Source organism: Dermacentor variabilis, unplaced genomic scaffold (genome assembly GCF_050947875.1).
Source record: "Dermacentor variabilis isolate Ectoservices unplaced genomic scaffold, ASM5094787v1 scaffold_31, whole genome shotgun sequence".
In the NCBI taxonomy this organism is placed as follows: Eukaryota; Metazoa; Arthropoda; class Arachnida; order Ixodida; family Ixodidae; genus Dermacentor; species Dermacentor variabilis.
The window spans coordinates 39,148-327,505 of NW_027460489.1; the positions used below are offsets into that span (position 1 = coordinate 39,148).

At 46.8% G+C, this 288,358-nt stretch overlaps 1 protein-coding gene across 1 annotated transcript; it reads right to left on the reverse strand.

Annotated features, from left to right (window-relative positions):
• Window positions 1-138,777: 138,777 nt before the first annotated feature.
• Window positions 138,778-143,709, reverse strand: LOC142568908 (uncharacterized). Its single transcript, XM_075678532.1, has 4 exons — window positions 143,558-143,709; window positions 143,358-143,487; window positions 142,742-142,885; window positions 138,778-138,855 (listed from the first exon to the last, which is right to left on the reverse strand). Exons 1-4 carry the CDS (start codon window positions 143,707-143,709, stop codon window positions 138,778-138,780), a joined length of 504 nt encoding a protein of 167 aa, XP_075534647.1.
• Between the last annotated feature and the right edge of the window lie 144,649 nt (window positions 143,710-288,358).

The following is a 288,358-nucleotide window of genomic DNA, read 5'->3' on the forward strand; positions in this document are numbered from 1 at the left end:
AAATCCTAATTTTTACACACTACAGTTTAGTCCTAATTTCGCACCTTTTTCTCCACACATACGAGCCAGACGTTGTATATCAGTTTGCTTGTTAGTAAGCAACACAATGTCGTCCAAAAAAAAAACGAAATACACCAACAAACCTGGAAGCCCCTGCTCTACTATGATGCCCAGCTATTTGTATGAGAGATAAACCAAACATGGCTTCTCCGCCGTCCACAGATGCACTTGGCATACGGGCGAGTCCAAAGATGTATCGACTGTTCCGATAAAAATAACTAAATTATGTGGTTTCACGTGCTTAAGCTACTTTCTGACTATGAGAAACGTCGTAGCGGTCACTCTGGAAATTCGTACCGCCTGGGGTTCTTTAACCTGCAACTAATCTAAGTACACGTGTGTATTCGCATTTCGCCCCATCGAAATGTTGTCGCTGTGGCCAGGATTCTATCCCGTGACCTCGTGCTTAGCTGCCCAACACCAAAGCCGCTAATCAACCACAGCGGGTCCCGTTCCGATAGCTCCGTTATTGACTGCGTTTATTTTGCATGCTATATAGATGAAAGCCACAACGTACGCCACTCCTGCTACGAGTTGAACGAGCGATGCTATACAAGCGCGTAGGCACAAGAATACCGAGGCTATGTGACGAATAGTTGTATCTAAACAGACGAGCAAAGTTCACAACATTTGGGAGCGGTAGCGTAAACAGCGTAAACAAGGCGTCATAGTCGCAGGGCTCAGTCGCAGTGGAAATGCAGCGGCAGGAGCAGGTGAAGCGAGGCATTCGAATCCTACTACAGAGTCAAATAAAGAATGACAACACAGATTGGCTCTTCAAGCCTTTAATCAGCGCCAGCCTCATCCATCCGCAGAAAAGAGACAGAAATGCGATGAAACTAATGCCGACGCATAACAGTCGCCGGAACTACGCTTATCGCTCTCATTTCTTAAAATTTCTTATCCTACATGCGCACGTGAGAAGCAAGGGAGACATACTCAGTCTATCGCACTCAGACGCAGCCGTAATCTCCTTAATCGTAGGTGTAGAACTCCAGTAGTTTCAACACTTGTACGCGCTCGACCAAATCAGATGCACCTCTCGCACGGCCCCTGGCGGAATGTTTATTTCACATAATTTTTTTTATTTTTATATTGCATTTGCCTGAGTGACACTGTAAAAATATCGCATGGCGTGAAATGAACCATGAGTTAAGATTGCGATACCCTAAGAATGACGGTGCAATGGAAATATAAAAATGATTACAACGAACAGCAAACGGGAACTCACCGACGCATGTGCGATCGGCGAAGCAGCTCAAAAAGCAAGTAAAAAGGAGTTGTACTTCACCTTTTTCTGTCCATAACTTTGGTGCGCAGCTGTTAGGTGTCCGTTGCTGCGTTGAGCGTTGGCGTAACCGAGCGAATGAGCATAGTGTAGGATGGATGAGCGAACGCGAAGCGAGGTGGGACATGGCAGACGCCGATAGCCAAGATAGCGCAAGGAAAGCGGACGAGGAAGTTAAGGCGACACCTTCAGATGGTGAGACGGGCTGTGTGGCGACGACCGCTACAAGATGGCGCTAGAGTAGCGCGCCGTCGTCTGCTCACCGATGGCATGCGGACAGTGCGTTCACAGGTACCACATTGCGGGCGAGGACATCCCATAGCGCCTCCATGCGAGTCATTCGTGTGACGCGCAAAGTTCGATTGCTCTGCCAGCCCTCTCTTCCTCAGCCTGCAACGACTTTCGCGTCGTCCATTTTTTTCTTTTTTTTCTATTTCAACTAAACAGAGTCAGTAAAATACTTATATGCTTTGGTCACGGAGTGTGGGATACGTTAAATAACTGTTCCGAAAAAATTTACTTCCTTGTAAACCTTTAGCCCCCGCCCCGAAGGCCGGCATCGTCTGCTCTGGCCACCGACATGGAAAGCACAGAGGTTGAGCCCATTGCTTCATAATACTGTTGCGTTTGGAAAGACACAGACAGAAGAGGCTATTTACAGGCTATTTACACTGGAGTCAGGCAGCCAGGCTGACCCTCGCTCGAGCCAAGCGCACCGACCAACTTCGTCGTCGTTCTCGCGGCGGCTCGTTTCTTGAGCATAGCCTGAGCATATCGTAATAATATGTAAGGAACCATTGTGTCGAATGAAAACTAAGCATCAAATGGGCCTTTTTCTGTGCTTGCGGTAAAGAAACATATTTTTGCTTGCAAGAAAGGCGTGCAACGTGTGTGCCGTATAATGTCATTGTTTATAGGTTTGAATCTACAAACGGGCCGTGGTTGACGCGACAAAGAAATAGCATTCACTAGTCAATTGATATTCCTATTTAGCCGCATACTACTGACACGTGTGCTTACCTTTATCGGGCGACCAGGTTTCGCCGCTTAACAACTGTAATCGCACAGCGACGGACGCGCCTGCATGTATCCGACGTTTCTGGAAAGTTATCGATGCTTCTACCCGGCTGTCTGTTGTCGCCGAACCTTGTGTTATCTGATTTCATCGCGTAACGCGAATGGTGTAGAACTTTGTGGAAGGCACGCGGGTCCAAACGATTAGTCTGGAACATTCGACGGCTGCTCTATGAAAGCCGACGCGCTTGACCCGCTGATCCGATTTCCGACGATCGCCGACTCTGTTCGCCGCTTTCGTTGTGCTGTAAGTGTAGCCTGTTTTGTGGGCACAGGTTCGCCCAATAAAACCTAGTTTTGCCTTTCACAGTATTGCTACTGTGTTCTTCACCACCACGCGACATCTGGTGGAGGTGCTTGTGCGTTCATGTACCGAATGCCCCCGCAAAGCCGCGATCCAAGCCCGAAGCCGAGGACAGAACCAACATCGCCCAAGACCAGCGTGCTAGCTGCAGACGGCAAGGACTGCCCCCAGAGCAAGGACTTCTACCTGAGACGACAAAGAAGGTCGTGGTCAAGACAACCCCAATGGCTGCCCCAGTGCCCCCGTTATCCTACAACAACCTCGGGACCCACCAACCTTCCATGGAGCAGCGGCTGAAGACCCGGAATCATGGCTGGAGACCTACGAACGAATCGCAACATTCAACAACTGGGACTCCGACGAGAAGCTGCGGAATGCCTACTTCGCCTTAGAAGACACTGCCAGAACTTGGTTTGAGAACAGGGAATCGACCTTGACAACGTGGGACCTGTTCCGTACCGGCTTCCTACGCACCTTTACAAGCGTCGTGCGCAAGGAAAGGGCTGAAGCTATGCTGGACGCCCGAGTGCAGCTGCCAAACGAGAACGTGGCCATCTTTACGGAAGAAATGAGCCGTTTGTTCCGCCACGCTGACCCGGATATGGCTGGGGAGAAGAAAGTCCGCTAACTGATGCGTGGTGAAAGGAGGAACTTTTCGCCCGGTTGGTAAGAAGCCCACCGATGACCGTCGAAGAGTTTCTTCGTGAGGCGACGAACATTGAGAAGACACTCGAGATCCGAAACCGGCAATTCGATCGCCGCACGAACTATACAAACTACGCCGGGGTTCAATCACTGGCTACCGACGACCTACGCGAGACTATCCGAGCTATCGTGCGGGAGGAGCTACAAAAGCTGTTCCCATCATCACAGCCTCAAGTGGCTTCCATTGCCGACGCCGTGCGTGAGGAGCTCCAACAATAGCTTGGAGTAGCCCCTGAATCGCCGCAGCCTGAGCCGCAAGCGATGACCTACGCCGCCGTCGCGCGCCGTCAAGGTCCCCCTCCGCGACCGCGCCAGGGCCCTGTCACGCCGCAGTTCCGTCGTCCGCCGCCGCCGCAGCCAGCACGACCACCCGTCGTTCAGCGCACCTACGCGAGGAAGACGGACATTTTGCGCGCTCCTGACCACCGCCCGCTCTGCTACCACTGCGGAGAAGCGGGTCACGTCTACCGACGATGCCCATACCGAGAGATGGGACTGCGAGGTTTCGCCGTCAACGCGCCACGTCCACAGCTTGGAGAGCGCCCACGTGACATCGCCGACTACCTCGCCGGTACTCAATGGAGCTCTCGACGACCGTCGCGTTCGCCATCACCAGGCCGCTACCTGTCGCCGCAGCGCCGACCATACACTGGCCCAGCCCGGGGCCGGTCAGCGAGCCCATATCCGGAAAACTAAAAGCAGCAACCGATGGAGATGCGGTTGCTGTTCGTCGAACTGACGAAGATCCTCCGCCGCCGACGAAAGCGCCGAAGAAACCGTCTCGACGACATAATAACGACACGCCGCCGTCCCGAGGAAGTCAGGAAGCCAAGACTACACCGACGAAAGACGACTTGAAGACGCGACGTGCCACCTTCAATTCAACACGACGCAGCCGTGACCCGACGCCAAGACCCAACTGCAATGCAAGACAAAGAACCACCGACCTCGACGTGCTTCTAGACGGCCACGCAGTCCCCGCCTTAGTCGACACAGGGGCTGATTACTCCGTCATGAGTGGACACATCGCCGCCCAGTTGAAGAAAGTTAAGACTACGTGGGAAGGCCCTCAAATTCGGACCGCTGGAGGACACCTCATAACGCCGACTCGAATGTGCACGGCAAGAATTACCATTCACCACCGGACATACCCTTTCACCTTCGTTATCCTCCAACAGTGTTCACGAGACGTCATTCTCGGCATGGACTTCCTCAACCAACACGGCGCAGTCATCGACCTGAAGTCGAAGTCAATAACCCTGTCGGAAGATCATGCGATACTGCCGAAGAGCCGTCGTAGTCACCACGCCTTGAGTGTGCTCGAAGATCAAGTGAGCATCCCGCCTCGCTCCAGCATTGTTATTTCGGTCGGCACCGAAACACCCGCTGACGTAGAAGGCGTCATCGAAAGCGACCAACGTCTACTGCTAGACCGTGAAATTTGCGTCGCAAGAGGTATCGCTCGACTGCACGGAGGAAACACGAAAGTGTTGCTGACAAGCTTCAGCCAGGAGTTCAAGCACATCAACAAGGGCGCGACGCTCGCATACATCGAGGAAATTCTGGAAAACAGCAATGCGTTTGTCCTCTCGGATTCCGCCGCATCTACCCCGACCACCTTAGTTCCCGAGCCAGACTTCGACATAAATCCAAGTCTCCCCGCGATTAAGCAACAACAGCTCAGAAGTCTACTTCGACGATACAAAGAGTGCTTTTCGACGTCATCAAGGATTCGACGAACCCCAGTCGCAAAGCATCGCATAATAAGCGAAGAGGGCGCTCGACCTCTCCGCCAGAGCCCATACCGAGAACGCGAAGCTATAAGGCACCAAGTCGACGAAATGCTGCGCGACGACATCATCCAGCCGTCCAAAAGCCCGTGGGCATCTCCTGTAGTCCTGGTGAAAAAAAGGACGGAATCCTGCGTTTCTGCGTCGATTATCGTCGTCTGAACAAGATCACGAAGAAGGACGTATACCCCCTCCCACGGATAGACGACACACTGGATCGGCTCTGCAACGCTAAATACTTCTCGTCAATGGACCTCAAGTCTGGCTATTGGCAAATAGAAGTCGACGAAAGAGATCGCGAAAAGACGGCCTTCATCACCCCTGACGGCCTCTACGAGTTCAAGGTTATGCCATTCGGACTGTGCTCGGCGCCTGCGACGTTCCTGCGCGTGATGGACATGGTTTTAGCAGGATTGAAGTGGCAGACCTGTCTCGTTTACTTGGATGACGTCGTCGTCTTCGCCGGAAATTTCGACGATCACCTAAGGCGGCTTGCGACAGTACTAGAGGCCATCAAGTCATCAGGGCTCACTCTGAAGGCGGAAAAGTACCGATTCGCTTACGATGAGCTTTTGTGTCTAGGCCACGTCATCAGCAAATCAGGAGTACGCCCCGACCCACAGAAGACAGCTGCCATCGCAAAGTTCCCGCAGCCAACCGAAAAGAAGGCAGTGCGCAGATTCCTTGGCATGTGTGCCTACTATAAGCGCTTTGTCAAGGACTTTTCACGTATCGCGGAGCCGCCAACACATCTAACCAAATGTGATGTCGAGTTCAAGTGGGAAACGCCGCAGGCCAAGGCATTTCAAGAACTCAAACGACGCATGCAGTCGCCGCCGGTACTTGCACACTTCGACGAGGACGCCGATACCGAAATCCACACTGACGCCAGTAGCCTAGGCCTCGGTGCCGTCCTAGTTCACAGGAAAAAAGGACTTGAACGGGTGATATCTTATGCTAGCCGGTCGCTGTCAAAAGCGGAAAGCAATTATTCTACGACTGAAAAGGAATGCCTCGCCATCATTTGGGCTACAGCTAAATTCCGGCCTTACCTCTATGGCAGGCCATTCAAAGTCATCAGCGACCATCACGCGTTCTGTTGGCTAGCTAACTTAAAGGACCCTTCAGGACGGCTGGCGCGGTGGAGCCTCAGGCTGCAAGGATATGACGTCACTGTAATATACAAGTCCGGAAGAAAACACTCCGACACCGACTGCTTATCACGTACCCCCATCGATCCCCCGCCGCAAGACGACGAGTACGACGACGCCTTCCTTGGGATAATAAGCGCGGAATACTTCACTAAACAGCAACGAGCAGACCCGGAGCCAAAAAGCTTCGTCGACTATTTGGAAGGGAACACCGACGTTGTCCCTAAGGCATTTAAGCGCGGTTTGTCTTCGTTCAAGCCACAAAACAACCTGCTCGTGAAGAAGAACTTGTCACCAGTCCGCGCCAGACCTTCTTGTTGTACCGTCAGCGCTGTGTCCAGAAATACTGCACGCCCTACACGACGATCCACCCGCTGGGCACCTCGTATTCTCCCGGACGCTGTCGAGAATACAGGAAATGTATTACTGGCCGCGTCTGACCGCCGACGTCGCCTGTTACGTCAAGACATGCCGAGACTGTCAGTGACGCAAGACACCACCGACAAGGCCAGCAGGATTACTACAGCCGATCGAACCTCCTCGCCGACCATTTCAGCAGACTGGGATGGATTTGTTGGGGCCGTTTCCGATGTCAACATCCGGGAATAAGTGGATCGTCGTGGCGACGGACTATCTCACCCGCTTTGCTGAAACTAAAGCTCTACCAAAAGGCAGCGCAGCCGAAGTGGCGAAATTTTTCGTCGAGAACATCCTGCTGCGACATGGTGCTCCAGAAGTCCTCATCACCGACAGAGGAACGACTTTTACAGCAGAGCTCACCCAGGCCATTCTGCAGTATAGCCAGACAAGCCACAGGAGGACAACTGCCTACCATCCGCAGACGAACGGTCTCACGGAGCGCCTGAACAAGACCCTCGCCGACATGCTAGCAATGTACGTCGACGTCGAGCACAAGACGTGGGACGCGGTCCTGCCGTATGTAACCTTCGCTTACAACACGGCAGTGCAAGAAACAACACAGATGACGCCGTTTAAGCTGGTTTACGGCAGGATCCCGACAACGACGTTCGACGCCATGCTGCCCCACGTCACTGACGAAGAGAATGTTGACGTGGCTAGCTATCTGCAGCGCGCCGAAGAAGCCCGACAGCTCGCCCGCCTACGGATCAAGAACCAACAGAGGACCGACAGCCGACACTACAACCTCCGACGACGCTTCGTCGAGTACCAGCCCGACGACCGTGTTTGGGCTTGGACACCGATACGCCGACGAGGTCTGAGTGAGAAACTATTACGCCGCTTTTCGGACCCTACAAGGTCATTCGACGTATTGGCGCACTGGACTATGTGGTCGTGCCAGACGGAATTTCGCATTCACAGCGGCGCCGCGCACGATCTGAAGTGGTCCACGTGGTGCGTCTGAAACCCTTTTACGGACGCTGACGAACTTCCTGATTTTATTGTTTTCTTTGCTACGGGTGTTTTTCTTTATTACTTTCGTTTGTATGCAGCATCCGGTCGACGCTTTTTAAGAGGGGGGTATTGACACGTGTGCTTATCTTTATCGGGCGACCACGTTTCGCCGCTTAACTGTAATCGCACAGCGACGGACGCGCCTGCATGTATCCGACGTTTCTGGAAAGTTATCGATGCTTCTACCCGGCTGTCTGTTGTCGCCGAACCTTGTGTTATCTGATTTCATGGCTAACGCGAATGGCGTAGAATTTTGTGGTAGGCACGCGGGTCCAAACGATTAGTCTGGAACATTCGACGACTGCTCTATAAAAGCCGACGCGCTTGACCCGCTGATCCAATTTCCGACGATCGCCGACTCTGTTCGCCGCTTTCGTTGTGCTGTAAGTGTAGCCTGTTTTGTGGGCACAGGTTCGCCCAATAAAATCTAGTGTTGCCTTTCACAGTATTGCTACTGTGTTCTTAACGTCACCACCACGTGACAATACTATGGAGCTCGAAGCAAGCGGTTTCTCCGTTTTGGGGTAAGCGATTCAACATGTTTTGAACTACAAGCAGCCGCGACCTTTTTCACATGATTTGAGACGTACACACAAGAGCCTCATGCACGTGCACGCGTCAGTCAGATAGTTTAGCTGTTATTTTTCTCTCATGGGTACCCATTGTGGCGTTGAAGCTAGATAGCATCTTACATTCTGGCCAGTGCTATGACGAGCACGCGTTTGTCTGCGACAGGATTTTATTATTTATCTGTTGCTTCATATCAAGTGGTCATCTAGGTGGCTACAGGCCCGGGCCCCCCCAATCCCAGGATTCCAAACAAAGTTATCTGACTCACTTGCTTCTTAATCCGCGAATCTTATACGGTTACCACACGGTGCATTTCCGATCGCGATCGTATTTTTTAACGATTGACTCACTTCCGCAGCTTGCGCCAATGGGCCACTGGCGATCGAGAAATATGGTGGAGGTCTCTATTCGGCGGCTGCTGTGAATCGCTCCTGCTCGTCACCCCTGCGCTGCCTCGGGATCTCCCGTTTATCGAGGTAGTCACGCAGCGCTTCGCTTTGATTACAATTTGCCGCACGAGACAGATTGTGCGCACCAGCCATTAGGGAGCACCGCAATCGTCGATGCATATTTTTACTTCAGAAAGAAACGTTACAACCTGGGTCCAACCTGAAGACCCAATGTCTCGCAGCAGCTTCGCCCAGTCGTGCTGCCAGGGAATGAGAGCGGACTCCGAAGGCGGGGGTGCAGTTTAACACAGCGTCCACAAGCGCTACCTGCCAAAAGGCGAGAATGTGACAAAGATACCTCTCGTCATTAATTTTAGTGGGCGATATGAATCTGCGATGTGACATCTAAGTGCTAGTCATGTCAAAGAAGTATAATGCAGTTGTACTCCTTTATAAGTAAGTGCTTGGCGCCTCCACTATCCTTCGTTATACAGGTCACTTCATTGTAAGGGAAGCACGGGGCACAGCTAACACAATTGCATGACCGTATTTATTCCTCAGTTATGCATGTCATTGTATTCCAGAGACGTTCGTTGCAAAGATGCTCGACTGCAGTTCTCCTGGCATGAGACAGGTGTGCGTACGGTTTGAACATGCGTCAGGGGTTGGATACACTAGGACTAAGGAAAGGATGTTTGTACGGTTGCATTTGGAGCCGAATGCAGGAAACGCAAGCCCACATTCTGCTCCTCATAACCGCGGCAGTTGCTCTGTGAATTTTCGTATTTTTCTGACAAATGACTCGTCAATGCATGATCAACGAGAAAAAGGGGACAGTCTTCGTGAACCATACTGGCAGTGTGGAAAGTCTCTTAGCTCATTATCTCCCACGTAAGCTATTAACGAGCTCAAACGCCATATGGATGGTCATATTTGAAAAGAACGCGCATTTTGAGAGGCGAAAAAAGATCTAACGCCATCCCTATTTTGCAAGGAACATCTAATCACGTGAATGTCTCCACGTAAGTGGGATGTTGCGATACTTGCAGTGGCGCAAGTGGAAGTCAAAATAAAGTTTTATTGAAGAGCGGCAGACGCCCGTTCCCCCCTCAGGCACACAGCCCCCCACACCCAGCGGACCGTGTAGACACATAATCAAATCGCCCGATTTCACCACAGCGACATTTGTTATTACGTAATCTGTCCGCAGGCCAGAAGACCAATCGGCCCGCAACAATAGCATGCTCGAAGTTCTGTGACGCATTGCATATGACTATCGCGCGCTTGGCCCTTTTCACCTCGTACGCGCTAATCTGCAAGTTCCGACAGTTCGGCAAAGCTTTGTGCTATTTTAACATGATGAATTCTGGCAAACGCGCCAATTTCTTCAGCTTGACTCGGTTCATTCGTACCCTTTCTTGATAGGCAGAGCTCGTGAGAGAGTCAGTACTTACTTGTCTCTACAATGTCTTACAGTACTTACAATGTCTCTAGATCCAAATTGCAATCGCAGCGGTAAGTGATGATTTTGTGGTTTTGGAAAAATGTTGGTCACGTTTCATATCATCAGTAATGTTTGCCGAACTGCTGTTGCAGTAAGGATTTGTAATGCATAGACTTATACCATTACCGTCACATGTGCACGTTGAGCAAGACCACTGAACCACTTACTTTTCGTGATGACGTTGACGAAACGCTTGGAGTGGTTGTACAGCCTGGAAATTGCAGTATAATATACGCCGCTCATCGAATTCGTATCAGTAACCGAATAGTTGGAAGGAGTAATGGATAGTAACGGCAGCTTACGTGATATTCCACATCCGCGTTATACGGCGCTGAGAAAATCTCCTTGGCGAGAGAAGTGAGCAGGTTAACTTTCGGGCCATCGACCGCAAGATGAAACGCACTGTAGGCCAACGTGTAAATCTCGAATGCCTCCTTTCGGCGGTCTCCGGGAATAGCAGCATCGCAAGGTGAACGCAGAAAAGGAGGTCGTGGTTGAAGTCCCAGGACACTCATTGTGTTGAACTAGAACGACATTTGCCTGGAAATTGTCCTGTATAGACGAATCCTGTTTACCAAAATATTATTTTTACGTGCTCCCAAAAAATTACATGGACAAGTAATATGCAGGTAGACATTCTCTTCTTTAATCGCTGCCCGTACCCTCGCTCCTCGACGGCACACACTTGATCTCCACTACAGGAAACACGGTTCCATCACTAGAGTATACCTAATTCAGTTATAATGGGATTAGAATTCCTTGCGAAATTCGCACATTCTGCCATACGTCAGTTTGACCGTACCCAACATCCACCACGCCAACTTGGGTAAATGACTTGACCATGGTCTAATGGTTAGATCGTAGGGCTGCTGGGCTGTGGGCAGCGCATTCGAAACCCACGGTCGAACATGATTTAGTGCGATTAGCATTGCTGCAGAACTTAACCGTGCTTTCGGTATATTCGTTGTATCTAACACCTTTCACGCAAACTTATGTCACTGGGTATGGGCCACTAGGTATATGCCACCTTTAAAGACAAGAAAATTTGCGGGGCATTCATTCCTTGCAGGTGATCTGTGACTTTAGTACCATTAGCAATCTATCTTAAGGTTTTTCGGTATTGTTGTTCACATGGTTCATATATTTAATTAACATGAAATGTACCCCTTACTCCAGCATACATACCGAATAAGGGAAGTTGGCTACAATTAGGTTTATTCAACAGGCCACGTACCCAGAGACAAATACCGCGTGACTCTAAGCGGCATCAACAGGTTGATTGATGAGCCGCGCATAACCGTTAGCATAAAGCAGGGACACAAGGCGGCATGAAAGAATGTCGTTTAAAGGGTAACTCTAGCGTCTTTACGATTTAATGGATGTTGATGAAATTCGCTGGGTACATTCCTCTGAACACTCCCGTCATATCCTCAAGAAAGCAGGTTTGAGAGTGGTACAAATTTTGTACAAAAGAATTTAATAAATGGCCTCGAGCACCTTACCTTACTTCCCCTCAGTTACAGTCAACATTGTGTGTGATATCGGTGAAGTTCCCCTCAGACCATGCCGGTATCATGCAGACTGCAGCCACGAGAGCGCAAAGGAGTCGACAATCGTAAGCTAGTGCTTCGCGAGAGAAATTGCTGTCACGAGAATTTGCATTCCCTGGGCACGTGCTGGAGGGTGGCAAGTGGTTGTGCGTTGTAGCCTGCACGAATTTCAGCCCTCGCCATCCACACACAGTTTCTGCCGATGTCTATCGTGTTTAGCTGAGGTCAAGCCTATGCCTGCTGCTGGAGGACCTGAGCACTGACTGGAAGCTAATTAAGCCATTATGATGATAAAAACTGCTTCTGTGGTTCAGTTTCGCCCATATGGATTTCATATAAACACATCCTCGTTCGTACAGTGCACACACAAAAAAGCGAGAAACGACAACACGGAGCAGTATCAACATCGGCACGTTGCCATTTTCAAAGGATAGCTACCTGCCGCACTCACCGACATTTCCATATATTAAATGCGACCACGAAGATCAGTGTATTTTGATGTACTGTTATGCCGACTCTATATTTAGCTTCCGAGATGCACTGATTGCCTGGTATCCCCAATGGGCAGCTAGCGTGGGCCCTTTCCATACAGCAGCGCAAACAACAGCCTCGTTCAGCTGCCAAGGGTGCCTTCACTGGCATCGGCGTTTCGGCGGGAAAACTACGCGTTCTCTAAATGAACGATAACACGTGCAAAGTCCTCATCTATGTCCACTTTACGGAACATATTGTGTGCATGAAGATAACCGAAGAATGATAAGGAGGCAGCATAATGCTATCGTACTACAGTCTGCCGCTCGCTGTTTTCGAAGGTGGGTGGTCGCACATATCAGTGCGATTGAGTGTGATGCAACGTTGCTTACATGCACAGAATCTGCCTGTTTTGATATGTTATGTCATTATGTGGTGTCAACGATGAGCGGCTGGTATTATGTCTTAAGGGAACGACGAGTGGTCGCTGCAGCTGCCGATCAGTGTAAACAAATGCTTAGTTCGGTGCTTTGTATTTCCAGTGGCATTTTTGCGAGGTACAAACGGGGAGAGGCTTCCTCCACACCTTACAGTGAGTATGCGAAGCGTTTCCCTGAGAAACGGTATGTGACCTAGGATAGCAAGCAGCACGTATAAAATCGATGGTTTGGGCTACCCTTGGTCTTAATGTCGCAACACGATATGTAGCGCGTGGGCGCTGGCTTGCGGGATGGCGGGTCGAATACAAACGGTTATTCATTTGTATCGGATTCGTCACAATCATTCTTGTTAATATTGGACGGATTCGAAGAGCTGTTGCAGCTGACATTGACACCCCAAGGTTTGGCTCAGTCACAATTCAGCCGAGCGTCCACTCTTCGCTGTCAGCGGGCGAGACCAGCATGCCTTGCTCGCATTCCCCGGTGGAGACAGCTGTGACGTCACACGAAGAGCTTCGCTTGGCTGATAAGTCAGATTTTCGTTTCGTTTTTGCGTTTTCTTTCTTATTTATAATTATTTTCAAATGTCCGAAACAATTCTATTATCAGACGTGTGTCAGGGGGGTCTCGGGAGCCTAAATATTCGATTACCTTAACATGGTCAACAAATCACTGACATCCATCCATTCTTAGCGATTGCCACAAAGGAAACCCATAGGGGCTCCTCGAAAGAAAAGCCCGACAGTTGAAGAAAAACCGGCCCTGGTCCGGGACTGGATCCCGGGACCACCGCCTTTCCGGGGCAGCCGCTATACCCTCTGAGATAACCAGGCGGCTAGAAGATGGCAGGGCGAAGTAGAATTTCTCGACAACAAGAAGGAAAGGCAAGAGTTTTTATCCCTACTTTTCTCCACCTTGCGGGTTTCCGTTAAACTATCAAGTCAAATCACCGAAGTTGGACTTTAAGAGCTGCTCACACTCAGCGTCACAAACCTAGAGGCTCACATTTGCAGTACAGAGGTTCCTTAAGCAGCATACTAATAGTTACAGTACAATCTCTGTCATCCAAATTGGCATCAACGAACTTTATTCAAGAGACACGTACCCGGTAAGAAATGCCCTACGACCCTAGTTGTCTTCTTCATGTGCATTGAAAAGCAGCACATACACAGTTATACATCAGTTGCACTAGTTGACGTCAGTGAACGAGGTTCGCCGAATAGCGAAATACCCTATGGCGCTAGTGGGCGTTTTTAAGCACATTGAAGAGCAACATGTACACAGTGACACATACGAGTTACCTAAGTTGACGTCAATGAACGAGGATCATGGTCGAGTAGCCATTACACTGCGTCACATACCCAGTGACCCTAAGCGGCGCAAAAGTGGTTCCTTGAGCAGGACCACGCACCCAAAGCATCATGTCCTGTTACCCAACTTGCTCCGACAGTTGGTTTTGTATCCGGTTCTCTCAACACAGCAACCGGACACTCCACACATTTGACGATGGACTAGCCACTGACACAAGTTGCCGGGGAAAAAATTGGGCACGAAAACAGACATATAAAACATTGCGCAACCTGGGTGAACTTCGCAAAGAACGCTATCAACATTATATCCTTTTTACAGTACTGCGAAACATCCAACCAGCGTCAAATATATTACGACAATCTCGTCTTAATACATCTTCAGGCACGCTCTACGAGTGGACTTCACGGTGGCGCCACAATAAGGCCCAGCGTGTCCAAAGGGAAATATATTAGAATAGTGCGGCAGCAGTTCACGCCACGCAGAACAGGTACTTTGACGTTAGTGATACGGTGCTTCGGCACATTTCTTTGCTGATAAGCCAATTAATGTTTACTCTTATCCTGCGATGGTTAATAATTAACACTTTATCTGCTTTACGGAAGTGTTTACTTTGCATTAAAAGACAGGCTTTGTGACACAAAAAACATTGGCTAATCAATAGATATATTGTGCGATAAGTTGTATCTTCTCTGTTCGAGCTAGGTATTCATAGTGGAGGTCGTAACAGGTAGCAGTTCTAACAACTCACAATCCTCAATTCTTCTGCCCGTGTGCACCACAGGGGTTAAAAATCAGCTCATGGAGAGTGCATCACAAAAAAAAATTTGCTTTGTTTTCTTCATTTTCTCCTCTTCGGATGGTGTTATGTTTAGCACAAATTCAAGGACCTTCAAAGTCCCGCTTAAAAGCAAAGCGCTTAGTTTTTCCGAAAGGTGGTCGCAACTTCCAGTGTAGTATTGATTATATCAGCACGAGATGGTGCCTAGTACTACCAATATGAATGCGCATTCATACGAACAGGAAGACGAAGTAATAAAGTAACTCATAATGTTCCAGGTTGCTATAAGGCTGGTGATGATACCCTTTTGTAGAAAAACAACTTTCTTCAAAGAGAGTTCCAGGAAATTCACAGCGTATTGCGCTATTTCTCAAACTTTTTTTACGCTAATTATTCTTCCGGGAGATTTCCAACCGTAAATCAGTTATCCCGCTCCGATCTCTTGCGTCTTGTAAAAAATCCTAGCAGAAATGGTCGAAGACGATCACCCAAGACGAGAATGGATGGTAAGAATCCGTCAAAAATTGATACAGCCTGAAATCAGTGATAAGAAAACTTGGCACAGGACAAAACAAGGTGTATGCACTGAAAGATAAGCAGGGTGATATCATTAGCAACCTCGAGGATACAGTAAAATCAGCGGAAGAATTATATATTAACCTGTACAATAGATAGAGGAGTCGGCATACCTCGATTAGAAACAGTAATGAACAGGATACAGAAACACCTTCTATAAGTAGCAATGAGGTCAAAAGGGCCTTGCTAGACATGAAACGAGAAAGTGTCGGAGGAGAAGACGGAATACCAGTCGATTTAATGAAAGATGGGGGAGACATAATGCTTGGAAAACTGGCGGATGTTTATACGAAGTGTCTATCGACTGCAACGACCCCAGGAAAATCTACGAATGCAATTATTATACTAACTATAATAATATATACGATATATATGATATTTATATTACTATATTACACGAATTGGGGCACGTGCATTTTTCGGCGCTGGTCATAGCGTAATTATTATGCTTCTGTGAACGCTCGTGCTTAGGATATTCGAAACTTCGTTTTGCTTAAAAATAACACTTTCACCACTACCATGGCTGGAAAAAAAGAGTTAAAGTTCTTTACCCGTACCACAAAGTGACATAAAGAAAGAGAGACTGCCCCATTCCTTGAAATGAAAGAACACCGCCTCCATAGCCAAACGCAAAGAATATGAAGCCGTCAAGACAGCCCAGTAGCAGGAAGGAAGAAACGCTGAAAAAAAAATCAACAAGGAAGAGCTCATCTTCCACAAGGAAGAATTGCTAGGTAAGGAATAGATTAGAAACATCCATTACAAATATCTACGTGTTCGCGATATTTCACTTCAAGTACTTAATGCAGCATAGCTAGGCAGCATAGCTTGGCAGCAAGTTAGGCAGTTTTCGGAATTTTGAAATAAGTTTTGAATGAAATCTATCAGCTATCTATATGAAGCAACAACACAAGATCTTTTTCTAAATATTGATTTATAAAAAGTCAGAGTACGACTTCAAATAAAAAACCCGGTAAAACACAGCATTTACCCACCGTGAACTCCTACATGCCCAAAAGCTATAAATTAAGGTTACTATATACTTCATACAAAAGATTAGTTAACACAGATTCCTCAAATTGAAATCCAAGCAGAAATCTGCACAACTCGACAGGACAATAACTATTCACTGAAAGGCGTCGGCTTCAGGATTGTGTTCTCACGTTTGTACTAATGTGCCTGAGTGTGAAAAATAGTTGACACTTCCAGACTGGCTTCATATATTAGACAGAATATGAAGCTATTGAAGCTATAAGAAATAAAATTTTAACAAGACTGCAACAACTTCTTTGCAAGGTTCATTCGTAGTACAAATAAATGCGTGGTCCGCCACGGGATGTCCAATTTTATGCGTCCTTCAGTGCTCTTCGCACAAAGCTGCGGTTCCCGGATACGGAATGTCCAAAACGGCTCCAACCACGCAATCGCATGGCGACCCTAACCGAAGGACACACGGTGACTTTTGAAATTGACCTTCTGGAACAATAAACCTCCTTTTTTTGATGCACAGAACAAAACACTCATTCCCAGCAGCAGTCATCCAAATTAGCCCACTGCCCTTTGCAGCATTGATGCATGACAGGCGCAAAAGTTTCTTATGGATCAATTTAGTGAACGTCCTTGCTCTCTCAAAACTCTAGGCAGGAGTATGCTGATATTCTATACTGTGTCATATGGTTACTAGCTTCGATACAAGTGTTCATAACGTACCAAAGAAGCTAAAAGAAATGTAAACAATAATTTGGGACCTTAGGCAAGACCCCACGCGCGCAGAACACTATAGCCTAATTTGTTCGAAAAGACATGGCGAATCTAGATAATTATAAAGCCTGCTTAATTATCGCTTTGCGTCCGTTTTTGCCAGATCTGTATTTCACTTCGGTTTTGCTTGAGCGACTTTCTGATCTTGCGCTAAACTCGTTCTCTATTTTTCAAGCCACATGATCTGTCTCATAATACTTACTTTGAGGGGAAAATTCCTCTTGCTAAACTGCCTTGAAGGTTCAGTCGTGTTGGTTATTCGCACTATTCCCTCGCATTGTTAGTAGTTTCTTCTATGGTATCATTAGGATAGCAAGGAAAGCAAGTGGCATTTTTTGCCAAGTAGCATCAAAAGAGCCGTAAGATCTGCAGTTTCCTAGAAGCCTTCAGTGTTATACAAGGAGACATAAACCCCGCGTCTTTTGGGCTTTCAAGGGAGGACTCCACTCTTTGGTGCACTAATTCTTCTAGTAACCAGCTCGCACAGTTGGTCTCGTTAGTATATTAGGGAAGTTGAACGTAAAAGATGTAAATGAAGAACGTTGGGGAGGAGACGAAAAAGGCGCTGGGGCAAACAGTGCTGTATCCTCATCTCTTGATTATTCTGAATTTACAGCAGTTTCTTTCAAATCTCTCTACTAAATTTGTTGCCGAAATTTGTGCATGTTTCTTTAGGTCCCGGATTAGTAACTGTCGAAATGAAGAAGCGAAAATTCCCCTCTGGTTGCAGACGCTTTCAACCTGAGCATATGATATAGAATAGGATCCATTAAGTAAGAATTACGCGCGTCAAGCGTAACAAGCGTCAAGCACAGCTTCAGTAAAATGAATAAATAAATGATATACAATTAACGGCGATGGACTTCAATTGCGTTTGCTTTTCGCCTAGGCAACGTGGAATGTGATCCAATATTTGTTCTTATCCGCTTCGAAGGCAACAACTCCAACCTTGTGCCGCTTTTATGCTTACGCAGAAAAAAGATACCAAGAGCTATGCTCGAATACGCGAATAACATGAATCGCCAGTATGGACTGATGACGACAACGTCACGATGACAGATGACATCATGACGACAGTGGCATCGCAACATTAGAATGAGGGGGATCACAGGAACACGACAGTTACAAGGACGGCATGAAGAAAATGAAGTGACAAAACTACAATGATTTTGGCGGTATGACGACGGTGGCTTGATCATGGTGGCATAACGACAATCTTAAGGTGTTGCGAAGTGATCACGGCACTATGTCATCGGCAATGCCACAATGCAATGACAATCTACCTCCATTGTCGTCATTTTTAGAGCTGAATTTCCACTATTAAAGGATGCCATCCTGCTCAGTTCGCTGTCCTCATTAACGTAATAAACATACAATGAGTACGGACTATACGGATTACAAGATCAGTAGGCAAGGATATTCAAAGGTCAAAGATAAAATAATTGTGAAAAAGAACTTGTTCGTTCATATGGCAAAACCTTCAAGCAGGGTTTAAAAATGCCGCGGATATATCCCGTGAAGATTGTAGTGTTCTTCCAGGCAGGCAGGAACCAGGTAGTTGGAGGGAAAGTACGCAGAAGTAATTTATTCCATGGACAAGGTGACTGGCTAGCGCCAGCACGGCTGGGCCACCGTCTGTGATAAGCTGGGAAGAAGTGCGCGGGCTTCGCTCGGCGCCGCGGTATATAAGCCCTTATCAAATGGATGTGTCGAAGAAGCGCACGTGTCGGTTATCTGTAGGCGTGGAGCCACTACAAAGTTCTCCTGCAAAACTTGTTAAGCGATGCAATTTGCACGTTGATATTTTGTGACGATTTGCCATCCACTGCCTCCTCCGACGCCGTTAGATGATGATCACGATGACGTTTCCTGGGGTGCGATAGGATATGGTTGTTCGGCGCGTTCATTCGGTTACCGGAGCGTGCGATTGGCCTACTCCGCGCCGACGTCGCCAGCCGTGGGGCGCGGCCACGTTTTTGGTGACGACAAAATGACGACACCCTCCTCTCAATCATCCTCCCACCGAGCATTTCGTCTGCTAGGCGCCGAACCCGACGGGAGCTGGGAAGTTTGGAGCGATCATACGGCTTCGCATGGCGCGTCTGGTGGATTGGATTGGATCCAACCGGCGGCTGCGGCAAGGTACGTTTGGATCCAGTCCATTGTTTAATTAGAGAAAATGGCACTTGTTTTGGGATTGCGCTGGCGTTTCTAGACGAAGGAGGAGAGTGGGTGGCGGTGGGAAACGCGTTTGAAGAAATGACAGAAACTGAATTCCGGCGTCGTTTTTGTTTCTCGAAACAAATACTTTGTTGGTTGTACAGCGAAATCGACGCCATCATCGGTGTCAGCGAGCCACTGGAATGTTGTCGCTGCCTCTTAAAAAGTGCGCCACTCTTCCCGTCATTTCCTTTTCTTTTTCCTTCTCGATGTGCGCGTCACCACCTAGGGACGACGCAAAGAAATATAATAGTTATAAATTGCAGTATTCACACTTACTACCATTTGGAAACGTGTTTGGGCTTGAGAAGAAAAAATACATTTGCTTAGATAAAGATTTCATTCATTCAGAAGACGAGAAACATTACGTTTTGTAATATACTGTCTGCAAGCAGACGACAAATGACGCAAGTAGACTTCCAGGGAGGTCACTGCTTCCTGATTGGCTGCTCTCTCCGCCCCTTTGTCACAAATTTCGCATACTGCCACTTTTTGACGTTGCAGCAACCGTACAGAACGCGTATCGAACAAAATATCTCCGATCTCGCCCCAGGTATTCCTTTGGAAACGAGGCCGGCAAAAGCGTTCACGTACCTGCTTAATGTGTTAGCCTTTTACTATACACATCGCTTTGGAGGCGTTTGCCTATCACATCCCTAATTTAACTTTCGCGTTAAAAACCTATCTTACTATAATGTTCCATTACCTACACTTAGAATGAATCCGGTTCTATCAATAACTTTCTTGTTTTTCCCTTCAAATCTATAGTCATTTTTTACCTATCTGCACAACTAACCAGTTGACGCTTCAAACTTATTATAACCCCAATGCTTCTGGAAGGCGGACACTTCCTTGGGGTCTGACTGGATGAATATCTTGGCATTCCTTCTGAATATGTCTAGTCTGTCTGGGCGTTTTTCTCTGAAAAGACATGCTCGAGCAAGAGCCAAGAACGGGCCTCAACAAGCAAGGCATTCTCCTTCGCGTTAATATACCAATTTTAATCCTGATTCGTTTCTTTCTTACTGTGTTTCTAATCTCCATTGTATCTTCGTTTCCGTCACTTGCATGCAGTTTAACATCTCTGTTTCTCTATCTTTCTTTTTCTGACACCTACTTTTCTAGTTACACTTTCAATAGCCCTGTACTTCGTTGCCAACTAGCCTGTTCCTCCATTCTGTACCCATGCTTTTGAGACGCATTTTCCTGCACTTTAGCGGGCTATTTTCTTTCATTCATGTTCCTTAATCTTCCAAAATAATCTTGCTCTGCGCTTCTATGACTTCAAAATAAACCGAATCAATGTAACCTGGCAGTGGCCTCAGTCGTGCTTTTAGCCTGAGGCCCCAAAGCCAGTCGGCCCAGCGCCCTCAGGCCAATTTCCAGCTCCGACTTGGTTTCTTATTTATAACATAAGATTGCATTTGCGAACTTTAGCACTGGCACCATGACTCGTTTCTCGATTCCCCACACCAGCATCATATTCAATATAGCTCCGAAGAGCTGTCTGTCGTTATTGTTGCATTCCTCTTTCACTTTCTTTTCAGACTATCCTGGTGGCAGGTTGACCAAGATTTTTCTTTAAGTATGTATAAGCCGAGCGATTTATATTATTCGACTATAGGTATCGCTCGCTCTGTAATATATACCGTGAAATTACACGCATATTCAATAAAGATCAATATTCCTGATTATACTGTGCTAAACAGAAGGCCTAGATTTGTTGTGGTGTTGCACACAAAGTTTCGCAATTTTCACTAAATCTAAGCATTGTCCGCTAGTAGCACTATGTCGTCCAGATAGACCTGTACAGAGGCCTTCTGTTCCATCTTCACCTCAATTCATAGACGTTCAGTCGCTCTCATACGGCATTAACCTAAAGCGAAGACAAAAATGGAGACTAAGGAAGGATAGATGGGCGCTATGAGCGTCCCCTTTAAGAGAAGGGGTGGGTTGCGCCGCCAAGCTCCTGTTCCTATTTTGATTCAAGGTCTGCCTATATTCAGAGAAAACACAACCAGAAAGAATTCGCAGGATGACAATTTTTAAACCTTTACTCGAAACTTTGCTTTTGCACGCTTCCGTTTATGGTGGTCTCATTGCTTTTCTAAAAAAACTTCAGTTTGGCTACTTGGTCTTTATTGCATAGCATACTGACCGCAAATAAAGACCGGGACAGCAGAAGAGAACACAAAAACGACGAGGGGTGGTACGGTGCTGTTTTTGTGCTCTCTTCCGCTGCCCGCGTCTTTGTTTGCGGTCAGTATGATATGCATTGCTTTTCTGCCACCAGTCCTCCAATCCCTAACTTCTACGAAGCGCATGATTACTTTCTCCGCATTATCGCTGAACCCAAGGTCCTCAAGGAGGCCAGCGAAATCTAAACCGGCAGCCGGGTGGATATCTTGATATTCTATTAAAACATGCTCTATCATTTCCTTAGCTTTATGGCAGCAAGCACATGCTTTCTCGTCCTTGGCGTACCTCACTTTCTAACTGCGCCTTCTGAGTCATCGTGATCTTTAACAAAAAGAAAGGAGCTCTATTTTGAGTCATCATAAAGAGTTTGTCCTAATTTACTTTCCTCCTGTGACGTAGTTACCCACTGCAGGTGTCTTTTACTTTGCAGCTGCTCATTAAATTGTCTGAGCCTTGATCACTTTCCGTTTGACGATCTGTGTTGCGATGGTGCTGATCATACCGGTCCCATACTTGGTGGCAAGCTTCTTAGTTCTTTTCCTACACAACTTTTTATTCAACTTTTTTATTCTACAAATAGCTAAACACTCTCGCAACCCATTTACTTTGTGCATTTCTCCATCCTCCTTCAAACTCAATTTTATTCTGAGTTTACCTGACTTCAGAATATATCCGGCATATATCACTCCGCACAGCGTCACTACTAGTGTTCCCGTTATCGCCAAATGCGAGCCGACCCACTGATGAGCGGTTGCCTTTGACTCCTGATTGTCATCTTGACTTCAAGGGAAAAAAACGCATTTTCAAATGTAAACCATAGAAGCATTAGACCTTTGCACATGCACCGGAATGTCTCTTACATATTGTATCCCTATAGCACTCTTTGTTTCATTATGGCCGCAGTTCTCTTCGCTGTTTCTGTTATTGTTCCCTACTTTGTTTCCAGTCATCTATCGCCTTCGTTTATCCATACTCCAAGGCATGTGTATCTTTTTACCCGAGGTACTTCCTGGCCCTACAATAATAATTGACAGTTTTATTACTGCGTGCCGATGTTACGTACGCAGCACGCAAGCGCGTTGCGGAACGCAGCAGCGCGTGTCGCGTCAGGGCCATTAGTACTGCGAAAAGGCTACGTACGTAAGCCGACTGCGCCATCTGGAATGTAAAAATGAAGGCGCTTGTTGTCTAGAATCAAACCAAGCCAATTCGAATGTGCTAGCCGGATTCCTAGCCTGAATACGGCATAGAAGGCGCATACGAGTCGGATTATAAGCGTACACTCGGAAAAACGTCACGTTCCACACAGGGCAAAGGGGTTCTTCAACCATGGTGTAATCCAGCGTTCTATGGGACTCCTACTGTCTCACGTACCTCAGTTGGACGGACATAGAGGCTCTCACGTTGCGTAAGAAAGAGCAGCTGCGGAGGGGGTAGGTGTCGCAAAATGACCTGCTGAACCTCGATTCAATCTCGTGCCAGGTCTTCAGACGACAGTTCCGTTCTGAGAAACCAGATTTTCCACTGCTCGTCCGTGCCCTGCAGATATCCGAGTTCGTCAGAAGTGCCCAGGGAAGGAGCGTCTCAGCATCGGAAGGCCTGTGAATGTCTCTGAGGCGACTCGCGCACCCGAACAGGCTGTGCGACTTGGCAGAATTTTTTGGACGGCACTATTTTGTGGTGTCCAGCGTGTGAAACAAGGACCTTTACAACATAGTGAAGAAGTTCCGTTGTCTTCTGAGTGAATTGAGAATGCACCACTGGATAAAACACTCAGACTTGGAGGACACGAGTGAGGTAAGTAGCGCGTTTGTTCTGTATTGTTTGGTTCCATCGAAAAATTCCCACAAGCTTGTTTGTTGCCTTGAAATAAACTGTGCCTGTTATCATACCGTAGATTGTTGGCTCCTAGGCTATTCATCGTAAAGGTGCTGCTCTGAGTAACTCTGGGCGTTTATCAACGTACAGCACGCCCCATATGCCGACCCTCGCAAGACCAACGCTTGTACTTCTCCGGACACAAGCGGCTACATGTCCTCAAGTACTTGTCGTTGATTTGCCCAAACGGACTTATCTGCCAGCTGACAGACCCATAGATGGGATGAAAGCATGACGCTGGTGAGTGGTGAAGCTTTCTGAAGGTTGCGAAGGTTGGTGTGTACTTAAATCAGTGCCCACACGCATAAAGAAACGTATTTATATCATGAACCCGTTAGCAGCACTTTGATTGCGAGCACTTATAGTTTCTGTAATCAGATTGTGTGCAATGTGTTGAATGAAATTGAATTTTATGGGATATTTATTTGTGCTTGCAGGAATGCTCCGAGACAACCAACTGTATGAGAAGGTGGAGGCATTGCTCCCGGACAAACAATTTGGTATATATGGCGAACCAGCCTACCCTCTCCGCCCACTGTTGAAGCCCTATGGAGGAGCAACATTGCCAGCTGCCCAACAAGAGTTCAATACGTCAATGGGTACTGTCAGGCAGGCGGTTGAGTGGGGATTCAGAAGGGCGATTTCCGAATTTGCATTTTAAAATTAAAAAAAAATCTGAAAGTATTCATTCAGGCAGTGTCATGTATGTACAGGGTGGCTGTTATCCTGAATAATTGCCATGCATGCATGTATGGAAACCAAGTGTCGATTTATTTTGGTGTGGAGCCACTTGTTCTCTATGGATTGAGTGAGACCTGCCAGACAGTATTGAATTGCAGTTTAATGCGGCTTACAGAAACACTTGTCTCACTTTCAACAGTGGTAGAAAGGCAGAACACCCTAAGTACTTTATCTCCGAGGCGCTACGTAGGTACATTTGTTTAATAAACCATCTCTGAGAAAGCAATTGTGTTCCTACTTTATTTCCAAATATACATAATGAACAAAACTGAAAAATGAATAAATTAAAGGGGCACTGTAGGGAAAAAGCGCAGCACCTTACGCTAATGGAGTATTCTTCAAAGCTGTATTCTATTAGTATGCGGTGGTATTGCGCTATTAGAACAGCAATTAGAAACAAAAGCTTTGGAATGCAGTGCAGTTTAACTTTAGCGATGAAAAATGTTACTAACAAAAGGAAATTGTCAAAATCCACGACGTCACAGCCACTTATTGCGGGAACATGAAGGCAACATCGCCATTTGCCTTGTCTGGCCTACTAAGCATCTTCTCACAATAAGCGTAACTTACGCTGTATTCCAAAGAAGCAGTTTGTTACTATAGTTATGGTATCAATTTAGTGTCCCTTTAGTAGCTGACTGTGGAAAAAAGTATTCTGTCTATTTTCTCTACTTGCCTAGATTATTAGCTAGTGTTTCTACAGTAGAACATATTGCTTGCTGAGTAGTCTCGTAAAACCTTAAGTGCTGCTCCCTCTGGATTGATTCATCCAATTGAGTTTGAAATTTCCGCTGGCGCAGTTGCAATTTGCATTCCGCTTTTCTTTGCTTCATTTCATGTTTCTTTTCTCAGCCTTCAAGCTTAAGCTCCATCCTCATTCTTTCTATGGCGAGCCGCTCCATTTCTATCTCATATTCTTTCTCCTTAAGGGAACTTTATGTCTCATTCTTTTTTCCAGCAACTCGTGCTCTGCAGTTGCTGCCACAACTTGAGCCCTGCGATTTCCTGTAAAATTAGAAATTTCACGAAATTATCAAGAGGCACTGTTTCCTTCCCATTTGAAGAGAGACGTCATCATTACAATAAAACATTATAGTGCACTAATTTTCATTGGGCATACTCCAGTATTACTAAACAAAGTATGAGCGCAGGTCGCTTATCTAAATCCTGAGTGTACTCGCTCAAACTCAGAGCGACCGAAGACTTTGACGGTTAAAGAGCTCCAGTTAGTCTCTCTGGTCAAAACTTCAATGTGAGGAACAGGACAGTAATGTTTACCGAGTGCCAATGAATGAAAGCTTGTGCAAGTTTTAATGTGCCTAAGTGGCATCGGTTATATTAGTGCATTAGCTGTTAGAATTCGAGACGAAATACAAACCTGTTTGCACATGATCGCAAGTTACGGAATCAGGAGACAAACATGTGTGAGGACTGGTGCCTAAAGGGTTCGTGTACAATGACTTTGCAATGATAAGGAAACTTGCTACCAAGTAACATGTCCAGGTGGTTCAATGTGTGTAGCCTGTAATTTACTACGAATGCTAAAGAAAACATGTAATCATACAATACTCAGCATTTCTGACAGACCTTCTAGAACAAACACTAACGTGTTCTGCCTATGGTTAGCTAATGCATCCCGTTGATTTGGCACTTTTATGCAGAGACATGACACCTAATTAGGCAAACTCGTTCACTGTGAGCTGGTGTTTCCGATTCGTGGTTGCGAACGTGCAATTCTGCGTCATGTGAGCCTAAATCAGCGTGTGTCTGTGCGAGTAAACTTGGGCCCGCGATTCCATTACGCTTTTTAAGCCTACCTGAGTGATTTTTGCTTCATAAACCAAGTGAGCTGCTTGCTGCGAGTTCTTCCGAGCACAGCTCGGGTGAGGTCACCTAAATGTTAATGAGGTGTGTCTTCGTGAGCCTAATGCAAAAGTATATACTGTAAATATGTATGAATAAATTTTCTTTACTTAGGCAACCAATGCTCATGAATCATTCATTGAAGAACAACAATTCACTTACTAGGCGCAACTTGCACAGCTCCTGTCTCAGTCCCGTCGTCTTTATTGTGTCTTAACGGGCCTGGGCTCGGCAACCTTTGTCGCTGGCTGTGCTGGATGTCGTCGCTGCCTGTAGAGGAACCTTGCGCTTCCAGTCTGTGCCACGTGCCACTCTCTCCAACAGTTCTGTGGCAATGTCAGCTGTGTCGTCAAAGCTCGCATCAGCATTGAGTGGCTCTACGTTATGTGGAAGAGATAGCGATGTTCTAGACTTACCGTTTCACTAGTGTTGCGCATATTGAACATTCCGTGTACAGTGAGGCCGAAATGAACGTCAGTGATTTCTTCTCTGCACATTTATTGCTACCAGTACTTTATACAAACGGTGACATCCAGCACGTGCAAATGGTTGGAAAGCTGCGTTATGAAAAAATGCAACGCAGCAACAAAAGAAAACCTGCTGTTGAATGCACTTCTCCTTTAGATATGTCGCTATTCTCATGATTCATACATGATTGCGTAACTTTAGCGCCTCTTCCTCTTCACAATCACCCTCGCTCTCTGTAATTAGCGCAGTAATTAGTTATGGAGTGCGAGCTATCTTCTACAATGCAGCATGGACAAAAATGACCCTGCTTTGCTGGAAAACCTGTCCTAAAGGATTTCGTGATGCTGTGTCGACATTAGATGACCTAACTTGCCATAGCACTAATAAAATGAGAATCTAAGTGGTAATACAAAAATTTCCTGTTTCTGTATGTGAGCCCGCATCTATTGAATTCTAAAGGATTACTTCATTGCAGAGTACAGAGCAATGATGTGTGTACCGCAGCTGTGCTACGTGCCACTACATACCTGAACTTGTGCTTAACAGCACTGGTGTTGCCACCGTAGCTACTGCGCTCTCACGGGCTGCAGTAGCAACACTTCCTTGAGCCGCAACAGGCTGTGTCTTACGGCTTCTAATTTTGTAGCCGTATCTCCTCACAATCTTCCAGATCTCGAGAAGGAGTCGTTCCTTCTCCTTGTACTATTTTTCGGTACCCGACCGAAAACGTAATATAATCATGTGTTATACATAGAGGAAAATCAAGACTTGTGTGGCAACAGCTCATGCTTTGGCTCTGCACGCCACCCAGTGGCCTGAAAGCGGCGGATTGTAAATCCCATTATACAATAAATTATTTACTATAAACATGCGCAGCGGATATGCTGTTTAATGCATCTGGGGGTGTAACCGTACGCCAAATGTTTTCTCACGATTTCAAATATATCCAGCTTATCTCTGTGCTGTGCACGCCTTCTGGTAAAGCTTTCATTAACCTAAATGTTTCTCTTCTACACGCCGATTTATTGCATGCATGCTCTACCGATAAGCCATCCCGTGTCCCAGGAGTACGTAAGCTCTAGTGCGGTTGCCGAAGTTTAATCTAGCCAGATGAATTCAAGCTCAAGATGCTTACCTTCAATTGTAGTCCCCTGAGCAAAAGTACAACTAGAAATTCCGCAATAAATACGCTTTAATTTTCGGCCAAAGATGTGACTTGGAATTCACGACTGCAACCCTTACTTGGCATAGTAAACTTTCCAATGCAATGTTTGATTTTATTTTGCGCACCTGAATTACGAATAAATTCAGCTTTTTAGGCTAGCCTGGTGGTCCCTGTATTTTTGCTCACGGGTGTCAACATCATTGCACGCATGACAACCATTAGGCAACAATCCTAAAGTTTACGCTTACTTGACGCATATACTTCACAATTCGGACAGCACAGTACATAAACAGTAGAGGTAAAACGTTGCGCGAAAATTTTTCTAATATATAATGGGCAATCTTCATTCTTTCCAATGCTTTCCTTTATAGCACTCGGCTATACACCACTATTGTTGCCTCCTTCACTGTGCACAAAATAAGAAAGCGACTGTCGTGCTCAATAGACGTAAAGCAAGTGGGTACGTGGGCAGGCCATGTCGCTTGCTTTTCTAAAGCCCTGCGCTCAGGCTCACACTGCAGCACATCTGGCCGTGGCGCACAACAAACCACCGCGCCGAGTCACTCGAGGCAGCAGCTCGGGCAGAGCAAGGTGATAAGAGCACAAATGAAAGTGCGCAAACAGCACGGACAAACGTGAAACGCCTCCGTTAAGGCGCGTATAACCAGCACCATCGGCACGCAGGCAAGGGTCATTAGACGCCAGGCGCGTCTGAGCACGTTGGCCGTGTCCGCTAGTGCGTCGAAACATCGAACTGCACGATGTTCTCGCAAAAGTGACGCAACGTTTGCGCACGTTCACGTTTCGTCTACTCCTTTAAAAGACGCTACATTTTATACTGATGCAATACACGAATCATATCGAGAAACATAAATCGCGAGTACTCACTTTCTCAGCCTGGCACGCTCAGTAGCGACGAACTGCACCAAGAGGAGGTCCAGCCTCTCGCGCAAACAGCGCACGCTGAAATTTTTCGAAAAATCAAAGTTCATATTTTTGGTTATTCATTCCCTCCTTGCAGGATCCTGGAAAGGGTTCTGCGCGTTTATTTCGCGCAGCAAAGCCAAATCGTACCCCATGGAAAAGAACAGTCTTCCGCTGGTTGCCGTCGGCACAGCTATTTGGCAGAACTTTTGTCTCGCGCTCTCAAGAATAAATGAGAACCACGAGAGCAGCACTCACGGCTCCCTGTGTACGTACGCGGCGGCCGCGTACGCATCACGTAGAGTTCGTGTTGTGTTCTGCACATGCGCACTTTGCAGAACGTAACGATCTTGCGTACGCAACGTACTCAGTACTAAAACTGTATAATGTCTGTTCCCTGTTTTCATTGAATACCACAAAACCGAATTTTTGGAAAAAAAATTTGACCCTTAATTCGCATCTTCTTGTCCACACATATCAGGCGGACGTTGCATATCATTTTGCTTGTTAGTGATCAACACAATGTAGTCCGATGAAACAAACCAACCAACAAGCTGCTGCTCTACTACGGTGCCCGCCTGTTTGTACGAGAGATTAAACCGACATAGCTTCTCGGCCGTCAACAAGTGGATTTCGCATCACGACAAGTCCGGAGCTATGTCGCGCGTTCTGATAGCTTAGTTACTAGCTGCGTTTCTGTTCTGCGTCCTAAATAGTCAAAAGCAGCAGCGGACGCAGCTCTTCCTGCGAGTGCTACGAGAGATGCTATACAGAAGCGTCGACGGAAGAATGCCGAAGATATGGGAGGAATAGTTGCATCTTAACAGACGAGCAAAGTGAACACCTTCTGGGAGCGGTAGTGGAGAAAAGGCATCGGCGGTGCGCAGTTGCAATGGTGATGGAGCGGCACGACTTGCTGATGCAAGGCGTTCGAAGCATACAACAGATTCTAATAAAGAACGAAAACATGTTTTCGCCGTTTATGCACTTAATCACCGCCCGCCTCATCATCCAGCGGAAGGCGGGAACGTGCAAAACAGGCAGAACTGGAGAGCACAAATGCTGATGCTTTACTGTGGCTCGATTGTTGTTGATAGCTATCGCTTCAAGATTTCTCATTTCTGCTTACTTGCTTGAGGAGCAAGGGAGGCATAGTCTGTCGCTCTCAGATATAGCCGTAAGCTCCTTCATCGTACGCTCAAAGCACCGGTAGATTCAACACTTGCACGCACTCGACCGCGAGTAAAATAGCTTTCGCGTTGCCCTTGGCTGAGTGTGTAATTTCATAGATGTTGTTTTATTTCCTAAAGTCGACTTACCTGATTGGCCACTTATAGTTCTCGTACAATAAGCCCCCGCCTTCCCGCTTTGTTCACTCTCCTCTTCTTTTTCTCTCTCACTTCTTAATTTGCCTTCTATTCTTTGACGTTCATGAAATAGAATGATTGTGTGATCGACTTCCACACCGTTCCTCTCCATACTGTCTCGTATTTACTGCGTTGAATTACGACACCTGGCACCGATCGGCCGTGATGTTGAGGTCTAAATCTCGCACTCTGCCGTAGGAGCCTTCGTCGTAGCCGCCTAACAGCCGTATCATAAAAACTCGTGCGCAGTTTTCTCGTTTCGAAACACTTTGTCAACGGCCCTTGTTAGAGGTGATAAGCTCATTCATATTCTCCTGAAATGCACCGGCGTGAGTGACTATTTATTAATACTCTTGTGCCACCCTCCCACCTGCATGCCTTGTTCACTCTCTCCTTTTTTAATTTTCACTAGGCCTTAGTATATTCAGAACATTTCATTCACTTTTCGGGGGATATCTTTGTTCGTATCAATGCACCTATTTATGTTGGCGCGTAACCGTTTTACCGCCTAGTTCGGTCACTGGGCAGTTTCTGGTCAAATGAGTACATCGGGCTGTTGTTCTGAGGAAACAGTGCCCGCAGCCAACCGTTAGACCAACTTGGACCACTGAGTATGTGGCAACGTGCACATCTGAAGCGCTATTCAGTGAAACTCCGTGACGCCGCCTCGGCGCATGGGGTATGTGCGCCTCGGTTTGTTGTGGTCGTCAATAACCCCTTTGATGTAGACTTGTGTGAATGGTTATGTGTGAGATGGCGTGTGCCATTGTTCAACAAACATCTAGGACGCCGAATTGGCTAACTGGGCATTTACCACTGGGAATGTGCCGTTCAAGTACAAGGAAAAAGATCCTTTAATTTATGGGGTACTCGGAGGTATCGAGCCCACGTCGCATGGTTTCCTCATGGAAAGCCACCCGACGCTCCACCAGGCTGCGCAACAAATGCATTCTGTATGTTCCATTTTTTTTATTGAACGCCCTTCATGCCAACTTTCGCGAGCTGCTACAAGAGTGCAGTGGTCATTGCCGCTTTTCTATGAACGTGTCGCCATATTCGGTCACTGCGTATATGCATTCTGTGGGCGCCCAATTTAGGTAACAATTCTCAGGGTTCACAGGCACCGGCATGGCTAACTTCTCATCTCGGTACGCCACGTACAGACCTCTCTGAAGCGGCGCTCGCAAAACTGCATTGACCACGGGTTTGGTTCGCCGGACTAAGGCATGTTTTCATTAAAAGTGATGTTCTTTTCTTTCACACATTACAATGACCTAAATTTTCATTTTGTGCTACCTTCAGTACTTTACGTAAATTTTTTTTATTAGTTTGTAAAATTTTCTTATAGTTCTCCCATCTTGCGTTGTCCATGTTTATAGTGCATCAGTTTGACTTGTCACACATCATGTCTGTTGTATTGTGGGTTTGATGAGACCTCTTTAGCAGTCTTCGTAAGATGTTTCTTTATTATCGTGGATTTCATATTTTGTTTCTGATAAAAGAACTAAGCTTTAATTCAAAAATGACTTTCTTTCTCCACGTCAACTATTGGACGGGTGCCTCTTCCAGGAATGTGCTCTTAACCCAGTATTCCCTCGAGCATCTTTTGAGACCGAAGCTGTATATGGCAAGGTTTCCGTTTTTTTGTCTGCTTGTGTAGCACATGTTCGCGTAGAGCAAGACATATATTCAACTACAGCCCTCAGACGCGCCCGGCGTTGAACAACGCTCGCCCGGGCGCCGAGAACGTCGGATTATACACGCTTAATGCGCGTTTGTAGCTCGACGTTATGTGTGCGCCTCTTAACTGTGATGTCAACATCATCATGTGACGTTAGCAGCATTTGCGTGCTGGCCGTGCTATGAGTAGTACGCGTATTGTGCACACCGAGGAACAGTAGGTTGCCATCCAAGGTCGACGGCGGGAGCAGAAGCGGGAACGGTGGCGAATGCGGTAGGAAGCCGCTGACGCCCACCACGAGTTGGTCGACGGGCGTGCACCGTCACGTAACCGCCTTCCTTCCGACGAAGGACAGCACTGTGCCCGTGAAGATTGCCTTCGCAAGGAGAAACGGGAATGAGCAATGTGGTGCCGAAAGGAGCCCACCGACGACGAGGGGGCCGCCAACGTCAAGGGTATGCGCCATGCTGGTCGGTACATCAAATACCGCGATGAGGATAGCTTCGGCTTTCAATGTATTTATTTATTTATACATCGAAATATGATAACTAAGCGTAATCGGTCGTGTATAGAGTTGACATTTGATAAATATCTTTCCAACATTGTCGCGGAGCCCATGACCGTGTAACATAGTGTCAATAAATTGATCATCACTGTATTACTAAAATAAAACAAAAGTCACAGCCCTTACACTCTCTTAGAAAGGATAACTAGCGAAACTGTGCATGTGGGCCACTTAACGGCGAACTACACCTCCGCTGTGGGTCGGCCCACATCGCAGTATCTTCGGTATCGGCGAAACTACGGAGAGTGCTTAATGCCTGTATCACCTCCCCCATGAGTTGAACCTGCCCTGCAATAGCTTCGGGATCGGCCAACGTTTGGGGAATGTTTCACGCCTGCTTCGCCTCCGCCGCGGGCGGCCGGGTACCCCGATATCATGCGGATCGGCCTTCGTATGGGGAGTGCTTGACGCCTACTTCACCTCCGCCGAGGGTTGGACCGATGTTGCGTTATCTTTGGGATCAGTCCACGTATGAGGAGTTCTTCATACCTGTTTCACCTCCGCCGCGGTTCTGATCGGTATTGCAGTATCTTAGGGCTCAGCCCACGCATGGGGACTGCCTCACCTCTGCTTCACCTTCGCCGCGGATAGGCCCGGTATTGTGCAAACTTCGGGATCGGCCCACGTACGGGCACTGCTTGACGCCTGCTTGGCCTCTGCCGCGGGTCAGCCCGCAACTTTACTATCTTCGGGACCACCCCACGTGCATTACGCCTGCATCACCTCCGCCGTGGGTGGGCCTGGTGTCGCTTTGTCTTCGGGATGGGCCCGCGTAGGCAGAGTGCTTCATGTTCCCACCACCTCCACCGCGCAATTTTCGGGACCGGCCCACAAATGGGGAATGCATAACTTCTGCATGTCCTCCGCCTCGGGTCCACCCAGTGTTGCAATATCCTTGGGATCGGCCCACGTATGGGGAGGGCTTGACGCCTGCATCACCTCCGCTGTGGGTTGGCCTGGTGGTGGAGTATCTTCGGGATCGGCCCACGTATGCGGAATGCTCCATGCCAGCTGAAGCTCCGCCACCGGGCCGCCTGGTACTGCACTATCTTCATAATGTTTCCTTGTAAGCGTTTCAGAGGTGCATCAGCCACGCAAAGCTCATCCTTTGCGCATTTTGTGGTACGCTGCAAAATCCTGCAGTCAGATCCACACCACAACTTCAGCTTTCTTAAGCTTCCTTCTTCATACGGTTCTCGAAGTAAAAATTGCAACAATCATAAGTAGACGACATCACCACCGTAGTGGTGACGACAACAATGTGACAAGAATTAGACGACTACGATTTTGATGATTACGGCGTGGATGGCGCAACGAAGTCTATGTGAGGGCGATGGCATGAAATTGAGACCGTGACAACTGCCAAATGCAGTGGCACATACCCAACAGAAGATGGCTTTCGGAACTGTCAGCTGCACTGAATTGCAGCAGCCGCAATTGCAAAGCAAATATTTCTAAAAACACCGAGTTTCCACATTGCAATTTAAACTTCCCAAGCAATATCGCTTACGCTAGCGTTGAGAAACGTGTTCCTCAGGAGTAGGCACTACTCGTGGTCTTCCCATAGTTGTAGCTGGAATGGAATGTGTGGAACCCATAATCCAAGACACCGTATATTGGCGACAAGGAGCACCACTAGAGATGCGGGCGCTGCAATCGTTTTTACGAATGGTTGGGTTGGTCCAACTATTGACATGCTGTCGGCACTTCTTGCTGGCTCCAGAAGTGGCTGCAGCCGCGCACTCCTAGTATCGCGTTCCAATCTTTCCAATCGCTCGGCGCTGCTCGTTGGCCGGAAACCGCCGGCATAACATTTATATCTTTCGCGGCAGGGTGGAATCATTTGTAGATAAATTTGATGCCCATCTGGCTCGATCGTCGAAAATGCATCGTTTGACAACCGTATAAGTTTCAGGTATAATATGCCATTCTCAGCGGGCGAAAGGGGTATCTCTGAGCCCTTTGCCCCTGTTGATGTCGGGTTTATTTCCCGCTAGGTCACGTGGCCCCATTTGCTGCGAAGGCCGACAACGACGGCGCCGAGTCCGCAAAACAACTTAGCTGTAAAAGAAGGTTAAGAGATTGTATGAAAAATGTTAGAATGATAAACATGCTTGGCACACCTGGCCAAACCAAGTCGTCTAGCTGATTTACCGTTTCAAAGTAAAGCAAATATATTATCATCATCATCGTTAGTATCGTAAAGCGCCTAGAGTTGCTCGCCGAGACGTGGCGCCCCGCCGCCCACAATTCTTGCTGTGCCGTCGCCACCTCCGATGTTTCCTGCGGGCGAGATCGGCACGTCATTTAAATGGGAATAAAGATTTATTTTTGAGATCAATCCAGCTTCGCTTGAAATTTTGTGTTGTCTTGTTTATTTCTTTTGCCTCTATTATGCACAGAAACATGTCAAGCAGGGAAGCAATGAATAACAGAGGGGAAACAAAAGTAACCCTGCTCTCCATACGTCGGCCATGCGTGTCGGCAGAAGTCAGCGCAACGTGGGCTCCCGAAATTTCTCGTCCAAAAGCGCAATATGGCGCAACGAGAAGTTATGTACAGCTGCCTCAAAAAGGCGGTATCACGGCTTGAGGGTTATAGGTAGTGTATTTTCTTTTATAATCGGCGATACGTCAGATAACGGCATAAGCGCGAGATATGCAAATTGCAGCAACATAGAAATTACTGGCCACGCTGTGTTTAACATGCCGGTTCCAAGGTTTCCCATTACTCGGGCCGCTGCATTTGAAGGAGCTTCTGTACATTTCTTAGTGATACCTGTATTTCTACTAATCCACAATTTCTTCACTCAACCTGCTGACGACGACTTAACCAATTGATAAAATTTGTTTTCTACTGCATCGTAACATGTCTCACCTGAAAAGAGAAAAAAATGACCACCTGCTGCACAAAAATTCAATATTTTAATTGTTTTTTCAGGGAAAAAGGAAGTTATCAGATAAGTTACAGAGGAAAAGGTGGACCAGTTTTCATAACAGTTGATTTCACTTTTTGCCCAGTCGGGAAGATTCGTTATAATATGTCCTGATTGGTTGAGAGTTTAAGAGCTGAACACATGAACAGTGGACCACAGATGAGGTCTGGTTCTGTACGTTAAGCATATTGTATAAACACAATCTCATTCAGAACAAGTGAAAGCAAGGTAAACATATCTAAAGGGTGGCACGGGCGGCAGCGCTGGCTTAGCAATTCTAGACAAATTCACTGACTCTTTGCAAAATGGGATAAAATACCTTGTATAAACCGAGGCACAAAAAAAAACAATTGAAACTATGTCGCAACACAAGGCCCCGCCTATTCGAGGAGAAAAAAAAAGATACAAACACACTCAACACGGACGCTTATACATATGTATCCAAATTTCTTTTTTAAATATGCCAGCTGAAGAGCAGAGAACGCAGAATACGTTTTGTATTTCTATCATTTTCAACAGCTCTGTGTGCGGCCCTATCAGCCCTTGCTATGAAAAGGCCAGAATTTCAACCAGTTTAGTAAAGAAGTTTGCAGCGAAACGGTTTTTTAAATTTGAAGTTTCGGTTTCCACGCCGTCGCCGCCGACTTGCAACGACCACTACGCCCCCGTCGGTCTACATTGACATAGCGCCCACCTATAATTGAGCCCATTGTCATGCGATGGCACGTATGGCTTAGTGTCGATATCTGCCAGCATTGGATCACAACTGCGTTGTATTACACCAGATGTTACGTCATGTAACAGATGCATGCTACATGAAGCCGAACTTGGTTAACACAAACGGGTTTGGTGACTTCTTGCCGCCGCCATGTATCAAACAGGATGCAAATAAATCATGAGTAGCATCTTATTGTGCCACGGATCAAGAGATCTGAAGTGTGCGCTGCGTAGTCTTGATATCTTCGGTACACGTTATGGCACCAACTCGCGAGGTACCAATCACTGCTGAAGAAGCGAATCGTAGAAGCTACGCACGCGGATGAAACCAAGGAACGTCGGGGTCAGCAGTTCGATGTCCAGACAGCAGGACGAGCCGCCGCTCGCCATCGAAGCCGGATGGACAGTTGAGATCGTTCTTGTCAAAACGAGACGAAGACACTTCAGTGCGAAGAGGTTCTAGTTCTTGCTACCGAAAATTGAGACCCCGCGGAGCCGCTCCTCCAGCTCACGCTGTGATTGGGCTTTCTATGCCTAGCAGTGATGTGACTTTTTAAATTCGGAACTTTTATAGTTCCCTTATATTATATACAATCCTAAGTATCACTGTGTGTTGGCTTCCTATTCACCACCATACATATGTGTTGTCAGAGAAAGCACGATGGAACACAGACAAAAGAATGCATATATATATATATATATATATATATATATATATATATATATATATATATATATATATGGATGTGTTGTTCAAACGTGGTGGAAAAAACAACTACATCTTCTAAGCAGACTACTAAACACGAGTTCCACTTGAGGTCAGATAAAACTGTGTCCATCATGCGTTAAAATGTGGCCGGAGCGGAACACAATCCAAAAGGGAGGACCTTAAATTGATAGAGACCGTCGGGTGTTATAAACGCCGTTTTTTCCTGGTCCCGTTCGTTAACTTCAATTTGCCAGTACCCACTACGCAGATCCATTGAAGAAAAGTAACGGGCATGTCGCAGGCGATCCAAGGAGTCGTCAATTCGAGGAAGTGGGTCAACGTCTTTTTTCGTGACCTTGTTCAGTTTGCGATAATCGACACATAATCGTAGTGAACCGTCATTCTTTTTAACTAATACAACAGGTGAAGCCCAAGGACTTGTCGATGGTTGAATGACATCATCGTCGAGCATTTGTTTAACTTGATGACCAATAGCATCCTGTTCTCTTTGCGACACGCGATAAGCGTGTTGGCGAACAGGTTGGACGGTCGGTTCAGTGATGATTCTGTGTTTGATTAAAGGAGTCTGTTTGACCTTCGACGTGGTGGCGAAACAGTCGCTAAATGACGATAGCAGAGTGAGGAGCCTCTCCTTCTCGTTTTGGTCTAGCTGTGGGTTGACGTTGATGTGGCTGGTCAAGTCCACATCGCTGGGTTCCGGAATCGGGATTGTCGTTACCGAAGCACAGGCGTTGCACTCGGCCACCGTTTCAAAGTAGGCCATGGTGTTATGCCTCGCGAAGTGCTTGTATTCGCCACTGAAGTTGGTAACTAGAATCGTGGTTTGCCTATGTTGGAGCTCTACGAGACCTCGTGCGACACCGACTTCGCGATCCAGCAATATGGTGAGGTTACCTTCGGCAATGCCTATTCCTTGTTGTTCTTGGAGGCATTCAACGAGGACGAAGATGCTACTTCGAGGCGGTAACGTCACGCAGTCATCGACCACGCGTAAAGCCGCGCGGTGATGTTCATCCTCCACACTCGAATCCGAAGAAACATAGTTAGAAAAAGTCACGAACAAGTCACGAAGGTTAATGATCGCCCCATATTCCTGGAGAAAATTCATGCCCAGTTTAACTAGCCGAGAACACTTGGGCAGCACAAGGAAAGACGCTACGAAAGTCGAAGTAGAAAGTGCAAGTCTGGCGGTGCATCGTCCAATGGGTGACACGAGGTGTCCTCCGGCCGTAATCAGATGCGGGCCATCCCACGCTGTCAGCACCTTGCGTAGCCGAATGGCCAGTGAGGCACTCATAACCGTGTAGTCAGCTCCCGTATCTACAAGTGCAGTTACCGGATAACCGTCGATTGAAGCAGTAATAGCAGCAGAAGTTCTTTTTGCAGTTTCGAATGAAGGCGTCAGCGGTGCGTCGCGAGGGCATAGCGTCGGCGGAGGATATTTGACGGTTCGCATGACAGCGGTCTCACCCCCAGAGGTCGCCGTTTTCAGTTTCCCCGGCGCGGGCTTCCACCGTCGACTCCAGGGGAATCAAAGGCAGGTCGAGCACGGTTTGGTGACGCGTACCGACGAGGTGAAGGCGACCGTGACTGTCTTCACTGCTGGGCAGGAGGAAGCCGGTTACTTTCTAAGTATTGCTCGATTTTGTGCGGGCGTTCGCCATAGCGCGGGCAACAGGCTTCCGGATGGTATCCCCGCAGACCAATCCGTCGGTACTGGCAGTCACGATACATGTGACCAGACTCCCCGCAGTGATAGCACAACGGACTTGTCGGGGGCGCGTCATACTGTAGATTTGCGCGGACCAGGATGACAGGGTGCTTGCGGATTCGTGCGGTGGATCGGACTTGGGGAGCGTCGAGAAATCCCAGCAGGCAGCTGCGAAAAACGGCCCGTCGACGGCGCGCAAGCCCGAAGAGCATCCACGTACGAGAACGTGGGAGGTTCGGGTCGTGTTGGTGGCGAGGGATGAACCACTTTGCCGATTTCTTCCCGAATGACATCCGTAAGAACCGCGGCACTGGGAGGTGCCGGAGCCGATGCATAGGACTTCTGCAGTTCTTCTCGAACAATTTGTCGTATTAGCTCGGTAAGGGACTCCCTGTCATCATTTGCAGGTACGAGAGCATGCAGCAGTCATGGTGGTCTGGCGTTCATACTGCGAGAGCCGCTGCCGAAGCATACGTTCTATGACTGTTGCCTCACGAATGAACTGAGAGACTGTTGTAGGAGGATTGCGCACGAGGCCCGCGAAAAGCTGTTCCTTTACGCCTCGCATTAACAGACGCACCTTCTTGTCTTCTGGCATTAGTGGATCGGCCCGACAGAACAATCGCGTGATGTCTTCGACGAACATGGCGACGGTTTCGTTTGGCATTTGGAACCTCGAAGACAGTGCCTGTTCGGCTCTTTCTTTCCTTTCGGGAGTGCGGAAGGCTTCGCAAAGCAGTCGGTAAAACTCCTGCCAGCTGGTAAATGAGGCTTCGTGGTTCTCGTACCATACTCTCGCCGCGTCTAAAAGGGAAAAGCAGACGTTCTTCAACTTACGGCGACCATCCCAGTCGTTAAAGGCGGCGACCCGGTCTAAATGGTCCAACCAGTCTTCAACGTCCTCAAAGGCGTCGCCATGGAACGGGTTAGGCGTGCGAGGCGGGTTGAGAATGCACGGTACGGCAGCATTTGGGATCCCCTCGGTTTGGCTTGCGGTAGTTGTTGACATCTTCCTCACGGAGCTTGCCAGGGGGCTGTATTGCGGTGGAAGACCTTGGAGTCGACGGCTGCTTGGACAGATTTCTGCCGTCCCCGAGGTACTGGCGTCGGTAGCTTCTGGTTGAGGGCCCGTAGGCATATGATGGATGTGTACCACGCACCTCCACCAGTTTGTCACGAGAGGAAAAGCCAGTCAGTCAGTTCTAAGCGAACGGCCGTTTACAGTTCGTTTCTGCAGCAGCTACCACGCACACTTCTTCCTCGACTTCTAGCTTAACTAGTGGGTGTCAATATATATATATATATATATATATATATATATACATTGTAGCCAAGAGATTGAAGAAGAGACGCTAGTGGGTTCAGCGCTACTGGCTCTAAACGCTCGTGGGTCGAGCGCTCCTGCTCAGCAACGGCTCTCGTGCTTGGAAGCTGTGACTGCCCTGCCCGTCGACGTTGCGCTGCTCCCGAGCTCTGCCAAATAAACACCTTTAGAATTGGTGGAGGTGCGGGGTAACCTCAGACGATCATCCTGGAACTCCGGTCCCGTACCCTACCATCTACCATGCCCCATGACGCCTCCCAGCAAACGCCTCCTCCTGCACCCACTGCGTGTCCCGGGGTGCCTCGTCATCGCGACCCTCCTATCTACACTGGAGCGGACGACACTGACGTGGACGAATGGCTCACGGCGTACGACAGGGTAGGCGACCATAACAAGTGGGATGAAGCAGCCAAATTGAGCCATGTTCTGTTCTACCTCGCTGGAGTGGCCAGCCTGTGGTATAACAACCATCAAGCAGAGTTCCAGACATGGTCGGAATTGAAGACTTCCCTCGCCGATGTATTTGGTCGCCCTGCTGTTCGCAAGCTGCGTGCCGAGCAACGTTTGCGAGAACGAGCTCAACAGCCAGGCGAAACATTCACCAGTTATATCGAAGATGTCCTGGATCTATGCAGGAAAGTCGATTCGACCATGGCGGAGTCTGATCGAATCCGAAACATACTGAAGGGCATAGAAGACGACGCCTCTAACATGTTGCTGGCCAAAAGTCCACGCTCTGTGGCTGAAATTGTCACACTGTGCCAAAGCTATGAAGAACTCCGCAGCTGCGGTCACTGACCCGTCGATCTCTACCGCGTGACGAACACCTCGCTTATTTGGCTGCCATGTCCACCCAGGCAGCGTTGCTCGCAGAAATGAAGGCGTTCGTCCGCGAGGAAGTTGCCCGGCAACTCTCGTTGATGGATTTTGCACAGCCGCAGTCGGGACACGCGCCTACGCCAAGTTTTGCGCATCCGCTTCGCCGCGTCATAGCGCAAGAACTGCACGAGGTTTTGCCTGAGCACCACCAGCGTGTTCCTGCGGCTGCGCCTCACAGCTACGCCGAAGTCATGGCCAGGCCCCAACAGATCCCGACGGCTGTGCCACTCAGCTACGCGGAAGTCGTCACCCAGCCTCAACAACTCCCTCAACGGGGACCTCTCACGTACGCCGAAGTCCTCGCTATGCCCCGACAACAGCCTGCGATGCAATCACTTCACCAGGCGCCACGTCCAACGCGTCCTTCCACATGGATGGGACCTGCCGCAACGACTCGGTGGCGTACAGCGGACAATCGACCAATATGTTTTGCGTGCGGCTATGCAGGCCACGTCGCACGCTACTGTAGTCGCGTGCAGTCACCTAGCGCTACACCTGATGGGCCAAGTTCTATGGCGGGTTCTCCGCGCCCTTATTACGACGACGAACCTCGGGCTGCGTCACCACCATTCCGCCGGTCCGCCAACATCCGCCGCTCAACTTCTCCACGCCGACGCTCCCCATCACCGATGCGGCCTCGTCCCGAAGCTCGGGATGAGGAAAACTAATTGTCGCAGTCCATGAGGCAAGGGCTGCGACGCCGTCGAAACGCGGAAGTCCTCAACGTAGCCCGACCAATGTGATAGACGTGTTAGTTGACGGTCTGCGCACATATGCCCTCGTGGATACCGGAGCCGCTGTATCAGTTATGGACGCAAAGCTTTGTCGCTTCCTTCGAAAGGTTACGACGCCCATTGCTGGATTCGCCCTCCGCAGAGCAGGCGCACAGCGTATTCACCCGATTGCGGCGTGCACCGCTCGTGTTCTCATCGAGGACGTTGTATACGCCGTCGAATTTCTTGTGATTTCATCGTGCTCCCACGAAGTTATCCTGGGGTGGGACTTTCTCGCCCGCCACGATGCCGTCATTCATTGCGCATGGGCCGAACTAGAACTGTCGCCGATCTCAGATATGACGCTTGCCGATAATGCTTGTTTTGCAAACAAACTACTCGTCAGACACGACACCAACGTTCCTCCCAACTCGTCAGTGATTGTATCAATGCATTGCAGCAGCCTCTCTGACGCCATCGCACTACTTTCTCCATCAGGCCGCTTTTACACTCGAAAACGTCTGCTGCTGCCTTTTGCGACTGTGAACGTCAAACAGGGCTCCACAGCTATTTTTGTCCATAACCCCTTCTCATACCCTGTGATGCTGCTTCAAGGCGAATGTCTTGGCCACGTGGAAGTGACCGACGCCGTACAAATTACGGATGTTCCCGAAGACACGTCCTGCGCCTGTTACAACACGCTCGGTTCTCTCGCGACGTCCGACCCTTTGCCCGCAGGTGTGTTCGATTCATCTATTGCCGATGGCCTCACCCCACCTCAGCGTTCGCAGCTTCTGCGCATCTTAGAAGAATTTCGTTCTTCTTTTGATGTCGAGCAACCTTCCTTGGGCCGGGCGTCTGCTGTCACGCACTATATTGACACTGGCTCCCAACCGCCATTGCGGCAACGACCATATCACGTCTCGGCCACGGAACGTCGTGTGATTAATGAGCAAGTGGACGATATGCTTCGCCGCGAAGTGATCCGACCCTCGAACAGTCCATGGGCATCCCCTGTCGTCCTTGTTACGAAAAAAGACGGCTCGGTACGGTTCTGTGTAGACTATCGCCGCCTTTGAACGCATGATGGACACAGTCCTCCGCGGTTTGACGTGGCACACGTGCTTATGTTATCTCGACGACGTTGTTGTTTTTGCCTCTGACTTCACCACGCACCTTCAACGCCTACGGCATGTTTTGACTTGCTTAGCGAACGCTGGCCTTCAACTGAACCTAAAGAAGTGCCGATTTGCAGCGCGGCAGCTCATGATACTAGGCTATGTCGTCTCGAAGGATGGAATCCTCCCCGATCCAGCCAAACTTCGCGCCGTAGCTGAATTTCCTAAACCGACGTCCGTCAAAGGACTGCGCAGTTTTGTAGGTTTGTGTTGCTACTTCAGGCGCTTCATTCGCAATTTCGCCGCCGTCATATCACCCTTGACGAAGCTCCTTGGCAGCAACGGACCTCTCCATTCGTGGTCGTCCGAGTGCGACGAGGCGTTCACTAAGCTCCGTCGTTTGCTGACGTCTCCTCCCATTTTGCGCCACTACGATCCAACGGCACCTATTGAGGTACACACAGATGCCAGCGGTGTTCGCCTCGGCGCGGTCTTAGCACAGCGCAAAGAAGGGTTTCCTGAATATGTTGTGGCATATGCCAGCCGTATGCTTACTAAAGCCGAGACCAATTACACCGTCACGGAAAAAGAATGTCTGGCGATCATCTGGGCGCTTACCAAGTTCCGGCCCTATTTGTATGGTCACCAATTTGATGTCGTCACGGACCACCATGCACTATGGTGGCTGTCGTCATTGAAGGATCCCTCAGGCCGTCTCGCCCGCTGGGCGCTTCGCTCACAGGATTACGATATCCGCGTACTGTACCGCAACGGACGCCAGCATGCTGATGATGACGCCCTCTCACGTTCTCCCTTGCCAGACGACAATGCCTGCTGCGCAATATCCCAGCTTGACGTCTCTTCCGTCGACATTGGGACCATCGCTTCTGAGCAGCGCAAGGACCCCTGGATTGCCTCCATCATAGACTGCCTTGCTGATCCGTCATCGCAGCCAACCACTCGTGCACTGCGCCGTCAAGCTCGCCATTTCGCCATTCGCGACGACCTGCTTCATCGACGCAATTACACCTCTGACGGCCGCCAGTGGTTATTAGTTGTACCTCGAACCCTGCGTTCTGAAATCTGCGCATCGTTCCACTCTGATCCACAGTGTGCGCATTCGGGACTTTTCATAACCTACCAGCGCCTCCGACGACGCTACTACTGGTGAGGAATGTACAACTACATTCAAAAGTTTGTTCGTTCATGCCCCGACTGCCAGCGCCGAAAATCTCCACCCCACCTCTCGCCAGCTGGCCTGCAGCCTCTACCCTGCCCTACCCAACCGTTCGGGCGCGTTGGCATCGATTTGTATGGACCACTTCCCCTGACGTCGGCTGGTAACCGCTGGGCCATTGTGGCAGTAGATCACCCTACCCGATACGCTGAAACCGCCGCTCTCCCAGCAGCTACAGCACGCGATGTTGCATCATTGCTGCTTCGCCGATTCATCCTGCGGCATGGTCCACCCCTAGAATTGCTAAGCGATCGCGGACGCGTCTTCCTGTCGGAGGTAGTTGAAGCGATTCTCGAAGAGTGCCACGTAGTTCATCGTACGACTACGGCGTACCACCCTCAAACGAATGGCCTCACAGAACGCTTCAACCGTACGCTCGGCGACATGCTTTCAATGTGCGTTGCCTCCGACCACACGAACTGGGACGCCATTCTGCCATTCGTCACCTACGCGTATAATACCGCTACGCAGAGCACCACTGGATTTTCCCCCTATTTCTTGCTGTATGGTCGACACCCTTCGCACACCATCGACACCATTCTTCCGTACCGGCCGGATGCATCCGAGTACGTCCCTATTTCTGACACGGTCCGACATGCAGAAGAGTGCCGAGACCTCGCACGGGCCTTTACTTCCGATGATCAAGAGCGCCGGAGGAGCACTCGCGGTGACGCCACTGCCACGGTCCCCTTCGATCCGGGAGCGCTCGTGTGGCTCTCAGTCCCTTTAACTGCCTCTGGCCTCTCATCGAAACTGGTCCCTAAGTATGAAGGCCCTTATCGTGTTCTCGAACGCGCATCTCCTGTAAACTATGTCATCGAACCAGTTGAGCCATCTGAAGACATGCGCCGCCGTGGACGAGACATTGTCCATGTCGACCGTTTAAAGCCTTACTACGACCCGCTCATAGTGACGAGCTCTTAGGTCGCCGGACGGCTCCCTTCTCGCTCCCGGGGGGTGGTTGTAGCGAAGAGATTGTAGAAGAGACGCTAGTGGGTTCAGCGCTACTGGCTCTAAACGCTAGTGGGTCGAGCGCTCCTGCTCAGCAACGGCTCTCGTGCTTGGAAGCTGTGACTGCCCTGCCCGTCGATGTTGCGCTGCTCCCGAGCTCTGCCAAATGAACACCTTTAGATATATATATATATATATATATATATATATATATATATATATATATATATATATATATATATATATATATATATATATATATGTATATATATATATATATAGTCATATTATAAGAAGCCAACAAACACTGACACCAAGGACAACATAGGGGAAATTACTTGTGCTTGATAAACGAAATAAAGAAACGATCAATTAATGGAAATTAATGTGGATGAAAAACAATTTGCCGCTGGTGGAAACCCAACCCACAACCTTCGCATTTCGCGTGCGATGCTCTACCAATTGAGCTACCACGGCGAAGTTTTCCCATCCACTTTCTTTCGTATTTATGTGTCCTAGTAGAACCCTGGGAGTGTTAGCCAGCGTCACCACTCACAGACCTTGGCGGCGGACGTGGAACGTCCTTTGTGCCGCAGGCGTCACGAGAACGTGAACTTTTTGGGTGAAAGCAGCAGGTCAATAAACCCACATATGCTACCTGAAGGCATCAATGTTGCCGGATTCGAGACCCTCGCTATGTAGTCAATGAGAAGAAAGGGGTTAACCTAGGGGCCCGATTTTTATTAGTCATATCATAAGAAGCCAACAAACACTGACACCATGGACAACATAGGGGAAATTAATTGTGCTTGATAAATGAAATAAAGAAACGATAAATTATAGGAAATAAATGTGGATGAAAAAACTTGCCGCAGGTGGAAACAGAACCCATAACCTTCGCATTTCGCGGCAAGTTGTTCTTTCATCCACTATAATTGCCATTTATTTATCGTTTCTTTATTTCGTTTATCAAGCACAAGTAATTTCCCCTATGTTGTCCTTGGTGTCAGTGTTTGTTGGCTTGTTATGATATGACTAATAAAAATCGGGCCCCTCGGTTAACCCCCTTTCTTCTCATTGATATATATATATATATATATATATATATATATATATATATATATATATATATATATATATATATATATATATATATATATATATATATATATATATATATATATATATACGGGGCTCCCCAGCTAAGTTTAAGCAGTGTTTAAACATAGGCCAAATGATACGTTGCTGGGTATAGTATGCAGTGAGTCACTCAATTTTTTGTATTCTGCCTTATTGTGAAGTTAGTCGAGTCATTGTAGAGCGCTGTGCATAACAATTATGCATAATGCATAATACACTGTGCATAATGTATTAGTGTTTTCCGGCCTATTGCATATCTCCGTGAAATACAAAAAATATATCACGTGAGGTGCCCCCTTGTGCGCCGTGACTGCATCTCTGTCAAACGTTTTTTTCTCAACACGAACATAGCATCTAGCAGACTCTCCTGCCTCGCAAACGGCGACAGGGCAGTGACGCAAGCGTTGGCTGTGTGATTTATGCCTCCGACATGCTTCCCTCGCAGGGGTTCATGATAGCGACAAGCAGGCACAGCTGATCGCGAGGCATACATTTACCTTTTTTTGCGCATAACTTCGCTCTTAGGAGCCCGTTCCTGCGTTGAGCGTTGGCGTCGGCGTAACCGAGTGAACGAGCACAGCGAAGGATGAAAGAGCGAACGCGAAGCGAAGCGGGGCATGAAAGACGACGATAGAGAAGAAAGTGCGAGGAAAGCGGAGGAGGAAGGTATGGTGAAAGCGTGCGAAGCGTAGTGCCGAGAAAAGCGGGCTCTGCAGAGACGACCGCTACGCGATAATGCCAGAGTAGCGTCCCATCGTCTATTCACAGATGACCTGCAAAAAACCATTTCACCGATACCGTTTATAGAAATAAAGCTCGGCTTTAGCGGAGGTCTATCTGCGCGGCTGCTGAGAATCGCGCCCGCGCGTCACCCCGGCGCTGCCTCGCGATTTCACGATTAGCCAGGTGGTCGCGCGACATTTCGCTCCGTTCGCAGTTTGCCGCACAGAAAAGATTGCCGGCGACAGCCAATATAGCTCGAAATGAAAACATGTATCGCCTTTTCATAGTGCCGCAATCGACGGTGAATTCTTCACTCCAGAAAGAAACGGTACAACCTGGGCCGAATCCGAAGGCGGTACAAGTCTCGCAGCGGCTTCGTAAGGTTCTGCTACGAGGGAAAGACTAAGTAATGAGAGCTGACACCGAAGGTGGGGGTGCAGTTTAATACAACATCCGAAAGCGTCAGCGGCCGCAAGGCAAGAATGGAAAGAACGGAAACTCTCCCGCTCGTGACGCAAGGAAGACAGTCATGCATTCTAGTTGCCGAATGGAAGCTAGAGTTCACATAAATGCTCTAGGTCGTGCTATGTGGGGTGTGTCGTATACGTGCCAGTCCTGTGAAAGAAGCGTAATGCGGGCGACCGTCTTTATAACTGAATGCTTGCGCCTCCGGAATCCTTCGTTATAGAGGTCACATCATTGCAAAGGTCGCACAGCGAACAGCTCACCCAAGAACATGGATAGAGTTTTTCCAGCGTTATACAGGTCATCCCGTTTCAGAGACGTCCGTTGTTGAAGGGCTCGACTGTACTTCACGTCGGCATGAGGGAAGCATGCCTATGGTTTGAGCATCGTAGTGCTATGTCGGTGACGTCACGAGTTCCGTATAATAAAGGGTGTCGAGCCGCTGACGCGGGGTGCTACTGGAGCCGAATGGCAGACGCACAAGCCTTTGTGTTATCGCTCGCATCCACTGCGGTAGCTCTGGTAATTTTTATAGTCTTGTGATAAACGCATCCTCAATGCGCTCTTAAGCTAAAAATCAGGCTTGTCTTCTTGAAACGCTTTGGTCTTAGCGAAAGGTTATTGGCTCTTTATTTGCTACGCACAGCCCATAAAGAGTACAAATGCGATGATGAGTGTCATATTTGGGGCATTTCGAGAGGCGAAAAAAACATTTACGTCGTTTCTCATTTGCAAGAATAATCTCATTACGTGAATGTCACCGGACAATGTGATGTTATGATAGTTTCAGTGACGCAAGTTGACGTCAAAAACTAGTTTGTGAAGAGCGCTAGATGGCCGTGGGACCCTGGGCACATACCCCGTGGCCCACACCCAGCGACCCCTAAGGATATATAATCCATGTGCCAAATGTCACTACAGCGACATTTCGCGTTACGTGCCTCGTGTTCAGGGTTCTTCGCAAGACGATCAGCGACCCTGCAGCAATAGCGCCCTCGTAGATCTATGATACTTTGCATTTCACGATCGGTGCTTCGCACTTTTCACCTCGTTCATGCTAATCTGCAAGTTCCGACAGTGGCTTAATGCGCTGTGGTCTTTTGCGTGACGAACTCTGGCATCGTCGCAAATTTCCTCAGCTTGACACACGGTTTGCTCTTACCGATCTTTGATTGGATGAGCTCGTGAGAGAGCGAGTACTCACTCTACAGTCCCTCTGTTACATGTCCCTCTGTTACACGTGTCGTGTCTTACTGAATACGAGAGCACGCAGTTCGATGGTTGGAATATGAATGGTTATCGCTTCCGTCTGGGAGCGTATATATAATAAGCGGAGGAGGGGGAAGGGAGGACAAGGGAAAGATATGGGACAATAAACGCAGTCGCCGTCCGCACTTTCGAGGCAGTCTGACTGCAGCTGGCGTCACTTTACAACAATCTCTAGCTCCAAAAAGCAATCGCAGTCCTAAAGGATGATTTTGTGATTTTGGAACAAAGCAGGACAGGTATCATGTCATCAGTAAAGCTTGCCTTTGTGCAGTTGTAGTAAGTATTTGTAATTTAATGACGTCTTCCTTTACCGTCACGTCTGCGCGTCGAGCACGACGACTTAACCACTAACTTTACCTAATGACGTTGACGGAACGCTTGCAGTTGTTGAACAGCATGGCAACCGCCGTATAAAATATACCGCTCCTCGAAGTGGTATCAGTAACGAAATAGCAGGAAGGAGTACTGAGTAGGAATGGCAGCTTAGTGATATTCCACATCCGTGGTCTCCGTTGCCGAGAAAATCAGCTGCCTCTCCATGCCGAGAGAAATGAGCCAAACGACTTTGTGGCGATCGACCGGAAGCTAAAAGGCAAACGCGTAAATCTCAAAGGCCTGCTTGCGACGGTCTCCGGGAATAGCAGGATGACCAGGCAAATGCAGAAAACGAGGGGTGGTTGAAGCCACAGGACAATTTTTGCGTTGAAATAGAAGATTTCCCTGGAACCTTTCATGGTCAAGCGAATCCTATTCACAAATATGCCGTATTTAGGTGCTCCCAAACAAATAACACGGACATGTCACATGCCGGTAAGAATTATCTTCGTCGCTAGCACACACTTGTTCTTGACTACGTGGCTATTTATAAGAAACGCGGCTCTGCAACTACAGTATACCTAATTTAGTTATAATGTGATTCGTATTCATTGAAACTTGACCCATTTTAGCATATGTATTTTTGACCGTATCCGACTTCTACTGCACCAAATTGGGCAAGTGTATGGACCATGGTCTTATGGTTAGAGCGTTCCGCTGGTGGGCTTTAGGTTAGATGATTCGAAACCAGCTATCGATCATGTGCTAACGTGCTTAGCATTGCTGCAGAACTTCACCATGCATGCGAGATTCACGTCGTATCTAACCTATTTCACGCCAACTTGGGTCCCTCTGTATGGATCACTAGTTACGTGCTGCTTTATAGAACAAAAAAAAACGGGTTGCATTCATCCTTTAGTCATGGTTGGTGACTTTAGTACTATTAGCAATCTATGTTATGTTTTTGAGAAATTGCTCCTTTGTTTCATATAACAATTAGCGTAAAAATGTGGCGCATAGTCAAGGACCCATACTCATGCACCCAAGTTGGCAAAGGGTAGGTTTATTAAAGACTGGCACGCACCCAGTGAGAAATGCACTTTGACCCTAGTTGGCGTTGCACAGGTTTATTGAAGCAGCACCACGTACCCTGTTTCATACCCTGTCAACCAAGTTGCTCCTGCCGTTCATTTCATGCCTAGTTCATTCAACAGAGCAACATGGCATTCCACTCATTTGATCAAGAACTACCCAGTGCCCCAAGTTGCCGGGGAAGAGGTTAGGCGAATGTAAAAACATTCCACAAACTGGATGCAGTTTGCAAAGAACGCTAACAGCATTATATCCTTTTCTCCAGTTTTGCGTGGCATCCAGCCAGCGTCAGTTAAATTAAGGCATCTTGTCTGCATATATTTTCAGACACGTGCTACGATTGGACTTCACAGTGGTGCCACAATACGGCGCAGCATATCAAGAGGGAAGTACAATAGATTAGTGGGGCAGCAGTGCACATCTCGCATATTAAGCATTTTGGCGGTGGAGATACGGTGCGTCACTACATTACTTGAATTAAACCACAATTAACATGTACTATTGTTATCCTAGGGATGGTTTCTACGAGACATTTTTCTGGCGGTAATATAGCATGTGCTTTGCAAACGTGTTTACCTTGTATTAAAGGACAGCCTCTATGGCACAGTGAAATATTGGCTAATCAAGTCATTAAAAGATACGATACGTTTCACCTTGTCTGTTCCAATCAGGTATTCATAATACTGGCGATAACAGGTAAAGGTTCCAACAAGTAACATTTCTCCATTATTCTGCCAATATGTACAGTAGCTGTTAAAAATCGCCTCATAGTGAAGGCGTCACCAAAAACAATTCACCCTGTTTTCTTCATATTCTATTCTTGTAAAGGTGGCCTTTTTAGCACAATATCATGTGACTTACGATGTCCCGCTTGAAAGCAAAGCGCTCAGTTTGCTGAAAAGGTGAGCGCGACTTCTAGTGTAGCATTGATTGCCTCAGCATAGGATAGTGCCTAGTAGTATGAATATATAAGCCCATTCATACGAATAGCAACACGAAGTAAAGATTTAACACATAATGTTTGTGGCTGCTATAACGCTGCTCATGATATTAATTTGCCGAAAAACAAGTTTCCTTATAGTCAGTTCCTGCAAAATCTCAATAGATTCTGTTTTCCCTTAGTTTTTGTTTACGCAGATTATTTTTCAGGCACATATTCAAGTGTACTTTCAGTCATGCTGCTCCAATCGCTTGTGCCTTCTTGTTGTAAGAAATTCTAGCAAAACCTATCCAAGACGATCACGCCATTCGACAATGGGTTACTTGGGTATTCTGCTGGCGGCTGACTTCCATGCCATCTCTTCATAATGAAACCATATACGTACATAAGTAGACAAACGACGTGGTAATGTCGACTCTAAGCAAAAGGCAAGTTAGTACCACGACATAGCATATCTTATTATCAAAACACCCCAGCAGCCAAAATATCTGAAGTTAATTTCCCTATATGTCGTTGTGTTAAACAAAACATGTTTCGATTGAATTTTAAAAATAAATATGTCGAAAACCTTGGTGATGCGGTTAGGCAGGTTGTTCACCGCCCAGGCGCAAAACCATGTACAAGTTCCATTCGGACAAGGTCTCTATGAGCCCTTCTGCTCGGGTCGTTTCTACTAAACAACATTTAAACAAGAAAGCTGTGTGACTTTTCTGTTTTAGCCATTATATTGAAACGCGTCTAAGTGGCTTAGGTTCTGCGGCGATGGTGTTTGAAGCGACAATACTTTTCAAAATGTTATCGCTCGGCGCAAGACGCAAGCTCATGTATTTGAACACTCTCGGATGTCGTTGCCTCTTCAATGGCTAGTGAATCTTTTCTAATCAGATTGCATGCGTGACGCCGATAGCGTTGTACGTTAAGAAAGCATGCGAGCGCCGGCACTACACTGTAATGCTGCTCTTTTCAGCACACGCGCATGGACTTGTGCCAAACCACTCGTTAAGCATGCACATGCTTCTTTCAGTTAATATTCCAAGACTCGTGCGCTTGACGCATGGATGAGATTTCCATGACCGACGCCTGTGCACGTATATCGCTGTGTTTAGGTGTTTCTTGCATCTATGAGCACAAGTTCACTCATGAGAAATCTAGTTTTCGTGTAAGACAGTTGCGCAAGTTTTTTGTTCTTAACCACGACTACAACGCTGTAATATCTTTTATTAAATTTCGTTACCCTCAGCGGTGAGCGATCTACAATTGCTCCGTGTAGAGGTTTAGCGTGACTCTAAGAACAGGTACAGTGCTGAGACTACTATGTTCTTAAACCGGCAAACTACTACAAATTGAAATTGTACACGATGTGAAGAACTGCAGAACAATAAATAAACTTTACTTTTTAAAAACTAAGCAGTGGCAGGCTGCGCCAGTGCGTGGCCTAACTACAGCCATATGCCGCAACTACTTCAGTTTTTGAGTGAAATATATCAATTATCTATATGAAGCAACCACGCAATGTATTTATCTAACAAATTGATTTTATGAAAATTAGGACTAAGACTTCAACTAAATAATTTGTTACAGCACAGACTTTACCCACCGTAAAATCCCACTTTCCTAAAGCTATAAATTAAGCTATACGATATGCTTCATATAAGAGAGTAGTTAACACAGTTCGCTCAAATTGAAACTCAAGCTAAAATATTTCAACTCGACAGGACAATAAGCATTCACTGAAAAGCGTCGGCTTCAGGATTGTGTTGTCACGCTTGTACAAATGTGCCTGGGTGTGAAGAATACTTGACACTTCAGCACTGGCTTCATATATTAGAGAGAAGATCAAACTCAGAGAAATAAAATTTGAACAAGGCTGCAACTAATGGCGAAGTCCATTCGTAGAGAAAATATATGAGTGATCCTCCACAGGATGTTTATTTTTTTTTCAGTGTTCTTCCCACAAAGCTGTGGTTGCAAGATGCCGTATGTTCCAAACCGCTCCAATCACGCAATTGCATGGCGACCCTAACCAAAGGACACGCCGCGACTTCTTGAAATTGACCTATTACAATAATCCTTCCTAATCGATGTGCAGAACAAAACACTCAGTGCCCCGTGTAGTCATTCACGTTAGCCCGCCGTCGTTTGCAGTATTTATGCGTAACAGGTGCAAGGCTTCTTTTCTGATCGCTACAAGGAACATCCTTGCTCCCTCAAGGCTCTAGGCGGGAGTATGTTTACATTCTATATTGCGTCATATGGTTACTCGCTTCGATCCATGGCTTCAAAACCTACCAAAGAAGCTAAAAGAACAGGAAACGTAACGATTTGGGGGCTTAGGCCACTTGCAGGAGAGACCGCACGCGCGCAGAATACTAGCGCTTAATCTGCTTGCAAAAGATATGACCAGTCTAGATAATACCAGAGCCTGCTTAATTATCTCCGCGCATCAGTCTTTGGCAAGGAAGAAGAAGAAGCCGAGGTGCGGACATCCCTCACATCGGCTCCGTCGTTTTTGAATGTTTGTGCAGCCTTCTTTGCCACCATCACGGATTCAAGCACATCACTGGATTTGTGAAGTCACCGGGAATTTGCGGACACCTTTCTTTAAGGTGGGACTTTCATTTTTGGACTGTTACTGGCCTTTCTTGGTGCAAGACCCGAGTAGGCCTACTGGCCCCGCCGTGCCGCGATGGCGGAAACGCGCATGGAAGATGAAGACGCTACCGGATTAGAAGAGAATGAGGAAGATCTAGGTTGGCAAATTGTGACAAGCCGAAAATTTCGCTCCACCACAAGGATTACTGGCGATGGGAAAACATCGCCGCAGAGCCAGCGAGAGCAAGGCAACAGCAGCAAGAACAAGGGACCTACAACCACTATGTTCAAAAACCGGATTGTCAAGGCATCAAGGATGCCCCAATTGCCCGAGGAGCACAGCAAAATCATCATCCGCCCACGAGGAGGTCTCAACTTGAGCAAAGTGAGCACCACAGCGATAGGCGTGGCGGTTATTGAAGCATCGGGCCTGACTCCGCAACAAGCCCGAGAGGATGTCGTTTGCCCTAACTTCACGCAAAACATCGTGGTGGTTAGTACACCAGATCCCAGCCATGCTGCCAGGTATGTGCGAATCAGGTCAATCATTATAGTGGAAACCGAATACGAAGTGAACGCCTACGAGACAGCTCCGCATACCACGTGTAAAGGAGTGATTCGGAGAGTTGACCTCAGAGACAATCAGGCCACGATAACGAAGAACATTGTGCATGACTTTAACCCACTGGCATTGGCAGCCAAACGTAATAAATCCACGGGTTCGGTTATTGTTCTGTTTGATGGGCTCAAGGTACCCAATTATGTAAGATACGGGTCGACCCTCGTCAAGTGCTACCTGTACAGGAAGCAGTTTGATGTCTGCTATGCCTGCGGAAAGATTGGACATCGATCAGATGTATGTCCAACACCGGACGTGGTACAGTGCAGAGGATGTGGAACTAAAAACCCGGAGGACAATCACATGTGTGTGCCTAAGTGCAAATTCTGTGGAGGGGACCACCCAACTGGGGACAAGACTTGCCGACAGCGGTACCAAATTCCATACGTGGTACGAGTTCGACGACGAGAACGCAACAGATCTGCATCGGAGGCGACATCAGCACAGCTGCAATGGGATGCCCAAACGGGCACCAGGGGGCGCACGTGCTCAAGGAGCCCCACACGGTCAAGACGCCGCTCGCCGTCGAAGGGCAGAAGCCGCTCCAGATCATGCGAAGTGCAGGTGCGCTTCGAAGGAGGAGGGCAGACGCCTGGCGGCAAGACGACATCTGGAACAACCTGGGCCGACAAAGTGAAAGGTACTGTGAGGGCTGCGGAGAGCGGTGCGGAGCGGCTGGTCGGAGATAATGATGCCAGGGTAGAACAGCTAATTAAAGAAGTAACGTATCTGAGAAAGGCAAATGAAGAACTTACTAAGCAGGTTGTAGAACTTCGCAAGAACTCGCAGACTAACTCCACAAAAGTAGCAATAGCCAAACCGGTGAATAATGACAACAGCCAGGATGAAGAAAACACACCAGCTCCAAAGAAGCGGGCAATAAGCCCAGTAGAAACGACAGTGTGCTCTGCTTTGGAAGAGATCAAGGAGGCGATTAAACAACTTAGAGATGCCATAGATAAAACTACCTTCAAAGTTGATAAGTTATGGAAATGGAGACTGACGGCTGAAAAGAGGCTCACCAAAGTAGAAGCACAGGGCGATGATGACGAATACCTACCCTCAGAAGCAGAAAGCGTCAGATCGCTCCCTAGCGTGTCGGGGGGTTCTACGAAGCGTACTCTAGCGGGTAGCAGTAAGGCGGGTTCTATAAGCAATGGCTAGCAGGGGGAGCTTTACCGTGTGGCAATGGAATTGCCGAGGATTTTATCACTAAAAAGCACCTCTTATGCAGTTAATAAAAGCCTCTCCAGACAAACCGAAAATAATTATGCTGCAGGAAACCTTGGCGGATGAGATCAGCCTATCCGGATACAAAGCGACATGCAGGGGCAAAGAGCCGGGTAGGGGGCTAGCCACGCTCGTAGATAAGAAAATACCTTACATAGAACATGATTTGCGCCTTGGACTAAACAAATTAGAATACTTACTAGTTGAAATAATTTTGAAAAGGAATAGAAGCAAACCGCAAAGCCTCTTTTGTCTTAATGTTTATAGCAGCCCTAGCGACATGAAACAGAGTTTCAGGGCACTTCTTAATAAGACTATGGCTGTTACTAAGCACGCTCCACTCATTATTGGAGGGGATTTCAACGCCCCACATCAAACCTGGGGATATCGCTGGAATACTAAGAAAGGGGATGGACTCTGGCACCTAGCTACAGATCTTAATCTCTCCCTCATCACAGACCCAGCTTATCCCACTAGGTGTGGTACATCTACATGCAGGGACTCCACCCCAGACCTTACTTTTGTATCAAACTTAGCGAACGCTGGCTGGAATAACTCCAATATTGACCTGGGTAGTGATCATTACATATTACAAATACTATTGGAAACACCAAGTAATCAGATAAAGCACTTTACCTACATTGACTGGGATCTTTTTCGGAAAGCAAGGAAAATCAGAGCTGAGACAGAGGAAGGACAAAAGAAAACACTCCAAACTTGGACCACTCAGCTCAGGGAAGATGTAAAGGCGGCAACGAAGGATATTACCACAGAGGAGGATATCGAAATCATGGACAGTAGGCTGGCGCACTTGATTGAAGCGAAACAATCTATGTTAAATAGATGGAAAACGCAACGGCTGAACAGGAGACTCAGGAAGCGCATAGCATTGTTGAATAGGGAGATTGAAGAACACTCCAGAAATTTACAGAAACAACAATGGGATGAGCTTTGTAATTCCATAGATGGTCGAATCAGACGTGGTGGGAATTGGAACTTACTTAGACATTTGCTTCATGAGAACGACACGAAATCTAAAAGGAGAACAGCAGTAGCACGACTCGTCCATCGTGAGAGTCAGGACACAACGGAGGAGGCCATTCTGGATCGGCTCGCAGCTAAGTATTTACCACTTAAGGATAGCGATGAGAGTACAGACCTGCCTGAATATACAGGGGAAGAGTGTGAGCCTATGGATCAAGACTTCACAGAAAGCGAAGTTCGTGCAGCCCTGTACGACCTCAACAGTAGATCTGCTGCCGGTCCAGATGGCATTTCCAATAGGCTGTTGAAAAATTTGGACGATCATTCCATAAAATATTTAACAGAGTATTTCAACGAACTCTGGAAAAACGGTGATTATCCGAAGGAATGGAGAATTGCTAACACAATTCTTATTCCCAAACCAGGCAAGCAACTCAATCTAGATAACCTAAGACCCATATCATTAACATCATGTCAGGGCAAAACCATGGAGCATGTCATACTCAATAGACTGACTAAGTATGTAGAAAACAGAAATATTCTTCCGCATAACCTGATCGGTTTCCGTCCTGGACTTTCGACTCAAGATGCAATGCTTTTAATCAAGCATCACCTTATTCTTGCTAGCCCGCTACATACGAGAGCTCTTCTAGGCCTAGATGTAGAAAAGGCCTTTGATCGCATCAAGCACAGGGCCATATTGGATATCCTCTCGGAGATGGGATTGGGTAAGCGATTGCACAATATCGTCAAAGCCTTTCTCGGTGGCCGTTCTGCTTGTCTCAGGTTAGGCGAACTCCAATCGACAACCCTGGAACTTGGGAATCGTGGGACACCACAAGGGTCTGTCCTATCTCCCATGTTATTTAATTTGGCAATGTCAAAAGTGGCTCGAGGTCTCGCGCAGATTGAGGGTATCCACTTTGCTATATATGCAGATGATGCAACAATCTGGAGTGCCGAAGGTAATATGGGACAAACAGAGATCAAACTACAGGAAAGCATTTATGTGGTAGAAACAACACTTGAGGGTATGGGACTGAACTGCTCTGCTAAAAAATCAGAACTATTGGTATTACGGAGCAGTAAGCGTGGGCGCAGGCCGAACGGATATATCCCAGAGGAAGAACCCCGCATTGACATATGCGCCAAGAATGGAGAACCAATCAGGCAGGTGGAGACTATTAGAGTGTTAGGACTTCTCCTGCAAGCGAACGGATCTAATTGCAGGATGATAGAATACATCTCTAACAAGTCAGAAGAAGTCATTAGGCTTCTGCGTAGAGTTACCAACAAGCATAAGGGGCTAGCAGAAGACAGTGCCATAAGATTGGTACATGCATTCGCCTTTTGCCACTTCTCGTACGTGGCTGGCATGCTCCAATGGACACAGGCTGATAAGAACAAGCTAAACGCTTTAATCAGACGACTTATAAAGACTGCACTAGGACTTCCCATCAGCACGGCCAATGATAGCTTATTGCGCCTAGGGCTGCATAACACACTAGAGGAGATAGCTGAGGCTCAACAGGTGGCCCACCAGGAGAGACTAATGGGGACACGCCCTGGGAGGGCGCTACTTGAAGAAATTGGCGTAGAAATTAACCACACCAACGAAGGAGAATTATTAACACAATTGCAAGCGGGACTACGGGAAACAATAAAGACGACCCCGTTCCCTAGGAACATGCACCCGACACATAACCTCGAGAGACGGAAGGCAAGGGCGAAGGCACTCCTTCAAGACATAGATCAACATAAGCAGCAGGCGGTGTTCGTTGACGCTGCCTGGGTTAAAAATAAGGATGCGTATACCTCCGTTGTCGTAGACACTCAAGGTAACATACAGGATGCCATCACCGTCTATACCAAGGACCCCACAGTAGCAGAACAAGTAGCAATCGCCTTAGCCATCCGGGCTAATCGATGGACACATATTTACAGCGACTCTAGAACAGCCATACGCAACTTTACCAACGGATATGTGACACAGATAGCAACAAAATTATTAGAGAAGGTCAAGAGTGAGAGGATCGAAATCCGCTGGTTTCCTGCACATCTGGGGGTGGTGGACGGAGCTCGGAGAAACCTCAATGAGGTGGCAAATGAAGCAGCGCGAGGACTTTCTAGCCGTGCTCTTCAAGACCGAGCAACTTACACTTCACCCGGGGAACACAGGGATCGATTATTAACATATAACGAAATCACGAAGCATTATTATTTAAGCAGAAGGGAATACCCATTGCCACACGGTAAGCTTTGCAGAGCCCAAGCGGTCACATTACGTTTGCTACAGACAAGAACATACCCAAGTCCATATTTTATTAACAGGATCTATCCGGAGAGGGAAATTCAAACCAACTGTAATAAGTGCAATGGCATCATTACTCTTGACCACATGCTTTGGCAGTGCCCCGCGGTCTTCACAGACCGTGACAAGGAACAAGAATGGTGGCGGCAAATGCTACACAGTGAATCACTCTCTGACCAATTACGGGCAGTCCAGAAGGCCCGCGATGTGGCTGAAGGGCTCGGCCTGACAGTCCCAACGTGGGAGCGGCCCGCGTCAACGTATGGTTGACCTTCAGGACCCAATAAAGTTCTCCATACCATACCATCAGTCTTTGGCAGATATTTTTTTCCCATTGGCTTTGCTTGAGAGAATATCAGAGCTTGCCATACACTGTGCCAAGAATGCAGTTGTTTGTGCCGCTTTTCGATGAAGATTTCAACACCTTGGGTCACTGATTATGTGCACTGTGTGTGCTGCAAGTGAGGGAACAATGCTCAAGGTTTGTAGGCACCCGCAAGTCACGCCTCTTATTTCGGCAGGCCACGTGCGGACTTCTCTGAAGCGCCACGCGGCAAACTTCACTGGCCACAGAATTGGTTCACCGGACCAAGACATGTTTTTACAAAAAGGATGTTTTTTTCTCTTACACATTTGAATGACCTTACACTTTAATTTTATGCTACAATCAGTACTTTACGTTGTACAGGAGGTATTCAGAGACCTGGATTGGGAAGAATTGGCGATAAGAGCTAATGGAGAATACCTCAGTAACTTGCGATTCGCTGATGACATTGCCTTGCTTAGTAACTCAGGGGACCAATTGCAATGCATGCTCAATGACGTGGAGAGGCAAAGCAGAGGATTAGGTCTAAAAATTAATCTGAAGAAAACTAAAGTAATGTTTAACAGTCTCGGAAGACAACAGCAGTTTACGATAGGTAACGAGGCATTTGAAGTGGTAAGGGAATACATCTACTTAGGGCAGGTAGTGACCGCGGATCCGGAATATGATACTAAAATAATCAGAAGAATAAGAATGGGCTGGGGAGCATTTGGCAGGCATTCTCAAATCATGTACAGTAGGTTGCCATTATCCCGCAAGAGAAAAGTGTACAATAGTTGAGTCTTACCACTACTCCCCTGCGGGGCAGAAATCTGGAGGCTTACGAAAACGGTTCTACTTAAATTGAAGACGACGCAACGAGCTATGGAAAGAAGAAGGGTAGGTGTAACGATAAGGGATAAGAAAAGAGCAGATTGCGTGAGGGAACAAACGTGAGTTAATGACATCGTAGTTGAAATCAAGAAAAAGAAATGAGGATCGGCAGGATATGTAATGAGGAGGGAAGATAACCGACGGTCATTAAGCGTTGCGGACTGGATTCCAAGGGAAGGGAAGCGTAGCAGGGGCGGCAGTAAGTTAGGTGGGCGGGTGAGATTGAGAAGTTTGCAGGGACAACATGGCGACAATTAGTACATGACAAGGGTAGTTGGAGAAGTATGGGAAAGGCCTTTGCCCTGCACTAGGCGTAGCCAAGGTGATGATGATGATGATGATGTTCTTAAACATGAGCGACTGGTCTCCCCAAGGCGCCTGTGAAAGCTGGTCCTCGCCGCCGGCGCATATACCCTTTGGGGCAACCATTGCAAGGCGTTTGGCCGCCGCCTCCGGCTGGAGTGTCTTTTCATGGCTCACTTTAGGAGGATTTTACCAGGATTGCTTGAGATCTACTTGGTAGCACACGGCGAGGTTGAGTTCCTGCAGCGCTGGTCCTGCACAATGGCCGTTCCAGCGGAAGGCAAAGGTGGATTTTCTGATGTCTTTCTTGATGTTGAATTGTTCTAATTTGTTTATGCGAAAATCCCAAACGGCCACCTTTTGGTGTAGATGTTAACAACCGCGTCTCCTTGTAGACTGCGATCGCGTTGGTATGGTTGTGAAATTACGTAATCGTGTTTGGGTTGTATGATCGCAGAGTAGCACTACCAGTGTACTATCTTCACAGCAACGTTGCCCTGAGGGACATGCGCTTGGCGGACGGCCTAGAAGATCGAGAATGTATGTTTCACGTGTGCCTGCATGCAGGACGTATGTCACTTGTGGTGGGGGTGCTTGTGTGACGTCGAGTAACATCAGTTGGGGTAAAAATGCAGGGAAAACACAGGGAATGCGGGAGATGGAAATTCAAGACGATGAGCGAAACGAGAACAAGGTGAGAGCAGGAGCGAACGTTTTGACACGTAGACTTGTCTTTTTCAATGCGACATATGCTCTCATCGGCACAGTATATATGGTACTATAGTATAGTATATATATAAGAGAGTTTTCAAGATGCATGCGCATGAACAAATTTTTTCTTGTAGGCCAGACGTAGGAAAACAGGATGGAGATTCTGTTAGACCACCTAGCACGTGGACACCGGAAGCTGAACAATGCGCAGAGCACAATTTATATAAAAAAAGCTAATCTCAATGGAAATGATAGAGTCAACGCGATATCGCCATAAGCGCGCCCCTGCTCAGCACCTAATTCTCGATGACCTCGCGGAAAAAAGATATTGTTATAAAGCCAGCTGACAAAGGCGGCAGTATCGTAATCTAGCCTAATAAAAGCACAAAAATGAGGCCTTCGGACAATTGTGCAACCATTGCCATTGCAGAAAACTCATCTTTAACCCAACTTTGGACTACAGCAAGTTAGTGAAGTACAATAGCCCCTGCCACAGGAACTAATCGCCCAGCCGGAATATCGCGCCGTGCTGCCCAATAACAAAGAAGCTGACAGATTTTACCTTCTCAATATACATAAGGTTCCCGCAGAAGAAATATTTACAACAGAAATCCCAGGCAGACCTATAGTGTCAAATAACAATACACCTACCGAGTCACTATCTATACTCTTAAATCACCATCTGCAAACAACCCGATCACCCTACCATATTTTATTGAAAATACGTCCCACTTCCTCCAAATTATCGACTCTATTAACGCCAGCCAAATCATCTCCGACCGCGCCATTTTCGTAACCTTAGATGTTTCTGCTCTGTACACTAACATCCCCATGAGTGAAGGAATCGAAGCCGTATCGAAATCCATCGGAATCAATCCTCAAATGCACGCTTCTGACGTTTGCCTGTCACTCCTTGAGTTAGTTCTCACGCCCAACTATTTCAAATTCGATTCTTTTCCCTACCTACAAACTTTCGGCACAAGCATGGGAGAACCATTCGCTCCCACGTATACCAACATTTTCATGGGTCAGCTTGAAGCAAACCTGATGAAATGGTACCCTTTATAACCCCACACCTACCTGCATTACATTGACGACATATTCTATTCGTAATGTTGGAACACATAACAAACGCGCTAGCCGACCTAACTAGACGTTGCGACCGCTTTCACCCGAGTATTAAGTTTACTGCTCACCACTCTCCTAGTCAAATCAACTTCCTAGACTTGACGGTTTAATTAGAAAATGGAAAACTGAGAACGAGACTTTACTAGAAGCCTATGGATAGCGAGTAGCATTTAGACTACACCAGTCATCAACCTCGACACTGCAAGCGAGCAATTTTTTGTCAGACAAACGAAACGACTAAGAAGAATCTGCAGGGAAGACAACGATTATATCCACCATCTAAACAACGTTAAAGTAAGACTAGCCGAAATGAACGGAAGTCCACAGATTCCCCTTGACCGGACTTATGGCATCGCATCAAGTTAGAGAGGTAGTCGGAATTCGCTAAGAAACAACCTACACCTGAATATGAGGGACCACCAGATATTCTAATGCCCTCCCAAACATAAAGAGCATCCGACGAAGGTACCACCCAATATTATCAAGCAACGTCTGTCTGAAATAAGCGTTCCCGAATGTGTCAAGAATTACCTATCGACGCAACGGAGTACTAATACATTAGTACTGTGCCGAGGAGAGCATATGTCGCCTTCAAAAAGAGAGGTGCACTTGTCAAAACGTTGGCTCCTGCTTTCACCTTTTTCACGTATTGGTTGTCGGCATGGAGAGGAGGACAGCGATGAGAACTTCGCCTTGTTCTCGTCGAACGTTGCTGTGTGCAATTCACGTAAGCTCTTAGCTTCTATTAGAGGTCGCAATTGCACCCAATGGTGAACTTTTATGTGAGCAGTGGAAAACAGCACATAAGGGCGAATGGGAAAAATAATACCTGCAAACACAGCCGCCTCGAGACGTCTCCGCAATCAACAGGTGTCACGGCTCTCATTATGATAACGGAACACTGTGATGTTTTCTGTAACCAAAGTGCGCATTTGTATAAAAAAAGTAGAAAACGGAAAGCTGGTCATTTTGATGGAATTTTCGCAAAGTGGGCTGCCTAAACAGTGGGTCGGATTGGGGACAACGACTAGACCTAGACGGCCAGTAAAACTTGTGATACAGTATTTGTTTATGTCAAAATTTAAGAAAAATCTGTTTGATTCACGTGGTTCACATGGATCTACGAAATCTTGACTGGACAGGCTACATCATAGCCGGTCTCGCAGTTGAAGAGCAAGATTGGGAATTCTCGCCTTTTCATGTCTTTCTCTTCGTTTCGAATGTTTTATTCTCGGCGAAAGTAACAATGTGGGCACACTGTAGTCCTAATGTACGTGTATATTTCTGCTTAACGTTAGCGTTACTGAGATACAGTGCCTGCAAATGATTATGGCAAACACAACGGCAACGTGTACATGAACCTTTGCAGTGCGGTATACCAATAATACTGCAGTAGGAAGAACAGCGCTCGTCCTGTCGTGGTTGTTTTCGTGTTCCTATCCTGGTACCTTGGCACTGTTTCAATAGAGCCACACATGGCATCATGCAACAGAACATGTACACTACGGGATATAAGTGAACAGGCTCCATTTCGTTATCGTCGCTCGCACTTGGAGCCACCGCGTTTTCCCTATGACGGTTGCCCAGTCCAGCCTGTCCTTCAGTCCGCGTTCAGAAAACTGATAATTGATGAAAAGAAAAAAGACGACAATTTCTCAGTTTATCAGCATGCGAGCAATTTAACAGCTGCGGTGAAGAAAAACGGCATCTGGACTGTCACAGAAAGCTAGCACTTCCATACTTTGTCTCAATAAATACGGCATACTTCAAGAAAATTCCCGTTTGGATACACTGCTCACGCAATGACGGCGAAGTCATTTTTTTCGTTTGTCGAAACGTTGGCTCCTGCTTTCATCTTGTTTTCGTTTTGCTCGTGGTCACTTGGCATAGTGGCACTTATGAAACGTCCGCACTAGCTTTGCTGTAGATCCACTTTCATAGAGCCGAATGGAGGCGGGTTTACAGCACTTGTTACAGAGACCACAGGGCAACCTCACAACGACAAAACCCATACGAAAACGTAAAACACATGATACACCATTAGAGTGAGAATAATAAACCTTTTCAAACTAGATAAATTTGGGATGTTCGGGCAACCAAAATAAGATGATGGTCCTAACACAGGGAGATCGCTGCTGTCGCTATATAATTCGTTGAGTGCCAAAGAAGGCATCAATTACGTTGTGTTTTTGCTTTTATTCCACACTGTTCACGCGTCGTTTAGACCAATAAATCAACTGATCCAAATTAAAATTTGGATCATTTCTACCGTTGCTACACGTCGCTTGTTGTAAGCAAATTTCAACAAGTGTAGTAAAACAATCTTATTTAACTAACAGCGATGCCAATTTATTGCCCAGTAATCTAGAACCCAACGTCACGTTGTAAGAGCGCATCGAACTGCCAACGTAGAAATAATATCTTTTCTGCCATATGCGATCGTCTTCGACAGGGTCGCCATCGTGCTGCGGTCACCATACACATGTATGGTTGCGACCCATTCACACAACTACCAAATTCACAAACACGTTGGTTCACCTGGTAACAGCCATCCCAACAATGTTTGGAGTCTGCCCAATTTTTTTCTTGCAACGCCTAGCGTGCTCATGCCATACTCATGCGGCATGTCATCGTTGTCGTTTTTCTCCCCACGTGCAGCGGCCTCTACCATTAACGCCGCCACGCTCTTAGGCAGTGCAATCGAACATGAACCTGGAGGTTGAGCTCTTGCTGACCATCAGGGCATCTGACCAGCACGGCTTCCTGAACAGGGGAATTCAGCCTGAACAAATGCAACCGGTTCAACGTTTATTCAATAAGTCAGTGGCGCACAAAACTCACACGACACTCCGGTCTCGCAAGTGTCTTCTACCACGAATGCTGCGATTACTGGACCTTTGTCATTTTGCTCAAATTATTGCAGTAAGTACATGGGTACACTGGTTTCGAATTTTTTCCCGGAAGGAAAGCGTTTCGAATGTGAGTGTGACGTGTACAAATATTATGAAACATGCTTTTACGGCGGAATTTTATACAATGCAAGACGAAATACACCGGCCGAACGACGATCCTTTGTATCTCGCTGTGTGTCGTCTAATATTTCACCGTAAATTACTCGTAACTAGTCTACCTTAGTTTTTTGCACACGTATAAGACTATAATGTCTACAACGTGCATTATCGCGCACAGCTGCTGCGCTCTCGACGGTACCTAGAGGCCACTTTTGACTAACAATGCACACATTGCATACACTGCACACATTGTCATACAAGAAGGTAATATCGCACTTGTAAATGAACTTTATCAGGCTCGTAAAACACACACAAAATATGCACGCACAGCAAGCACAATTTTAGTACCTCAAAAGTGCGACAGCCCCGAGCCATTGTCAAACGGGATGTGCAGTGCAGTGCGTACGATCTTTCCATCCTAGAATGCGACAGGTGTATAAAAATCTCATTCAGGGGCTATTGTCGCAGTACACAGTAAGGGGTATCAGCAGCAATCCTTTCGTCTGGTACTTCTGCCCTAGAAATGGCTGTTACGTTATTGTCGTGTAGCCAAGTCACATCGTCAAATGATTGTCGAAAATAACCTGCGAAGCTTCATGAACAAAATCCACAAGCTGTTTACTTACGGACACTGATTGCGGTAGCCTCTGGACATAAGGACAAGGCTACTTATGGTGGCACCTAGATCATTTAATGAAATGCCCTTCTAAATTGTTCTTTCTTTTATTCGGAAGAACTGGCCACCGGCAGCGGGCGGGCTACATGGGCAATCCCATTCTCGAAAACCGGTGATCCCTCGCTAGACAATTCAACTTTATTTTAATGCAATTAGATCTATCTATCTATCTATCTATCTATCTATCTATCTATCTATCTATCTATCTATCTATCTATCTATCTGTCTGTCTGTCTGTCTGTCTGTCTGTCTGTCTGTCTGTCTGTCTGTCTGTCTGTCTGTCTGTCTGTCTGTCTGTCTGTCTGTCTGTCTGTCTGTCTGTCGTGCTCGCGACGCCATAGCGTACGTTCCATAGTCGTCATTCCAGCTTCGTGATCGGACTCTCATCACGCAGTCGTCGTCGTCCATTCTACGCCTACACACTGGTTCAAGTTGCCTAAAAGCTTGGGCCGCTAGGTTTCTGCTCGTGGTCGTAGCCTCGTCATCATCCTAGCTTTGTAAAACGACTGCCATAAGGTCGTGCTCAAGCGGTTGTCGTCACGGCATCGTCATCATATAGTCCCCATACAGTCGCTGTCGCATTGCCGTCGTGATGTAATCGTGGTCATTCCATCGTCGTCAGTCCAGCTTCGTCATCCGACACTCGTCGTGCCATAGTTATCACGCAGTCGTCGTCACACAGGCTTCGTGATGCAGTCTTCGTCACAACAGTGTCCTCATACACTTGTCATGCCATCGTCGTCATTGTGTCTCGTCATAGGGTCGTCATCAGGCATTCGTATTGTCATGCCGTTGGGATGCCGCCGCGGTCGCTTCATTGTCATCATTACTTAGTCATCCGACTCTTGCCATGCCGTATTCGTCAGGTCATCGTCATCAAGCAGTCGTCGTCATAACACCTTTCTCGTTCATCCGACGTCAATTCCCCTAAGCCATTCTATCATCATCAAGCTGTCGTAATTCAGTGGTGAATATACTATTGTTGTCATCGTGATCGCATCGCCATTAGACAGTCGGTATAATGGATCCATTGCTACCCCGTCCTCATGTGTCGGGGTGGTACCATCGTCTTCATTCCGGCTTCGTCGTTACTTCACTTTGTCGTCATACGGTGAACGTCACGCCATCATCGTCGTTAGACACTTGTCGTCGCCCCATTGTCGTCATATCGCTGTTACGCTGTAGTCGTTCATCGTCATCGCATTGTCGTTTTGCCACTGTTGTCATAACTCATTCGTATTTTTATCTGCTTCGTTCTTTCTTCATCATTCAATTGTCATAATTGCGTCGGCGTCATGCATTCCTTGTAGCTCCACCGTGCTAATGGCTGGCCTTGGCGAGCAAATACTACAGCAAACAGTGGCGATACAGGAGTATGCTGCATTCGCGAAAACACCGGAAGTATCAGAATCACCACAACAGGTGTTAAGTAAACATGGCTTCAGAAATGTTGTGTGTCGCTACATAGCGTGAATGCTAATCGCATTCTCGTCAACTGTCGTCGTCTGATGGGATTTGTCGTAATTTTCTTTGCAATGAGAAAACTACACCTATGCTTTCTTAGCTACCCCGAAATCTGCTATAGTGTCTACATTTCCTGTGGTGATTTTGGGGTGGTCATCACCATGGATTTCGAGACGGTGTCGTCAAAGGGTGCTTTTTACATCATCGTTCTCACTACGAGTGCATGACAAGTCCCCTCGTAGCATTCGGTGTGGTCCAGTTGCTCCTACAAATGATAGGTCCTGTTGTTCCCTGTAGCCTTTCTCCCTCAGAGTTATCTGTTCTTTGACCTTATCTGTGTCTCGTTTTAGTAGATCTGACCAAAGAATACAATGAGGGAAGTTCGCTGCTATTTGTTACTGGCGCATGCGTGTTGCGTGCCATGACCTAATACAACCTTAGCCGCAGTAGCGCCACCTGGCCCTCTCTCGTTTTAAATTTTTTTGCAAACAATTCTGCCAAAATATTTTCCTCTGGACAGCAATCCCCCCTTTATTTCAACTTCGAGTTTCTTTGGAACCCATTTTTGGAGTTCCACTCCCGGGAGTCCTGACCTGACTGGTAGGTCAACTCTGGCATCGATATTCACACTGGTGCGAGTTCTTTCTTTGCCAATAAGCTAAACGTCACTAAGTGGATGCCATTTGTGATGAGTTGGTACGAGTTTTATAATGCGAGAGCATTCTATACTCCAGTACGCGAAAATTCGTCGGTGTAGTCGACGTGACCGAAAGATGGTACCGAAAATGGCCAACGGTGCAAAGAGTAAGAACACGTAAAAACATGCACGGATTGACATTACATTTCTCAGCTTAAACACAAATTTCGTAAGTTTCGCACTGTAAGAAAATGGGAATCTTATAGTTCGTGTTATTCTCAACAGAAAAATAAAAGTGTTCACCGGTTTAAGGTTTCTCCCGTAAAAGGTCCCGACGGCGAAGATCGAGCAGCGACGTTTTCAGACACTCAAGGATGGCTGAGTCCAGGTCGTCAAAACGCCGCCCGCTTCTCTTCATAGCAGATGGGACGCTACAGGTCGTCGGAGAGCCACGTTGCTCTGGGTGAGAAGCCTCTGTGGGCCCGGATCGAGGTGCCCCTCAAGCTCGCGCCTGTGCACCCCGGCAGTCTTCGTCACACGGTAGTCGTCGTCATAGCTGGGAGACGCAAGATGATCGGCGAGAAGAACGCTGGCTGGGCAGAGGCCTTGTGAGCCCTTGTCCAAACACCGGACAAGCTCGCACCTCTGCACATTATCTACGTTCCCTTATTCGAAACGGCGACGTGGCCCAGGCAATCTTTTCTCTTCTTCATTTATGTCTTCTCGTCACCCGTGTACTTCATGAATAAGATATTTGTTGTTGGAATTTATTTCTTGCGATGCTCAGCCCTCTCGTGACATTTTTACGCGGCACGTCGTTGCTTTTTTATGGCGCGCAAAGCCCACACAAAGCTGCGGTCTCGCAAGTGGCCCCTCTCACGGACTCGGTGATTTTGCGGACATTATCCCACACCTGCCAGCGCCGCCTAGTGCCGTACTTTTTGAGTTTTTGTACGTTTTTACGCTGCAGCTTAGTCAGATCCTCGCTTATTGCGCGGTGTGTGTATGTAAATATATATATATATATATATATATATATATATATATATATATATATATACGCACACACATTTCTTTAGTAGGAGAACCTAGAGCGCCAAGAAGACATTATTGCAGAAAAGTAGAATTGCTTGCAAAATTGAATGAAAGCGCTCCAACCGTCACAATGTACACTTATACGTATTAGCCAATACTATAAAGGATTAACATTGCTGCAAACAACAAAGAAAACAAACAAGCACAATACAACCAATAATCAAAGAAGATAACGAAAAATATATCTTTCAAGGCATCTTTTCAACACTCGTTAAAAACTTGAGGCATGAACAATTTTTCTGGGTAAAATTTTCAATTTATCGATCGTGGCAAGTAGAAAAAAATATTGAAATGCGTTAATGTGACACTTGTAGGTACATATTTACAAGGGTCCCTACTGCAATAAATGTAGTGCTTTCAAATATTTGTTTTTATCAATGCCTATTTGTTGGTGGATGATCTGGAAATATATATATATAAGCGAAGCATCTTCGACGCGATGCCAAGACTTATATGCATGTTATATATGTGTTACTTATATCCACTTATATGTATGTCACAGCTTCTAACACCAAAATTATAATTGCCCATGACGAATCTTGCGGGGAGCCTCTGAGCCCTTTCTAGTTTGTAACTATTCTGGTAGGTGCATACTCAAGTATGGGCCTTATATTGGTAAAATGAAATGTCTGTTTTAATGACTAGGGTGCTCGCTTGAAATTTCGCAGAAAGAACTATAGCATCTGTGGGGCCTTGCTTGCTACATTATCCACATGCGCTCTCCAGGCCAATGTATCAGTAATTGTGACGCCGAGGTACTTAATCTGCCACTTGAATCATTTCCTCTTTCAAAAAATATGCACTTTGAACTTTCCTTCTCTTTTTGGGGAAAAACGTGATAACACTTTGCTGCGTTTCGATTCATCTTCCATTTATCACACCAAGAAAGGACTTTGTTCCGAGGAGTTTGTAGAACGTTTGTGTCACCTAGATATGTGACTGGGCGATATAGCACGCTATCGTCGGCATATAGCATGATAGTTGGTTTAATTTCATCCGTCAAATTATTACCAAAAATCTGAGAAAGTACCGGACCGAGCACTGGTCCCCATAGTACACCGGATAAAACATTTACAGCGGATGATAACGAGCCGCTTATCACAAGGTGTTCTTCACGACCAAGAAGGTAATCTTTGAACCATCCCAATAGTGATCCTGGCATGCCGAGAACCGACAGTCTTTTCGATAGCAAATCATGTGGTACAACTTCAGAAGCTGTGTTTAAATCTCATGAAATCACGTCAATCTTCACAGAGTTGTTAATGATAGATGATAAAAAAATTCAGCGAGTAGCGTTGCGCAAGGTATGCCTGAGCGAAAACCACGCTGGGTCTCCGTGAAATAATTGTGGTCTTGAAGTTACTTAATGATGCCAGAGTGCACCACATGTTTCGGTGTTCTACAAAGAATGGGACGGTAGTTGCGTACACTGCGCTGCTCACCAGATTTATGTATTGGCGTTACGTTGGCGAACTTCCATTCCTGCAGTAGCTTTTTTTTTTACTCTGGAACGATTTGTTAATGATCGCAGTTAAATACAGTGAAACGTGTGCGCGGCAGCGTTTAAATATTTGACATGGTATGGCATCAGGGCCCTGGGCGGCATGTGGATCTAGCTTACAGAGAAGAGTTCGTACGCCTGATTAGGTTACTACTATGATCGCCACGTCGTGTAAAAAGTTAAAATAAATTGTGGAGTTTTATCTGCCAAAACCACGGTCTGATTTTGAGGCATGCCGTAGAGGGGTACTCCCGAAATTTCGGCCTTGTGGCGTTCTTTCACACGCACATACATATAAGTACGCGGGTGTTTTCGCATTTCGCCCCCCATCGAAATGCGACGCCGTGGCCGTCATGTCCACTAGCTGCCTAAGTGCACATAGAACAGTGTTTATAGCGTTTAGGAAGAAAATATAGCAGACGTAGTTATTACAACGTTCAGCTATGCTTATATCGTCCTTTACTAGGTTTCCTTCGTGTTTTCTAGCAGGTACACCAGAAATATATCTTTTAATTTGTTTGAATGTATTGCCGCATTTCCTTCGCATAATATTTAGTCTTGCTTCCAAGAGCTAACATGCACTCCTTTTTTACAATTTTCTTTGGTCCTTTGGTTGGGAACCGAGAATGTTCGATTGGCTGTATAAATATTGCTTCTTGGTTCTGCAGTATTCTCTGAACATCCGGACTTTTTCCTTTATAGATGGCGCAGCTCGTTGTTACATCAAGCCTTTTCTATACGACGCTTTGAAGAAAACCTCTTTCAAGGAACGCACTGGTCTATCGAAGAAAGAATGTTCTCTCAATATAGGCCACAAGTTTTCAATATCCACTGTGTCACTATAGTACACAAATTGTGGCCGAAATGTGTCTAGTTTGTTGCCCATTTCAGTACAACTCCCTTTATCGTAAAATAAAGCTTTCCTCACACATGACGCATTCATTTGATGCCTATCGCACATTACAGTTTTTGTATTTATTTTTATTTTATTTACGTGCACCTTGCAGGCCTTGGAGAAGACATCGTGTAAGGGGGGGAATGCGTTAACGTATTCGAAAGGAATGAGTAAGCGAAAAAAAATGCTTTAGTACAATGAAAAGAATATTCACGCGACGCAGCAGTATGGAACATTATTACGGTATTAGCAAATACAGTATCAAGAGCAACAACATTAAAAACATTAGACACTATCACATAACATGATAACATTATAAAATGTTTGCATGCATACAGTAATAAATACAATAAAAATAGGATCGCTGGAATTATTTTGTTAGCAAGACGTGTTAGGCGGTAGAAACGGCATATTGATCGATTAGAAGATTGCGAAATGCATTGCGTTTCGAATGGCAAGCGATAATGTCTGGGAGAACGTTCCATAAAGGGATCGTGGGACAAAGCGGAAAAGTTAAAAGCGTGTGTATTGCCATAAATTCGGGTGTCTTTGTGACGTTGCTGATGCTTTCTTCCGGTTTCATAAGGAAAGGCCAACTGTGTCAAGGAATGTATGAAACATTAATAGAAAGGTGAGTAGTTAGTGATTCCCACAAAAGGTCGACTTTTATTTGGACTGCACTTGACTGGTTATGTATAAATTCTTGAATTGAAACGGCTCGTTCGATTCTGGATGTTCTCCAGGAGTTGGATAAGGTATTTTTGATGAGGAGACCATATAGAAGAGGTGTACTCAATTTGGGGCCATGCAATAGTTATGCAAGCTCGTTTTTGCAGTGGTGAAGGCGCAGTTCTTAGGTTGCAGCGCCCGAATCCTAATGATCTGGAGGCGTTATATCTGAAATGGAGGTGATGTGATTAGTCCACCAAAGATTGTGCGTAAGGAGAACTCCCAAGTACTTATATTCTGTGGTGTGGTCGACTATGTGAGAATTTATACGACAAGAGAAGTGAGAGCTGACAGTTTTTAGAGAGAAAGAAACTACACTTCGACAAGTTTAGAGACAGGAGCTACATTGCACACCTATCAATGATATATTCAAGATCATTTTTGTCTGCTACGTGGTCAGTAGAACAGTTAACCGAACGCTGTAATATCGCTGCGGTTATTATTGCGCAGCCAAAGAGTTTCCTACAATAGTTACTAGAGGGAATTCTGGCACTGCAATCGTTCAGCCACCACGGGAATGATGGGAAGTGCATGGATTTGTCTGATCTTCGTGCTTGTGGATTGAAACGTTTTTGTGGCTTTGTTTATTACGCTATTTATATGCCTTCATTGTAAATTTCAGAGCAGTCTATACTTTTAGGAGTCCAGAAGACAGTGCGAGCACGCATAATCGCTACTAATTGAAACGGTTCAGCTTGTTGAGGCGGCCAAATCGAAGCGTGGCTAGAGTCTCAAGGAACAGGCTTGCTCAAGATAGATTCATAAGGGTCTTTTATGCCGCTTGTCAGTGGATGCGCAAGCGGCTTAATGGTCTCAATATCGTGATTCTGTGCTGAAGTACCTGTGCTGGAATCCTGCCGTCAGAAAATTTGTATATTGCTTATTTAAATACTAATTACGCATAACTTTGTTAAAATGACGCACCTACAACGCCAACAGGACGAAGTTTCCGCAAATGCATGTACTTCCCGAAATTCCCATGCTGGCTGAACCGCTCCCATTATCGCTCCCATTGCCGCTCCCATAGATGCTAGCGCCAGAGTTCCCTCTAGTAATTGTTGTACGAAACTATATGTCCGAAGCATTCTTTTTCGAGTCCAGCTAGGTTTTGCGGTGTATCTCTGCACATTACCGTTTTCGTGGGCAAACGAGCAGATAACTACCGACGTATGCAGTCAGGATGGCAAGTATATAGCTGAGGCCTTGACCGGCAGCCGCGAGCAATGGGGATGGTGGAGGAGAACCAGCCAAGCGATTTTAATGTGAGCTCACTGCGGACGACAGAGAAACACCGAAGCGCGTTGAGTGTCTGCTAATGGAGCACGGCCCAGTGAAGTATCTCTCATCCTCCAAGCGCAAATACTTAGACCAGATGTCCGGGTCTGATAGCTACGAGGGGGACGCAAACGAGCATCGCGCTGATTGAGCTGGCTCGGGTTTCCCGCAGTGTCCTAAAAGCACCAGTCGATTTGAAAATGACGCAACGTCACTACGGCCGCAAGGGCGCCACAATCTCGTTGCGTGTCGACGGCGCGTCAGCGTCTTCTGCTGCAACGATTCGCGCAATGATTTTCAGTACGTAGATGATAACCATGGTTGGGTCTGACAATTTGTTTTAACAATTCATTTGATTTTTCAATATTTTCGACAAATCTCATCGACCCTGACGAAACTACGTCACCCTTATCGGCGCGATCAGGTATTGGGCTCGTTGAATAAGAATGGAGAATAAAATGGATCGTTATCGATTACTCCTACTCATTATGTTCTGAGCGTCTGTTCGCCTTATCAGAGTTTCCCAAGTATGCCACCAGAGTGCTAGTGAGCCACTGTGATGCGAGCATGAAAAAAATACCTCTTCGCTGTGGAGCGGCGATCGTACAATGTATTTAGAGGCTGCAGCTATCCGTCTGCATGCTCACAGTACATTGTGCGACCTGTTACGCGGCTACTTGAGCGCGCACTACTACGATTGCGAGGGATCACATACTGCTGACAAACAGGGGAAAAGAGAAAAACTGAAAATTCGCTGGTTTTTGGTGCTCCGCAGCGAGCTTGTATTGTAATGCAGTGGTTAATAACACCAACTGGCGCCATTCCTGACGGCTAATCTCGGCGGCGTGGGCAAAACCGTTTTAATTCAAATACTGAACATAACGATGCAAGCGCGGCTCCCCATTCAGCTTGTTATGTCCAAGATTTAGTCTATGTGTCCCGTAGGAAAAAGAAGTTAAGCTGCATGGCGACCCCCCCTCCCCTTCTCACCGCTAACTCCCCTGTATTACCTCCCCCTGATGTTGCTCGTCTTCTCATCAGCTGTCAACATCCGCCGCGTCCACACAGCGGTGAGTGTAAGTAGATCACATTAACACACAAGAAATGTAATTAGTTCGTTTTGTTCCTGTCTGTGTGCGCACCAGATTCCAATGAGCCGTTCTGGGATCACCAGTGTTTTCGGGTCTTCTCTTACTCATTATCTTCCACCGACCCTTGCGACGCTTCTTCGGCACACGTTCTGTTAACGCGATTAGCGTAATTCTTCCGAAAGGACGTTACGAGTCGCGATTCCATCAATATTTCTCCTCCTAGGACGACACAGGACACCACAATGCCAAATACATAGACCATAAAGTGAACGTCGAAAGGGTCCGTTCCTTGGTCCTGGCTCGTACTGGACACGGCGATCCGTCTGCGATGTGGTTTAGCAAGTCCCGTCTCTGTTATCGCCATGAGGAGGCGCCGGTGGTGATACCTGGGAGAGAGTACGAACGCGTGTTTATATTTCTGGAGCGGAAATAGGAAGGTATGCGCCAGAAGAGAAATCAGATTGCCGCGTTTCAGGTTACTCGTCCAGGCTGAAGAAGCTGTCTACCTCAGTATTTGCAGTATGAGTGGATAACAGTGGCACATTTTTTAAAGTCTTGCAGTGGACGAGAACTTTCGTTTTACCAGTTAACTTTTAACATTTAATAAATAATATTTGGGGTTTTACGTGCCAAAACCACTTTCTGATTATGAGGCACGCCGTAGTGGAGGACTCCGGAAATTTTGACCACCTGGGGTTCTTGAACGTGCACCTAAATCTAAGCACACGGGTGTTTTCGCATTTCGCCCCCATCGAAATGCGGCCGCCGTGGCCGGGTTTGGATCCCGCGACCTCGTGCTCAGCAGCCCAACACCTTAGCCACTGAGCAACCACGGCGGGTTTTTAACATTTGTCATGCTGCGAAGAATAGGATTTCAAATGAGATGGGACAGCGTTTTCTGTCCTTGCTTTAACTAGTTCGTTACCGCTGGAAATATACTCAACTTCGGAGATATGTTTTAGCATTATATTTCAAGCCATAGTAGTTGCAACTTATACTGCGGTACATAAGATTATAGCCTGATCACTACTGTTTTGAATGAATGTATAGCTTTAACAATTCTTCCGACAGCTTTTGCGAATTCTCATGTGAAAGTCAAAGAAGCAGCCCAAGGAACACGAATGAGTAATAATTTGCTAGTTTTAGTATAACTACTGACAATAAATAAAACCTGAAAATATAAAATCTGCGCATGTGATTCTCAAGTTCTGTAAGCTATTGCTTGGGCAGTTCAATGCAGGAATAATGGTTCCCTGTCTGATTTTTCGATACAAATTAAATATGAACGCGATAGCGTAAAGGTCCCCGTGTCGCTGGAAATCCGGCGACCCGCGTTCTGCATCGGACGTCATTTCAACAAAAACAACTTGGAACCGCGCATACCCAACCACGCAGGCCATCTATGTGGCGCAAGGAAGTCACTGAGATAATTGAATTTTTCAAGGTAAAATACGTAGAAAAATCGTACAGTAGGACCTAATAATATTTGGGGTTTTACGTGCCAAAACCACTTTCTGATTATGAGGCACGCCGTAGTGGAGGACTCCGGAAATTTTGACCACCTCGCGTTCTTTAACGTGCACCTAAATCTAAGCACACGGGTGTTTTCGCATTTCGCCCCCATCGAAATGCGGCCGCCGTGGCCGGGATCCGATCCCGCGACCTCGTGCTCAGCAGCCCAACACCGTAGCCACTGAGCAACCACGGCGGGTACAGTAGGACCTAAACACAACCTACAGACATGACAGCGCTGAAGTTTAATTTGAATATTCCAGAAAACATTATTTTGTTATGCGAAAACTCAGAAAAATCTGGCAGGTTTCATGTCGGTGATGTGGTCGCATGCAACAGCTGTTACTCTTACAAGCGCCCAGCGTGGCTTCTCTCTGAATTTTCGTGCACACACCAAGGCCAGCGTTCGCCGCCATTGTTTCTCAGTAAGCATTACGGTTACATGAACTGCGCTTGCCGGAAAGCGTGAGTAGAAGTCAGAGATCTTTGAATGCTATCGCGTTACACTCTTAAAGGCGAAGCTCAAGCGTCTTCTAAATTTTAACGCAACAGCGTTAAGAAGACCTTGCCGCAGAAAATCTTGTATCGGCGTGGGACGTTCCATCGGCAGGATGATTTTTGAACCACACATAGCTCTCGGATTGTAATTTCACTATAGAAGACATAATTATGTTACGCAAGAACTTAAAAACACCTTTTCCAGCGTTTCTATTATCCATAGACTGCCGAAGGCGTCCACTATTAGCGCGCCCCTGTGCATGAATATACCTTCCTTCAAACTTCCTTCAAACTCTTCCAGATGGAGCTCGTCTCCGCCGCATTGCCGCATTGCGGCCCACGCAAGAGGCCGTTTTTCTACCAGAAAGCCCATCTTCGTGCATAGCGTTCGTCACGAGCGTTTCCCGGTAAACATTACGGTTACATACGCTGAAGTTGCCGGGAAGCGAGAGAAGCAGTCACGGATCTTTGAATGTTGTCGCGTTCCACTTTCAAAGGCGAAGCTTGAGCGTCCTCCAAAATTTTTTTCAAAAATAGAGCAAGGAAAATACTCTATTGAGTTGCATATTTGCAGGCGCATATGCACGACTGCGGAAAAAGAACAGCCAACGAAAGGTTATTTATTTATTTATTTATTTATCTATTTCAATGTAGTGCAGGCCAACAGTTTCGCCCATACCGGAGGAGCTATGCAAAGCATGAAAATACAGTGTGACCCAGGAGACGGCAGTACGAGGTATCACCATGAATAGAACTATATATATATATATATATATATATATATATATATATATATATATATATATATATATATATATATATATATATATATATATATTTATTTATTTTGTCACGTGGTGGTGACGTTGAAGAACACAGTGGTAATACTGTGAAAGACAAAACTAACTTTTATTGGGCGACCCTGGGCCCACAAAAACAGGCTACACTTATAACACAACGATAGCGGCGAACACGGTCGGCGATCGTTGAAAATCTGATCAACGGGTCAAGCGCGTCGGCTTTTATACATCCATCGTCGAATGTTCCAGACTAATCGTGGGGACCCGCGTGCCTTCCACAAAGTTCTACACCATTCGCGTCAGGAGATGAAATCAGATAAGCTTAAGGTTCGGCGACAACAGACAGCGGATAGAAGCATCGGTAACTTTCCAGAAACTTCGGATACGTGCACGCGCGTCCCGCGCTGTGCGATTACATTTGTTAGGCGACGAAAAGTGGGTGCTCGATAAAGATAAGTGCACGTGTCAATATATATATATATATATATATATATATATATATATATATATATATATATATATATATATATATATATATATATATATATATATATATATATATATATATATATATATATATATTATCCCATTTGGAAAGGGTCCGCGAGAGAAAACTGTGCTTGAATGTGTCAGTTGTCGCAAAAATTGGTTCAGGCAAACGATTTCTTTGCATGGCATGTTCAACTTGACAAGTATTGCGGGAAGCGGGAAGTATTGCAAGTATTGGGGGAAGCGGTGTGTTTAGTTTCCGTGTTAAAATGTTATGCATAAACAAGAAACGGGACATTTTCCTGCGTATTTGAAGCAATGCGACGTGACTGGTTTTCATTTCTATTTTCGGCGAATATAACCTGTTAAATTTGTTATCATCATCATCCTAAACCTGGTTACGCCCACTGCAGGGCAAAGGCCTCTTCCATTCTTCTCCAACTACCCCGGTCATGTGCTGAATTGTGGCCATGTTTTCCATGCAAACTACTTAATCTCATCCCCCCAACGCAACTTTCTGCCGCCCCCTGCTATGCTTCCCTTACCTTAGAATCCAGTCCGTAACCCTTATGACCATCGGTTATCTTCCCTCCTCATTACATGTTTTCACCATGCCCCCCCCCATTTCTTTTTCTTGATTTCAACTAAGATTACATTAACTCGTGTTTGTTCCCTTACCCAATCTGCTCTTTTCTTACCCCTTAAAGTTACACCCATCATTCTTCTTTCTATAGCTCGTTGCGTCGTCCTCAATTTAAGTAGAACCTTTTTCGTGAGCCTCCAGGTTTCTGCCCCGTACGTGAGTACACTCTTACGCAAAGTTACACCCTTTGGCTTGCCCCTTCTGCCACACAACAATAATCGCTATCTGCCTTGATGCGTTTCCTTTCTTTAACGCTGCGAGCCCAGTACTTTCCAGTAACGAACGGCATGCGCGTTATCAGCATAGAACAGTTTACATCCTTCGGAGTGCCCCTTCTGATAATGCGCGTGCCGTTCGTTACTGGGAAGTTCCGGGCTCGCAGCGTTAAAGAAAGGAAACGCATCAAGGCAGATAGCGATTATTGTTGTGTGGCAGAAGGGGCAAGCCAAAGGGTGTAACTTTGCGTAAGAGTGTACAGGTAAGACACAGCTGTTAAACACTTTTCTCTTGAGCGATAACGGCAACCTGCTGTTCACGATCTGAGAATGCCTGCCAAACGCACTCCAGCCCATTCCTATTCTTCTGATCATTTCAGCCTCACGATCCGGATCCTTGGTCACTTCCTGCCCTATGTAAATGTATTCACTTACCACTTCCAGTGCATCGCTACCTATCGTAAACTTCTGTTCTCTTCCGAGACTGTTAAACATTACTTTAGTTTTCTGCAGGGTAATTTTTAGACCCACCCTTCTGCTTTGCCTCTCCAGTTCAGTGAGCATGCATTGCAATCGGTCTCCTGAGTTACCAAGCAAGGCAATATCATCAGCGAAGCGCAAGTTACTAAGATACTCTTCATTAACTCTTAACACCAATTCTTCCCAATCCAGGTCTCTGGATACCTACTGTAAACACGCTGTGAATAGCATTGGAGATATCGTATCTCCCTGCCTGACGCCTTTCTTTATTGGGATTTTGTTGATTTCTTTATGGAAGACTACGGTGGCTGTGGAGCCGCTATAGATATCTTTCAGTATTTTTACATACGGCTCGTCTACACCCCGATTCCGTAATGCCTCCATGACAGCTGAGGTTTCGACAGAATCAAAGGCTCTCTCGTAATCAATGAAAGCTATATATAAGGGTTGATTAAATTCCGCACATTTCTCTATCACCTGATTGATAGTGTGAAAATGGTCTATTGTTGAGAAGCCTTTACGGAATCCTGCCTGGTCCTTTGGTTGACAGAAATCTAAGGTGTTCCTGATTCTATTTGCGATTACCTTAGTAAATACTTCGTAGGCAACTGACAGTAAGCTGATCGGTCTATAATTTTTCAAGTCTTTGGCGTCCCCTTTCTTATGGATTAGGATTATGTTAGCGTTCTTCCAAGATTCCAGTACGCTCGAGGTCATGAGGCATTGCGTATACAGTGCGGCCAGTTTCTCTAGAACAATCTGCCCACCATACTTCAACAAATCTGCTGTTACTGATCCTCCCCAGCTGCCTTCCCCCTTTGCATATCTCCCAAGGCTTTCTTTGCTTCTTACGGGGTTACCTGTGGGATTTCGAATTCCTCTGGCCTATTCTCTCTTCCATTATCATCGTGGGTGCCGCTGGTACTGTGTAAATCTCTATGGCACTCCTCAGCTACTTGAACTATCTCATCCATATTAGTAATGATATTGCCGGCTTTATCTCTTAACGCATACATCTGATTCTTGCCAATTTCTAGTTTCTTCTTCACTGCTTTTAGGCTTCCTCCGTTCCTGAGAGCATGTTCAATTTTACCCATATTATACTTCCTTATGTCAGCTGTCTTCCGCCTGTTGATTAACTTGGAAAGTTCTGCCAGTTCTATTCAACCTGTAGGGTTAGAGGATTTCATACATTGACGTTTCTTGATCAGATCTTTCGTCTACTGTGATAGCTAGCTGATATCCTGTCTAACGGAGTTACCACCGACTTCTATTAGACACTCCTTTATGATGCCCACAAGATTGTCGTTCATTGCTTCAACATTGAGGTCCTCTTCCTGAGTTAAAGCCGAATACCTGTTCTGTAGCTTGACCTGGAATTCCGGGGTTTGATAGCTGTATTGATTTAGGAGGTTGTGGCCAAGTGCTGCACCAGGGTGGCCAGTCCTGCTCTGGGATGTGACTGGTTTTCATGTGTATCGTAGGCGAACCTAACCTTCTCTATTTATTATAAATGACCCTTATTCTTTTCATATGTGCCATATCATGCGTGTAAACATCTTTCTTTAAGAATTCGTCCCATAAGACCGACGCGTACTCTAATTTTGACCTAATAGGTAGTATGTATGCAAGAAGTTTAAGTTTACTTGCACGTCTAAGCTTCCGTGTCGGAAACAATAGCTTGGAAAGTGATGAGAAATAAATGTTTGAAATATGGGCAGTCTGTGTTTTTTAATTTTTTTATTTATACATACTGCAGCCTCGGTGAGGCTATTGCAGGAGTGGGCTGTGAAGAAAAACAAAAGGAAAGCAAGAAAAAGAGGTATAGGCACAAAAAATATGATTATCAAGTATATGTAATTGTTTGCAAAAATTCTTGCGTAGGTAAAGAGCGGATGCTTCCAGGCAGCGAATTCCAGAGTTCAATGGCCAATGGAAAGAAGCTGTGCTTGAACGTCTCCGTTCGGCAAAAGAAAGGGATAAGGTTGAGAGTATGAGAACTGCTAGTGATAGAAGGAGGACTAAAGTTCAAATAATTATTTGCTGTAACAAGGCGCTCACAATGAATCAGCGTGTGTAAAAATTTTATACAATCTAAGCGGCGGCGAGATGAAAGAACTGTAAGATTTGTAGCTGTATAATGGTAAGAAGGGGAAAAATCTCGGCTATAGTTGTGAAAAATGAAGCGCACTGATTTCTTTTTGACTGATTCTAACTTTTTATAATCGGATGTCTTATGAGGATTCCTTATGATTCAGCCATAATCAAGAATGGGGCGGATAAGTGCTTTATACGTCATCAGTTTGGTATTCTTTGGAGCCTTACGCAATGAACGATGGAGGTAACCGAGACGTCTAAAAGCTTTGTTACATATGATGTCAATGTGTTTCGACCATGACATGTCATGGGAGAAATGAAGACCAAAGTATTTAAATTTGGTTACTCTTTTTAAATCTTGACCATGGAAAGTGTACGTAAAAAGTGATGGAGATGGGCGTCTGGAGAAGGACATGGAAACAGTTGTAGAGAAATTAATGTTCATTTTCCATTCCTTGCAATGCCTACAAGATTTCGCAAAGGAGTCATTAAGTAAATCATGATCCATTGGTGTGTTAATACTATAATAGAGGACGCAATCATCAGCGTAAAGACGAATAATAATGGACAAGCAATGCGGTAAGTCATTAATATATGATAAAAGAAGCGGGCCTAAAACGGACCCTTGTGGGACGCCGGTTGAAACACTGACAGGAGAGGAAATAGAGCCGTTAAAGTGCACAGACAGAGAACGCTGGGTTAGGAAGCTATGTATCCAACCAACCAGAGAAGGGTTAATTAGAATTAAGTTAAGCCTGTAGAGGAGTTTTGGGCGTGGCACGGTGTCGAAAGCTTTGGGTAAGTCAACAAAAATGCCGTCAAAATGTCCGCCTAAATCTAATGACTGACAAATATCGTGTGTGAATTCGATTAGTATGGTAGTGGTGCTATATCCGCGACGGAAACCATGTTGGTAATTGGACAGAATATTGTGGCTTTCAAGAAATTGCAGGATTTGTGTAGAAATTATATGTTCGAGTAACTTGCATGAGTGGGCAGTTAATGAAATGGATCTGTAGTTCTGCAGAAGTTGAGCGTTACCGGATTTGTATATCGGAATGACCGTAGCAAGCTTCCAGGATTGGGGAACAGTGGAGGTGGATAATAAATTTACGGAAGATAATGGAGAGGTATCTGCTTGTCCAAAGGGAGTAGCGAACGAGGAAGGAATTGGGTATGTCATCTGGGCCGCAGCTCTTTTTAGTACCTAAATGGAGGATCATGCTCAGAACACCTGAACTAGAGACGACGATGTCTTCTATAGGAGGGCATGAGTCACAGCTAAAAGGTGGAAGTGAAGAGTTATCCTATGTGAACACGGAATGAAAATAGGTGTTAAAAGCGTAAGCAATAGTGAGCGAATCTGAAACTGCAACTTCCTTAACAAATAAACTGCTAGTTGAGCTGTTACTTGGCCTTATCGATTTCCAGAATATACGAGGTTTTGTTTGATTTGGCATTGATTTTGGCAAAGTAACAGCGTGGTAGAAATCCTTGGCAGATTTTAGTTGTTGGCGAAGTTCCTTCTTGGCATCACTGAACTCTGAAATTTTGTCAGGATTACCATTTCTTTTAGACTTGCGCAATCGCCAAACACGACGCGATAAATGCAGTAGTCCTCTTGTCATCCACGATAGTAAATCGTTTGTTAATGTAATCTATATTTATGACCTGCGACGTCCATAACAAAATGATTTAGTAGGATATAAGTGAAAAGAAAAGCTTGTTTTGTACGCGACATTCGTAAAATGACAGCTTTATCTAGGTTATGTTGCATATTCCATTTAACGCACCATTGATGAACGGCTAATAGTGAATTTTGTAAAATATAATGATCATTCTGTTCCTTTATGCTCTTAAATAAAATGCCGTCATCTGTGAAAAGTCTGACAATTGGCGTGTCATTCACGTCTCCACGGCCACGGCACCCTTGGCCTGCTCTTGATAAACAGTTAGGGTTCTTCCTCCGGTGACAGATACAATGTTCCGGAGCGTCTGAATGGGGCCATTGTAAGCACAGTTCTAAACCTTCAGCCTTGAAACGATCACAATGCCAATGGACTTGGTCAGGTTAGACTATGTGGGGCCGACGGGGCCAATTGCGTAGGCGGCGGGACTTTCTTGGTGCAACGATGGTATCTTCCCGTTAACCGGGAATGGAGTTTGTCGGAACGCGCCCAAATGGCGGCGAGCAGGTCAAACATGCACAAGTTCCCAACACATTAAACGTACATCGCTGTGCGAGCATCATAGCGACCCTGTTTGCTTTGTGACACCGTACCCGACATACCCGTCAACGCGCGAGCTGACTGGTTTTATTGGCACAATCTATGAAATCGGGGTCGTCAGATGGAGCAGCAGGTGGAGCAGGCATCATCACCCGTGCTAACGTCTGTTCTATTCTGCAAGGTAGGTCAAAGTGCGAAAATTCCAGCATTATCGCGAAGAAGTGTTGCAAGGAAATTTTATAGAGGGCTCCACCTGGTCATAGCGGTGGCCTGCCAAAATGATAGCTATTTCCTCTATGAGTGTGGTTCAAGTGGTCCCAGAAGCTGTTAGTCTTGCGGTGGTAAGAAGATCCCAGTTTACGCTCAGTAGAACTGGAACAGAGCATATCGGTAGTAATTTGGAATAAAATGATACGGCCGTAGTGAGTAAGTACCTGCCCCGAAACGCCTTAAAGTAAGATACCCTTGCATTACAGGACGTCCGCAGCATCAGTTGGCTTACTGGTTGGTAGTGCTCGGGAAATCATTTAGCGCGTGGCGTAATCACTAGCCACAACCACCAATGTGTTTCCCGAAGCGGATGTGGCAAAAGGGCCTACAAGGTGCAATCTAATACAAAATAATGCAAAATAGCGCTTCCGTAGGGCTGTCAATACTTAATGTGACCTGCAAGTACGTAGCAGCAAAGGCGGTTTTAAACGTTAACATGATCCGCAATATACCACCTAACAGCGGACATAGCGGGCATACGCCTGGTCAAAAGAAACGACGGTGCAACCGTTCGTAGGTGCGAGATACACCAACCTTTCCGAAAGCAGGTTGAGCTTGAAGTTCAATGAGAGATGAGAACGCTGTTGCGTAAGTGTCTACCAGACTGACGATAAAAAAATGTCAGGTTTGTCAGGATGGACATCCTGATAAGCGCCTTCAACTAGCTTCAAATCAAATATCCCTTCAACATACTTTTCTCTATCAATGGTTCAAACGCTGGCGCTACCACTAAAGAATGCCGCCGCTTGGAACAAGCCAAAAGTGGAGGCATTGCTCACCTATTTGCCTGCCTGCCGAATGGAATAACGATGCGTCGTGTGATCTCTTCCTTGTCGCATGCACCGGCGATAACGCTACACGTATCGTACGGCGTCAACTTCAAGTGGTCAGCCCTATTGCTTTGGAACCAAAGGTTCCCTGCGCCGGTTCTCATATCGCTTATTCAAGGAGTAGTTCGAAAGCAAATCGCCAAAACAGGCATTGATGTCATTTCCACGCCTCCCTGCCCAGATGATTGACAGTGTTTTGCCAGTTCACCTTGTCCCCACATCAACCTTTCCATTCGGCATCTACGCCCGCTTTCGAAATTTGTCTGCATGGCGAACTGAAGAGGACAAACCCAAACATTTTCGCTGTCACGGCATTGGCAACACATCCCGCCGCTGCGGAAACCGTTGAAGTTCTTCACGCCGGACACCGTTTGCTAACTACGATAATCAAGCTGGCCACCCTCGCCAACCCTGCTATGACGCTCCCAGACGGAAAACGAGGCAACACAACTCATAGAAGTGGCCCTGCAGTGTTTGAACAGCCTCAAAGTCCGCTATTGACGGTCTCCACGAAGCAGAACCTTTTAATCTGATTACAAATCTTTGGGTAATTCAACTCGGGAACGGACTGTCTCTGCATCTAACCGTTTTCCAGCCATCCTCGATCACCGGTAGTTCACGATTGAATGTGTAGCGCATCGGTTCGGATGGAAGAGGGTTCGAAACCAACCAGTAGACCAACTTGGGTAACTTAGTAGGTGGCCCTGCGTACCTATGTGCCACTCTTACAGGAACCTCTTTGACGCCGACATCGGTTACTGGAGACGTGGCACGTCAAATGCAGCACTGGGCATGTACCCCTCTTGAATGAACCACTTTGATGCCGACCTGGAGCAGTGGTTATGTGCCAGTCGGTCTATGGTGCTGTTCAATGAACTTCTTTGATATCAACTTGGGTTACTGGGGGCGTGCCCGCTGCTGTGTGATGCCAACGACGTTAAGTATAAGTATGCCACTGGGTATGTGCGGCTCTATAATGATAAAAATGATCCTTCACATTTATCCTATGCTCACGGAAGTTGAACCCGCACCCCGCGCTATCCTTACGTCTGCAGTGGGAAGCGTCAGAGAGGAGCACGGTTACCTAGACGTTTCGGCGTAATTAATACGGTGGGTCAATACATGTATTAAATGCTAATCGTGTTAACTTCGACATTAATCTTGAGGTGGGTTTTGCCGAATGTTATTGACGTACAGGTCAATGGCGCATTCATGAAAGCTCTGATCGACACTGTGGCGCGCAGTTCAACCATGAGTTTTTAGGTTTGTCGAATGTTGCAAAAAAGTCTCGCGCCGGAGGAGCTAAGTTCGTGCGTGTCATTTATGGAGGAAGAGCTACCGTCATCGGAATGTGTACGGGCCGTGTCCATTTCGCCCATGGCATCACAATTGTTCTCCACACAGCCGTGGAAGGGTAGACTTGTGTTTAATCAGCAATATTCATTGTACCGTGGCAGTATAAACAAGCTTTTTATTGTAACGAGGTCTCCCAAAGGGGAACAGAAGTTGTTCATTCCTTCACTGTCCGTCATTGTAAAACTGATCCAAACGGCGACGGGGGTTTTAAAGGAAAACGTTGCAGTGAGCAGACGAACTTTTACAGGCAGCTCTGCGTGGCCACTCGATGAATGCGACAGTTTAGTACGGATCCATAGTGGCACGTGTTGATAATAGAGAGTTTTGGAATAACGCATAGCAGAAAACCTAAGGACAGTGGGGTAGGCCCGGCCGCGCAGTCCCAGCTAACCAACCCTTGAACTGGCCAGCAGCTTCCAGCTTCGGTCGCGTGTTCATCGTCCCAGCTCCTCAGTCACAAGCCACGATGTTGCTATTCACGGAAGCAGTTACGTCCCTTTGCGAAGGTGATGGACTGGCCCACGATGGCCAGGAATGGCGGTACGATACCGCGCCGGCACGCAATATCTTGCGTAGTTGTGCATCAAAGGTGGATGTGGCGGAGCAGGCAGTGTGAGAGTTACCAAGGTCTTCCAAGAGCCCGCAGGTTCTAGACCTGGCTGGTTTCCCAGAAATACAGTTGGCTCTTATGCAGCACAGCCGGCAGTGTCGCCTCCGAGTTGCCAAGGACTTGAAGGCGCCCAAACGCCCTAAACACAGCTCATTTCCTGCATGGGCGCCTGGTTTCTCGCCCTGAGCTCCTTTAGGAGAGCTGACGCAACAGGTAGCCGAAAGGTGCAGCCGCCTTGTTTCTTTCAGGCCACAGCAAGGAGGCCGCCAAGTCACCTCAGGTGTGCATGTGGTGAAGTCCACAGGCGCTCGTCGCCAAACCAGGATAGACTTTTCCCAGCCTTTATTCATCTCGAGATCAGAGGCTCCTTGGAGTGATCCGGCCAAGGTGCGATGTCAGCCCGCGCTCGTGAAAAAAATTATACTTTGACGTTGCCATTGCTGCTACTGACAACTAGTTCTTGATCTGTCGGAACACGACCATGCAGGAACAATGAAAACTGCTGGCCAGTCGCTCGACCATAGCCCCAGATGATTGTGTGGAAATGCGCATAGTGCACCGCCGAGGGACGGAGCTGCTGCTGCAGGTGTTATAGGCGCCACTGCGTCGGCGTAGTCTTAGGCGGCTGCGGCTCCGAGAGCCGAACAAGAGCGTTGGAGGTGGCGTCCACGGGTCCCCCGCCGGGACCCATAACGGCGACGGAGGAAGAGCAGGGGCGAGAGGAATGTCCTCCTCGTCACCCTGAAGTACTGCACGTATGGCTGTGGTCACCTTGCAAGCCGGCACGGGCGCGGCTGCCTCCCCCAAAGCTCTGCTTTCCGGTACGCAGCTGATGCCCCACGTTGGGCGCCAGTGTGGTGGGAGCCGCGGCCTCACACTCCTACGAGCGAGCCCTAGTCTCGGCCAGCAGCATGCAGGCATAGCTCCCGCGTTCGTCGTCTTCTCCTTCCACCACTAGCCGCGATGCGGCGGATTAGCGTGCCAGTTCCTACAGGATTTGGCTTTAGTGTTGCGTCGGACACACTGCACACGTCGATTAGGTAATGAACGCTTTCGCTCTTGCAAGCGCCCATTATTTTCGGGATTTATCATTTAAAGCTAAAGAGCGTAAAAGAAACCTTCCCTAGAGGAACTGGGACACTAAGTGACCCACCCTGTCTTGGCGGCACCCGTCGAGCATACATGGTTGCACTGCACACCTTGGCCTCTTCGTTCCGAAGTGATGCTTGCATTTACTCTAGATTTGAGTCATCATGTTTCGAGAGCAAATTGTTAGAGAAAATTGAGCGCTGTTACCAAGCTTGGTTCTCGATCTTTTGGTGCTATAGGCTTGAGAGAAGAGGCTGAATTGGCTGGTCCTAGCAACATTGTTATTGGCGATACAAAAACTCCAAGTTTTCACGTTGCGGGCTGCAAGCCACGAGCGTTACCAGATCTCAGGAAGCATCAATCAGAAATCTTTTGCTTGTACTTGTTTATATATATATGAGCCTGGCGGGCTGCCAAGGCGGTGCTGCGGAAACGCCGGTCAACAGAGCCCACTATGCCGCGTTTAGAGGTTTCGGGTAGTGCAAAACGCGATGCCCTGCTGGTGAATACATGGCGTCGCGGTATATCTGCTCGTCTCAGCTGCACTGCGGTGGGCATTTTGGAGAATTTCACGCATTGGAGGCAATGTAGCACGCTCTCCGTCGCCACGGAAGCAAAGCGCGGTGCCGAATGCGTGCACTGCGCACGAGAAATCGCAGACGCCGTTTCTGTAGGCTGCCGCCTTTAATGCGTGTACTGCTCCAGTCGCGCGATGGCAATCTAGCTGCAATGGCAGACTGCTGTAATGTGTGTCCATTCGCTTAAGCACGTACACCAACCCGATAACAATGAATTAGATAACTAATGAAACTAATATAGTAATCTGCTGGCGTTAGCACCATGACTCAGCTTAAGCGGCTCTGGTATGTGTTGACGCTGAGACTGCCGGCCGCAAACATGCTTCTGTCGCAAAAGCTCATTTCAAGACACGGGAATCAGTAAATACTGTATTTGAGTGTCTGTATGTATCCTTAGCGCTAGCTGACACGCAGTAGCTCTTCTTTTTTCGGAGGAAGAACGATGCAGCCGGAGCAACAGCTTCGTGTGTTGTCATTCATTAGTTTACAGTAACATATGATGTGACAAATGCTGTTTAGACACCACGTTTTATGTACAGTTCCCTATCTTATTGCCGAAACTAACTGGGTCACGTCAGTCGATCCATTTCCTTTCGCTTGTTCTCTCAACAACGCTTCTGTAACAATTTCAACCGCTGTATATGAACTTTCGTTTAATTAGGTGGACCGCTTCACCATAAGAAATTGCTTTAGGTCCGGTAATTTCCTGCGCGTGGCAGTTTTCTAATAAAAATAAATCCGCATGAACCTTTACAGATGACTGCATTTTTTCATGGTTAAGCTAAAATTAAATTCAAATCTTTCATGGCTGACCAGTCTCGACGAGATGATCCACAGGCTACACTCAGCGAATGCAGGCGCTTCTTCCGATAGCTGAACACCAAACTAAAACAGGAAATGAACCCTGAACACACGCACAAACATGCGATACCGGCTGTGCACAGCCCGCGGACAGCGTAACTTAATGCGGAGCGCTGCGAATTGTATACTGCTCAGCCAATTTTGTATCTCACAGCGAAGTCGTCGCACAGTGTGTTGAGAATTCCAGTGTGTCACGCTCAAGACCCTCATGACAATTCACCACGCTTAAAAAACGGTGGTGACGATGTTTGGGGACAGTGCGCTGCTCGGCGCAGTCTACCGTATACTCGCCGGGTCCGCTCGCCTTTAGCACGGCGTGTCGGACAAAAAGCGCCTGTACTCCATGACCTCTGCTGCATTCGGTAGCGCACAACGCCCTACGTACGTGTCGAACACTTTTCGAGTGCGAGAACTACACACAAAACTCAAAACAAAGCGATAAACGAGCGAGATTCGAGCTACTCTACGGGACGGTTTATTTTCCGTTCTACCCAGCCAACTTCGTTGAGCGCCGCCAGGTCCAGCGCGTCAGCCCCATGAGCAACAACCTAGATTTTTGTTAACTGGTCAATGTCATCGTTGTCAGTGCTGTTCAAATAATACGGACAGAGGTAGGATTAGGTTTACGTTTGGTGTGTATTTAAATAACTTGTTGTTTGTGAACACGGACGTTTGGTTTACGTTGCAGCCGTTTGCATTAGTGTTCCGATTTATCCCGCTATTCCAAAGTCTACTTTTGACAGTGCTCTGTAGCGTACCATAGCGTTATCGTTGCCCTTCCCGCTAACGCTCACGCAAGCATTGCGCGTTCTAAAATTCTAGTAACTGCTTGTCCCACCGAAGTAAAAAAAAATTGAGTAATTTTTACTCCCTTTTTGCCCTAAGCCTCATTACTGCATACAATATCTTCCTTCTCTTCCCCAACTATATGTGTGACTAGCATCTAATGAGAATTCTTGTGGACATTGTTCGTATAACTTTCATGTTCTGCGCAGAAGTTTCTTTAAGTATCACGTGAGCTCGTGACTTATGAACTGAGGTTTAACAATACCTATTAGCGCTACCGCTGAAAAATTTTTTTAGACATATTACCTGTTCACTTTCACAAATGTGAATAGCTGGAATGACTTCGTGAGTTGATGCCCGAAGCGGTAGAACAATAAATGAAAGAAAAAGTTGTGTATGCAAGGACTGCACAAGGAATGTAAATATTTCCCCTCCCTGTGCTTTACACTGTGAAATGCTAAAGAGTGCAGCAGGCTTCATTGGGCAGCGAGACAAAACTGCATGCTTCCGGTTGAGCCATCCGACACGTTAGATCGTCCAAATTAAACAATATCACTCCGTTGGTTTAAATGGAGTGACAACTGAGAAGAATTTGTTATTAGACCTTGACGGAAATGAAATAACTATGATTTATAGTGATAAAATCCAGCATGCTGTTCGCGATTTAGATAGAAATCATAATTTCAAATTGGCAATGAATTTCTCAAGAACCAGGAAGCAGCGAGACCTGGCTTTGAAATCTTGGTATTTCAGATGTATACAATGAGATTACCATACATAAGTCGACTGTTATTAAGTACAGAATAATTATTGCTTAAAACTGCAGTTGGTATAATATTAGACACTCGCGCATAATTCTATGCTGCGAAAAGCAAGACGCACGCGTGGCTACGGAGACACGCCTAACCCAGTATCACGTGTAAAAACGACGTTTCGTTTTCGATCAGATTGGTTTCGTTTTCACTGGTTAAATACCGAACAAGTTGGACAGCAAACCACGAAAACAAGTTGCCAATGTGGTAGAAATAACTTGAACAATCCGAAAAACACGAATTGCTGGAACATCAACTTGATAAACAAAATCATACTTTGTTACAGCTACGGCAACACTTGTCGTCTGTCTCCCACTAATGCCGGCGTCTACTCGCTATCGCGCTCACCTATCACAATTTATAGCATGCTTCCAGTGAACTACACCCTCACTACATATCGAGAAATTCTGATAGAAAATGTTCCACGGCGTTTTCTGCGTCAGCACTTCATGATAAGACACTCTTACCGTTAAGCTTCCGATTGCACTAAAAAAATGGGTACCATGAAAATTGGTTCAGTCCCTTAATGACTTCCAGAGCTACACAAACACTATACTACAAAATAAATGGTGGTGCAACTCATTTGCTTTCCTAATAGCTTAGTAGAGGAACAGCTTACCTGAGCGGACTCAAGACGTGTATTGCTGGCGCTTGAACCATGGTCTGGTACAGGTCGCCCGGAAGAACGTTCCAATGGGACGCGACTTCAACCTCTTCGCCGGTGCAAACTGATAGGGCCACGTGTGTACCTAGCTGAGTTCTATGGTAGCACCTACTGACATCATGCTCAAAAGTGGTGTTTCTGTTACAATATTTCACAATTTGCGCCAGCCATAAGATTCGATTCAAGAACCCGTCACTAAACGAAGCAGTAAGGAATAACTGCCAGTCCCTGTTTAGACAAGGACATAAAAAACGGCTGTCGAAAGAGCGGTACAGTTCCGGAAAAGAGGACACGTTCATCATGGTTGTCGGTGCAGTGCGAATGGCGGTGATACTGGACTGGACGTAGTTGCCCAACACCATCATACCTACCATCCATGCACCAGTTGCCAGGCCCCGAAAAGCCAGAGCGTTTGCTGGCGACGAGGGAGGGCTTTTGCCGAGAAAGGTGGCAACAAAAAACAAAAAGAAGTCGGTGGCATGGTAGCGCTGCTGCCCGTCTGATAAAAATCGGCATCGTATTTGAATGTAGAGAGCGAGTGCGCCACCAGCCGATACAAGGCTCATAAGCAGCCATAGGAGAGACGTCCACGAGTCAATAAAAGCCACCTTGTTTGCCCTTCGAATTGAAGTAAAATAACACAGCGGCGCTGGGCTGTATTGCGCGTCCGGGAATATGCTTCTCCTGATTAGGATGCCGCTTCCAATGGGACTGAGGACCAAGTCAACCCGCTTGCTCTGAACGTCTCGCCAGGTACCAACATCTGTCATGTAAACGCTGTTATTCAGTGTTTTGTACGCGTCTATCAGTGCCAATGCCTCTGGTCTGAGGCTTCCACCCGCCGTGCCAGTTTTGTCAGACCGAGCTATTCTTAACGTATGTCCGTTAGGATATCTTCCATCTGGCTTAATATCAGAGAATACCCATGACACATTAACAACACGTTGAACACTGCAATTCCGGAAACGGTTTAGCGGAGCGTATACATAGTCCGATGTTACGATGGCTACGTCACAAAGCAACACTGATAATTGACGGACCAATTCCTCGTGCGAAGTTGCAGGAATAAAGAAGCGAACAGCTGTCGATCGGGCTGCATCTGAAAGTTGAGTTCGTAAACTCTGTGGAAGATGGGGCCATGGAAAAGTTAAAAAGAATAACCTTGTTTGCTGGATGTCGAGTGCACGCCTGCTGTTCACGATGCCGCATTTTCCAGGATGCCCTTTAATATAACCGTACATTTCGCATGTTATGTCATCCATAGATGCTCTTAGAAATTTCACCGGAATGGGCAGCTCTTTCGCGCTCTTGTAGAGACTTTCTGTATCGTAAGAGGAGTACAGGAACACTGGCCGATCCGAACATGATTTAGACTCGGCAATCGCCGTAAGCATATTTTGGGTAAGAGGCGCCTTTGCCGTGTGCACTAGAATTCCACATACTACAATTAAAGTTGTAGTTAGAAAAATTTGAATGCATGCTGTATGTGGAGGCATGGCTTCCGAAAAGTGTATGGAAATACTTCGGAAAGAAATGCGACCTAACGTGATTGCAATGTTACCTTTTACTTGCGTTTTTGCTTGTGTTGTGTCCGCGTGGCAGAAATGTTTTGCAAATGCGAAAATATTCTAAGCATACCGTCTGCATCATTATCGTAACACGTGTACTGCCGGATAACGCCTTAAGCCAATTTTTTAGTTTAATCTTTTCTGTTGGGTGACGCACGCATACTAGTGCAGCAACTTTAGGTTCTTCCTCGGTTTTTTCACCTTTGCAGGGTGTGGATTCTGAAAATATAATGAAAGAAATGAATAGTTTACTGGCTTCACGTATTAGGAAGCAAAAATAAGAGAGCGGTAACTACTCACAGTTGAGGCAATCTGTAATCTTGCTGTTGTCCTTCATTGTGTACCTTTTGCGGATTGCAGAAAATAAAGCGCTGCTTCAATCTTCACACAGAGTTCCTGGAGCATTCATAGTGCCCTGCAAAAGATAAGAATTGTTGCTAAAGTGCCTTGGTTTTAACAACGTGCGAAGTTCGGCGAACTCAGTCATGCGTCTACTCGATCAAACTCATACAGAACGGTGAGTATGACTGAGTTCAGGCTCGATTGTGTTTTCCGAAGACCGGTGAGTCGGAGGAGTGACTCTGGGCAAGTCCTAGGGACGCGATTCTGTTTGATTCATCTCTAGTGAACTGGAGATAGCTCGTATTTGAGTGAGATTAAGTACGCATAAATAACTTATGATTCCACTTATTTGGGATTTCACGAAACTACTTCGAGGATGATTCCACGTTATGTTAAATCGGCCATTATTTGTATCCTGGAGCAGAGTCCGTCTGAAACATTAAGCCCGACCATGTTCATAGTGGACTACGTCCAATAAGTAAAAAAAAGATATTGTCACGTTGCAGTGATGGTCAGGAATACAATAGTGACACGTGTACTTGTTTGTCTTTATCAGGAGGCATTTTTTACCGAATAACAAATGTTATCGCACAGCGCAGGACGCGCCTGCATGTATCGGAAGTTTCTGGAATGTTATCGATGGTTCTATCCGCTGTCTCTGACCGAACCTTGTGTAATCTGATTCACAGATTACACAAGGCACGCGGGTCCCAGCGATTACTCTGGAACAATCGAAGACTGATGTATAAAAGCGGACGCGCTTGACCCGCTGGTCAGATTCCAGACGATCGCCGACCGTGTTCGCAGCTATAACTTGTGCTATAAGTGTAGCCTGTTTTGTGGGCACAGGTTCGCCCAATAAAAGTTAGTTTTGTCGTTCACGGTATTGCTACTATGTTCTTTGTAGTCACGACCACGTGACGATAGCAAAACTGTGACTGACGAAGCCAGCTCTTTACTGGGGGAACTTGTGCCCCTACAAGCAAGTGACAATCAATGCACAACGATAGCGGCGAATACAGTCGGCGATGGTCGAGGCGACGGCGGCAGTCGGAGTCAATGGTGACTTGATAGAGTCACGCCACAGCAAGACGTGCGTGATTCTGTCCATTGTCGAGAAACTAAACAGGCTGCCCACGGGCGATACATGGGGCTGTAGGCCGAAGCTGGTTGAGCCAGGAATGTAGCCTCTCTAAGTACTGCGCGGCCGCTGGCGGAGTGCCTTGCTGAGATGAAAAAAACGGACCTGGAACGCCGATTGCTGATCCATAGAGCAGCTCGGCTGCGCTGAAAGGGAGGTCATCCTTGATTGTTCTTCACGACCCTAGTATTACTAGGGGTGGCCTTTCCACACAGTAATGTCTGTCGAGCATGTCAGGCAATGACGTTTTCGGTGTCGGTGGAGACACTTGACCATGCCGCTGCTCTGCGGATCGTAAGGGGTGGTGTTATGTTTGCGCATCAGCGTGTCGCCAGCACAGAAAAAAAGTGATCTTTGGCATTGTCGGCCTCGGTCAGTAGTTATGCGCAAAAGACAAGCCCACCGTAACACCCACGTAGCAACAAGTGCTTCAGCCACTTTTTCGGCCGTGATGTCTTCTGGAAGCGTCGCCTCAGACAACCTTGAGTACCGTCGACACGCAGGAGGAGGTGCCTGAAATCTTGGCAGAGCGGAAGAGGCCCCACCAACCACATGATCGAAGCTGTTCTCCGGTGGTCGAAACGGCTGCACCGGTAAACTCATGTGCCGAGTAACGTTCTAGGCTTGACAGGCTTGGCAGCTTCTTGTCTAGCTGCGAACAGCTTTGTTAATACACGCCGTGGTTGCTCAGTTGCTATGGTGTTAGGCTACTGAGCACGAGGGCGCGGGATCGAATCCCGGCCACGGCGGCCACATTTCGATGGGGGCGAAAACACCCGTGTACCCAGATTTAGCTGCACGGTAAAGAACCCCAGGTGGTGGAAATTTCCGGAGTCCTCCACTACGGCGTGCCTCATAGTCAGAAAGTGGTTTTGGCACGTAAAACCCCATAATTTTCTTTTGCTTTGTTCATCCCTGGCTAGACGAAGCGGTCTGTGATAAGCCTCTGTGACGCTCTGATGCCAGAATGGCTTAGCCCGTGCAGTGAATGGAATATTGGCCACCGAAACTGATGGGCCACCAACAGGCGAGAAGCTGCCGGCAATGTCTCGCACGTTACCAACGTCGTTGTGTAGGGAAGCGACACCTGCGCAAGCTGGAGTCTTTTTCCCGCAATTGGCGCAGCTTGCGGTCGTTTTACAAGGCGGAGGCTAGAGCTTGGAAATCGACAGGGCCAACAGGCACAGCGCCGATCCGCGATAGTGCGTTAGTTGCCTGATTTGTGGTCCCAGATATATGGCGGATATCGGTAGAAAATTCGGAGATAAAAGAATGTTGCCAAAGCTCTTTATCTGAGTACGACGAACTGTTCTTGAAAACGAAGGTTAACGGCTTGTGGTCTGTCAGGATGTAAAAGCCATAGCCTTCAAGAAAAAAAGAAACAGAAATTCTTGACAGCGCAATAGATGTCCAACATTTCTCATCCGAAGATGCTGCAGCGAGCTTCTGAAGATTTCAGGCACTTTGAGAAGAAGCCCAGCGGCCTCCATTCTGTTGTTAGGGTTGGCGTCTGGCATCGCGTGTTGAAAGCAATTTCAACCGACCATCTGAGCCTGCGTCGTCGAAATGAGGCGTGACTTCGCTTGCTATTGTTGGCGTCCCGATCCCGATCCCGAGGTTGGGCAGAAAAACCTTTCTCTCACCCAACCTTCTTCCACCGGGCCTCGGCGAAATGAAACATGATTTTCTAATTCGCCATGACCGCTTCGAGTGTCTGCCTGTCTGCCGGAAGCCCTTCATTGTACAGGCCTCTTTTGTGTGTGTATGCGTGTGTGGGTGTGCGAGTTTAGAGGTGCTCTTTCCTCGAATTGGACCTAGAGGAGAACTTCCATGAACCCGCAACGCGCAGAAGAGACGGACAGGCGTCTACAATTCCAGGAGGCGTGACGACCTCCTCTCGGCAGCAAGCTCGGTGTAGTTCCTGTCTGCAGCAGCTCTTTAGTGCCGGTCACGTGACGTCGACGGAAGCAAATTCCCGCCCACGATTAATGAGAGCCTATTTAAGAGGCTCCAAAATGTACTTTTGATTACTTCCTGCTCTTCTCATTTTCTTTCATCTAGCTTTGAATAAACCGTGCAAGTTTCGCACTAGAAATCGTCTCGCCCTTGCTTGGTCGCCATGGGCTACCGGTTGCCTGCAGCCCGCCGACAACCCCCCGCTACCCAATAAGTAACGTCGGTCGAGCTTCGATAGGCAGGCGTCGCTACTTCTCGGCAGCAGTACGATACGCTACCCTGGAGTACGCAACACTATGATGTTGCAGTACTGCTGCAGTACTTCGCTTACTGCCGTGGTCGACGCGTCTAAAATAAAGCGAGTTGACACGTCTGGCAAAGGATGAATCAGCAACACTGTGGTCGCTAACCTTGTTTCTTGCTTGCTGGAAAGAGTTCTCGTGCTCGGAAAGAGTGGAGGGTAGGCGTTTTTTTTAAGTCACGACGCAGCAGGTCGCTAACCGGGTGAAGAACTTGCGCACATGATGGTATGACGCGCCTGAAAAAATTTATTAGCCCCAGAAACTTGCGCAACTTTCGGAAGTACGTTGGAGGGGGGAAGACCTCGATTGCTCAAACTCGAGATTCCAGTGACAGGATGCCTAGGAGTGCAATGCGATGGCCGAGAAAATCCAGTGCTTCAACTCCGAAAATGCATTTCTTGGGCTTTAGGATCGGGCGGTGTTCGCCCATTCGCTCAAATAGAAGACAAAGGTGCTCTTTGTGCCCTTCAACTCGGCAACTGCTAACGAGAATGAACGGATGTACACGCACAGCCTCGTTCCTGACCCTGTGAAAAGTTTGCGCTGCATTCTTGAAACCGTAAGGCAGACGGACAAACTTTAATAGGGGAAATGGAGTAGTGAGCGCTGTCTTCGGTATGTCGCTGGGTTCGACATGAATGTGGCGGTACGTCCCCATCAAATCAGCATTGCTATATTTTGGTTCTTGTGAGACAAGCGCCGAGGTCACGTAGGTAGGGAAGGGGATATTGATCCGGAGTAGAGAAGGCATTCAAAGCTCGGTAATCACTGCAAGGCCGCCAGTCGACACTGTCCTGCTTTGGGACCAGATGGAGAGGTGAAGACCAATTGCTCGAGGAAGGACGAATAACGTCGCGCTGCAGCATGTGTTCGAACTCACGGCGGGCAATTTCCAACCTCCGTCCAGCGACCCTCCGTGGCCGCGCAGCGACAGGTGGGCCTGTAGTGGTGATATGATGTGTCACTTTGTGTTTCACGGGCAGCGCATCGTTTCGGGCTTCGTGAATTGCGGGTACTCAGCAAGTATGTTGTTGCACACTGAGACCTGCCAAAAGGTATGGCCGCCAAATGAGGTGATGATGGACTGCAGATTAAGCACATCGAAGGATGTGACGTTATTTTTGAGGCGTCAATCGCGAACACTCACATCTAGGTTGAAATGTCAGAGGAAGTCCGCTCCCAGTATAGGAAATCTGACGTCGGGTATCACAAACACCCATCTGAGCAAGCACTGGAGCCCAATGCTGGCGTTTTCAACCGGAGCAGTGCTGTTCAGTACGTGGAGCGTCGGTGCCCACCGGTACGCCAACGCCAACGTTCAGTACGCCAACGCGGCGAATCCACTGTCCGCGTTGGCGATATGCGGCTGTGGCGGGAACGATAGACAGCTCGGCTCCCGTGCCGACGAGGAGGCGGATGCCGGTGATGCGGTCGACTCTGAAGAATAGGCGGCTTGCGCGAGGGCCGATGTCGCATGCCGCCGCTAGCGACTGGCCGGTGCGTTTCCTGTCTACGAACAGGCCTGGGTGCAGCGACTTGCTCGTTCGCAAAAGCGATGATGATACCAGCACAACTGCCGCGGCGAGTCTCTATAGGGGCAGAAGTTGAAAGCAAATGTTGCCACTCGTCGTCAGCTTTTCCGGTGCAGTAGTAGTTGGTCGACTGTCTCCTTCAGGGGCCAAAGTTGGTCTCCTGAGTCTGAGACTCTCGCAGTGCCAATACTTAGCTATGCCGTAGACGAGCAATCACATGTGCGGTCAGCGAGTGCAGCTAGCTGATCGAGATTCGTCTCGTCGGAACCCGCCAGCACCAAGCGTGTGGACTGTGGGAGGCGTCGCAAGAACAGCTGGCGCAAAATTGGAACCTCGCTTTCGTTGGCGGGGTGGCCACCCAGAAACTGATGCGACCGGCGCAGGAGTTGTGGCGCTCGTTGGTCGCCGAGTTCCTCGGGGAAGATCTGTTGGAGTCTATTCTGTCGCAATGTTTCGACGCGCTGCAGGACCCTACTTTTCAGGTCGTCGTATGCTATAGCCGAAGGCGTACCCACTATTGAGAACAAGATTAATAGTGCCACCCACGACCCTTCTTTTTAATTAAGGCAAAGTTTGTTAAGGCACTCGAACCCTCGACCTTTGATGGGACCAAAATTCAATGGCACGAAAATTGATGTTGCCGCCATTGATGGTCGAACCCACGACCTTTGGTGTTAATTAGGGCGAACGCAATTAAGACGGGTAATTACCATATATTTAGTTAAGGTATTCTAGCTCATAACCTGTGGTGTTAATTAAGGTGAAGTTAATTAGGATAGAGTTATTTAAGGCACTAGAAGCCAGGCCTTTGGCGAGAGTTGAACCCTCGACCATTATTGGCACCAATATTTTGTGGCACCAAGGATTTATGGTGCCATACACGACCTTTGGTTTCAATTAATGCTAAGTTAATAATGGGACTCGAACCCACAACCTTCGCTGGGAGTAGAGCCCCGACATTGGGTGTTAAGGCGAAGCTGAGGCAAAGTAAATAACACAGTGTTAAGGCACTCGAACCCAAGACTATTGGTAGGAGAAAACAGGTAAATGGCAAGTAATAACGCATTCGAATGAGTTTACCAAGTAATTTAATAATAACATGAGATTTGGCAATGATTCTTTTAGCGCGTCAACTCCATTTGAGTGCAGTGGCTGCTGTGATTACAACATATTCTCGTTCCCTCTACACTTCATTTACAACTTCAGCAACTTCATCAGCCCTAAAAGCGCTCCTATAGTTAGTTAGCTCTTTTGAGGTTATTGTTAGTACTAGGTTACTGTGTTCCTTTGCACGGTTTTTTGGACTACTTGAACTCTTTTGAGACAAGCATTCAATTGACCTTGGAAGAAGAGAAAAATGATTGCGTTGCCTTTCTAGAGTCTCTTATTGAGCGAACCTACAACAAAGCCACCCGCCGTGGTTGCTCAGTGGCTATGGTGTTGGGCTGCTGAGCACGAGGTCGCGGGATCGAATCCCGGCCACGGCGGCCGCATTTCGATGGGGGCGAAATGCGAAAACACCCGTGTGCTTAGATTTAGGTGCACATTAAAGAACCCCAGGTGGTCAAAATTTCCGGAGTCCTCCACTACGGCGTGCCTCATAATCAGAAAGTGGTTTTGGCACGAAAAACCCCAAATATTATTATTATTATTACGACAACGCTCTCACCAGAAGCGTGTACCGCAAACCCTCGCATCTGGGAGGCACCTCGATTTCCACTCAACGCACCCCATCGGATGCAAGCGGTCAGTAGCCTCAGCACTTTTTGACCGGGCGTTCCATATATGCCCTCACAAAAGAAGTCGCTGGGAACCGAATTGTATAAGACAAAACCTGAGTACTAATGGCTACCCTTGCACCCTACTGACAAAAGGAGCGTCGGGCCTCAACACCTAACCGCCGATTAGCTCCTAAGAAGAAAAAAAGCGTTGCTGTCCCATATGTACATGGTTTAGGTGAGGCACTTAACCGGAGCTTTGAACTATGACGCACGTGTGGTTCATATGCCCTCCGGAAAACTTCGCGACCGTCTAATGCGCATGAATGACCACATCGAGCGTAACCTTCAACGAAGCTTTATTTGCAAGATTCGTTGCAAAGACTGTGATGCAATCTTCCTCGGTGAATCGGGCCACTTTAGGAAAAACAAAAAGGAGCACCAGTACGAGGCGGCAACCGCAAACACATCGTCGAATGTGCTGGCCTTGCATTACAAGACAGACCACATCACTAACTGGGATGCAGCAGCTATGATCACCAAGGAAAGATCCCTACCTACACCCTTGCTGTTTATTCATTGCGGATACAGACAGCAGCGCACCTGTTTAACAGGATGTGGGTCAATCTAGCAGAAACCTACCCACGCTCATTGCGCCATCTTCGCAGTACGTAAACAAGGACTGCGCATCTTCTTTGTCATTGTGACCAAGAGGCCTGGAAGGGCCTCGAAAGGTCCACCTTAGATTTTCTTTATTTTCCTTTATTTCTGCTTCAGTAAGAATGGCACTAAGTTACGTACTGTCTGTGTCAACCAAATGTAGCCAGAAAATGAGAAAAATAACTTAAGGATATATGGACATGGCGCTTACGCTATGTTAGTGGTGTAGTTCTTGATAGTCATAAGGACTTTTCCATTCACAAATAAGAAAATTATATTCAGGTTTAGCTAGCTACGTTTCTTTAACTGCATTGATAATGTGTAGTTGCAAAGGTTGCGGTAGATGTGAAGGAATAACCGATACGAGTGTTTAAGGGAACCTAGGCTTTTTCTGGTATTCTTAAAGATAAGAAAAAGGGATTCCGCAAAATGATACAAAAATTCCAGGTGATAACGAGCCCCTACTCTAGCGATATCAGTGGTCTCAAATGTAAACTTCGCCACGTGACACATTCCGCATCTTCGTCATGTTCCAACCATGTAATCGCGTTTCATAAGGGGCGAAGGTACGCGCCGCATGTAGCTGGTGCGCCAGGGAAAAGTGCGCCCACTCGTTCGAAATACTATGAAGTAAGCCGGTATATTAAAGCGAGAGTGTTAAGGGCCCCATGTCGCAGAAAATCTTGTGTAGGCGTCCCGCACCCGGCACCCCGCGTCGGACGTCATTTCGGCAAAAAGAATTTCGAACCACGCACACCCAACCACGCATGCCCTCCATGTGGCGCAAGGGAGTTACTGATATAACTGAATTTCTCAAGGTAAAATACTTACAAAAATCGTAAAGTACAACTTATACGCAACCTACAGACATGGTAGCGTCGGGACAAAATGGTGTGCCCGGTTCCTTGGAACATCTCCAGATGGCACTCGCAACCGCCGCATCGCGGCCCACTAAAGAGGCCGCGTTTCTACCAGAGAGCTCGCCTTCGTGCAAAGTGTTCGCTGCCAGCGTTTCCCGGTAAACGTTACGGTTACGTAAGCTGCAGTTGCCAGGAAGCGTGAGAAGCGATCAGTAATCTTTGAATGCTGTCCCGTTCCACTCTTAAACGCGAAGCGTAAGCGTCCTCCAAATTTTTTTGACAAAATTTACGTTTGATGCCGCTGCAGTACCGGGCGCACGAAAGTGTCATGACGTCCTATGCTTCCTGCTTTCTTTTTAAAATTTCACACGATATAAAAGGTCCGCACAGTACCTGTACGTTGCTTAAAGTCCCTACCGGTAATTTCTCAGGGCCCTTCGCAACTTCTGCATTGACACCATGTGAATAAAGCAGGCTAGGAAAAGCTAGTTCAGTGTAAATATTTTTCCTTCTTATTTAACAAAACACCCATGGTGAGCCTGAACAACGCCCATCAATACAAACGACTGCCATTCGTCTAAAGCCGTGCGTTATATTTATTCTTATTGACAATATTTGTTCGCGACATAAGCCGGTATTAAAGCTTAATAAAACAAACCTGAAGTTGCTTGGTCATTGCATATGTTTACCAGTTTTTCCGAAAACTAGAAAGAAAAAGAAAACTCCTGTGTTTTGACGAATGTAAACGGAAAATAAAGATCTCTGCGTTTTTGCTATGCGCATCAGCACCAATATCATAGTCTATGCCAATAGACCAATTTTTTGGACAAGCTTTAATATATTCACGGTCCTACGACCCGATGTACTACAACGTGACATATATTTCGAACACCGAACGCTGGCGTCAGCATCGCTGCCAAGGGTACAGTTACTGCAATTTATGTTTTCTACGGTCTTTGCGGCTGCCATTTGGACGCTGAAGTTCCCTAAAATCGTGAATAAAACTGAAAATTTAAGTCCCTGGCTTGTGTTCTGCGGCGGAAAAACCCCTCGAAAGGTCCACCTTAGATTTTCTTTATTTTCCTTTATTTCTGCTTCAGTAAGAATGGCACTAAGTTACGTACTGTCTGTGTCGACCAAATGTAGCCAAAAAATGAGAAAAATAACTTAAGAATATATGGACTTGGCGAATGTGGTCGTTCAGAATATGGAGTAAATGTAGAATCCTAATCTGAGTGCAATTGCTGGACCAGTGAAGGTTGGCGGTCGAGATGTTTCACAAGCAAGCAGGTAGTTTGTGGCCCTGCCGCTCTCTCAAAGTTGCGACCAGACGTGGTGGGTCGGTGAAATACATTCGTGCCGGTATACGAACAAGTTGTTCGCCAATTATTGGCACAGGTTTACTGAAAGTAGCGTGAAAACTAGCACGCAAATATATGTGTGCGAATGAGAAAGTAGTTGGCCCTATTTTTATTACCCAAAATAAGGTACATACAGGTAATTACAAATATACGTACTATTATGGGCACCATACACTATTTTACCACACAGTCCCCAAACCACGCCGGTTCAGACATTTGTCCCATTCCATAGCTTACATTTACATGCCCATGGGGTAGAATTTGTCCGGCGGACTGTGGAACCGCGGTCGGACTGCTGTCATGGCATCATCGTTGCACGTGAATCACAGTCGTGCCAGGAACTCCTTCAGCGGACCGAAAACGTAGAAATCACTAGGGGCGATGTTCAGGTTGTAGGGTGTGGTCTAGACTACCCCAGTGAAATGACCGGAGCTTGTCGGTGGCTATGATTACCTCGTGTAGCCTCGCATTGCCTTGTAGGATCACCGCGTTGTCCACATCGAGAATTCCTTGGAGTTTTTGCTTGATGGCAGCCAGCAGGCGTGAAGGTGTAGAAAAATAACTGTCAGCATTAATGGTTGCACTTGTGGCATCAAATGCGGCAGAAAGGTTCTTCCACCTCGGCGATCCCAGATGACCGTTTACATCATTTTCCAAAGAGATGGCGCTGAACGATTTTTCTTTTTTTGGTTACAGGCGAACTGGGGTGTTTCCGCACGATGTAGTGCTACTTCGATTCCGGCGGGAAATGCGGTACCCATGTTTCATCAACAATGAGGTCCAGGAAACTTTCACCCTTCTCACTGAAACAATCATTCAATTCAGTGAAACAATCATTCAATTTCCCTTCATCATGTCGTCCAACAGCTTAGGTGCCCGCCGACTTGAAAGGTTCCGGTACCCTAAGTCCCCGTGAATGATGTCGTACACACTCCCATACGATATGACAAGCTCCCAGAAAATGTCCTTGTGGTGCAGACGCCGATCCGCTTTCACCATTGCATCCATGCGGGAAATGTCGTCAGTCAGTGAGTCTCAAGTCTTCACGGTCTTTTGCGAGCTCACACCACCACCTCACATTTCTCAAAGGGAGACACTTTTCCCCATACGTGGGCGGCATTTCCTTTGGATTTTGATGGGAGTTCGTTCCTTGCTCCATAGAAAACGAATACACTTCGTTGCTCGTACCTCCATCTTAAACAACAGCAGCGCCGTGCCGCGAAGCTGCCGGCAGATAAGGCTGCACCGGTCCAAGAAAGGTCCACAGCTGGGAATGTATATGTTGAATTCGCATTTTCAGCCGTAGTGTGGCTAAAGAAATAGCGGCAAAGACTTCCAGATTCGCCATCGTATCATCACAATTAGAATGAGCTACACGATGGACAGACGGATACGGCTTATTTACTTTACTGATATTGTGGATTGTATTTGTGTCTTCACCAAAAAACGAGTGCCAATGCAAAATCATTTTGAGCAAGTCCGCGTAGTTCGCGAATGAATAAGAATTGTAAACAAGCCTTATAGATTTTTCATTTCCCTCAGGCCAAGTTATAATGCACCACCTATAGTGCCCATGCTGCAGATACCACAGCTGAAGGTGGCTGCCTAGGCTGGGAGTTCACGAACGCTATTCGGGAGTCATCGAATTCCATGATGCCAAATCCTGTAAAGGTGGCATTTTATAATAATAATAATAATAATAATAATAATAATAATAATAATAATAATAATAATAATAATAATAATGCCCTTTGTGTCACTTGTAGTGTACTCCACACTAGAGGCCGGCAGAAAAAGCTGTGTGAGGCAATCAGGCCGCAGCAGTCCACTTTGCCAATCACAGCTCGCATTATGGCGGAATTCGACGATACCCATAAAAAAGACCAACTTGTGGCTATTGCTGTGTAGCTGCCAGTGAACGCGCACATCCCGCTCAAATTGATCCTTATGAGTGTGCTTTGGAGCAGAGTGGCACAGGTGGAAGCTTCGGTGCAGAATAGCGCAATAGCCACAGCTCTTCCATGCCTGTTTGCTAGCAGGTAAATGTCGTAAACAACGCGATAAGGAAGCACCGAAGAATCCCGATGTGATTTGGGAGGCACCTTAACGCTTGCCAGGCAGACCACCACCAATCCCGAAGCGGCAACTGAAACGGATACTGAAGCTAAGAGAAGGCCTCTTGTTTTCTCGAGGTGGCTGACTGCGATCGTAGCCCGGGCATTACTAACGGCGAGGCAGTCACCGCGCACCAATACGACCAAGAATTTCATCGTGTGGGTAGCAAGCACGGAGAACATCGCAGTAGTCAGAACTCTGAGGGAAGACATGGCGGCCAAGATACGAGGCATCAGCCCTGTGCAGTGGTGCCAGAAAGCATGCAGTGGCAACATACATGGTTCCACCAGTGAAATGGGCTCAAGGAGACACCTACGACATCTCACGGCAACAAGCGGAGATAGTGCGCGGGCTGTAGGCACACATAAGGCAAACCTTACAAGCGCGGATCTTAGGACCATGCGTGACCACTCTGACTACTTTCTAAGTAAGAACGGTACCAAGGTACAAGGCGTTCTTTAATGAAATGAAAGGGGACGCGTGGCCTGCGCTCTGTGGAGGCTGCTTAGAGCTCTCGCAAGTGGCAGCATGGGCAAGCACGCCCGCTTCTGGCGTCATCTGTTGGCAGCCAGAATAACCAGTCACGGCCGACAGGCATACGCCTGCTAAAATTCCCTTTCATGAAGAACCACCCTGTACATCACCTTCCACGCTGCAAAGCGACACAAGCGCAAAGTAAACGGCAAGTCTGAACAAGTAGGGCATGGGACCGACGTTTGATTGTCAGCGGACAAGCGCAGGTTCGAAAGCTTCAGAGCAGCGGCACCCAGCGTCGGGCACTTGTGCAATCTGAAGTGCTCGTTTTGCGTGGGCAATCACGCCACGGCGTCGAAGGAATGCCCAAATGGTGCCCGCACTGCCCTGGTTGCACAGGCCGCGCAAGAAGCAGGCGCACAACGAAAGCACCACAACAAAAGTGACGGAAGGTCGGAAACCGTGCAGGAGTCGCAAGCAGGGATTGCGATCTTGGAGGCGCTTCAGAAGCAGAGCCCGAAAGGTGGCACCGCAGCTGTGAGGCGGCAGAAGATCTAGGTCGAAGAACAGAATCACGTGAAACAGACGTTTGGAGACCCTGAGTCACTCGAGCTAGAAGCGACAACAGGTGAGCTGGGCCGAAAGCTGCCTCCCGAACGCGCAGAAACAGACCTTCGCATTTCGCGTGCGATGCTCTACGAATTGAGCTACCGCGGTGCCGTTTCGCCAACCACTTTCCCGGGCTTTTATGTTTCCTAGTAGAACAGTGGAAGTGTTAGCCAGCACCGCCACTCGGCGACCTTGGCGGCGGATGTGGAACATCCTTTCTGCCACGGGCTTCACGAGAACATGACGCCTGCGTGACGCCTCGGTTAACCCCATTTCTTCTCGTTCATTACACAAAGAGGGTTTCGAATCCGGCAGCACTGCTGCCTTCTGGTAGCACGTGTGGGTTTATTGACCAGTTGCTTTCACCCAAAAACATCACGTACTCGTGACGCCAGCGGCAGAAAGGTTGTTCCACATCCACCGCCAATGTTTGTGAGTGGTGGCGCTGGCTAACATCCCCAGGGTAGTTCTAGTAGTAACACATAAGTACCCCAGAAAGTGTATGGAGAACGGTGCCGGGGTAGCTGAATTGATAGAGCAACGCACGCGTAATGCGAAGACGTGGGATCGTTCCACACCTGCGAGAAGTTTTTTCCTCCACTTTCATTCCGATTAAGCTATCAAAATGTAAACAAGGTTGTTGAATGACAAATTTTCATTAACATATTTGTCCTCAACTTGTTCATTTCATGGCCTTTACATTTTTCATAATAGTGGCATGCACTGCTTTGCTGATTTCGAACTGATATAGTTCCAAGGATCGTGTGATATTTTCTTTACTTACCAAATAGACAAAAACATGGAAGCATTGATATCAGTTACCTTGAGCTCAATTTCTGGTACATACGAATATATCTTTTTATTAAAAAATACATATATTACTTGTTTTCACAGTGCGTAGCGTTCAAGAATTCGTTTGCAGCATCTTTGGCAATGGCAATGCAGTTGTTATTCATGTATTCTCTCGGCAAATTGTTTAAGAGGAAGCTTTAGCTAGGGCCCAACTCCGACGCGGCCTATTCAAATAAATGTAAAACTAGAAACGCTTTTCTGAGATAACCCCTGGATCACTTTTAATGGAATTTGTTGAATTTGAGGAAGTTAACTTCTAGTATCTGTGGGAAACGCAAGTTCGATTTCGGGCCTCAATATTTTTAAAAATATTTTGAAATATCTGAAAGTGCGAAAAAAATAGAAGCACGACGTTTACGAACTAAAAGCTCTTCATCAAAAACAGATACGGAGGTTCTTTAAACGGCATCTATTATAAGAGCCAAAGCGGACAAATTGGGTATGTCAATTTGTATCTTACGTGAATTGGTTACGTGGTGCACAAGGGTTCTGCAAAAGCCGTATTTCGGTAATGCTAAATTGTTTGAGATTAATTTGCAACATATGAATTTTGTCCACTGTAGATGTACTATTAGATGCAATTCACAGAATTGTGATGTTATTTTTCATTGCTGAGTTAGAGTTTTAAACGTGATAGTTTCGTTTTCTGAAAATCTGAGATTTGTGCCAATTTTTAATAAAAAATTGACAACCTAAATGCAAAACTATAAACCAGAAGAATGTAGAATTTAAGTTTTTTTTTTTTAATGCAACAGACCTCATGAAATTTTGTGCAGTGGTTGCCGAGAACAACTAATTCACCTTCTACATGTATTTAGATAGGAGCCTCCGAGATAAAGCTTCCTCTTAAGGAGGAGGCCAAGCTGCAACGTGAGCCCCCCCCCCCCCCTCTTGAACGAAATTTCTGGCTGCGCCACTGGATGAAGGCGAAAGCTGCCATCCTGCTTTGGCGTATCGAGTTGCGTGCGGCCAACTGCTGCAGAAGCGGCACCTCGCTCCCTCGCCGTGGTCTTCGTGCGCGCGGGGTATAAATAAGCAAGCGAGCGAGCCGGCTTATAAAATAGAACGTGCACACGTAGAAAACAGATCTAGGACGCAGTCGGGCGTCACCACCAGAAAGTTTAGGACGACAGAAAGCTGAGCTAGTTGGTAAGGATGAAGGAATGGTGAGGCGTTCATGTTGTCCATTTCTCTACTCTTGTGTCTTGTCTGCACGCCTCACCTCTTTTTTGCATAACCACGAGAAAGGTGAGCGATGCTGTCTGCCCACAGTCCCCGTGGTGTGCGCAATTATTCTTAGGAGAGTATATACGGGGAAGCGCGCAAGCAATCGCGCGTACACACACACACACACACACACACACACATACACACCGCGCCCGCGCGCTAACTCGCTATATATATATTGTTACGTAGGAAGACACCGACGAAACGCTATTGACAAGTATATTCACAAGGCTACAAGGCAATACGCTGCGCTTGGCCAAGAGGCAACAGCCCGCGCTAGCTTCTAATCGTCGTCGTCGTCTTCACACTGCTCGCCTTTCGTGATCGCACATATTGTACCGCAGCACTACCCCCGGCGGCAAAAGCGCCGTCCCGGAGCGACTAAAGATCGGACTCGGAAGCACTGTAGTAGGCCTTGAGCCTACTGACGTGTACGACATCACTAGATGCCAGAGGAGAGGACGAGGTTGAACCCACAGGAGCAATTTCGTAAGTCACAGGCGTCACCTGGCGCAGCACGCGGTAGGGCCCTGTGTATCGCGAAAGGAGCTACTCTGAAAGTCCGACGTGACGAGTGGGCGACCACAGGAGCACGAGCGCACCAGGCGAAAACTGTACGTCACGATGGCGGGCGTTGTACTGGCACTGCTGAGTGGTTTGTGAGGCCGTCAGTCGAGCACGGGCAAGCTGGCGTGCATGGTCGACGAGGGCGATGGCGTCGCGCGCATACTCGCTTGTTGAGACCACAGCAAGAGGAAGTGCCGTGTCTAAGGGCAAGGTAGGTTCGCGACCGTACAGTAGATAAAAGGGAGAAAATCCAGCGGTGTCATGCCGGGAAGAATTGTACGCAAATGTTACGTAAGGAAGGGCAATGTCCCAGTCGTGGTGGTCCTTGGAAACGTACTTGGCCAGCGTATCGGTAAGAGTACGGTTAACCGCTCTGTCAGGCCATTGGTTTGAGGAAGGTATGAGGTAGTCAGTTTGTGTTGAATGGAGCAGGAACGCACAATGTCAGCGATAACTTTCGAGAGAAAGTTTCTACCACGGTCAGTAAGGAGCTGTCGCGGGGCGCCATGAAGCAAGATAATGTCACGCAAGAGAAATTCCGCGACGTCAGTGGCGCAACTAGTAGGGAGAGCCCGAGTGATAGCGTATCGGGTGGCGTAATCAGTCGCGACGGCTGCCCATTTGTTCCCAGAGGATGACGTGTGAAAGTGACCGAGCAGGTCTAATCCAACACGAAAGAACGGTTCCACAGGGACGGTGATCGGCTGGAGATGACCGGCAGGTAGCACCTGAGGTGTTTTCCGACGCTGGCAGGGATCACAGGCAGCAACATAGCGTCGAACGGAGCGAGCGAGACCAGGCCAATAGAAGCGGCGGCGGACGCGGTCGTACGTGCGGGTGACCCCAAGATGTCCTGCAGTGGGTGCGTCATGCATCTCAAAGAGCACAGTCTGTCGTAGCTGTTTTGGCACGACAAGAAGAAGGTCAGAGCCGTCAGGGAGGAAGTTCCTTCGATACAGAATGCCGCCCTGGAGGACATATCGGCGAACGGATGCGTCGGTAGGTGTAGAACACAGACGCTCGATAAGTGCTCGCAGCGATAGGTCTCGGTACTGCTCATCGGCGATGTTAGCGAAGGCAGACACAGAGAAAATGCCGTCGGCGGTACTACTGTCGGCGTCGTCAGGCTCGTCGACCTGGTAGCGAGACAGGCAGTCAGCGTCCTTGTGTAGTCGGCCAGATTTATAGGTGACAGTATACGAATATTCTTGGAGGCGTAAGGCCCAGCGACCAAGTCTTCCTGTAGGATCTTTCAATGAGCATAACCAGCAAAGCGCGTGATGGTCTGTGACAACGGAAAAGGATCGGCTATATAAGTATGGGCGGAATTTCGCAACCGCCCAAACTAGGACCAGACACTCACGCTCAGTGATGGAATAGTTGCGCTCCGTGGGTGAGAGGAGCCTGCTGGCGTAAGCGATAACCCGGTCGTGGCCTCGCTGGCGTTGTGCCAGTACCGCGCCAATTCCGTTACCGCTGGCATCAGTACGGACTTCGGTAGGCGCAGAAGGATCGAAATGGGCCAGAACGGGAGGCGTTGTGAGAATGTCGATTAGATGTGAGAATGCAGAGGCCTCGTTATCGCCCCACTGGAATGGGGCGTCTTTTTTCAAAAGCTTGGTTAGTGGTCGTGCTATGGCGGCGAAATTTCTCACGAAACGGCGGAAGTACGAACAAAGGCCGATGAAGCTGCGCACATCCTTGACACACTTCGGAACAGGGAAGTGCGCAACAGCATGGATCTTGCGTGGGTCCCGTTGCACTCCGTTCGCGTCAACGAGATGTCCGAGGACGGTAATCTGGCGACGGCCGAATTGGCACTTGGATGCGTTGAGTTGCAGACCGGCTCGACGAAAAACGTCCAGGACTGCTGAGAGGCGCTCGAGGTGTGTAGCGAACGTTGGGGAGAATACGATAACGTCGTCCAGGTAGCACAGGCACATGGACCATTTGAATCCGTGAAGAAGGGAGTCCATCATGCGTTCAAAAGTGGCAGGGGCGTTACATAGACCGAACGGCATCACTTTGAATTGATAAAGACCGTCGGGTGTGACAAAAGCAGTCTTCTCGCGGTCGAGATCGTCCACGGCAATCTGCCAGTAGCCGGAGCGAAGGTCAATAGAGGAGAAATAGCGAGCACCGTGGAGCCAGTCAAGGGCGTCATCAATCCGAGGTAGGGGATACACGTCCTTTTTGGTAACCCTATTAAGGTGCCGATAATCCACGCAAAAGCGCCATGAGCCATCCTTCTTTTTGACCAGTACTACAGGTGACGCCCATGGACTATATGATGGTTCAATCATGTTCTTGGCAAGCATTTTGCGAACTTCTGCGTGAATAACTTGACGCTCAGCTGGTGACACTCGATACGGGCGGCGATGAATAGGAGGGGCATCGCCGGTATTAATGCGATGTTTGACAGTTGTAGTTTGGGCCAAAGGACGATCGTTAAAGTCAAAAATATCGTGGTAGGAAAACAGAACGCGGTAGAGTTCGCGAGCGTGCTCGGACGGCAAGTCGGGGGCAACCATTTTCTGGAAGTCAGCGATGGTACAATTTGCCGACTGCGATGGTAGAGGAGTATCGGATCAAGTGGCGTCAACTGCAATGGATGCTACTGAGTGATCCTCGAATGAGCAAAGGTGGGCCAGAGACATCCCACGTGGCAGCACTTGTGTCGTCAAGCCAAAGTTGACCACTGGCAGGCAGACGCAATTCGCCGTAATAGATAAAACTGTATGAGGTACTGTGATCCCGTGTGTAAGGAGGACGTCTTGCATAGGAGCCGCGATGTAGTGACCGTCGGGGACTGGTGAGGATGACACTAGGTCAACGTAGGTCAGTGCCGAAGGTGGCAAGCGAACGAAGTCGGCGGAACTGAGGCGACAGGGGTGTGGTTAAGCACGATCGAGAACAGGCAGGTCAAGGCGGAGAGTACTGGCGGAACAATTGATGAGAGCAGAATGTGCGGAGAGGAAGTCTAAGCCGAGGATGATGTCGTGGGGACAGTGGGCGATGACTGTGAATAGCACGATTGTTGAGGAATCGGCGAAGGAGACGCGGGCGGTACACATACGAATAGCGGGGGCTGTTCCGCCATCGGCGACACGGACAACAGGCGTCGTGGCGAGCGTGATAATTTTCTTGAGCCGGTTACGAAGGTCCGCGCTCATTACGGACAAATGCGCCCCAGTGTCTATGAGTGCAGACACAAAAACACTGTCGACTTGCACGTCAAGAAGGTGCAGATGAGTGGGCAACGTCAGTAGAGGATTTGGCGGCGTAGGGAGCAATGCAGCGTCACCTCGAGGCGCTGCATCGTCTAGTTTTCCGGCTGGGAGCAGCGTCCGAAGGGAGTCGGCGAATAGGAGCGACGGGGCTGGGGAGAGCGAGATTGGCGTCGTTGGGGCGAAGGCGAACTAGAATAGGGGCGGTTCGTTGCAGGAGAATCAGTGGCGGCATTATCGGAGCGTGCGGCATAGGGACGAGAAGGGCCACCTGGGGAGCGAGAGTAGGCAGTGTAAGTAGACCGGATCGGGGAACTCCAGCGACTGCAACAGTGCCGAGAAATGTGCCCGATCCGATGGCAGGAGAAACAAATGGGTCTGTCGTCAGCAGTGCGCCATTCAGATGGGTTGCGGAAACGTGGTGGGTAAGAAGATGCTGGACGGGTCGGAATGGAAGAAGCCGGGCGGGTATCAGGGCGACGGGCCGAGCAGATGGTGTAAAGACCCATGTTTTCGAATTCCTGGCGGACAACTGCCTGGATCAGTGAGACCGTGACTGCAGATGTGTTGGTGGGACTGGAGTCGAAGGCAGCCGGATAGGCGGCCTCGATCTCACCCCGGGCGATCCAGGTAACATCAGCAGTGTTGTTGGGACGAGGAGCGTCTCCACAGGAAGATGTCGCTGGGGTGTTGGGCAGACGGGCAAACTTCGGGTCGATATGTCGGCTTTTGGCGAGGTCCAGGCGGCGGCACTCTTTTATAACAGCATCCACCGTCGCTACGTTGTTGCACACGAGCAAGTTGAAGGCGTCATCGGCAATGCCTTTGAGGATGTGGGAAACCTTGTCTGACTCAGTCATGTGGGTGTCAACTTTGCGGCACAGAGCCAAGACGTCCTGAATGTACGTGACATAGGGCTCTGTTCACGTCTGCACACGGCCGGAAAGCGCCTTCTGCGCAGCAAGTTGGTGACCGTAGGGGTTGCGGAACAAGTCTCGAAGCTGTGTCTTAAGTGAATCCCAACTGGTGAGCTCATCTTCGTGCGTGCGATACCAAACTCTAGGTGTGCCACCGAGGTGAAAGACTGCGTTGGCGAGCATTATAGTAGGGTCCCACCGGTTATTGCGGCTGAAGTTTTCATACAGGCTGATCCAGTCATCGACGTCTTCCCCATCTTTGCCTGAGAATACGCCAGGATCACGGGGAGCGGGGAGAGTGATGTAGGTCGTCGAAGTGGCAGCAGGTGTCGGAGCCGGCGGAGTCGCGTTGTCGTCGCCGGGAGCCATGAAGGAAGGCTCGACGTCGTACCGTCCACTGCGAAGCTCCGTGACGAGGTACAGGGAACGTCCACCGCCACCAGATATGTTACGTAGGAAGGCACCGACGAAAAGCTATTTACAAGTATATTTACAAGGCTACAAGGCAATACGCTGCGCTTGGCCAAGAGGCAACAGCCCGCGCTAGCTTCTAATCGTCGTCGTCGTCTTCACACTGCTCGCCTTTCGTGATCGCACATATTGTGTAGTAGCAATATATATATATATATATATATATATATATATATATATATATATAGTCTCCTTGTTGACTAACCCGCACAAACAAGAACGCGCGCAGACAGCACCGTGCTGCAAAGAAAAGGTAACAGATTGCCAAAAAAAAGGGAGCAAGCAACTCAAACAAGAGTCAGAAGAATTAGGCCATGGTCGTTCGTCGGGCCATATACCCAATTCCTTTCGATAAAAATAAGAGGGGAGTTCTCAACGACAGTAAATCGGAGGCTTTTTGCAATGTATTAAGAAGCTTTTCGTCAAGATCTATGAATGTGTTACTGGGTTAGGTGGTAGGGTTGTAGTAAAAATATCTCAATATATTGTGCCTACTTTAGGTAGACATCTGGGCGCCCTTCATATCCTATCTTCTGACCCATGCATTGATTATTTCCTTGGTCATGGACATCAGCTTGCCAAATGTTTCAGACGTCCAAAGGACCAAGTTTTGAAGGCCCACGCTATCAACATAAGCCTAAACGCAAACACTTCCGAAACTATTCAATTCATTGTTGGATCACGGGGTTCACCTGTTGTTCACCAGGTTGTTCAGTTCGTTCTTGGTATACCAGATTCTCTTCGTTGATGGCTCATCAGGTTCGCCTGCATTTGTAACACTTGTAACAGCAACTAAAGTTCAGGCTCCTAAACTTAGGCTTTGGACGACTGCACGAAACCAGCCTCGGTGGTGCAATGCCTATCGCGTCGCGATGCTGAGCTCGACGTGACGGATTTGACTCCGCCCGCCGCGGCCGCAATTCAATGGAGACGAAATGAAAAAGACGCTGCTCTACCTATGCATGAATGCACGTAAAAATATTGAGGTGGTCAAAATTATACCGGCGTCCCTCACTATGCAGTTGCCTCGCAGCCCGATTCTCATTATGACGCTTGAGTGTCGAGAATTAAATTTTTTTTTTTCGCGCTTGGAAATCTGCTACAGAGCGATAACACGTCGCACGTTTACGTTTTGGGCGTAACATGGCTTCGTTCGTATACGCTTTGCAATTTCTGCTTATAGTACGTGTCCTTATCCCCTTCGCCGCAAGGCTTTGTCAAATGGCGCTTACCACTGACGCTGACGCGTTATTATGTATGAGATGGCCATCTTTACATTCACTTCTTTCTGTTCTACCAGTGCATAACATGTAGTGCGTTATCTTGTTAAAGAGCCAAGTGATTGCTTCAATTTAAATCTAGTGTTCTCTTCTTTCCATGCCCCATTTTAAAAACACTTCTTAGGCAATAAGTTATACCGAACTCTAACTTCTAGTAGTAATAAAAACGGCTAATGGAAAACGTCTACGAGCTTGCCATTGCTCAAAGACGAGATGATGCTACCGCACGGTTGGCGAATGGTAATTTCCTAAGTTCTTTGGAATCGATAAAAAAAGTTCCGTGCGTGAGCGAAATCATAACGGCAGACCTTCGCAAACCTAAGTCTGCATAAAAGAGTTTGCTATTTCTTCCCTCACCTCAAAGTAAGCCCTTCAAAAGATCCATGAGAAACGTCCTGCAAGTTAGCCCATTGTAGTGCTTGGATATACCCGATGTCGCTTTCAAAAACCACGTTGTTTAGTTTCTGAAACCTCGCAGCAGTGCAAAAAGCCCTAATAACCTTAAATTTGGCAGGTCGCTATAACACAAAAAAATGTTTGCTTTTTTATAGCAGAACCATCTGACAAATTATACATCAATATGCTTAGACATGACTGATGCTCCAGGGCAGAGCTGCCATTCACAATATGCCGCGTGCGCATGGCTCTATTACACAGAGACGCGCACACGCACGCAAGCGCACACACACGTGCACACACCGATACACACCTATAATACGCTTCAAGGCAGTCTTCTTGCACCGGCTTCGTTCGCGCTTGGATATAGTTCGATGTTTCTGCGACCGTAATTGTGCGCGACTGTTTTTTTTATACAGGGTCAGTATTGAAGGAAACAAGTTTTAATTCTTAGAAACAAACACACTGTGGTATGCGGCTGCTAATGTGTTGTTTTAAATCATTCTTTTTGTTTTTGTTGTTCCTTTCGGGTTTTTTTATTCGCAATACGTCGCGAGGAGCCTCACGAGCATGCTCGCGCGAGCGAATGCTGTTGTCGCGCTGCGAAGCACAGACGGAATGCGCGGAGTGATAACTTTTCGTTGCCGAACTACTGGCGTAGCTTCCACAGCATTCACCGCTATGCATGGAACGCTGTATACGCAAGTGTGCGTGTACGCCTCCTCCCCCTACCCCACCCTATAACACGCAGACAGACACACACACACACACAAACACACGTGTGCAGGAACAGCAACGCATTAGAACAAATGCATGTAAGGTCGATTCCTTTGAGCTGCATTTTCTGAAATAGTCCAGGAAGTGCTGGACTCGGCGATTCCTTTCGCACGTTCAACACGACGACGTCTGCGGGCCGTCATTCGTTACACTCTGCGCAGGATTTGTGCAGGTCGAGTTCACAGCTTTCCCTGCACTCGTCAGAAAGGTAGTGCGCATTTCATGCCGGAGGTGGCGGGCGCGTTCCGTAAGAGTAAGAAATGGCAATGAGCGGGAAGGAACTAGGTCGCCAACTGCAGTGAATCGACATTTGCTCGAATTCAATTGTAGAGTTCAGTTGCACACGCAGGCGAATCATGTGGCAGTTGAAGGTGGGTGCTTCTCAGGTTTTCAAAACTCCGAACAGCTTGAAGAGGGCGCGTGAGTCGCCCATCTCGCAACATACTTTGTGGCTCATGCATGGTATTATTTCTTCCTCCAACTACAGCATAGCTTTGTAGAGAGCCGGTGAGACAACATTTGTCCAAATTCCGGCTTTTATTCAAACATGACAAGCAAGTCGCAGAGTTGACCTGCAAACAACTGGAAGGTGAACTTCTCCTAAGTAAATTGGTAGAAGTTGAATTTTGAGTGAAAATCCAGGTATTGTATATCACGGACAGTGCTTTGTACTCGCAAGCGCATCACAAACGTTTCAAGCTCGTCAGGCGCATGGCCAGACCTAACAACGGTCCGGGGGCTGCCATAGATCATTCGCGAATGCAGAACCCCTGTGACTACAGTTACCTTCCAGCAAACACTACTCGGGCGATTCGTTGACGACGACAGAATTTTCAAGAAATTTTGATATTTTGGGCGTCATACAGCTGCAAGCGCACATATTTATTATTGTGTACTCCAAAGCACAACTGAAATCTTAGTCCCAAATTCATTCCCGTTGGTATTTTCGCTGTTGGCTTAGCAAGACACCACGCGGTCCTTGATTTCGGTTTAGACATTCCGTTAAGAAAGCCCACCTTAACGTAAACATTTGTGCCCAGTTGCTAGTAGATATGCATTATCCTCATGAAGGGCGACAGTCTGTGGACGGGTGAAGCTGATGACCAGGTGAGGGAGAAAAACTCTGGTGCATGGAGAAACTGCGCGCAGTTCCGTGCGTACTACGTGCGTTTGTGTGCGATGACAACCTGAAATAATAAAGGGAAAAAATTAAAGTAAGTAAAGAGTAAAGGGCCAGAACTAGGAAAAACTCTTCTTTATGTATTGGCTCACTTTCCGCAAGGTCAATTAAAAAATTTGATTCTCGATGTAACCTCACGGAGTGGCGGTAGTCCTAGAGGTTTTGCAATCTGTGTTTGTCCGAAGTGTTTCGGAAACTTGTGACTCATACAGCTATCGCTTATGTTTATGTGTTAAGATTTGTGAGTGTCTGAAATACCGATTCTATTTGTCGCTCTATTATTATTCAGGGCGCAGTTTCTTTTTTTCATTTTAAATGTGGCCAATATTTACCGGGACCCCTCAAGGGAGACTTGAGAATCTTGGAACCTTTCTCTAGCCGTTCCTAACCTTTCAACGGAAGTCAGGAAGCGCTGTTGCCATATTTGATGCCAGTTTAGGCTTACTGGGTAACGAGGAATGCTTGATAACGTAGAAAACGAATAGATGCATTTAAAAAAAGTTTTTTGTTGAATTGTGTCCCAACACACTGCACTCTAGGGTTTCTAGTGTCTGAGAGCGCAGATCCTCGGATATTTTGCAGATTTCGCATTGCTGAAGTGCAAAGCGAACTTTCTACTAAATTTTTCCTTTTTGCATTGGCTTTTTTTTTTCATACCTCGCTTAGCGAAGCCATACTTTTACGTTCGAAGAAATACACCCAATACATAATTTGCCACAAAATTTGCTTAAATAATTTTTTTGTTATTTATGGTCCTGAGAAGACCTGAAAGTTATATATCGTTGTGGAGCGATGCCGCTAATGCAACCCAAGCTTTGTTAGATGCGCGTTCAAGAGCCTCGAATCTTGCAAATGTAAGACATACCCTTGCTGACTATGTTTTTGGTATACCGACCCATATGCTTCGCTTGCGGTGTCGCCGGCCACGTTGCGCGCTTCTGCCATCGTCGCATGCCACCTGCTAACGCTACTGTCGCACCGCCTGGATATTCCTATTCCCACGATACTACCGGGCATGCGATGCTTCCCGACCACGAGTTTTCGCCGACTCCTCGACGCCCTGTCGGCACCCATCGTTCGCCATCACCACGTCGTCGCTCACTTTCCCCCTTACGCCGCCGCCAGTCACCTAGCGAGGGAAACTAGTCGCTGCAGTTCCGCAGGCACGAACTGCAAGCTTCGCGACTTCTAGAAGGCCTGCACAGTCGCCACGCAATTTATTGGACGTTTTGGTCGAAGGAACCGCCGCAATTGCGCTTATTGATACTGGGGCTGCAGTTTCTGTTATCGACGAAAAGCTTTCTCGCAGCCTCCATAAGGTCACAACGCCGTTAGCTGGTATGGTTCTAAGCAGCGCGACTGCGCAGCATATAGCCCCGCTTGCTCAATGTACTGCAAGGGTGGTCATCGACGGCATTGTCTATGTTGTTGAATTTCTCGTGTTGTCATCATGTTCACATAACATTATTCTCGGCTGGGACTTCTTGTCTCCCCATAGTGCCATCATCGACTGCGCCCGGGCCGAAGTGGCACTTTTCCCGCTTGCCGATGCCCCGCTGCCTGACCCCTCTGAACAAAAAGCCTCCAAGCTCACTATTTTGTCCGATGCGGACATACCACCCGACATGTGTGTGCTTGTGCCCGTCTCTTGCTCTACCGCGCCAGACGCTACAGTACTTTTTACACCGTCGCCGATTTTTCTACGTCGCAAGGCCCTACCTCTCCCATTTGCCGTCCTCACCACTGTGTCTCGATTATCCTCAATGCTTCTGTGTAACCCGTCTCACTACCATGTGACGTTACTGCGCGGCGAATCACTCGGTCGTGTTCAGCCCCTTGACTCGCTTCACATTCTCGATGTTTCCGACGACACGGCCTGTTATGAACTCGACGCCCTCACTTCTCCCGTGCCGTGCACATCATCATCATCAATGTCGTCGTCGTCAGACGTTCTTGAATCTGTCGTAGACGCCGATCTGCCGCCTCCATATCGCCAGCAAGTCCTCGCGCTTCTTCAGAATTTTCGCTCGTCGTTTGACTGTGGCCAACTATCTCTGGGGTGTACGGCAACCGTCACTCACAGCGTACACACTGGGTCCCATCCTCCTTTACGCCAGCGACCATACCGCGTGTCGGCAGCCGAGCGACAGATCATTAACGAGCAGTTTGACTACATGCTACACCGTGGCGTCATTCGCCCTTCCCACAGTCCTTGGACGTCTCCCGTAGTATTAGTACGCAAGAAGGACGGGTCAATACGCTTCTGTGTGGATTACCGTCGGCTCAATAAGATCACTCGTAAAGATGTCTATCCGCAGCCTCGGATAGATGACGCCCTCGACTCCTTGCAAGGCGCGAAGTACTTTTCATCTTTAGATCTTCGCTCCGGCTACTGGCAAGAGCCGATGGCAGATGATGACTGTGAGAAGACAGCTTTCATGACGCCCGATGGCTTGTACGAATTTACCGTAATGCCATTCGGGCTCTGCAACGCACCCGCTACTTTCGAACGTATGATGGACACCATCCTTCGCAACTACAAGTGGAAAACATGTCTGTGCTACCTTGATGATATCGTGGTGTTTTCTCAAGATTTACCGACGCACCTCGTTCGCTTGCGTGAGATACTGACCTGCCTTACCTCTGCTGGCCTCCAACTTAACATCAAAAAGTGCCGTTTTGCTGCTGGGAAGTTAACAATATTGGGTCACGTTGTATCGAAGGACGGTGTGCTTCCTGACCCAGCCAAGCTTCGCGCGGTCGCAGAGTTTCCGACGCCCACCACTCTTAAGGCGCTCCGCAGCTTTATAGGGCTCTGCTCTTACTTTCGGCGTTTTTTTGCGCAATTTTGCGACTATCATCGCACCACTGACCAATTTGCTTACCGCTACCAACGGCATCTCCGCACGGTCAACTTCCTGTGACGAAGCCTTCCAGCAACTACGTCGCCTACTTAGTTCGCCACCGATTCTTCGACACTACGATCCCACAGCGCCTACAGAGGTACATACGGACGCCAGCAGTATCGGACTTGGTGCAGTCCTCGCACAGCGGAAAGACGGCTATGACGAGCACGTCGTCGCATATGCGAGCCGCACTTTAAAGAAGGCAGAAGCCAACTACTCAGGAACAGAAAAGGAGTGCTTGGCCATTATTTGGGCGCTCGTCAAATTTCGTCCATACCTATATGGTCGCCCTTTTGACATTGTCACCGCACACTCGGTGACATGTTGACTATGTACGTCGCCTCGGATCACAGTAACTGGGACACTGTTTTGCCGTTCGTCACGTATGCCTATAATACGGCCACGCAAGCTACCACTGGCTTTTCGCCCTTTTTTCTGCTGTATGGACGAGAGCCCTCGTGTACTATGGACACAATGCTCTCATACCGACCCGACGCTTCCGAATGCACGCCTGTGTCTGAAGCCACCAAATACGCCGAGGACTGTAGGCAGCTCGCAAGAACCCTTACGACCACTGCTCAAGGTCGTCAAAAGCTGCGGCGTGACAGTGGCGCGCTTACACCAGTTTTCCCGACTGGTTCCCTCGTTTGGTTGTGGGTCCCGCGTCACAGCCCTGGCCTTTCGACCAAACTCCTTGCACGCTATGATGGCCCCTACCGCGTCATAGACCATACTTCCGCTGTCACCTATGTTGTAGAACTTGTGACACCTTCACCCGACCATAGGCATCGCGGTCGTGACACGGTTCATGTCAACCGACTTAAGCCGCACTATGAGCCCCTCGTCCTACCTACGCTGTAAGTCGCCAGGATGGCTCCTCTTCTCTTCCGGGGGTCATTGTGGTGGAGAGGAAGACGAGGAACGCGCTCTTGTGTCGGCTGTGCGCGCGATCAGCGTTCGCCTACTGCCAGTGCGACTAGACTGTGCCTAGTGCCTTATAATAAATAAGCTTATTACACGAGTATCAATTCACATAAATTGGGTCAGCAGTTAATCTAAAAAACTGACAAGCATTGCTGCTGCTGATGTATATATTACCAAATGCAAGGAGTATTGAGACGATGTCATACTTAGAATGAAATCTGCCTTGTAATCTAAATCTGGAATCCTTGATAATTCAGTCTACTCTCAGAAGAGCCCTTTTCTTGCCCAAATTCGTCCATGACTCTTTGATGACTGACCTGACCCCTTTAGAACAAAGCAAACGTGTCTTGATATTCGAAATGCGTGACGTTTACTGCAACCCTGACCTTATATGTTATATAGCACTAATGCTGTCCTTTCAAATCTTGCTTTAAACGAGGGCGCCAGCGAATATCGGAAACAACACGGAAAACAAAGTACAGACCATGCCTGGGAGCCAACATATTTGAAATGCTTAACAAGGGTGCGACTTATTTCCTGAGATTTTGTTTGCACTACAACTACACATCTGACAACATCCTAACGGCATGCGTGTACAGTACAATTCGGTATCCTACCAGTCTCTAGATGCCCCCTTTCATAATAAATAATGAAGAAATTGAGAAATGGAGTATGTAACTGCAATATTTCTTTCTGTATACATAAATATACAGCCTAACCCGCTTACAGCTAATAAATATTGTTTTCATTGCCATAATGTTTGCTATGTCTGCCTTGACACTGTTTGCTAGTATGTCGGAACATCACGCTCACAGTTCCTAGATTACCAACGTGTTTACTTTAGTACTTCAAAACGACTACCTGCAAAGACAATAGGCCTTATCAGCGGTAAGCAAAGAAAAGTCCAGGAAAAAAGAGTATAGAAAGTAAACTTAAGCTAATTGGGAAATTATGCTTCTCATCCTTCTATATTTGTTTGGCCCAATGAAAAATCACGTCTCTCTCACTTTAAATTAATGCCATCAAGGTAGAAGTTTCCATCGTTTTGCAAGGCTATAATTGAAGAAGTTGTGCTCTTCTTTAAAAGAAACTGTAGACTGTGCCAATGTTTTGGCAGCAGTCCACGACACACACTTTATATATAACTAAGCGAGAAAAGCAAAGACAAAACCTTTAATTTCGTCGTTTCGGCCAGGGTCCAGCCTTCATCAAGAGTGAGATTTCAGGCAGCCAGAGCTCAATTTAGACATTTCCACTGTAAGAGTGAAGCAAACTCTAAAAAGGATGGATACATACGTACGTGTAAAATAACTTAAAAAGTATGGAAAGCCTGGGTTTCCTATGAACCCAAACACGCGTATATTCGGTGGCGTCACGAATTCGGCGTCTAGTGTACCAACATGCGTAGACTAGTTGAAGTAAAAAAAAAGCGTATGTACCCTATGAAACAAACACGTGTAAATTCAGTGGCGTCCACTAGGCATGAGAAATATAAGATTGAAAGAAGCAGTCAGTGTAATGCATGGAATAAGTGTCGCATTTCAGCATAGAGCGTGCGAGGTGTAGCAGCTACAAGCCGAGCGCTTCTCTTGTTCATTATGAAACTGCAACGCGCACAAGAAACGGAACCCAAAGCAAAGGTAGTTCAGAAGCAGTACTTGTAGTACTTTTCAGTACTTGTAGAATTCGTTTCTCTTGTTCTTTGTTTAAAGTTAAAGAAACTTTTCTGAAATCCCGAAGATGGTCATTGCTCGCACACCCGGTTGTATGGCACCCATACTGTGACCACCACTTCAGCATTTAAAGAATACCTTCGGAAGAACCTGAGCGACCTTCCTAAACGAAAGTAGTATCCGTGATGTCGTTGCCAAATCTATGCTTCCTCTAACCCTACCTCCGGCTGGTTTCGTCTTCTACAAAGATACAGAAAAAATTAGTCGTGCCTATCCATTGTCTCTGAGATTAGAATCATACCAGAAAAATTTGAGTTACGTAGATGGCGTAATTAGAGGAATTCCACCTTGATTCGCTTCTCACATAAAATATATCACTCACTTCCTTTTGGTACTAATTGACCTTTGCATTCCCACAAGCAGCCTCTTAATGACCCTGCACATTGAATCCCTGTATACAAATATACCACACGTAAATGGAATTCGCGTAGTTGTACACTCGTTTTAAGAGTCATTGTTTGAAAAACCACTTGATTGTCGCACGCTTCACACCCTATTTGAATTGTTATTAGAGCTAAATTATTTCAGATTTAATTGAAAATACTTCGCACGAGTGAACGGAACAGAAATGGGCTCTAAAATAGGTCGCAGTTATGACAATGTATTCGTGGGCATACTTTCTTGAGAGGTGCGCGCTAAAAACAGTGTTTTGCAAAAATGTTCATATACGACACATTTCTAATCTGGTCCCACGGCGAGAAAGAATTTTAGAACGACAGAAAGCTGAGCTACTTGTTTAGGATTAATTATGCCACAAAGAGGTGAGGCGTGCAGACAGGACAGAAAATTAGAGAAGTGGACAACACTAACCCCAGGCATTCGTGTTGTCCACTTCTCTACTCTTCTGTCCTGTCTGCACGCCTCAACTCTTTGTTGCATAGAGAAAGAATTCTTGAAGTTTATTTCTAAGATCAATGCATTCCATCCAACCATCTCATTCTTCCATACATTTTCGGCTTCAGCAATCACCTTTCTGGATATCGGTGCAAAGACGCTTCACAACAAGCTTTTCACATCAGTTTCCAGAAAACCAACCGATAGACGCCAATACAAACATTTTCATAGTATCCATGTAAAACATCGTAAAGCAGCAATCGCGTGCAGTGAATGCTTCGTTTCAAGCAAATATGCACTAAAGAAGACTTTCTGTCGAACTGTGAAGAACTCCGTAAAGACTACGCCAACGGTACACTTCCTCTGCTTTGAGCGACGCCATTAAAAAAGCAAACAACCTGGATCGTCATGTGCTCATCAGCAGCAAACCAGTTCCCACCGATTCACAGACTAACTTGATCCTTAGGTATTCACCATCAACTGCTAACATGAATAGCATCCACTGGAAACTATACGGAATGTCTACTATGCTTTACTCCTAAAGAGCAAGGAACTGCACCAAATTGATGCTGAACCTCCGCGACTGGTATACAGACACAGCACCAACCTCTGATATGTTGTCACCTCCTCCATAATCAACTCAGCTAACCTCAAAGGAAGGGCACAATGCGGAACACTTCGATGTACACTCTGCCCCATGATGACTACCGCTAATGTGGCCATGAGCACCGTGTCTATATTTTTCAATAAAACTCAGTGCTCTTTCACTCTGAAAAAGGATGACCTGCGAAGCTCCGCATGTGTGCCCCTTAATGGCGAACTGTGCCTCCTCCGCGGGTCGGCCCGGCATGGCATGATATGCAGGATCGGCCCACGTAATGACGTTTTATTATAATAGGGCCGCGTCAATCACGGCGCGTACTCGACGGCACGAACGCAGATGGCGTCTGACGCGGACGTCGGAGGAGAAGGCTCGAACATCGTATCGACACGCGAACAGGATCCTGGGGGAACTAGCCCTTGACAGCTTCGCTTTAAATATCCAAGGGCATTACAACTGCGACGCTTGGGTAACTCTTTATATCTCCTAGAAAGCACCATATGCTCGCACAATACATCGCGCAAACGGAAACGCCTTTTAGCCTACGTTTTAATAATCACAAATCACATGTAAAATCTATACAACATCTCCCCCTCTCCCAACGTGTGCATACACTACACCACCCTTTCGATAAATTTACCCCACTGTTCTTAAATCAGGATTCTCCACTTACTATGACAAAGAAGCTTGCGAGTCATTTCTAATACACAGCTTCAGCTCACTTTCTAGGAGAATTAATGAAAATATAGGCACGCTGACGTGCAAGCACAACTAGCAATAATGTTTCCAAGATTGCCATGTTTGGTGCAGCAATGAATATTCCTCCTGTCTGTTTTACGCATTACTACATGTTATATGTGGTACATAATATACAGCATGTTTATAAAGCTATATATAGATTTCCCTATTATTCATTAGAGGTTCTTCATGCCCTTCTCTTACTTGGTTGCTCATCAGTTTGTTTTGTCGTATAATATTTAATTTATTTCCCTTTTCATATACGCGTAGACTTTGTATAAAAAAATTTCCGCGCAGTAACCAAATATACCACCTGTGCGAAAAATTCAATAAAATGCAATTCGCGGAACTCGGAGGTTAGTCGAGGTCACAGTGTGGGTGTCATGTAACCAGGTAGGGGGGCATCGACCGTCTTAGTAGTCTCACAAAAGTTGCAGTAACTTCAAACAAAGAAGAATAAAAACACTCTTCGGGTAGCTCCAACCCTTCGCATGCTGTATGCTAACAGGTAAAGCCTTTCACCTGCATTCCACGGCCACATCTTTCCATTTTGTAGTTCTCACACCTTGTGGACGCAAAGCACTTAATGTACGCGTGTTTGTATTCATAAGCTACCTATTCTCTCTTTTGTTTCTCTTTTCCTTTTCTGTTATTTTTTTAATGAATGTAAGCGTGTTGGTAAAGATGACGCCATACCCTTTCTTTTCTCTTTACTTTCTTTTATATTCGCTATACTCTTTGAAAAAAAATGTATAATGGAACACTGCGTTCTTGCAATCGCACCATTGATGGAGGCTGCACCTCGGCCTGGCCGTAGAAGTTAGATGTCTGTTTTTGCTTTTCAACGTGCACCTGCACTTCTTTTATTATATATGTAATGACTTAAAACAACTGCGCCCTCGCTTCGTGTAACGAACAGCGAGACAAAGCTCTTTGTCGGACTACAATGTCTTTGTACTGAATATATTCACCAACTTTATAATAAATCGAAAAAGGTAAGCACATGTTGAAAACATACAAAAATAGATAATTCCTGTTCTCTTTCGGGTTTAAGTACTGCTCTCCTAATCTCGACGGGTGATTGAGAGAAAAAAAAGAAACAACCAATCTTCTTGATTGCAAAGGAAGTAAGCCTTAATCACAATTTTCTGAGCATAATTATTATACTGAGTTATAATAACTAATATGTATAAGTTCAGTGCTTTGCACTATTTTGATAATCAGGGCCATGTACTACAATGTACATGTACAAATAAAGTTCTGCACCACATAACTTTATTTGGTCGAACCAAATGAAGTTATGCGAAAATGCGCAATAAAGATAGGAACATCACGGAAACGAATGTTAGAATGCAGTACAAAGAAGCGTAGTGCTGCGAAGAAAACCGACAAATATTTCTGAGAACCCGCGAGTTTCCTTAGTAGAACCGGCTTTCTTCAAGTGAATTCCACGTTTGCGCTTCAAACGCTAGTCATGATTTTCAATTTAGCGCATTTAGAATGTTTTTTTTTAAATTCTGATCCTAAATGTCACCTCATCAAAAAAGCACGGCGAATTTACAACATGGACTTGCACGAAGATAACGGGGGTCTATTCCAGCAATATTTCATATTTCAATGCTACTATACCACAATATTCATACCTAACGTGGCTTTGATGCCCGTTGTCATTGTTAAAACATTTGTGATGTGCAATGCATGGTGAACAGATTATGCGACTAACAATAGCCCTGCCTGATAGCTTGAATTTCTTATCTTCCTTTTCAGGTCTCGCACGGTGTGGTTCCTTCCATAAGAGCTGCTTGTGCTGCGTCAGTTGCAATCCCAGAGGTTTGCTCTCAGTGTTCTCTTATAACCTTCTTCCCTTCCTTAACTCCCCTTTTCCGCCTCTTGTTTGCATTGGTGCCTTTGCAGAGCTGCAGCCACGAAAGAACCGAGATGCAAACAGAAGATATGAGGACTACTAAGAATCGCAGGTAAGGACCTGAAATAAAATAAATGTGAAGAAACCGTGACGAGCGGACATGGCCAACGTTGGGCGCACAACCATCAGGCGCAAGAAATGACTCTGGTAAACACGGATGCACTGTTCATTCACACTCAGACATTTCCTCTGCTTCCGTTCTCGCTGCTGGCGAGCAGCTTGCTACTGGGGACCAAGAAATGGAATCTTCCCGTTTGGCCTGGTGTAAATTTGCTTGGCCGCCTGTCACTTTCTACGTATACTGGACGCAACTGTGATATTCGCTGTCAGGTATTTCGGTTCATTATAGCAGCGCGCGAATCGTACATGGGGCGAGGAAGTGGAGCAGGGGCATATATTGCATTTCTGGGTACCAGCTAGGAATACAGTACAAAGAAGAACTAAATTGCTACCACGAAAGGTGATATGGTGTGTGGAGCGTTCTTCTTCATAGCTTGCACTACTTGTGGCACACACTCATGCCGCATTGAAGGGAGCGTTGGTGCATTTATGCTGCAGACATATCTCTCACGAGTTGTTTTTCGCAATACACGTAATGACTCTGCGAATTCCGCCAACAGTGCTAAGCGAAAAATCTTGCATTTACCGCAATTCTGATATAGTTGATATGCAAGGTATTGGTTGATCTGCCTTTTTTCTTGCAGATCACCAATATTATTGACCTCAGAACGAGGTCTTCAAACATGCTCAAATTCTAAAATTAGTTTGTGCATTGGTGTTTACCTTTAAGTATACCGTACCAACCGTCGTATTTACTAAAATATGAATAGTGAGCAGGAGTAGACCTTTCTTGACAAAGCGTGCAAGCTTCGTCGTTGTATTCATAGCGCACGTGGTGTTGGCATTCTCTCCCCTGTCAAAACTGACAATGACAATTTTACAACCCAATGAAAGCGACGGCAAGCCAACGATGGCATAATCACGAATGAATCACGACTGCATGATTACGACAAAAGAAACAAGGCATGACGTCGATCGATCGACGGGGGTGAAATGATGACGTGACAACAACGGGGTGAATAAACTGAAGTGATGACGCTATTGAAACGACAGCGTGATCACATCGACATGATTACAACGACATGACGACGACGTCATGCCGAGAGTAGGATGCCGAAATTATAATGATGACGACGGGATGACCACGACGGCATCCCAACGACGGTGTGACAGCGAATGCATGACGATAACTGTATGAGGACGATGCAATGATAACGATGGCATAAATAATGACATTATGACAATGGGATGACGAGTGTACGGTGACAATGGCTTGGAAACAGCTTAAGGACGAAAGCTGTATGATGACGACGGCCTGACGGCAACGGCATGACGCGAGTCGGATGACAAGGTTTGAGTGAAGATGATGGCACGACGGCCTTACGACGACGGTGTGACACTGGAGGCATGATAGCGAGTCACTGATGACGATGGCGTGAACAAGGGTGGCCCAGTCCCTGTTGAACGGCGAGAGCATGATTAGAAGAAATAAAAAGAGTTTATTTATTTCTTGATGTATTTATTTATACATACATACTGCAGCACAATAAGCGGTATACGAGGAGGGGATTAGCCGAGGAAAATTATAGAGAAAAGTACGATACAACGACGAGGATGATGTGTAGGACCATTCATCCTGTATCGCAGATCCATAACTTGTAAGTGAGCATGGGCAAATAGACCCAGGTAAGGGATTCCAGTGTTCTACGGAACTAGGGAAAAAGCGGAATTTGAACAAACTAGCGTGGGAAAATTAGGGCATCAAGTTCAAGTTGTGATGTCGTCTCTTCGATGACTCTGGCGCGAGGTTAGTGTAGCTTACTGAAAGTCTAGCGGAAGAATTGCCGATGGCTGCTGCACGAAATCTAACGATGCTTTGCGGCGACGTGAATAGAGCGAAGGTAAATTCAAGGAACGAAGTGCGGAAGAGGGTGAAAAGTCATGATAATAATGGTGACATAAATCTTACAGCTCCTTTCTGTATTGCTTCTAGCCTGCTAATCTCACACTGCTTATAAAGGCACCAAACGACAGATGGGTAGTCAACACCACGGTTGAGCGATTTATATAACAGTAACTTAGTATCTTTCGGAGAGTTGGATAGTGTACGACGTGACGTGGCTAGACGTAAATAATCTAGTTTTTCAGTGCTTTGTTACAAATGCAAAGAATGTAATTAGACCGTGACATGTGCGTAAAAATGACACCGAGATACTTATACTCAGATACCCTGCACACAGCGTGGTTATTGAAAGAGTAATGCAAAAGAGAATATATGGATGGATGGATGGATGGATGGATACGTCTTTCTTGTACGTCCGGCAAGGTTTAACGTGACACGGGCTCAGGTCTCCCACGGGTGAACGGCAAGGCCCAGCCTCAACGCCGCCTTACGGGCTTGCTGGACTGCTCACGTCTGGATTCCGAGGTCTGAGCTCTGCAGAGCGGCGGCCCACCTCGACGACAGGGTCTCCGTTGTAACTGCCATCCCTCCTATAACTACACTGCACTCCCACAGACTGTGTTTGAGTGTTGCTGGTCCTTCTTGGCACAATTTGCACGTGTCGTCATGATCCTTATCAAGGAAGATGCGTTTCAGACGGAATGGATTAGGGAAGGTGTTCGTCTGGAGTTGTCTCCAGGCGACGGCCTGCCTCCTGTTCAATTTGGGACTCGGCGGTGTGTATATCCTTCTGGCGTTCAATTATGCACTGGTTATGTCGTTGTATCTGGTGAGCCTGTCCCGTTCTGCTCGAGAAGCGTTCGCTATCGTGCGAGAGGCGTTGGCCTGTTCGCCATGGCGGGTCATGTCTCGCGCCGTCCGGTGTGCCGTCTCGTTTAGTTTCGGGAGCGCGTCACCTTCCATGGTAACGTGAGAAGGACACGATTTTTTACGGAACGACATAAGAACGGCTTTATCAAAGTTAATGCTCATTTGCCAGGTGTTGAACCGAGTGCAAAACCTAGAAAATGGCTCTTGGAAGCGGTAATGATCATTAGAAGAGTTAATAACTTCATACGAAACACAATTATCAGCATAAAGAGGAATGTTAGAAGAGATATTAACAGCCCCCCATATCATTATATATATACATATATATAAATTAAAAGCAGTCGCCCAAGAACGGAGCCTTGAGGCACTCCAGATGTCACATCAATAGCAGTAGATTGGGTCGAGCTATTGAGAGACGAACTCGGAACGAAGTGAAAGAAAGCTTGAAGTCCCCTTAACTAGTTGAGGATTGTTTAGTGCTGCGTTAAGTTTAGCAAGGAGTTTAGAATGTAATACTGTGTCGAGTGCTTTAGAGAGGTCTATAAATACAGCGCCAACCTGGTTGCCGACATCAAGGTTAAGGAAAATGTCATGCGTAAACTCAACAAACTGCGTTGTCGTACCAAAACCTCGCCTAAACCCATGCTGTATATTAGATAGCAGTGAGATTCCAGGAAAAGCACTAGGTGTTTGTGATTGATATGTTCTAAGATTTTGCATGGCTGTGATTTTCTTGAAATCCGTCTGTAGTTTGATAAGGACTGCTTGTCACCGGATTTATAAAGAGGAAGCACTTTAGCTAACTTCTATCAGAAAGAAACAGGGGCAGATGATGATTTGTTTGTATATGGCCGTTATATACCTTGATGACCACCGACAGACAAAGAACTTTAAGAACGAGGTCCTGAGAAGCTTTGCCCTAGGGCAGAGCTGCGGGCCGCTCCCACGTGGGGACGGGTAGGCCGAGCCTAACCGACGCATCTTGGGCTCTCTGGACCGCCCAAGTTTGACGTGCATACTCTGAGCTCCGGATGGCAGAGCTCCATTCTTGTTCTGTGATGCGATTGGGTCCCTGTAACGGGGGCATCGCCAGAGCATGTGTGCCAAGTTGCTAACAGCCCCACAGTCGCGGCAAGTAGAGCTGAAAGCCTCTGGAGTGATTGTGTGGAAAAGGGCCAGGTTTGGATAGCACTGCGTCTGAAGCATGCGTAAAGTGGATGCCAGAGGTCTAGCCAGTTTGCAGTGAGGGGGAGGATAAGTCCTCCTACCCAGGTGATAGTGCGAATAATTTCGCTGAAAGTAGTGAGAGTGTCCCGAAACTCGAGAACACCGGAGTCTGAGCTCAATCTTGCTCCCGCGCGGTGGGTTAGTGCGCGCGCTCGGGAGTGGGCAATGTCATTAAGATTGGGAAACGAGTCAAGCTGGGGGTCGAGGTGAGCCGGAAACCACGTGATGGTGTGCGGAGAGATTATCTTGTTCTCGAGAATCTTGTGAGCCTCCTCGGCGATGGATCCTGAAGCGAAAGCCCTGACCGCCGACCTCGAATCAGTGAAGATTTGTGATCTGCTGTTGTCTAGGAGTGCTATAGCAACTACGGCCTGCTCTGCTCTGGTTGGTGTTGAGCACTTCAGGGAAGCCGCATTCACTATCTGTCCGTTGTGATCAACGAGGGCAATGGCGAAGTTAGACGACAGTCCATATTGGGCTGCGTCGACAAAACATGCCGAGTAGGGATCGTCTTTGGTACGCTTGAGGAGGGCGAGGGCTCTTGCCCTGCGTCTGCCTACGTTGTGTTGAGGATGAACATTACGGGGAAACGGTGCAACTCGTATGTTGTTCCTTTGATTTTCTGAAATTTCATATTTCCGCTCTTTCATGAGGATAGGGTTGATCCCAAGAACTGCCAGGATCTTCTTTCCAGCCGGGGTAGAGGATAGACGGGCCAGTTGGGCTGAGTCCTGGGCCTCGATTATCTCGTCCAATGTGTTGTGCACTCCTAGTTGCATAAGGAGGTCCGTGCTCGCCCGTAACGGAATGCCTAGTACTTTTTTTACTTTTTCTGATGAGCGTGTTTAATCGTTTCTTCTCGGAGTTATACCAGTTATGCATGGCTGCCACATAAACTATATGAGTCATGAGGAAGACGTGGAACAACCGGAGGAGGTTGTCTTCCTTTAAGCCTCCACGCCTATTTGAGACTCTGTTGATGAGTCTCATCATGTTCTCAGTCTTGGCTGTGAGCTTGTTGAGCGTGGTACTATTACTGCCATTGGATTCGATGAACATGCCAAGGACCTGAATGGTGTCTACTCTGGTGATGGTACAGCCGCTTTTAGTGTGGAGTTTGATGTTTATTTCAGATAACGGTTTCCAGCCTCTAGGTTTGGGACCTCTCCTGACTGGCCTGTAGAGTAGGAGCTCAGACTTGCTCGGGGAGCATCTAAGACCCGTATTTTTCAGGTACATCTCTGTTTGATCTACAGCCTCCTGTAAGCCTAATTCAACAGTTCCTTCGCTTCCTCCGGTGCACCAGATTGTGATGTCATCAGCGTAGAGCGTATGATTGATCCCTTCTATGTTGGAGAGCCTTTCCGATAATTTCTTCATGGCGATGTTAAAAAGCAGTGGTGAGACTACCGCTCCTTGTGGTGTGCCTCTGGGGCCCAAACTGAAATTGTCGGACTTGAGGTCACCAATTTTGAGCGTGGCCTTGCGATCCCGGAGGAACGAGCTTATGTATCTGTGGAAGGCGTCTCCCAAATTGAGCTCTGCGATGGAGTTCAGAATGTGAGCATGGGATACATTGTCAAAGGCTTTCTCTAGGTCTAAGCCTAGGATGCCTCTTATATCTCTTGTGGTGTTGTCAATGATTTGAAATTTGATGAGTTTCATGACGTCTTGCGTTGACAGGGCCGGACGGAAGCCGACCATGTTGTACGGAAACAGTCCTTGTTTCTCGATGTGCTTAGAAATTTGATTGTGTATGACATGTTCGCTACTTTCCCCACGCAGGACGTGAGGGAAATGGGTCTGAGGTTTGAAAGACTCGGGGGCCTTCCAGGCTTTGGAATGAGGATGACCGAGGCCATTATCCAGGACTCCGGGACAACCCCTCGTTCCCATATTCCATTAATCTCCTCTGTCAACCATTCTATAGAGCAGTCGTCCAGGTTTCTGAGGGCACGGTTGGGGATGCCATCAGGACCAGGGGCAGACCGGTCATTTAGATTCTGAAGAGCTTCCCTTACTTCGCATGCCTTGAAGGGGCTATCTAGCTCGGGGCAAGATGAGCCTTTGTAGGGGGGATAGTCTTCGTCACTCGAGTTGCCCAGTGGCAGATACTTGTGAGCTAGTCTGTCGAGTACGGTCTGCAATGTCTTTGATTGCGATGCCTGGTGCAGAACCTTCGCTATCACTTGTCTTTGGTTTGACTTGGTATTGGTATCATCGAGCAGATGCTTGAGTAGGTTCCATTTAGCTCCAACGCTATTCTGGCCATCTACGGAATTGCAGACCTCATCCCACTGTTGTCTGCTCAAGGTTTGGCAGTGATCTTCTGTAGTTTTGTTGAGCTCAGCGATCTTTTTTCGGAGCCTTCGGTTGAGTTTTTGCCCTTTCCATCGTTGCAACAGTGACGATTTAGCTTCTAGAAGATGAGCGAGGCGGCTATCCATCCTGTCCACCTCCAGTTCAGTCTGAATTTTCTTTGTCGCCGCACTGATATCCTCCTTTAACTGTTCAGCCCACTGCTCCAGGCTAAGTGCTGAGTCATGCGTTTGTGCTCGCTGTTCCCGAATCTTGCGAAAGTAATCCCAATCTGTAATAATGAACTCTTTGAGGTCCCCGCCTCTCACGTTGACGGAGGTGGCCAGGATGTTGTGATCACTGCCAAGGTCAACTTGGAGGTTGGACCACGATGCCGATTCCACATTCCGTATGAAAAAGAGACCGGGTGTGGTATCCCTGGAGCAGGAGTTGCCCATCCTGGTCGGAAAAGCCGGATCTGTTATAAGCGTGAGGTTATTATTGACTGTAGTTTGCCATAGGTCAACGCCCTTGTGGTTAGCTTGTTGGTACCCCCATGCTTGATGGGGAGCGTTGAAGTCTCCAGTCACCAGGAGTGGAAATGTCCTGGCCTTGCTTGTAGCCCTGTTGACAATTGCCGCGAATCTTTGCCTGAGGTCTTTGGGTGTACTGTATATGTTAAGTATAAATATACTTGTCTTGAATGGTCCGCTGGGGAAGATTTGAACAAGCGAGTGTTCAACCTTATTGGATTCAAGAGTCAGATCGTTGGCTATGAACGCACATTTGTTCGTGACTAATGTGCTGATTCCCCTCTTCCCATCAGCATATTGGGTATGCGATTTATAGCCTGGTAGGGTGACCTTATCCGTGAGCGTTTCTTGTAATAAGATTACATGTGGCTTTTCCGAGTGGGTCCGAATGAACTGTTGGAGGACGTTCCTTTTACGATGGGATCCCCTACAGTTCCACTGCCAGATGTTAATTACCCTGTGATGTGCCGCCATGGTGGGACGTAGTAGATAGCTTGTATTATAAAATGCTGCGGAGCGCAGCCGATGCCGACCTTTCAGTGTCGGTGTTACTCACTTTTTCCAACGGTGTAACTGAAGCCATTGTAGAAACTTGGCGTTCCAGATTATCGCATCTGATTCCTAGTGCTCTGACCGCCTCCGCAAGTGTGTCAATAACAATTTGAACTTTTTCGAGGGATTCATCAATTTTATCTGTCGTTTTTTCCAATTTTCGAACACTGCGCTCTTGTCTGAGACATGAACTGCCAGCGCCCTCTTTTTGGGTAGACCATTGGCAGTCCGTTCCGCTACGGGGATCTCCATGGGTGTTTCTACTGCAGAGGCCTGACTGGGTTGAAGTGCCTCTCGCTTGCTGGCTTTCTTTAGTTCTGCAATTTCTGCTTTGAGCTGCTCCATTGCGTATTTTAACGAAGCGTTTTCTCTTTCTAGTTGTGCAATCCTGTCGTGCTCTGGCGATTGACTCCCCGTTACCTTTTTAGTTCTTCAGATGTTCTTAGATGTTAGTTCTTCACAGATGAGGCAGTCGAACGCGGCAAAAGAAACCTTTTGCCGCTTGCATATTCAAATTAGGTTCATTTTTTGCGTTGTGAAACCTGCCCAGGGTCATGGGATTAAAAATTAAATTAGGGGGCTTTACGTTCCAAAACCACTTCCTGATTATGAGGCACGCCATCGTGGGGGACTTCCGAAATTTGGACCACTTAAGATTCTTTAACGTGCTCCTATATCTACGTACACGGGGGATGTCGCATTTAGCCTCCATAGAAATCTGGCCACTGTGGTCAGGATTCGATCCCGCGACCTCGTGCTTAGCAGCTCAACGCCATAGCTACTAACCAACCACGGCGGCTGGTTATGGGATCGTTGGTTAGTTTAGAATGCCTAAGCCTACGGACCCGACGAGATAAATGAAAGATGTCGCGATTTATCCAGGGAAGGTTAGCGTTACTTTTCTTAGTTTTTACGGGCACATATCGTTGAACACATGACTTGAAAAGACCCTGAAAATATTTACTAAGACAATTTCCACCCTGTCTGCCTGACAAAGAGCAAAAGTATCGAAATGATCATCTAAATATCAGTAATGAAATCATCGTCCGCACGAGTGAAGTCAGGGAAACTAGTAAACGTATAGGATGATTTGTAGGTTGGACTAGAGAGCGATAACAAATCACCTTTATGATCTCAGAGTCCGTCAACTGCTTCGCAACAGAAGTCGTTCTTCGCTAGATGAGCGCCTAAGAATACCAAGTCGAGAGTGGAAGTTAACCTAGTTGCACTATAAACAACTTGAGTGAGCCTAAAGGACAAGGGCATATTGACTAATTCATTGCAAATTGTAACACTATAGAGATGCAAACTTGTAACATTAAAGTAGCACTGAATGATCTTACACTGATACTCGATGTTCGAAGCTCGATGTTCAGTAATGTCGCAGTACAAGGTCGAGCATTAGAAGAGAAACTGAAGAGCAGGGTGCTTTCTTATGATTTTTTTTTGCAGAAGAAATGTCATGCGCTAGCTTGGTGTGATGTCACAGATAACTGCATTTTTTGTCGTATTTAGGTCTTTGTGGTTTAATAAATGTTCTTGATACCTGCCCAGTTGAGTCGTTGGCTCTTAAAATATATTTAGTCCATCCTACTAGGCCCGTGTAGATGCGGACGTAAACAATGACGTCACGGTGATCTATAGCAGGAAATTCTAGGCGATGTCGCCATCTGTCTCGTTTATTTTTGCGGCTTTTCTAGCCTATCAACTTACTTCTTGCAGTAACAGCATATTTATTGCGGCTGTAACAGAGTATTTTGCAAGTACAACTAAATTTTTTGTCTCTTTAAGACTAGTGGCGATGTTGCGGGCGAAAAATTGCAGCATTTACAACTGAAAACTCTTTCCGTTGCTCGCTGGACTTTATGTTACGGCACTGTTGATAAACGCCTACTCGGTGGTGGTCGGCTCAGCTGCTCGAGAACAATAGTCTTTTGAGAAGGATAAAATAAACTGTATTCAGTGAGACTCTCGAGGTCACAATAACCACAAAAACCCGATGCCAAAGTCATTCCATTCTCCGTATACTTCTGGAAAATAAAGAAACATTTAAGCAGATGTGTCCCTGCAAGGTAAGGACACAGAGTTGCACTAGATTACTCCCAATCATCTTTGTGTGTAGTAGTGGCGCTCCCCAGCATAGGTCGGTAGAAACAACAGTATTGAATCAGACATACTCATAAATAAGATTTCGTGCTTAGAGCTTCTCTCGGGGAAGGGGGGGGCGGGTTTAAGCACAGCAGAATTCACTAAAGCCACACTCATTCGTACTCAGACTCACAAATTCGATTTAGCTAGGCCGCACTCGGACCCAGACTCACCAAGATTACACCCAGCAGTGCTCGCTCGGACTCAGCCTCACGAAAATTCTACTCAGCCGTACTTACTGGGATTCAGACTAGCGGGTTGGTCTGAGTCTGGATGTGTGGGCTTGTGAATGAGTTTCCCAACCTATGTCCCCCGTGTACGAATCGGCAAAAGAGCGATATTACTTGCCCCTCTTTTTTATCTTCATCTCGTCCAATTTGAGCTTAAACACTTCAGAATTCACTGGAGAAAAGGGAGGACACAGGGAAAATCTACGTCTCTAAGACAGGCCTCACCTAAGTAAACACATTGAGCCGCTGGTTAAAGACCGACACGATGTCCAGTGACTTAAAGATCCCATTTGTTATACGCCGTTTTTTTTTCGGCTGTACGTAATCTGAGTCGGCGAAAGAAATGTGAAGATCCAACCAACTGTGAGAATCTATGTTACTCGAAGCAGTTTGCAGGTACCAACCTATACAGTATTGTTTATGGTTGCACAAGAAGACACCATATGTGCCAACGTGTTCTTTTAAATTGAATAGTTATGTTTGGGGTTCGCGAGCCTACGTGTGTGTGAAAAGAACCAAGTTGCAGAAGATCGTATGACGGCTACGGACTGTATACACCGGCTGTTTGACGCCAGCCATAATTGACGCGATTGTTCTATTCTACACAAGTAATGAACGCGCGTAAGAGAGAGAAAGATGGATCGTCACGTCATCGGCCACTATACTTTGTTTCAGGCATCAGGTGCAACCCCTTGGCGGTTAGAGAGACTTTTTGCTGCGGCTGCGTTCACATTTAGAAATAGTTTGAGGTATTTTTACCACAACTCAGCATGACTCCATAATAGGTTACGCTGTAAAATAGTTTCGCAAATAGCCGCTACGCTTCGTGATGGTGTCCGCCGCGGCAGGTGTCCGTCGCACTTATTGCCGGGCTTGAGAAAAGCATTCGCACTTCCCACCAGGATCGAACCCCGGCCCCCGGCGTGGGATTACACGACTCTATCACTTAGCCACGCCAGTCTTCTTTTTTCATCTTCATCATTTTATTTCATCATCATCACTTTGTTGCATGGGATGCTGAGTAGTGTCATTTGAAAATTTTTGCATTGAGTTTGAACACACATGAACAAATGCACACATTCTACGCAGCCCAGTGAAAGTTCAAAATTCGGGCAAACAAACACAAGCGTCCAGACGTGAAATCAATCCCGGGACGGGATCAAAGGTAGCAACTACATTGGGCACTTGAGCAGCCTCTTCTCGAAAGACAGATTTTGTCGAGCGAGGTGGCTCGGCATATCTGCCGATCGTTCGGCTTCTCCATAGTGAACGAAGTCCTAATACCATCAACATATCGTATTGTGCATTACTAGCTGACTTTTTGAAAGGAAGGAACCGGATGCTATTGGACGTGAGAGGAAGGCGTTTTTTATAGTTCTTTATGAAATTCTCCATGGCTCCTACCTTGTTGCGGAAAAATGCCCTATACACGCCTCCTGCCCACCACGAGACACGCGATGTGACACCGCGTAGCGTCTATACGTGCACACTTTGCGCTGCAGTTGCATAATATTGCACCAGGTGAAACGTCATGTAGCAGTTGCACGGGTAGGTTTACAAGGTTAACGCGCTCCATTTTATTATGGCTGAATAAAGTTGTTTCTCTCTCTCGGTCTTTCTACGAGAATTGGAAGTCTTGGGGAAAAAATAAGAATAAGGAGATGTAAAAAAATCCTAGAATGAAAAACATGGGAAACATGAATGAAAAAAGGTATGGGATACATGATGAAATCAAGCAGGTTAGGTCCCTGTTTATCACTGCCCGTTTCAAAGCAGATGCAAAAAAATTATAAAATAAATCGTAAGCACCATTATCATCATCAGTTGCATCGCACCGGGCCACTTCTCACGCGACGTGAAATACGTGCTGCGTAGCGTCGATACGTGCCCACTTCGCATTGCATTTGCATAATATTATAGCAGGTGGCACGCCATGTAGCACTTTATAGGCAGCGGTACAAGGCCATTAGCGAAGGCTTCAGGAAGAAAAGGAAAATTAAGGAGATGCATTCAAAAATGCTGGAATGAAAGACATTTATTGCACACCTGAATAAATCAATCAAGCTGGTTCCTGTTTTTCATCGTCGCGTTCCAAAGATCAAAAGTGGACCTGCGCGCAGCGTGGCGTCGATACGTGCAAATTTGGCACAGCTGTTTTATTGTATTCCACCAAGTGTCCCGACATGTAGAAGTTGCGTGCAGCAGTTGCATATAGCAGTTCTATGTAGCTTTTGCATGTTCAATGTAGCTGGGCCTGGTCAACTAAAGCATGCTAGGTGACTATTTGTCGCTGCCTTGTTTGAAAGCGGATGCAAATTAATGATCGTGGTCATCATCATCATCAGAAGCAGCATGGCATCGTACCACAAGGTCAAGTGATTTGACATGTACGCCACGTAGTCTCTCGATACATTTGTTTACTCTTGGGTTCACGTTACGGCGCCTCCTCGCAAGGTACGAACCCTACAGTGCGTGCTGCCTGAAATTGAGCTCCTATGGAGGCGCTCCTCCAGCATAAGCTGTGACTCTGCTGAGTGTGCCGCGCTGGCCTTCGACTTCTTTATACAGGATCAGCATAGGCTCAGAAAATCTTTAATATTTAGAGAAAAAAAACTAACTGTGGTATACACGGCTGCTAATGCATAGTGATAGATACATAAGCCTTTCATGTCTGTTGTTTCTGTTTATTTTCAATTTGAAGCCATCATGGGAGCCTCACGTGCAAGATCACGAGAGCAAACACCATTGCCACGCAGTAAAACATGGACGCAACGCATAGCGAAGCTGCAGTGTTATCAACACGCGGCGATCATATTAAGCCCGGAATACATGGAGCGAATAACCGGCGTCCGAGCGACGAACTTTGTCGGGCGGCGAACGCCGGACGGTCGGCGTCCACAAATTTGACGCACGCCGCCGAGCTGCCTGTCCAAATATTTTCGTCGGGCCGCCGGAAGCGACGAGCGCGCAGCGGCGGACGACAGCCAATCGGGAGGCGCCCGTTCGGGCGCTAGGCATCCTGGTCTTTCGCGCGCGGGTCTTTTCTCGTCTTCTGCAACCGCGTTGGTGTCTGCGCCAGTGTAGATGTCTGCGCCGAACAAAAGATGAACGCGCAGGAATGCGGAGAAACGGTAGAAGTGGCGCCTAGGCCCTATTTAAAATCGGCCCGGCTGGAGTATAACGATAAACTCATATCAGCTGTTCAGAAGCGCCCCACAATATGGGACTGCAGAAGGGCCGACTACAGAGACCAACGGAAGAAAACAACTGCGTGGCAGGATGTCGTCGCTGAAATCGGTGGCGACCCAGAAGGTATGTTTTCCATGTCGCAATGAAGTGACTGTTCCTTTACGTAAGCGAACGATGCATACTGTACTCTCGGTATACGGGCGGCGCGAACAGGTGTCAGTGTTAGGCCCGTGTCATTGGGTTGCATGTAAACAAAACGTTTCCCGCTTCGCGGTTTGCCTGCGGCGTTCTGTTTCTTTCACCGCGTTACTACTGCCAGCAGTAGCCAGCAGAGTCATTGGCGAACCTTCGTCGAGTCTTATGAGTTTGCACACGAAATGACGGCGACCGCGTACGTCCCGTACCGGTCACCACCACCGTGCTGTAAGTTGCCCTTTGAAACTCCGTATTGCGTGCGTGCGCGCGCCTCTTTGTACCTGTTTATATGCCATTCAGCAACGAAAACGCATGTCCGCCAGAGTCGAGGGATTGGCGACGTTACCTGACCACTACCGGCGTCTCCCGTCTAGAGTATACAGACACCGTGCCGCCTGTGCTACGTACCATCGATAAACGTTTCCTTCGTCCGTGCGACTGCTTTGTAATTCGTGAACAGGTCGCGGAAAGTACGCTTCGAACTAAGTCAGCACTTAAATGTACATGATCAAAAAGCAGTAGCTGCTTGCATAGAAAAGTGAAGCCTTGGCCAAAAAAACAACAAACAGGGTACAGGCGGAGCGTACTCGTGCAACAGGAATGGCCGACGCCACTGACGAATTGCTGTTGCTTAAGAACTTGTATAAGGTTACATGTTTATACTGTATTACAGCGCCTAGATGTTGCTCTAACACTCCCTTCCGCACGTACACTGTTTGCTCACTACGACATGTGTCTCTTGCCAGCATATTTGACCTTTCTGTATTTTGATAATGGCATATTTTCATATATTAGGTTCCACTGCCCAAGCCCGCTGGAAGAGCTTGAGGGACACATTCTCGCTCGCTGGAAGAGCTTGAGGGACACATTCTCAAAGAAGCACCGCACCTGGAAAACTGGTGCGCCAAGTGGGTCTGGGGCAAGCGATAGCAAAGAAGTCCGCTGGCCTTATTTTAAACTGCTGTTTTTTTTAAGGATTTAGTTGACATCGGAAGGTAAGCGTCAAGTTCAAATAGAGTTTTATGAAGTAGAAATTTGTTCTACTGCTGGCATATCATTTATATGTTGTTGAGCTGCTAAGTGTTATGACATTTACCTTCATATGACCTTTCCACAAGATGGTGTTTGTGTACGCTGTAATGTATAAGTTGCTTAGCAGCATAATTAATTTTTCAGCACTACAAGCAATATCCCGCAAGCTGAGGCAGAGAGTGCAGAAACCATCCTGATCAACATGTGCTGCCAAAAAGAATGTAAGACATTTATTTATCACTTCACAAGTATATCAAGTTACAGTGCATATAAAAACAAACATGCTCAGGGTTTCCATGTCTTCACATGTCACATAGTATTGTGTAAGTATTTCTATGCGTGAGCCACTTTTTAGAGGAAGATAGCAAGACTTAAATTTAGCCGCTTTTCTTGCAGACACTACCGACGAATGCATATCCAAGGCCACTGAGTCACCTGTGCCTGGGACTTCCAGCACAACTGACGAGGAGACGTCAGCCGAAGTATGCCGAAGTGCTACGCCAAAGCGAACACAAGCAGTCGCAGCGAAAAGGAAAAGACACAAGCTGGATGACGAAATCGCAACTGTAGATGATCTGCTAAAAAAAATGAAGATGCGCCTGCTGTTTTTGGGCAGCTTGTTGCCCATAAATTAAGAAAGATTTCAGAACGACAGCAGTCTGAATTGGAAATAGAAATTTTACAGTTGCTGAACAGGCACGACTATGAGTGAAAATAAAGTGTGCCCTATTTGTTCACTGCGACCTTGTCATGTAAATGTCAAACCATAGCTATTGTTCCTGGCACAGCCGTCATCTCCTGCAACAGAGCTGCCAAACATATGGTGCAGAGGTTCTCACACATAAAGTACATGAGTTATGAAAAAGTACAATAACACTCTTGTATTCGAAACAAAAATTGCGTGTGACGCGCATTATAGGTTCTTGCTTACTGCTAAGTTGGTGCTGGAAGCCCAGCAGGTATAGAGCCAATCTGTGGCTCCATGCCTGGCTGCTTAGGAAACTTCGATTAGAATATTTAATTTCAATGATAACTACATCAAGGTCTTTTGAAAATCAACAGTTGACCTGAACTTCATGTACAAACGCAAGATTTGTTTCAGAAGATTGCCCACTCATGAAGCTATGTTCCACTGGAATGTGCTTTAAATAAGAGGTCAAATGCTTGTGTACAACCATTTCAAAAACTTTTGCAAACAAAAACAAAGGTGCGAATCTACAGTTCTCTGCCTACGTCGTCACATCTATGCATTGGCACTGCAACCGCTATTGTGGAAACTTTTCTAACAGCCAAATGTCTTGCTTTACAATGACACTGGAGGAGCACTAAACACTTTTGTAACAATCAGTTCGCCACTCACCAATGTAGAGTAGGCTTGGTCTGTTCGAAAAACCACATAGTTTTGAGGAATGTAGTGTCTCATACTAAAGAACTCGTACTAAAGAATATCATAAGGAGCCAACAAACACTGACACCAAGGACAACATAGGGGAAATTACTTGTGCTTAGTAAATGAAATAAAGAAACGATAAATTATAGGAAATTAAAGTGCATGAAAAAACTTGCCGCAGGTGGGAAACAAACCCACAACCTTCGCATTTCGCGAAGGTTATGGGTTCTAAAGGTTGTGGATACTAAAGAACTCATTCACGCAGCTTTCAGATGTTACTAGACGGGGTTGGAAGGTAAGCGTGTGCCCACTGCCATGGCACAGCACCTTCCGCCATAAAGTACTCCGCAAAGAGGTCGCGCGTCTCAGCAGCATCCACCGTGTGGTTTCTTGATGATGTTCCAGCCAAGCCACACAGTTCGCTTGTCTAAGCCTCTTCCCTCCACTGGCCTGGGTTAACGTTCACATACCGGTCTACACTGTCTACGTAACCAGGCGGGGAATACGTAGATTTGCTCATTGAGCACAAAAAGTTATGCAGTGCGCAGCAGGCCAGCACAACATGGGTTGCATTTTTTGGCAGGAGGTTGAGGGCGCCAAGAAGGACTCTCCATCGTGCCACCGAAATCCCAAAGGCATTTTCGACAATGCGCCTGGAACAAAACATTTAGCAGGTTAATAATGTGCTGTTCACAGACTGTGCAGCTATATAAATATTAACAAGCATGGCTGTTTTATTTCAAACATGAGCTCTACATTGCAACCAGAACAAATATTTTCATGTTACTTTGCTCTGCTTAGCCTATAGTTGAATACTTTTCGGCTTGGCTGTATTCCTTTTCCGGGATAGGGCCGCATAAAATCCTGCTTCAGCTGAAAGGCTTCATCACCCACAAATACGTGAGGTGCCACCTTCTTGCTATTTGGGAGACGTGCTGAGGCTGGCAAGCTTAGGCAATTGTTCGCAAGGTCCTTGCTAAATGCTGTTGCTTTAAAAACGCCCCCATCACTGTGTCGGCCTGGAGCCCCGACATATATCATGACAAATTTATAACTGTCATCCGCCACTGCCATCAACACAATGGAGAATGTTCCCTGAAAAATAAAGAAAAGCGAATACAGCATTGTCACATCTGGCTGCAATAACCTTCGCGCATGATTTACATACCTTGTAGTTGTAGTAGTTGCTACAAGAGTTTGGAGGTGCCTTTATTTGTATGTGTTTGCCATTGACGGTTCCAAGGCAGGTTGGAAAATTCCAGCGCTTTGCAAAGCCTTCTGCCACTTCCTGCCAGCGCGCAAGTCCTGGCACCTGTGTCATTGAAAGAGACGTGCACATGTCAAGGTTTACAGCAGTTAGTTGGCAACTCGCATATATCACTTGAGTTTGTTGTAGCCACATTCTACCCGCTACATTGAAGACCATGAGATATTCTTTCGCCTTTACTGATAACCCATTGCAGTGGCTTAGTAGCTGCCGTGTTGCACTACTAAGCCAAAGATCGTGGGCTCAATACTTATCCATGGTGACCATACTTCGTTGGAGGCGAAGTTTAGAACTCCCATGCACTTGACATTTTGGTCCACATTGACACACTAAAAGCCTGAATTTCTCCACAGTACTCGCCTTCGTCGTCACCTATACTCCAAGTCTTTCCTCAGCTATGGTAAGCCCCATTAATTACGGTAATTTGGCCCATAATGCTACAAAAGCATAAGCTAGCTAGCATTAAGTCTAGCTGCTGATTTGTTTATTCATAAATGCTTGTGCAGCATATAATTACAGGCAGATAAAGTGGCTTTAGTCGCTTCCACAATGTTCGGCATGTGTCATGAATGACCACCCTACAAGTGGCAGGTGCCACACGAAAAACCATGGCGACTTGCTTTATGGCCATTCCTGAAGAGAGGTACCTGCATGAAAAAGCGAGTTTTCACATAAACGCTGAGATAAAATTAACATTGCTTCAATGCCTTGCCATACCTGATGGTGATGGCCAGTCTCTCTTCTGGGCAAAGTGGTTCTCGGCACAAGAACTGCTTGACGAGGTCATTTTTGACAAGCCGGTGCAGGAAATCGAACTTGTCTGGCAACATCCGATAATATTTGAAGAACATTGGGGGGTCCTTCTTCATGTCCTAGAACTGCAGTAAATGCAAACTTAAACTGACCTCTTTCGCACAGATTCTTTTACATGCAATACAGTATTTGCGCCGCATTTAGTGCACCTTGATGAATGCACTGTACTCTCGTTTTTTGCAAGATTAGTTTCAATGTGTGCCACTTTCAGGCGCTTATCGGTTTCAACTTGTGCCGCACATATTCTGCGATAATCACCTCCATGATCTACATCTGCACAAATGAACGCAATCCCTCTAACTACTTAACTTTTCGTGAACTAGCGCCAGCACTCGATAAAAACTGGCATTGTCGCAGGAAAGTTCCATCTCTTCACTGTGTACGCATCGCCTGTTTGGGATCCAAGCTGCAAGCCGCATGAATTACTTCGTGCGAGGTAGGCGTGCGACGCGGAGATTAAATTTGCCGTAGCCTGCGCGTCTTAATAAATGATCGTGTTTCCATACGCAACCCATAACTCGCAGCAGTATGCATAATGTTTGCAGCGCTTCACCAGATATAAGACGTTCCCTGTTGAAAAGATGTGATTTACAACTACAGTAAAAATTTTAACGCCCTTAAGGGTGTAAATGACTTGTACCATGGGTGACACCCTTTTGGGCATATTGCTACACCCAAGCAAAGGGTGTAAATTAACACCCCGCGAAGAGAAGGGTGTTAATATGACGTCACCTTACCTATGGGTGTAAAACAACACCTTTTCTATATGGGCGTAACACAGCCACCACCCTTTCAATATGGGTGTAGCATGGACAACACCCTTCCGAAAGGGTGTTATCCCTGCAAGTATTTTAGCGTTCACTACAGCCATGTAGTTAATGGACAGACTAGCTGTTGTGAATGCTGCCTAGTCTTAGCTATGGTACTACCTTGTTCAATATGAGCCAGAATCTTTGAGACGTCGTCATATTGCGCTTTTGGTCCGTCATGTGGTAGCATATATAACGTGGACCCTTTCAGGCAAAAAATTTAAGTTTCACGATCGCAGCAATGCACACACCCTATACTTTTCGTAATCTTCCTCTGCAGGGATAGTACACTGCCGGCAGGATGCAGAGCGCAATAATAACGCGCGCTGCACTAAGGACACAGGATATCCCGCACCTTGATGCACCAGTACTTATCACTCCATGGAAACAGCACATAACCAAAAGCATGGTGTTACATGCATTTCAGAAATAATTAAAAACCTCCACTTTTCTTGGTCAAACATTTTCGCAGTAACACCAGCTCGACCAGGAGGGAAAGACACCACAACTTGTTGTTGTAGCTCATATTGAATGCAATAGAGCGCAAGCAATGCATGGATTGGCGACGGTAACAAGTGCAGTACTACAGAAGCATACGTTTGCCTGTCAATAAGTTTTTTGCCGTTTGAGGCACATATTTTATACCTCTATTCATCAAAGTTGTCACTTATCTCCACGGGATGCTTCTACTAGTACTTTCACATGTGACTTAAAGGTAGCACTGAAAGCCAAACAAAATGCAACAGAGCGCTTCCACTTAGAATAATGTTTCAGCATTTACAAACAAAACTGCATGTGTAGTTGTGCATACTGTTTAATATATAAAGCATGCCCTATTTCCTGAAATTTATGTATGCTTCATTTACTGCCAGTGACCTGCTTATACCCAATAATTTAGTTTATTTTTCACCATGTGCTTGCACTGAATATCCCACAGGCATTGTAAGTTAAGCTACTAGAACAACAATCAGCTAGTCTAAGGTTACGTAATTGAACAAAATCATTGTAAAATTTGTGACGAAATGTGAGAAGAAAAGTATTTATTATTTCATTAAAGAGAAATGTTTACATAATAATGTTTGCACATTTTAAAAGTAAAAAGGAAGATAAGGAGTAAAACCATACCAATACAGACATAAGCAACGAATATTGGCACAGGCTTGTTCAATTAAATTTTACGCAGATAAGTTTTTTTAATTAACACTACGAACTATCTTATTTTCATTCGAAAAGCACTGCATCTTATTACAAAGTACAAAAATAACCAGTCACATAAGAAAGAACAAGTCTGAGTGTGTCTATGCGAACACAAGGATAGGAAGTTGGGTGAGTTGGTACGGTAACATCATTTTGGATTGTAGCGCGAAGTGACACGGACACAGACTAGAAGCATACAGCATGAGCGCTAACTCTCAACTAAAGTTTTATTGAAACGAAGAATACATAAATATGGGTGATTGCAAAAGAACCGCAGCATAAGAACATGACAAGGTATGAAGACATCAGTTAAACATATCAGGACGTAGGGAAGTCAAAAAAGGAAACAAAAAAAAGACACTACTTCATATTAACACACGTGTTGTGAAGGTACTGGAATTCGCATTCTAATAGAGACGAAGATGCCTGGCTAGCGCAAGTCTCTCCTAATCTTTTAATGTGGAATGCCTCGACTATTTCCTGTGTGGTTTGGCATTTGTGTCTTGAAAGAATTGTTGTGTCTTCAAACAAAGGTTTACAACCGCAATTGAAACGATGTGACGCTAGATGTGAAGCATTAGGTTTGTTAAGTAAATGTTTGTGTTCTTCTGGTCGAATATTAATGCACCTGCCGCTCTGTCCAATGTAAGTCTTCCCGCACTTGAGAGGAATCTGATAAACTATACCAGTGTTACAAGGCACAAAAAAGGACACATGTCTAATGCCGCAATGATGTTTTCTTTTTTGCCACCCTGTTCAAGTTTCGTATTTGTCACAGGGCACGTGATAGACAACTTGCGGGGCCGAGAAAACTTTATCCACGTCATATCTATTGGCCACGTTCCCTAAACAATGGGATAATCCATGTACATAGGGCACCACAGCAAACATTTTTTTTCTTTTTTTCTTGTTTCTTAGCGGGGCTTTTTATCCATTTTAAAAACTTTTCGCAGGTTAGTGATAATAAATGCACAGGATCACTCGCCTTCTCGAGCCTATTTGTTGTTAAAAACTGTTTCATATTGTGTGGACATGACTAGCTTACTCAGCTCTTAAGTTTGCCATTACTAAGTCATGTCCACACAATATGAAACAAAGTTTTTCACAACAAATAGACAGGCGCGAGAAGGCTAGTTATCCTGTGCATTTATGATCACTAACCAGCGAAAAGCTTTTAAAATGGATGAAAAGCCCCGCTAAGAAACAAGAAAATGTTTGCTGTGGTTCCCTATGTACATAGATTATCCAATGGTTTAGGGAATGTGGCCAATACATATGACGTGGATAAGGTTTTCTCGGCCCCGCAAGTTGTCTATCATGTGCCCTATGATAAATAGGAAACTTGAACAGGGTGGCAAAAAAGAAAAGATGATTGCGGTGTTAGACATGTGTCCCTTGTTGTGCCTTGTAACACTGGTATAGTTTATCAGATTCCTCTGAAATGCGGGAAGACTTACATTGGACAGAACGGCAGGTGCATTAATATTACACTAAAAGAACACAAACATTCTTTTTACAACCCCAATGCTTCATATATAGCGTCACATTGTTTCAATTGCGGTTGTAAATCTTTGTTTGAAGACACGAAAATTCTTTCGAGACACAAATGCCAAACCACACGGGAAATAATCGAGGCATTCCACATTAAAAGATTAGGAGAGGCTTGCGTTAGCCAGGCATCTTTGTCTCTGTTAGAATGCGAATTTCTGCATCTTCGCAACACGTGTCTTAATCTGAATTAGTGTCTTTTTGTTGTGCCCTTTTTGGCTACCCTACTTCCCGATATCTTTAACTGATGTCTTCATACCTTGTCCTGTTCTTATGCTGTGGTTTATTGCAATCACCTATATATATATGTGATTCGTTTCAATAAAAATTTAGTTGAGAGTTAGCGCTCATCCTTTCTGCTTGTAGTCTGTGTCCGTGTCACTTCGCGCAACAATCCAAGAGCATATGTGAACAAAACATGGCTAGTAATAACTAGTGAGCACTACAAAAGTTGAACATGAAAACTAGTAATAGTAAAGATATATACTTCGCTCAGCTGAACTGCAAAATATTGCAAATATCACAAAGACAGCATAAAAACTGAGCAGGACAGAGCACTGACTGTTAGTTAAAGTTGCAATATGCACACCAAATCTAGACATAAAAAGTCAGAACTATACTGCCGGAAATGGTCATCTCTCCAAGAGACCACTGAGGAACAAAAGGTATACTTTTTATAATTCCATCTCATAGATTACTGGTCTAATTAAATTTGATACATGGCCACTTGTGTGTCACAAATCCCCTGTTCTCATTACCTACGCATGATTACCAACCTTGGTGAAAGAATGACTTGCACTAATGTTTTGAACTTTCTGTTGTGACAGCACACTTGTGGGCAGTTGTGAACGCAGTTGCCTATAAGGCTCAAACACCATGTTTTGGCTGCACAGGTACTGTCTACCGAACACCTGGTTCAAGATAGCTTGCATCTCGGAGTGTGCGGCCACACTGGTGGCACAGCATTCTTTTTTCACCTTGCCTTTTGATAAAGCCTCAGCAGCTGCAATCATTTGCGACTGCTCCTAAAGGTGCCATAAGGTCAGGCAGCAAACACAGATACCACGTAGCAAAACCTTCAGAGTGCATTGTGCGAGTCGAGGTGTGTAATTTGTGCTTTAGTTGGGCAGCACTGCCACATTCAGAACTATTCATTGCAGCTCCTAAATTTCAACCACATCAACAAAATAAATTAGGACAGTTCCTTCAGTACGGTGGCAGATGCTCAGCTGCAGGATTTCTAGAACCATGGATTATCTTCAGACAGTGCCAGTACAGCCCGTAGCACATCTTTCAAGCACTCCAGACAAGTACACCGATTACAATGTGCACAGAGCATCTGGTGTCTATTTACCTATAGAGGCAAGGTAGCCCCCAGAAGACATTTTGTGACAGGCATGCTGTGCACTTTGTCCCCTGAAATGCAAGTGCCATTTGATACTTCAGTGCCTGTAGTGTCATTTACATCTCAATGAATAATGAATACATAGTAGTAACAAAAAGATGAAAAAAAGCCATCAGCCATCGACTGTGTGGCAAATCTGGGGAGACGGTATTCCCTTATCAAGTATACCTGTAGGTATTGCGACCAATGTGCTCCCAAGATGTACGAGGCATTAGTCATTGCAGAGCTGTAAGGACATGACAATCCTAGGATGATTATGTTCTTGAGGCTTTCTTCCCCACTTTCCATCTTTTGAAACGTGTATATTGTCATGAAAACAAAAATGCTATAACTGGCGTGTGATAAGTTTTGCGTCTTATTTCCTAGGAGCTCATTGAAACGAGCCACGATGACAAATTCAAATGCTGTTACCTCATCAGACATTCAAATTTCTTAAACACTAACAAAACCAGATAGGCATTAGAGTGAGCATCACCTAAATACATTACAGTGATTTAAAGTTATTGCACCGCATTGGGCGAGGTAAGAATGCTAGAAAAATTAAAAATGGCACGATTCTACGGCCAACCATGAAAACTAAATAAAAAAATCACTAAGCTTTCTTAAACGGGTTCAGAAGCTTTACAACTGGCAGTCTTGATGATGGACACACTGATAGATGAGCAGCCATTCCACTGAGACGAGAATGTTGAGGGCTTCGCATGGAAGTTTGCGAGGCACTGAAGAGTAGTTCTTGGTCAACATGAAGGAGGTTGCTTGCATATACGTCTGGGCCACCATACTGAATGCATGGTGTTACCGGAACTTTTTCTCCCTGCATTGTGGTAAAAAAGAATGGTTAAGTTTAGACGATATTTAATATGTAAAAAAAGAGGTGAGGCGTGCAGACCGGACACAAGAGCAGAGAAGTGAACACGAACGCAAAAAAACATGAAAAATTTCATGAAATTGTTTCAACACATAAAATTTTGTACTATGTGTCAATAATTATGAGGGTTCATAACAGCAACATACTTCACATATAAGCAGGTAGAATTATCAGCTTGGTCAGTTTGTACAAGCTGGTTTGAGGCAAGAAATCGAGTTTCACAAAGACAACCTCAACATTCTTGATTGAAAAAGGAAAACCTCAGATGGCATGCCGTCCTGTGAATGACAATTGCACAGTTAAAGAAAAACAAATTAAAACTGGCACACCTATTCTGAAAAAAAGAAGCACCTGCTACTGCAGGAACCTAATTGATAGGTTTTAGTAGCACAAGGGCATCTTTGGCCAAAGAGCGCCAAGTCTATACTGCAAAAAATTAACTTAGCGCATCCTAACAAAGCAAATATATAAAGATGACTGCTGCCTCTCTGTACTATAGTTGCTTTGCTCTAGCATGAAGTCATTTTAAGGCATGCACACATACATACACACGCTACACCCAAGTGTAACAGCTGCAGAATTAAAACTGGGCCGCAACGGAGTCGCAACCTTTAACCCTTGATCCCGAGCTGTACTAGTGACTGGAGGCAGTACCAATATCGCCAATGACGAGTCGCACTCTTTCTGCCCGATGTTATGCTGCTCTGACTGTCAAAGATAAGTTACAGTCGGCATTGAGGGAAAGCTGCCCTCAAGAGCAGCTTTTATTTTTGTGTTATTTCTAACTAGAGACTAATGAAGTAATATATTTTAGAATGAGAATGACACCGAAAAAATGAGTACATAAAAAAATTGGAAAATTTGGTACATTTTTCCGGAATTAACTTGGGGGTTTACGGGTAAAGCGGCAATCCAGAAACTAGAACAAGTTTTGACATGTTTGCTACTAACAAATGATAGAAAATATGGTATTCTGTAGTTCTGTCCAACAATGCAAAAGGGATTCTTAATAACTGAACAAATAAATGGAAAGGTATCATGAATTATATTTCGAGAATGTAATGCAGAATCACTCAACTTCGGTTACTATATAATCTCCACTCGATTAACCTGCACTTTCTCAACTAGTTCAGGAGGCGTTCAGGAGGCGTTCTTAATAACTGAACAAATAAATGGAAAGGTATCATGAATTATATTTCGTGAATGTAATGCAGAATCACTCAACTTCGGTTACTATATAATCTCCACTCGATTAACCTGCACTTTCTCAACTAGTTCAGGAGGCGTTAGAAGTGCTTCTTAAAATCCTCATATTTGACTAATCATATCTCAGTACACAAAGGCTACTAATTAGGTCCTATGCTATATCATCATCTTAGCAAAAACTTCACTTAGTAATACACATGCTGTGATAAGATTTGAGACCACATTGAGATGCTGTACAAGGAGAATTCATTATTTTTAAAATGAAGCTGCTGTTCTTGCAAACGAGAAGAAAGGATACTGAGGGTCAAAATTTTTCTTAATCACAGCTGGAAAATGCCAGGGAAGGCCCGTGGAAACTTATTTGTAATTTTCTATTTAAATGTAGAAATGATAAAGGTAATATAAAATTGTCAAAAAAAACAACCAACCATGGGGGGAGAACGAACATACAGCATTTGCATTAGGCATGCGATGCACTAACCACTGTGCTACCAAGGCAGCATTCAACCGTCCTCAATGGCCCCTCAGATTGTCGACGCTCGAACGCGACCGTAGTACCACAGTGGTTAATATATCACATGCGTAATGTGAACGTTATGGGTCCGTTCCCCACCCACGGGTGGATGCCTTTTCATACACTTTCATTTCCCTTGCATTTATCATTTCTATACTTCATATAAAAAACTTAAAACATGTTCCTGTATGCTTTCCTTGGCCTCATTATCTGCTGGCTTCTTCCAGTTGGTACTTCCAACACTTATACATATTCTCATCTGGTAAGTAAACAGGTTTTGCATGATGCTGGAATGCAAATAAAACATTATTGCAGGGCCGTGTTATGTAGAATGCCTTACATTGCCCAGGCAAGGTGTATAATTTTCAATCTGAAAAAAAAATACCACTTTAGACTGAAATGCTGTGTACTGCTGTGTACAACAGGGTTTAAAGAAAGCAACTTGTTCAGAAATAAAGCTATCAAACAACGAGGAAATATGAAAACTAGATCAAAATTTGTGCAGTTGAATGTCAAAAATTTAGCACAGCAACAGATGAAGACATAATGAAGGAAGCGCGAGGATGCTTTATTTTGGACACACTAGGCAATACACTTAAAAGATGCATATGAGCTTACACGTGGAAAAATATTGTTTATGTAGCAGCTAAACTACGAACAGGCATAGAACACACTGATACAAGGTGTCGAGCATGTAAATCTTAACATGCCCCCCTTAAGTCAAGGAAACATGGCGCTTTCGATTGATTCGCTACACGTGGCTGGCTCACACAACTCAGCCGCTTCTATATATTCCGTGTAAGTACCAGGTGGCCTGTGTGACTTCTGCAAGCTTTAAATATGTACAAGTGCCACGTAGCTGGGCAGAACCAAGGTAATGTCGTTTGCCATCGTTTTGAGCAAGTGAAAGCAATTTTTGCGTTTTTCCTAATTAGGTAATTAGTTATTAACGATTACTTAACTGCTCAAATAATATATTCAAAGCAAAAGTGTCAGTGCGAAAATTGTAGAGCATACTAAAAAATTCCGAATCCAGCTTTCTACTGCTCAATAGGTGCAATACAATTTTTTTTCAAGCTTGAAAAAACCTGTGAATGCATGCAAGTGCCATGCAACTAACCACTTGTGCACCTCAATACCATTTGGCTCCTCCTTTCATGCTTGAAAAACTTTTTGAAAAGAATATATTAGAAATTGATTAATTATTATTGACTGTTTTTTAGGCAAATTGCATGAAATAGTGTGACTGCCACCTCCATTTTCGGCGACAAGAATTGACTCCATTTTCATGTCCAAATCAAGCTATACATGATGCGTGTTTTGCGCTGGTTCTGTAATTTAGGCTGGTTTTGACTACTTTAAGCTTGGCACTCTAATAATGGAGTCTACAGTCTACAAAGAAATTGGTACATAAGCGGTCGCTGTCAGTACTCCATACTCCTTTAACTTAGGGGAAAGTGCTTGTGAACCAAAAAGTTGGTAGTTCTAAGTAGTATTTCCCATCCTGACCTGGTGTTATAGCCCAGTTACTATGATGCCATGCTGCTCAGTCATGCTGGTCACAGCTTCAATCTAGGCCATGGCAGCTACCCTCCAATGGAGGTAAAATGCAATAACGCTTATGGGCACTTAGATTCAGGTGTACATTAAAGAAGGCCAGGTTCCCAAAACTTCAGGTTGCGACTTTGGAATGTAAAAGCCCTTAATTTAATTTTAAAATCTAAAGGTGCTTTATTAGGAGTAGGACATCATCTTGAGCATTTACTGCACTGCCATGACACCAAGAAGCTCCGAGTAAATAAAAACAATTTCTTAGACAATGTCTATATCTTGCAAACAATTACAAACACTTCTCTGCATGCACCTCTGTTGCTGTTATATTTAGTTCCGTATGCCAAGACGGGTTAGGATGTTAGATCATCTTTCAAGCCTGTTTTTTTACCGCTTTAAAGTTGGTTATTTTGCATCTCTGTGTGTGTCGAACGCACATTTCAGTGCATCAATTTCTTCAGAAAGTGCACTCCTCTTTATTTATTTGTGCATGCAAAAAGGGTTCAGAAGAACTGCTTTCTGAAGATCTGTATCAAAAGCAAAAAACATTTCTGTGTAGGCTACACAAAGAGAAAGGATTGGTTTGTAAATACGTTATTTAGTTCTTAAATAAAGAGGCAGCTGTCAGTATTCTGTTCCAAAGTAAAAATTGCCCCTACCTGGCTCTGCTTGATTTCCGATGTTGATGGTCCATTCGGGGGCACTCAACTGATAGGCTGCACTTTGGCCAAGTCGGGTGTGCTTTCACCAGGCCCAGGTCGATCGACATCCTCGCCAAATGTCGAGTCCAAACTCTATAAAAGAATCATCTCATCATTTTGCTATCAGTTTTGTCACCTTGCGTGTTTCACACACGGCCGTCAGTGAAATATTTCGTCACTTGGATGCTGAAAAAAATTCAAGCATTTTCTGGCAGTAAATGGAGAACAATAAAGAGCAAATACAGTTGTCAGATTGGATTGATCAAGTACAGCAGAAATGGAAATAAATCAGTGATACTGTGCCTGTTGGCTTTGAATGCAAGAAACGTAAAAACAGGAACTTGCAGCCACGCCACTTTGAATTTCCCGCGTTTGCTACACCTCACGACAAGTTTGGCATCGTCCGGTAGTCAGGGATAGTAATCGCTTAAACTTAAGATGAACGAGCGTCGGCATAAATTAGCTGGATACTTAACCGGGCAATATTTGTGCATAAAACAACTCACGTAGCGAAGCTACTGTCAAATATCCGATGACGCATCTGCGGGCGGTGCGGTTCGGGCGAAAAATTCAAGAAGGAATGCGAGTTTCACTTGTTTCACGCCTACTAAGCTAAGATAGAATTTGAGTTTCCTACTAAGCTATACTGGCTATTTACGCTCCGAATAAAACACTGGAAATTTTGTTACGTCACATTGAATACGTATGAAAGTGAGGAAATTGCTTTTATTGTATTCTGCCCAGGCCGCATGTAGCAGCTACCACTCTCCTGCAACAAAAGCATGAAAGTGGTACTCGCGGCACGGAAAACAAACACATACAGCGCCAACGTTGCGCCTCTTGGAGTTGAAACTAAGCACGCTCAAGCCAGTTTTCTAGCCTTCATAACGCCATGAACACGACCAAACATCGAGCGGAACAACTGTCTGCTCTCGAAAATTATTGGCGCTTCCATTTACATACCTATCGCTGCCACAAGCAAAAGTCCATGGCTAGCTGTCCACAAGCCGCAGATTAGACTGACAGCAACATATTACGGTAACGTAAAACAATTTCCACGCTGACTTAGCAGCCGCGGTGTGCGCTAAGTGCCACAGTTCTCGTTTGCCGCTCTAAATTCACACCATGATGACGGACGCTGCATCTTTCACATGAAATATTGCACGCTTTGCTCCGGAGCTCAATAGGAGGGCGAAACGCATTTGCACGTACCTGAAATCCGCATGCCGGAAACCCGTCGACGCTTCCGAGAACGGGACACACAGCCATACACCCGTACGGCGACTTGACTTGGACGTGAGGCACTTCTATCAAATATTTCACATGCGACATCTTTCACACCAATTGCGCGAAAACGACAAAATGCCGCAGATCGCAATGCGACGCCGTGCACCCGTGCATCTACCGATGAGCTGCATGCGCGGACTTGCAGAAAAACAAAACTATGCCAAAGCGGCAGGCGCGAAAGGATGGCGACTCTAGTTGCGGAGACGAAGCGGACGAAGCAATGAAGCGCGAATGAATGTTGCCAACTGCTGGTTCCGCGTTGTGCCGGCGGTGGTGGCTTTAGTGGCGTGTGTTGCGGCTAATTTTTTATTTATTTTCCCCAAACAGTATAGCTAAGATCAGTTCTGTGTTAGCATTTTTTTTACTGTGTCGTTTGGTATTAACTTTCTGTCTTTTTATGCTATTAAGCAGCCAATTATGGCCTGCCAGGTTCGCGCACGCCAGCATCGCGCGCAAATCTCGGAGGCCATAAGACAACGCGTTAGAAAATGCCGTTCTTGTCGTTGTTAACGTTTCATCATCGTTTCTTCAACTGAGATAGAGGCGTAGTGTCCTTTTTCCCGGGGCGGGGAGGGGGCGATCAAGACGGCATCGCTCAGCAGGGGGCGGGGAAGTAGGTTGGAGTTGGTTGTTATCGCGACATCCGCGAACCCTGCGATTTTTTTTTACGCGTAAGCATTTCTATACTTACCCAACAAGAAAAACCATCCGTCCGTCAGTCCGTAGCGCACGATATCTTTCAAAATAGAACCCGCAGCAGCAAGTGCATTCACCTTCGTGCTAGCTCTCGCTTCAACGCGACCAGAGCGGCGAGAACACAGCGCTCACGAAGCTCTCAGTTCATGCCGCACTATGCGCTTTTCGCAGATCACATTCAAGATAGGTGTACGCACGTCTGTTTTCAAAGTGAAGTGAACGGTGAGAACACAGCGCGTGCAGTTTTCAGCAGTGGGCACACTCAGTCCTCATTGCAGTTCGCTTTCAAGGTACGGTTCGCGCGGCCGTGCCACAAGCAGCCGCCGGAGAACGGTTGATAATGGTTCGACGCGGATGAAAAGTGCTAACGAGCGATGATGGCTCAAAACGACCGGAACGTCACCAGCGCACTTGGCCCCGCCACCTGCAGTACTTTGCTTGCGCCATTCACTTGGCGCCGCCGACCACAGCAGCTCGAGTCGCCGCAGCGCTGTCGCTTATACTCGTCGTATCAAGTCTCATAACATTGATAACGACATGGACTGCGTGTAGATGAGGAAGAGTCACAATGCTTACGCATACTCAAACAAATCCCAGAGCAGTTCCTGTGTTATTTTTTTTATCGTAAATGTGCAGTAAGCGGTGATCCAGAGTTCACAATGCATGTAAGACGGGTGCGAAGCTTTTCTTTTTATGAGAGTCTTGCCCAGCTCCCAAAGATCTGCTCAAGCTAAGACTTACTGATGGCTGTATGTGTTATTTTCTATTGTCGCATAGGCCTCGAACCGCATGAATCCTACTGTGTAATCTCATTAGAGCAGCATTCACCTCCAAAAGGAAATGCAGCCGGTATTTGGCTGCCTAAGGTATGCGGCCCGGCAGCAGCTGCTCTCCCCTCCCCCGTTTCCGTTGACAATTTAGGGGAAGGGTCTAGAGCAATATTACACCCCCCTCCACACAATGGCGTAGCCAGAAAATTTTTCGTGTGATGGGGGGAGGTCCCAATTGACCATGGAGGGCGAAGAAGCGGGGCCATTGCCTTAGCAGCAAAAAATTTACTGTTAGTGAGCGTTACAAGTGCCCGGCGTGCCCCACTTGGCTACGCCGCTACTCGCCCCTCCCCCCCCCCTCCGCAATCGACGCAAATCGAGCTAGCAGAACGTGCATGACACGCATGCATGGCATAACATGAATGACAAGCCGCGAAGCTGGCATGGATGTCGTCACATCATCATCATCATCATAAGCTTATTTTGATGTCCATCGCAGGACGAAAGTTTCTCCAGCGATCTCCAATACTCCTGTCTTGTGCTAACTGGTACCACGTGTCTTCAAGTTTCCTAATTCCATCACGTCCACATTATTCTCTGCCGTCCTCGACTGAGCTTCCCTTCCCTTAGCACCCATTCTGCAACTCCAACAGACCAGCAGTTCTCTCTCTTACGCATTGCAATGTCTGCCCAGCACGACTTCATCTTTATGTCAAACAGAATATCAGCTATCTCCGTTCGCTCTCTAATCCACATCGCTGTGTTCCAGTCTATTATCGTCATGCCTAATATTTTTCATTCCATCGCCGTTGCGCGGTCCTCAACGAATTCCCAAGCTTCCTTGGTAGCTTCCAAGTTTCGGCCACATACGTTAGTAACGGTAGAAAGCAATGATTGGCAGTAAGCTCCCTTGTCATGATTTAGTAATGCCTGCCGTAAGCTCTCCAGCTAATTTTTATTTTTGGTAATTTCCTTGATCAGAGGCCCCTGCGAGTAATTAACCTCAATAACCGTATTTCTGCGCAGGTTCTAGAGGCTGACTGCCGACCATGACATTCGTTCTCTCGCCAGGCTGCGGAACGTTACTTTTATTTTCTGCATACTAACGTTCAATCAGACTCTTACACTTTCTTCGCCAAGGTCCTCAAGCGTTTGTTGCAAATTGTCTGCAGCGTTGCTGAGTATGCCAATGTCATGTACAAACCGTAAGTTGGTGAGCTATTTACCGTTAGCCCACGCTCCTAACCATTCCCACCATAACTGGTTGCACACCTTTAAGTATTCAATGCTAGCATTGTAAATATTTTGCCATTGATCACATGAAGCCTTTTGCAGATATCTGACTATGCAAAGTCTGCGCGTTAGTGTCATCCATTCGATATCAACATTCGTGGGAAACTTCATTTTTGACCGCTGTTCGGAGTCTGTACGCTGCTGCCTAGATGCCCCGATCTAACTATTCCAGCTACGTGATTCAAGCGCAGGTAGCGCGCGTTTCATGTATAGCCAATATCAACGCGTTAACTGGCAATGTTCATTTATCATATACTGTAAGCATGTTCCCTTACTCCCTTATAATTAGGGTGTAAATTAGAAAGACTGGGGTGTTTCAAGGGTGTTTTCTTGTTGAACACCCTTTTCAGTTAAAAAAGGGTGTTCCAATGGTGTTTACAAGGGTGAAAAGATAAATACAGCCGCATTACACCCATAAGGGTGTGAAAATTTTAAAAGTGTAGTCCGTGAAAGGAGCACCATTGACAATAAACATAATACGAGCGATGTGAACGGAAATTATATAATTATTGAGCATACTGGAGCGTTACCCACTGCAGTGTGATATTCTCCTTGCTTCCTCCTTTATTGCCAAAGAGGGTGGACCCATATCTGCCTCTTCCTCTTCTTCTTCTCAAGATCGCGCAATTTCAGAAGCAGCAGCGTCTTTTTGAGGAGCAGAAGGCGCCGGACGACACCCATACCGACGCTGAACGCACCGGCGTGGTCTCCTTTGAGGTTCCGGATGGACAACGCCATAGGCCATTTAACAGTTGCTTAACAGCACAATGGCAATGCACACGCGCGTCACGCAAGCACAACACCACACCACAATAAGAATAAAAATGGCTGTGGCTTAGCTAAGGTTAAGCCCAGGATGCGAAGCATACTAGCCTTTATTTTAGTTGTTGAACCACTGTTTAGCCTGGTGAACTGCTGTTGCTTGGCTATATTTGGTTCGGCTAGACGAATAAACAACTCATGCGTTACTCTGCTTCACCTTCAAGAGTGGAACGCGACAGCGTTCCCGTCGACCCGCCAAGGGGTGTAAGACAATGGGCTACGGCGCAGCGACTACGCGCCCCGCATTGGACGCGGTGAGCGTCGAGCAACGCAGCGTTCGGCGCGGCAACGAAATGTGCGCCTGAGCAAGCGACGCACGCCTGAGCCTTAGAAACAGCTCGTTTCTAAGGCAACACCGCATTCACTAAAGGCGCTTTTGTACCGCTTTGAAGCATCGTCCTCGTGGCTCAGTGGTAGCGTCTCCGTCTCACACTCCGGAGACCCTGGTTCGATTCCCACCCAGCCCATCTTGCACGAGTTGAGCCAAAGCCACCTAGAAACAAGCGCAGCTGCTTATATACCGCCGCGACGCCGCGAGCGACGGCGCGAGTTGGAGCCCCGTTTCTCCTCTGTCGTGACGTCACGGTGTCACGTGGTCAGCCTTGAAGGAGACACCGCCGCGCCTGAGGAGCTGGGTTGAGCTCTAGTAATATGCTTCGCATAAAAACCACACTAACCACCACACCACAATAAAAAAGAAATTTCACAACTCTCGCACTCGCTTTCAACAGGCTTCGACGAACAACGGCAACAACACTGCACAATGTTGGCTCGTAAAACAATGAACGCGCTGTCCGTGCATTGCATTACGCAAAAGAAAGTTAAAGCGCAGTAAAAATATTGGATCATTTCATATTACCGTTTATACACAATTTTTTCGTTATAAAAGTGGTATATGCCACCTTTAAAAGCGCTTATATTCGTTTCATCGTTCACCACAACGCATATGCTAAGTCTCATAACACTGGCGCCAACGCGGCGAACCCGCGGCGGCGTCCGCCCGCTGTTCGCCTCACGTATTGCTATGCAGCGCATCTTCGACGTCGTGCCGCCGCGTCCCTGTTCGCCGCGCCGCGTTCGCCGTGACAATTCGGTCCATGTAGTCCGCGCTTTAAACAGATAGTTGGCGTTGGGGTTATATGTACACCCGCTTCTTGCCCAATTCTCCAATGTGGGTGTGTGCCTTAGTATGAAAATCTCAACCATCATCAACACGCGGGCACTCCTCATGAGCGATACCCCGTTGTAGTTGTTTGTCATAGTAAGGTAATCATAACCATCATTATCACGTGGACACGCTCTGGGCCGATACCCGTTTGTGGGTATATGCCATAGTGTGAAAAATCATCATCCTCAGATTCCACATGCGGCACACGCTGCTTGGCTGATCCCCCATTGTCGGTTTGTGTCGCAGTATGGAAATAATAATAATCCTCGCCATCATCGTCAACACGCTGCCATCATCTGAGGCTAGTTGACGTTCACGCGATGTCTACCGTCAGCGTCTTGACGACACCCCTATAGTAGAGATGTGTAATACAGCATATGAAGATAATCTGAAAAAAGATAGTTGATTCAGCAAAATTTTAAACTGCACGAGGAAGACGGGACATGACGAGCAACAGAGCGCACACAAAGCACGAACAAATTCTGGATATGAGTAAAATATTCTGATTCTGTGAGCCGACTAGCCCAACAATATCCTTTAAATACTTGGTGTTACCACGAGAGAAGTATACAAGTGATTGTGTCCTAATAGTTCGAGTATTCGGCTTCTTCTTCTCACGTTACGCCTGCACATGATCTATGTGGAATAGCATGGACTTGGCCCACTCTTTGCCTTCAGTGGGCTACCCTTATGTGTTACGAGCAGCCGACTCAACGCGAATTGATGCACCAAGCTTACATACACCAGCCTGAACATGCCAGGCATCGATGCTGGCTAGCAAGACTGCGAGATTTCGGCACTAGTGCCACACTCGGCATATCGAGATTTATAGTGTGTTTAGAAAAAGTTTACTTCGGCAAGAGGCGATAGGAGCACTGAGTCACAATTACGGCACAATTCCACCAGCAAGATAACACAAAAAACGAAGCACGGCCCGTATTCAAACTAGTGTCTGAGTCCTCCCTCGCCAACAGATAATCAAATTTACCCACGGAAAGGCACAGTTACACATAAACTAAATGACACATGTATAAAATGATGTTCCATATATACAGATTTCTAGTATGTGGCTTCTGTCTGCGTCCGCATGGACACTGAGCGACACTGAAGAAAACAAAGCTAGCCGAAACCTATGAAACACTCAATATGTGTCGATCTTTCCTCCACATATTGACACTGATTCCGCATATAGTGGTAGGCTTTAAAATCAACCTTAAGATCTGGCGCAACTTTCATGGTCAATAGCAGTCAATATTCAATAATTTAGGCCGTAATATTTTTTCCCAATTGGAGGGAGTAACTTTCGGTTGTCCAAATGAGTGTTCATTCCTCCGATTAGCACACGCCTATGGCGAGCAGAATTAGTCTACGGGGTTGAGACTAAATTTAGCCCCCAAACGTACGAAGTTTGGGCTCGTTGGTCGAGTCCTTATTCAAGTTGCTCATCTAATCTGGAAGGACTTCAACCATAATTTTTCAGCAGCGACCCCACTGTTGCTGGCTCCTCCTATGTTATGAAACAAATGATGAAGTGTACACTACATCTAAGTTATCTTACTGATAATGTGCCCGCCTTGTTTAGGTCAAACCAGTTAACTATAATTGTGCTTCTTCGCGTCCTAATTTATCAGTATGAATCAGCAATACAAAGGTGGATTGAAGGTCAGCGGGTACATTCATATTTGCAAACAGTGGTTTTGAAATCCCTGTCATACGTATGCAACGTCTGCGCTTGGCTTATTGTGCTTTTGAGAATTTTCATGGGGCGCTAAGTTCTGTGCTGTCATAAATAATTTATCACATGAAGAGTAGATACTGTAGCTCTCAAGCTGTAGTTATTAAGAAATTGATGTGCGGCAATAATTTCACGGAGTATCTGTGATCGAGTATGAGGAGAAGGCGCGTATTTCAATGAAAGAGGTGGTCGCATTGGCGCTAATTCGGTTTGCTAAATGAGCAGCATATTGGGAAAATAGCGCGGCACGGCAAGCGGATCAAAATATAGAGAACACGAGCGTTTTGGAGGAAGTACCCCGTGGATGAGCGTGTATGTTTATTTTTTAAGAAGTCCTATAGCTCTGCGGTGAATATTTAGCTCCTTGAAACCTACAACTCACTGTTTCGATTGCGAAGGATTTTCCTGGGTCCCCGAAAAGATTGCCTTCTCCTGCTTATTGAAAGTTGATTCCGAGACTATGTCAAAATAACCTTCCTCCCTAGTTCCGTGAGACCAAGCTAACGGCACAATTAGCTCACTGTTCAATTTCCAGCGAAATATCTACAAAGTCTCATGAACCCTATTAGCAATACTGGTTATCATTGCCAGATACTCGGAGACACAACGTAAGATGTTTCTGCTTGGACCTACTGACCATAATTCGTTGCGAGTTCGTGGAAACAAAACCGGAGACGCGTACAGGCAGTCATTAAAATGGTGATCCCGAGCTTACCAAATTCTAGCGCTTTATTACGTTGCCACGCATAAATACTTTCTTTTCTTTTTTTCATTTTTTTCTTCCATAGCCGCAAAGTACACAGAACGGCAAGCGTTTCCTGACAAAAAGCAGGCAACCGTGGTGCGCGATCATTAATTTGAACAAGCAGTACAAGCGTGTGGGGGACGTTATTTGTAAGCTCCTTTGCGGCTATATATTTTCCTATTTTGTTTATTCGGTGTCACAGGGAAAATATAATCACATTCAATTACGACTCCGCTGCACAGCTTCATCACTGCATGCGCTGCACTTTGCTTCTTTTATTTGCACAGCTCCTCCTTTGTTTATGTTTACTCTTTCTTGGTTTATCATAGTTTTCTTTCTTTTCCAACGCAGCAATCGATACCTGTGTTTCGGGCTTTATTGAATCACACTAAGCTAGGGGTCCCAAAAATATCTGCGTGACGGCGACTTACTCCATAATTTGATTTCCAGTTCACATAAATAGACGCCACAGGCAAATATAACAGACAGTAAATATCTAACGAGCAGTGGAAGAAGTTATCGCCTTTATAAGGCTGCCTCAAGCACACATTGGTGTTGAAGTTTACCGGTTTGTAAGTTTCTACCCAGTGGGCTGCAAAACTTCAAGTCCCGGCTTACGACTGTCTAGCGTTTTCTTCAGTCGTGCCTCATGTGGTTCAACAAGTTGGTGTTAAAAACGTTAACTTTCCATATACGGCCAATAAGCCGAGCAATATATAAGCGTGAGCTTTGGAGCGTTTGAGCAGAAACTGTAATAACCATCGTGGTGGCATAGCGGCTATGGTGTTGCGTTGCCAAGCCCGAGGTCGCTGGATGGAATCCCGGGCGCAACGACCGCACTTTGGGGTTGAGCGAAATGCAAAAACGCCCGTGTACCGTGCATTGAGGGCACGTTAATGAACACCAGGTGTCCCAAATTAATCCGGAGTTCCCCACTACGGCATACATAATAATCAGATCATGGATTAGGCGCGTAAAACCGCCTGAATGCAATTAAGAATCATTAATTTTCTTGTGTGCTACTAGCACAAAAGATGAGTGAGCCATAGCACAATATGCACGAAAGTAGGCAAGGTTTGAGCGACCCATTTTGTAGTTTAGCGCCTCGCATGTTGTTAGAGCGATATGAACCTCAAGCAATTCTTATGAGACTGAAGCCGACAGTAACTTAGACAATACTGTGTTTAGCCGTCGCGTAGTCAAGTGTGGTATGCTTTCAATAGTGAGCGCAAACAATGCAAGCGAAAAAAAGCCCTGGAGGCACTATTTTGTAGCGGTTGATTTCCCGGTATCTTTTCCCGATTGTTAGACGCTCCTTCCCGGGCGGAGCTTCCAATACGGCTGCTCACGAAAGAGAGAACTGCCGAATGACATTAGCCTCGGGAGAGGCATCGCTGTAAGATACCGGCCAAGAGTGTGTCAGACGCAACAAAAAATTTGGTGGTTCCTATCTCACGATGAAGGTCGACAGTAATGCGTTTAGCATCGAGTAAATATAGCGACACAACTTATTGCCACTGTCGAAACGAGTTATGTATGAGGTGTGAACTTCAGCGGGAATCCGCTTCCGTGCTTCCTCAAAATCGCTTGGTGCCATCTTGCACCGCCGCAGCGCATCCTAGGCGTGGCTTCCGGCATGCATGACCTGTCGGAGCGTGCGTGCTGAGAAACGGGTTACCGACAATCGGGCTCCACGAGAGTGGAGCCCGAGTGGAACGGCCGAGAAACCCGTGTGCGGCCTCCGTGACCAAGAGGTTGGCGCACCGGTTGCTCAGAACGCTGAGAATTGTCAGCTCGCATAGTAACTGGCACATGCTTCACTGCCTTCGTGGCACTGATCAGTGAAGAGTTTGCGAGGAAGGCGTTCATTTAAAACCACGCATACCCAGTGCATTTGTAGTGTAGCCTGGTAATTTGTCCGGTTGCTGTCCTGGAGGAACCCTTGTGACGTATGTTTGATTTCACTCAGCATAGGAGAAAGTTAAGGGATGTTTTTCGTCGTTCTTGAAAGACACATTTCTAGAGGCACATACCTAGTTATCCAAGTTTGTGTCGAATACCTACATTGAAAAGTGGTACACTCATAACGTCACATGCCTAGTGACGCAAGCTTGCCTCAAAGAGCTTAATTGAAGACCAGCACATACCGAATGGCATATACCCACTGCTTCAGCTCGGCATCAAATAGTACTTTTTGAAACAGCTGCGCCTATCATTCTAGCATATACAGTGATCCATGTCGGCGTGAAAGAGGTTCGTTCGGAAAATTACTTTCTTGGTAATGTTGTTCATATTTCTACACTCTAAACAACAGTGCAAGGTGCCATCGTTCTCTTTGACTAATATAACCAGTGAAGCCCAGGAACTTGTCAAAGGTGGGAAGATGTCGTCTTTAAGTATCTGTTGAACATGGTGATTTGGAGTTGTGCTTTTTTGCAACACCTCATAGGTATGTTGGCGCACAGGTGTTTTGTGGGTGTGGTTATAATTGAATGCTTGCAAGGGCGCCTGGCTTATCATGGTCGTCGCAGCAAGACTATCTCGAAACGAAACCGGGTTATTTAGAACGCTTTCTTGTGGGGCTGATGGTAGGTTCGGTCTCACATTGACAGTACTAGCGAACGCTTTTGCAGTATTGTCGGACGACGAAAGAGTAGTTAACGTTGAGGAGCTCCGGACATCGGCAATTTCGTCAAGGTATACGAAAGCGGTGTGCTCAGTGACATGGCGATATTCTCCACTGAAGTTCGTGCATAGCAGATGGGCTTGTCTTTTTCTGAGCTAAACAACTCCTTCGGGGGCACAGATTTGCTGTTAAAGTAAATAAGACGAATTCGTTTCAAAATTTACAGCTTTAGGGGCGTCTTGTCTATTTGCTATCTAAGCAAAAGGCTGCTCCCAGGTCGCAATGCTACGTACTCGTCGGATACGCGTAGCGCTGTGTTGGAGAATTGCATAGTGTCAGGTTCAGAATAAGTATGGCTGTAAACGACACCAGCAAGTCATGAAGGTTGACATTTGAGCTGTATTTGCGAGGAAACTGCTTGTCGATAATTATTGGCCATGGACACTACATACTTGTACATGGAAAGATGCCTAGAACATCAACATACACATTTCAATTTGTATTGTGCACATTCCAGTTGGCGTTACCAGATGGCCTCCTACCGTAAGCAACTGGTGCCCTTGCTAGGCGATGTCGTAAGTTTTTGCAGTTTAGATACAACTACGCCGCTCATACCTCAGGAAACAGCACTGGTGTCAAAGAGAGGAGTAGCAGCGTTATTTTCGAAAAAAACTTACTTCTATGGAAGAAGAGCCGAAAAGTTAAACTGCCGTTGTCGGATCGCCGTGATCTCTTTCGCAGTTTGATGAACAGTGGTGCTATACCCACCCCCCTCCCCCAAGCCGCCCAACTCACTAGAAGTCGCCATTCCTAGTTTTCTCTATGGGACTTCGGGGAGCTTCTCCGCATAGTAGCGTAAGATTACGAAGTTACATGACATGGACCAATGAGGGGATGCTGACCAGCACTGCCGTGACTGGAAAATCAAAGGTACTCGTCGACGCGCCATACAAACTTCGATTTCACCTGGACACCTACTAAAACCGCCTATAGACAGTTTTATTGAGAGCGCCGCCATTTTGCAATCGCAACGCCGTCTATCGTACGGCACCATGCTGGTATGTGGGATCGCGCTGGAGGTTGCACGGCGAACGTGCTGCTGACGACGAGACAATGACCAATATTCTATTTATTAGTAGGAGTATTGTAACATTGGGCGCTGAACGAAGATAAACAGTTTATTTCCTTTTTCGTTAAATCTATACATTGGATTTAGCTTAGCACTTGACTATTGCAATCATTTAGATGTTTCGCATGCATTTTAGTAGGAAGACTGAGAGCTCAGAATTTCTTTCTGAGTGTCTGAGTGTCTTTTTGAGTGTCTTGTTTTTACACCATTTTCTTGTGCTGACTTCTGCACATGATATTTTTCAGGCACCCACTTTATATAAAGCGAGAAGGAAGCTGCAAGAAAACAAGGATAATAAGGAGCCAGCCCAGTACGACTCCATATTGTGCAGAGGAGCGCACTCCAAAGAATCAAAGTACATCGCCATGCAGTTTGAACGAGAAAACTAGTATGTGGCTACATGGGTGTACTAATTGACTAAATGTTACCTATAATTCAAGATACAGTACGTCACACCAAGATGAAAATTCTCACATGCTCTACAGGCAGTCATCTTAACATGGTATTCTTTTGTAATGTCCATGATGGGAACGTCAATATTCAGTATCTTTCTGGAGACAAACACATAGTCTCATTGCAAGTCTCATTGAAAAGTTAGAAATGGGTTTTAAAGAAAAGCAAATTATTTTTGCAAGAAGTGAGTGCTTTTTGTCTTGTCTCTCATTATATCCATTAAAATAATAAAATTATGGGGTTTTACGTGCCAAAAACACTGCCTTATTATGAGGCACGCCGCAATATATCCATGTGACAAAAAAACGTAGTTAAGGAAAACATTAAATTTCTGGATTAAAAATAGAGTGCACAGTGAGGCACTGTATATGCTTCCCAGAGACATATATATTTCATTTGAGACGAAGATTCTGTGGAGGGGATTTTTCTTGCTCTAGCTTACCTTGCACACTTAGGTAGGAAAGAAGCTTTAATTTCAGGTAGTTGGTTACTTGTGCAAGTATATGCATAGCCCCATGCAAAATCCACATGCAGGGAAGGGATATGAAAAGAGTATTGCTTTTCCACATTTAATATTTTCTTTGTCTTTTTGTGCATTGCTTTGCCTTTACTAATATTTATGTAGCTTTTCAGGCATCATATTCATCACACCTGATTTTTGCTTCACATCTGAAGCCATGCTATACTTGAGTTAGATTGCATTTTTAGGAGTCACAATAATTGATCATGTAATTATGCAAGCTGCTACTAAGAAATGCAGCATTCTTACCGTAATAGGAATGAAAAGCTACTATATATGACAAGAAATGTTATGCGCAAGATTTTAATGACAATGCTCTGGCATTTTATACTCATTTGCTACACACTACATAATATTGTATATTTAATTTTATTTATTTGTGAGAAAGTGTAACGGATCTATCACAACAGCACCAGGGTGCTACTTTCGTGAGGAGGCTTACCGAATAGGAAATATGATACGCCTCTGTACGGCATTGTGGCCGGGCAGAATGTTGCTGCAGAACAACGACAAGACACTTAGAAACAATAGGCTGCAGCCCACACATGAATAACTATAAGCAAAGCTAGCTATAGCTGAACATGAAATATAAGCAAAGCTAGCTAGACCTGACGCCTCACATAAGAATATACAACACATTTCTAAATGCACTGTACTCTCAGTCGGGCACATCCATACGCTGTGCAGCACGTTATCAAATGAGCTGCTGAGTTAGAATATGGCACAAAAAAAAGCTTTTTGCACAATTTATCTGCACATATTTTGCTTCGATCGTAATGTCAATACTTCGTGAGTTGTTGCACGTTTGCTCTATGTTTACCTTCCATTGTAAACTTTATTTTTGAAAAGATCGAGCCATTTGAAAATAAAAGAAGTTTCAAGACTGTAATACTGATGAAACTTTAGAGAATATACTTTTGTTTTATAACAAGATGTGTTGTAATGTTCTTGTGCATCATTGAAATCTGACTTTATATGTGTGTCAGTATGTTTCTTAAATTATTATTCAGTATGTGTTGGGGCTGATCAATAAAGATTTCGATTTTTTAAGAAAAAAAATGTTTCGTTTTACTAACTCTGTGAATAGAGTTTATATTAAATTCACCAAACATAAGTGCAGGAGCTGCTTATGAAGGAATAAAATATTCCCCACATGTAAGTATTGCAAATCCTATTTAACGTGACCATGGCTATACATCGTGAGTTCTTTCCCTCTATTGGGAAGAGTACTAGAACTGTGTTCAGAAGGAGTACAATCTGTCTGTTAGGAGCAAGGACACTTTGGGGAAATATAAGTACTCGGTTTGGAGGAGTAGAAGTACTCACTCTGGCGTAGTACTATTACATTTGTGGGGAGACTGTGAGCACGCTGCGGAAGAGTACTAGCACTTCCTTGCGGTGGATTAATAAAATTTTCAGGGGGAGTTATTTTATTCTCTCAAAGGGGATCGATCTACTCTCCAAAAAGGGAGTGAAATATGAGACAAGCAGATACTCCCTGGAAGAGAGTTCCCGGGACTCTGTTTTTGAAGTGCAGGCAAGTCTGGAGGAAACTATGATTCGTCTGCAAGTCTCCGTGTTTCAGTGCATGGTAGAAGAGCTGATTGTTGTGCTAGGTGGTCGTCCATATTTGAAGTAATAACTTAGCTCGGTAAAAACACGGAAACAAGCAAGGTGGACAAGGACAAGCGCTTTTATTTGTCCTCCTTTCTTGTTTCCGTGTTTTATCGCGCTGAGTTTCTACTTCAAATTCAGTGCATGGATACGGCGCAGCAGAGAGAAGAGGAACGAGAAACTGGATAAACAGAAATGTCCTTCCTGAGATAGACACCAAAGCAACAGCACAGTGAGTTCTTGGATAAGATGCAGAACTTCAAAAGTTGGAGCAACATTTCTCCTGAGACAGTATACTGATGATGATGATGATGATGATGATGATGATGATGATGATGATGATGATGATGATGTTTGAGGTTTAGTGGTGCAAGGGTCAGGCCAAAGAGCGCCATGCTAGTGGTAATGAATATGCAGTGGTCTGATGGGTTCTGTGAACTTATAGTGACGAGGCTGTAGAGAGGCCTAAAAGAGTTGGTGTAAATTGCATAAAATGTACATGTAATAAAATTATGGCAATAATTAATGACGTTCACTATGATCACTAAAATGCGTTAAGAAAGAATGATGCATTATATAACATATGCGAGATGTTAAATTGCTTAGAGCACTACTGCCTCGCCAGAGCCCTTGAAATAAAATGGCCTAGAGGCATGTGCTATTAAAAATAATTATCACAGCGGCATCCTCTGAAGAGAGCAGGCGCTACGAACGTGTGGGGCTAATAACATGCAACAAAACATCTTTCAAAAAACCTAGGACTGTGTTGGTGTCAAAGAGTAGTTCTGGACCAAGTAACATAACAGGATGAAGGGGGATGTGCTGCCGGTATGCTAATGGAAAATGTTTATTTCTTTCAGATTTGGCGTCCCGACACTCCAGTAGGACGTAGAGGACGGTCAGCCTCTCCCCGCTTCTACCACAGGTTGGAGGCTCGTTTCCCGTGAGTATAAAGTTATGTGTGCCAAATGCGTGTCCTATACTTTGACGACAGAATAGGGCATCTGTCCGGCGTGATTTTGTTACAGGAGGCCAGAAACCTAATTGTGGCTTTAATACATGCAGCTTATTATTTGTTTCCAGGTCCCACAAGCGTTGCCAGTAGTTTCGCAGTTTTCTTCTTAAGAAAGGCTTCAGGTCTGTGACAGAGACCGAAGCATTAGGATTAACTGCATGCATTGAAATTGATGTGGCCACCTGGTCCGCTAGAACGTTACCCTCGATGCCATTATGCCCAGGCACCCAGCATATAATCACATGTTGGTTAGATATATATGCTTTGCACAGGACAGAGTTGAGTTGATTAATTACCAGATTTTCGTGGTTCCAGAATGACATCAAGGCCTTCACAACACTAAGGGAGTCCGTATATACTACTGATTTCTGGAGTTTAGATTTCTTTATATGCTTTACAGCCGACAATAGTGCGTAAGTCTCAGCCGTAAAGATACTAATTTCCAGATGTAGTACATCGGATTCCGAGAAGCATGGACCGACGGCTGCATAGGACACCCCGTCTCGTGACTTCGATGCATCTGTGTAGAGCTCCGTGCAAGAATATTTGTACTTGAGTTCCCGGAAACACATTTGGATTTCAATCTCTGGAGCGTGCTTTGTTACTTTCACGAAATATGTATCGCATTGTATCAGCTGCCACTCCCAAGGAGGTAGCAGCTTGGCTGGATGCATTAGGCGGAGCTCGAGGAGTGGGACATGCATTTCATCACTAAGCTCCCTCACACGTAGCGAAAAAGGCTGTCTTACGGAGGGACAATTATGATAGAGTGTAGCATATTTCATATCGTTAATGGTATGATTCTATTCCTCAACACGGATGTTGAGGAATAGAGTGGACTTTCAGAAAATATGTTTGGCTGATGTATGTTCTCTGCAGATGAAGTGACCACTGATTTTATTCTGCATATAAACTTTCAATGGGGCTTCTTCTGAAAGCTCCAGTGGCCAGTCGGATTCCTAGATGGTGGACCGGATCTAGCATCTTTAGCGTGCTCGGGGCTGCTGAGTCATAGATCACGGCACCGTAGTCCAACCGTGATCAAATGAGGCTCTTGTAAAGATACATTAAACATTTCCTGCCGCCGCACCATGTTGTGTGGGATAGCACTTTCAGTAAGGTCATTGTTTTAAGCCTTTGACTTGATATACTTTATGTGTGGAATAAAAGTTAATTTAGAATCAAGTATGAAGCCTAAGAACTTGTGTTCTTTGTTCACAGGAATTCGCTGACCATACATTTCGATACTGGGTTCTGCAATGAGCCCTTTGTTTCTTGTGAAAAGCACGCAAGGACTCTTGTTGGGGTCCACTTGAAATCCGTTTTGTTCTGCCCATTTGGACACTTTCTTTAAGCCCTGTTGTACTTGCCTCTCACATACTGTAAGGTTGCAGGATTTGAAACCTATCTGCATGTCGTCTGCGTAAAGAGAATAAAAAATGGCTGGCGGTAATGAAGCACGAAAGGTGTTCATTTTCACTATAAAGAGCGTGCAGCTAAGTACACCTCCTTGAGGTACACCAGTTTCCTGTATAAAAGGTCGCAACAATACATTGCCGATTTTAAAGCGGAAGGTACGTCTGGACAAATAGCTTTCTAGTATGTTTAAGATATTTCTACGAATGCCCATTTCCGATAAGTCTCGCAAGATCCCGTATCGCCACGTTGTGTCAAACGCCTTTTCTACATCGAGAAATATCGATAAGAATAACTGTTTGTGTACAAATGCGTCCCGCATATTTCCTTCAATACGTACAAGATGATCAGTTGCGGAGCGCCCTTCTCTGAAGCCACACTGATAGGGATCAAGCATTTTCTCTGGTCAAATAAATGAGTCGCCGATTTATCATTGTTTCAAACACCTTACAAATGCAACTTGTGAGGGCTATCGGGTGGTAAATTGCCACTGAGAAAGGGTCTTTGCCTTGTTTCAAAAGAGGGACCAAGATGGTTTCCTTCCATGCGGTTGGAAGGCACCCTGCATCACAGATGCTGTTAAAAAGTGTGAGTAGTGCAACTTGCGTATCATTGGGTAAGTTTTCGAGCATATCATACATGATTCTATCAGATCCTGGTGCAGAGCTCTTGCATCCGCTCAACGCAGCTCTCAACTCGGCAGTACTAAAGGGACAATTGTACTGTTCATTCTGTCAACATTTTCTTACAAGTGGCTTACATTCTTCTATTTGTTTATATTTCAGAACGGATTGCGAATAAAGGTTTGAACTTGACACGCTCTGAAAGTGCTCCGCAAGTGAGTCCGCCTGATCTTGCAGTGTATCGCCCCGTGTATTTACCAGAGGGAGTGAATACGTTTGTCGCCCTCTAATTCTATTTACCCTTTTCAACACTTTGGCTTTATCTGTAAACGAGTTTATGCTCGATAAAAATTTCTGCCAACTTTCTCTTCTGGCCTGTCGGCGGGTTCTCCTACCTTGGGAGTTTACTTTCTTAAAGTTTACAAGATTCTCCGCAGCGGGCGAGGCGCGTCGCAACCCCCACGCTTTGTTCTGTTTTTTACGAGCGATCCTACAATCGTCGTTCCTCCATGGGACACGCCGTTTGCACGGCAAGCCATTTATTTCTGATATGCATTCAGATGCGGCATCTAATATGAAGGCTGTAAGAGTGAGTGAGTAAAGACTTTATTTGAAAACAAGGTATTGACGGATGACTTTGTTGTTTGGCAGCCACGAGCCCCTGGGCCCGGGCGGCTTCTTCAGCTCTCTCGATGACCTTGGCCTGCAGGTCAGGGTCGGAGCTGAGCAACACGGCCTCCCACTGCTCAGTACTACTTATTTCGTGATTTGTGTGATTTTCGGCTGGGCACGACCACATAATATGGAATAGATCCGCTTTTTGCTTACAATGCTTACATGTATTAGGGTATTGGTCCGGGTAGTAGTAGTGATAGGCTACGGGGTAGGGGTAGGTGTTCGTCTGAAGTCGTCTCCAAGCTACTTCTTGTCGCTTGTTAAGCGATTTGTGTGCTGGCGGGTACTCTGCCCTGGCTAACCTGTAGTGCTGAGTTATTTCCTGGTAACTGACCATGCGATCCCTCCCTGACCCTAGCGTGAGCCGTCCGGGTGCTCGGTTGGCGAGTCCTCGAGCGGCGGTGTGGGCGGCATCGTTGCCAGGTAGGGAGGAGTGTGCTGGTGCCCAAATGATCTGGATTGGTCGTGGGTGTTGGTTTGTGTCTATTATGTGTTTTACGGGAGCCGAGACCCGACCTTTCGCAAAATTGCGTACTGCTGCTCTGGAATCGCTAATAATGTAATGACAATGTGTGGAGGCTATTGCCAGAGCGACAGCCGCCTCTTCCACTGTTTCGGAGCTTCTGGTGCGAATTGAACCACCAGCGCGTATTTGACCTGAGGAGTCCACCACTGCAAGGGACATGCAGTTGCGTTCTATGTATTCTGCTGCGTCGACATAGACTACGTCTTTGAAGGAGCGGAATTTCTGATGTAGGGCTTTGGACCGCTCGGCCCTCCTTTCCTTGTGGAATTCGGGGTGCATGTTTTTAGGGAGTGGATTAATTTTGAGATGGCGCCTCTGATCGTGAGAAATGTCTACTTTAATGCTTTGCATCGACTCGCAGTTGATGCCGAGATTCTGGAGGATGTTTCGCCCGGCGGCACTCTGAGCTAGCCTTTCGTATTGAGATATAAGGTGCGCTTCTACTAGTTCATCGAGGGTGTTGTGCACACCTAGGGCTAGCAATTTAGCGTTGGCCGTTCTTATAGGTAGCCCAAGAGCCTGTTTATAGGCCCTCCGGATAATCCCCTCTATTTTCTCTCTCTCAGCCGCTTTGAGGCAGAGGTACGGGGTGATGTAGGTGATGCGGCTGAGAACGAAGCCTTGTACCAACCTTATGAGGTTGGCTTCTTTCATGCCAGAGTGTCGGTTGGCAATTCTTGAAATGAGTCGCATCGTCTGCTGAACGCATGCTTCCAGTTTATGAATTGTGTTGCCGTTGCGCCCGTGAGCTTGCATGAAGAGGCCTAGTACACGGATGGTGGTCACCACCGGGATCGCGCCTCCTCCGGCTCGCACAGTGATTTCTGGGGATGGCGCAGTGTCGGATTTGCGGTTTGTAGGGGCTCTGAGTAGGAAGAGTTCTGATTTTTGCGGGGAGCAGGCGAGGCCTTTGTCGGTAACGTACTTTTCAACCGTGTCTACAGCTTGTTGCAGCGTGGTTTCTATATCTCCATCGCTACCTTTAACCACCCACAGGGTAATGTCGTCGGCATACAGACTGTGGTGTAGACCTGGAATCTGATTAAGTTGTTCCGGTAATCTGATCATCGCTAAATTAAAGAGGAACGGGGATAAGACTGATCCCTGCGGTGTGCCACGACTTCCAAGAGGGATCTTGTCCGATTGTAGTTCTCCTATTCTTAGTTCCGCTGTGCGGTGGTTGAGGAAATCTTTGATGTAGTTGTAGGTCCTCTGGCCCACACCTAGGTACTGCAGATTCTCTAGTATAGCCTGATGCGCTACGTTGTCAAAGGCCTTTATAAGATCAAGGCCCAGGACAGCCCGGGTACCATTCTTGGTTATGTGGTCCAGAACTTCGTGTTTAAGCTGAAGCATGATGTCTTGGGTGGAAAGTTTTGGACGAAAGCCAATTATGGAGTTCGGCAATAAGTTGTTGTCCTCCGCAAAATTGTGGAGGCGGTTAAGTATAACGTGCTCCATGAGTTTTCCTACGCATGAGGTCAGAGAGATCGGGCGTAACTTCTCGAGCTGTAGTCGCTTACCATGTTTAGGTATGAATATTATTTGTGCATGCTTCCACTGCGAGGGGATAGAACCTGTTTCCCAACAGCGGTTGAAGTACTCTGTTAGGGCAGTGATAGATACGTCGTCTAGATTTCGGAGGGACTTATTCGTTATTCCATCGGGGCCTGGTGCAGATTTAGTTCGGATTTTGAGCAAGACGGCTCGTACTTCAGCCTCTAGGATGGGTGCGTCTAGGTTAAGATTCTCCGGACCAGTGTATGGTTTCTGGGGGATGGGCATTTGTGCCTATGTACCGGGTTTTGAGCTCTGTTAGGAGCTCGTCGTTCGTGCCCTGGTATTGGTGAGTGATCTTATTGAGGCTTTTCCTCTGCTCGGATTTACTCTTATCCGGGTCCATAAGGTATCGGAGGAGATTCCACGTTTTGGCTAGACCGAGTTGTCCCTGCATGCTGTCGCATACCTTTTCCCATTGGTTTTTGGTTAATTGGTTAGCGTATTCCTCGATTTCTATGTTAATTTGCGCGATGCGCAAGCGGAGTGTATGGTTTAGTTTATTCTGTTTCCAGCGGGTTTGCATGCTATTTTTGGCTTCCCACAAGTGCAGGAGGCGGCTATCCACCTCTACCAGACCATCGTCTTCAGGGATTTCCCTCGTGGCGCGTTTCACGCAATCTCTGAGATCGCCGATCCAGGCCTCGAGATCGTTTATATGCTCGGTGGCGGTTGTCTCCCGAATCTGGCGGAAGCGGTCCCATTCCGTGAGCGAAACTCGTTTGCCCTTCTTGCGGGGTGGACCCGCCTGAATGTGGATTTCTATGATATAATGATCGCTACCGAGGCTTTCCCCGGTATTAGTCCAATCATAGTTGCCTATGTTTTTCATGAAAGTTAGGTCGGGAGTGGTGTCAACACTGACACTATTCCCGATACGGGTGGGTGTCTGGGGGTCTGTGATGAGAGTCAGTCCCTGTTGTTGGGCTTCTAGCCAAAGATTACGACCTTTGACTACCTCTGTGCGGTAACCCCATGCAGTGTGGGGAGCGTTAAAGTCACCTAATAATAATATGGCCTTTTGTTGGGAGATTTTGAGAACCTTCCTGAATAGAGTTCCGAACTTGTGACGTCGGCACTTTGGGCTACTATAGACATTAAGAATGAATATGCTTTCATCCTCCTTACGTTTAGGAATGAGTTCAATAAAGACGTGGTCTATGTCGACTTCTTCAATATCATGTTTAATGACTGTTAGATTTCTGTGAACTAGAATAGCGGTGGTGGAATCCGACCCAGAAGCATTATAGGATTTGTACCCTGCCAATTTTGCGTGGCCCCCCGTCTCCTGAAGGGCAATGATATCAGGGGCCGCCTTACCCCGAAGTAACTGCTGAAGGTTTCCCCGTTTGCGGCGAAACCCACGGCAGTTCCACTGCCAGATATTGTAGTTAGGAGTGTGAGCCATTTTGAGGTGGCGAGGGTTCAGCGATCGGTTTGGAGATTTCGGATAGGGGTGGACGGTCATAGGGTTTGGATGCCACGCCCTTAAGGGAGCCGGAGGCCGTGGATGTAAATCTCGACTCCCAGCGAAGTACTTTGGCTTCGGTCGCGGCTGCCCGAGATTCTAGGTTGGTGGTTCTGGTTTCCAGAGCGTCTAGACGTGCGCTTATTTGTTGCAAGTGGGCACCATTCTCCTGATGTTGCTGAAGCATCTGGTTGGCAAGTTCAGTAATCATATGTTCTAGTTTCTCGAATCTTGGGGATATGTCTGAAGAGTTGTCTGTATGATCTTCTGCCTTACGTTTATGTGGTGGTGCTGTGGTGTTGAGTGAGGGATTAGATGGTGGGGTTGGGCGCGGCGTTTGACTGCGCTCCTGTTGTTTTTGTTGTAATCGGGTGATTTCTGCACGCTGCTTAGTGATTTCGGTTCTCTGTTGTTCTATTAACTGCCTCATTTGTTGGAGTTCTGCCTCGAGAGCTTGCATCTTAGGATACTGAGCATTGGGAGAAGAGACCGTGTTAGCCCAGCTCACCTGTGGACCGCTGTTGGTCGGGGTCGTTCGTCTCCCGGAACTCGACCGGTTCCGCGACGTCCCGTCGGAGTCGGTGGCACTCGGAGTTGAGCTTAGTCTCGGGTAAGACCGAGATCGGCTCCTACTGTTCGATCCTCCAGGAAAAAAGCTTGCACTGGTTTCTTGGCTGTTCTGCGTCGATCGGCGTTCTCGCGATCTACTTTGCCTGCGCTCGTTAGGGTGGTTCAGTGCTTCCACCGAGAGTTTCTGCCAGTGTCGTTGTCGGATGATGTAGGGGATTTGGAAACGTTTCCTGCATTGCTTTGAGCCGGAGAGATGGTTGCCGTTGCAAATAGCGCATACTAGTTCGCAGTCATGGTCTGTTGGCGGGTTTTGCTTGCCGCACCGGATACAACATTTTTCGTTCGGGGTGGGGCACACATCGTCCCGGTGGCCGACTTTTCGGCAGATTCCGCACACTTCGATCTTCTTCTTGTACAGAAGGCATCGGTACGTAGTATTTCGGTAGTTGACGTAGTGTGGTACTTCTTCACCTTGAAAAACGATGATAACTGAGGACGTCTTGCCCATGCGCCTGGCGTGCAGGACCCGGGGGGTATTACGCGCCAAACTTCTAATAATGTCTTCTTGTGTGTCGTAGTCCGGAATCCCATGGATGATTCCTTTTGCCGAGTTTTCGGGCGCCGTAATGTACGTAGTCATGCTGAATCTCTTCTCCTGTAATTTGAGCTCCTTGATTTGGCTGTATTTGACGGCGTTGTCTTCTCTTGGTGTGCTGACAATAATGATATTTTGGCTGGTGTTGATTCGGATCGTGTCTTCTAGCTGCGTTGCCACTTCCAGAGCGGCCGTTCTCATGATGTTGCCGGTGATGAGCGCGGAGCTCCAGCCGGCTCTATTGAATCCGTCACGCGGTCGGAGAACCACTTTGAAGTCGTCTTCCGGCAGGGGTGGGGGCTTCGGCACTTGCCGACGCGGACGGGACGACGGCGTCTGCGCTACCGAATTAGTTCTTGTACGCGGTATGGCTTTGGATTCGTTAAGGCTTGGTTTGCTTCGCTGTAGGGTCTTATGGGCGGCGAGCCATCCTGCCTCGTTTAGTTCTTCCTGGGCGATTTCAGTCCCCTCCACTTCTATTTCCATAGTTGCCTGATTAGTTGGTAGAGATGCCGGGCTGCCGAACCGGCGTTAGGGTTAGCGCGGCGGCCGGCGAACCGGGCACGAAATGTGGCGTTTTATGGATGGATATGGAAGCACTTGCCGAGATGGTGATCTCGTCGTGGTCCTGATGACTTCCCGCAGTAGTGGCTATGGTTACTTCCAGAAAATCTATAGGCTGACGGTCGCTGTGAGTGGAAAAAGCCGGAGCTCCATGTGAGGTACTTCTACATTTCTTCTACTTCACTGCAGCATCAATTCCTAACGAAGACATGTCAGCCCATGAGATACTATTAAGAGTTCGAAATTTCACCCGATAAGCTGTCTCAATCTTCCACCTAGGAGCTTGTGGTGGATATTCGTTTTCTTTAGGTGATCCTAGCAGTATAGGGAAGTGATCGCTCCCGTAAGGATTGTTCATTACTTCCCATTCGAGTTCAGGCAGTATACACGGGGAAACTCGCCTAAGATCAATTGAAGAGAAGGTTCTGTTTGGAAGACAGTAATATGTGGGTGCCTTCTTATTCAGCAGACACGCACCGGAAGACAAAAGGAACTGTTCAACGAAACGACCTCATGCATCGATACGAGAGTCTGCCCACAAGCTGCTAAGTGCATTGAAATCGCCAAGAACAACATAAGGTTCTGGCAATTGATATTTAAAGGATTGAAATTCATGTTTCGTTAATTTGTAATGTGGAGGTATGTAAAGAGAGCTAATCGTGATGAGTTCGTTTAGGAGAACAGCTCGAACTACCACTGCTTCAAGAGGCATTTGCAGCTGTAAAGGTTGGCACGCTATACTTCTATGAGTGACAATGGCAACACCGCCCGATGATTCGACGGCATCATCGCGATCTTTGCGAAAAGTTATATACTGTCGGAGAAAGTTTGAGTGTTTTGATTTTAGGTGTGTTTACTGTAAACACAGCACTTTAGGATTGTGTTTGTGGATGAGTGCTTGTACGTCATCAAGGTTTCTAAGAAGACCTCTGACGTTTCATTGCATAATTTGTGTATTAATATTTAAAGTAAATTGGTGCTGTGTGTACGGAAACGGAAGTGATGCCTTAGTTTACAGAGCTCTTTTTTACAGACCCTGTAACGGAGATGTGACCCTTTTTGGAGCATTCGAGAGAACCTCGCCGCCCCTTAGGCGCTTGGCGCGCCTTGAGGATACGTGTAGTGTCCGTTGCCTCTTGTGAGGCGCTGGACACGTGCTCTTGCGAGCGAGAAGTTACCAGAGAGGGTCCCGCCTCGGAGGGCAATACCCCTGCGCCCACCAACCCGGAGGTCGATGAGGCTCCCTGAGGGATTTGGCTGCGCCAGCTATTACCAGCGCTGGAAGGGGCCGGGGAGGTTGTGGCAGCCTCGGCTGCGCCCACTTCGGGGTCGATGGTCCCTCATTCTGGGTTGACGGAGCAGTTGACGGATCTCTTTACCATCTCGCCTCATCTTCGTTTAACATTGATTACATTCTTGTCACTGAAGCCCTCCAAGAGTTCAGCCTCAGTGAGCTCCATCAAGTCATCGTCGGAGACAACACCACGGGTGGTGTTCATCGTGCGGTGCGGGGTTATAATTACTTGGGCTTCCCCAAATGACGCTAGTTTTGACTTATCTTCTTATTGTTTCTGATCGCGGAGCTCGAAGAGGAGATCACCGCTTGCCATCCTCGACGCCTTATAACCTGGACCAAAGACTTTAATCAATGACTTCGAAACAAGGAAGGGTGACATCGTTCGTACTGGTTTATCTGGTTTTGCAGAATGAATGACATGGAAACGTGGGAAGGATTCTTTTTGGCGGCCAAAAAACTGGAAAACTTCATCGGTGCGCCCCTTTTTCTGAGGGCGATCAGGCAGTTGAGGGCAGGAATTATTCATAGAGGAATGTGTAGTTTTCGGCAATAACGCCAGCCACCCAGCGTGCAGCCCTACAAGGGGACGCTGCAGCAACTGTAAAAACTGGTCCTGCAAACGCCAGCTGTACGTAATTACTATACCCAATATGAAATAACCTAGGTTGGCTATTGACACAAGGTTAACCCTTGCTGCCTGGAAATATTGGAAGTAAGCGGAACATAGGAGAAGAGAGGAAAGATGAAAAGTCAGAGAATGAGGAAGGCTGGAGGGAGAGAGAGACAGGAAAAGGCAACTACCGATTTTCCCCGGGTGGGTCAGTCCGGAGGTGCCGTCTACGTGAAGCCGAGGCGAAAGGGGTGTGTTGCCGCCGCCGAGGGGCCGTAAAGGTTCAAACACCCGGCATTGGCCCAACCCCCAGGATCCCCTTTTCCCCGGACATGGCTACGCCGCGCACGGTTACACGCGGGAGGGTCCAACCCTCGTGTGCTCGGGTACGTGGTGTCGCAACACACCAAACGTCTGCTGACGCAGACGCCCCTGCAGGGTCAGTACACTGAACGTAACTGACAAACTTAATTTTTTAGATACCGAAAGAGGACGAATTCGAGGAACGTATAAGTGAATATAACTCATATTCATTAAAATGTAAAACTATTAAGGAGAGAAAAGCTGAAAATAAAAGAAAAGACAAGTTTCTCCAGGCGAGAGCCCATACGCACAACTTCCGCATGACCAATTCCGCGACGGCGGCAGCTGCCGCAAGGGTGTAGTATTTCTTAATGCAAAGTATTGCCACAGGTGTTGATTCACACTATAAGGTTTAGAAACGGCCACTTTAGACGGGCCAGAAAGACGTAGACGCAGGACAAACGAGCTAGCGCTTGTCCTGTCTACTTCTTCCTTCCGTTGCTCCCTGTAAAGCATATCCCTTTTCCAACTTGCATATTCTCTTCTTCTCACCTTCCTTGAGACACAAGCTTCCCAACGGATTTTTTAGATAATTTCTGTCTCCAGGAGGGCATGAGATTGGAACGTAATGTTTTAAAATTGTAACAACAAAAATTCTCAAATTTGAACGTCTTTTTGTCGATCGCATGCACAGCGTTCCCGATAGCAAACCGTCAGTAATCCGAGGCAGATTTGTCCAGTCAGCGAACAAGGCTGGCGATTACGGAAGCAGGGAGGTCCATTCTCTTACGCCTGGGGCTCTCTGCCCCTCTGAGCCATCCGCCGCCGCAGACTGTGAGCTTAACCCATGCATCCGGAGAAACATCACCGTACGTCCTCTACCTCGACATGAAAACTGTTTACAGCGCAAACACATGCAACCACAAAGTATAAGGGACAGGACACAAGCGCTGACTGTCAACTAACTTTTATTAACGGAAGACGGGTGCCTTATATAAGGGGAAAGGCAGAAGTGAAGGGGGAAGGGAGTGATACAATCGGGGAAAATGACGATGCGCATCGATGAACGAACAAACATGCCAGCAGTCAACGCATTCAGACGCAAGAATGCGTCTGAATGCGTTCAGACGCAAGAATCTTGCGTCGGAATGCGTTGACTGCTGGCACGTTCGTTCATCGATGCGCATCGTCATTTTCCCCGATTGTATCACTCCCTTCCCCCTTCACTTCTGCCTTTCCCCTTATATAAGGCACCCGTCTTCCGTTAATAAAAGTTAGTTGACAGTCAGCGCTTGTGTCCTGTCCCTTATACTTTGTGGTTGCATGTGTTTGCGCTGTAAACAGTTTTCATGTCAAGTATGCACCAACTCGCCCAGAAAGAAGTTTTAATGAAGTACCTCTACCTCGCAATATGCACCCAGTGCGCCACGCGGAGCGAAGGGAGGCCCGCGCCCTGGCTATACACAAGCGATACGGAACTTTACCCTCTACAGCCTACACGGACGCGGCTTCTTACTGCAGACGCGCAGCCACAACAGCCACCGTAGTCGTCAAAACAGAACATCGGAGCAGCATTTCGCTCACACGAAACAATCCCCTCCAAGACGAGGAAGCTGCCATAGCCCTCTCGCTCTCCCAAACAGAGGTTGAAGTCATAGTGACCGACTCCAAACGGGCGTGCCGCAACTTTGCTAGCGGCAGAATTCATACCACTACGCTCCGGATCATCAATCAGAAGCCGCCAACGAGATCAATCATGATCATCTGGGCGCTAGCTCATCAAGGCATTCCTGGCAACGAGGTCGCCAACCACGTGGCTCGAGATCTGACCCACCGAGCCGACGCCGAGGAATCTGAACCTGAGCGCATGCACCCTCTAATCTCTCACCAAGACATCACACAACACTACAAGCTAACCCGCAGATCATATGCACCCTCCACAAGTCACTACCGAGAGAGCAGGAGCGATTCCTCCGAGCTCTACAGGTTAATACATTCCCCCATCCAACCAGAAATCACCTCATACACCCTACAAAATTCGCTCCGCAATGCCGCTTCTGCGCAGAGCCCGGGTCCCTCAGGCACATAGTAGGGGGTTGCAGAGCGGCACCATTAAATCCTCCGAACCCTTACCCCACTAACGAGCTTTGGGAGAGAGCCTTGGCCAGCTCGGACCTCGAGGATCAGCAACGGCTGATTGCGAGGGCCCAGGACGCGGCCCGAGCTCAAGGCATTCTGGAATGAAGACGCCTCTCCAAAGCTGCATTTACCTAATAAAAATGTTTATGCGCTCTCTCTCTCTCCGTCAAAGGAGCGTTAATAAGAAAAATGGCACATCTTCCTGGGATGGGTGTATGCCAAAGCATTTTGCCACGAGGAGAATGATAAAGCTCTTGAATAAAATGCTGAATATTCCTTCGGCGCATGATACATAGGGAGTGCTGATATCAAAGGAAGCCAAGAAACAAAGAGAGAGAGAGAGAGAGAGAGAAACATTTATTCGAACCATCGAGGTGGTTGCACTTGAGGTCGAGTGGATGGTGTCCTTATTCCAGGACTCCACTGGCCATGGCTGCTCGACGTACTTTCTGGATGAGAGCTTCTTTTCCTGCCAGGGTATCGCTGGTCAGCTGTACCTCCCACCGCTCAAATGACGTGCTAGGCGTCTTTGAGTGTTGAGATTTGCCCCCGCACCCCCACGAGATGTGAAAGAGTGTAGGGCGTGTGTTGCCGCACCAGGGCCAGATGCCGCGATATGTATGTGGGAACATTTTACTGCATCTGTGTAGGTTTGGAAATGTGTTGGTCTGAATAAGTCGGAGAACTACGGCATCTTCAGTGTTGAGCTTTCTGTGAGGCGGAGGATAAATCCCGTGGCTGAGTCGCTGGATCTCGAGTCGCTCACAGTAATTGGATGGCAGGGGCATGAAGTAAAAGGGTGGGGATTGATGAGATGATTCGTCTTGCCCCGCTTGGTTGATTAGCTCTCGTGCTAGGGCGTTCGCCCTTTCGTTCCCCTCCAGACCCACGTGGCCCGGCGTCCACGTAATTTGATGGTATTCTTGCAGCCTCGGGCCTCGAATCTGAGCCGCCAGCAGCGGTGTTCGCCCGTTGGAAAAGTTACGGCAGCCCTGTTGCTTGTCGGTAACGACATGGACTTCCCTGCCTACCCTGTCTTCTTGCTTTATTACCAGCGCCGCGGCTATGGTCTCAGCCGCAGCTGGGGTCTCTGCGGAGGCTGCGAGGATCAAGGATGCTGCGAGGGTCAAGGAGTTGTCTCTCCCGTTCACGGCGGCTACAGCGAAGAGGCCCCCTACAGGGTACGCCGCCACGTCCACGTACGTTACGTACGGGTCACTATTGAATTGTCGGCGCTGTCTGTCGACGCGAGCCTTGCGTCGTCCTTCATGGAGTTCATGGATTATGTGCTTGGGTATCGGGTCGCCTTGATCTTGCCTCTGACCTCAGGCGAGAGTGACCGTTGCCCATCGAGGGCACGGAGCTCCGTTGCGGTTGCGGTCTGGTGGATGATGGCTGTGCCCAACGCCATCTTCTGTAGTCTGGTCTTTTGCGAAGCCATAACCGCGTCCGACAGCTCAGCGAAGGTGTTGTAGATCCCGAAAGCCGCTAACTTCTGGTTTGAGGTGGCGACAAGGAGACCCAGGGCCGTTTTGTACGCGCCTCTGATGATGGCATCGACTTTTTCTTGGTCGCGTTTGTTTATCGAGTGATAGTGATACGGCATGCTATACGTTATTCTGCTGATCATCAGAGACTTGGACGAGGCGAAGCGTGTCCTCTTCTCGCATGCCCTTGCGGCTTCTTGTAATTCGATTTACAATCCGCGAGATCTGGTTGGTAGCAGACCTTAGGGTTTGGAGGGTGTGCGAGGCTTTCAGGTTGCTCTGGATCCAAAAACCCAGAATCCTAGTCTTATTGCCTTCCGTGATCTTCTGGCGCTCCAGATAGAGGTCGATAGGTCCGGGGGACTTGTAGATTCCTCCTCCGTGCACCCGGATCACCTCGGACTTTTTGGGTGCACAACGCATCCCGCTCGCTGCCGCAAATATCTCCACGGCTCTCGCGGCCTATTGAAGGGTCGCCTCTATTATTGAGTGCTTTCGTCTCACGAAATGGAGGCATCGGTGCGAGTGTAATGATTAATTAATTGATTGCCCGTAATCTTGGTTGCGCATTTTAGGTACAAAACACGATGACTGTTTCGTTGCCAGGCGCATGTGATCGCCTTCTTATATTTAGTACCAGATACCCTGTTTATGTGTAAGTGGCCTCCAATACGGACAATTATATACGCTGCGGGGAATAGCGAGTTTCGAATAATAAGTAGCTTCAGAAATTTGACAGATAATGTTTTGAAGTAGGACATGCTCTAAAGTTGGACTTTGCTTGCTTTAATTTTGTCTCAATAAAGAATCGATTGATCTTATAAAATATTTACATTCGAGTACCCAATATGGCCGCCTTAATCATTAAATTCAGCAATACAAGTAAACTGATAAAATAATTTATTTGAGTCTGCTGCAAAGAATATCGTTGTTTTAAAAGAAAAGGTTAGGCGTGCGGGCATGGGCACACGAAGAACAAAACGAAAAGCACAAACGCCGGGATTGGTGTGGTTTGTTACCCTCATTTTGTCTCCGTCTATGCATGCCTGACTTTTTTGTAACCTGACTCCCCACCAACTAGCTCAACCTCCCAACCTTTTCTTGCATCTTCTCTGTTCCGCGCAAAGTACTCTTGAAGCGCAAGGTGCGAGTCTACATTGGTCTGAACAAATTCTTTCGTTCCAGCTAAACCCAAGCTTAATTCATCCAGCCGCGAACTGGAGCTCGGAACTCCGCCAAATGTCCGGAAGATATAGCTTCGTCAAACACAGATCCTATTTACGGGACCCAGTTGTAGTACAGGAAATGAAGATGAGAAAATATTATTTCGTAAATAGTTGTTTAAAGACAATCGACTGTGGGTGGGAGAAACACAACTATGAGAAACAAATCCGCAGTTTCACTAAGGTAGCTTTGGCAAACTTTGTCCGCGCACTCGAGGCTTGACTGAGGTGGGGCTTCATGTTCTTGTGGAGTAAATACAACACTTGAAGCTAAATCGATCGATTCGGCTGGCACAGACGGCTCTTACATAAAACAATATGATGTCCTAATATTTCTTCGTTTTTCACTTAAAGGGAATGAGGAAATTTTTAAGGTTGTGCGCACGCTATGGAATGGCTAGCTTGCACTTTGCACTGCGGCGCAGTGCTTAGCGAAGTTCTCCTCCGGTTCTACTTATTAACATCCTGTTTGTTGTAGAATCACCATATGCATTCGGCTAAGGCATTCTGTTCCTGGCTTAGACTTCCAGCTTCTAGGAACGCAGCAGCGACAGCGCAGAGGGTGTCAACGCCGAGCTCAACATACCCTTAACGCAGTTGTGCAAATGTGTGCAGCGGGTACTGATCGCGTACTGTCTCGGATCAAGGGCGGCAAAAGTGGCCATCTGTCGATGTTCCCTATAACTAAATCGTGAGAGATTTCTCGCTTCTCGTTCTTATTTTTCGGTTAAACCGTTCTTATCATTTTCATGCTTAGTTTTTCCTTTCACAGTGACCCAAGGCATTGCATGTTGGGTGAAAAGTGAATTATTTAAATAATATTTGATAAAAGCACCGTACTATGAAGCTTTTTCACTCCTGATTGCACCTTGGCCTGCATAGAAACTGTGAGCTGACATGTGCCAATAAAGCAGGTTGCCTCGACACTGTTTGACGCACGAAGAACTACGAAAGTACTGTGACTGCTGGACACTTTCAGGGAAACCGAAATAATGCAACACATTATAAGAAGCTCCAAGTCCTACGTAAAAAAATGATCAAATTGTTCCGAAAGTTATCAAGAATAGCAGCGACCGACATTTCAGTTGTTTACGAAATATAATAGGGTAGCAGCAAATGAGATATGCTATAGTAAGTTACTGCAGAAATCGCACCAACACCGCCTTTAAATATAAAATAATGAAGGTACCTCCCGTTATTATGAAAGGCATGCATCATTCAGCGCTTAACGAACAAGCACTACGAGGGAAAAAAAACTTTACTTTTAGAAGAAAATAGGCCGTGGCAGTACTTTTCAGGCCGGGAGGGGCGTTTTAAAAGCGGAGTAATGACGTTCGGCTGAAATGGAATGCAACAATAAACCACAATGTAATAATGTAACAACCCGATATGGGGTAACACTGTGCGGAGAAAAGCATATGTCGCCTAGAAAAAGACAAGGTCACTTGTCGAAACCTTGGCTCCCGCTTTTATCTTGTTATCGTTGTGCTCACGGAAGCGATATGTAGTTATTTAGATGTCATTTTTATTGCGATACAGCAATTATACCGACACACCAGCTGAATTGCTGCCGCCGCCGTCGTCGTTGGTGTCGCCGTGGTATTTGGTACAAAGTCTGAGTGCGATAAAGTCACGGCGTCGCGCCGTGTCCTGTAGGTGCAAGGGAAAGCGTTCGAGGGTGAGCAGTCAAGGATGGTGGCTTGAGTTCACTCGCATCCGCCGTCTTCTCGCGCGTCCATGAGGGGGAGCGGGGATATGTGGGCGCACTACCACGGAAGGAGGAGGGTGAGCGAATTGGCATGCTTCTGCTTTTCTATTCCTGCCATGGCTGCGCATGGCAATGCAGAGCGCGGCTGCGTGCACCCAATCTTGGGGGAAATTTGCGATAGGTTCAAAGCCTAGACAACCTCAGACGGCTGAGAGCTTCGTCTACGCTGTCTTCTCGTGAGCCCAGTTCGCGTCGAAGCGAAAGCCAGCACGAAGGTCAATTTGTTCACCGCTTCTGGTACTTCTGCTCTTCTATTGCTGCCATGGCTGCGCATGGCAATGCGGAGCGCGGCTGCCTGCGCCCTATCTTGGGGGAAACTTGCGATAGGTTCAAAGCCTAGACAACCTGAGACGGCTGATAGCTTCGAGTACGCAGTGTTCTCGTGAGCCTAGTTCGCGTCGAAGCGAAAGTCAGCACGAAGGTCAATTCGTTCAACACTGCTGGTAATTCTCATTACTTCAGCGTCCTGATCAGTAATGTCCGTGGTCATTGCGTGAGCTTCTTGCTCTCCTGCATGAGTGTAAACCATGCTTGTTAGTTCAGTTCAGTAAGCGCATGTTAACGTTAGTTTATCCGAGGTAATTCGTGCATTTGTCTAATAATTCGCTATCGCAATCAATGCTTCATTCAGCTCCCGGCCGAAACTTCGACTCTTTTTTGGTATCTTGTGAATACGTGTAGGCAATATGTGATTCTGTAGACTGCACTAAAATTGCTATTTTGGGAAGGTTTGATTTTGTTGGTATGTTTAGTATTCGAATGCGATGTATGAATCTTTTTGCGGGACATGCGCTGCTTTTCCATAGAGAAAAAGAAATAAAACGAAAACAGGTATTTTTGATGCACTATACTGTTTAGTTTGAGTGAGGAATTCATATGTCAATTGCACTTTTGCAGCCTGGCAGTTTATTAACCCGTTACTCGCCTACCCCGAGCTCTAATCGTCGCACGAGTTTGTACGAATATCGCCAACGACGAGTCACACTCGTCCGGCCCGATTTTCCGCTCATTCCTCCGCCCACAAAGTGCCACAGTCGTCAATTGCTTTGCTTGTAATTTTCAACTTTAGATGGCGGTTGTTGTCTATGAAAAACCGCATTTCATGCCTTCTGCCTGTCTTTTAAGCCTGACAACCGTAATTTTATATTGGCGCTTCTCAAGAGGCTTGCTGGTGGCGGCGATGCTCCAAGAAAAAAAGGTGCTTCTTCGAGCAGTACAGAAAGCAGCGTTAGTGACGACATGGAATTGTGTCCAACAGAGACTCAGACGTTGTCTTTACCCTGTATATCGCTTCAGATGACGACTAGAGTGACGGCGGTGACGACGACGACGACGACGACGATTCACTGAGCTGTGCACGTGTGTGGCAGCGCGTGAAAACCGATAAACCGCCTCTGCGGTTTCCGTTCAGTGCCCGGAATCTTGCGGCAGCCCACTGACGAGAATAACATTATCGGCTCGTTTCATGTATATTTCGACTGGGGCATCATTGACCTAATTGTCACGGAGGCGAACCATTATACGATAGCGTACTTTGCTGCTCCGGGTTCTACATGAAAACCGGTAGAGCGCGATGAGATTATGGCCATGCTTGCGCTGATAATATTGCAGGGTATTGTCAGCAAACCTCAAGTTGAGATGTACTGGTTTACAAAGAAAATTTTGGAGACACAAGTATTCAGGATGACCATGAGCAGGAACCGCTGTAACGCGTTGATGCGCTGCTTTCATTTCACCAACATGAAAACCGTGGATGAAGCTAAGTATCAGCAACCAAGGCTATAGAAGCAATGTCTCTGGAATTTTCAGTGTGTTGCCATGTATTGCATCAAATAAATACTTCGCCGTTCAGTACGTTCTGGCCCATTACCATTGCATGCATTGAGGGAAATCCACACTCAACAGCAGTTTCTTTTCCTTTATTAATTTCTGTGCTAATTCTAATCAGAAACCAAATATGTAATACATTTTCAGAACAGAATTGCATGGACAAAATTAGGACGACTTAAAAAATTGCCGATTTTGGTACGCTTTTCGGAAGTTCAGTTGGCGGTTAAAGGGTTAAACAGATCGCACGCGCATCGACCGCACATGTCACTGTCCTAAAACGGTGAGAAGCGGCAAGAGAGGCGATAATATCCGCAAGTGCGAAATTTCCATTTCGAATGCCATCTACTACACTGTTCGCTTCAGGAGGACATGGGTACACCCTGCCTCTATGTGCTTGCGCATAGTGTTACCTATGTCGGCACTTCTCACTGTTATAAGCACAGACATGCCGTGAAGTCGATGCTCACGTTTTCTGGCTAAAAAGTGTCGAGGTTTAATTGCCAGCAGAGGAGCCCTGCCTGGCTCTGTGTGTACTTAGCTCCTGTACTTTTCTATAAGTATATTAAGTGAAATGAAATAATGCAAATAAAAACGGAATAAAATTCGCTTTTAATGACAGCCTCTTTAGTGACAAACAAAATTGCCCAAAGGCAAAACTGTGTCTTTTTGAAAGGCTTTACAGCAGCACCTAATGCGATAGGTGATGATGATAATCTTTGGTGTTGGCGGAAGGGCCAGGTGTAGGCAAAGAGCATCACGGCTGTCATAATATGCTGTCATTATTATTTAAATAATGGGTATCGAGACGTGAAGAGAGATATATTAAAGAGAGGAAAGGCAGGGAGGTCAACCAGAGAAGCGTCCGGTTTGCTACCCTACACTAGGGGAGGGGAAAGGGGAAACAGAAAGAGGAAAACGGGGTAGAGGTAATCCTGTGTGTGCACGCAGCAAAGCGCCTTGACATTATTAAGGTCTGAGTCCTGCCCCGCCGATCTGTTAGGCTGCCATCATAATATTCTGCTGTCTGAAGCTAATCATGGTGCTACCTTATAGCTGGTGATGCATGTTGAAGTCACCTGTGAAGACCAAGGAGCCACGGATGGTCAGCAGTACGTTACAGTATGTGGCAGTATATCGTTAAAGTAAAATCCGGTCTTTTTGACTTCGGTACGAGTAGGATGCTGCGGGTGAGCCATGATGCCTACTCAAGACTTGCAAGCACTGAATTGAGAGCGTCCCCCCCCCCCTCCCAGCCCTTTCATTGCACTTCGCGGTGAGAGCGAGTGTAGGTTATTCAAGAGCATTCAAAGAATACTCATCTGCCGGAGCATCATAACCATATGCCGGTCTTCTTCGGGCAATTTGTCATGAACCCGCATTGTGCACTCTACAGCGGCTGCGCAGCTGTATCGCTTGACGTGGGCCCGGTTCCGGCTGTGGCATCGGCTGTAGCATCGGATCTGAATGAAACACGGCTGTATACAGGCCTAAACGCATTCAGTGAAAACTACCTATATACACGCATTGATTAACGACAATGATACATGAGATATGCTGTGAAAAACGATATACTACGAGGAGGTGATATACTAAAATACGTCGCTACATAAGCATTACAGCCTCAGCACGGTCCTTAAGCACAACAGCCGGGAGGCGTGTGCCATACATGTCGCTGCTAACACAGCAGCTGCCTTTCGTGAGTGAATGTGCTAGGAATCTCGTGCCCTTATAACGCGCAATAATTGACTTGTCATAAAGATTTTACAACTAATTTATGGACAAAAATTGGTTCTCCTACAAGAGACAATACCGGTTGAAGGGGAATGTGTTGTCGGTGTGCTAGAGGAACGTGCTTTCTTTTCGTTCAGCTTCTACTTCCTGACACTGCACTGAGACGTGAAGAACGGTCAGCCTGCCACCACATCCAACAAGCAGGGGAGACTCAGCTCCGGTCAGCGGGTAAGAATGAGCGCCCAATGCGTGTCTTGTTCTCAGTTAACAGAACATGACACTTGTTTAGCGCGCTTTTGTCACCGAAGACCAATTTGGTAGGTGCGATTTAAATGAAGTTTCGTAGAGGTTTCATGGTCCCAGATGGATTACCAAACGTTTCTCAGCTTTTTGAGCTGTCGCAAGTCTGTCTGCAAGCATGCTACTCCCTATGCCTCTGGACTTTGGCACCCAACGCTATAATATATTGGTTGGATGCATACACATAGTACACAGAAAGGACAAACCAAGATCTATGCGCTGAAAGATAAACAGGCTAATATCATCAGCAATCTTGAAGGTATAGTAAAAGGAGCGGAAATATTTTATACTGACCTGCTCAGTACTCAAAGGAGTCATGATACCTCCATTCGAAGCAGTAATGAACAGGTTTGAAGAAACTTTTCCTATAACTAGCGATGAGTTCAGAAGGGCCTCGCAAGACTTGAAACGAAAAAAAGCGGCAAGCGAAGATGGAATAACAGTCGATTTAATAAAAAATGGAGGAGACCTAATGCTAAAAAAACTTGCGGTTTTCCATAAGAAGTGTTTATTAGCTTCAAAGGTCCAGAAAACTCGAAGAATGCAAAGATTATACCAATCCACAAAAAGGGAGACGTTAAAGACGTTAAAGACAATAGGCCCATTAGCTTACTTCATCGATTATGTAAAATATTCTCCAAGATAACTTGCAATAGAATAAGGGAAGCTCTAGACTTCACCAAACTAAGGGAACAGGCTGGCTTCACGAAGGGATACTCTACTATGGATGACATGCACGTCAATAATCAGGTAATCGAGAAATCCGCAGAGTTCAATCAGCCTCTCTACGTGGCTTTCATAAACTAGGAAAATGCATCTGATTCAGTGGAGATATTAGCAATCATAGAAGCATTACGTAATCAGGGAGTACACACATCTTAGGTAAATATCTTCAAAAATACTACGGAGATTCACCAGCTACCATAATTGTACACAAGAAAAGTAGGAAGATAACTATAAAGAAATGGTTCAGAGAAGGAGACACAATCTCTCCCATGCTATCCACTTTGCGCTTGGAGTATTCATGCTAATAAACTAGGAAGGCTTAGGAGTAATGATCGATGGTGAATATCTCAGCAACTTCGGTTTGCAGATGACATTATTCTATTCAGCAACACTGCAGACGAGTTAAAGCAAATGATTGAGAACCTTAATAGAGAGAGTGTAAGAGTGGGGTTGAATATTGTTATGCAAAGGTCAAAAATAATGATCAATAGCCGGGAATGGAAACAAGAATTCAGGATCGCCAGTCAGCTTTTAAGACTCTGTGAAGGAGTTGGTTTAACTACGTCAATTAATCACAGGGAGCCCTGATCATGAGAAGTAAATTCATAGAATAAAAATTGGTTGCATCGCATACGGCAGACATTGTCAGCTGCTCACTTGAAGCTTGAAACGAAGGTGCACAATCAGTACATTTTAGCGGTGCTGACATATGGGGCAGAGACTTGGCGAATGACAAAAAAGCTTCAAAAAAAGTTAAGGACCGTGCAAAGAGCGATGGAACGAAGAATGCTAGGTATAAGATTAAGAGACAGAAAGAGAGAGGCTCGGATAGGAGAGCAAACGGGTATAGCCGATATTCTAATTGACATTAATAAAAAATGGAGCTTGTCAGGTGATGTAATGCACCTGTTGGATAGCCGTCGGACCACTAGGGTTACGGAATGGGTACCAAAAGAAGGCAAACACAGTCGAGGACGGCAGAATACTAGGTGGGACGATGAAACTAGGAAATTCGCGGGTGCTAGTTCGAATAGGTTGGCGCAGGACAGGGATAACTGCAGATCGCAGGGAGAGGCTTTCGTCCGGCAGGGGAAATAAAATAGGCTGATGATGATGAGTACATGTAATTCGCTACTGGAGTCTTACGTTTCAATACAGACATTAACGCTCGTACTACGTTCAGAGAGCCTGTAGATATAAAAGTTTCATATAGATATAATGTCTTAATGTGCTTTAAGCCAAGAGTAATGTAGCATTCTCTGCCGTAAAGCTGCTCATCTCTGCGTGCAGAACAATGCATTCCGAGAAAGATGGCCCGACTGCCCCGCACGTTACACTAATAGGTTACTTTGGTGCGTGAGTAGAAAATTCGGCCTAGGAGTACTTCCAATTGAGTTCCAGAATGTTCATACGGATGTATGCTTTCTAACTTCGACAAGTGGCGTGTCACATTTCATCAGTGCCAATGCCAGAATCACGGTTTCAACTGCCCTACTGGAGCCATGAGTGGATGCACATGTAGTGGGATATTCATCGCTAAGCTTCATCACGTATAGTGAGCAAGGCATTGTTCCTGAAGGGCGGTTTTGAAATGGTGTGGCAGACGTCAAATCGTTAGCGATTTCATAGCAGGGGTGTTCAGCATATAAAGTCTCTATAGGACTTGTTCTGAAGTTGCCTATGGCCAGGCGAATTCCTAAATGGAGAACGTAAACCAAAATCACCAATTCCGTTGGAAATGCAGAGAGATACATCGCGGAACCATAATCCCAATGTGACCGTACGATGCCCCTGTACAGGTTCCTTAGGCAATCCCGTCACTGCCCTATGTAGCTTGCCCAGGAATAGTAAGAATGTTCATTGCTTTTAAACATTAGGCTTTCAGATACTTAATATGGGAAAACAATGTATGTTTGAAGTCAAGTATGACACCAAGAAATTTGTGCTGTGTGTTCAAAGATAAGCCCTGACTATGGAGCTGGATACTCGGCTCTGGGGCTAAGCCCTTGCTTGTAGAGAGGACGCAGGAGTTTTTCTGAGGATTGAGTTTAAGTCGTCTAATTTGCCTATCTTGAGAGCTTGTCCAACCACAACAGGACGTGTAGCTCACAGACTGCGATGTTACACGATTTAAAACGAATCTGCCCAATTCATGTGAGTTGGCGTTGTCTTCAGCTTAACGCTTAACTAATCTTGAGAAACTGTTTAATACAATTCCATTTTTTGTTACCATTGTTCCATAGCACAATGTCCAAATACTTACTTCCCCGACATGACTGTCGAATAATATTTGAGATGACCTTAACATGTGAAGTCTCACTACGCCAATTTATAATGAGAATTTTTCGATAAATCAACATTTAAACTAGTGCTGAAAAAACAGCTGCGGCGTTAAAGGCTTCATGCTTTTCAAGCCTGAACCCATAATTTCTACTACATATGATGTCCCCAGCGAGATGACGCAGTGCATGTACAATATTTAGGCGATCTCATTTCAGTTGCAGATTTGCGGTGCTGCATGATAGGAAACTTGTCGACTCTCAATCCTCTGAGTCCTGCTTTGTAAAATACGGGACGTCGTCGATGCTTTCTACGGTGTTTTGGACGAATCACTTCATTCTCGGCGCATGTTTTGTTGTGAGTATGATCCATGTTTGAGGATTTTCATTATCATGCATAATTCCTTGTTGCCACCGTCGTTAATTTTACGAGCATCTTAATGGACTATTGCTCGGAAACACGCTTTACATTGTGTCGTTATTAATTTATGTGAAACAGCGAATGAAATCCTTCTATTCTGAATAAGGAGAACCAACGAAGAGACTCTGTATGTAACATCAAAAGTTTACGAAAGCCTGATGCGGAATCTGCGATTCTAATTCTATTCTGAAAGATCAACAGCGGCCGCTTAGAACTGATTACTGAACCTTCCTACACGAGAAGAGAATGTGCGCTGCTTATTTTCTGTGGGTTCCGCCAATGTATTTTCCATGGGGGCACCGTGTGCAAGTTACGGAAAACTGTAATGCACAGAAAGTTTAACGCACGCACCGCTGTATTGGATGATTCTCGCTTTGCATTGAAAAAAAGAAAGGAACCATCAACGCTGCTAATATAAACAGCAACGCAATCCATTTGACAGTAATAATGACACCTTTAACCTTGCCAAACTTGTGCAAATGAAAAATTGTGAAAATAGCAGCACATTAATGCGCAAACTTCATTTACATAAATAATCTCCGTTCTGAAAAGGGAAGAAGATGAGGTATTGAAGCGTAAATATTAAAGATAGTTGGCAAGAGACGGCGCCTACGCATTTTGCTAAGTAATAATATTCCACTAATAATCACTAACAGCCTCAAAGGGTGCCTCAAAGTTATACCAGTCTTAGCGTTTTGGAGGGAGACTAAGTGCATCCAATAAATGAACCCTCGCCAGGCGCTAAGGTTGACGGAGACGTTCAAGAAGACAAGGGATAGGACTTCGGCTATACCTGAAGGTGTGGAGACAGTCAGATTGGCGTTCATGGCCGAGGACCCTCAGGTTAGCATTCGTAACGTAAGTGAATACGTGCAGAGCACGTCGCCCTTGTCTTGAGCGCCGGAGTGGCGGCCGCCGGGGCGCTGCAGAGACTCCCAGCGACGTCTAACGGCAGCTGCTGGGCTCGAAATACGAAGTGTCTGAGCACGTATGGCCGACGCGTATAATTTCGGGCCCAGCCACTAGCTTCAGACGTCACTGGCTGGCTCCAGAGTGCCCCGGCGGCCGCCATTCGAGCGCCCTACACATTGGTGGTGCGTACTGTACGGAAGTCAAAATCATCTGCCTGGAGAATCACGACGAATATTCATACGTATCATCTTCAACTCCACCCGAAGTTAGAGGAGAATGATTTCCAAAGCCAACTGGACTTCACCAACTGGATTTTGATCAAGGGCAAAGATGAGCCTGGCTTTCTCAACGACGTCCTGTGGGCAGGCGAAACAAACCTTACCAGAAACGCACAGCTCAATCTCCATAACACCATTATTGCAGCGACAAGAACAAGCACTTCTTGGCACAGTCCAGTCACCAGTACCAGTGGTCAGTTAATTTCCGGAACGGAATTTTCTACGGCAGGATTATTGGTCCCGTCTTCCACGATCACTCGCTCAGCGGACAGCGTTATCTCGACAAAATTTATTATGGTCCAGTGGAGAAATGAACTTCTCCTGAAGGGTCTTCCGGACGCATAGTTTCAGCATGATGGTGTCCCTCCCCCTGACTGCGGTAGTCCCCCTCGAGCCTGGCTTGACATTGACTTCCAAGTACAATAGATCGAATGGTACCGACCAATGTCATGGCCTGCAAGGTCGCCGGACATGACCCCACTCGACTTCTTTTTGTGGAAATACATAAACACCGCCTATATAGAACCAACCGATGCAATCAAGAATAGGATTGCGGTGGTGGTAATAAAATTGAGTCTTTTTTGATAAACTTTATTTAGAATTGGGCCCATGTTTGTAGTAAAATTCACTAATATGTCGTCAGGAGTGCAGCGGCAGACATTTTGAAGCAGTGTCAGTGCTGCGTCGCTTCAGAAGAAGACTTGTTTTAGCACATCTTGTAATGCGGAAAGACTAAAGTGAGGCCCCGCTCAAGACTCATTCCGAAGAGCCTATATGTACGCAGCGCATGTCATTCATGACACGTGCTACTGCTTTTGTCGGGAACTTGTTGCCGCAAGGCATCAGCGAGCCTGAAGAAGCGGATCCCATTGGTCCTTCGTTTTTTTTTATTTCGGCTAATTACCATAACGAACGGTTCACTTTTTATGTTGTTTTTCATCTTCTGTTTTAATGCTTAATGTCCTGGCTGCTATCTTTGCAATCGGCAAATGAAGTCACGTCGTTCTATTCTTTGCACTCAGAATTTGTGCCTGGCCCGCATGGAGCTTTTCTTTTTTTTTTTGTTGCACGCACGGTGTTGATATCATAGACACTTCCCGCGCCCACGACGGTGCCATTGGGCGACACGGCCACTCAGATGTCACGCGACGTGCGTTTTTGCCGGCAAAAAAAGGATCCAAGGGTTTTGCTTCCTGCGAAAGCGAGGCCCGCTTGCTTTTCGCGATGCGTCAGCAGTCATGGGCGCATTCCTTGGAGCCACCAAAAGCGCGAAGCCTGTCGCGGACAGCGCTGCAGAGACAAGCGGATGTCGTTTCCTTATCGGTCGCCAGGGAGCGCTGACATAGTCGCGCTATCATGCGGGTTTTGTATTTCGCGAGCTTTCTTTAAGGGGAAGTACAAGACGCTCTATGAATCCTGCTTAGTGGCAAATACTTCAGTGGGATGTTTTCAAATGTAATCTACAACATTCATATTCGCATGGCAGTTCCTTGCAGAGGCAAATATTTAAAAATCAAGAGCCATTCCATTCTGTGAAGGAGGATGAGCAGCGAAAGTGCATAGCCCATGGCACAGCGCTTTCACATTAACAATATTCAATTACCACTTCGCTGAGAGAACCAAGGTGATGTTGATGCTTGGAGATAATCAGATTATGTTTTCATATCACCCGGTTACCTATTTTGGTTTAATTAATTAATGACTCTGTGAAATATTATATTAAGATACAAAGTGTCAATAAGGAAATGGTAGAGCAACATAAAAATCCCGGTACATCTTTCTGTAGCTCAATCTATGCTACATAGACGTTTTTCGGAGCGTGAAAGAAGCCAGGGTCGACTGGCAAAATTTTCTCGCAACAGGCCGCTCGAGGCATTTTGAATGTATTTGCGGGTCATCTTTGACGCTCGGAAAAACACGTTCATGTTGCACGTATTGAGCAACAGAATACTGTATCGGATGTTTTCATGTTGCTCTACAATTTTCTCATTGTCAATTTTTATATAATTCTAATATTTCAGACGTTTATTAAAGCATTAAGACCAGTTATGTAATTAGACAGAATAAAAGAAATGTGGGTTGCTCCAAGCGAGGGAAAACATTACCTTCGTCGGTCTAGTTACATGGCATTTACTTATGTTTAGGTTTTCGCGAAATTTATGTAAAACACTCTTGCATATATATATATATATATATATATATATATATATATATATATATATATATATATATATATATATATATATATATGCAGGGTGTCCACTTGGACAGCCTGCATGAAGCCATTAGCCATTGCTGATTATTAAATTTTTTTGCATACGCAGAACAAAGACGCACAGAATCTTAGTCATAAACAGCTTCGCTGTAAAAGCCAGGCAATTCGTTTATACCAAAAAATTGACTGCGGAAATCGAAAACAATGTACCGTAGACTAAGGCGCGCGATTTTCAACTCCAATCAGTTTGTTTCAGCCCACTAGCCCCTGCCATCATAGCCACACACAGAGAGAACAATAAAGTGTCTTTAGGCGATTTCACAAGCGCAATAACGACACGGTGAACGCGCAACATTTTGGCGCGGTACGGTATTTTACGTGTCACCATCACTTCTCGTTTGGCTTTATGGGGTCACGTCTGCATCGGACCTGTGTTGTACGTGATTCATCTGTGAGTGTCGTTTTTCCACGGTTGTTCCTGTTGACTCAGGTGAGAGGCGTCCTTCAAGGCGAATTTGCTTACACCCCGCCATTCAACGAACAGAACGCAACTTTTGTGTACTTTCTTCCATATTTATTCTTTATCACTGCTAGGAAAGCGAATTACTTTCTGGTACACTGCTAAAGTGCATTTTATTTCTAACATGTTCCCATTGAGCAACTGAAGGATTTGCTCACTTGGGGCCATTCGATTACATTAACGTTGTGTACAGGGTTGCACAAACCGGCATTTGAGCTTTTCATTTCATACATTCCGTAAGACGACTCTCTGACACGATCAAATCTAGTGCATAGCCGCCAATGCCTGTGCTGGTGCATTTACTGTAGAGTGCTGGTGTCGGGCTACTTACGTTGAAGAGGTAGCTTAGCGCAAATAAAACCACGGACACAAGGAAGACAGACAAGGACAAGCGCTACTTAACAAATTGCGCGACCTCCGAAGAACTTTTAACACGGAAAGGGTCATCCACTTGTAGCGTCTTAAGCTTATTCAAAAGAAAAAGGCTCACGCAATGCTGCCACGCCCCGCGCTCACTAACGATAGTTCTGAAAGGAATATCGGGCTTGTGCGTTTTCGCGGTAAAGAACACGGTCAAACAGCTTTCTTTGCTATTCTTGATACCTTTAGCAAGGGTGGTCAAGTTCAAACTTTTGCAGAACTCGATGAATTTCGACTTGACTCTAACTGCACTCTTACTAATAGGAACGAAATTCTTAACAAATTGCGGAGGTCGCGCAATTTGTTAAGTAGCGCTTGTCCTTGTCTGTCTTCCTTGTGTCCGTGGTTTTATTTGCGCTAAGCTACCTCTTCAAATATGGACGACCAACTAGCCCAACAGTCAACTCTTCTAGAATACTTACGTTGATTCGGCGCAGAAACTACACATACACAAGATAACAGTTTGCAGGGGAAAAGAGAAAATCTATGACCTGAGGTAACAGACAGGTCGGCCTATACACTCTTAAACAAAATTGCACCCTTTGGGTCGTATTTTGCCGCACAACAATATACGTCATCTGTCTTGTTCGCATTTCCTTTCTTTAACACCGCGAGCCCAGTACATCCAAGCGACGAACAGCATGCGCGTTATCAGCATGACAGAGCATTCTCGACAGGAAAGTAGCGAGCGCAGCGTTTTCAAGAAAGGAAACGCAAGCAAGTCAGATGACAATTTGCGCTGTGCGGCTGATATACCCCACATAAAGTGTACATTTTTCAATGAGTGTAGTGCTGCTATGAACGACAGATATGATGTAACGCCTTAGCATTGCAGCAGGGGCTTTATAACGTAAAACTATTCCAAACGTTTCCATTCCAATTCTGCAATCAGCCCTCTGCTATTGGTCAAAAACAAATTTGGACCTTCCCGCTTCACCTGTCTGTCACGCGACGTCGCGAAAACCGTGATAGCTCCCCATCTGGTATGGTGCGTACACATTGACTATGCATGATTTGACCGAGGAAAAGCAAAATTGTTATTTCTGATGCGGCGCCTTTTCGTCAAGCGCCCTTGGCTATTGGCCTAAAGTTTTCGGGAGGAAACCAGTTCACCTGCCTGGCACGCGATGTCACAAAACCGCAATAACTCACCGTGTCAAAGTGACGTGTAGTGTTAAAAATGCATTAATATGCCGAAGAAAACAATTTTCTTCTGAATAGCCACAGGCTGCCCCATTCCGAAAGGAATAAAAGATGACTACCGCCGATCGCCCAGGCACTGGCTACTCGTACCTGCCGGAGAGCATGGGTATATTTGCGTATAATAAAACGTTTTGCGCGGCCGTGTCACATTTTCGAGCAATTTCCGCAGGTTTCTGACCTCGCTCTGCCGACTCCTCTTTGCTGAGGATCCGGTTTAGCATCATTCTTAACCTCCCGCTGCATGCTGCCGTGATTTTCGACCAGCCATCGCAAGCTAAGTAAGGGAAAGCGGACCAATCGCAGATGCCGGCACCACCCTCTTCATCTGGTTATCGATTTTCAGTGCAATGGCTCGGCCCCATCGAATTCCTCTCCACTTCAGCGTGCTCCTCGCTTCTTGTCAGCCAATTAGATAAGACAAGCCGATCAGTGTAGGCAATGTTATTCATTTTTCAAGCAAACGCAAGTTACCTCCTATGAACGAGGAGAACATTTGAATGGTCTGTTCAGACAACCCTGCGGGTGACTTCCCCATTTTTACATCGGCGGCTACGCAAATTTGACGTCAGGAGATTGTAATAAAATTATATTGGAATTGTTTTACGTTATAGGGCGCAGCAGATTGAAACACAGCATGCCTGCCATTGCCCTGTCAATTCGCGTCATGTATACGTCAGCCCCGTTGTCAGCGACAGTTCGTCAAGTGGCCTTCAACGGCCAAAAAAGTAAACCACAAACGAAAAAAAAAAACGTGGTGGTGACGATACGTTCCTCTCATTTCGCCACGCCCTCCATTCCCCTGCCCGCCCACGCCTTCGCTTCGCCGGCCGCTCGCTAGTGGGCCGGCGACTCGCTGTGCCAGTGTCGCTACACGGACGGCTGGCTTTTGCGTGTTATTGACGCAGTGTCCCAGGGTCTGGAAGCCAAACGCGTCTTAGTTTCATTTTTTGTTGACATTTTGATTACTGACGAACCACCGAACACTCGCTGCACCCTGAAGCAGGACTTTGTTTCACAAGAGCTTAGGGGTGTCTGGTTTCATCCAGCGACTTGAATATCTGCCGGGTAAGCGCTTTTTTTTTGCTGGATATCTTTTCAGCACCTTTCCACACTTCTGTCCTCGTTTCCACTTGAGCACGAGCCTCCGTGTCTCCAGAGTGAACACCTTTTTTCGGCTCCGCCATACCGTGGTAAGTCTTCAGTGACACATATGCATGTGCCAGGTAACCTCTTGTAGAAAAGGTACAAGTGAACATTAAAAAAATAATGAAATAAGAAGCATTGTAGAAGTTCAAAATAAACACTTCGGTACCGCCCTGTAACTCCCCCCCTTCTGCACACACACAGACCCTGTGTATCCCTGTCCACTTTGCTAGGGGAGGTAATACTTAAAGGTTCTTTCCACACAATTACTTCTCAGTGCTGTGCGGTCTGTGTCTCAATAAATGCGGTGAATAATCACTGCTTAAGTAAGCACACGAATTGTTGCAGTTGCAGCGCAGGCATGAGTGCCATGAATTAGCTATGTTTTTGCTTCAAACTAGCATCGTGAGATGAAGGTAAACATTCCCTTTCCAAGTGACGGGAAGATGACATATCGCTCTTGCTGCAGGGTAACTTTGTAAACGTGTCATCTGGAAAGTGGTGCTAGATTTAAAGTTTTCGCTAAACAAGCATCACTTCTCCGCTGATCAGCTTCGATTCCGGGATTTCAATATATGCCCTGAGGTGAATAGTAAGATAGTTTAAGAGAATTATAAGAAAGGAAGTGATGAGAGGTTATTCGTTGTTTATATCACCGTCTAACAGGCTGCAAGGCTTAAAAGATGTTTCAATGATCGTTGCGTACACGGTTTGTTAATATTGCCACGAACAAGTGACAGGCATCTAAACAAAAGAAACTATTGACCCTTTTTGCGGCGATCCCGTTGACACTGTTAGGCTTGATCACGTGGTGTTTCGTCCGATGGTTGCCTCAGCTGCCTCTGTTGGCTCCGTGTTTACAATGGATGTGTATTGACGCCAGTGCGGCTGAGCAAACCTCTGTTTCGGGAGATATCGTAAGAGGTCACTGGGTGAACGGCACAAAGCTTTGGTCACAGCTTAATAAAATACTTAAAAGCGCTTTCGGAGCTGGTTGAGCAATTTCCAAGCGGTGCGAACAGCGTATATGGTGCTTGTTCTATGAGCGGGACTAAATATGTGTTACACACTATCCGAACTTTCCGCTTATGAAATGAATGAGAATCAGCGTGTTTTGTTTTTTGTTTTTTATTTGAGAAATAGTTTGAAGCAGCGGTTTGTGAAGTTTCTGACTACGTTCGTCGGTGCGGATACTATTTGATTATTTTTTGCCTAGTTGCTCGCGGGTGTACTCATTTCTGACAAATTTGTTCTTACTGCGCATAGTGCTTGAAACGTAGCTGCTCTGTGGTATAGTTTGTAATACCTTGTAGCAAAAATGTATTATCGCTCCTAACTCCCTTACTCTTGTGGATCATCACGAAACATTCAGCTTCGACCATTTGTGTTCTAGGTTTTGGTGTGGTCCGTCATTTATTGTGCGTATAAAGTGCGCGTATATTCACGTCTGCGCCAGTTTACTTATCTTGATACATTGGCGACAGAGTGGGCGTAGGTCTGCGTGCCAGTTGGAGTAGATGTACGCAGGTAGCGTGTACAAAACTTACTATGACAAGAAGCAGCGCTACTCCCTTTGTCATTGTTTAAAGAGTGGTGCTCACTCTTGCCGACGTCCCATGGTATGAAGTCCTTTCTTTGGATGATAGCGATACAACTCTAGCGCATGAGTCATTTTTTTTATTCTCGAGAAAAGTCGTGTACTGCGAAGGGCCAGAAACACAGGCTGTACTTCTTTAGCAGTGATCCATGAGCTTATCACACGTAATCATTCCATTCCTTAATATGCCAGGCACTATTTTCGCAGCCAAGTATTGCACACGTCTTCGATTCACGGCTACACAATTTGCAGCACGATTGATCGCACATAAGGGAGTTAGAATAGTGGTACGTGCTGCCCGAACCAGCAAGCAGCAACAGTGTGCGGTGCCAACGCCGCATGCCAACGACGTCCTGTGCGACGAGAGACGGAGGACGAGAGACAGGGGCCGGCAGGCTCTCGAAGCAGCTGAGCCCAGTGGCGGGGCCAGGGGGAGATACGGACTGCGCGCTCGTTTCCGAGAGCGAGACGGCAGCACACGCACGAGGGCGTCACGCGACTTCCGCGCCGCTGACAAACCATCTCGCTCAGCGGTGTCACGTGGCAGCATCTGCTCTGTCGAGGAGCACCGGTGACGTGGCGTCGCGGCGATGCACTCCACTCACTCAACCCCAGTGCGCCAGATTAGCGCCGTCGAGACGCGTTCGTGACCTGGCGTCGCAGAAATGGGAATTTAGGTGTAATTTCGCTGCTACAGACGCCGCCTTTATCGCCTAATGGGTCATTCGATGCTTGCGCATAAAATAATGAAAAGAAGATGCGTGTTTTTACCTGTTGCAAAGTAGTCACACGATAGCTGACGCAACATATGCGCGGTAAGCGTTTAGCATTATTATGATGTGTCGATTGCAGCAATCATTCACTGATGCATGCAAGCAAACCGCTTCGAAGAAGCAGAAAACAGCGACCGTATAACGTGAAACTATCAATCGCTTTCTCTTCCAATTTGCTCACGTAAATTGCGTAATTTACGTAACCGCCGACGCAAGTATAAGACAGTGATTCTCAATGTTGTTAGAAGAGGCCAGTCAAACGCTCTGCTCGTTTACGAGGAGGTCACTTTTGTTTCCTTGAAAGCGAATCGCATTACCTTACGTGACAGGTTTTTCTCTACTAATTAGCCACCACACGCGCGAAGCATGCACAAGTGTAGAGGGTTCAGGTGGGGTATGGCTAGCCCGATGAAAGTATATAACGCGATGAGGACGGTGGTGCCAGCGTATGCGATTGGCCTGCTTCTTGTTGCTTAGCTTTCAGTGTCTGGTAAAAAATCATGGCGGCTTGCCACGGAAGAGTAGAAATGCACCTAAAATCTATCTTCAGCGAAGAAAATTTGGTAGAGTGATGTCGCGTACGCGATCAGAGGGCTCGACAACGTTACACTGCCACGCAAACACTTTTATTATATGCTCCGTACAGTCGAGTTTGCAGCTACTCTGGCGCCATCTGCCGCCGCGGCGATACAGTACGAGAAATGTGGCTCTGTGGGCCGGCCGGCTCGACGCTTATTACCTCACGCTCACTGCACCTTGTGTCGGCGCCGGTTGGGGTTGTTTTGCTTTGTTACTTCGCCCTCCACACCCTTTTTTTGTTACGTCTTGCGACAGTGCACTGGCTTACGCTTAACGGAGAAGCGTCGAAATTACGGATGCGCGACAAAGAACAAGTGAAACCGGTAATACTGCTGCGTAAGACTTACAGCCCTGAAGGCCAGCCCGGGATAAATTGGTACATTTTTCCTGGCAGGCCTTACGAACTAGAACGGCGAAAGAAATGGATCGCAGCTGAGAGGGGAGCTAAGTCAGCTTCTGCCATCATATTTGTCAGAAGGGTTTGTTTTGTAAATTGTGCTACACGTGCGTGTTTCGCAGCTTGTGCGGCGCCAGCAGTCATGGCCGGGTCAGCTGCTCCACATTTAAAACCCATTTGTCACGACTTTGCTGATTTTACGACTGCTTAGTGGAGCCTTAGCATATGGTATGATCACGATAACACTGGCGTGTGCGATGAGCAATATTTGATGCCGAGGAATTCCTATTTTATGCTAGCGAGCGCTAATTCATAGACGATACTCGTTTCGGCTACCGGTGTCAGAGGCGCAGTTTCACATGGTGTGATTTTTCTTGCGACTTTGCCTTGGCCAAATCGTCTTGCAAAAGCAAAGCGCTTGTGTAAGCAAATGAATTCACAAGCGAAATTAGAACTTTTGGAAAGGGCATAGTGCACCTCGATCATTGTACATGATGAAAAACGAACATTCACGTCATGTAAATTCTGATCTCGTGGTTAATAAACCTCATTCTTCAGCTGCAGATGGCTCCGAATGGGTCTCAAACGAATCAACCAAGATATGTTCTAATCACTTCGTCAATGGAAAAAAGAAGCACAATCGAAGGACATCCCGAAATCAACCCGACCCTTTTTCCGGACGTTTACAAAGTGCGGCAAGCTGACCGGAGAAATCTGACGAATCAGAAGACCTGATCCCCGTTTGGTGGTTTTCTCCCCCCCGCGCTACTGGAACTCTGTTGTTTATGGACCGTTTTGGCGGTTAGTAATTACTACTGGCGCCTATCTACAGGGTCCGTCGTCATCTACACCCACCTGCTGCGTCGTCCAACTCGAGTTCTTGCGCGGCTTCGCGAGTGCGAGTGCCCCCGCGGCACTCGCCGCTTCGGCGCGGAGCATCCAAGCTGCTGTCCGCTCCGTCGAAGGAGCGGAACTTTACCGATGCAACTGCCATCCAAGTCAGGAGCGTCTCCTTCGTGGGGACAAGTGCAACGTGCGAAGGCGGTACCCTCAGCATGGATACCACCAACATGGAGCAGAACAGCCCTGCTGTCGTGGGGCACACCTTGGCCAAGAGAACGAACGAAGCTGCAGGCCTTCCATCGGATGAAAATGTAGCTCCAGCAGCCCCGAAACGAACTCGCTCATCACAAGCCCTGCCCGCACGACCGACACGCACTTCGATGGAGTTACCAACAACATCGTGGTTCAAAGTGGTTATCAAGCCTAGTGCTAGATATGACATGTTCACTCTACATACCGTAATATTCAAGCGGCCCTGGACGCTTGCCTCGAGATTTCCCGATTTCAAGGTTTTTGTCTACACAAAACCACTAATACGGTCTCAGTATGGGTGTCTGCTATGGCACTAGTTTATAAACTCGAAGAACTGCAACAAATACAAGTCTCAGAAGAATGTGTCCTTCCAGTTCAGGCGTACCTCGCCAGTGGTACCGATTTGAGACGCTTCGTGGTTAATGGCGTTGACCTAGACGGAGAACTCGAGAGGCTCCTGCAGGAACTATCGCGTCCCACACACAAGGTCGCGGCTGCTCGCTACCTAGGCAGCGGTCGTGCGTGCCTAATCACGCTTCAAGGTCCTAATTCCCCACCGGAACGTATCCTGTATTACGGCTGCGCACTGCGCCCGCGTCCGTTCAAGCCTTGCGTTGTGTACTGCTACTCTTGCTTTAGACAGGAACACATGAAATCATCCTGCCCCTACCCACCCAAGGACGACACCATGGAGCCTGAACCGTCAGCATCGTTTAGATGCGTCCTATGCCAAACAAACGATCATGGCATCACTTGCACGACGTGTCCTACGAAGTTGAAAACCACTAGGAAGGCTCGACAACGCCATTCTGGACAGCCAGCAAAGACCCCTCGAGATCCATCAATGAAACAAGTCCCTGTGTACAACCGTTACGCCGTTCTGGCCTCGCTGGAGGAGGACGCTGGCCAGATGACAATAGCAAGTACAGTGACAAGTGGTGCTGCCACTCGTACCTATAGCGCAGCTGTTAGGTCGTCCACTTCCCGACCGCAACGGGCATCACAATCGATAGAAGAGGCGCCGCTGCCTATCGCAGACGAAGAGTTCAAGATCGACGCTCACCTGGCCAACATTGAAAAGGAAATCCAACGTCTCAAGGAACGCCGTACAGTGCTCCGGCGTCGTCATGACGGAGCGCGGCCGTCGCATTCGCCGTCGACGTCTAGTCCTGCTCATATGGCTAACCCGGCATCTGTGTCGAAACCTTTTTCACCTCAAGAACTCCTGCGCTTCATTGCGCAAAAGCTCCAGCATCTCACCTCGGTTCTACTGGCCAATCTTAATCTATGAGGGCTGCTACGTCTTCATGTGTGCCAGAAGGCATCTTACAGTGGTACTGTCGCGCCATCGCGGGGACGGTCGGAGAGCTCAAAAGCTCCAGCATCTCACCTCGGTTCTACTGGCCAATCTTAATCTATGATGGCTGCTACGTCTTCATGTGTGCCAGAAGGCATCTTACATTGGAACTGTCGCGCCATCGCGGGGAAGGTCGGAGAGCTGCCTCAGCGTCTCAGATATGGGAAGCTGCGTGTTTGGGCTCTACTGCTTCAAGAATCCAACGGCCTGCCACCCGTTCCAGGATTTGTGGCATACTCATCGCCTTCAATGTTGGATCGTAGGAGTGCTACACCCGATGTCCCTCCAGGAAAGGCTGCAGCGTATGTAAGATGCACTCTTCATCAGACTCGCATTGATCTTTCACGGTGGTGTACTCTATGTCAAGAAGTCGTGGCCGTATTGGTTCATCTCCAGCGCACGGACGTTATCATCGTTTCGTACTATGCCCGCCCCTACAGCGGTCGTGCGGCTCGGTTGTGTCTCGGCTGGCTGGCGCACCTAAGACAGAAACATTCTGGTTGCCCCATTATGGTCGCGGGAAATTTTAACGCGCCCCACATCACATGGGGATACGCTATTTCCAGTGCGCGTGGTACATGGGTGCTGGACATATTTATGGACGCCAAATTCACTGTGCTTAATAATGTGTCAGTGCCTACTCGTCGGCGTGACCACCCTCGCGCGTCGCCACACTCACCGAAATTATCTTGGGGGCTAGGAAGGACGACCGTCTCGTGGTCATGTGAACCCGACTGCTGGGGTAGCGACCATCATCCGATTCACCTTGGCTCATGTTCGGGCAGAACAAGCCGCCTCCGTCGACTATGTCGAGTGGTGGACGGGGATCGATAGAGGGCCGTATCTGAAAGCAATGTATCCAACTTCATGCTGGACCCGTCCCATTGTCTTAAGGCTGCATTAGTTGAGGCGACACGTACGTCGTGGCTTGATGAATCGCGAACCGCTCCTGATTTGGAACTTCTGCGTCTCTGGGCGTCGCGCCGCCAAGCAGAACTTGCATCAGAACGCGACCCTACATCAAATACCCTTCGCTCAGAGGCTCAACGCCTTAGTGCAGTAGCTCGGCGCCATGAAAACTGCTTAGAACGTGGCCTCTGGATGGACTGGTGCTCTTCTCTCGGACCTTCGTCGTCCAATGCCTCCATTTGGTGCACCTTCCGTGTAATGGAGCGTGGTCGGCGTCCTCCAGAGCCCGCAGCCTGCGCCCTGTTAGCATCGGGCCAGACACTAGCAGTATTCGCAGAAACAGTCGCCCACACCTTTTCTTCCGGCTTTGGACACAGCACCACCTCCCTTCGTTGTTTGAAACTGCCTTGCCGCGGGCGCAGGCACGCCACCTACGCTCTCCGACATCGAGGGTATACAAGCTGTCTTCACTATGGCGGAATTTTTAGCGGCAATAGACCTGTCGGAGCCATACAAGGCACCAGGACCGGATGGCATACCGTATGAACTTTATAAAAACACGGAAGGCAAGTTTCTCGAAGTGCTGTTGGGGGCCATAAACTAAGCTTGGGCTACAGGAGTCTTTCCCGATTCTTCGCGGCAATCAGAAATGGTCCCTATTCCCAAGCCCGGAAAGCCCCAAGATAATATCGCTCATATGCGCCCAATAGCACTAACCTCAACGTTAGGCAAGCTGATGGATATGCTCGTGACACGTATTACATGGTGACTCGAGCGGTATTCATGGTGAATCTGTCAAAGCGGGTTCTGTCTGGGCGCCGTCTACTACGGGCGTCGTCTACTGGCACTCCGGCCTCTTCAGTTAACTCTGGATCAGCAACCATTACACGAGGCTTCAACTCTCCGTGTACTCGGCCTTGAAATGGATTCCTCCGGATCTGCGGGACCATGGGTCAAGAATGCAAAGCAAGGCCGCAGAAACGATACAGCTGATGCGTCGGATTACGAAGTAATCTGGCGGAGCGAACACCAACATGGCTCGCCTTCTTGTCCGTTCTGTATTGCAAGCACGACTCGTCTACGGAGCCCAGTTTCATCATCTCACGAAGGCACAATGGGCTCGCCTTGAGGCCATTAATAACGAAGCCATGCGGGCCATAACGGGACTACCACGTCTCACTCCATCGCCAACACTACAGGCCGAGTCCCAACTCAACACTATTGACGAACTCGTACACCAACGTCGATGCGCGCGCGCCCTAAAGCCATCATATTTCTGGTCGGCTGCTTCACTGGCCCGATACATAGGACACGAAATAGACAATCCAGCATCTACGAGACACGATGAAGCTCCGTAGAAAAGGCTACAATTAAGTGACATTAAGCTACTTGGTCGTCTGTATAGCCCGGTTCCTCGTCAGGCGAATGCCCATGTTTCCCGCCTTCATCGCGCCGATGACAATCAAGCCGATGCGACTCTTGTAGCATACACTGATGCCAGTGTTAATGGCACCATGATTCACTTAGCTCTCGTGTGTCCATTGATACCAGACGCAGGCCAGACATGCTCGTATGTTGCCGATCCTGCACCACCGGCCTACCTTCCCTAGCTTGCTGCTATACGAGACGGCTTGGCCGCGTTGCTACTTATTGTACAAGCTGCTCGATACTCTCAACTCATCATTCGCACAGACTCTACTCAAGCTATCCAGGACATACGTAGGGTATCTCGGTCCACTCTTTTCTCAGATAGCATTCACCGTCTTGCTGCCACTATGAATATCCTTATACGGGTCCAGTGGGTGCCTCGAGCAGCCCTGCCGGGTTCCCTTGAAGCAGATATGGCAACCCACCCACAGATTACAACATACCCACTTCCACATTTTCCTGAACGCGCCTGTGGACGACTGATCCGGGAAAAGGAAAACCTCCGACGTACCACATGAGCTCTCATACCTCCGTGTGAGTCAGACCTCCCTGGTAGGTTAACCCTACGACAGGAGGTTACGTTAAGGAGGCTACGTGTTGGGGTCGCGCTCACCCCGTCTGTGACTGCTCTCTGGCCACAACAGCACCATGGTCCTTACGGCTCATCTTGCCCATTTTGCAACACAGAAATCGAAAATGTGACAGTGACACACCTATTATGGACGTGCCCAGGACTTCATCTAAGCCGTCTCCGCCACCTCCGGGCAACAGGCCTTCGGCCTGGCAGCCCATCCGACCTTGAAAGTTGGATTCATGGACCACATCATCGTTCACTCCTAGATTTTTTTGCACGAGTCGAACCTGTTCGTGTATTTTTAACATCTTTTGTATTATGCCTAACCGCATGCCTTGGATCTAAAGAAAAAGACCTGATAAATAAGGGCTCGTTTGTCTCACTAGCAGCTCAAAGCGACTTGTAGTTGCGCCGATTACGTCGGCAAGCAGGTCACGGTTCTTGATTCAACAGTGAGCCATGATAGACCGCTTACAACCGCAAATGCTTTCGTTTGGCACCGCGCTACACGACGAAGCACAGAGAACGTTAGAGTACCGTTGTGTGACACAGTCACTTTCGATCAAGATCGCGCCTGACAGGATCAAATTTCTCAATTTAAATCAAGCATGGTCGCTGCTACATGGTTCAGTCATTCGATTCACGTTAGTTTAGTTCAATTGGCATGACGGTGCTCACGACAGCCTATGATCGCAATCGTTAAGGTCGAATTCGACGCGCGGATCGCGAACGACTTAACACATATCGAGCGAAATCGCGATCCAATGTAACCATGAAACTATACCAGGTCCGGACCGAGCTGAATGGCGATTTAAAGTAACCATGTGACATGGGCATCAAATGTAGGCAGCGGTTTACAACGCACCGGAGCGCAGTGCGGCATGCATCGCCAAGAGCGAGGTGTTCATTAAAAATCGCTCAACGTATTAGAAGCAGAAAGTGTGCAGTGTGCCAGTTTAATGACCTCAATGTTAATGTCACAGTAGGCTTTACTGACGTGCAGAATGACCTCATGCAGTTGTTTTCGCTGCTGCAAACCGCACTTCGTGTGAACTCCCAGGCCAGCCATTTGTTTCACTGAGAGAACTTGTGAAGTAGCGTATAGCTTGTCCCCGCTGGTTAACGCAGCAGCATGAAAGTACTCTCGTATTACTTTATTATGCGAGAACCCGGAAAAAGTACTTTCGACATCACCGACGACCATGCTTGCACCTTCACGTACGCAAACAACGGCGAATCGCCGATATACATGCGGCTGTCTACGACATTTGCACGACGTTTATATTTCGCAGTCTTCCCACCTTCCCATTGTCGCGCCGCTCATCACAGGCGGCGCTGAGCAGTGCGGCACGACCCCGGCCACCTGTTCACTGCATGGAGCCTATATGCAAAGAAAGCCATTCTCCGTCGCAGCTCCGTATTGCCAGTGCCAGAGCGATCGGCGGGCAGCTACGTTCCATTTGACCAATTTTTACGAAACATTTTGACCAGTTGTGAAAGGCTGCTTGCAGAAATGGAATAGAAAATTTTGGAATAGCTTTACGTTGTAGCGCCCTAGTTAGGCTTTTAGTCGGAGTCGTATTCATCATAATTATCATCATCGAATAAATACGGCATTGAGAGACACAGCTGAGAGCACTTGCAGCTAGCGCGTAAATCTGTTAGACAGAAACTGGTCATAGTCAAAGCCATTGGTTTTACTGTAAGCCAGAGCTTAGAGTATACCGAATATTAGCAGAGTAAATTCCCCCATGCGGCTTTTTAACGTGTATATGTCGCTTGCACTAGCGACCTGATTATTGTAACGTCGCTTGTCATGTTACACACACGTATCTGCATGCTTCATTTATTCTAATGGCTCGCACAACACAAGCAGGGTGCCTGGGGCTATAAACCTCGTTTCGCTCGATTGAGACACGATTTGTGCTTGGAACCACTTGTGTTATTGTTCATGTTACCTGCAAATAACGCTTACTCTACACGAGAGACGAGCAATGAAAGAGGCGGCTGTTTGCTTACTCTCCCCCACTTTTCTTCCTGTTCATCTAAAAAAAGAAAAACTAGGAAATGCTCCAGGCAAGAAGAGTAGAGCCAAACCTCAGTGGTAGCCGCACACCATGTGACCCGGAAGAAATCGATGGGGACTGGTTCACCCGCGTGCATTTTCTTGAGCAAACAGGTGAGGCCAGCCGTCTGTCATACTCAGTCAGCCATGGTTAAGGAAACAATAGGGCCTAGTTTATTGCTTGAATATTAGTATATATTTGCAGCGCTGAAACAGCAGACTTCATTAAACAGGCACGACACATACTGCACGCATCCTGCATCCATTTAGAGCACGCCGTTTTACTTGATTTAGGCGCAGCGACAACAAAACGATTGGAGCGTGCGCATCATTCCTAGCCATGCAGAGAAACACGAACGTAATTTACTGGACTTCTTCGCTAAGACAAGCGATGGCAGCTGGGGCCGTGAAAAGGAAAGATTTCATGTAAAGTCTGGTTGTTTTGCTGCTCAAAGTACGGAAAATTTGATCGTGGTCGCTTGGATAGAGCAAATGCTATAGGTGGCTGTCGCACGGATATTAGTGTCATTCGATTTAGGCTACAGCAGTGATACAGCAGTGTGGCTGAATTTGGTGTCCGATCTGTTTGCGCAATGGGCCCCGTTCTGCTACGGTGCGGCTTGCAGCTGGGTACGATTGGCTGCACTTATTTGAACCTAAACTATAGCACAAGTTTTTTGCATAGGCAAGATTGGTCACATGTTTTTGCCCCGCGAAATTCTGCCACAACCTTAGAGAGCTACCAGACAAGGATGTTCAACACTTTACAGATACGCCATCTTTTATTTAGAACGAACGTCCTGCAGATGGCTTTATGATTTCGAAACTATGAAACACTTTTCATACCTTCTTTCCTTAAAATATTGCATTGCCGCCAAAAAGCCTTAAGTTGAAACGTATCCGTTACGTTCGGACACTTAAGATAAATGCACTTCATGTACAAAAAGCATGCCTGACTTCTGTCACGTGCCGCGCTGGAAAAACAGATGTTTAAATGCTTGTGGTGACTGTTATAGGCCGGTGCGTAAAAATACATAAGGAACTGCGGAATAAACTAGTCACAGTAAACTGTACAGTGAACTTCAACAGCACCAGTCTATTTTTTTTACTTTCACAGGGTTACTATGCCGTCCTGTATATAACGCATATATCAGTTACGACAGGAACAACAATACACAGAAGCATTGCCGACGCCGTGGGCACCACTGTGTGCGAGAGTGTGTAGCGAGAGTGACTGATAGCTGTTGATACAAGGCGATCACGTATCTATCATCTCAAAAGCACAGCAAAATCCGCCGGTCTGAATTTGCCCTGCGTAGTGAAGGAAGGTAAGCGTCAGCGAAAAATGACCATGCACACAAGGTAACACTCAATGCAGCTATGCTTATAACCTTCAAGAGGTATTATATAAAGCACGAAGGTCCCTAGGGAACTAAGTTAAACAGGAGCAATCGTCAGGATGTCGCAGTTAGTGTGGTGAGGATGCTGATGCGCGGAATTAGCAAAGCCTCTCGGCGCTATTGGTCAGCGTCGAGTGCCGCTTTCTGCTCGGCAGTCTGTCGAACCTGACGCTGGCTCACTAGAGCATCGAGAGTACACTTGTATTCAGCTTCTATGCAGTCGTTCGCGCATTTTGTCGATGACCCATTACTTCTAATACACCTGGCGAACTTCTTTCATTTCTCGAAGACGTCCCCCTCAAAGGGCACGATGACGCAATTACAAACAAAGGCGATAATTATGACAAGCTCATGACTTCCTGATGACATCCCCTTTGAATCCGAGTGGCCACGAATATTCACTAAGCATGCGTGTTACATGTTCCCATGTCTTAAGGTTGCACGGTGCCTTGCACTGCGTTATCTCGTGAGTGAGAAGAAAAGGGTTAACCGAGGGGCCTGATTTTTATTAATCATATCGTAAGAAGCCAACAAACACTGACACCAAGACCAACATAAAAAAATTACTTGTGCCAAATAAATGAAATAAAGAAACAATAAATTATTCGAAATGAAAGTGTAGGAAAAAAACAACTTGCCGCAGGTGGGGAACGATCCCACAACCTTCGCATGCAAAGGTTGTTGGTTCATCTGAAGGTTTCATTTCCATTAATTTATCGTTTCTTTATTTCATTTATTAAGCACAAGTTATTTCCCCTATGTTGTCCTTGGTGTCAGTGTTTGTTCGCTTCTTGTGATTCATCTCGTGAAGGCGATTATGCCACTCACAATGCTGTCCAAACCTCTATTCTGCTATATTTTCCCCAAGTACTCCTGAAACATTTTGTACGCACTCAAACTTCAGACATTCTTAGGACAACATATGAATTTGCGCTTAATTGGACATTTTCTACAAGGTGAATTGGTGATCCGAGGGGCTGGATTTTTTAGTCACAACTGCAGGAAGATACATACATAGAAGTGAGAGCAACACCGAGGGGCCATTCTATTTAAGCCTGGTAGAAATGCCGAAATAATGATGTAAAAAGAAATGAAAGTGGACGAAGATACGACCTGCCGCAGGTCGGCACCGTATCTCCATCTTCCTAGCTGTTTTTACGATTGTAGTCATCACTAATGTCTGAAACTTAACGAGATTACTTATTCGTAAAAACTTGCAATAAAAGATTGCAAGTATCTCTGTACTATATCGTTTCACGCAAATTATTGAACACTGAGTCACGTTCATAGCTAAATACAAACAGCTTTATTCATCCTCCCAATTTTATTTCTGTCTAAATTGATTTTCCTCTCCTACCTTCTGTCGTGCATTCTGCCGGTGCGAATCACTTTGTCCGTGAAGGCAGTCATATTTCATTATTGAACTTCCTCTTTTTGCGGGCTACAGATGAAGTCGGAAACTATGGTTCTACTCGTTATGCCTCAGGAAAGACAGCATGTCTCCATGTGCACTACAACACGTGATCAGTGCCGCAAAAACACTGCGTCTAAGGTTTTCTTTCTTTGTTTTTAATGCGCATTATCTAGTTGGTTTAAGCAAGAACACGAAAACATTTCGAAACTGCGTTGGGATTGGCACCACCACAGTGTATTTTTGCATTTGATTCAGCTTTAAACATCAGTATTTGGAAAACCGTAAACATTTCTTTGTAAGCGCCACTCACTATTGGGAAAATATAAAAGTAGGTGAAAGAAATGGATCCGGCTTAGCAAGTGGGGAACCAGCCCACATAGAAGCACTCAAACCTTGATCTTTTGTCTTCACGGCAACCACTTTCCGCGAATATGGTGTTATGATTTTAATGTCCCTAAAGAGGAATCGTGCACCGTTGTGGCCCATTGCCTCAAGAGGTCATGAAAACAATCCTACCCACGTGCAGTATGTTCGTCACGCGTACAGAGCTCTTAGTAGGTGCAGAGAAAGATTGCGCTTCGGCGAAATATATTGAAATTGAAGGAAATACTTTCCATGCACAACATTACCTTGCAAATGCTTGTTGCGCTTCCTTGTTGCGCTTGGAGCGCAAGCACTGACTTGGCCCCTGTAAATAAATTAACACAACATTCAATCACTTTGGCGTGGTAAACGACATAGTAAAACAATTTTTTTTGTTTGACGACGTTCCGGTCTATAGTTTATACGTGCGGATACTTATTGTCAATTTATATGACTGATCAAAGTGAATGTCCGAGTGATTTATGTATATAACCATCTCAGTGGCGCCGCAGGAGGTTGCTAATTCTTGTTTTGAACCTGCCGGCTCGAAATGGCTGCAAGCAGAAACAGTGGATAGCTATTTCAGTGCTCTATTTTAGCTGCGGAAACGCAAAACTTTTTTTGTTACTCGCTTAGCCAGAGATGAGGGCCTTCTTGGCTGAATATTTTCTTAATATGCACAACAAAGCATTCTTTTGAACTGAAGTGTCAGTAACTTCACACCCTTAGCGAATAGCGGCTTGACAACAGCGCGAACATAGAAAAATGACGGGGCCTTACGGCGAAAATATGGCGGAAATGTAACACGCACTTTTGCGTTGAAATTCGATGTGGAATGTCCTCACGACCCATAGAGAAAAGATTGACGGGAAAGACGGGGGAATATAACGCTCAATTGGTTTCAAACGTAAAAGAAGTGTTTAGAAGCAGTTCAATTAACGTGATTTTGTCTTCCTTTCTTCAACGCATAAACGAGAAGAAAGGGGGTTTAACTGAGGGGCCCGATTTTTTATAAGTCATATCATGAGAAGCCAACAAACACTGACACCAAGGACAACATAGGGGAAATTACTTGTGCTTAATAAATGAAGTAACGATAAATAAATGGAAATTAAAGTGGATGAAAAAACAACTTGCCGCAGGTGGGAACCGAACACACAACCTTCGCATTTCGCGTGCGATGCTCTACCAATTCAGCTACCGCGGCGTCGTTTCCGCGTCCACTTTATTGGGTATTTATGTGTACTAGTTGAACCATGGGGAGTGTTAGCCAGCGCCACCACTCACAGACCTTGGCGGCGGACGTGGAACGCCCTTTTTGCCGCAGGCGTCACGAGAACGTGATCTGCTTCTGCGATCTGCTCAAGAAGGCAACTGCTCAATAAACCCACATATGCTATCTGAAGGCATCAATGTTGCCGGATTCGAGACCCTAGTTATGTAATAAACGAGAAGAAAGGGGTTTAACAGAGGGGCCCGATTTTTTCTAAGTCATGTAGCACAGCATTTTCGCAAACATTCATTTTAGTGTAAACTTAAAATCCAAGCACACCATTATTTTTCAACGATGATCTTGAGAGTACAGCGGCAAACAGGTATTCTAATATCGTCGCTATCTTGCCAGTTTGTTTCATGAATATGTTCTCGTTTTTTGCGCTGCTGGTAAACAATACAATAAGAACAAAAACGAGTTCTTGCATATCCTAATCCTGGTAGCAATAGTTTGTAGCCATGCCTTTCCTTCGCTCGGGAAACACAGCAGTTGTCCTCAATCTACCCTGACTGTTTTGTTGCGCTTCATTATCCTTATGTGATTTAATAAAAAGCAAGTCTTACTCGAGAATAATGGCAAAAAATTTGTGAGAAACTGAAGGCGGTTAGCATTCAATGAACACATGGAAAAAAATATAGATAAATATTCCCTATTGTCAGGTTGTGCCTTATGAGAAAGAATAAGCGCAAACGAAGATAGCAGCCTACATCGAATCTTCTGGCTTTTCAGCTAATTTAGTTACCCAAAAGTTATTAGTGATGGACAGAACTCAGCACAAAATATTTTGTGCGGAACAATATAATCCTCTAGGCAAGCCTGGATTTTTCTCTTGGTTTAACCACCCGATTTGGCATAGGGGTGCATGCGGCATCGAGAAAGATGGAACAATGATCTAGTGACGGGGACACCTAAGTAGTTGCTTCTGCGAAATCAGAAAATCTTGATGTGACGGTTCTTTTAAAAGTTCATATGGGTCACATATGTTGCTAGGTAGAACCTGACCCTACCAACCTAACCACCACCTTAAAAGACATCGACTCTAACATGAAATATAGGAGCACTACATATTCCTCTGTGGTTCAAGTGGTGGGTAGGACCGGCACTCAACGTGTCACGGTAAGCAAGTTCCCAATGATTTGCTGCTGCTTCCCCGATGATGTAGCTGATAGGTACAGAAACAGGCTGCCAACAAGGCCAAATATTGGACGCAGGAAGCCTCGATTCATATTTTGCTCTGGTATGTGAAAAGGAAGCTGTGAGTGCAACTGTACCACTGTCCGCACATCTGGACACAGGGTCAATTCTTTAAAGCAAGTCCAATGAACCAACAGGTAGGCACAAGCTAGCATCCCTGTAGTTCTCTAGTTCTGACAAAATATAAAAGCATGGGTACGTGTCACGCAGAGCCTGAAAATTCTGTGGAATCAATAATAAGGGCATAAACTTCATTTAAAAACCACACATATACTTCTATACTAGGTGAAATAGCACTTGAAATTGAGCGCAAATTTCACGTTACGAGATTAGAATAAACATATTAGAATAGTATTACGTTATACGGCCCATGTTTTCATTTAGGTATTCATATGGATGTTGTCGTGCATGCTGTAAACTTGCACGGCATTCCTTTTTGTGTTCCCTTGCTTCGTCCTCTGCGCCGTGCTTCGGTGCGCGACCACGTTTCACAGATTCCGCTAAGGTGGACTCTGTGGAGTGCGTCCCGGTAGACACAGCACCGATAAAATCTGAAGCGCAAGCGCGCGAGGCATCGACGTCTTGCTTTCAATGACGCACGCACTAGGCCCACCTCATTTTCTACACTCACGTTTTGGCATCGAGAGTGCATCGCAGCAGACAAAGCAACGATGAAATCCGAAGAGCAAGTGAGCCGTGGGAGGCAGTGATGGAAGCACTGACATGACTGGAGGTCCGGGTTCGATTCCCATCCAGACCGGAATGTACTAAATGTTCTTTTCGATTCCATTATTTGACTTTGTTTACAAAACGTTTTTGGCAAGTTTGAAGTCAACCTGAGCATTTTTGACTAGCTGTTACTCGTCGCGCCGTCGGTCATTTTCGGCACCATATTCCTGCATCACGTTTCCACCACATCAATTCCACCGCCGACGACTACGCCGAATTTTCGCGAAATAGGGCACATAATGCTTTCGCACGAAATTTCACCGGTGATTATGACACTCACTAAGTATATTTTGAGCGTGGCTGTTTAAGTATTTGTTTCGCGATATGTTGTGGTGAACAATTTCATTCCAAACGACAAGGTCCTCTCGGCGGCGGCGTTCAGCCTCGGCTCGGGCAGCTCTAGCTTAGCAGCTGCAAGAGACGAAGCCCTTCCGCTGGTGGCATCGCTCATTGTTCAGAAAGAACTGACGAACGCTATTTTGTATTATGATTATATTGTCACCTGGTAGTGACAGTGCAGAAGAACACGCCGTCGAAACTTTGAATTAGAAATTTAACTTTTCCTTGGACGAACTTGTGCCCAGCAAAACAAATAACACTCGAGAACAACGATAGCGGCGAGCAGAGTCGGAGATCGTTGGAAATTTGATCTGCAGGCCAAGCACGTCGGCTTTTACACCTGTCTCGTCGAAGCTTCCATTGTAATGGCTGCTGCCCGCATACAATCATATTACAAAAATCGCAAACTATGTTATTCCAAGCAAGTGCAAACCACACTAAACCAAGCAAATCAAACAAGCGCGAGCGAGAGGTGTGTCGAGCAGATAACAGATGGCTAGAATTAACTTTATTCGCCAACGGATGAGGTGATCTACCCACCCCCTGACAGGCAGGTCAGGGGGCGGGTTCCGCTGCGTCAGATGCAGGCTCGGAGGTCTTGGGTCCCAGCAGGCTCTTCGGCCAGTTGGACGAGCCAAAGCGCAGCTCAGAGTCCGAGCTGCGCAGCAGGCTGTCCCTGGTCTCTCTACTACCAATATTGTGCGTCACCCTGGGAGAGTACGGGCATTCCAGTAATGTGGGGTCAGGGGCCACTCCTCTCCTTCGCCCCCCCCCCAAAGATTACACCTATCCTCCTGGCTTCAGGGATCACGTGGTTCGCCATAACCTGGTGCGGATAAGTATAAGTTTGCAGTCGTGTCGACGCGACTGCTTGTCTGTTGTTTATTTCGGGTCTGGCGGGGATACCAGTCTACGATACAATTTATAACGTTGCATTATCTCCCTATATTTTAGCATGCGCTCTCCACTCCCTAAGTCATCGAGGGGCCCCGTAGCGGCTCGGCAGTAGAAATCTCGAGCCAGGTCGTGGGCCGCCTCGTTGCCGCGGACGGCTTCATGCGCCGGAGTCCAAATTATTTGCACTTTTCTATTTAACTTTCTCAGGCCTAGGATTCTGGCCGCTAAGGGCGAGATCCTTCCCTTGCTAAAATTTTCTATGGCCACCCGCCTAATGAGGCTCAGGGTCTGCATCCCGTGATTCTGCAGCCTCTTGACGGTCTCGCCATTATGGCCGTGTGACGGGCGAATCAGGCCCAAGATTCTGATTTGCTCGACCACAGGTACCTCCTCACCCGCCACTTTAATTTTGATCTCCGACGATGCCTTCTATCTTTAGTGCTTCGGGTTGCATACAAACAATTCTGATTTCTGCGGCGAGCACGCTGGGCCTCTCTCGGCCGCGTAATCGACTATGATGTCGGTGGCGCCCTGGAGCAGGCTTTCGACGGACGATTCTCTTCCCCGGTTGATCCAGAGGGTGATAACATCCGCGTAGACACTAAATTTTAATCCCTCAAGCTTTTCCAATTGCTCGGGGATTTCCCTCATAGCCACGTTGAAGAGTAGGAGAGAGAGTGCTGATCCCTGGGGCGTACCCTTACTCCCTAGCTCAATCGGGGGGGGGGGATTCCAGCGTTTGGAACTTCATGCAGGCAGTTCTTGCAGGCATGCAGGCAGTCCAGAGAGATGTGCCGATATGTCCTGGTACCTACATTAATCTTGTTCAGACCTTCCAGGAACGCCTCATGTTTTACGTTGTCGAAAACTTTCGTGAGGTCCAGCCCCAGAATTGCTTTTCCATCTTTAGACCTTCAGTCTATTATATCACGTTTGATTTGGAGCATGACGTCCTGCTTACACAAGTGAGGTCGGAACCCAGCCATCTCAGGTGGCCATAAATCGCCCTGCTCCATGAAGCCCATCAGTCTGGTCTGGACGACGTGCTCCATCAATTTCCCTACGCATGAAGTTAAGGATATTGGGTGAAAGTTTGCTAATTGCGGAGGCTTCCCGGGTTTCAGTATTAAAATAATGCTTGCGGTCTTCCACTGTGGGGGGAGCTCGCCTTTATCCCAACGTTCCTGCATGTACTCCGTCAGATACCTAATGGAGTCAGCGTCTAAGTTCCTGAGAATTTTCTTCGTTACCCCGTCAGGGCCCGGAGCCGGCTTCGTTTTAACTCTAACCTTCTCTGCCCTCACTTCCGCTTCGGTGATGGGGGCGTCCAACGCCTCGTTAGGCGCTCCACCATAGTAGGGAAGTGGAGTACGCGATGTTTCCCCCACGTACCTCTCAATTAGGTTCATAAAATAATCATCGTTCCCTGCGTTCGCCGTGATCGATGGTTATAGGTACTATAGTGATCAGGCTTATTACGACTTTCGAAAATAGTGTACTTAGTGTTTTGTACATTTAGTTGAGGTGGATTACAATGCAACCAGTTTCATTGATTAGGTAACCATCTATTAGCTGCCTTTTCAAGTTCAAATAGGTTCAAATAAATTGTTGCATCAAAGGCCATCCATCTAACTAGTTACCAGTGAAATCAGGTGTCCCGCAGGGCTCGGTCCTACGGCCACTCCTTTTTCTTATGTATATAAACGACATGGTAAAAGACATCTCCGTGAAAATAAAATTGTACGTTTACGACTGTGTTCTATATACGGAGGTTAATGATCAATCTGATCAGGCATTGTTAAACAATAATTTTCAGCGTGTTGCTTCTAGTTATAAGCGGTGGCAGATGTTTATAAACTTCGACCAGACCGTTTTCATGCGGATCACTTGAAAGAAGAGGAGGCCCTTATCGTTTTCGCATAATTTTAACAATGTGCTTTTGTATGATGTGTCTGAATACACATATCTTAGGCTATAGATTTCAAACAATCTTAGGTGGAATAAACATGTTCACTATGCTACAGCGAATGCTTATAGAAAGTTATTCTTTTTAAGAAGAACGTTAACTTTGGCTACCCCTGCTGTAAAAAGATTAGCATACACATCCATTGTCCTCCCAGTCTTAGACTATGCTGCTATAATATGGGACCCCTATTCAAAAGGCAATATTCTGAAACTAGAGAATGTTTGAAAAAAGCCTTACAGTTCATTTATAACAATTTTCGACGCAGCTCAGTCACTGAACTACAAGCTAGCGCTAACCTAACCCCATTATCCGATAGGAACCGCTCAGCACGACTAAAATTTTTATATCAATTAGTTAAGGGGCACTATAATGTCGACGTTAGCGAATGGATTACATTTTCTTCCGGTTATTCAACAAGCCAAAGACATGAATTAACATTATAACACCTTATCGTTGTAATAATGACTCAAGTATTCATTTTTTCCACGAACAGTCAGAGACAGGAATAACCTCAACAGCTGTATTGTTCAAGCATACTCTTTGTCAGCTTTCGCATCCCTTCTTGATGGCTGAAACATAATTGTTTATCTTATATTCACTGTCTGTATGATATATTCGTTTAGTGTTCCTCTGTTTAATTTGCGCATTTGATAAATGCTCTGCTTAAATTTTTTGTGTTCTTTCTTGACTGTGACGCAGGGATGTACATATATTTTATTTGCCATTATGTTGTATTTTCTCTCATGTATTGTATCCCACCCTGCTAAAATCCCGGTGGGGATTGCAGTAACAATAAATAAATAAAATAAAATAAAAGTCTTTACCTGTAAAAAAAAAGATACTTGAGTAGTCTGCATAGAGAACCATGGCAGGAGTTTGCGGTATGTTCACGATATCATTTATATAAAGAATAAACAATAATGGTATAAGGATAGAACTTTGCGGTACGCCATACTTTATCGGCTGTAACTGTGAACGGTAACCACTTAGGCTAGCAAGTTGAACCCTGTCGGATAGATAACTGCGTATCAGATTTAATGCCAAACCTCTACACCGTAGTGTGGAAGTTTGTGAAAGAGAATGGGATACTTAATAGAATCGAACGCCTTTTTAAAGGCTAGAAATAAAACAAGAATATATTGCTTAATATCAATATTATTAACTAATTTTTCTTTACAATGCAAGAGCGCCGTTTCGGTTGATTTCTTTTCACGGAAGCCAAATTGCTGCCTTCAAGGCATTTGGTGGTCTCCAATAAACTTAATTAATCATGATTTTAATGTATATTCTAAAACTTTAGAAAAAAAAGGTAGCACAGATATAGGCCGACCGTTATTAAAGTTATTATGAGAGCCACCTTTGTGAATGACTATTACTCTGGCTATCCTCATGCCTTCAGGAAGGGTACTCGTGGCGAAAGGTTGATTGCAGATGTCCTGAAGTGGGCCATGTGGTAATTCAGCAACATGTTTAGTTGGGTAAGCTTTAACGTCATCATAGCCGGCAGCAGTATCTTTAACGATTTCAGGTACGTGTTAGATCTAAAATTGTGCTATCGAACAGGTTTCCACTTATAAATTATTAGGTGTCGTCTTTGAAGAAAACTTGAGCTGGACATTACATGTAAACAAGATACATGCAAATATGTGCAGGTCAATTTGTATTGTATAATATCAGAACCTTGGTGCCAAAATGGTTCAAACTACAGCTATACTATGCCCTTTTTCATTCACATATACACTATTGTCTACTAATTTGGGGTACGACTACTAAGACAAATTTAGATAGGTAATAATCCTACAAAAAAGAGCTTTGCTTTGCATAGAAAACCTTCAACGTAATGGCCGCACTGCACCATACTTTTCCAAGCTAAACATACTCACAATACATCTATTCCAACTAAGGCTTGCTGTGTATACACATAGAGAAAATCTGCATTACCCAAATACCCTGTCCACATTTTCCTCATCCGACAACTCGCAGTATGACCTTAGGCGTAACAGACTTAGAACACCTATTTTTAGAACCAAATATGGTACTCAGACACTCGCATACCTAGTACCTCATTTCCTAAATAATAATCGAGAAATCGCTCCTATGATTCAGGAATGCAGATTTGCTTGCAGTCTAAAGAAAAAGGTTAGGAATGATCTTTTGCTAAGTCTCTAATGGTACTTGACTGTCCTTGCGGTGTCGATAACTTTTCTTTTTATTTTAGTCTTTTTGTCTTTTACATTTTTTCTGCTACTTGCTATATATTGTTTTGTAACAGTGATCAGTATTACTTGCTTCTTGAAGTATTTCCTTGCGCTCGCGCACTACTGATTATATATCATATATATAGTGTAAGAATCTTACTTATTTGTGTACTTGATTGCTTGCCGCATACATTTTGTTGTTTTTCTTGTTTCGACATTGTTGCACTGTATTCTCACGATGTTCCACCCCCTGAGCAATGTACGGGTAGGGGGGCCTTTGTCAGGCAGTTGAATCTGCCTTTAGCCCCTACATCCTAGACAATGCATTGTCTAAATAAAGCATGGAAAGATTTCAACGCGCGCCTCACTTTTACCAATCTTATGCCGGATTTACTCTTCGAGCTTTCGGGGTCCAACAAGTGCCGGATGATGCTCCACGTCTTGAAGAGGTTCATCCTTCCCTCCATTTCGTCACACTTGTTGCCTTAATTTTGTTCGCATAATTTGAAAGTATAATCTTCGATTTCCTTATCATGCCTCGCCATCCTCCTTCTGAGGTTCCGGTTTCATTTCAGCTTTTTGAGACGACGCTCCATGCTTTGCTTAGCTTTTCATATATGCAGAAGACGGCTGTACGCAATCTCCGGGCGGTTACCTGCTTCGAGCGCTTTTGTCGCCTCTCTAACGTCTGATTTGAGCGCCGTCGTCCATGCCTCGATGTTTCTGATGGGAGCCAGTTTGTGCGCCCTCCTGATGTCTCTAACCTCATCCCACTCAACGACGGCCACATAATACTACGAAACGTCTGGTGGACCGGTTGCGCATGACACATTTCACACGCGCACCTCACTGAAGGGGCCGCTCTCATCGGCTCGCGTCTTCCAGCTCCCGCTGCGCGTTCGCTCTTTCGTTGTTCGCTGTGCTCGTTCGCTCGGTTACGCCGCCGACGCCAGCACTCGCCGCAGGAACGGGTGCCTAAGAGCTTCGCTCTAAAGCGCGCAGAGATCGTTTTTCTATGCCAGCAATAAACGATCGGCTGCTTCACAGGACCCAGTTCAGTATCTTGAGAGGCGTACTTGTTTGTCTTTCTCCGGTGACCGCTTTTCAGTGGCTAAAAATTCCTAAATATTATATTTCGGCGCAAGACCCGCCTGCATGTATCAGAAGTTCCTGGATCATTGTCGATAGTGCTATGTGTTGTGTGTTTCCGAACGTTGCTTAATCTGATGCTATGTGCGACGCGAATTGTGTTCCCTTAGAACCAAACTAACATGCCTTTGGCGTATCAGGACATCCAAATTTAGAGCTTCTTATAAATGAGAAAGGTACTCAGTTGACAAGAAAGATATAAATTTCAGATGATCTGCTTAAATCAGCGGAAACGAAAGGCTACGGGTTGTGTTTTTTAGAGAAGGACAGAAAACACGAACAACACTCAAAGAACAATTGAGGTAATGACCCGCGTTGTCGCGTGAAATTGGACGCGGGGTAATGTCTCAGACCAAATTACATATGTCTAATGCGCATAAAACAGATTGTTCCCAGTGCAAGCGAATTCCCCACAGTCAGGGGATCAAGCCCACCGCAGCTTTTTGTCGCAACAGTTTTGAGCAGCGACATTTGTCCTGAATCTTCTGTAGCCTTGGCCAAGCAGTGCTTGTGCGGCAGCAGGCTGAAAAACAGAAGAGAAGCGACGTCGCGTTTCCCACCCTGATCCCTAAGCTCAACGACGCCGCTTGCATATGCGACTCATTACGGCACTGCGTTGCGAAAACAGCACTCGCTGTTCTTGTTGTGTAGGCTTGGGTTGTTTTGGTGGTCGCTACCAAGAAATGTTCGCGTAGACGCTTCGAGCTTTCGGCCTTACATAAACGTATACAAAATGCTTATTATTACCACCCCAGTGGCAACTAATTACATGCCTGTTCTAAACAAGAAAGGTAAATTTTTGGTATGTCTGCTACACTGTTTTTCAGGGCAAGTGAATGTAAATGGCGGTGCTCAAATGATAGCAAAAACGTAATCTCGTCAGTGAGCCGTCAATTGCGGCACAATGTGGTTCCCCGTGAAAACGCTCAAAGCGTGACGTTTATTTTCAGTGAGTCTCGTGTCTCGTGCAATGTAATGAGTCTCGTGTTATAGTCCCCCATATTGGCCATTCCGAGAACTTAACTATTCTAATGCGCTACAAGACAGCCTGTTTTTTATAATCTCATAGCAAAATACTGTTTCAAATAATTTTTTTTCTGATGCTTTCCTAACCGGTTAAGTTAAAAGTAATACAATAACAATCGAACTAGCTATCGATTCAACTGGTAACATAGGTAACATTTCGCGTATGCTCAAGTAGAATCTCGTCACTAGATGACATCAGAGAAGAAGTAAGAACGGACACCGAAAACATCTGATGGCTTATTCGTTAGTTTAAGTCGAGGGGCAACATAGCTTTCGTAATGAGTACATAAACTAAATATATCTCAGCTCTCGAAGCCTCATTAAGAACAAAAGACAATTCTACTAGAGCTCCTTAAATCATTTCCTAGTTTTCTGCATTTATTCTTACAGTTCACGTCGTGTGCAGTTTATGTTTGCATGTGTTTGTAGGAAGGGCACTCTTTACATCTTGAGATTGCTAATGTTGCGTTCTTTCGAAGCTTTCGCATGCAAATTTTTAAATTCGTATAGGGAGCGCCTTTGTATGACGTGTGTTCGCTGCACGAGCAGTTGTTGTAAGTTCTGACGGAATGAGGCGAAATGCCGATGCAGAACAATCTTTATACGATGCGAGGCTTTTGTAGTAATTATTATTACAGGCGCTATAAATTGAGTGAAAGGCACGATTAGGCGCAAATATGCCCTTACAAAGAGTCAGGCCAGAAGCAAATCAAGTTTGTCGCTCACTTCGTGCGGGAGACTTAGATAATATGGTACGTAAACCAAGGTTCGGCACAATAGATGGAATGTTCTCTCCATTAAGGGGCACCTGAAAAGGGCTTTCATTGCGAAATAAGGTAAAAATAGGCATGAAGGAAGAAATAAAAGGCGACAGCGGCAATGTGCACGAATAATTCACGCGGCCGTAATTGCAGACGTGTATAAGGTAACAAGGTAACTGCGTAATTATTTGGCAGAGCTTGAATATCACTTAATAATGTAATATTGTCACGTGGTCATGACGTCAAAGAACACAGTAGCAATACTGTGAAAGGCAAAACTAGCTTTTATTGGGCGAACCTGTGCCCACAAAACAGGCTACACTTAAAGCACAACGAGAGCGCCGAACACAGTCGGCGATCGTCGAAAATCTGATCAGCGGGTCAAGCGTGTCGGCTTTTGTACAGCAGTCGTCGGATGTTGCAGACTAATCGTTCGCACCCGCGTGCCTTCCACAAAGTTCTACACGATTCGCGTCACGCGATGAAATCAGATAACATAAGGTTCAGCGACAACAGACAGCGGATAGAAGCATCGATAACTTTCCAGAAACTTCGGATACATGCAGGCGCGTCCCGCGCTGTGCGATTACATTTGTTAGGCGGCGAAACATGGTCGCCCAATAAAGATAAGTACACGTGTCAATACCCCCCTCTTAAAAAGCATCGACCCGATGCTGCATACAAATGAAAGTAATAAAGAAAAACACCCGTAGCAAAGAAAACAAAAATAAGGAAGTTCGTCAGCGTATGTAAAAGGATTTCAGACGCACCACGTGGACCACTTCAGATCGTGTGCGGCGCCGCTGTGAATGCGAAATTCCGTCTGGCACGACCACATAGTCCAGTGCGCCAATACGTCGAATGACCTTGTAGGGTCCGAGACAGCGGCGCAATAGTTTCTCAATCCGTCCTCGTCGACGTATCGGTGTCCTAACCCAAACACGGTCGCCGGGCTTGTACTCGACGAAGCGTCGTCGGTGGTTGTAGTGTCGGCTGTCGGTCCTCTGTTGGTTCTTGTCCGTAGGCGGGCGAGCTGTCGGGCTTCTTCGGCGCGCTGGAGATAGCTAGCGACGTCAACATTCTCTTCGTCAGTGACGTGGGCCAGCATGGCGTCGAGCGTCGTCGTCGGGTTCCTGCCGTAAACCAGCTTAAACGGCTGTGATCTGTGTTGTTTCTTGCACCGCCGTTTTGTAAGCGAAGGTTACATACGGCAGGACCGCATCCCACGTCTTGTGCTCGACGTCGACGTACATTGCTAGCATGTCGGCGAGGGTCTTGTTCAGGCGCTCCGTGAGACCATTCGTCTGCGGATGGTAGGCAGTTGTCCTCCTGTGACTTGTCTGGCTGTGCTGCAGAATGGCTTGGGTGAGCTCTGCCGTAAAAGCCGTTCCTCTGTCGGTGATGAGGACTTCTGGGGCACCATGTCGTAGCAAGATGTTCTCGACGAAAAATTTCGCCACTTCGGCTGCGCTGCCTTTTGGTAGCGCTTTAGTTTCAGCAAAGCGGGTGAGATAGTCCGTCGCCACGACGATCCATTTATTCCCGGATGTTGACATCGAAAACGGCCCCAACAAATCCATCCCAATCTGCTGGAAGGGTCGGCGAGGAGGTTCGATCGGCTGCAGTAATCCTGCTGGTCTTGTCGGTGGCGTCTTGCGTCGTTGACAGTCTCGGCAAGTCTTGATGTAACGGGCGACGTCGGCGGTCAGACGCGGCTAGTAATACCTTTCCTGCATTCTCGACAGCACCCGGGAGAATCCGAGGGGCACAGCGGTTGGATCGTCGTATAGGGCGTGCAGTATATCTGGACGCAGCGCTGGCGGTACAACAAGAAGGTAGCTGGCGTGGACTGGTGAGAAGTTCTTCACGAGCAGGTTATTTTGTAGCGTGAACGAAGACAACCCGCGCTTAAATGCCCTAGGGAGAAAGTGGGTCATCATCATCATCATCATCATCATCATCATCATCATCATCAGCCTGGTTACGCCCACTGCAGGGCAAAGGCCTCTCCCATACTTTTCCAACAACCCCGGTCATGTACTAATTGTGGCCATGCCGTCCCTGCAAACTTCTTAATCTCATCCGCCCACCTAACTTTCTGCCGCCCCCTGCTACGCTTCCCTTCCCTTGGGATCCAGTCCGTAACACTTAATGACCATCGGTTATCTTCCCTCCTCATTACATGTCCTGCCCATGCCCATTTCTTTTTCTTAATTTCAACTAAGATGTCATTAACTCGCGTTTGTTCTCTCACCCAATCTGCTCTTTTCTTATCCCTTAACGTTACACCTATCATTTTTCTTTCCATAGCTCGTTGTGTCGTCCTCAATTTGAGTAGAACCCTTTTCGTAAGCCTCCAGGTTTCTGCCCCGTAGGTGAGTACTGGTAAGACACAGCTATTATATACTTTTCTCTTGAGGGATAACGGCAACCTGCTGTTCATGATTTGGGACTGCCTGCCAAACGCACTCCAGCCCATTCTTATTCTATATTATATTAGAAAGTGGGTGTTCCCTTCCAAATAACCGACGAGGCCTTTTAGCTCCGGGTCTGCTCGTTGCTGTTTAGTGAAGTCTTCCGCGCTTATTATCCCAAGGAAGGCGCCGTCATCCTCGTCGTCTTGCGGCGGGGGATCGATGGGGGCGCGCGATAAGCAGTCGGCGTCGGAGTGTTTTCTTCCGGACTTGTATATTACCCTGACGTCATATTCTTGCAGTCTGAAGCTCCACCGCGCCAACCGTCCTGAAGGGTCCTTTAAGTTAGCTAGCCAACACAACGCGTGATGGTCACTGACGACTTTGAATGGCCTCCCATAGAGGTAAGGGCGGAATTTAGCTGTAGCCCAAATGATGGCGAGGAATTCGTTTTCAGTCGTAGAATATTTGCTTTCCGCTTTCGACATCGACCGGCTAGCATACGATATCACCCGTTCAAGTCCTTCTTTCCTCTGGACTAGGACGGCACCGAGGCCTAGGCTACTGGCGTCAGTGTGGATTTCGGTATCGGCGTCCTCGTCGAAGTTTGCAAGTACCGGCGGCGACTGCATGCGTCGTTTGAGTTCTTGAAATGCCTTGGCCTGCGGCGTTTTCCACTTGAACTCGACATCACATTTGGTTAGATGTGTTAGCGGCTCCGCGATTTGTGAAAAGTCCTTGACAAAGCGCCTATAGTAGGCACACATGCCAAGGAATCTGCGCACTGCCTTCTTGTCGGTAGGCTGCTGTAATTTTGCGATGGCGGCTGTCTTCTGTGGGTCGGGACGTACTCCTGATTTGCTGATGACGTGGCCTTGAAACAAAAGCTCATCGTAAGCGAAGCGGCACTTTTCCCGCTTCAGAGTGAGCCCTGATTTCTTAATGGCCTCTAACACTGTCGCAAGCCGCCTAAAGTGATCGTCGAAATTTCTGGTGAAGACAACGACGTCATCCAAGTAAACAAGGCACGTCTGCCACTTCAGTTTCGGCCAACACCGTGTCCATGACGCGCTGAAACGTTGCAGGCGCCGAGCTCAGTCCGAATGGCATGACCTAGAACTCGTAGAGGCTGTCTGGCGTGATGAAGGCAGTCTTTTCGCGATCTCTGTCGTCGACTTCTATTCGCCAGTAGCCAGACTTGAGGTCCATCGACGAGAAGTATTTAGCGTTGCAGAGCCGATCCAATGCGTCGTCTATCCATGGAAGGGGGTACACATCCTTCTTCGTGGTCTTGTTCAGTCGACGATAATCGACGCAGAAGCGTAGGGTTCCGTCCTTTTTCTTCACCAGGACTACAGGAGAGGCCCACGGGCTTTTCGACGGCTAGATAATGTCGTCGCGCAGCATTTCGTTAACTTGTTGCCTAATAGCTTCACGTTCTCGCGTCGAAACTCGGTAAGGGCTCTGGCGGAGTGGTCGAGCGCTGTCTTCGGTTATTATGCGTTGCTTTGCAACTGGTGTTTGTCGAATCCTCGATGACGTCGAAAAGCACCCCTTTGTATCGTTGGAGAAGACTTCTGATCTGTTGCTGCTTACTCATAGGAAGACTTGGATTCACGTCCAAGTCTGGTTCGGGGACTATGCTCATCGGGGTAGATGCGGCTGAATCCGAGAGGGCAAGGGCATTGCTGGTTTCCACAATTTCCTCGATATATGCGATTGTCGTGCCCTTGTTGATGTGCTTGAACTCTTGGCTGAAGTTGGTTAGCATAACTTCCACTTGCCCTCCATGGAGTCGAGCGATCCCTCTTGCGACGTAAATTTCACGGTCTAGGAGTACACGTTGGTCGCCTTCGATGACGCCTTCTACATCAGCGTGTGTTTCGGTGCCGACCGAAATAATAATGCTCGAGCGAAGCGGGATGCTCACTTGATCTTCGGGAACACTGAAGGTGTGGTGACTATGAAAGCTCTCCAGCGGTATCGCTTGATCTTCCGACAGCGTTATCGATTTTGACTTCAGGTCTATGATTGCGCCGTGTTGGTTCAGGAAGTCCATGCCGAGAATGACGTCTCGTGAACACTGTTGGAGGATAACGAAGGTGGCAGGGTAAGTCCGGTCATGAACGGTTATTCTTGCCGTGCAGATTCCAGTCGGCATAATGAGGTGTCCTCCAGCGGTGCGAATTTCGGGGCCCTCCCATGCAGTCTTAACTTTCTTCAACTGGGCGGCCATGTGTCCACTTATTAAGGAGTAATCGGCCCTTGTGTCGACTAAGGCAGTCACTGCGTGGCCGTCGAGAAGTACGTCGAGGTCGGTGGTTCTTTGCCTGGCGTTGCAGTTGGGTCTTGGCGTCGGATAAAGGCTGCGTCGTGTTGAACTGAAGCTGGAACATGACGTCGTCAAGCCGTCTTTTGTCGGTGTAGTCTTGGCTTCCTGACTTCGTCGGGACGGCGGCGTGTCGTCATTAGGTCGTCGAGATGGTTTCTTTGTCGTCTTCGTCGGCGGCGGAGGATCTTCGTCAGTTCGACGAACAGCAACCGCACCTTCATCGGTTGCTGCTTTTAGTTTTCCGGATATGGGCTCGCTGACCGGCGCTGGGCTGCGCCAGTGCATGGTCGGCGCTGCGGCGACAGGTAGCGGCCTAGTGATGGCGAATGCGATGGTTGTCGAGAGCTCCACTGAGTAGCGGCGAGGTAGTCGGCAATATAGCGAGGGCGTTCACCTTACTGCGGGCGCGGAGCGTTGACGGCGAAACCTCGCAGTCCCATCTCCCGGTATGGACATCGTCGGTAGACGTGACCCGCTTATCCGCAATGGTAGCAGAGCGGGCGGTGGTCAGGAGCGCGCCAAACGTCCGTCTTCCTCGCGTGGGTGCGCTGGGCGACGGGTGGTCGTGCTGGCGGCGGCGGTGGCGGACGATGGAACTGCGCCAGGGGGAACTTGACGCCGTGCGACGGCGGCGTAGGTCATCGCTTGCGGCTCAGGCTGCGGCGATTCAGGGGCTACTCCAAGTTGTTGTTGGAGCTCCTCACGCACGGCGTCGGCAATCGAAGCCACTTGAGGCTGTGATGATGGGAACAGGTTTTGTAGCTCCTCCCGCACGACAGCTCGGATAGTCTCGCGTAGGTCATCGGTGGCCAGTGACTGAACTCCGGCGTAGTTTGTCGAGTTCGTGCGGCGGTCGAATCGCCGGTTTCGCATCTCGAGTGTCTTCTCGATGCTGGTGGCCTCGCACAGAAACTCGTCGATGGTCTTCAGTGGGATTCGTACTACTCCGGCAAAAAGTTCCTTCTTTACACCACGCATCAGCAGGCGGACTTTCTTCTCCTCGGACATTTCTGGGTCGGCGTGGCGGAACAAACGGCTCATTTCCTCAGTGAAGATTAAAATCGTCTCATTCGGCAGCTGCGCTCTGGTCTCCAGTAGAGCTTGGGCTCGCTCTTTTCGCACGACTCTTGTAAATTTTTGCAGGAAGCCGCTACGGAAAAGTTCCCAGGTCGTTAAGGTGGCTTCTCGGTTCTCAATCCACGTCCTGGCCGCGTCTTCCAATGCGAAGAAGACATATCGCAGTTTGTCGTCCCTGTTCCAGTTGTTAAACGTAGCGACTCTCTCGTACATCTCAAGCCAGCTTTCCGGGTCCTCGAAAGTTGAACCGCGGAAGGTCGGAGGCTTCCTGGGCTGCTGCAGCACGACGGCGGACGCTGGGGCTGCCATTGGGGTGGACTTGGTGGCCATCTTCTTAGTCGTCTCAGGCAAAAGTCCGTGCTCCGGGGGCAGTCCTTGCAGCCTGCGGTTACCTCGCTGGCTCTTGGCGACGTTGGTGTCTTCCGCGTAAGGGCTTGGGTCACGGCTTAGTGGGGCCGTCCGGTACATGAACGCAAAGCACCTCCACCAGATGTCACGTGGTCGTGACGTCAAAGAACACAGTCGCAATACTGTGAAAGGCAAAACTAGCTTTTATTGGGCAAACCTTTGCCCAAAAAACAGGCTACACTTAAAGCTCAACGAGAGCGGCGAACACAGTCGGCGATCGTCGAAAATCTGATCAGCGGGTCAAGCGCGTGGGTTTTTATACAGTAGTCGTCGAATGTGCCAGACTAATCGTTCGCACCCGCGGGCCTTCCACAAAGTTCTACACAATTCGCGTCATGCGAGGAAATCAGATAACATAACGTTCGGCGACAACAGATAGCCGGGTAGAAGCATCGATAACTTTCCAGAAACTTTGGATACATGCAGGCGCGTCCCACGCTGTGAGATTACATTTGTTAGGCGGCGAAACATCGTCGCCCGATAAAGATAAGTACACGTGTCAATATCATTTTGTGTGTGCCTCAGGCGGCCATGTTTAGGCCTGTCTAAAAAGCATTCCGGCGTTTCATGATCAGACCTGGAGCTATTATACACGCATGACTAGCATTAAAAGTATGTTATAGGTGGTAGAGTTGCATTCTTTCCGTGCCTATTATTTACTGAAATAGCTTAACTAAAGCAGGTAGGCTATAATGTGAAACCCTCTGGAATCCATGCTTATTAGGGTTCAGTGATTAGACTAACCAAAAAACGCTTCTCTTACTGCTTTCCACGGGCTGTATGGCACCTAGCAGCGAGAAAGAAACTATGAAATAGGTACAGGCCAATAACATTAGCTTGGAAACCCAAAATCTTGAAGTCAAGGCAAGGCCTTTGTAATGATGAATAATCTTAGAATTCCAACGTGCGCTTGGCTCAAACATATGTGACAAAAACAAAAACAAGAAAAAAAAATACGGCGCTCTCGAATGCCTGCTGTGTTCGTTCTTATTGCCTAGTAATACCGAGTGCAATTTCATTTTGCGGTAGCTCGCTTTTATGCCCTGTGCATTTTCCTGGAGTCTTATTTTGTATGTGCTGCGATGTCGGTTACTGAGCAACGAACACGTCTGCAGTGCTACCCATCGACTTCGTAAATGCTGTTTTCACTGTATAACACAAAAGAAGTGAAAACGACCACCGAGTATGCAAGCCCACTAGCACAAGTGGTTGTAAACATAAGCTGCTCACAGTTGGAACGAAGTGTGAGCGTGGCCGCCCCAAACATCCAACAAACCGAAAAGCAAACTTTTAAGAAATCCGGATTTCTTAAAGAGGTCGTACATTGCAGGAGCTATTTTTATCCATGGTTGACAGTGTTTCCATTTTGTCAAGTGTGATTATTTTTATTTCTTAAAGCGGCTCGGTCGCCTTAAAATTTTTTTGCAAATTTTTCTGTGGTGTTTGACCGTGGATTTTGAGGGTGGCAGCCTGCCCTTATTTCATATTCGACCAGCGTCAACCTGCCGATGTTTGGCACTGCGAACGACCGCGCCGCAGCTGCCTTCTTGGCAAAAGCAAAACTCCTTTAGGCAACTTTTGCCTTGCCTCTATTATTAAACCATACAGTTTCATTACTCCTTCCAGTTTGGATGTCAACGAAGCCATAGATAGATTGATGACATTTTTATTGCTTTCGCGAAAACGTAATCGAATTTCAGGGTTACACTTTGTTAGTGCTCGATCGATATATTGATCCATGTTCCCACCATATGTATTGGTATGCGGTAGTGATACGCACCGCTCTATGACATGGTGTTGCGTTTCAGCAGCATTGCGGTAGTCAGGGCGCTAAGTTTGAAATAAAGCTTAGGTGAAACTGTGAGCCTAACAAGGGCGTCGTTGGTTAATGCTGGAAAGGAAACAAAACATTACTGATCGATACTAAAGTGCCATTAAATATGTTGCGCTCAACTTACGAAAAAACACATTCGAATAGTGCAATGCGATTATGTGAAGATGCACCCAAATAGCGGCGAGGGAATTACTAAATATTTATAGCCGTTACTGATTGACATATTCACTTCATAAAGAAAGCAATAAAGCCAAATATATATTCCCATACTGAAATTGGGAACCAAAACAGATCCGTCCAAATACTGACTTATATAGCTATATTTTGCTGTTCGGAAGCTGCTTGCGCATATTATTCTTCAGCGAACCACATACGAAAGAAAGTTACACTGTTCCTTGGCCCATGCAGCTTCCGCTGGGGCCTTTAAACCGGAACAGAGTGGAACTCCTAGATGGCTTAGTCCGTATTATAGCAACAAAAACAAATACACTTCCAGTTAGACTTTTCTAAGACTTTCGATGAGGTATCATATATAAAACTGATCACTAAAGTTAAACTAAAGTTAGTGGAAAGTCCCATGGTAAATTCATTAATTGATTGCATCGCCCGCCATACCCAATTCGTTGCAATTCAGAAGTAAGCCTTATACATAGATCGCGTCACACTAGAAGTACCTCTCCCCAAATGAGCGTTCGGGCTTCTAATTTCTTCTAGTCTTCGATAACCAGTCAGAAAAAAAATCACTGTAAATTGAAGATGGTGTGCAGACAACTCTACTTCATAACTTGAAGTCAAAAGCAGACTATACCACAGTAAACGCCTTACAAGTCACATTCAAGTGGTGCATTGATTGGAAAATGGACATCAATGTTATAAATGTGCGGTTTTTGAAATAACAAAATAATGTATATTTGCATACACATAATGTGACGGACTCAGTACAACATTCTACAAATACCATAAGAGTACCAGATTGATTATAACATATAATATTTGATGGAGCCTTCAGATGGACCAGGTCACCTGAAGTACTTTCAAGTGACCTTGTATATACATAATCCGCTGACTGTACTTTGCACTTCCTGACCCAACATTGTTCGCATACAGCACTTACGTGACACCTGTTTCAGTACATTACAATATTGTAAAGTATACATACGCTAAAAAAAGATACGAAAAAGCTGGGGAAAATACAGAGGTGGTGGCCGGGGCTGTTTACCTTAAGTCCAAATTTTTCCATTGGCAGATAAAGCTTTCTGAAAACTATAGAAATGTCCAGATAGTACCAAATGGAAATTTCTCGCCTAAATTTATCTATCAAATACGCTACACCGAAAACAATGTTGACATGCATGTTTCCTATGTGCCAAACTATCTATTTTTTCATATCTGAATAAAGACTAACTATAGATGCTAACACGACCAAATGCTACCAGAATACTATTTTATCAGTGTATATGTTAGGAGTTCTTTTTCTCTCTTACCGCTAGTAAATGGAACTGCTCAGACGTTTCTGTTGCTAACGTCACAGAAATGAATCAATTATTTTTAGGAATCTAGGATTACGTATATAGCGAATAGTGCATAAGCTTATTGAAGGCGGTCAATTCTTGCACATTAGATAATTGGTAATGCATTTTGTGGCTCTGAGTATTAAAAATCATTTATTTCTACTTTTCATTATAACTTGACATTCTCTTTCAATTTATTAGGTAATTTTGGTTATGTAATGCTATTAATAAGTCAAATGCGTGGCAGTTTGGGAGTGGTGTGTCATCACTGTTTAGGCTTGTAGCGCAGCTCAGAGAACAAAAAGTAATGTAGAAGGAGTAAAGAAAGGGAACTCTGTTCTCCGTTCCTTTTCTTTACTCCTTCCACTTTCGTTTTTGCTCTTTCTGGGCTACGCTACAAGACTAAAAAAGGCTATTGATAGTGCGCAAAAGATTCGAACGAAATATCGGTTTTCTTGTATGCACTTGCCCTATTTGCTATCTTCTTAAAGAGGATTAGCACTATTTGGAATAAATAAATAAATAAATAAATAAATAAATAAATAAATAAATAAATAAAAATACCTGAATAAATAAACAAACACAGAATATTTCCCTATACAATTTTGCTGTTCCCAAGCATGTACTCGTAATATATAAAGAATTGTTGCCTGCGGCTCTAAGAACTCCTGAACATGGAGCTGTGCTATTTGCTTACGCATTTAAGCTTTGAACACATCCAAGTTCCACTTCAAGCGTCTGACAAAATGCACATATTTATAATGTTTCTTACGGAAAGACTGGAAAATAAAATACACTCTTCGATTTCTAGTGTCTCTGTGATAGAGTCGTTCCAAGAAGAAAGGTCATGAAGTCTCTTTCATAGGCTAAATGGCTCAGCTTCACTGGCGAGTCTCCCTTAGTACAGCATTATGTTTTTGTCTTATTCTGTGTTAGAGAATGGGCGGAAGAGGCCAGTGTTGTTTAGTGGTGCGCAGCTGAAGGCGCAGTCAGAAAAAAAGGATGAACAGGAAGTGCCGGTGTCGGTCGCTTCATAGTACGTATACCACTTTGTAGTGTGCCGCAGGTTCTTGGCGTCATCACTACTCTTCATTAGCCGTTATCGATTCGCGCCGCATTGAAAATTCAGGAGTCAGCGCCGCGTGTTTGTCTCCATTCGCCTTTCTTTACGCGCACTTCCCGTTTTACAAGTGCATCGTCTTTTTTGCACCCTGCTTATGATCCTGCTGCTGAGGTCTTTGTTGGTACGACATTCTACGGTGGAACAAGAGGTCGAAGATCGAATGCTGGCCACGGTGGTCGGACGCACGAGCGGGCGGAATGCAATGACATTTGCACTCATAGATTTCGACACGCTTGACGTATTTATGCTCATCACACGGTAACGAACGCCCTCCACTACACGGCAGTTCTCTTCCTTCAATAATGCCGATTCTGCTCACTCAACCAAGTAAGTGTTGCAATCGTTACCATTAGGACCACTGCCAAAGCTAGAGATAAGCTATGTGAAGAATAGGCAAAGCAATGCAACGTTATTTAACTGATGCCACTCGCGAGTTATGATCACCTGCCAGTTTTCACATCCAAAGTAGCGGCACTTTTGAAAACGCTTGCGCCCTTTGCGGTGCATCTTGACCACGAACAATGACCGTCATTTTGGGCATCTATGTATGCATGTATGTATGTATGTATGTATGTATGCATGAATGTATGTATGTATGTAGGTATCTATGTATGTGTATGTATGTATGTATGTATGTATGTATGTATGTATGTATGTATGTATGTATGTATGTTCGGATCCGTTTTTTTGCCACGCCAACTTGGTTCACTGGGTATTGCTACTCGGTATGTGCCGCTCTACTATCGACCTCTTTAGTCTACTTGGGTCACTGGATGCACGTGAGCGGATTTGTGCCGCTATTCACTGGGCATCTTTGATGACAGATTTGAACACTAAATTTATGAGACGATGAATTTGCGCTCTTTATATAAGAAAATCTCGAGAACGCAGCTCGGCTGCAGTACCCGCTTCACGCATAATGTGGTTCGGTGGTCGCATTATGATATATCGCTACATTGCTTCAATGCTAATCGCAATAACGTTTACAGTCCTCCCGAGGTGGTGTCGCTGGCAATGTTTCACTTCTTGTATGTCTGATTTCATAGCATGACGGAGTGCCGGTAAGGCGCGTTGTAGAGTGCCTCCGTCATTGTGAGCACTCGTCAGACGTAGCAGTGACACAAACAAGCCGCCGTCTAGTGAAAAATAGGTTTCTAAACATTTGAAAGTAAAAAAAAGCAAGCTTCAGTATACGCAAGGGCTGAGGTAAATGTAGGAGGAGTGATGAGCATCGATATTTTGCACATTTATGTAGTAGAAGAGAATACAGTGGCATGAGAGTTAATACGAAAAATGAAGCATTAATACCGAAGTTGGCTTAGAACACAAGAGAACATCCAATATCCAAAATTAGAGTCTTTACATCCTTTCAAATCTCCGTATCCACTCCGACAGATGGCAGCCTGGGTGTTGCCTACTGTACGGACAAATTACGGCCACGAAATGATCAGGTTACAGTTACCGGCGCTTTAAATTAACCGCATAACTTGAACATTTCCCTTAAGGTCATGTCAAATGCGCATCTGTGCACTCACATTGATGGTCGTCGCGTAACAGGAACAGCTTCTTAACGTCGCTCATCGAGAATGTCTCTCTACATAAACAAACATGTTAACACTCCCAATATACTCGCAAAGTTACTGTTCCACCGTCAAGTGTGACCATTTTTCATTCTTATTTCTATTTCATCTCGTGCTAAAGGCCTCGCAGCTTAATTTGTATGTTTTTTTCTTCTCAAGCGTTTTCATAATATGCACAAGGCAAAATGAAACACCTCAAAATGTATCCCAGGAATTGTTTCTATTTGAGATAAGTTATCTTTATATACGAGTGTGAATGTATGACGTTCCCTGCTGTTGCCTGCTGTAAAAGGAGTGAGACCGTCAAGCGTTCCTCGCTTTTAGTCTCACACCTGCCATAAACCTCTATATTGATGCGAAATAAATATTATTACTATTATTATTATTACCCAGCCCACATTGGGACAAGGGGCTGTTATTTTACTGCTATTCTTTGGCTCCTGCTCAGTTCATATATTACCATCCTTCCCACCAAGTCGTCGATACATGTGAATGAGTACACAGTTTAACAATCGCCAATTGAAAAGGCGAAGGAACAAAATCATGAAACGTTTAAAAGATCGTAACAATATATTATCGCAAAACAAGGGGAGACTTTGCGTCAATCCCGCTTTCCACTCGCAAAAGGAATGAAATGACAGCGCTGGGCAATTTCTGAAATACTTGCAGTATTATGTCAAGCTCAGTAAACCAACCGCAAGGGAATGGACTATCGGTAACTATTAGATGGACAGCGGAAGACGTAACTCCTACAAGGTAGCGCACTGCCAATCTGTTTCATGCTTTCCGGATAACAGGAAGCCTGGGGGGTTAAAACTAATACCTCATATGCGCTATGAGCGCACGCCGATACTTTTCCGAATCATGCATAGATGGCACTTAGCGCTATTATTGTTGCTCACGCAAAATTTTTCAACGTCACAACTCAACGTCATGCCTGAAAGCGCATACGTCATCGTTTAATCAGCCATCACACGCAAGGTTGAGAAGACACACCAGATATGATTCATCGACTTTTGGAAGTAAAGTTTTCTGTCTTGTAAAATGTGGGCATTCGACGGAGGGCTGTACTTTGAAGTTGTACTTAACCAAACACCAGCAACTAAAAGGTTAGGAGAAGGAAAACAAAGTGCGGTGGGAGCAAATGAGATTACATGCGTGAATTCTGACACTGCTTTCTAGATTTCTGTAAAAAAAATAGGTAGAGCATAAGAAGCAGACAAGCAAAGGCTGCTGACTAAATTATGAGATGGATGACGTCGTTAAGCTCCCCTACGTGACGGGACGTATTTCTCGGCAGCTTTCAGGAAAAATGGGCCTGGTTAGTACTCGAGGCCCTCTCCGAGCACAGGCGTTAACGGTGGTTGGAACGTCCTCCACCTTCTCGTCTCACTTACAACGGCTATTACCACGCGTCGTCACATACAACAAAGTTAGAAAAAGACGTCTGGTCCTCAGTGTAGGGGCAACGGCTTACAGCGCACACGAGCTGTGCTTAGCAACGAAATCGGATCTTGGCGTTGTCGTGCATGGGAACATGCTGCTAGGGTGTAGAATGTGTAATCAGGCTAGCTATAGGACAAAAGTCTTCTAAACCATTTACTCGCCCACAACGGTGTCTTTCAGTTCTTTTGTAAGTTATTCTGAGCAGATACCTTGTGAAAGAGACTAGGAGTAACTTTTACTTGAAAAACGAGAAAACCTGACGGTCAAGAAACTGTAAGAGCATTGATTTCATCTCAAACTTATCCACGATCAATAAAGTAGGTCAATATCTGTACCGGAAGTTATGCAAAGCAAGCTCATGAACGACTGCGTAAATATGAAATGATTTTCTTGAATTGTCGAGCTGTCTTGAGTCAAGCAACAATAAATTGGCAGCGCATCAATTACTTCGAGATCACTGGTGGCGTTAGTGCGATTAGCACTTTCTTTTTACGATGGGTGTGTAATTAGTGATTATACATTTTTTTTCGGCGCTGATCTCGTGCACATTTTCCAACATTTGCTCTAACTGAGCGGCATGAACCTTCGCCGACTTTGTCGCATAGTGACGGTGAATGGTTTCGGCGTGCTGCAGCCTGATCTTTGCCAAAGCCTGGCCGGAAGAAAGATTATTCGGGCGATTGGATGGCGGACTTCATGGCGCGACGCTGCTTGCAACCGTGCGATTTTTCTCTGTGACCTCGTGCTGCTCCTGCTCGCGGTCGGAGGGTTTATCGCCGGTGTCTGATGGGTTGTTTGTTTGTTTTTGAATTCACGTCTTTCGCTAGCGCCACTGGGAAAGAAAGTTGCGAGCTCGGCAGCAAGCAAAACGCCCTGTTTGAGCGATGCTATTAGTTTGTGAATACATAAACAGACTACCTTACCACTGCCAGCACGTCGTGCGAGAGCAAGAGTATTCGCACAGCGCAGAAGGGGGTGTTTATTACACCAAGGCCGGTGAGCAGTCCCTTTTACATGAAGCGCACCACTGCGTGCGTTTTTTTCACGAGAACACGGTTAAAACAAACACATTAAAGTGTGAGGTGTATACTAAACAGACAAAGTACACCAAATGCGGAAGGGGTGAAAGCAGACAGTGTGACGGAATTGTAGAATACAGAAGGAAACGCACGTGACATGAAATAGGGCCGGGCAGGCTGTCAGATGTTCCTCTCACAGTTACATTAAACTCTTTAGGGGTTGCACGAAACTATTCTAAACGTTAGCCACTAAGACAGGTAATGTCCGAAAGGGCTGCTGGACTTGCAAGCTCACCAAGTTACTGAATTTCGATAGATTTTATGAAGCCGCTATTGGTATCCAGGCAACTGAACTTCTGGCTCCTGCAAACACGCTCACGATCTCTCTTGTCTGTGTGGAAGCTGAAAGGGCTCCTTTTTTATCACTTTACCCGTGTCTTACAGACCTTCACTTCAGTTTTAAGGACAACTAACTACCAGTGGGCGCCCAAGTGAGACGGTTCTGCTGCTTTTGTGATGACTGCTGCTGGTTTTGAAGTGCAGCGCTTACTTTAGTTGAGAATGTAATCCTAGGGGAACGCGCTTTGCTGGCTGCGATACTGGCCGGTTGTCTTCCATTGAGGTCAATCTGTACTCTCGCGGCAGCTTGCTCATCCCCTTAAACACGTCTTCAGAGACGAGCTGTATGCACTTTGTTCACTTTCGCCTGGCGTAACGCAGGCTATTTCATGTCCACTACTCCGCACTGCTCACGCTATTGAAGCCATAGTCTTACCAGTCTTCCTCCTTTCTTGTTAAAAAATCTTCTGGCTGGCACTGGGATCCTAGCCGGAAAAATTGGCAGATCTCTATCATGAGTCTAACATTTCCTGCGTAACTGTGAAGTATAGCATTTGCGTGCAGTGAACGCTGGTGGCCATATAATACTTCCAATACACAGAGAGGAACAGCGTTCGCTTGAGCACATTTCTCAATATGTAACTTCAACCCACTACAATGGAGAAGATTAGGACTGAGAATCAACGGTAAATATCTCAGCAACCTTCTGTTTTCATATGAGATTGTTCGGTTCAGCAACAGTGGGAACGAAATACAGTTAGTTTTTCTGAGGCACTTTATCTCTGTTTATAACCTTTATACCACAGTGTGCTATTATATCTTTCAGACCCTTTTTATAATTTTGAACAAATAATTGATTACCTCAACTCAGAAAGTTATACAGTGGGATTGAAAATTAATATGCAGAAGACAAAGACAACGTTCAATAGCCTGGGAATGAAACAATGTTTCTTGATCGCCAGTCAGCCTCTACAGCTGCACCGGAATATAATTATTTAGTTCAATTACACACAGGAGACTCTCACCACGAGAACGAAATTTGCAGAAGATTAAAAATGGTTTGGAGTGCATACGACAGGTATTGCCAAATCCTGACTCGGAACTTACCACTATCGTTGAAAAGTGTACCATCTTTGTGTTCTACCAGTGAAAACATATGGGGCAGAAACATAGCGCATAAGAAGGAAGCTGAAAAACAAGTTAGGGGCCACGCAATGTGTGATGGAACGAGAATGCTAGGGATAACGTTAAGAGACAGGAAGAGATCAGTATGGCTCAGGCAGAAGTAGGGTATAGCTGCTATTCTGTTTGACATTAGGTTAAAAATGGAGCTGGGCAGGTCATGTAATCTTGAAGGGGCAGCGCATTATGACGAAGACAGAAGGCATGAACACGCAGGACCTGTTCCTACCTTCTGTCGTCATCATATTGCGCTGCTTTTCAAGATGTTGAACCAGTACGAAGTCGCCGAAATGTCGATCCTTCTACAGGTCATATAATGCGTAGGGTAGATAAACGGCGGACCACTGCAATAACACGATGAGTGTCAAGTGAAGTAAACCGAAGTTAAGGACGACGCAAAACTAGGTGGGATGATGAAATTAGGTAATTTGCAGGCGCAAGTTGGAATCAGCCGCCGCAATCGCATAGAGAGACATTCGTCGCGCAGTGCACATAAAAATAGGCTGATGATGATGATGGTAAATAAAAGAATGACGCGAAAGAACTCGAATGGCTAGTACTGTTTGCATTTATTTTGAAGCTATAATATTTCAGTTTTCCTGAAACGTGGCTGTCATGTCGTGAACACTTTCGTCGCACGTGTTTATTTGTTTCTTTCTTTTCGCAATTGGTCTGATTTTTTTAGGCTTTATAAAACAACAAAATCAATGATATAGATATAAAGCCACCTGTTATTGGGTTGTAGTGCACTTTTAAGCAAGCAGTGTGACCGTATTAGCTGTCCCATATTTACTTTCTTGTAGTGCACATCTTGTAGTGCATATCTCGTCTTATATGGTCTTCTCGCAGCTCCGGCTAAAAAAAGTAGAGTAAACGCTTGGGGCCTTCGATAACTATTCCTTGCGAAATCACTCTAGCGCACCATAGCTAATCAAACTATCATCTCCACTATCTCGATTGCCTTCTTTTTTATTGCACAGGAGATAATAGTGATCCTCAAATTCAAGAGCTGCTAATGTAACGCATGAAGTCTCAGCCAATACCCCTTTTTCACTTGTCCTTATGAAGTTCTTCTACAGTATTTTTTGTATACCTACATGAGCCCCGATCAATATTGTCACAGGAAAACCTATTATTTATTCGCTCCCAATGAAATGCTGCGTAACCTTAAAATTTCGCATGGTATCCATGAGAATAGAGATAACGTTTATTTTTCTTACAGAGAGATCTACACATTTCATTACTACTGCGGCAAATTCAATACGTTGAATAAGCCTTAAAACAAATCCAGGGCTTTGGCATTCTGTACGGAAAAGGTCCCGAACAGTGAGAGGTGCGCTATTCTTTCGCACGGCGTTGCAAGGACAGTTTGAAATTAGCCCGCCGTGGTTGCTCAGTGGCTATGGTGTTGGGCTGCTGAGCACGAGGTCGCGGGATCGAATCCCGGCCACGGCGGCCGCATTTCGATGGGGGCGAAATGCGAAAACACCCGTGTGCTTAGATTTAGGTGCACGTTAAAGAACCCCAGGTGGTCAAAATTTCCGGAGTCCTCCACTACGGCGTGCCTGATAATCAGAAAGTGATTTTGGCACGTAAAACCCCAAATATTATTATTATTACATTTTTAAATTTGCATTTAACAAAGGCTGCGCTGGGTTTAAATATTATGGCGCCAGAATAGTGAATATAATGTCCGCGATAATGAGATGGCAGTCAGCGCAGTCCGGAGAAACTCAACAGAAGAGCATCACATTCTCAAGCAAAAATACCCCTCCCCCCCACCATCGTGCGGTAATGTAAAATAAGCTCAATGCGATATCACTTGAGGACAAGATTTCGTCCTTTAAAGTCCGGTACTCAGCTTGTTTGTTCTCAGTTACCATTGTTTTCGTGTGCGCTGCTGTACGCTCTGTCTAGTGCCACTTAAGCAAGTGCAAAACTTAGGCGCAACAAAATACTGACACGAATACTACTGACACGAGGGACCACTCGCTTGCCAGCATTGCGAAAACTTGGGTCGCGGCAAAAAAGGGCCCATGGAGTAATTTCTCTGCTTCTGCTCGTAAAACAATATACGTAGGTCGCCGGAACGTTGCTTGCTTCTTGAAACGTTGACCCCGGTCAGGGACATTCCTTGTTTGGCCGATGTTAAGCACTTCGCGCCCTCCTCCAGTTAACCTATGCGTTTTCTGGATTTCAATTGGTCCTTCTTGTTGGGTTATCTTGGCGATCACGCCAGTTACCGTCGCCCGCGCTTAGTAGAATGGGCACCAACAATATGCCGAGCCCGCAGAAAGCCAGGGAGCGACAAACGCTGTTTATTGTTTTATCTTTGAGTCCTACGCGAACCACAATCCTAAAAGTTCCTTGACTTCACTCTGGCGGAATTCGTGGTCCATTATTTTTTTTTGTGCTGCCAAGAAGCCTTTTTTCCTCAATGTAATATTTCTGTAACTTGTCTTCACAGGTGTGAAAGGTAGTGGTGCTTGTAAAACGAAGTGGTGTGGGAGAAACTATTTATAGGCTCACGTCTCATTAAAGGAAAAATTCTCATCCACGTGGTCACGTCGAGGTAAATATCTCGGTTACTTTTATAACATTTCCATGTATTATCACGACTTCCGACTTACCCGGCCCGCAGCTAAGTATAACGTGCGGGTTATCTTCACCAAGGCAGGAACCCCATCCCATCCCCGCATTTCGACGAGGTGGTGCAGGACGTTCCGCCTGATGGTCGGAAATGAATATCGGTGTTACCAATGCCAAACAACATGCACCACCACCATCACCATCACGCGGCCAGACATACAGCTAGAGTGAAATGTCTGCGACACTATATCAGATGTCTGCGTAAACGATTTGGAACGGACTTCACTATTGCACATGCCGGCGCAGCCATCTACGCTGTGCAACGCGACGTAATCACGGCCATAAACGAGCATTTGCCATTATTCAGTAGTGCTTTGTTACGCACCACCTCCGCTAAGAAGAGAGAGGCGGCGGCAAGAATATTACCGTCCGCAACATTATCGGACATACAGGAAAACTGCCACAACCTTAAGGCTGCCCGAATTCACACAGACGCACCTTCACATGTTGATTTGCCGCCCGGACAACGCAGGGCTCGAGGGTAACCAGACTGCGGACGCGTGAGCGGACAAACTTAATAACCGAGCGGCGCTCTCGGACTCTCGATCGTCGCCCGCTCCAATTCTAGCGACAGAGGTTCTGGCTCAAGCGTTTCATGCGCCAAAATTATCTATTTGTGACAGTGCCCAAGAAAAGTTCCCCGCCTTAGTATTTCTGCACTTGTGATGGATAAAACGCCTCACAAGTCCCTTATCGTAGAAAAGGTCACCAGCCTAAGAAGGATACAGACTGACTTATATCCGCATCTCTTAAAAAACACGCAATACACCCAGCTCTTTACCCGGCTTTATCTGTGGTTCTGGAGGCAGGCCAACACACTACTAGATTTCGTGGGGTGAGTGCCGAAGCTCAGACACCTGAACTCTAGTTTAGGCCATCAAACAGTAATTATTACGGAGCAGTGGGAGACAGCTCGCCAGTTCGAACCTGGAAGTGGAACTAGCACTTCTGGATCAAATCTGGCGGGTGGTGGAGGCCAGTGGAGCAATACACAGAGGGCCGCTCTTATAAGACTGCATGATTCATTTTACTCTTGAATAAACATTTTCATTCATTCTTTCACTCACTCATCCACATTACTGTAGTACGAAGCAACAAAGGAATCGCAGGCCGATGTATCAGAATATAGCTTCGCAGATGAAAGAAACATGGTCCTCATGCATCGATTGAGCCCTGGACCAACAACTGTCTCGGGCGGTCGCTCTACCATCTGAGCAAACCTGGAAGCTAGGAAATCACCCAGCGGGCCCGAATTATTCCACCACTGCATATACAGGCACACCGAATATGGCAAACAATTTTTCAGAAACATGTCTCATGAGTAGAGAAGGTATGCAATAGACTGACAAAAAATTGATACGACTGAAGCATTGTTTCACTACGTAGCAAAAAGGCCCAGTCTTATATTTGTTGAAAAATACATACCACAGCAGAAATGGCTGGGTGGGTGGCGTGTAGTTTATGGCTGCAGCATTTATCCTTCTTATGCAGAATGCAAAGAAAACAAAGCATAACTATTCATGAAACTGAAGAATAAAGAAAGCAAAAAAAGAGTTAAATGATTGTTGACAAATGATACAGCTATCATGATCCTGAGGGGAAGATTAGGAGAAGTAAACAAATTTCTAGTACACGTAGCAGCTACTCCGTGAGAGCCCGCTGTGTTCGTGATTCAGGGAATACGCGGCCTGGATAGCAGCTCAGTAGATATTGTAGTATACAAGTTTCGCATGCATTTCGCATGTCACCGCAGTATTTCACCATCTTCATTTTTTTCCCGCCGTCAATTCTTCCGAGTTCGGGTATAGAATAGAGGCTCCGAAGGTCAAAGGAAGCCGTCGCATGCTTTCTAGTAAGCACGAGGAAGCAATCCCAACTCGCAAACTCAGCTGCCGTTGGCAAGCGCTGCAGGGCATCCTTTTGCGCGGTAATAGACGACTGTCTGACGAAAATCAAATGCAGCCTCAAGGAGAATTCGGCGATGAGCAAAAAATGTCGCAGGCAGCCGTGTTTCCAGCTCTAACACAGTTCAGCTATTTTCTACGCGAACATCTCATTGTGCAAACACGAATACGGGAGGGCACGACTGCCACCCGTGTGTACCATTTTTATGCAGTGTAGACTGATTGAAATATAGAAAATATAGGGGGGCATAGAAAAGATAGACAACGGAGCACACAAAGCTCCGACTTAAAGCGAAGCTTTTTTATATTGTGAGACGTCGCCCGATACAATGTTTTATTTTTTTTCAGAGCAGATGCTCAAGACCGCCGCAAAGAAAATGAGAAGAGGGATGATGATTAGATTAGAGTGTAGTCATTACGTTTAGGCATACTACCCCTCAAGGAAGACGCCAGTGTGACAGCAAGTTTGAAAATGTAGGAACAGCGAAGGGAAGTTTTCAGGTTACAAACTTGGAGAACAGCGATGACGGCTGTTAGTTCCATAGCTGGCGGCAGTGGCGCGACCATTAACAGCACTTATTTGCAAAATAGCATGTGAAATGAGATTACCATGGAGAAATGCCCCGCAGACACTCAATTCGGGAGGCGCGCAGGTGTCCATATTCTTTGCCTAGAACCAAGCAACCCTAGACTTTGCATCATAGCAAGTTTGCTTTGCCTTTCTAAATTGTCAGGTGTCTAGTGCCTCTCTTACCGAAGATATGTAGTAAAGAGTGAATACTGCAAAACAATTGATGCGCAAAAGAAGCAAAATGCCGCAGATCAAACGGACCCCGTTGGAATCTATATCCGAGGGAGTTTACCGTAAATGCGTAACAAAATCGTGTTCCTTTTCATGTGATTGGGTCTTGAGTACATAGAGTGCATATTGGACAATTTTTGATTAAAGAGTTCAGTGAGACCCCCAGCAGCACGCGTGCGTCCCCAAGGCTGCGCAACGTGGCGACGGAGCGCTATTCATGTTGAATGCACCCCAGGCGTGCCTACTCGGCTGGGTCACTTCGAAAGCAGCATATCGATAAGCAGCCCTGCTCGAGGAAGCTACTCTGAGCAATAATATAAACGAGGAAGTTTGCTGCAGACAGGCAGCTTCTGGAGCGATTACTTAGAATGAAGCTGCATTAAAAGGTGTCCACGTTTTCCTCGTCAGAGCTGGCGTCCAGGAGGACACCAGCCCTGATTTCACCTTCGCAAGTAGAGCGAGACAGGCGGTCTGGGAAAATATGCTTGAAAGCCTGGGTAGTGAATTACATCATCAAGACGCAAATCGGAATGGCTCACGTAAAGCGTCGGATAGGTACAGCAAAAATAACGGATTGGGATGCCTTTAGAGAAGCCTTTGATGGACATCCGCTGGGCGCGATAATGCCAATCGAGGAATGCGGGAATATGCTGAAGGAAAGGCAAAGAGAGTACACCAAGGAGATTGACCGCACAGAGCAAATACCGGAGGTTGACTCTAGACTGCTTCGGCTATGGGAGGCAAGACAGAGCCTGACCAAAAGGTGGAGGAGAGAGAAGTTTAATGGGAAGCTAAAGCTGAAGATTGCGGAAAAAACGCAAAAGACAGAAGAGTATGCAGAACAGTTGGCGAGATCAAATTGGCAGCAATTTAGCAATTCCTTAAGCGGAACCCTGAGAACTGCCCGAACATGGAGCATGCTCAAAGCACTCCTGGACCCGACTAAAACCAAGTCGGAAAGCAACAAGGCCATACAGAGGCTGGTTCACCAGTTTCAGTGCTCAGAGTATGAGCTCATAGAAAGAGTAAGGCGCAAGTGCATTGGGGACGGTGACCCAGCAGCCTACACGGAGTGCTACAAGGGGAAAGAAAATTCTGATCTGGACAGGCCTATAACCAAAGAGGAAGTATACGCAGCAATGAGAAATACCACTAGGAATACGGCTGCAGGCGCAGACAAGATAAAGAACGCGCTGATTCGCAACCTCAGTGATGAGCTGGTAGTCGAACTTACTATCTCAACAAGCACTGGGCGGAGGAGACAGTACCCGAGGAGTGGAAGCATTCGCAGGTAGCGATGATTCCAAAACCTGGCAAAAAACTGCAAGTAGAAAATCTTAGACCAATCTCTCTCACGTCATGCTTAGGTAAGCTGTACGAGCGGGTGGTTACAATGAGGCTACAAAATTATATGTAGGACAATGAACTGTAGCCCCAGCATGTTTGGATTCCGTGCTAAATTATCGACGCAAGACGTGCTCCTCCAGCTCAAGGAGGAGGTGCTCAGCAACGTCCCACAGAACAGCGAACACGTCATCATGGCACGGGACATTAAAGGAGCCTTCGACAATGTCAGCTACGAAGCCATCCCCACAGGAATGGATAGCCTGAACTGTGGCAGAAGGATTCATGACTACGTCAAGGCCTTCCTCTGTTGCTGTCCTAACCGGACAGCAACAATCGGCCTGGGAGCAGTCAGATCAGAGAAATTTCGCACCCAAAACAAGGGAACTCCTCAAGGGTCGGTCATCTCCCCCATCATCTTCAACGTCGCAATGATCGGGCTAGCAAGACAACTCGAACAACTTGAAGGCCTACGGCACGCCATGTACGCTGACGACATGACGGTATGGGTGAACCGGGAACCGATCAGCGAAAAAGAAGAGTGCCTGCAAAAAGCGGCCACCTGCGTAGAAACCTACGTTAGGGCCAGGGGCCTCGCCTGCTCGACGGAGAAGTCCGTGCTCCTAAGGGTGTGGCGAGGCAAACAAAATCGATCGGTCCCTACAAGCGATGAGCTCAGCCTCAACGTATACCTCGCGGGACAACACATTCCGGAGAAGACCACCATTCGGATCCTGAGGATGTGCTTTCAGTCGAATCAACGGTGCAATCATACTCGGACACTGCTGAAGACTGCCACCATGCAGGTAGCCCGTATGATCAACAGAGTATCTAGCAATAGACACGGTATGGGGGCGGGGAAGGAGAGCGACACACTCAGGCTAGTCAGGAGCCTCGTGGTTAGCAGAGTGGTGTATAGCCTTCCCTACCACAAATGCATCAAGCAAGAAGAAGAACAAGCGGACGCCATACTGCGAAAGGCGTACAAGACTGCGCTTCACCTGCCGCCGTGCACATCGACCGAGAAACTGCTGGCCCTGGGACTGCACAATACCTTGAGTGAACTAAGAGAAGCACTACTATGCTCTCAGGCACGTAGGGTGATGCAGAGCCCCACGGGAAGGGTGCTCCTGCGGAGATACGGCGGCGGCAACATGATCCAAGAGATCGAACGTACCGAGGCCATTCCGGACGAGTATCGCAGTACACTACGAGTCGCACCGATACCCAAGAATATGGACCGGAACCTGCACAAGGCGCGTAGAGAAGCAAAAGTGGAGTACGTGCAGAGAACCTTGGCGAACAAGGACAACACAAGGTATACAGACGCGGCAACGTTCGTCAAAGACGGAAGACAAAACAGCAGAGCAGTGGCGACGGTGGTTAACTCGCACCATAAGGAGATCACCAGCGCATCACTACAGGACTGCACGGTAGTCAAAGCCGAAGAGGCAGCTGTGGCTCTGGCAGCACTGGAGGGCTATCGGTCTGGCAGGTCCCTAACAATAATAACAGACTCTCAAGCAGCATGCCGTAATTATACAAACGGCAGAATTGGGCGCAGAGCACGCCACATACTCTGTTCATGCGACCCGGGAAACAAAGTTCAGCATACCATAATCTGGGTACCAGGGCACACTGGCATAACAGGGAACCGAGAGGCGGATAGGATAGCTCGAGGGCATGCCAACCGGGCGTCCGACACATCCAGCCTTGAGGAAACCGAGTCAGTACCCATGGACTACTCAGATATCCTAAATTATTATAAAGGGGTCAGACTGAAGTACCCACCTCCAGAGAAGGATCTAAGCAGAGAGGATGCTGCGGCATGGCGAGAACTGCAGACGGGTACTTTCCCGAATCTAAACCTTCTCAATAAAATTTTCCCTACACAGTATGAGGCTAAGTGCCCATGGTGCGGAGAGAAACGAGATCTATACCACATATCGTGGGCCTGTCAAAATATTGAGTTCCCAACTATCTATAAAATTAAAAACCCGAGTGCGGTACAGTGGGAGAGTATGCTTTCCAGCGTAAGCTTGAACGGCCGAAAGCGCCTAATAGAGCGAGCTCGCGGGTTGGCCATACTCAGTGGAGCCTTGGACTAGGGCACCAACCCTGTGATTGCAGACAGAACAATCCATCAGAAGATAGAAGAGGCCGTCTGAAGCCGCGAAGATTGCTTTTCTAGAGCCCAAAAAATGTTTTCCGATCCGATCCGAGCAACTAAAGACGAGGCGTATCACGCCGAAGTTTGGCACGCTAGCCAATGTGACCATAGTTGCAAGCGTCGCCAGCAACCAGCCCCACGATCTGGCATCAACGATACGACAAATTGTTCGGGAAGAGCTCAGCCTGCACGCGCAAGTGACACATCCAGGCACTCATAGCTTCCGCCTACCGCCAGATTTCGAGCCAAACGTGGCATCCTTCTCCCCGTATCCTGCGGCAAGGAGCACTGAGGATTATGAACTCGCGCCCCGACAGCAGCCACGTCTCTACGACATAGGCCCTACTTATGACGCTCGGCCACAACGAGAGCAGCCGTGTTTTTACCCCCAATGCCTTGTGACTTCTGTCAGGCCGCGACAAGAACAGCACCGACCCTACTACCATGACGTGACTTATGAACGATATAACGGATTTCAGTAAGCAGCAGAGACAAGTTACTCACATGACAACGAACTTTCTCGCCGCCCGCAACCGCCTACCATTCGTTACGAGGAAGACGCTGTGAACCGCGACCCTCCCATGTGCTACAACTGCGGTTCCACAGGCCATATAGCTCGGTATTGTCGCCAAGGCCGTCAATCACGTAGGACACCACCGATGTTCTCGCCAACCAGAACCCGTACTTCATATGATTGCGGACGACCGATTTGCTTCCAATGGACTACTTCTCACACGAGACCAGAGGCAGCGATTTGCTAGCATCTGAGCGGAGTTTGACGCCACAAAATAACCGTCCTGATCGCTCTCCATCCTCTCGGCGCCGTTCTTCCTCACCGCCGCCGGGAAACTAGCATCCGCAGCCAACGGAGGTGTGGTCACCGGACGGTCTTTGCAAGAAATACCTCTGCCTGTTGTGATGTTCAAAAACAAAGTGAATGTCTCGATTGACGGAATACCGACCATGGCGTTAGTTGATACTGGTGCGACTGTGTCTGTGATGTGCCTCGCTTTCAAAAACCGTCTAGGCCACAAAGTTATGCTTTCTTGGAACGACGGTATTACCTTTCATGGAGTAAGCGGCGAGTGGCTTCATCCGCTTGGTGTTTGTGGCGTGAGTGTTTTGTTGGCCGGGGAAATGTTTGTGTCGGAATTCCTTGTTCTTCCTCGTTGTTCGCACGATGTTATTCTTGGTATCAATTTTCTTGAATAGTGAGGCGCTTCCGTGGATTGTGTTGTGGCGAAATATCATTGAACAAGTTAGTTATATCAGCACGTTCCGAACAAAGCTCGGGTGGTGAAGACAGGGACACAGACACACTCAGTGTTCTTGATGAAGTGATCGCACCATCGTGGTGCCTGACGCCCGTTCGTGTTTCTGCACCTACTGTTGATGCTGATTGTGTTGACCTTGCAGTTAGGCCTCTCCGCATAAACTGTGCTAAAAAGATATGCTTCTGGCCTGCTCTGTCGTGTGCATGAGCAAAGGAGTCGCCACATTGTGGGCGCTGAACTGTTCCGCCACGCCGGTTGTGCTTCCTCGCGGTATGAAAATCGCTCTCTTCGATAAAGCCGCAGGTAGCTCAATAGCGGCACTAACTACGGACGTCTCTACAGCCTACTCTTCTTGCGATAATCGCCGTTCCGAAGAGCTAATGCTTGGCATGATCAGCAAGGCTCTCGTACATCGGAATGACAAGCACTGGTACAGGTCCTTGCCAGACATGCAGCTGCATTCGACTTCACGAATGGATATGCACCCCTTCATTTACTGTCATCCCGCGCTCGTCACAGAATAGATACCGGCTCAGCACACCCCATCCGCCAGAAGCGCCACCGAGTGTCATCCTCCGAGCGCAAAGTTATTGCAGAGAAAGTCAAGGAGAGGATGAACAAAGGTGTCGTTCAAGAACCATCTAGTCCATGGGCAACCCCAGTAATCTTGGTCCGAAAAAAACATGGCTCCTGGAGATTCTGCGTGGAACAGACATCTAAACGCAGTGACGAAGAAGGATGTCTATCCACTACCGCGAATCGATGACGTCATTGATTTCTTACACGCTGCTTCTTACTTCTCAACACTTGATTTGCGATCGGGGTATTGGAAAATACTATGGACCCTGCCGACAAGGAAAACACCGCTTTCGTGACTCCAGATGGCCTATTATAATTTAATGTTATGTCTTTTGGCCTTTGCGATGCTCCTGCCACCTTTGAAAGATTCATGGACACAGTATTACGTGGTCTAAAGTGGGAGATATGCATGTCCTACCTCGATGGTGTTGTAATCTTTGGCCGCACGTTTGAAAACGTGACGAACGCCTCAGCCTAGTTCTCGACTGATTGAGAAAGCTGGGCTGCTTCGAAACCCAAAAAAGTGTCGGTTCGGCGAACATCAAACACTGGTTCTGGGATATAAGGATGGCGTCAGACTCGATCCTCATGAGATTGAAGCGGTGAGCTCTTTCAAGCCACCGCAGTCAGCACGAGAACTCCGCTCATTCATCGGCCTATGTGCGTATTTTCGTCGTTTTGTTCCCCGGTTTGCTGACATCGTTTATCCGTTGACAAGTATTTTGCGACAAAATGCATCCTTCAATCGGACACCAGTGTGTGACGCGTCATTATCTCATCTGACGTTTATACTAACGTCAGGACCCCTCTTACGCCACTTCGATCCATCTCGCCCGACTTATGCTAGTGGAATCGGGATAGGAGCTGTGCTTGTACAACGTCACAGTGGCGCAGAACATGTCGTCGCATATGCCAGCCGTTGCCTGAGCAAATCTGAACGCAATTATACTATTACGAAACAGGAATGCCTGGCAGCCGTTTTCTCCATGCAGAAGTTTCGGTGTTATCTTTGCGGTAGACCATTCAAGATTATCACTGACCATCATGCTTTATACTGGCTGGCGTTTTCGTGATCCCTCTGGTCGCCTCGCACGTAGGGCGCTGCGCCTACAGGAATACGGCTTTGTGGTATCGTACAAGAGTGGCCATTGTCTCGCTGACGCAGACTGCCTCTTTCGGATTCCTCTCGCGACTACCGACTGCGACGCTGAGAATTTTGACGACTGTCTCGTTGCTGTTACTTCTACGTTCTCTGAAGCGGCAGACTTTCAGTGAGAACAACGGAATGACGTTACCCTCGATCCGCTTTTGTCGCCACCCGTACTTCTAAAGGCAGCAGTCGCTTTAGTGTCCGTGAATAATTGCTGTACAAACACGCGTTTTCTGCGTGTTAACCCCGGGAGTCTCCATTCCGACGTTCTACGCGCCATGCATGACGATGTGACATCCGGCCATTTCGGCTTCGTACGAACGCTGCACCGCACGCAGGAGCGCTTTTACTGGCGCAAGATGTACGAAACAAATAAGCGCTATGTCGCTAGTTGTGAAACGTGCCAAAGTCACAAGCGACCGACCACCGCAGCCCTGGGTCCCCTTCGGCCATTGACACCATTCAGTAGACCGTTTGAGCAAGTAGGCATCGACTTTTTGGGTCCATTCCCGTTATCTAACAACAAGAACCGTTGGATAATTGTCTGTGTAGACCATCTTACACAGTATGCAGAAGCTGTAGCCATACCGTCCTCCACCGTGCTTGTGTGGCTGTCTTCCTGCTGCGTTCCATGGTTCTTCGTCATGGCCCACCACGTGTAATCATCAGCGACCGTGGTCGCCAGTTCACTGCCGATGTCATTGAAGAGTTACTTCATTTGTCCACTTCACAGTTCCGTCATTCCATGCCGTATCATCCACAGACCAATGGTCTCGTTGAAAGGACGGACGAACAGAACGCTGACCAACAGGCTTGCCATGCACGTCTCCTCCAATCATAAGAACCGAGACGACGTGCTTCCATTCATAACTTACGCATACAACACGGCGAAACAAGAAACCACGAACTATAGCCCATTTTATTTCCAGTATGCAAGGTAACCGCGAAGCCCTCTGGACACTTTCTTACCCTTCGTACTGCACAGTGACGATTCTCTATCGAAGACTTTGTGTCTCGCCGAAGAAGCCCATCGAATGGCTTGTCTTCGTACTCTGGCCTCTCAAAGTCGTTCGAAAGAGCGATACGACGACCGTCACGTGCAAGTATCGTTGGAAAAAGGTGACTTGGTCCTTGTTTGGGCACTGCAACGCGAGCGTGGATTGTGCCAAAAGTCCTTGTCACAATATTCAGGCCCATTTGTAGTTGGGGACCACCTGAGCGAACTCACTCACGTCATAGCTCGCCTCCTGTGCAATTGTCGGCGATCAAGCAGAAGTTAGCTGACTCTTATTGCGCGCCTGAAGCCTTTCTACCCTGCTTGTCCATCCTGACTCGGCCCACGGGCTTCGCGTGGTTGCGGGGAAATGTAACGGATACGAATGGCGCGGGCAAGAAGAGAGAAGACGAAGATAACGAGGAGGTTTGAGAGGGCGGGCTGCGCTACGATCAACGTCCATCTCCTGTAAATAAAACCATTTATTTTTTCGCAAGATTTTGTAACAATACACACACACACACACACACACACACACACACATATATATATATATATATATATATATATATATATATATATATGGAGTGCCCCAGCTATGTTTAGCCATTCTTCAACAATGTGCCGCTGCACTCTCAGACGACCCCACCAAATGCATATCGCTGATTATTGTATGCATTGAGTCACTCTATGTTTGGTATTACGCTTAATTGTGAAGTTAGTCATCACTAATAAACCAACTTGGGAAACAAGAAAGTTAGGCGAAAAATTCCAATTAGAAAGTTTTAGTGCGCTTTAGGCAATAGTTGTGCATAATACATACCTCACTGCTTATAATGTATTAGTCTTTTCCGTCTTATTGCAGATCTCCGTGAAATAAAAAAGAATATTGCGTGAAGTGCCCCCTTGCGCGCCGTGACTGCTGCTCTATAAAGCGTTTCTTGTAAATACGAACATAGCATCTAGCAGGGTGTGCTGCATGCGTCAGGGAAGGGACACATGCGTTGGCTGCGTGGTTTACGCCTCCAATGTGCTCCCCTCGCAGCAGTTCATGATAGCGATAAGGAGGCGAAGCTTATCGCGAAACATACATTTCCTTTCTTTTTGCCCATAAATTGACTCTTACGCGCCTGTCCCTGCGTTGAGCGTTGGTGTCGGCGTAACCGAGCGAACGATCACACCGAAGGATAAAAGAGCGAATGCCAAGCGAAGCGGGGCAGGAAAGAGGACGATAGCGAAAAAAGCGCGGGGAAAGTGGAGGAGGAAGGTTTCGTGAAAGCGTCAGAAGCGTAGTGCCGAGCAAAATGGGCTCTGCGGCGACGACCGGCAGGAGATAATGCCAGAGTAGTATGCCATCGTCTATTAACAGATGACATGCGAGGAATCAGTTCATCGATACCATTTATAGAAATAAAGATCTGTTTGAGTCGAGGTCTGTCTACGCGGCTATCGAGAATCGTGCCCGCGCGTCACCCCCACGCTGTTTCGGTATCTCCCGATTACCTAGGTAGTCGCGCGACATCTCGCTCCGTTCGCAGTTTGCCGCACGAAAGAGATTGTCGGCGCTAGCCAATATAGCTCGAAATGAAAACAAGTGCCGATTTTGCATTATGGAGTGGCGTACTCGACGGTCAATTATCACTCCAGGAAGAAACGTACAACCTGGGCCAAATCCGAAAGCGCTGCAATGTCTTGCAGAGGCTTCGTAAGGTTCTCCTGCGAGGGGAAGACTGTGGAAAGAGAGCAGACCCTGCAGGTGGGGTGCAGTTTAACACAATGTCCGAAAGCATTAGCTACCAGAAGGCTAGAATGGAAAAGACTGAAACTCTCCCGCTCGTGACGCAAGGAAGACGGTCATACATTCTGGTGGCCGAATGGAAGCTACAGCTCACAAAAGTGCTCCAGATCGTGCTATGTAGGGTGTATCGTATACATGCCAGTCCTGTGAAAGAAGTGTGATGTGGGCGACAGCCTTTATAACGGAATGCTAGCGCCTCCGGAATCTTTCGTTATGGACGACCGCACGCAAAGTTTCATCCTAGACGCCAGCGCTCGTTTCTCCCCTGGCGGAACGATTTCATCTCCAACGGGTGTAGGGTTCCGCCGCCGCTTCCCTTATTAGCGGTCGCGCCCGCGTTCAGTTCACGCTGCGCGCGAAACGTCTCTTGTTTCCGACGGTGACTCTTCGGATGACCGGAAATTATTATTGTGTTGTTAACTGTCACGACGGCAATGTAAACACGGAAGGGTGGATGCCACCAGTGAAATTCTGCCGATTCACAAGAAAATGGTACGAAAAAAGCAGACGACAGACATGGATTAATGCGGTGCGCCGAGCGAAGCAAACAACTGGCAAACGAAGCGAGTTCGTTCATCGATCACTCCTGAGTGTACGACGGTTTTTATATCTAACCCACATGATTTTAATAATTACTCGGTACATAATCCTTTTATTCATATAAAAGCTTTAAGTTGGTCGATGAGCGCTTGTCCTGTCTTCTTTCTCGTGTTTCGTTTGTGTGTGCGCTGCCCAAGAATGGGAACCACTTCTGTTGTATGCTCGAGCAGTGGCCGAAGTTCACACGTGCCGAGAAATCGAATATGTGCACGATGCCTTGAACAAGACCGGAGTTCATTCCCGCATCACCACTGCACCGATCCATCGAGTTACTGGACGATACACGCCCGCGTCTTGGTCGCGCCGGCATTGCAGAAGCAGGAATGATTACTAATACTTTCAACTTCTGTCTCTTGAGCACTGTTAAAAAATGGCCAAGCTGTTTACATTGCTGCCTCTATTCCATATTGTCGGGGACGTACTAGTTGAAGTTGTGTGCGCATATCGCACTTGTGCTATGCAGCGAAATATTTTGTTTATTTCCGCACAGTGTCGATGGAAGTCCGTTGTCGCCATCAGAGGCCAACACAGATTTGTAGCAAACATATTGTGAGAAACTGCAAAAATGACTTTAGCTCGTATGTGCCGTATGTATGTGCCGCATCGTATGTGCTGACGATTTTTCCGGTGGCACATACGATGTCGTTTCCAATTACCTGCTCAGCGTCACTTACATGGTTAAAGGGACACTAAAGTGAAAAAATGATTTCTTTTGCATCAGTAAATTACCGATCTACAACATCACAAATACCACTCTTACAACGATAAGACGTTTGGTAAGCCAGAAAAAGTGCAAGAACGAAAAACGGGTGGCGACGCCTACTTAAGTTCCCGCACCTGGGGGCTGTGACGTCTTGGATTTTGATGGCATCTTCCAGGGACTACTAACTATATATAGCGATACAGATTGACTACATTGGTTTCTAAAGGAAACAGATATTAAACATGGCCAGTTTCGGGAACCTTTATTCAGCCAACGCGGCCCAAATGCGAAAACATACTTTGGAATCCCTGACGTCACGCTGACATACCGGCGCTGGGGTTTCGGCGTGAAATTCAAATATTGATACTTGGATCTTCATTTTTTTCATCTAATAATCAAACTGTTTTTCTTTAAATTACTTCCTGCAGGGTTCTCAAGCAATGCTTCATTAGTCTAAATTGATTTATTGTTTCGCTTTAGTGTGCCATTTAAGCAGACGCTGCCCTTTCGCCGCATCGCAGCCATAAAAATAATCGTCAAGCGTACCGATCTTCTTAAAGGCAAATAGAAGCGTGTGCAGTCTGTTTCACACTTAGGGTAAAATTCGGAACGTATTGCATCGCGATGCGTCAAGCAATGGAGTCGTGCGGCGGCAGCAGCTCGAGCAGGCGCAGACACTCGTGGGGCGGAGTCGTGATCTGCGTCGTCTGCTACGGTGGCGCGCGCTGGCCGCATTATCGGGAAGCGTGTTACTTTCAGGGGCAGTGCACCGATTTCATCGGTACTGCGGGAACTCAGCTGATATTCTTTACTAAACGTTGTGCATCGCAAACTATGAGACTTCATTGACGATAATGGAGTTCCACAAACTTCTTTTGACAGCATGTTTCGTTTGTTCTTTCGAAAGGCCGGGGTACTGAGCGCGTGCAAGTATTTCTTCCCTGTGTGTGCTACCTACCGTAATGAGCAGCAACATAACGCACCAAGATGTGCGCGCAACGTGCTCAGTCTTTGTTTGACTCGAAAGGAAAACAAAGCACTCAACAATGATAACTATGGGGGTCGAACACAATGAAACAAACGGATCCGATTAAAGGAATGTTTTAGGTTAAGACAGAGAAGTGAATTTTCTCGACAATCATTCACTACACAAGACAGACCCTGCCCGCCGGCGGGGAATTGGACTCGTCACGCTCGGAAATTCAGTTAGAATCTCGTCATGTCCCCAGCCGCAGCGATGACAGCGCTCATCCTGGAAGGCAGTGAAGTGTAGAATGACTTGATCAGGGATGTGTTCATTATCAGCACGTCTCAGTCACTGACGATGGTGGATCGAAGCTTATCCTCGGGCGACTGATAGAAGCGATGGTGCGGCAGCGATACTTTCAACGAGCCCCAGATATTTTAAATGATGTTGGCGCCCGGGTATTGAGGTGGCTACTCCAAGAGAGTGACTGCGCGCTCTTCCAGCAGTTCTTGCACAACACAAGCAGTGTGGTTCGGCGACCTATCGCGTTTGAATATATAGTCGCTTTCCAGAAACGGGTCGTCAAGAATGTATGGAATCAGTACGTCGTCTATGACTGCCCTGCCGCGATGAACTTGCATTCGAGGCGTATCAGTGGGCGTCGCACAACGCTTAGTAAAGAATACCGGCTCATTTCACGTAGTAACGATGAGATCGGCGCCCTGCAACTGACAGTAGAACGTTTCCTGACAATGCGGCCAGCGCGCGACGCCGTAGCAGACGACGCCGTTCAAGATCCCGCCCCTCGAGCACCTGCGTGAGCTGCTGCAGCCGCCTGACTCAAGCGCTCGCCGCATCGCGATGCAATGCGCTCCGAGTTTTCCGCTAACTGTGATGGGCGATGTACAGTCTGTTGACTGTACATCGCCCTTCGAATGAAATCTCCACGCGCACTCGCGTAGGCACACACCGCGCGCGGCACGAAACGTGCCCAAACATGCGAAGTGCAGGAGGCAATCAAGGCGGTGCGAACGAGGAGTGGGAGAGGAGTACCACCCACTAATAGAATTTTGCTTCGCATGCGGCGCTCTCAAAGCCGACGCAGCAGCGCTGCTCTCGGCGCCGTTCTTGTCCATACAGGTCACATCATTGCAAAGGTCGCACAGCGAATACAAAAACATGGACCGAGTTATTCCTACGTCATACAGGTCATGTCGTTCCAGAGACGTTCGTTGTTTAAGTGCTCGAATGTACTTCGCGTCGGCATAAGGGAAGCATACGTACGGTTTGAACATCGTGGGGCTATATCGGTGGCGTCAGGAGTCCTGTCTAATGAAACTAGGATTCGCGGAAGCACTGCTGTTGGAGCCAAAGAACAGACGCTCAAGCCGGTTTGTTATCCTTCATATAAACCACAGGTGCTCTTGTAATTTTTGTATACTCGTCTGAAAAATGGATGGTCACTGCAGTGTGAAAGTGAAAATGAGAAGTGTCTTTATGAAGCACTTCGTTTGCAGCGACAGACTTTTAGCTTATTATTTCCTTTAAAAGCCGGCGAAGAGCACAAATGCGATGTTAGATTTCATAATTGGCAAGAATGCATATTTCGAGAGGCGAAAAAAGGGAACATCTGCGCCGACCCTCATTTCCAAGAAGAATCTCGTTACGTGAACGTCACCCGGCAATCTTGATGTTATCAAGTTGACGTCCAAAAAGGCTTTTTGAAGAGCGCTAGATTCCCTTTGGACCGTGGGGCACACATCCAGTGGCCCACACCCAGCGGATCCCGTTGACACATAATCTAATTGCCCAATTTCACCGCTGCGACATTTGCCATTGCGTACTTCGTGTGCAGGGCTGTTCGAAAGAAGATCAGCCACTCCGCAGCAATAGCATGCTCGTAGTTCTATGACGCCTTGCATTTCACGATCGGGTGATTTGCACTTTTCACCTCGTTGGTGCTAATGTGCAAGTTCCGTCACTGACGTAAAGCATTCTGCTTTTATAGCGTGAGGAACTGTTGCATTCTCGCACTTTCCCTCAACTTGACTCACGGTTTGTTCGTGCCAGTTCTTGATAGGGAAAGCTCGTGAGAGAGTCAGTGCTTTCTCTATAGTTCCTCTAGTTCCAAAAAGTTGGCGCTGCCGTAAATTATGATTTTGTTATTTTGGAGCAGAGCAGGTCACGTATCATGCCGTCAGTAAAGCTTCAATCAATTAACTCAATCAACCTTATTTCAGCTTATTTCAGCATTTCTTTTGTACAAATATTTTTTTTGTATTTCTTCTGTATTTCAGCATTTCTTATGCCGTTGTGCTGTTGCAATAAGGATTTGTACTGTAATGACGTATTCCTTTGCCGGCACATCTGCATGTTGAGCACGACGACGTAAGCGCTAACCTTACGTGATGACGCTGACGGAGCGCTTGCAGTTGTTTAACAGCATGGAAATTGCCGTATAAAATATGCCGCTGGACGAAGTGGCATAAGTAACGAAATAGTAGGAAGGAGTGCTGAGTGATAACGGCAGCTTCGGCTTCCGCGGACTACGGAGCCGAGAAAATTCGCTGCCTCTCCATGCCGAGAGAAATGAGCGAAACCTCTTTGTGGCGATCGACCGGAAGCTAAAAAGCTCTGGAGACGAACGCGCATATCTGAAAAGGCCTTCTTTCGACGCTCTCCGGGAATAGCAGGATGACCAGGCGAACGCAGAAAACGAGATGGTGATTGAAGCCCTACGACATTCATTGTGTTGAAATGGGAGATTTTCCAGGAATCTCTCATGTTTAAACGAATGCTTTTCACCGATATATCGTACTTAGGTGCTCCGAAACAAATAACACCGACATGTGATATGCCGCTAAACATTATTTTCCTTAATCATTGCCTGTGCCTTCACTCCGTTCCTGGCACACTTGGTCTTCACTACATGGCTATTGACAGGAAACACGGCTCCGTAATAAAGGTTTATCTAATTTAGTTATAACGCGATTAACATTCTTTGAAAACTTGGCACATTTAGCCAGATGCCTTACTGACCCTATCCAAGTTCCACTGCGCCAAATTGGGTAAGTGGATGGACCATCCTCTTATGGTTAGAGCGTTCGGCTCATGGGCTTTAGGTTAGATGGTTCTAAGCCGGCCGTCGATCATGTGTTAATGCGATTAGCATTGCTGCAGAACTTTACCATGCTTGCGGGATATATGTTGTATCTACCCTCTTTCACAAAAACTTATGTAACTGAGTATGGGTCACTAGGTATGTGCGACATTGTATAAAAAAATCGAGGTGCATTCATCCTTCAGACATTGTTCGTAACTTTAGTACTGTTAGCAATTTATCCTATGGTTTCTGGATAATTGTTGTTCCTTTGTTTCATATAATATTTAGCATGAAATGTAGCACATAGTCAAGGACACATGCGCATGCACCCGATTTGGTAAATGGTAGCTTGATTAAAGACCGGCACACACCGGATGAGAAACGCACTTTGACTCTAATTGGCACCGCACAGGTTTATTGAAGCAGCACCTCGTGTTATTATGTTACCTGTTACTATGGTACCCAAGTTGCTGCGACCATTTGTTTCAAACTTCGTTCCCTCAACAGAGGAACTTGCTATTCCACCCATTTGATGATGAACTACCCAGTGTCCCAAGTTGCTGGCGAAGAGGTTACGTGTGCATACATGCATATATATATATGTATCTATATTGTGATGGGTGCACTGAACAGTTCCGAGGAGTCTCTTCGTAACCGAGGATGCAGGTGACGCAGAGCAGGAAGAGCTGGTTGCCCGAACGGCTCACACTCGTGCCAAGCAGTGGCGATCCGGCTGGCCCACTGGTTCCACAGCAGGCATGGAAGAGACGATCTGGCTGGCCTTTTTCTTGTCCTCTACTTCTTCATTACAATTATCCCCGGTGCAAAAGCGGAGCCATCCTGGCGACTGACGACGTGGAGACGAGCGGGTCATAGAATTGTTTCAGGCGGCGCACGTGAACAACATCCCGACCGCGGTGGCGATTATCGGATGTCGATGTAAGCGGCTCTCTGACATAGTTGACCGGAGAGGTCCGTTCGACGATGCGGTATGGTCCATCAAACTGCGAGAGAAGTTTTGTCGAAAGTCGAGGCCTGGTAGAAGGCATGGACAACGAGACAAGGGTGCTGGGAGCGAATTTCGGATTCATAGCGTCGCCATCACGATTGGCTTTTTGTCGTTGTTGGTCAGCGGAGGTGAACTTTCGGGCTAATTGACGGCATTCCTCGGCGTATAGGGCGACAGCTGAAACGGGAGCACATTCTGACGTGTCTGGTGTATAAGGCAAAACCGTATCAATGGTATGGGAAAGATCGCGACCGTAGAGAAGAAAGTATGAAGAAAATCCTGTGGTACACTGTGTAGCCGTATTATACGCTGACGTGACAAATGGGAGGATGATGTCCCAGATTGTATGCTCCGATCAAGCACAAAGCATATCACCAAGGGTGCGATTGAAACGCTCTGTAAGTCCGTTAGCTAAAGAATGGTACGATGATGATGTATGGGGTTTTATGGCGCAAGGGCCAGGTATGGCCAAAGAGCGCCATGTCTGTGGTAATGAGTTTCCAGTGTAATAATGATTACTATGAAGTTGGTGTGACGTGGCTGTAAAGGGGCCTTAAAATATACGCTCTAAAGTGCGTAAAATCTGTATAATAAAATTATGGCGATGACGTATGACTTGTACTATGAACATTAAGATGCAGTTAAAAAGAATGATACGATGTGTAAAAATATATAAGTGTATAAGATATGCTAGAGCACTACTGCCTCCTTAGAGCCCTTGAAACACAAGGGCCTGGAGGCATGTGCTATGCAAAACAATTATCACAGCGCTATCCTCTATAGAGAGGAGGTGCTACGAACGTATGGGCTAATTACATGTAATACAACATCTTTCAGGAAACCTAGGACTGCGCTGGTATCAAAGAGCGGTTCTGCACCGAGTAACATAACAGGATGAAGGGGAATGTGCTGCCGGTATGCTAAGGGAAAATGTTTCTTTCTTTCATATTCGGCTTCCCGACACTACAGGAGGACGTGGAGGACGGTAAGCCTCTCCCCGCATCTATCACAGGTTGGAGGCTCATTTCCAGTGAGTAAAAAGTTATGCGTGCCAAATGTGTGTCCTATTCTTAGACGACAGAATAGGACATCTGTCCGGCGTGATTTTGTTACAGGAGGCCAGAAACCTAATTTTGGCTTTATTACATGCAGCTTATTATTTGTTTCCAGGTCCCACAAGCGTTGCCAGTAGTTTCGCAGTTTTCTTCTTAAGAAAGGCTTCAGGTCTGTGACAGGGACTGCAGCGGTAGAAGTAACAGTGTGTGACGCAATTGATGTGGCCATCTGGTCCGCTAGAACGTTGCCCTGGATGCCCCTATGGCCAGGCACCCAGCATATAATCACATGCTGGTTAGATACATATGCTTTACATAAGACGGAATAGAGTTCAATTTTTATAGGATTTTTGTGGTTACAGAACGATATCAAAGACTTCACAACACTTAGGGAATCCGTATATATAACTGATTTTTTGAGTTTTGATTTCCTTATATGCTTCACGGTCGACAATGTTGCGTAGGCCTCAGCCGTGAAGATACTAGTTTCCGGATGCAGTAAATCGCATTCTGAGAAGGATGGACCGACGGCTGCATAGGACACCCCGTTGTGCGACTTTGATGCGTGTGTGTAGAATTCCGTGCAGGAATGCTTATGCTGGAGTTCGAGGAAATACATTTGGATTTCAATCTCTGGAGCGTGCTTTGTAACTTGCATGAAAGATATATCGCATTGCATCATCTGCCACTTCCAAGGAGGTAGCAGCTTAGTTGGAGGTATTAGGCAATGTCTGAGGAGTGGGACATCCATTTCAGCGCTAAGCTCCCTCACACGCAGTGAAAAGGGCTGTCTTACAAAGGGACGATCGCGAAAGAGTGTAGCATCTGTTATATCGTTAACGGTATTAAAGCACGGATGTTGAGGATTAGAGCGAACTTTTAGAAAGTAGGTTTGGCTGACGTATGTTTTCTCCAGATGGAGTGGCCACTCATTTGATTCTACATATAGACTTTCAATGGGACTTGTTCTGAAAGCGCCCGTGGCCAGTCGGATTCCTAGATGGTGAACCGCATCTAGCATCTTTAGCGCGCTTGGGGTGGCAGAATGATAGATCACGGCACCATAGTCCAATCGTGATCGAATGAGGCTCTTGTAAAGAATCATTAAACATTTCCTCTCGCTGCCCCATGTTGTGTGGGATAAAACTTTCAGTAAGTTCATCGTTTTTAAGCATTTGACCTTGAGATACTTTATGTGTGGAATAAATGTTAGATTACAGTCGAGTATGATGCCTAAGAACTTGTGTTCTTTGTTCACAGGTATTCGCTGACCATACATTTCGATACTGGGATCTGTTGTGAGCCCTTTGTTTCTTGTAAAAAGCACACAAGAACTTTTGTTCGGGTTCACTTTAAATCCGTTTTCGTCTGCCCATTTGGACACTTTGTTCAAGCCCTGTTGTACTTGCCTCTCACACACTGCAAGGTTGCAGGATTTGAAACCTATTTGTACGTCGTCGACGTAAACGGAATAGAAGATCGCTGGCGGTAATGCAGCACGAAGGGTGTTCATTTTCACAATAAAGAGCGTGCAGCTAAGCACACCTCCTTGGGGTACACCAGTTTCTTGTATAAAAGGTCGCGACAATATATTGCCAATTTTCACGCGGAATGTACGTTTGGACAGATAGCTTTCTAATATGTTTAACATATTTCCACGGATGCCCATTCGCGATAAGTCTCGCAGGATCCCATATCGCCACGTTGTGTCATATGCCTTTTCCATATCAAGAAATATCGATAAGAAGAACTGTTTATGTACAAATGCATCACGGATATTTGCTTCAATGCGTACAAGATGATCAGTCGTGGACCGCCCTTCTCTGAAACCACACTGATAGGGATCAAGCAAATTGTTCAGTTCAAGGAAATGTATTAGTCTACGATTAATCATTTTTTCGAATAGCTTACAAAGACAACTTGTAAGAGCTATCGGGCGATAACTTGCCGCCAAGGAAGGGTTTTTACCCAGCTTCAAGACGGGAATAACAATAGCTTCCTTCCACGAGGACGGAAGGCACCCGGCAGCCCAGATGGAGTTGAAAAGTGCCAGAAGTGTCATTTTTGTGTCTTCGTGTAAGTTCTTAATCATGTCAGAGATGATTCTATCAGCTCCCGGTGCAGAGCTTCTGCATGTGCTCAATACAGCTTTAAGCTCGGCAATATTAAAAGGACGGTTATATGGTTCATCCGGACGGAATTTACGATCAAGTGTCTGAAGTTCAGCTATTTGTTTATGCTTCAGGAATGATCTAGTGTAGTGTGTGGAACTTGATACATACTCGAAGTGTTCGCCCAAAGCGTTGGCCTGGTCTTCCAAGGTAGTTCCTTGGGAGTCAACTAAGGGTAATGGGTGGATGTGCTGCCCCTTTAGCTTTCGTACACCATTCCAAACTTTAGACTCTTGAGTGTAGGATGTGATGCTCGAGATAAACCTCTCCCAGCTAGCCCTCCTTGCCTGTCTCCGGGTGCGCCTTCCTTGCGATTTGGCCAGTTTAAATTCAATGAGGTTTTCTGCTGTCGGGGAGCGACACAGCAAACCCCACGCTTTGTTTTGTTGCTTTCGTGCGAGTCTGCACTGTTCGTTCCACCAGGGGACCCGTCTTTTACAAGAGAGATCCTGTGTTTGTGGAATGAACTTTTGAGCTGCGTCGAGTATAAAACAAGTAAAATATACTACTGCTTCATCTATGTTAAAATTACTTATAAAATCTCGCGATAAGTATGTGGATGCGTTAAAATGATCCCATTCGGCGGAGGCTAGTTTCCACCGGGGGGCGTGTGGATGGCATTCGTGTTGATGTATTAAATTTAACGTTATAGGGAAGTGGTCACTTCCATAGGGATTCTCGGTTACATGCCATTGTAAATCAGGGAAAATTGAGACAGAGCCAATTGACAGGTCTATTGAGGAATATGAATTATGATAACTGTTAAAATACGTTGGTTCCTTTTTGTTGAAGAGGCATGCACCGGAATTCAGAAGGAAATTTTCAATAAAACAACCTCTCGCGTCACATCGCGGGTCTCCCCACATGGTATTGTGGGCGTTAAAATCGCCTACGATGAGGTAGGGCTCCGGGAGCTGATCAATCAGGCTATAAAAATCGCTTTTTCGGAGATCATAATTTGGGGGTATGTATATGCAACAAACAGTGATTTGTTTATTAAAAAGAATTGCCCGGACTGACACTGCCTCAAGGGGCGTCTGAAGGGCGACATGATGACATGCTACTGACTTGTCAACAACTATTGCTACACCGCCAGCCGAGGCGTTCTCCTCGCTGCGGTCTTTACGATAGATTGTGTAATGTCGGAGAAAATTTGTGTTCGCAGGTTTCAGATGTGTCTCTTGAACACACAGCAACTTGGGACTGTGTTTGTGTAGAAGTTCGCTAATGTCGTCTAGGTTATGGAGGAGTCCTCTAACATTCCATTGTAGTATTTGTGTATCCATTATGCTATATGTGTTGGGTGCTGTGTGTTTAAGAGATAGAGGTTAGCTCACGGGCCTTTTGTCTGGCGCCGTGACGGGAGTTTTGTCTCTTTTGGAGCGATCGAGAGCACCTCGCCGCTCCTTAGGCGCTGGTGGCGCCGTCTTCCTGGTGGTTGTGTCCATCGCCTCTTGCGAGGCGCTGGACATGCGCTCTTCCGAGCGCTTCGTTTGGCGTGTAGGCCTCGGCACGTTGGACGAGGCCTTTGGGGTCACCTGCCCGGGGGTAGATGGCCCCTTCTGTTGGGTTGGCGCAGCAGCGCTTGCTGCAGCCGCCGGAGGGGCGGATGGTGTCACTGCCGCCTCACTGGATGTGAGTCGGACAGCCGCCGGAGACCGTTGTGGCGCCGCCCCCTGACGCGCCACTTCGGCAAATGTGTTTTTGGGCAGTAGGATACCCGCCTGCGTGCCTCCTTGCAAGTGATATTTTCCTTTACTTTTATGGTCACAATTTCTTTTTCTTTCTTCCAAGACGGGCAGGACCGCGAGTACGCGGCATGCTCGCCATCACAGTTGACACAGTGTGGGGTATTCTGGCAGGTTTCAGAGGAGTGTTCATTTTCACTACACTTGGCACAAGTCATCCGGCCTCGACAGTTCTGTGAGCTGTGGCCGAACCTTTGACACTTGAAGCATCTCAGCGGATTTGGCACATATGGCCTAGCACGAATCTTGAGGTACCCGGCCTCGATGGTGTCGGGCAGAACACTAGAGCCGAAAGTAAGTACTAGGTGTTTCGTCTGAATTTCTTTTCCTTCCCGCCTCATCTTAATTCGTTTGACACTGATGACGTTCTGATCACCCCAGCCCTCCAGGAGTTCAGTTTCAGATAGCTCTAGCAAATCAGCATCAGAGACGACGCCGCGGGTGGTATTCATGGTACGGTGTGGGGTAACTGTAACGGGAACATCACAAAGGACACTAGTTTAGGAAGTTTTTCATGTTGTTTCTCGTCACGAAGCTCCAGTAGGAGATCGCCGCTTGCCATTTTCGACGCTTTGTAACCAGGTCCAAAGACTTTAGTCAGAGATTTTGATACCAGAAAAGGTGAGATCATTCTCACCGTCTTTCCAGATTGATCAGAGTGGACGACGTGAAAGCGGGGGAAGTTGCATGTTCGGTTGCCCAAAAATTGAAAGACTTCGGTGCGCCCTCGTTTAGGAGGGCGATCAGGAAGTGGGGGAAAAGAATTTTCCATGAATAGGCATAATAAATTCAGCAACAGCGCCGACCACCCACCACGGAGCCCAACGAGGGGACGCGGCAGAAATTGTATGCAAGTCTGCACGACACCAGCCGTACGCCGTCACTATAACCAAATATGGTGTACCCAAGGTAGGATAGCCACACAAGGTTAACCCTTGCCGCCGTGGAGAAAGGAAGTCAATGGAAGAGAGAAGAAGACAGGAAAGGTGAAAAAGTGAGAGATAAAGACGAAGATTTGAGGAGGGAGAGACAGGAAAAGGCGACTGCCGATGTCCTCCAGGTGGGTCAGTCTGGAGGTGACGTCTATGCGAAGCAGAGGCCAAAGGGGTGTGTTGCCTCCGCCAGGGGGCCTTAAAGGTCCAAACACCCAGCATCGGTTCAACCCCCAGGATCCCCCTTTCCCCAGACACGGCTAAGCCGCTCACGGCTACACGCGGGAGGTTCCAAACCTCGTGTGCTCGGGTACGTGGTGTCGCAACACACCAAACGCCTGCTTACGCAGACGCCCCTGCGGGGAAGGATGGTACGCCGTGGCAGTCCGGTGAACTATGCGGCATTGAGCAAGCAGAGCTTTAACCACCTGCGACAAAAACACACGGACTCTATCACTCAGCAGCTCCCGAGGTGGGCCATGACGAAGAATGAAATGATGGAGCAGAAATCATGCAACGTCACTGGCGGTCGCTGCAGGTCGAGCAGCGGTTTCGGCATAGCGTGTAAGTTGATCAACTGCGACAACAATCCCTCGTTTTCCAGCGGGTGTTAGTGGTAGCGGCCTGTACAGGTCAATTCCCACACGTTCGAAGGCACGAGCAGGGCACGGAAGCGGCTGTAATAATCCGTGGGCCGGATGAGGCGGAGATTTGCGGCGTTGGCATTGCGAGCACGAGCGGACAAACTTTTGGACAAAAGTAAACATTCCTCGCCAGTAGTAACGTTGCCGCAGGCGCTCATACGTCTTCAAAACGCCTGCGTGTGCACATTGTGGGTCAGTATAAAAAGACGCACACATGCCGGAACGCAAAGTCCTAGGGATAACCAGGAGCCACTTGCGACCATCGGGCAGGTGGTTCAGTCGATACAAGACTTTATCCCGGACAGCAAAATGGACAGCCTGGCGACGCAGGGAGAGGGAGATGGGAGATGCAGGCGAGCCAGAAAGGAGATCCAAAAGAGAGGCCACCTAAGGATCCTTGCGCTGTTCTGATGCGAAGGTGTCTATGTCGACCGAGGATGCCGCCTTAATGGTGGAGAGGGAGGCCGTGCCGGCTGGCAGCGGAGAGCGGGACAGAGCGTCAGCGTCAGTGTGCTTGCGAACTGAACGTGTATGTCGTATTCTTGAATGCGCAGAGCCCAGCGGACAAGGCGTCCAGACGGGTCTTTTAAAGAGGATAACCAACAAAGGCCGTGATGGTCAGTAACCACATTGAAAGGCCTAACGTATCAATAGGGGCGAAACTTCCCGAGTGCCTAAGCGATGGCCAAGCATTCTTTTTCTGTGAGGCTGTAATTGCGTTCCGCTTTGGTCAGCGCACGACTGGCGTAAGCAACGACGTACTCGGAGTAGCCAGACTTGCACTGTGCAAGACAGCGCCAAGGCCAATACCACTGGCATCGGTATGCACTTCAGTTGGGGCGGTGGGGTCGTAGTGTGGCAGTATAGGCGGAGATGTCAGGAGACGGCGTAAGGACACGAACGCGGTGTCGCATGCAGGAGACCAGGAGGATAGGTCGTTGGCGCCTCTTAAGAGTTGTGTCAGAGGTGATATTATCGAGGCAAAATTGCGAACAAAGCGTCGGAAGTAACAACAGAGGCCGATGAAGCGCGGAGTTCTTTTAGTGTCTTAGGTTTTGGAAATTCTGCCACGACGCGAAGTATTGATGGGTCGGCGCAAATGCCTTCTTGTGATACAACGTGCCCTAGGATCATGAGCGTGCGCGCGGCGAACTGGCACTCTTTCAGGTTCAGTTGCAGGCCTGCGTTGGTCAAGGACGTCAACACTTGCCTAAGGCGAAGAAGATGCGTGCTGAAATCAGGGGCGAACTCAACGATGTCGTCGAGATTGCACAAACACGTGCTCCATTTTAGGCCGCGCAAGATATTGTCCATGATTCGTTCAAAGGTAGCAGGCGCATTGCATAGGCCAAATGGCTTCACATTAAATTTGTATAAACCATCTGACGTAATGAATGCAGTTTTAGGGCGATCAACTACTGACATCGGGACCTGCCAGTAGCCCGAGCGTAAATCCAACGAAGAGATGAATTCAGCGCCTTGCAAGCGGTCCAGAGCGTCGTCAATGCGCGGTAGAGGGTAGACGTCTTTGCGCGTTATCTTATTGAGACGGCGATAATCGACGCGGAACCGAATGGAACCATCTTTTTTTGTGACGAGAACCACCGGTGATGCTCACGGGCTATTAGAAGGTCGAACGATGCCGCGCTGAAGCATGTCGTCGACGTGCTCACTGATCACCTGACGCTCCTTGGCGGATATGCGGTACGGGCGCTGCGGAATGGCGCGTTGGAGCCATTGTCGATGTGGTAGCTGACGGTCGACGAGCGACACAGAGTAGGCTGAGCGACATCAAAAGAAGAGCGGAACTGGGCAAGCAGGTGAAGAAGTTGGGAGCGCTTCTCGGAAGTAAGGTCATCGGCAATGAAAGGTGTGTATAAGTCAGGTGATGGCGGAGCAGAAGCGGAAAGTGCACAGAAGTCGGTGAGCACTGCATACGAAGCATCCGGCACGTCGGTTATAAACATGTCATCAATAGGCTGAACACGGCCAAGTTCTTCGCCGCGAAGAGCCATCAGGGCTGTAAGAAGCGGATTGCAGACAACGATGGCGCTGAAACCGGCTGAAATGTCAAGCGCGGCGAAAGGCAGGGAAACATCTTTGCGGGTCATGAAGAGTTCTGAAGGAGTGAAGAGGACAGCGCCTTCAGAGACAGTGCCACAGAAGACGGGAACAACGGCAGACGAGTACGGCGGTATGGCGATGTCTTCTCGAAGAACTAGCTTAGCGGGAAGAGAAGTGGCGCCGACGAGGGGCACGTCAAAAAGAGGTTATAATTCGACTTCAGCACGTGCACAATTGATGACGGCGTTATTTCGCGAAAGAAAGTTCCACCCAAGTATCACGTCGTGAGAACAGGACTGAAAGACCACAAACTCCACAATATAGAGAACGCCCTGAATAACAACTGTAGCTGTGCATGCTCCTGAAGGCTAAACTGGCTGGGCGCTTACTGTGCAAAGAGAAAACCCAGAAAGCGGCGTCGCAATTTTTCGTAAAGCGCGAGAGAGGCGTTCGTTTAGGACAGACACGGCTGCTCCAGTATCAATTAGCGCAACGGTAGGTACGCCGTCAACAGTAAGATCGACAGCGTTCGAAGGCGACAATGGAGGACTTGTACAGATCGATGGCGACGCAGTTCTTGCCTCCTGAACTGCGGCGCTTAGTTTTCCTCTTGCGTGGGTGAAGGGCGCCGACGCATGGGGGACAACGAGCGGCGACGCCAGGAAGGCGAACGATGTGTAAGGACCGGGCGCTCGGCTGGTGGCCTGTTCCACTGCCGACTAAAATAAGTGTCGCGGAAAGGCTGCACGTTGGGGTAGTGAGGCGACTGCACAAACTCATCAGAGTGCAGCATTTGGCGGCAGCAGAGTCGTGCAACGTGGCCGGGAATACCGCAGGCATAACATATGGGCCTGTTGTCTTGCGTGCGCCAAGGATTAGTAAAGGCAGGAGCAGGTCGATGAACGGGACTATGAACGGGTGGTGGCGACCGAGGATGTAGCGCAACGAGTGGTTGACGAGGGGGCTGCGCGGCGACGGATGCGTAAGTAAGTGGCGCGGCGGCAGGGTACTGCTGTTGCTGCAGTGGTAGAGCCTAAGCAACTTGGTCTTCAATAACCCGCCGGAGCGTAGGAGCGAGCTGTGTAGGAGGCTGTTGCGGCAGTGGCTGCTGTAGCTCAGCGAAGGGTAGCAGAGAAAGCTGACGTGCAACTTCCTCCCACACGAAAGCTTGGATTGGTGTGAGCAAGGAGGAGCGATGAGAGAAGGCTGTCATGGAAGAGAGGGCCTCGTCAGCCATTGAGGGGCGCCTAGTCAACTCGCGCTGCCTCCTCAACTCGTCGTAGCTTTGGCTCAAGTTTATGAGCTCTGGTACAGTGCGCGGGCTCTTGGCGATCAACATTTTGAAAATATCATAGGCGATGCCCTTCAAAATGTGCTTCAATTTGTCATTTTCGGGCATGGACGCATCCGCACGTTTGCATAGGTCGAGAACCTCTTCAATATAACAGGTGAATGTTTCACCGGGTTGTTGCGCTCGCTCTCGTAATCGCTGCTCGGCGCGCAACTTGTGGACGGCAGCGTGACCGAAAACTGCTGCGAAACTGGTCCTGAACGCGCACCAGGACTGAAAGTCGGCTTCGTGATTTTTAAACCACATGTGAGCCACTCCCGCAAGGTAGAATATGACGGCATTTAAGTTGGCGGTATGATCCCTTTAATTGTGCAAGCTCACCCGTTCGTACGTAGCCAACCAGTCATTGACGTCCTGTTCATCCGTACCGCTGAAAACCGCTGGATGGCGTTGCGGGACAGCGCCAGAGCAGGCAACAGGGGGTGGCGTCGGCGTCGGCTGGGGAGAGTCAGGCATGGTGGGAGGCAGAGTCCGAGACCGGAGTTCTAGGGTGTAGATGCTCTTGAGTACCCCGCACCTTCCACCAATTGTAATGGGTGCACTGAAAAGTTCCGAGGGTAACGTCTCTTCGTAACCGAGGAGGCAGGTGACGCAGAGCACGAACAGCTGGTTGCCCGAACGGGTCACACTCGTGCCAAGCACAGGCGATCCGGCTGGCCTTGTTCTTGTACTCTTCTACTTCATTACAATATATATATATATATATATATATATATATATATATATATATATATATATATATATATATATATATATATATATATATATTGCCACGACAAACTTGGTGACATGCAAGTTGCGCGCCCTTTGCATTGGGCACTGTGCACGCCGTACAGTGGTGTTGTTCAGCAACAGGCAGCGATCTTCGTGGCACCGGCAGCCAGTTGGACCCGGCTCGCATGCGCCACGCGCACGAGGTGTCACGCGAGGAGAAGAGGAAGACGGTTCGAGCCCAGTTTGAGAACGCGACTGCCGCGGATTTCTGCGCGACCGCAGTGACTTTTACTTGTGGGCACAAGTTCGCCTTTAATAAATATTCTTGTTTTAATAACATCGTTACATTTCTGGTGGAGGTGCGGGGTATGAGTCGAAGCCCCACGAACGAAAGTCAGCGTAGCCCAGACAACCCGCGAGTCCATCCCGTGAAACTGACACCTGTACACCAGCAGACCAGCCGCCGTCTTCGAGGTGACTCGCCCGAATTCGGCCCTCTTGTCTTCTTGCCAAGAGAAACTCCCACAACGGACGCCGCCACAATGACTACCCAGGTAACACCGGCACAGCTAGTCGTAAGCCAACCTCGCAAGCCGCCAACACTCATAGGTGACTCGTACGAAGACGTGGAAGATTGGTTGGAACTGTTCGAGAGAGTGGCGAGCATTAATGATAGGAATGAGAGACAGAAGCTCCGTAACGTATATTTCGCGTTGGAAGACTTCGCAAAAACGTGGTATGAAACCGCGAACCCTCTTTGACCTCTTGGGAGGAATTTCGACGACAACTGCTAGCAACGTACGCCAGCACGGATCGTAAAAGAAAGGCGGAAATCGCACTTCAAGCCAGGGACCAGCTCACAAACTAGAACGTGGCGATGTACATCGAGGACATGTCCCGCCTGTTCAAGCGTGCTGATCCTACCATGAGTGAAGATAAGAAGCTGCGCCATCTCATGCGTGGAGTAAAGCTGGAACTTTTCGCAGTTCTCGTCCGCAACCCACCGCGCACGGTCGCCGAGTTCAGATGTGAAGTAACGACCATCGAAAAGACGCTGGAACAGCGGGCTCGGTAATACAACCGTGAGGCAAGCTGCGCACCTGTCCATGTCTTCCCTGGAGGCCTGCCAAACGACCTGGAAGCCCTGCGGGAGCTTGTCCGGTCAGTGATCAGGGAAGAGCTCAACAAGTTGCTGATTCCTCAGGCTCCAGCTGCACTATCTATCGTCGACGTTGTCCGGGACGAACCCAGAAACGTCATACGGGATCCAGAGCGTGAGCTACAGCCGACGCGGCGCACCCCAACGTACGCCGACATACTCAGGCAACATGCGGTACACAGTAGTGGAGCAGTTGCGACGACCGTTCCCTACCCGTCTACAGTACGCAGTGCACCTCGTCTACTGGAACCACCGGCTGCCTATCAGCCTTTAGCACGTAGTGCACCACGTTTTGTGGAATAAAGGCCCCGGAAAAGTGACGTCTGGCGTAACCACGAGCGCAGGCCTCTGTGATTCCACTGCGGAGAAGCGGGTCACCTGTATAGGTTCTGCCCGTACCGTCAAGTTGGGTTAAGGAGTTTTCCCTTAAGCGCACCATGCCCCCGAAACGGTGAACGGCCAGCGGAGATCGAAGAATACCTGTCGACGCGCCAAAGCTCCGTTACTCCTCGCCAACGTCAACCACGATCACCGTCGCCCATGCGCTACCGATCGCCTAGCCCACGCGCGTCTCCAAGATTGCCTAGGCGTCGTTCACCAAGCCCACACCAGAAAAACTGAAGCAAGCGACCTGTGGAGGTGAGGCCACTGATAACCAGAGTTACGAAGATCCTCCAACGCGATTCCAGTGCGGTGACGAGATAATTCCAGTCTACAGGTGCAGGAACGAAACTATTACGTCAGATTTGCGGTTGATAATATACGGATGCGAGCTGAATGCCTTAGTCGACACCGGCGCTGATTATTCGGTAGTAAGCTTCAAGATGGCGAAGCACCTTAAAAAAGTTGTGACGAAGTGGACTGGTCCGCAGATACGCACGGCAGGCGGCCATCTTATTACGCCCCTTGGCCGATGCACCGCAAGACTTACGATAAAAGGCTTCACTTACGTTTCTGACTTTATTGTACTGCCAGAATGTTCACGGGAACTTATATTGGGAATGGATTTTCTACAAGCTAACGGCGCCATAATTAACCTACGTAGGTCCAGTGTATCTTTCTCGACAAAACAAGCTATACCTGTGGAAGAATAGGAGGAGCGACGTCTCGCTGCACTGCGCGTCGTTGACGATGACGTAACTGTGCCGCCACGCTGCAGTATAATGGTTCTTGTGGAGAATGAAAGATTTTCTGACCGCGAAGGCATAGCGGATGGAAACATAGAGCTCCTTTTCAACAAAGGTATTTGCGTGGCTCGCGGCTTTGTTCAGTTAAGCGATGGCCGTGCAAATGTCGCACTTACAAATTTCGGTAATGAATTCCAACACATCGCACAAGGAACAGCTATTGCCTATTTTCACGAGTTCTGTGAAGCGACCGAATTATGCAGCCTAACTACGTCAACTGCCCTGCCAGGAAGCTGCAGTGTCGACAGATCAATCACCGTCAACCCGAGACTCCCTGAAGCCCAAAAGAAACAGATATATGCCTTGATAAAGGATTTTTCTGACTGCTTCTCCACGTCCTCGAAGGTACGGCGCACGTCTGTTGCGAAGCACAGAATCATAACAGAGGACGCAACAAGACCGGTATGCCAGCACCCGTATCTAGTGTCACCAAAAGAAAGGGAGATCATCAAGAAGCAATTAGAGGAGATGCTTTCAGATGACGTTATTCAGCCTTCCAGCAGTCCATGGGCGTCTCCGGTAGTGCTGGTTAAGAAAAAAGATAACACACTTCGATTCTGCGTCGACTACCGTAAACTGAACAGCGTAACCAAGCAGGATGTGTACCCCCTTCCGCGTATCGATGATACGTTAGATCGGCTCCGATGTGCAAAGTTTTTCTCCTCCCTGGATCTCAAGAGTGGATATTGGCAAATAGATGTGGATGAACGGGACCGTGAAAAGACAGCATTCGTAACCCCTGATGGCCTCTACGAATTTAAAGCACTTCCATTCGGCCTCTGTTCCGCACCCGCAACGTTCCAGCGAATGATGGACTCTGTGCTTGCAGGATTGAAATGGCAGTCATGCTTAGTGTATTTGGATGATGTGGTCGTATTTTCCACCACATTTGACCAACATCTAGAGCGCCTGCGACTAGTATTAGAAGCTTTTCGCGCAGCAAACTTGACAATTAGGCCGGAAAAATGTCAATTCGGCTTCGATGAACTTGGGTTTCTCGGACACGTCATCAGTGCTGAAGGCGTTCGGCCAGATCCCGAAAAGACAGCAGCTGTTGCGAGGTTCCCGACACCCACAGACAAAAAATCAGTGCGACGTTTCTTGGGTTTATGCGCATACTACAGAAGATTTGTGGAAAACTTTTCAAACATTGCTGAGCCCCTTACAATACTGACAAGAGAAGATAAACCTTTCATGTGGAAACGCGAACAAGATGCCTTTGACGAGTTAAGGAAACGCCTGCAAGCTTCTCCAATCCTTGCCCATTTTGATGAGACAGCCGACACTGAAGTTCATACCGATGCGAGTAACGTCGGCCTCGGTGCCATACAAGTGCAGTGGAATAACGGCCAGGAGAAAGTAATTGCTTATGCCAGCCGTAAGCTCTCGAAAGCAGAGGTAAACTACTCCGCAACCGAGAAGGAGTGCCTTGCAGTCATTTGGGCAATATGTAAATTTCGGCCCTACCTCTATGATAGACCATTCAGAGCAGTCCGCGATCACCATTCGCTTTGCTGGCTGGCGAATTTCAAGGTTCCATCCGGACGACTAGCAAGATGGAGCCTTAGGCTTCAAAAGTATGACATTACTGTCGTATACCGATCCGGGAGGAAAGACAGCGATGCCGACTGCTTGTCACGCGCACCCGTCGAGACAACTGTGCCAGAAGAAGAGGATTTCCCGTTCCTTAGCATTGTTGACGCGTCACAAATTGCTCAACAACAACGAGATGACCCGGAATTGCTTCCACTTATACAGCGCCTGGAGGGACTCGACGTTCAACTGCCGCGTATTTTCTCTAGGGGGCTATCCTCGTTCTGTCTGCGAGGATGTGTCCTCTACAAGAGAAACTTCGAGAACAGCGAGACAAAGTTTTTACTTGTCGTACCCACATCTATGCGAGAAGAAATTTTGCATGCATGTCACGATGAGCCGACGTCTGGAGACATGGGCGTGAGCCGTGCAGTCGCCAGGATTCGTCTGAAATACTACTGGCCCAAGTTATTAGCATCAGTGCAGCACTACGTCAAGACTTGTCGCGAGGGTCAAAGGCGCAAGACTCCATCTGTAAAACCGGCCGGCCTCCTCCAGCCAATACAGCCACCAAAAGCCCCATTCCAACAAGTCAGTATGGACCTCTTTGGACCCTTCCCAACATCATCTTTAGGCAAAAAGTGGATAGTTGTTGCCACGGACTATCTGACCCGTAACGCAGAAACTGATTCCCTGTACAATGCAACGGCCGTCGAAGTTGCGAAATTCTTTGTCCACAATATCGTGCTCAGGCATGGCGCTCCCATAGTTGTTATTACCGATCGTGGAACGGCCTTTACTGCGGACCTAATCAAATGCTTGTTGAAAATGACACATACTGATCATAGGAAAACTATGGCTTACCACCCTCAGACAAACGGTTTAACTGAACGCCTTAACAGAACACTGACCGACATGGTTTCGATGTATGTCGACGTTGAACATAGGCTGTGGGACGAAATTTTGCCATACATCACCTTCGCATATAATACGGCCATTCAGGAAACAACACGAGTCACCCCGTTTGAACTTGTATTCGGCCGAGCGGTAACCACAACTTTGGATGCTATGTTGCCGTTAGGTCAAGAAAACTATAACTCATCTGACCTAGATGATTTCTTGCAACGAGCCGAGGAGGCACGACAGATGGCAAGGTACTGAATACGCCGCCACCAACGCATCGACTCCAGCCGGTACAACCAGCGCCGTAGTGAAGCTCATTACCAGCCCGGTGACAAGGTGTGGGTATTGAGCCCAGTGCGACGCCGTGGACTGTCTGAAAAGCTTCTTTGCCGATACTTCGGCCCTTACGAAATACTTCGTCACATAAGCGACGTCACTTACGAAGTGAAATCCGCTGGACACGAGAGCCCAAGACGGCGCAACTCCACGGAAGTTGTGCATGTTGTCCGCATGAAACCCTACCGGGAGAGGTCATAAACAACAACAAAAAAAAGTGAGAGCCCACAGGAACCCCTACTTCCTCTTACGCTTCGGGACGATGCGGTAAGGAGGGGGATAATGCCACGACAAACTTGGTGACATTCAAGTTGCGCGCCCTTTGCATTGGGAACTGTGCACGCCGTACAGTGGTGTTGTTCAGCAACAGGCAGCGATCTTCGTGGCACGGGCAGCCAGTTGGACCCGGCTCGCATGCGCCACGCGCACGAGGTATCACGCGAGGAGAAGAGGAAGACGGTTCGAGCCCAGTTTGAGAACGCGACTGCCGCGGATTTCTGCACGACCGCAGTGACTTTTAACACGATAGCGTTAAGGAGCTCGTGTCGAAGAAAATCCGGTGTCGTCGGCGTCGGCGTCCGCGGCGTTGGCCGTGAGCGATAAATCACGGCAGCCATTTCATAAATAAAAAGCAACTTCCAAGATGGGCTGGGTGGGAATCGAACCAGGGTCTCCGGAGTGTGAGACGGAGACGCTACCACTCAGCCACGAGTTCAACGCTTGAAAGCGGTACAAACGCGCTTCTAGTGAACGCGGTGTTGCCTTAAAAACGTGCCGTACAAAGTTATACTGCGGTGTATATCGGTAATTATGAGCATGTAACTTACAGAAGTCGCATTTACACGAGTAGCGAAGTAAGTTTCCGCTACATTTCTTCTGCGCTTACCGCACACGCAGAGCCATCTTGCGGCAAACACAGAAGGCCCCCTCCTCTCAATGTACGGCGCTGCCCCGACAGGTGGCGCGCCATGCGCGCATTGGGGCTGTGCGCGGACCGGTGCCAGGCGCGTCGCGGCTCCGACTCCCTCTCCCCTGACGACGCATCGCCGTGCTCCCACGCGGGTTGCAGAATCAAGCGCCGTTCCTTTCTTTAGATCACTATCTATCTATCTCTCTGCCCGTGCCGATCACGACGTTTGGCTGGCGTAGATCGCTTCCCCCTCCGAGACACCGAGTTCTTTGGTTCGTTCCGTTTGCTCAGGCGCACGTTTCGTTGCCGCGCCGAACGCTGCGTTGCTCGACGCTCTCCGTGTGATAGGGGGCCGCAAAGTCCGATGCGGGGCGCCTCGTAAGTGATCCCTGCGCCGTAGCGCATTGTCTTACACCCCTTGGCGGGTCGATGGGAACGCTGTCGCGTTCCACTCTTGAAGACGAAGCTTAAGCGTCCTCCAATTTTTATTTGTGGGCACAAGTTCGCCTTTAATAAATATGCTTGTTTTACTCTCATCGTTACAATATATATAGTGTACTGGAGAAGAACGAGCAGCATGCACTGCTTCGAGAAAGACGACGCCAACGTGTGGTTGGAAGCCTTGTGGCTGTGTTGCCGAAGCCTTGCGTCCCCTCGCTGCGGTGCTCTACTATCTGAGGTTTCATCAATTAGACTATAACGCCTCTTGACAGTAGAAACATTCCGCAAACTGAGTGAAGTTCGCTAAGAACATTAACAGCATTATATACATTTCTCCAGGGATGCACGGCGTCTAACCAGCGTCACACATATTAAGGCAATCTTGTCTGAATCTAATTTCAGACATGCGCTGCGAGGGGACGTAGCAGTGGCGCCACAATACGGCGCAGCGTGCCCAAAGGGAAGTAGATTAGATTAGTGTGACAGCAGTACACACATTCTACATTACCCATTTTGGTGGTGGGGATACGGTGCGTCGCTACATTGCTTGAACTAAACTCCCATTAACATATACTGTTGTTATCCTAGGGATGGTTTCTACCAGACATTTTTCTGGCAATAATATAGTATCGGCTTTACAAAAGCGTTTACCTTGTATTAAAGGAGAGCCTTTATGTCACATTGAAATACTGGCTAATCAATTCGATAAAAGATACGATACGTTTCATATTTTGTGTTCGATGTGGATATTCCTAATGCAAGGTAAAGGTTCCATCAATTCACATTTCTTTATTCTTCGGCCAATATGCAAAATAGCCGTTATATATAGCCTCATGTTGAAAAGGTCACCCCCCAAAAGATACTCACTCTGTTTTCTTCATTTTTCCCTCTTGTAATTGTTGCCTTTATTGCGCGATTCATAGCAATTGCGAAGTCCCGCTTGAAAACAAAGCGCTTAGTTCGTTTGAAAGGTGGACGCCATTTTTAGTGTAGCATTGATTAGCTCAGCGTAAGATGGTACCTAGCACTAGCATTATAAAAGCCCATTCAGAAGAATAGCAACACGAAGTAGTAGTGCAACGCATAATGTTCGTGATTGCTGTAACGCTGCTGCTGATTTCACTTTGCCGAAAAACGACTTTCTTAGTCGTCAATTCCTGCAAATTCTCAACGTATTCTGTTTTCGTTAAATATTGCTTACGCAGATTCTTCTTCAGGGACAGTTTCAACCGTATTTTCCGTCATCCTGCTCCAATCCCTTGTGTCTTCATGCTGTGAGAAATTCTAGCAAATACTTTCGAAGATCATCACCCCATTCGACAACTGATTATTTTGGTAAGCTGTGAGGTCTGACCTACATGGCATTTCTGCATCATGAAACCTCCTACGTAGATCAGATGACAAGCGACGTGGTAATGTAGATCCCAAGCACAATACAACCCATACCACGACATAGCATATATTATCATAAAAGCAACCCAGCCCCCAAAATGTCTGAAGTTTATTTCTCTATATGGCGTTACGTTGACCAAAACCATATTAGGATTAAATTCCAAAAATAAATATTTCAAGAACCTTGGCGACGCGGTTAGTTGATGATGGTGTTCTTGTACGGGTGACACGGCCTAGTGAGGCAAATGTTTGCCTTTAGCTGTGTCCCCTAAGACAACCTCTTCATTGTATTTTATAAGTCAATAAATGAAGAAAGAAAGAAAGGAGGCTGTTCACCGACCAAGGGCAAAACCATTTAGAAGTTCAATCGGACAAGGCCACCACGAACCCTTCTGCTCGGGTAGTTTCTACTCAGCAACATTTATACAAGAATGCTGTGTGCTTTTTCTGTTTTAGCCATTATATTGACACGCGCCTAAGTGGTTGCAATCTTGCGGCGATGGTGTTTTAACCGACAATACTTTTTACAATGTTATCGCTAGGCGCGAGATGCAAGCTCATGTATTGATACACTCTCGGATGTTGTTGCCTCTTCTATGGCTAGGAACCTTTTGTATTCAGATTGCATGTACGACGAAGATAGTATTGCACGTGATGAAAGCACGCGAGGCCCGATACTACACTGAAATGTTCAACGACTCGTTTATAGATGACCGACGCGCTCCACACCATGGATCACATTTCGATGTCCAACGCCTGTGCTCATGTGTCGTTGTATGTAGGCGTGATATGGTATGAATAACTTTATTGGGTCCTGAAGGTCAACCCTAGGTTGACGCAGGACGCTCCCACATTGGGGCTGTCAGGCCGAGCCCTTCAGCCACATCGCCGCCCTGCGGGGCACTGCCAAAGCATGTGGTCAAGAGTAATGATGCCATTGCACTTTAACAGTTGGTTTGAGTTTCCCTCTACGGAGAGATCCCGTTAATGAAATCTGGACTTAGGTTTGTTCTTGTCTGTAGCAAACATTATGTGACCGCTTGTGCTCTGCAAAGCTTACCGTGTGGTAATGGGTGTTCCCTTCTACTTAAATAATAATGCTTCATGATTTCGTTATATGTTAATAATCGACCCCTGTGTTCCCCGGGTGAACTGTAAGTTGATCGGCCTTGAAGAGCCCGGCTAGAAAGTCCTCGTGCTGCTTCATTTGCCACCTCATTGAGGTTTCTCCGTGCTCCGTCCAATACCCGCAAATGTGCAGGAAACCAGCGGATTTCAATCCTTTCACTGCTGACCTTCTCTGCTAATCTTGTGGCTATCCATGTCATATATTCGTTAGTAAAGTTGCGTCTGGCTGTTATAGATTCGCTGTAAATATGTGTCCACCGATTAGCACAGATGGCTAAGGCGATTGCTTCTTGTACTGCTACTGTTGGGTCCTTTGAATAGACGGTGATGGCATCTCGTATGCTACCTTGAGTGTCTACAACAGCGGAGGTATACGTATCCTTATTTTTAACCTAGGCAGCGTCAACGAACACCGCCTGCTGCTCATGTTGATCTGTGTCTTGAAGGAGTGCCTTCGTCCTTGCCTTCCGTCTCTCGAGGTTATGCGTCGGGCGCATGTTCCTAGGGAACGGAGTCGTCTTTATTGTTTCTCGTAGTCCCGCTTGCAATTGTGTTAATAATACTTCTTCATTGGTGTGGTTGTTATTTTCTACGCAAAATTCTTGAAGTAGCGCCCTCGCACGTCGTGTCCTCATTAGTCTCTCCTGGAGGGCCACCTGTTGAGCCTCAGCTATCTCTTCTAGCGTGTTATGCAGCCCTAGGCGCGATGAGCTATAGTTGGCCGTGCTGATGGGAAGTCCTAGCGCAGTTTTTATAAGTCATATGATTAAAGCGTTTAGCTTGTTCTTATCAGCCTGTGTCCATTGTAGCATGCCTGCCACGTACTAGAAGTGGCAAAAAGCGAATGCGTGTACCAGTCTTGTGGCACTGTCTTCTCCTAGCCCCTTATGCCTGTTGGTAATTCTATGCAGAAGCCTAATGACTTCTTCTGACTTGTTAGAGGTACGTTGTATCATCGTGCAATTAGATCCATTCGCTTGCAGGAGAAGTCCTAGCACTCTAATAGTCTCCACCTGCCTGACTGGCTCTCCATTCTTGGCGTATATGTCGATGCGGGGTTCTACCTCTGGGATATATCCGTTCGGCTTGCGGCCACGCTTGCTGCTCCGTAGTACCAATAGTTCCGATTTTTTTGGAGAGCAGTTCAGTGCCATACCCTCAAGTATTGTTTCCACCACATAAATCCTTTCCTGCAATTTGGTCTCTGTCTGTCCTATATTACGGTCGGCACTCCAGATTGTTACATCATTCGCATATATTGCAAAGGGAATACCCTCACTCTGCGCGAGACCTCGAGCCACTTTTGACATTGCCAAATTAAATAACATGGGAGATTGGGCAAAACCTAGTGGTGTCCCACGATCCCCAAGTTCCACGGTTGTCGATTGGAGTTCGCCTAACCTGAGACAAGCAGAATGGCCACCGAGAAAGGCTTTGATTATATTGTGCAATCACTTACCGAATCCCATCTCCGAGAGGATATCCAATATGGCCCTGCGCTTGATGCAATCAAAGGCCTTTTCTACATCTAGGCCTAGGAGAGCTCTCGTATGTAGCGGGCTAGCGAGAATAAGGTGATGTTTGATTAAAAGCATTGCATGTTGAGTCGAAAGCCCAGGACGGAAACCGATCAGGCTATGCGAAGAACATTTCTGTTTTCTACATACTTATTCAGTCTATTGAGTATGACATGCTCCATGGTTTTGCCCAGACATGATGTTAACGATATGGGTCTTAGGTTATCTAGATTGAGTTGCTTGCCTGGTTTGGGAATACGAAATGTTAGCAGTTCTCCATTCCTTCAGATAATCACCGTTTTTGCAGAGTTCGTTGAAATACCTTGTTAAATATTTGATGGACTCATCGTCCAGATTTTTCAACGGCTTATTGGAAATGCCATCTGGACCCGCAGCGGATATACTGTTGAGGTCGTACGGGGCTGCGCGAACTTCGCTTTCTCTCAAGTCTTGATCCTTAGGCTCACAGTCTCCTCCTGTATATTCAGGCTGGTCTGTACTCTCATTGCCATCCTTAAGTGGCAAATACTTAGCTTAGAGCGGATCCAGAATGTCCTCCTCCGTTGTGTCCCGACTCTCACGATGGACGAGCCGTGGTACTGCTGTTCTCCTATTAGATTTCGTGTCGTTCTCATGAAGCAAATGTCTAAATAAGTTCCAATTTCCACCACGTTTGATTGGACCATATATGAAATTACAAAGCTCATCCCATTGTTCTTTCTGTAAATTTCTGGAGTGTTCATCAATCTCTCTATTCCACATGGCTATGCGCTTCCTGAGTCTCCTGTTCAGCCGTTGCGTTTTCCATCTATTTAACATAGATTGTTTGGCTTCAATCAAGTGCACCAGCCTACTGTCCATGATTTCGATATCCTCCTCTGTGGTAATATCTTTTGTTGCCGCCTTTACGCCTTCCCTGAGCTGAGTGGTCCAAGTTTGGAGTGTTTTTTTTTTGTCCTGTCTCTGTCTCAGCTCTGCTTTTCCTTGCTTTCTGAAAAAAACCCAGTCAATGTAGTTAAAGTGCTTTATCTCATTACTGGGTGTTTCCAATAGTATTTATAATATGTAATGATCACTACCCTGGTCAATATTGGAGTTATTCCAGCCAGCGTTCGCTAAACTTGATACAAAACTAAGGTCTGCGGTGGAGTCCCTGCATTTAGATGTACCACACCTAGTGGGATAAGCTGCGTCTGTGATCAGGGAGAGAATAAGATCTGTAGATAGGTGCCACAGTCCATCCCCTTTCTTAGTATTCCAGTGATATCCCCAGGTTTGATGTGGGGCGTTGAAATTCCCTCCAATAATGAGTGGAGCGTGCTTAGTAAGAGCAATAGTCTTATTAAAAACTGCCCTCAAAATCTGTTTCATGTCGCTAGGGCTGGTATAAACATTGAGAAAAAAGAGGCTTTGTGGTTTGCTTCTATTCCTTTCCAAATTATTTCCACATGTAAGTATTGCAACTTGTTTAGTCCAAAGCGCAAGTAATGTTCTATGTATATTATTTTCTTATCTACGAGTGTGGCTAGCCGCCTACCCGGCTCTTTGCAGCTGCATGTCGCTTTGTATTCGGATTGGCTGATCTCATCCGCCACGGTTTCCTGCAGCATAATTATTTTCTGTTTGTCTCGAGAGGTTTTTATTACCTGCATGAGAGGTGCTTTTTTATGATAAAATCCTCGGCAATTCCATTGCCGCACGGTAATGCAGCCCCTGCTAGCCATTGCTTATGGAACCCACCTTACTGCTCCCCGCTAGAGTACGCTTCGTAGAACCCCCCAACGAGCCAGGGAGAGATCTGACGCTTTCTGCTTCTGAGGGTAGGTATTCGTCGTCCTCGCCTTGCGCTTCCACTTTGGTAAGCCACTTTTCAGTCGTCAGTCTCCATTTCCATAACTAATCAACTTTGAAGGTAGTTTTATCTATGGAATCTCTAAGTTGTTTTATCGCCTCCTTGATCTCTTCCAAAGGAGAGCACACTGTCGTTTCTACTGGGCTTATTGCCCGCTTCTTTGGAGCTGGTGTGTTTTCTTCATCCTGACTGTTGTCATTATTCACCGGTTTGGCTATTGCTACTTTCGTGGAGCTAGTCTGCAAGTTCTTGCGAAGTTCTACAACCTGCTAAGTAAGTTCTTCATTTGCCTTTCTCAGATATGTTACTTCTTTAATTAGCTGTTCTATCCTGGCATCGTTATCTCCGACCTGCATCCCCGCACAGCTCTCGGCAGCCCTCCCAGTACCTTTCACTTTGTCGGCCCAGGCTGTTCCGGATGTCGTCTTGTCACCAGGCCTCTGCCCTCCTCCTTCGAAGCGCACCTGCACTTCACGTGATCTGGAGCGGCTTCTGCCCTTCGACGGCGTACAGCCTCTTGACCGTGTGGGGCGTTTTGAGCGCGTGCGCCCCCTGTTGCCCGTTTGAGCATCCCATTGCAGCTAAGCTGATGTCGCCCCCGATGCAGTTCTGTTGCGTTCTCGTCGTCGAATTCGCAGCACGTATAGAATTTGGTACCACTGTCGGCATGTCTTGCCCCCAGTTGAGTGGTCCCTCCACAGAATTTGCAGTTTAGCACACACATGTGATTGTCCTCCGGCTTTTGAGGTCCACATCTTCTGCACCGTACCACGTCCGGTGTTGGACATACATCTGATTGATGTCCAATCTTTCCGTAAGCCTAGCAGACATCAAACTGCACCCTATGCAGGTAGCACCTTACAAGGGTCGACGCGTATCTGACATAATTGGGTACCTTGAGCCCACTAAAGAGAACAATGACTGAGCCCGTCGATTTAAAACATTTGGCTGCCAATGCCAGTGGGTTAAAGTATGCACAATGTTCTTCATTATCGTGGCCTGATTGTCTCTGAAGTCAACTCTCCGAATCAGCCCTTTACACGTGGTATATGGAGCTGTCTCATAGGCGTTACCTTCATATTCGGTTTCCAATATAATGATTGACCTGCTTCGCACATACCTGGCAGCATGACTGGGATCTGGTGTACTAACCACCAAGATGTTTTGCGTGAAGTTAGGACAAACGACATCCTCTCGGGCTTCTTGCGGTGTCAGGCCCGATGCTTCAATAATCGCCACGCTTATGGCTGTGGTGCTCACTTTGCTCAAGTTGAGACCTCCTCGTGGGCGGATGATGATTTTTCTGTGCTCCTCGAGCAATTGGGCCATCCTTGATCCCCTGATAGTCCGGTTTTTGAACATAGTGGTTGTAGGATGCTTGTTCTTGCTGCTGTTGCTCTTGTTGGCTCTGCGGCGATGTTCTCCCATGGCCAGCAATCCTTGTGGTGGAGCGAAATTTTTGGCTTGTCACAATTTGCCAACCTAAATCTTACTCATTCTCTTGTAATCCGGTAGCTTCTTCATGGCGGGGCCAGTAGGCCTACTTGGGTCTTGCACCGAGAAAGGCCAGTAAAAGTCCCAAAAATGGATGTCCCACCTTAAAGAAAGGTGTCCGCCAATTCCCGGTGACTTCACCAATCCTGTGATGTGCTTGAATCCGTGATGGTTGTAAAGATGGCTGCACAAACGTTCAAAAACGACAGAGCCGATGGTGATGGAAAGATTGTAGGTGTTTCTTGCATTTCTGGGCACACGTTCACCCATAAAAATTTAGTTTTTGTCATTTACAGTTGCGCTGTATTTTTGTTCTTTACCGCAACCACAACGATTAAATATTTTCACTCAATTTTGTTACCCTCAACAGTGACGGCTCTAAAATTTCTCGGTATAGAGGTTTAGCGTAACTCTAATAACGGGTACAGTGCTGACACTTCTATGTTCTTTAATCTGGAAACTACCACAAAATGAAAATGTACACGTTGTGTAAGAACTGCAGAACAATGAACTTTAGAAGCACTGGCAGGCTGCAGTGTGCGAGGCCTTACTGTACCCATATGCCGTATCTAATAAAGTTTTTTATTTAATTATATCAATCATCCACCCACGCAAGGCATTCTCTAAAAGAACTGATTTAAAAAAAGTTAGGACTAAAGTATTAAAAAATAATTTGGTACAACACAGAATTTAAACACCTTTACCGCCTGCTTGCCAAAAACTATATATTATCGTTACGATAAGCTTGATATAAGAGAATAGTCAACACATTTTGCTCAGATTTAAATTAGAGTAAATAATACAACTCGACAGGACAATAAACATTCAAATCGTCTTCGGGATTTTGTTGTCACATGTGGACAAGAGTGCCTGAGTGTGAAAAATACGTGACACTTCTGAATTGCCTCT

Excerpts from the sequence above, each read along its gene's own strand:
- LOC142568908 (XM_075678532.1), bottom strand. The coding sequence starts at position 143,709 with ATGAAGAAGGACCCCCCAATGTTCTTCAAATATTATCGGATGTTGCCA. Across the intron at positions 142,886-143,357 it reads TAAAGCCACTTTATCTGCCT|GTGCCAGGACTTGCGCGCTG; the intron begins GTAATTATATGC and ends TCAATGACACAG. Across the intron at positions 138,856-142,741 it reads GCAACTACTACAACTACAAG|ACATCTACACTGGCGCAGAC; the intron begins GTATGTAAATCA and ends TGTTCGGCGCAG.